The sequence below is a fragment of the Panicum hallii genome, chromosome 5, assembly GCF_002211085.1.
Source record: "Panicum hallii strain FIL2 chromosome 5, PHallii_v3.1, whole genome shotgun sequence".
Taxonomy (NCBI): Eukaryota; Viridiplantae; Streptophyta; class Magnoliopsida; order Poales; family Poaceae; genus Panicum; species Panicum hallii.
In genome coordinates, this window is record NC_038046.1 from 8766497 (window position 1) to 9034940 (window position 268444).

The following is a 268444-nucleotide window of genomic DNA, read 5'->3' on the forward strand; positions in this document are numbered from 1 at the left end:
TTGAGTCTAACAACTCGAGGAGATCATGGCCGGAGAGGATTCACACAAGAGTCTTGAGAAGAACAAGGGCAAAGAAGATGAGATGCACAAGGAAGACGACAACGCCAAGTTTGATGTATCCGATTGCTCCAAGAAGAGTGGAGATCACAAGAAGAAGAGTAAGAGCAAGAGCAAGAGCAAGAGGATAGTGATTGAGTCATCCTCATCCTCAACATCCAGTAGTGATGAAGGGTCCATCTACATCAAGAGAAGAAAGAAGAAGAAATCGGTTACTTCTAACTACTCTCGCACTCCTTTTAATTATGATAACATGAGTTCCAACAATAATTTTCTTTCCGTTTCTCTTGGAAAACCTCCACACTTTGATGGAACTAACTACTCCCAATGGAGGACTAACATGAGATGGCACTTGTTTTCTCTTCACCCTAGTCTTTGGGAGATTGTTTGTGTAGGTATTGAGCAACCGGATAGCGATGATGAAAGTTTTGGACCAACCATGCAACAATTATTCCACCGCAATGCTCAAGCCGCAACCATCCTCCTCTCATCCTTGAGTAGAGAGGAATTTGATAAAGTGGATGGATTGCAAAGTGCAAAAGAGATATGGGATACTCTCAAAGTGGCACATGAAGGCACCAAGACCATTCGGAAAGCAAGAATTGAGATGCTTGAAGGAGAACTTGGGAGGTTTGCCATCTTGGATGATGAAACTCCCCAAGAGATGTACACAAGGCTCAAGAAGATGATCAATCAAGTGAGGAATCTTGGAAGCAAGAAGTGGACCGACCATGAAGTGGTCAAGAGGATGATTAGGGCCTTCTCGGTAAGGAACATAACCCTATGTACCTTGATAAGGGAAAGCTCCAACTACAAGAAGATGACACCGGAAGAAGTACTTGGCAAGATCATCAACCATGAGATGATGGAAAGTGAAGCCAAGTATGTAAAGAGCTTGTCCAAGGGAACCTCAACCTCAAAAGGGCAAGACATTGCCCTCAAGGCAAACAAGAAGGAGAAGAGCAAGAAAGTAGTGCAAGAATCCTCATCAAGTGACAATGATAGCGATAGTTCAAGTCTTGATGATGATGACATGGCTCTTCTCATGAAGAATTTCAGCAAATTGATGAGAAACCACAACTACAAGGGCAACAAGAGGCATGAGAGCTCCAAAAGAAGGACAAAAAGAAATTGCTATAATTGTGGCAAGAGTGGGCACTTCATTGCAAATTGCCCATATGAAAAGAAAGAGGACAAGGAAGAGAAGAGGAAGGACAACAAGGAAAAGAACTACTTCACCAAGGACAAGAAGTTCTTCAAGAAGAAACAAAGTGGTGAAGCACATCTTGGCAAGGAGTGGGACTCCGATGATGAGAGCTCCAACTCGGATAAAGAAGAAGCGGCCACACTCGCCTTTAACAAGACTTCTCTCTTCCCCAACCTCAAGCATGGGAAAAATATCACTCACACTTGTCTTATGGCAAGGGGAGGTAAAAGAAAGGTAAAAGCCATCCCATGCTCTTCTCCTAAATATACTACTAGTGATGATGAAAGTACATCTAGTAGCTCTAATGAAGATGATAATGATATTGATATGGTTGCCATGTTCAAGAATTTAGATAAAAATGCTATTGCTAAGTTTAATGAACTCATAGAAGAGCTAAATGAGAAGAATGATCTCCTTGATAAACAAGAGGACTTGCTCATTCTTGAAAAGAAGAGAAACCTTGAACTCAAGGAGATCATAACTAAGCAAGAAGAAAAATGTAAGGCCTTGGACAAGAAACTTGTGGAAAGCAAGGAGACTAACACTAGTCTTAAGAGTGCAAATGTTGCACTTCAAGATGAACTTATTTGCTTAAACAAAAGCCTTGAATTGCAATTTGACACTCTCTTGTCCAATGCCTCAACATCTCAACATGACTCATCAACTAGTCTCTCCATAGCACAATCATGCATTAGATGCAAAGATATTGATGTTGATGCATGTGCTACTAACGTAAAGTTGATTGAAAGCTTGAAAGTCAAGATCACATCCCTAGAAAGTGAAGCACAACAAAAGAAGAAGGATCTTGAGGAGGAAAAACTCAAATATGCAAGAGGTGCATACTTGGACTCAAGACGCCCCAACATCAAGGATGGTATTGGTTTTCAACGTTTTGAAAAGCATAATGCAAGAATCAAGATCAATGGGCATGAGTTTCCTAAGTTTGTAAGGGAAGCAACAAATGGGAAAATTGCTTCCGGAACTGGGCACCCGAGAGTGCCTGGCGGACAGTCCGCCAGGCCTGGCGGACAGTCCGCCAGGACCCAGCGGACAGTCCGCCAGGAACGCTCGGGTGGCAGAATTTCAGCCTTTCGCCTCACTTCTTCCAATGCATCAAAGCTTCCTACTAATTATTTCTATGACTTTAATGCATCTTATGTGATTATGAGAAACAAGTTTGGAAGAGTGTTTGCTAAATATGTTGGGCCACACCACAAGAGTCCAAAGACTTGTGTGTGGGTGCCCAAATCACTTGTGACTAATGTGAGAGGACCCAAGCAAATTTGGGTACCTAAAAACAAAGCCTAAATTTGTTTTGCAGGGCTATGCCTCCGGTGGATCAAAGTGGATCATTGATAGTGGATGCACTAACCACATGACCGGAGAGAGAAACATGTTCTCAACTTATGAAGAGAATGACGATCCAACCGATTTAATCTCCTTTGGCGACAACAGTCAAGGAAGAGTATTGGGTGTCGGTAACATTGCTATATCTTCCGAACACTTCATTTCAAAAGTTTTTCTTGTTGAAACCTTGGACTACAACTTATTATCCGTATCACAACTTTGCAACATGGGCTATAATTGTATTTTTAATGATGAGGGTGTGGTCGTCTCTAGGAGAAGTGATGGTTCAATTGCGTTTAAGGGTGTATTAAAGGGAAAGCTTTATGTAGTGGACTTCACTAAAGATAAAGCTCAACTTGATACATGCTTAATCACAAAGTCCAACATGGGTTGGTTGTGGCACCGCCGCCTAGCCCATGTTGGTATGAAAAATCTTCACAAGCTCCTAAAAGGTGATCATATCATTGGACTAACCAACGTTGTGTTTGAGAAAGATAGGCCTTGTGGAGCATGTCAAGCGGGAAAGCAAGTTGGATCAAGCCATCCCGCCAAAAACATCATGACAACGAGTAGACCATTGGAACTACTTCACATGGACTTATTTGGTCCTATTGCCTACATAAGCATCGGCGGTAACAAATATGGCTTAGTCATTGTTGATGATTATACACGTTTTACTTGGGTATTCTTTTTGCATGATAAGAGTGAAACACAAGGAGTTCTCAAGAAGTTCTTGAGAAGAGCTCAAAATGAGTTCAACTTAAGAATCAAGAAGATTAGAAGTGACAACGGGAGTGAGTTCAAGAACACTCAAGTAGATGACTACTTGGATGAAGAAGGAATCAAGCATGAGTTCTCCGCTCCCTATGCTCCTCAACAAAATGGGGTGGCGGAGAGGAAGAATCGCACACTCATCGAAATGGCAAGGACAATGCTTGATGAGTACAAGACTTCGGATCGTTTTTGGGCGGAAGCGGTCAACACCGCTTGTCACGCCATCAACCGACTATATCTTCATCGTCTACTAAAGAAAACTCCATATGAGCTTCTCACCGGTAACAAACCTAATGTTTCATATTTTAGAGTTTTTGGGAGCAAATGTTATATTCTCAATAAGAAAGCTAAGAGTTCTAAGTTTGCTCCTAAAGCTATGGAAGGTTTTTTACTTGGTTATGATTCAAACTCACGTGCATATCGAGTATTCAACAAAATTTCCGGATGTGTTGAAATCTCATGTGATGTGGTGTTTGATGAGACTAATGGCTCTCAAGGAGAGCAAGTTGATCTTGATGAATTAGATGATGAAGAAGCTCCAAGTGCAGCCGTAAGGAACATGTCAATTGGAGATGTACGTCCTCAAGAATTAAGCAATAATCAAGATCAACAATCTTCAAACAAGGCATCTCCTCCAACTCAAGATAACGATCATCAAGAAGATGGCAATAATCAAGGGGGAGGTGTTGAACAAAATGAAGAAGAAAAGGATGACGAACAAGAGGAGTCAAGAAATCAAGTGCCACATCCTAGAGTGCATCAAAGTATTCAACGAGATCACCCCGTGGACAACATCCTTGGTGACATTGCAAAGGGAGTAACTACTCGTTCTCGAGTTGCTAATTTTTGTGAACATTACTCTTTTGTCTCTTCTTTTGAACCTCTTAAAGTGGAAGATGCTCTACAAGATGCGGATTGGGTAATGGCCATGCAAGAGGAACTCAACAACTTCAAAAGAAATGAAGTGTGGTCATTGGTGGAGCGACCCAAGCAAAACGTTGTTGGAACCAAGTGGGTGTTCCGCAACAAACAAGATGAACATGGTGTGGTGACAAGAAACAAAGCACGACTTGTGGCAAAAGGTTACTCACAAGTTGAAGGTTTGGATTTTGATCAAACTTTTGCTCCCGTAGCTAGGCTTGAGTCAATTCGTATTCTTGTTGCCTATGCTACTCACCATAATTTTAAGCTCTATCAAATGGATGTCAAAAGTGCATTCTTGAATGGTCCAATCAAGGAAGAGGTATATGTAGAGCAACCACCGGGGTTTGAGGAAGAAGCATATCCTAACCATGTTTACAAACTCCATAAGGCGCTCTATGGGCTTAAGCAAGCTCCTAGAGCATGGTATGAATGCCTTAGGGATTTTCTCATTGAAAATGGTTTTAAAATTGGTAAAGCCGACTCTACCTTATTCACTAGAAAAGTTGGTAATGATTTATTTGTTTGCCAAATATATGTTGATGACATTATATTTGGTTCCACTAACAAAGGTTGTTGTGATGAGTTTAGTCAAACAATGGTTAAGCGATTTGAGATGTCTATGATGGGAGAGTTGAACTTCTTCCTAGGATTTCAAGTCAAGCAACTCAAGGAAGGGACATTCCTATGCCAAACCAAGTACACTCATGACATACTCAAGAAGTTTAACATGGAAAACGCAAAGCCAATCAAGACCCCCATGGGGACAAACGGGCATCTTGATCTTGATATTGGAGGTAAATCCGTGGATCAAAAGGTATATCGATCCATGATTGGCTCACTACTTTACCTTTGTGCATCTAGGCCCGATATTATGCTTAGTGTTTGTTTATGTGCAAGATTTCAATCAAATCCTAAGGAATGCCATTTGAGAGCTGTTAAAAGAATCATGAGATATTTAGTTCATACATCTCACCTAGGTCTTTGGTATCCAAAAGGTTCAAATTTCAAACTAGTTGGCTATTCCGATGCGGATTATGCCGGATGCAAAATTGATAGGAAAAGCACATCCGGGACTTGCCAATTTTTGGGTAAATCCCTTGTATCATGGGCATCCAAGAAACAAAATTCCGTTGCTCTTTCCACGGCCGAAGCGGAGTATGTTGCAGCCGCACATTGTTGTGCTCAACTTTTGTGGATGCGACAAACTCTAAAGGATTACGGTTACACCTTGAATCGTATTCCACTCCTATGTGACAATGAGAGTGCCATTAAAATAGCCGAAAATCCTTGTGAGCATTCTAGAACCAAACACATAGATATCCGGCATCATTTCTTGAGAGATCATAACCTTAAAGGAGATATAGAAATCTCTCATGTGAGAACAAATGACCAAGTTGCCGATATCTTCACCAAACCCTTAGATGAGAAAAGATTTTGTGCATTAAGGAATGAGCTAAACATCATTGATTCTAGAATTTTGGAATAAAGTGTTGCACACTTGCTTGTCTAGTGGTAAACCTTTTAACAACAAAATGATTTTCAAAATAATGTATTCCTTGTTTGTGAAAATCTTGGATTCTCTTGATCGTTTGAATCGAATTGGTTAACATGGTCTTTTTAGATGATGAGTTTTTGCTGCTCCTAGCTTCCGTTTGTCTTTTCTCTTTTTGGTGCTTGATGCCAAAGGGGGAGAAGATTGTATCCTAGCATGTGTTCTTAGACTCATGGTGAGCTTGAGTGTCGTCAAAAACTTATTTGGATATTTGGATGTATGTGAGACTATGTGTTTATTGCTTATCTCGTATTTGAACTAAGTTGGGTTGTAATAACCTATTTATGGATGATGCTATGCTATGATTGTGAACCTATTGCTTATCCTTGTTTATCTAATCTTGGTTTTATCCCATCATGATGCTTTGACTTTATTTGGTTTGCTCATTATGAAATGGAGTTCATGAATATCTTGTGGATGCATGGATTTAGGGGGAGCTCATCACATATTTATTTCCTTAAGCTCTATTGAATTCATTGTTTTTATTGATTCATTTAGGTTGTCATCAATCACCAAAAAGGGGGAGATTGAAAGTGCATCTAGGCCTAATGACCTATTTTGGTGATTTATAACAACCTAAATGTGTATCTAATGTTTCAATTGAGAATAATGAGCAGGGGTCAAAGAAACCAAAAAGGAGAAAAGAAGAAGAACCAATTCCGACGATTCGTTAAAATTGGAGAACGGTACCGGTTCAAGAAATGTGGTTTAAGCGAAGATAATTCTTTGTTTTATATTTTCTTGAGTCTAGGTATACCGTACTATCAAGGGGGATGTGGAAAGTATGTGGTAGAATACAAATAAACCAAATCCGGAACCCATGCCTTGAACAGAAGATTGCAAACCCGAGTGTTCCTGGCGGACAGTCCGCCAGGCCTGGCGGACAGTCCGCCAGGACACTAAAAACAGCCTAACGGCTAGTTTTTAGAGAGGCTCTATATATACCCCTTCGACCCCCAACGAAAAACCACCGGTCAAAATTGCATAAGCTGAGCCTCAAGCACATTCTAAGCACTCCAAAGCTCCCCAAAGTAAAACCCTAGCTTCTCCACTCCAAATCCTTGGTCTAGGGTTGGGTTTGAGCAAGATCCAAGCAAGATTCAAGCTTTCCCCAAGAGATTCACCTCTCTTGGGCATCTCTTGGCATTCTCCATCGCTTTCCACATCTATTACTCTTGGAGCTTGGCTCCTAGACGGTTAGAGGTGCTCAAGAACAACCAACTCGTGGTGTGGTTGGATTGAGAAGTTTGTATTACCCTTGTTGCTAGTGAAAAGCTCAAGTTTGACCTTTGTGGTTGCTTGAGAGAGGAAAGGGTTGAGAGAAACCCGGTCCTTTGTGGACTCCTCAACGGGGACGTAGAATCCTTGAGTGGATTCGAACCTCGGGTGAAAAATCTTGTGTCTCTTGTGTTTGATTACATCACATCATCTCTTGCACATTTGTTATACTTGCTTTTTGTACCTCCGTGTAGTATTCTTGCCCGATCTACTTGTATACCTATCTTGTGCTAGATTGCTTCCGCATTTAGTGTTCCTAACTTGTATTAGAGCATTTCTATTCAAATAGATTTTGTATACAAGTTTTAGTTTTCAATCGGTTACATTTCTTACCCGAGACGTCCCAGCGGACATTGGAAGTGCCCAGCGGACAGTCCCAGCGGACGGTCCGCCAGGCAGCCTCGGACTGAATTCTTGTGTGCAGGTTTTAAGCAACGATCGCCTATTCACCCCCCCTCTAGGCGTACTTTCACCTCCCCCTGAAGGTAATGGCTGTGGTACTGCGGGGAGGCCAACTGACTGTACCGCTGTGGGTGACTCCTGGAAAAGTGAGGTCGCAGGCAGAGGAGAGAAGAGAGGACGACTCGCAGACCCAAGTAATGCTGACAGTGAGAACATGATCTCTGGGGTCGCGGAAGAAGCTGGAGCAGAGGAGGCCGGAGCAGGTGTAACTGCAAGTGGTGGTGCTCCGGCGCCCTGAAGGCCTGACTGTGCTGGCTGCTGAGGGGCGAGTCCGGTGTGAGAATATAACTGTGAAATCATCCCGAACATCGCCATCATGCCCTGCTGCATCTGCTGAAACTGAGCGTCCGTCCTCTGAGAGACTCTGTCAATAAGGCCGACGAAACGCTCCTCTGTAGCAGCTCGCTCTCGGGCGGCCTCCCTCTGAATCTGTGCAAGCTGTGCCTCATGGGTTCTCCTGGCCTCCTCCTGTGCCCGGCGGTCCTCTCTCTGCTGTGTGACCAGCTGCTGTAGAAGTGCGGTGAGCTCAGACGGCTGAGACATCTGGGACTCTGAAACTGTAGTAGCAGCAGCTGACACTGGAGCTGGCTCTCCGGAACCTCCTGCCTCATGATCATGACTAGCTGGGGCTGGTGCAGGGAAGTACTCCTCATCCTCGGAGGAGTCTGACTCTAGGTCTGACCAATGAATCTCATCATCTCCTCCGGGAAGCTGTGCCTCTGCGGCAAGCAGTGCCTCATCCTCCTGGGCCACTCGGGCCTGTACCTCGGGTGACAGCCGTGCCATGGCAGCACGATCGGCCTGTCTCCCTCTCCTCCTGTCAGAGGGTGCTGTCGGGCGGTAGACGGGGAACCAGGGAACCTCGTCCTGTCTGTAGACAGCGCTGATGGGTGACTCAGCTGGCACAATCATGGAGCAAATAAAACTGATCCAGTGAGCATATGGGAACTGACGCACGACTCCCATCCCATCAGTGATGACATCCTCAATCTCTGCCAGAATAAAATCAACAATATCGAACGGCTCGTGAGTGAGGATGTGAAGTAGTAGCAGCTGCTGCAGACCAGTGAACCCCTCTGGGTAGCCACTCCTCGGGAGCAAAGTCCTCCGGAGTGCCATGTGAACTGCGTAAGCCTCTGGGGTCAGCAGGCTGGGAACTCTGGCGTAGGAGGCCGGGAAGGGCTGGCGGAAGCACTGAGAGATCGCCTCGTGAGAAGGTGCTATTCCGCCAATCATGGCCCTGCGAGGTGGATCTGCATCACCGTAGACCATCTCGTGTAGAGAGACGTCAACAAGGTCAACTCCAAGTATCCCAGCAAGTGTCGCTCTGGACAATCCAAATACCTGCCCCCCAAACATGAAGTGAACTGCTCTGCGCTCTGGGGCAATCCAAGCTGTGGCGTAGAAAACTCTGACCCAGTCCTCAATATATCTGTTCCTCTCAATCGAGAGCAACCTGGGCAGACCTCTGAAGTGCTCGAAGTGCTCGCGGACATCGGCTCCCCCTGCAGCTGTCCTCAGTGAAACCCAGTCCAGAACCCTGTGAGGGAAAATCCTGTGGCCCCGCCTCTGGTAGGTCTCGTAGAAACTGGCCTGAAGAAGTGTCCAGAATCTGCGATCGACCCGGCTGTCTCGTGTCACGGGAAACCACTCCTCCTCCTGTACACTCCACCTGAGCCTCTTGACCTTCGCCGCATTGGCCTTGGTCAAGTTCTGGAGCAGTACACCTGGCTCCAGACGCACGACAGTGTCCATGCGGAACACTGCGCGCTCGGCCGCTAGGGCCTCGGCTCGTCGAGCTGCTGCTGCTGCTGCGGTGGACCTGCGAGGCTCCTGTGGCTGGTGGCCTCCTCGCGTCCTAGGTCCGGTACGACGCTCGTCGCAGGTGAGGGCTGCTCTGCGGGGGACGTTTGCCGGGTGCGGCCAGAACGTCGAAGAGCTGGTGACTGAGTGTCCTGCCCCTGAGACTGCTCGGACTGCGCTGTCTCTGTATCTGAAGCTGTCTCTGACTCTGCCGCTGAATGTGACTGACCAGATTCAGACTCTGCTGCTGCTGCTGTCACGGCTCTGGTGGCCCTGGCACCTCTGACTCTGCCCATGCCTCTGCCTCTGCCTCTGGCTCTGCCCCTGGCTGGCGTGTCCCTGATCGCGAACGGACGAGCACGGCCAGACGCCTGCTCCTCGGCGGCCTTAGCCACCATCTCGGCCCTTTCGGCCTCTCTCGCTGCGCGAGTCCGCTTGCGCGCGGGCTCCTCAACTACTATCTCCTTCCCCTTCCTCTTGTCACGACCCATCACTACTCAGTGAGTAACACGGACGCGACGATGCGGTGACGTGCAGGCGACGCAGGATGCACGGCCGGCACAGTGACGAACGGGCGGCACTGCGGTGGAGGTGATGCAATGGTGCAGGTGGCATGCGGTGGAGCTGCAAGGCGGTGATGAGACTGTGGCAACGGCGCGGGCGCAGGCGGCAGTGAGGTGAACGACGGCGGCGGCGCGGGCGCTGGTGATGGTGCGTGGACGCGAGCGGGCGCGGGCGCTGGCGCGGGAATGCGGCGGCGCACGGACGGCGAGCGGCGGCGGCGCACGGACGGCGAGCGGCGGCGGATGGCGACGGCAGTAGATGGCGGCGGACGGCGGCGGCGGTGACGGGAGCGAGTGTGTGAAGGCGAGGGGTCGAGCAAAACACGAGCGAGAGTGAGGTCGTGACCGGTCAAGAGAGGAATATGACATGTGGACCCCGCAGATTTCCTTATCGCCGGTTGATCCGACGCTTAGGTTTTGAACACCGGTTGATTGCGTCGGTGTAGTTTACCAGAAACTCTGCCAAATCTGCATCAGTACGCCGGTTGAACCGATGATCTGAAAAATGAACTCGTCGGTTGAACGATGCAAATAACAGTTGATTTTCAGGTCAAAATCGTGTTCTGTTCATCGGTTGATCCGATGCTTCAAACTTTGCATACGCCGGTTGAACGCCTGAAATGACTGAGCAGTGGCTGACACTTAGTAACGCCGGTTAAACCGATGGGTATAGATCCGTTGAACGTCGGTTTAACCGGTGAACCCAAAAACCCTCTCTCAGCTCACTTTTCTATGCTAAGTCCAATGAACTTATAAGATTCAACTAAACTCAAGTTAATGGACTTGCATAGGCGACTTTACCCCTCAAAATAGGATAGCTTAATAACTTAAATAGTTTTTCTTTTCAAAATCAAGGATAAGTCGCAAGAGAGACAAAGCGCCAATTTAAAATGTATGAGCCATGTCATAGGAATATTGAAGGAGGAAAGCTTCAAACTCACAATGACATTGCTCACTAGGCAATAACACACCTAACACTTTACTTTCTTCACTTCTCATGAATTAAGATCTTGCATGTAAAACAAGTCTCATCTTCATCAAGTGATCTCCTTTGTGACTTTTACGCATGCAATGATAATGCAAATTACAAACACATGCGAAAGAAAGGTAAACATGAGATGCACAACTATTTGACAAGAAATGCATAGCGAGAATTTAAGATCTACTTGTCAAGTTTGATCCCACGGAAAGCTTCATCATGATGAGCCTTTCTACAAGCCTAGAGGAAAACAAGTGGACCACCACCTCTAGCTAAACCCTTGCTCATCACTATCTTACCATGGTTAGACAAGTGTCCTATATGTATGCATTTTTCTATATGACATAGCAACTTACATGACGTTTGCCGCATCTAACACATTTAGCTCATTTCTTAGCCTAACAAAGGTACTTTCGTCTAAAGGTTTTGTGAAAATATCCGCCAATTGCTCCTCGGATCTCACACCTTGAAGGGAAATGTCCCCCTTGGCTTCGTGATCACGCAAGAAGTGATGGCGAATATCAATGTGCTTTGTGCGAGAATGTTGAACTGGATTCTTGGCAATTTTTACGGCACTTTCATTGTCACAAAGGAGTGGTATTCTTCCTAGTTTCACACCAAAGTCCAAAAGGGTTTGCTTCATATATAGAATTTGGGCACAACATGCACCGGCAGCTATATATTCCGCTTTCGCGGTGGACAAAGCCACGGAATTTTGCTTCTTACTCGACCAAGAAACTAGAGAACGCCCAAGCAAGTGGCAACCCCCGGAGGTACTCTTGCGATCCACACGGCTTCCGGCAAAATCCGAATCCGAGTATCCCAAGAGATCTAAACTAGCGCCTTTGGGGTACCACAAGCCTATGCTAGGAGTGTGCTTGAGATACCGAAGGATCCTATTCACAGCCGAGAGATGTGATTCCTTAGGGTTAGCTTGAAAACGGGCACACAAGCACACACTAAACATTATATCGGGTCTAGATGCGGTAAGGTAAAGCAAAGACCCTATCATTGAACGATAGAGGGATTGATCAACAGGTTTACCGTCCACATCCAAGTCGAGATGCCCATTGGTTGCCATGGGTGTCTTGATTGGCTTGCATTCATCCATCTTGAACTTCTTCAAGATATCTTTAGTATATTTTTCTTGATAAATGAATGTCCCTTCCTTCATTTGTTTGACTTGAAAATCAAGGAAGAAGGTCAATTCGCCAATCATGGACATCTCGAATTCCCTAGACATCATGGTAGCAAACTCATGGCTTAGTAAATCATTAGTTGAGCCAAAGATAATATCGTCAACATAAATTTGACAAATGAAAAGATCCCCGTTGACGTCTTTTGTGAACAAGGTGGTGTCCACCCTCCCGATCTTGAAGCCTTGCATGATTAGAAAGTCACGAAGCCTCTCATACCAAGCCCTTGGAGCTTGTTTGAGCCCATAGAGTGCCTTGTGCAACCTATAAACATGATTAGGATTCCTTGGATCTTCAAACCCGGGAGGTTGCTCAACATAAACAAGTTCGTTAATAAAGCCATTTAAGAACGCACTTTTCACATCCATTTGGTATAACTTAATATTATGATGTGAAGAGTAAGCAAGAAGGATGCGGATAGCTTCAAGTCTTGCGACCGGAGCAAAAGTTTCACCAAAATCCAAACCTTCGACTTGAGAAAACCCTTTTGCCACAAGTCTTGCTTTGTTGCGTACAACCACCCCATGTTCATCTTGCTTGTTTCGAAAGACCCACTTTGTGCCGATGATGTTCTTATCTTTCGGAGGAGCTTCGAGGACCCATACTTCATTGCGGGTGAAATTGTTCAACTCTTCTTGCATGGCCATCACCCAATCCGAGTCCTCAAGTGCTTCCTCTATGCTAGTGGGTTCAATACAAGAAACAAACGAGTGATGTTCGCAAAATGAAGCATACTTAGAGCGAGTTCTTACTCCTTTGGAAGGACTACCAATGATTTGACCAATTGGATGATCCTTGGAGATGCGACCGTGCTTCACTAGCGGTATTTGCGTGGATGCTTGTTGGGGTGGATCATGAGTGACTTGTGCTTGTGGTGGAACATTTTGCTCTTCTTGTTCTTGAACTTGGGGTGTTGGCGTTGACACATTTTCTTGGGGTAGTGGATCAACTTTATCTTGATCTTGATTTGCTTGGGGTGCCGCGGAGGTGTTTGGTAAAGATGAGGAAGTTCCTCCCCCTTGATCATTGTCTTCATGCACCTCCTCCGGCTTGATATCCCCAATGGACATTTTCTTTAAGGCTTCTTCAATTTCTTCATCCCCTACATTTTCATAGCCAACAACCTCCTCTTGGGAGCCATTAGATTCATCAAACTCCACATCACATGTTTCTTCAACTAACCCGGAGGTTTGATTGAATACTCTATATGCTTTGGAGTTTGATGCATAACCAAGAAAGAAACCTTCATCACATCTACTTTCAAACTTACCGAGCCTTTTCTTCTTATAAATGAAGCATTTGCAGCCAAAGACTCGAAAGTATGATATATTTGGTTTCCTCCCGGTGATGAGCTCATATGGAGTTTTCTTGAGAAGTCGGTGAGGATACACTCGGTTGGATGCATGACACGCCGTGTTGATTGCTTCTGCCCAAAACTTCTCGGATGTGCCATAATCATCCAACATTGATCTTGCTAGGGTGATAAGTGTCTTGTTCTTTCTTTCCACCACACCATTTTGTTGGGGCGTGTAGGTGGCGGAAAACTCATGTTTGACTCCTTCTTCATCGCACCATTCTTCAATCTTCATATTTTTGAACTCGGTGCCGTTGTCACTCCGGATCTTCACGATTGGGGAATTGTATTCCCTTTGAGCTTTTCTTGCAAATGACTTGAAGATTTCCGGAGTTTCACCCTTATCGCCTAAAAACATGACCCAAGTGTAACGTGAAAAATCATCAACGATTACTAGGCAATAGAGGTTACCACCAATGCTCTTGTATGAAGTTGGACCAAAGAGATCCATGTGTAGTAGCTCGAGCGGCTTGGAGGTAGACAACATCGTCTTGATAGGATGATGAGTTGCAACTTGCTTCCCGGCTTGACATGCTTTGCATAGCTTGTTCTTGTCAAAAGTGACGTCCTTTATGCCGGTGATCATCCCTCTCTTGTGGGCTTTCTTAAGGTTGCTCATGCCAATATGAGCAATTCTTCTATGCCAAAGCCACCCAAGAGACGACTTGGTGAAGAGGCAAGTCATGGTGCTTGTTTGCTTTGTAGAGAAATCCACCAAATAGATATTGCCATGCCTAAACCCCGTGAATACCAATGACTTGTCTTTTTCATAAGTCACTACAACACCATTCTTGTCAAACGCACACGTTAGTCCAAGATCACACAATTGTGCAATAGAAATGAGGTTAAAACTAAGTGCTTCTACAAACAAAACATTTGAAATGGATAAATCTTTTGAGATTGCAATTCTACCCAAACCTAAGACTTTCCCCTTTGAGTTATCACCATAGGTGACATGTTCATGATCGCCGGGGTCTTCAAGTGACGTGAACATGCTATCATTACCGGTCATATGTTGAGAGCAACCGCTATCAAGTACCCAATGTTTTCCACCGGCTTTGTAGTTCACCTACACACATGAGAATTTATTTTTGAGTTTTCGGAACCCAAACAAGCTTTGGGCCTTGCACATGTGTGACAAGAGCTTTTGGGACCCAAAGTTGCTTGGGGAGCTTCTTCTTCGACTCCTTAGCAATTTTGCCAATAAACTTGGCCTTCACCTTGCCCTTCACTTTACTCAAGAGAAAATGATTATTTTGAAACATTGATGAGTAATTCTTAGGTAATTTAGGAAGAGGACGTGATGGTAAAGTGCACTCCCTAGTGTGGTGCCCGGTGACTTGGCAATGTTGGCAATATAAACCAACTTCCTTGATGAAGCTTGTCTTGATCTCCGGAGAAGGAGTTGTAGCCATGTTTGGCTCCGGAAATGAACCAAGACCTCTCTTACCATAGTCACGGGCATTGTTGAAGAGAATCTCCTTGTGGATGTATTCTCCCCTTGAGAGTTTCTCCACACTACTCTTGAGGCTTGCCACTTGATCTATCAATTCCTTTTCCCTAGAAGAGGCAAGCTTGGGCCCAACATTAGTGGCATATGCATCAATGAGTAGGTCATCACATGAAGTAGAAGCATTGACCTTTTCATTAACAACTTTCTCAAGACTTGGGTCAATTACTTCATAAGCAAATTCAAGTTCTTGATACTTGTGAGCCAACTCCCTATGCTCTTGTTTGAGCTTTTTGTGGCTCTCTTCAACTTGCTTAGCAAGTACAAGTGACTCATTGTGCTTTTTGAGCAAGTCATTGTACTTACTAAGTAAGTCGGAGTGGGCAAGCTCTAACTTAGCATGAGTGCTCTCAAGAACTTTAACTTTGCCCTTTTCCCTCTTGATGACGGATGTATACTCATTGATGAGGTTAGTAAATTCATTTGGATCAAGCTCTTCATCACTATCATCTTCACTATCTACCTCACATACCTTGGTGTTACCTTTTGCCATGAGGCACATAAGAGGCGGAGGTAGAGAAGGTTCTTCATTGGTGAGGGCGATGGTGACAATGTCTTCTTCATCACTTGAGTCTTCGCTTGATGAGACATCGGTCACCCACTCTTGTTTCTCCACCAAGAAACTTTTCTTGGTGTGCCCTTTCTTCTTTGGGAAGAGCTTGGTCTTCTTGTCATGGGTCTTCTTCTTCCCAAATCTCTTGTTTTTGTTCTTCCTCTCCTCTTCTTCATCATCGCTTGAATCATGGCGATGCTTACTCTTATTGTCCTTGCTTCTTTTGTCCGGCTTGGGGCAATTTGGACGGATGTGTCCTTTTTCGCCACAATTGTAGCAAATCTTGTTCTTGACATCCATTGGCCGGAACATTCCCTTCTTGGAGTCAAAGTTGAAACCCTTCTTATTGATCTTCTCATTCAAGCGTGTGAACTTTCTCATCATGAGAGCAAGTTCTCCATCATCTTCAATATCGGATGAGCTCTCCTGATGATCATCTTCTTCATTGCTTGAGCTTGAGTCTTGTTTGACCATCTTGAGCTTGCGGGATTTGTTTGTCTTGGTCTTTAGAGCAATTGACTTGCTTGATGTTGGCTCTTCGGTCATACCAAGAATGCTCATTTCATGAGCGCGAATTTCGCCCACAAGTTCTCCAACTTCCATTGCGGCGAGATCCTCCTTTTGAAGCATAGCATTGATAATGTTATACTTGGGCTTCGGGAGTAGCATGAGAATCTTGCGGTTGATGGATGCACTGTCAATTTTGGATATTTCAAGTGCATTAATGTCCTTGACAATGACATTCAAGCGAGAATACATATCATTGCAATTTTCATGAGCTAGCATTTTGAAGGAATCATACTTAGCTCTAAACAAGTGATATTTTTGTTCACGAACTTTGGTGGAACCTTCATGTATTTCAATGAGTTCCTTCCAAATATCACTTGCTAGGTCCATGCCATTGACTCTAGCAAAGATCTCCTCACTAATAGCTTCGAAAATTGCATTTCTAGCTCTAGCATTCCATTTTAATTGGTCGGGGGTGGGATCTCCGGTGAACCCGACTTTAGTTGCCAACCACACTTCGGGGGCAATCGCATCAAGGTATGCGGCCATGCGAACTTTCCAATAGGCAAAGTTCTTGCCCTCGAAGTGAGGCGGCGAACCACCCATCTTGGCCATAGCTCTAGGCGGTGAAGCCTAAAGATCCAAATGAGCAACGAGGCTCTGATACCAATTGAAAGGATCGATGGACCAAGAGGGGGGTGAATTGGGCCTTTTTCAATTTCTAAAACAAGATAAAACAACCTTAACCTATGCAAAAAAACTAGAAAGGCTCCAATTCACCAACCGGATAACTAAACAACCTACACAAGCTAGTTAAGATGAAAAGAGATAAAGCCTAGCAAGGTAGAGTTAACTAGTGATTCCTAAATCAAGCACATGAAAGAATTGCATGAAAGATAATGCTTGAAAAAGTAAAGTGGACAAGGAACAACCGGATTTTTTCCCGTGGTATCGATGTGTTGGCACACACCCCTAATCCACGTTGTGACACTCACAAAGAGTATTGTCACCTCCCAAGTCACCAAGACGAGGGCGCTCACTAAGAGTCTCCGTTCACCATCCCGGTGTGGTGGAGATCAAGCCACGTACAAAACTCTTCTCCGGGCTTCCACAATCCTTGGCAAGCTCCACGAGAATCACCTCGATCACCAAGATCGCCTAGGTGATGCCAATCACCAAGAGTAACAAGCTAAGGCCTTCACTTGAGCAAGAACCAATCACAAAGAATGGATGCACACAAGCTTCTCTCTACTCAAGTCCTTAATCTTGCTTCTTGAATGATTGAATGAACAAGTGTATGAAATGTTGAAGCTCAAGGTGGCTCTTGACTAAAATATGTGTGTTTGGGTGTTGCCTGGTGTCAAGAGTAGTAGAATGACCCATTGGAGGGCTATATATGGGCAGCTCACACGAATAGAGCCGTTGGAGAAAAAGCTGCCAGAAAACTGCGTAGCGCCGGTTAATCCGACGTCCCTCCAATAGTCATCGTCGGTTTAACCGGTGAATGTAAACTGCCACTTCTGAAAACTAGCCGTTACAGCTTGGGCAGATTAACCGTCGTTGCATCGGTTTAACCGGTGAGTGTAATCATCCATTGATCAACAGAAATACCAAGTCACTGGACAACTGAACCGACGTCCAATTTCAAACAGCGTCGGTTTAACCGGTGAGTCTATCTTGTCCACTGATCAACTGAAAACCGAGTCTCTGGACAACTGCACCGACGTCCCTTTTTAAATATCATCGGTTGAACCGGTGAATTGACTTGTCAAACTCTGCTGACCTTGTTTAACCGACGTATATGAAACTTGAAGCGTCGGTTAAACCGGTGAATAGGATTTTTCTGATTTTGCCTATTCTGACTTGAGTCTTGAATGAAATCCAAATATTCTTGAGATATAAGTTGAGAACCACTTATTTGAGCTTCTAGAAACCTGAGTGACCATTGTGTGCATCCATTTTCAAATGACCATGTCCATGCTCAAGTTACTAAGCCTAAACCCCTCTTAATAGAGCGATCACTACAAAACTATAAAACCTATACTAACCTAAGTGTCCTTCTCAACCTTATGACACTTAGGGCTAGAAAGATCCTTAGTCTTGACACATTATAGAGTTGAATGCCGAGATCGCCTTTTTGAACAATGAAAATTAGGGGCCTCTTTTGACATATAACCAAATGAGCAATAATGATCTATAAAGCTGCACAAACTCATTAGTCACAATAATGGTTGTCATTAATCACCGAAACATACCTTAAGGGCCTAGATGCTTACACACGGCCTTCTGCAGCCCGGGCGCATTTGTCCGCCAGAGCGAACAGGGTGGTGACGGTTTCCACTTGGTGGGTCGCCAGCTTCTCTAGCATCTTCTCGTCTCGGACCCCCTGTCGGAAGGCCGTGATAATAGACGCATCGGAAATACGTGGGATAGTTCCACGTACCTTGGTGAAGCGGGAGATGAAGGCCCAGAGGGTTTCCCCGGGTTGCTGCCTCACGGCGTGGAGGTGGGCTTCCACGCCATGCTGCTGGTACGCGCTGGCGAAGTTCGCAGTGAACTGTGCGCAGAGCTCACCCCAGGACTGGATGGTTCTTGGGGTAAGATTCATGAGCCAGATCCGGACTGGCCCGGTCAAGGCTACATGAAAGTAACTTGCCATGACGGCTTCGTTACCTCCGGCCGCCGTGATAGCGGTGATGTAGACCTGCAGGAACTCTGACGGGTTGGAGGACCCGTCATATTTTTCCGGCAGGTGAGGCCGAAACTTGGACGGCCAGGCGACTGCGCGGAGGTGGTCTGCGAGCGCTGCGCAGCCCACACCCGACACCGGTGCCTGGGGGAGTCCCTGCGACCTGGCCGCAGCCGCATCGAGCTCGGGCGCAAGGTTCCGACCCTCAATATTGAGTCGTCGGTTGCGCGCCCGCTCGATGGAGACCCTGGCGTCCTCTCCCGCATGCCTGCGGTTGAGCTCCGCCCGGAGGTCTTCGGTCCGTGCACTCCTCACGGATGGTGAGTGCACGGAACCGGATGCACCGCCCTGGCGACGGCGCTGCCTGGAAACAGACCCCCCCGCAGAGCCTGGGGAAGCCTGTGCCAGGTTGAGGAGACGGTCGACGTCGTCACGCCATTGTCTGTGCGCGTCTGGCGACGCTGCCTCGCCAGGGGGGTTGCGGAGCAACTCCCTGGCTGCCATGAGGGGCCCGCTCGGTGGGAGCACCGATTGGGCCATAGAGGCCCGCTCCGCTGCACATGGTGGAGCAGCGCGCGGGGCCACTCTGGAGGCAGGATGGCGCGAGGCGTGTGGCGCCGTTGACGCCACTTCTTCACCGATCAGGAGGTCATGGTGACCATTTTCCTGCGCCATTGAGGTCGCGAAGGTCGACCGAGCGCAAACCAAACCTCTCCCCCTACCTGGCGCGCCAAATGTCGAAGGAATTCTCCAGCCGGGTGGCGGAAAGCACCCGCCTAATCCTAGTTAAGGATGGGTTTGGAGGAGACTTAGGAGCGCTCGATCGGTGGACAGATGAACGCAGGAAGGACACGAAGATTTAGAGTGGTTCGGGCCGCCGGAGCGTAATACCCTACGTCCACTTTGGTGTTGTATTGGCTGCGTGAGCCTGAGTGGAAAGCAGCATAAGCTTGTGTGTGTCTGATTGCTGAGCCTTGTCTTCTATCGAGTGCACTCTCCCTTTTATAGTTCAAGGGGAGTGCTTACACTGTGCGGGACCCCGACAGGTGGGCCCGGCCGACAGGGGCCGTTCTACGAGAGATAAGGAGGTCTTCTCCTCGAGCTCCTCTCCGTAGTCCTCTCGATCGAGAAGTTGATGTGCGTATCCACAGCCAGGATATGGCCGTGTACAGCCTTGTCTTGCACAGTGTCCGGTGTCAGCGCCGCACAATAGTGTATCCGTGCTGTCACTGTTGAGATGGAACCTCCCGTCAGGCGGTGAAGCAGCGCTGACCCGTCGCGCATGCACTGTTACAGCGCACGCCGTGGCTCGCCTATTACGGGCCATCATTACGCGCGCAGCGCCGTGACGGGACAGCACACAGCCCGCGCACTGTGCACGGTGATACGACGCGCCGCCTTCAGATCAGACGGGCTTACCGTGGTGTCAGCCTACCTGCCCCGTGTGTCAGTGGCAGGCCGCACCATTTGACTTTGGCGCGCCCGACTCAGCTACCGCATTAAATGCTGGTAGGTGGGGAGGCGACCCGCAAGGGGCCTCGGGCCGCAGGCACGCGGCGGGGCCAGCCCCGCTCCTCCCGCTGGGCAACACATGGCGGCACCGGACCCCTTCCCGGGGGAAGGGGGGCCCGGGGCCCCCGAGGCCGGTCGGAGTGGGCTGGCCTGTGATGGTCCGGTCATCACACGTGGCGGCCCCGGACCTCCCAGGGGAGGCCGGGTCCGCAGGGGCTACCCGAGAGCTCTCCCGCCCACCTGGGTGCAGAGACCCCGGGCCTCATGAAGCTCGGGGGAGGGTCCGGAGACCGCGGTCCCAGCTGTCAGGCCCGGAGACCGTATGCCACGTGGCCCAGAGGCGAGGAGGAGTATGGATTATGGGAAGCCGAAGGCCTGGACACCCTAGCGGGAGGTACCCCTATCTGTACGTACCGACAGTGTCTAACAATTCAGATTATTTGAGGTCTAGCCTACTGATTTGGATATAATCTGAAATAAGTATACTTTTGACAGCTTATGGGATCTACTTTAGGGTCTAGATTAAATAATCTGAAGAATCAATTATAGCGTTGGTTATTAGGTTATCCATATGAAATTATATAAACTAGGTTATATAATCTAGAGTGAATCTTTCATGTAGTATGACCGTACTACGGAAAATATTATACTCCCTCCGTTCCAAATTCTAAATTGTTTTGATAACTACAGATATATAGTTTTTGCTATGCATATAGATAGATAAACACTATATTCAGATACATAACAAAAATTATATATCTAGATTTACTAAAATAACTTACAATTTCGAATGGATGGAGTAGATTTCATGATATTGGCTCATCTTATGGAGGTAAGTAGGTAACCATGCCTGTAGCATCTTCTTTTTCCCCGTTCGTTTGTGATAGGTACCATGCAACACCTGATGACCAACTTACCACGGAGGATGTACTAAAGGGTCCGAAATGGCTGTTCAACCATTTTTAGTTCGTTACAGTAGTGTCTCGAAAATCTCACCCAACTTTTACTTTCTCTCAAGTGAAAACATGTCCTGTCAGCATCTAGCACTGCCAGTCGGAAGACAAAACAAGAGAAAAGAGCGTGAAGTTTCGACGGGCCAACCGTGCACTAGCCTAGAACACGCCTAGCAGGGCAGCGCTGTCAGGGTCACGAATCAATCCACCCACGCGTTGGGGAAGAAAGCACGCCACCACAAATCCCGGCCTAACTCCTGACGGCTCACGCTCACCCGACCGTCCGATGTCGATCCGACGACAACACACCCCCCTGCTGCTCGTGCCCCTGCTCCCGTCCTGAAAACGGCGAGGCACGGCGTTCCCAGCAGTTCAGTCGCACGCGCACGCGCACCGCTCCACTCCCTCCAGTCCGTCTCGAGTGGCGCCCCGCACCGAGCTGGCGGCTCGGGCCATCCATTCCCGGCAAGGCGGCAACCCTTCCTCCCTCCCCATCTTCGCCGCCAGGCGCCGGAGCCTTCCTGCTCGGCTCCTTGCTCCCGCGCGCTCCTCGTCGGGCTCCGGTGATGTCCGGTGGTAACGCGTGGTCGTCGCTCTCTTCGCACGGATTTGGGTACGTTTCTCTAGCGGTTCTCGTTCGATGGTTGTTCCATTGCCGATTCGGATCCGTTCCCTTCGATCTACGCATCGGGGCAGCATCTGGATATGTCCTAGATTAGACAATCTTTGTCGGATTTAAGCGTTCTTCTGTGGGGATAATTTTATATTTTTTTGTTGAAAGGCACAATCTGTAGTATCGAAATGTCGGATCGGAATCGGTTCCCCCAGTATTATAGTAGGATCACTAAATTGCGGGGATATAGGTTGGTAGCGGCGGCTCCTGATCGTCCTGTTTTATGGCTCTTGTCGTCGGATAGTTCTTGAGTGATCTCCCCATCCTGCAGATCGGATTCCAGCGGCATGGCGAGCCGCGCCGGCGAGCCTGTGGCGAGGACCAATAGCGACGGCGGAGGCAGCGGCAGCAAGGACTCGGGCAGCTTCGAGTGCAACATCTGCCTGGACCTGGCGCAGGACCCCGTGGTCACCCTCTGCGGCCACCTCTTCTGCTGGCCCTGCCTCTACGAGTGGCTCCACGTCCACGCGCACTCCCAAGAGTGCCCCGTCTGCAAGGCCGTCGTCGAGGAGGGGAAGCTCGTCCCCCTCTACGGCCGCGGTGGCACCTCCGCCGCTCCACGGGCGAGGTCCGTGGCCGGCGTCCAGATCCCCAGCAGGCCGACCGGGCAGCGGCCGTCCACCGCCCCGCAGGCTGACCACAACAACCATTACCCGCACCAGAACCCATGGTTCATGGGTGCTGGTGGCACCCCTGTAGCTGGTGGCCGGTGGGGAAATTACACTTTCTCGGCCGCCTTTGGAGGGCTGTTTCCTTTGCTGAGCTTCCAGGTGCATGGGTTCCCGCATGCTACCGCCTATGAGCCTGCTGCAGGGTTTCCTTATGGCTATGGCCATTCTTTCCATGGGTGGCATGGGTATGGCTTCCCGCGTCAGGCGCCACAAGGCCAGCAGGTTGATGTGTACTTGAAGGTGCTGCTTCTAGTAGTTGGTGTGCTTGTAATTGCCAGCCTGATTGCGTTTTAGGTCATGCGTGGCTGGATGTACTTCTCATCCTTGTCCGTGTGCATGTTAGTTCTAGCAGGATTGCATCATAGATAGCTCCCATGGTTTGATGTCAGCGTGGAGAGAAGAAGTAGAATGATGTATCAGCTGGTAATAGTACTTGTGATAATCGGTGGCAGCTGGTATTTTCGTCGTGTAAAGTTGCCATCGAAGTGATAATCGGTGGCAGCTGGTATTTTCGTCGTGTAAAGTTGCCATCGAAGTTTATAGGTGCATTTGTTGTGCTCTTCCCTTGAAGTTTGACCATGTTCATATTTCTTCAATGAAGTCTGCAAAATTATATATACTATCTTGTGTGCTTATGTTCCGGCATGGCTAGTCTGTTTTTCACCTACTATGAGCTTGGGAATGCATTGCCAAATTATGCTGTCTAGCCATTGTGACATATAACTTTTCCTCCATTATTTAGGTCATATATGAATCCTTATTGCTTGTTCATGGAGGAGGAGAAATATATCATTATTTGTGTTCCAATTTGCAGTTCAACCTGTTTCTTAATTAAAAGATGGCATCGACATAAACCTTAACTACTGTGCATATTCTGTAGGCTTTCTTATTTATCCATACTTTGTGTCCTGTTATTTTTACTTTGGATAGGAGCTTGTATTTCCTGTATAAATGGTGGATATTAAGTCCAATACTCCAAGTATCATAACACAAACTCCTGCCCTCCTGCCTGATTCGGATTAGAGTAATATTGAATCTGGGACACCCAACTTGCCTACATTTGCCTTGCTTTGCATTCAGATTTGGAGATCTATTACAAAAATTTAGATTATAATGACATACAACACTTAGGCCTGTAACAATCTGTGTTATGGACATGCTATACTTTTTCTCCTGATGCTTAAGTTCAACATTAACAGGATGGACAAGCATAAATTTCTATTGTTTTAACATTGTCTCCTGAATGATCTAAAGATTTCAAGCTGTGTTCTGTATGATGGGAATATAAAGTCTTTTTTAGGAATGCTAAACATCAATTGTGAAGAGATCACTAATCATTTCTTTCTTTATTTCGAGTTCTGAACTATCCAGCTTGTTGATCAAATATTTCCCTGCAGCAGTTTAGATGTATATCTTAAAATATTTCCTGGTGAATATTGGCGCACAGGTTTCTAGTACTGTATATGATGGGCATCTCAGATCTTTGATGTTTGATCTGCACCGTGGACTTGCGGTGATGTTAAATAATACTGAAGTTCAATGATCATTCATGAATAGACATACTGTTGTATATTTTGTGTTTCAGATTATCTAGCACTAGATGCAGGTTCAAACATGAATCAAGGATAGTTTAGGTAGAGTCTGTTATGTGATACTGTACATGATTTATTCCATCTGTGAAACAACTTCTCTGTGCTCCTGAATACTTTAATTCTGTCTGTATGTGAAAGCATATCCATAAACATTGTGGCATGGAACTCCACAGTCCATATGAACTCTGAAGATTTTCTGGAGCTGCAATCGTGACTTTGACACTGCGTTAGCCATTGTGCTTCTTTGAATTGTCTTTAATTCAGATTCCTTCTGCTTAGCATTTGTTCAACACATGACTTTACTTTTTGTGATGAAGTGAAAACCCAACCGCAAAATGTGCCCGAGATATCTAACGATGGTAGTGATTCTGGTAGTTTTGATTAGCCTCCAGATCACATCGTTGGGGTCATATATAGTGCTAGAACCAGTCCTGAAGGTGTGCATAGAATTTTGGCGAATAAGTAATGGAAGGAGACACTTTACTGTATGCAAGTTAGACACCTCCAGGTTCGAGGCTTGATTTTTTAGCTGAATAGCCTCGAAACTGACTAGATGTGGGTTCAGACTTCAGACTTTTGCTGAGCTTTGCTCATTGCACTACAGATGCTGAGACTGCGAGCACGCTGATGAAATGCTTAATAAGGTGACGTATGGTTGGTTGGTGCCAGGCTAACTAGTTGCACTGAATTTCTGCGACCAAACTGAGACACAAAACCACCTCTTGGAGCAGCAGAGGAGAATCCTAGCGAGACACCGCTTCCGCCGTCGCATTTTGACTCGCACCGTCACGCTCACAGACCGTACACCTGAATCGCATCCGGGTCACACTGCCGCAGCCGCCGCCCGCCGCACCTCCTTTGTTCAGAGTTCAGACCGGGCGGCCGCAGCAGCTGAGCTCCGCACCGGGGCGTCGTCGCCGGATAGGAGATGGCTCGAGTTCCGGCGCCGTGCGAGCTCTATCCACATTGGCTGCGGGCACCAACCCCTCTCGGTCCACGTCGCCCGCAGCAAGGCTAGCACAGCAGCCGTACTAGCTCTAGCTCCGCTCGATCGGTGTCCGCGTCCATGCGGGACGTGCGGTCAGCCCAGCTGCGAACTTGGACCCCCAACCTTGACCTGCACGTACAAAAGGAGGCCACGGCTCGTTTCGTCTGGTGTCCCGGTGCGTGTACGTGCACATCGAGGAGTGTGCAGCTCCTACGTGCGCCGGGAGAGTCGGAGCGGAGATGGCGCCGGCGCCGGCGGTGTCCGGGCGCACGAACTGGTCGGCCGAGTGCAAGAACCTGTGGCGCGTCGCGGGGCCGGTCATCCTGGCCTCGGTCTTCCAGTTCCTGATCGCCTTCGTCACCGCGGCCTTCGTAGGCCACATCGGCAAGGTCGAGCTCGCCGCCGTCTCCATCGTCAACGGCGTCATCGAGGGCCTCGCCTTCGGCCTCCTGGTAACGATGATCCCCGACCGCGCGTCAACTCGCATGCGCTGCGTCATGTTATAGCGCGTCCGCGCCCCTGATCCCGCTTCTCCGATCCGTTGCGTGCGTTGCAGCTCGGCATGGGGAGCGCGCTGGAGACGCTGTGCGGCCAGGCCGTGGGCGCCGGGCAGCTCCAGATGCTGGGCGTCTACATGCAGCGCTCCTGGATCATCTGCCTCGCCACGTCGCTCGCCCTGCTCCCGCTATACCTCCTCACGTCCCCGGTCCTGCGCCTGCTCCGGCAGTCGCCGGCCATCGCGGCGGTGTCCGGGCGGTACGCGCGCTGGTGCGTGCCGCAGCTGTTTGCGTACGCCGTGAACTTCCCCATCCAGAAGTTCTACCAGGCGCAGAGCAGGGTGTGGGTCATGACGGCCATCTCGGGCGCCGTGCTTGCCGCCCACGCGCTGCTCAACTGGGTCGTCGTGGCCAGGCTCGGGCGCGGGATGGTCGGCGCGGCCGTCGTCGGCGATGTCTCGTGGTGGCTGCTCAACGCCGCGCAATTCGTGTACCTCGTCGGCGGGTCGTTCCCGGAGGCGTGGACGGGGTTCTCGCGCAAGGCGTTCGCCAGCCTCGGCGGCTTCGTCAGGCTCTCCATCGCGTCGGCTGTCATGCTGTGGTTCGTGTCGTGAGCCGGCTTCTTCTTCCTCGAGTTCACTAATCAAATAACTGCATCGGAAACTATTGGTGACACGTGGCTCGTCTGTACAGCCTAGAGATGTGGTATTATACGGCAGTGCTCATTCTGGTGGGGTGCCTGAAGAACCCAGAAATTCAAGTTGGAGCGATTTCCATATGGTCAGTGCCACTTTGTTTCAGCTCCTCTAGTAGCATCTGCTTGTGCATCTCTCAAGCCGTTGGGACTTGGCAGGCCTGTGTGTCCTGTGAATCTGATGATTTCAATATTTTATAAAAAAAATTGGTTGTTGTAACAGCATGAACTATCAGCTTTGGACGCTGATGGTTGCTCTTGGCTTCAATGCTGCAGTAAGGTAATGCCCCAAAATTGCTTGTGCTTATCGGCACCTTTCTTGTATTTCTGAATAGATAATTGTGCTCTGATCTGTTGGCAGTACTGATCACTGACATACATGGCTCTCCCTTTCTGTATCGTTCCTCGTCAGTGTTCGCGTCTCGAACGAGCTCGGCGCCAACCATCCGAAGGCGGCCAAGTTCTCGGTGGTCGTCGCCACGACCACATCAGCCGCCATCGGGCTGGTCTTCACGGCGATCGCTCTGGCGGCGAGGAAGGAGATGCCTCGGCTCTTCACAGGCGACGCCGCGGTCGTCAAGGAGACCGCCAAGCTGGGGTACCTCCTGGTCGCCACCATATTCCTCAACAGCATCCAGCCGGTGCTGTCAGGTACTAGAATCTGCATCGCGCATCGGCACTTTTCAGAGAGAACACTGCTGCGCTCAGTTGTTTCATTCATGCTACGTCGCTGATGGTCGCAGGGGTGGCGATCGGTGCCGGGTGGCAGTCCTTGGTCGCGTTCGTCAACATCGGCTGCTACTACCTCGTCGGCCTGCCCCTCGCTGCCGTGTTTGGCTTCAAGCTGAAGCTCAACGCAACAGTAAGACAAGGCTGGAAGATCTAGTGTTCCTGTTTGGTGATCTCTCTCGAAGGCAATTCACTGATTTTTTTTATGTTGTTGCAGGGGATTTGGGTGGGCGTGTTGATTGGAACGGTGTTACAGACTGTGATTCTGTTTGTGATCCTCGCCAGAACCAAATGGCAGAAAGAGGTACAATACTAGCTCGTACCTCTTTTTAGTTTTTAGTTTTTATTTTTTGCTCTTGATCCTCTGAAACATTCGGTGCAGGCTATGCTAGCAGGAGAGAGAATACGGGTGTGGGGAGGAAACGTTGAGCTGCCACGGACTCAAGAGTCAAGATCAAGCGAAAACATTGCAGCACCTGTTTGACAGAAAACTAACTATTTGTTGCAGAATAAAAACAACAATTGTTACTAGTTTCAGTCATCGGATTCATCCAGGGTGGGAGGTGTGTAGTAGTAGTACTTGGCAATAACAGAATTTGACATTGTGACAAACCATATCGAGTAAGCAGGTACGATCTTTGATTATAACGAAAACGAGGAAAAAATAAATTCATATGAATGCTGATCATGTTCTCAAACATCAGATAGTTACAAAACACTACGCACGGAATTGAGCCCTGATGAGTTGGGCAGGCATCGCACAAATCTAGCCAGACGGCAGACGCTGCTCTTCAGAGACGAGTTGATGCGAAAGTTGCGACGGCCGGCCATAGTACAGAACGTTGCATCTGACGATCTGAAGTTCTGAGAACCTCGCACGGGCGTGAAGCGCGACGATCAGATCTTGTCGGGCAGCTTGTCTCCCTTGATCAGGGGGTTGGCGCGGGCGATGGTGTCGCGGCCGGCGCCCTTGAAGTCGAAGGCGCAGCCGTGCTCCTCCGCGTACCGGTGCCTCCCGCAGAAGGTCTTCCCGCACCGGCACACGAACCCCGTCAGCCCCACCTTCTTGCAGCACGCCGCGCACCGGTTCGGCTGCGCCTTCCTCGCCGCCTCGGGCGCGGCGGCGGAGGAGAACGATACGGCGGCTTCAGCGACGGCGCCTTCAGCAGGTGCGAGAGAGACGCTAGCGGCGGGCGCCGCGGCCGGTTCGCACGCGGATCGCGCTGCGGTTCCGGACGCCGTGGCTGCGGCGATGCCGTGGTGCTTCTTGTAGCAGACGGAGCACATGTCCTGCGTGGCCGGGCTGCCGAAGAAGCCGCAGCCGGCGGCGCACAGCTTCGCGGCGGGGGCGGCGCTCTCCTGCGACTGGAATGACGACATCGTGCGCTCTGAGTGAGGACGGGACACGATCGTGATCAGGGGGTGCGGCGGTCGTAGGATTCAGGCGGTGGACTCGGGCGTGTGGATTGATCTTCGCATGAAGTCGTGGGAGAGTGCGGGCGGGGTATATATCGATGGGACGATGACACGATGATGAGTCGTCCCGACTTGGAGTCTGGCTCGTCGTTGAGATTGAGAGCCAGTCGGAACTCGGAACTCCGAGTCCGGGTATGTGCATCGAGTAGGAAAACTGCCGATTCCTCCCCGTCCTCGCTTTACTACTGCAAAAGGCCTTCCCCACGTTCTCGCTTAGTGCTTTAACTGCAAAGCCCAATATGTAGTTGGGCCCGTTTGGGCCTTTTTCTTTTAGCGAGGGGGTTCATCGGTCTCTTTGCTTTTCCCTCGAGGACCGGTTCGGCCCATTTAAGGGATAAATGCCCGATTTACCACACAAACTGCAAGGTCAGGCTTGAGCCCGGAATCAAGTGCGCAAGTACATCGTTAAACCCCCTCAAAAAAAAACATCGTTAAAATTTTGTCCGAAAAAGCTAAAACGAATTTACGCGGAACTAAATTATTTTCTGTTGGATCCCCCCCAACCCTAAAAAAACGGAGAGAGGAAAAGAAGTTACTAGGAGGGAGTACGTATATTGCTCGGACCTTAATTTACCATCCATAACTAGTTTTACTGGACCTCATATTCGCCATGCAGCTTGAACTAGGCCAGGCCTAGGATGTGCATGTATACAGGCCCCACCCTGCAAGCAGACGAGTGGAGTACTTCCCAGAAAAAGCACAAAAAATCTTAAGAAAGATGAGGCTGGGATTAATTAAGTATACACGTACAAGTGTACCACGGTACCGTACATATCATTTCCAACTTAATCCTCTTCTAACGGGGCCAGTACTTGCAATCTCATGAATCATGATTACCTTGATCATCTTGTACTGTACAGTTGTACTTAAAGCATGTCAGTGCCACTCGAATCGGAATGAGCTGACCTTTTGCTAGGGATGTTTGGATCTACGTACTAATCAGATCACATTGTATATTTAGATATCAATTTGAAGCACTAAATTATAAACTAACTGTAAAATCAATTGCATAAATGAAGACTAATTCACGGGATGAATCTATTAAACCTAATTAATCCATCGTTAACACATATTTACTGTAGCACAACATTATCAAATTATAAACTAATTAGGTTTAATTGATTCATCCAGTGAATTAACCTCTATTTATGTAATGGGTTTTGCAATTAACCTATGTTTACTGCTCCTAATTGGTGTCCAAATATTTGATATGATAGGACTACAGTTCCGAGGAGCCAAACACAACCTTAATGTGCCTCATTCGCTCTGGCAGTCTGCACTGCACGCAGAGGGCGACCGTGCACGTTGGCGAGTCTGGACCAGCAACGGCAAAGCACGCAGTAGCAGCTCTCCTTTAAGCACGCTCAGCTCTGCGGAAGCATCAGAACCAGCCAACGGCTCGAGCAGCCGGAAAGGGCTCGACGCGCGCGCCGAAACTTACAAAAGCCGGCGCGCCCCTCCTCGCTGGCTCCGCCGAACCCACGGGGACCCCGTCCCCGTCGGCCAACCAGCGACGACTCACCCCGCTCGTGCACGCAGCTTCAGTTCGTCCATGCGCGCAGCCGCCGGCGTCCTTCCAATCCAAAGTCCAAGCTCCAAATAAAGCCGCACGCGCCGCGGCCTCCCGAACTCAAAGCGGGGGGCCCAAAGCGCGAGGGGCTTTCCGCTCGCGTGCCGGGCAAAGCCGAGCTGCTCGAGCCCTTGCGGGTAAACCTCGCCGGAATCCAGCCGCTTTGGTATCCTAGACGACTGGACTAGACGCGACATGCTTTTCTTTCCTTTCCTCTCCGCCCCGCTCCGGGACGTGACCGCGGCCGTTTTGCTGCTTGGTTTCCTGGGAATGGAAGCCGACCCCGATGATCAATTCGCACCCGCCTTTTGTCCTAGGCCGAGCCGGATTTCGCTAAACCTATGGATCTCAGAGAGTGACCAGTGACACATCCTGCACGCGCGCAACAAACTTATCCCGAAAAGACGAGAGCGTTCAGCACGAGTAAACTAACCACAGGCGCGCATGCAGCTGCAAAGGTCAGGCCCTGCGCACCGCACCGGCCACCGCCGCCAGCTTTTTATCCCGGCCGGGACGAAGCCGGCAGGAAGCTTCGTGCCCGGCCGCACCGGACCCGGGCGCTGACGCGATCCCGCCTCCCCGCGCCGGCCACTCGATCGCGCCAACTCGAGCTCCCGGCGACGTCGCTCCGGGGAGTGGTTCAGGTGAGGCCGCACTCGTCTGCTTCCCGCCGTTGCGACCCGCAACTTGCAGTAATGAATCGATGACGAGAGGACTCTGTTCGCCTAAGCGTTCGGCAGCTAGCAATGGGACGGTGCTGGATTCGGTGGCGTTGATGCAACAGAGATGAGGAGTGCGTGAGAAATGCGGTAAACATGTTGTGGGAATTAAGCACCTACTACGCGAGTAGTGATTAGTCAATCAATTAATTAATTAAACCGATGATGCCCTTCTAGTGATCGAGGTGGTCCAGATAAGAATAAGAAACTACAGGAGGCGACAACAACAGTGTGGCTAAACAATGACGGTCGGGTGCATCTGGTAGCGTTTGGCGGCTACTAACATCGTACAAGCCGAGAGGGGAAAAAAGTTAATGCAACGAACTAGGCAAGTCATGGTGGAAGTGGAACGCTTGCGTAAGCCGTGAGGAGACGAGAAGCAAACCTGGCAGCCTGGAGCGAAGTTCTAGCGGTATCTAGCTTCGGCGGCAGGGATATCCCTGGCTATCTAGCTAGTCTGAACCAAGAAGGATCTGATAGCAACGCACGGTGGCATAGAATGGAACACCTAGCATAGCATAGCAAGCTGCTCACGATGTTCTCCATGTATTGCTTTGGCTGAAACTTTAGCTTCTCACTCCTACAAGTTTGATCGAGGATTTCAAATGCAGAACTGTTACTCTGGAGATGACGGCGTCGTTCTTAATTCTTAACAACCTGTAGTGCAATTGGCTTTTAAGAAACTAATGCACGCGTTCTCCGTTTCCACCACACTAGCTCAAATCACACTACGGAAGTGCCTGTATTTTTCCTGCCGTCCCTTTGCAGGCAACTGGCAACCGATGCGTCTATTTCTGTGCTCCTGCAAAGGGTAATTTATCTCGATGGCCAATTCACAGTGGACCATCGGATGGATCGATCCTTCCGAGCTCCGACAGAAAGCACGAAAAGAACAGAAAAGACCAGGGAAACTTCCCCCACTGCGCACAGTAAAATACCGCCCTGAGCCGCGGACACCCCCCCCCCCCCCCCCCCCCCCCGCGTCTCTCCTCGCCTATATATACCGCACGCGCCCACCCGGCCGCACAGTCTCTTTCCACGGCTGCAGGTTCACCAGCTCGCCGGCAGCCTCAGCTCGCTCGCGCACATCGTCGTGAAAGTCAGAGAATGGCGGACATTGAGGTGTCCAGGGCGTCGAAGCGGCTGTCCCCGAAGCGCAGCGGCAGCTTCAAGCTGAGCCTGCCCGGGCTGCTCTGCGGCCAGTGCAAGGCCGCGGCGGTGTCGTCGCCGCCGGACTCCCCCACGGGCGGCGGCGGGTCCGGCGCGCGGTCGCGGTCGTCGTCGTCCGCGTCGGCGTCGGCGTCGTCCTCGGGCACGTCCCGCGGGCGCGACCGCATGGCGGAGCTCCGCGAGATCTTCCGCCACTTCGACCGTGACATGGACGGGCGCATCTCGGGGCGGGAGCTGCGCGAGTTCTTCGCGTCCATGGGCGACGGCGGGCTGGCCGCGCTCGGGCAGGGGCTGGGGCTGGACGGCGCCGGCGGGGACCTGATGCTGGGGTTCGACGACTTCGTGCGCATCGTGGAGAGCAAGGGCGGCGAGGAGGAGGAGCGCGAGGACCTGCGCCGCGCCTTCGAGGCGTTCGAGGCCGTCAAGGGGTCCGGCCGGATCACGCCCCGGGGGCTGCAGCGCGTGCTCAGCCAGCTGGGCGACGAGCCCTCCGTGGCCGAGTGCGAGGCCATGATCCGCGCCTACGACGACGACGGCGACGGCGAGCTCGACTTCCACGACTTCCACCGCATGATGAGCCAGGACTAGGACTACTACTTTTTTTCTCTCTCTTGGTTCGTTCGCCTTTGCCCTTCGAGTCCTGATTCGTGTGTTGCCTGTAAACCGTTCTTCAGTTGGGTTGGGTCGCCTGCGTGCGCGCGCGTACGCGGCGTGACTTTGGGACGTGCCGGCTGTGTGTGTGATTGGAGAGTCTGGTGCGTGTGTTAAGAGTGTTCTGGAAGTTGTCACGTGCTGCGTGCATGCTGTTAACGTCTCAGCTTTGCTAGCGCTATGTGGTGTTGGAATCGTAATTTTAAATCGCCAGCTAAAACTTTTAGCGGCAGGGCTGCCATTACGATATTTAGCGGATCATGACCGACATTTAGCCGGCTAAATATCACAGCGGCTGCCCTTCCTAGTAGCTATAGCCGGCAGTAGCGACAGCTATATAGCCATCTATTTAAAATCTTGGTTGGAATTGGGACGTAGCGTACGCACCAAAGCGGACGACATGAGCCTTCTCTCCGCTTCTGCCGTGAGCTCCACACGCACGAGCAGAGCCAGTTCCCCATAAGAAATGGAACCGGGAGAGTCTGTTCTCGCAGGCGGAAAACGAAAACTCTACGCGTAGCGATCGAGCTCGGCCGGTTCCGCGTCCCATAATATCTGTGCGTAGAGATACAAGTGCAGTGGTGACATGGGTGATCCGACTTCCGCTAAAATTTGGATCACTCCATTTCAATGACTTTTCAGTCGACCCAATGACCCAGACAGAGGCAAACTTGCATCCCTAGCTATGTGGTGCCAACCAGGGCCGTAGCCAGCCGCAAAATCACTGCTGGGGTCATCACACTTGCACAACGGAATCGGTGAAACAATGAAGAAAATTTGGATCACTGATCTTAATGCTCCTAGTGCCAATGTTCGGAACGAAACCGTGACCAAGTCCGCTGGGGTTCTCGTCACCACGTCGATCGGAAGGTTACTGGATGACTCGCGCTGCCCGAACAGAGCGCAAATTCGAGATGGGAGAGTCAACACGTGCGTGGGATGGCAAGAAATTTAAAAATGTTCTAGTTTTAGAATTTAACCTGCCATAACCTTTTCATTTTATATACTCCTATGTTTCCAATTCTGAATGCACGATTGTGTTATTTGTACTGACACCAGAAAAATGAGATCCATCACAGGTATGTTACGAAGACATTATGTGCTTCCATCTGTAAAAAAAAAGACATTTATGTGCAGTGGCAATGTGATGCATTATAGTTCTTGTAAGTTAATTACTTGTAAACTTGGCAATAAAGTTTTCACATAAGTTGTCCCACATGTTCATTGAAAGCTGTGATATATCTCCACGTAACTTTCTACCAATCACAAGGCTAGGTAGTAGTCAATATGTCTACGTTGGACCCATGAGGTGCAACCTCCATCATTATGCTGTACATTTTATCCTAACCATCATGTATATAAGTTTCTATATTTCTTATTAGGATTAAATTCCTTTTTTAGAAGGAGTGGATTATTTCATTTATTCAATACAACATGAAAGTTACATTCAAGAAAATGACACTGGTACCATCACATGCCACGTGTTTTTATCGACCACCGTGTTCTTCTACAGCCACCACCGCCATGCTAGGTTGAAGGAACTAGACACATCCTCAAATGACAAGGCAGCAGGGTCATGGAAGTCACAATTTTCGAAGCCACCATGAGCGGCGCACGGAAGCCGGCCGGGACGTGTTAAGAATACTTGATCCCAATGGAAATTGATACTCCATAGGTTTTGTACACTTTTTATTATTTATTCAGGTATCCCCTTTCTCTTTTTTTTTTGAAAAGATTGCGGGAGCACCGCTGTGTCATTTAAGCTGGGAGAAGAAGCAAGTTCCGAGTACACCTTAAAGCGATATTACATAAAACCAGAAGAATTCGAACTCTAATAGAGAAACACTAAACATTAAACAAAGAAAGCTCCGGGCTCCGGCAAGCCAACGTCCTGCAACTGGCTTCTTCTTTGATGTCATGCACAACTTGTGCCGGTGTCGAAGATCGCTGCTCAAAGGCACACTTGTTTCTCGCCTTCCATATATTCCAGGCTCCATAAATCATCAACGCAGCCTTTAGACGTCGGACCTTCTTTGGTAGCTGGGATAACTCCTTTCCCACCAATCCACTACTTCCAAGCCCTGAGCCGGTATCTGAATAAGCTGATTTGTCCATCTCTGTAACCTTTCCCAGACTTGCTGTGCAAAAGAACAATACAAAATGAGATGTGCTCCTGTTTCTTACTCAACATTGCAGAGTGTGCAAATTGGATTGCAAGGCCATTGCCTGGCCAACAACTTATCTGCTGTCAAGATCTTGCACTGCACCAATAACCAGGCGAAAAACTTGTGTTTTCCTTCAGCTTCGGCTTGCCAAATTGTGGCACTTCTGAATGTGCTATAGCACCCCTGAAACTGCAAGTTGTATGCTGACTTGGCGCTGTAAATTCCATCCGTCGTCCACCGCCAAGTGATGTTGTCTTGCTCAGTTGTCAGCTGCACCTCTTGAACTGCGTCCCACAGCTGCACGAAGCTTGCCATTTCATCCACCGTTTGCATTCTCCACAGGCCTCTCGTCCAGTTCTGCTCATGCAACTCCTCCTTGACCGTCCGATTCTTCCTCCAAGCCCACTTGAACAAATCAGGGAAACAATCCATAGGAGCCTCCCCATTCAACCAGGACGATTGCCAGAAAGACGCCGGTTCTCCATTGCCGAGCGTTACCACTGTACTGATTCTAAATAGTTGCTTATCCACTGCGTCCACAGGTGGCTCCGAGCCCACCCAAGGGCGATCAGGTTCTGTCCACTGGTACCAAAGCCACCTTAACCGTAATGCCCGACTGAAGAGATCAAGGTCCAGTATCCCCAGACCACCGAACTTTTTGGGCCGCATTGTTTTGCTCCAGTTGACCAGACAATGAGTGCCATTTGTTTCTGCCACTCCTTTCCACAGGAAACTCCTCCTCAACTTATCTATTTTTTTAATTGCCCATTTTGGCAGCTTGAAAACTGTCAAAAAATAAGTTGGTAAAGAAGAAAGCACTGAGTTGATTAGCCTCAAACCTCAAACGCCCAGCTCTATTCAGCAGATTTCCTTTCCAACTGGCCATTTTGCCTCCCACCTTATCGATCAGTGGCTGAATGTCTACTCTTCTAATTGCCCTGACGTGTAAAGGCAATCCTAAGTACTTGCAAGGAAACTCTTTGATTGGACAGCTGAAAGCCTCCATACTCTGCTGAATTTGCAATCCTTCACAGCGTATTGGGTACACCGCGCTCTTGTCAGTGTTAGTGATCAAGCCAGACGCCATACCAAAAGAAGCCAGTATTCTTGCCACAACCTGCACCTCAGTACCAACCGGGTACAGAAAAATTGCTGCGTCATCCGCAAAGAGACTTGTTCTGATCTTGGCATTGATATTCCCGATTGACGATAATAACCCTTGCTCAGTTGCTAAGTCTAGCATACGCTGTAAAGGTTCCATATAAGATGAACAGCATTGGGGACAAAGGATCCCCCTGACGCAGACCAGTCCTGTGGCTAAACCACTTCCCTCTTATGCCATTCAGCAGCACTGTTGATAAAGATTCGCCCAGTAAAGTTGTGATCCAAACTCCCCAACGGTTCCCAAACCCAAACTGTTGTAGGACCTCCTGCAAATAGTCCCATTTGACCGTATCGAAAGCTTTTGCGATATCAAGCTTCAGGAACAAAGTAGGTTTCCTAACCCTATGCACGGCTCTGATTAGATTCTGCGTATACAAAAAAATTGTCGTGGATACTCCTTTTTCTTATGAAGGCACTCTGTGCACGTGACACCATTCTGTTCAAGTCCCTCGAAAGTCCCACTGCCAACAGCTTGGAGATCAGTTTGGTGACACTGTGAGATAAACTGATCGGCCTGAAATCTCCCACACAAGTTGCATCAGTTTTCTTTGGCAACAGAACAATGCGTGCATTGTTCAGAAGGTTGAAATGCTGATCATGTCTGCTGTAAAAGTAGTTGACAGCTTGTAACACATCCTCTTTGATCACCATCCAACTCGATTTATAGAAAGCCCCAATATAGCCATCTGGCCTGGTGCCTTTTCAGCTGCAATATCCTGCACAACAGCCTTCACTTCATCTTCTGAGAACTCTTCCTCTAGATGTTGCAAGTCAAAACTTGGTAACTGCAAATGATCCCAATCCAAGGTCACCTCCCGGCTGTTATGACTGCCAATCCTGCTGGCAAAATGTTGATACACACAATTGGCCTTTTCCTCATGAGTATGCATCAGCTCTTCTGGTGTTTGTAGCTGCCTTATGAAATTCTATCGTCTTCTTCCATCAGCCTACAGAAAGAACAGCTTGCTGTTCGCTTCACTTGCCCTTATATTGATCAACCTTGACTGCTGTAAGACCCAAATATCTTGCCTTCAAGTCCCTTCTTAACAGGCTCTCTGGAGAACTCAACTGTCTGTGCTCCTGAACTACATCTAGTATAGCAATGAGCTGTCTGGCTGCACACAACAAAAGCTTGCTGTTTCCAATTGTTTTCTTTGCCCACTGTTTTAAGGCTTTAGCTGTTCTAGATAGTTTGATGTGCAGCTTCAAGAAAGGATTGAACACATTCACAGGCTGCTCCCATGCTTGCTGTACACCGTCGAGGTAACCTGGCAGCTTGGGCCAAAATGATTCGAATCTGAACCCTCTGAATGTGCTAACTTCAGTAGCACCCACCAAAAGCAAGGGACTGTGATCTGACACAGTGGACGAGAGGGCATGAAGCATGGAAGCAAGCAACATCAGATCCCATTCCACAGAGCAGAAAGCCTTGTCAATTCTAGTTTGAGTGACCTCACTGGACCAGGTAAATTTCCTTCCCCTCAAGCTGAATTCCTTTAACTCCAAAAAATTGATTGTGCTTCTGAACTCCCCCATCAGTCGTCGATTCAAATTATCATTACTCTTGTCTTCTGCTTGTAGGATGAGGTTGAAATCTCCAATGACAAGCCATTTATCTCCCACTACTGCCTTTATTTCACGCAATTCTCTGAGGAAGTCAATCTTGTCATTGTCACCTTGTGGCCCGTACACTACAGTTAACCACCAGTCAGCCACACACTGTGTAGAAGCAATGCAAACTGTAACTGTGTGCTGGTGATGCTTTGAATGGATGATTGTGTAGTAGTCCTCGTCAACCGCAATTGCAGCTCCCCCTCTAGTACCTTGAGCCGGTAGATACGCGAACTGCTTGCTGAATCTGGGCCCAAGTGTTTCACAGATGTCCTCCGCACTGATCAGCTCCAACTTCGTCTCTTGCAGAGTTGCAATTGTGCACCTGTAGTCTTGTGCAAAATCCTTAACCACCTTCCTTCTTGCTTTGTTGTTCAGCCCCTCACATTCCAATTGAACACTAAACACTTTTGTTCACTCATGGACGACACAGGACAACTCAAGACACACTGCACCCCCCACGAGGGAAGATGAAAGCAAGGAGACTCTCCCTTGGTACAAACAAAGACACGTACCCCAACAAACAACCGCAGCACAAAAACGCACACACGCCCTGAAAGACCACACACGAACACACACACACACACACCCGCACACAGAGAATGCGGGTCTCCCCCGCTTAGGCTGATTCCAACGGAGCAGCCATCCGGGCAGGCAAAGCAAAAATGGCTCCCACGCGGGTACTGTAGCGCTCGGATTGGTGTTCCAACGGATCAGCCATTTGAGCCAGCCAAAATAGCGGCGGGAGGGAGAAGCAGCTAAACTGGATGGTACTATAGCGCTAGCGATCGACGCCGCGCCCCTGGGCCCCCTCCCACACCCCCGCCGCGTCCCCTCCCCGCGGCCGCGCACCGGCCCCGCCCCCCTCCCCCCCCCCCCCCCCGCGCGCCCCTGCCCCCGCAGCCCGGAGCCCGCCGCCGCCCGCCCCCCGTCTTGCCGCCGGCCCCGCCCCTGCCCCCGCCGCCTTCCGCCCGCCGCCGCATCCCCTCCACCTCCGCCGCCGCCGCGCCCGCACCCCCCCCTGCGCCCCTGCCGCCTTGCCGCCAGCCCCGCCCCTGCCCCCGCCGCCTTCCGCCCGCCGTCGCGCCCCTGCGCCCCCGCCGCCCGGCCCCCGCCCGAAGCCCGCCGCCGCCGCGTCCCCTCCACCTCCGCTGCGTCCCCTCCACCTCCGCCGCGTCCCCTCCCCGAGGCGGAGCTCCTCCTCCGCCGCCGCCGCCGCGCCCGCACCCCCCCCCCGCGCCCCTGCCGCCTTGCCGCCGGCCCCGCCCCTGCCCCCGCCGCCTTCCGCCCGACGCCGTGGCCCTGCGCCCCCCCCCCCCACCCCCGCCGCCCGGCCCCCGCCCGAAGCCCGCCGCCGCCACGTCCCCTCCACCTCCGCCGCCGCCGCCAGCCCGCCGCCGTCGCGCCCCTGCGCCCCCCACCCCCACCCCCGCCGCCCGGCCCCCGCCCGAAGCCCGCCGCCGCCGCGTCCCCTCCACCTCCGCCGCCGCCGCCAGCCCGCCGCCGTCGCGCCCCTGCGCCCCACCCCCACCCCCGCCGCCCGGCCCCCGCCCGAAGCCCGCCGCCGCCGCGTCCCCTCCACCTCCGCCGCCGCCGCGTCCGCACCCCCCCCCCCCCCCCCCCCCCCCGCGCGCCCCTGCCGCCGCGCCCCCTACCCCCGCCTTCCACTTTCCTTTCCGTGGCGCGAACCAGCCTGGCCCCAACGTGTCCAGCTATTTTAGCTGCTCCGTTGGAAACAGCAGCTCCATCGATGGCAATGTAAATTTGACGGGGCAGCCAAACTCCAGGATGGATGGCCCAAATGGCTGCCACCCGTTGGAGTCAGCCTTAGGCCTCAGCATGAAGAACAATGGCACTGAAAGAATCAGTGCCCCCCGCCGGCTGGAGGCCGAACGCCTCCCTATAGCTCGTGACCGTGTCATCCTGGATTGGGTCCACAAACTGTTTTCTGAAAGCTTCCTCCTTTCCCTGATCTGGCGCTTCAGTTTCCTTCAGTATCCCACACTTCTTCATAAGTAGCGCTGTTGCTTGCTGCTCCATGTTGAGCGCCGTCTTTGGTTCGTTTGCAAGGCAGATACTCCTTCTCTCCTTTTGCTCACTTGTGACAATCGCCTCCTTCTCTTTTGGTGCAGGTGTGACAAGCACCGACTGGTTCAGCTTCTTTGTGAAGATCATTTCTTCTCCTGAGTTCACCTGCCCATCCCCACTTCCTGAGACAGGCCGAGAAGGGCTGTTGTCCCCTATTGCTGGGACATCCAACAGCCCATTACCTCCTTCGATGCAAGGGTATCCTCTTTCTTTCCCTGGAAGTTAAGCCCTACAGCGTATCAATTAGGCCCTGTTCGTTTCCTACCCTCTAAATTTTAGACCCATCACATCAAACAGAATCTTGTCATTTAGAAGTATTAAATAAAATCTAATTACAAAACTTTTTGCACAGATGGGTGCTAATTCGCGAGACGAATTTAATGAGCCTAATTAATCCATAATTTGCCACAGTGATGCTACAGTAATCATCCGCTAATCATGGATTAATATACCTCATTAGATTCGTCTCGCGAATTAACACTGGGGTTCTGCAATTAGTTTTGTAGTTAGACTTTATTTAATACTTCTAAATGACAAGATTCTCTTTGACGTGACCCCTCTAAACTTTAGGCCCCAGTAAACGAACACACCCTAACCTAGAAATTATCGTACGACATTTAAAGATATCTTTACTGTACACCGTCGAAGTTCCATGAATTTGGAGACTATCTATCAATTCTTTAGGGCTTGGCTACACAGAATGCCTAAGCTACCACTGTAGTGTGTGCACGTCGAGGCAACAACTACAGCTAGTCAGCTATTTTGAAAGATGTAGAGTACTGGTACCGTGGTACGGTGCTACAGGCAATGTTGTTTTTCTAGTCTGGCCACCTAGACCCTGTCTAGCCTCCTTTCACGTCCGTCCACAGTGTGCAACTGTGCACTGTGAAATTCTTCATCCTTGAAAAATTAATTAAGATGGGGGCACCGGCCAGCCATAAATTTGTTGGTGCCGTGTGTTACATAGTCGGTGACATTACCTGATTGCAAATTTTTTCAACCGGAAATACTGTAGCGCTTTCGTTTGTATTTGACAAATTTTATCTAATTATAGACTAACTAGGCTAAAAAAATTTATCTCGTGATGTACAATTAAACTGTGCAATTAGTTATTGTTTTACATACATTTACTGCTTCATGTATGTGTCCTAAAATTGATGTGATGGAGAGAGAGTGTAAAAAGTTGAAATTTAGAGTGGATAAGTGCTCAGTTCGAAGCTCTACCGTCCTCTCATCGACATGACCATAACCATTATCAAAAATATCATGCCTGCGATGAATGAGGTTAGTCCCACTGCTGGCCAGATCGAAATCTTCATAAAAATAGTGATCCCAGCAGCGACGAGAATGACATGCAAGACCAGCACGCAAAGGCTCTACAAAGCAATGAGCAGAACAAGGGGAAAAATTAGTAAAGTGTAAATATATAATGCAGAAAACATTAGCAGACAGAACTGAAAGTAAATTGTTTTGATATGCGATATAGAATTTGAGATACCGCTCTCGAGATCGACAACGGCCGCATGCCTAGGCTGTTTTGGTTTGGCCCTCCCTCCTCCTGCTTCGACGATCGCCGCCATCGTTCTCTCCAAATTTGCTTAGCGATGATCTCCTGGCCTCTATATTCGAACACGTGCAGGGCAAGCTGTTCCAATCGAGGTCTCGATGTGGTGGAGAGGTCTTCCTGGGGCCAAATTTATACGGGGCCCGGATAGCCGCGCCGGACACACGGCGCGGTACAGCGGCGCGCGGCGTTGAACTTCAGGGATCGTGTCGATTCGGAGAACTCTAGCCGTGTCGAGCTCGGCTTCGGCCAGTGCTGCGGCGCACGCATGGTCCGTGCGCGTTAGCTTTCCTAATCGGACACGAACCTCCTCCGTGGCCCCAGCCCAGCAGAGCCTCCATAAATTTGCCCCCCGGGGGAGCTCGCCGCCACAACGTCTTCTTGTGGCCGAGGAGACGAGACCGCCAACAAGCGGAAGGGGATGGAGCTCCATCTGGGGAGAGCCCCGGACATGGAGTTCGATCTCGAGAGCGGCCCTGGGATCAAGGGAGACGAGCCGATCCCGGAGGAAGACGACGCGGTCGACACCGTCACGTGCTGCGCTGTAAGTCGTTTTGTGTTCATGTCACACGCGCCGACCTTCAGCTAATCAGCTCCTGCTGCTTAGCACTCTCAGTCTGTTTGCAGAGAGACAAACATATCCTCATGCACTGTTGGGATTATTATCTTTTTGCAGAACGTCAGCCTGGTAGCTCTGTTTTGCATCCTCCTCGGCGTCGCCGTCTTGGCTTACGCGAATCTGCCATTTAGGCCGGCACTGGCGCTGACCGCCGTCGCGGTGACGATCTGCTTGGTGCTGATGCTTGCGATCACAGCGGCGAGAGACAGATACATTGGCAAGCGCATGGCGGACAATCTCGGAGCCCAGAACTAGACGGTGGCAATGGTGTATGTGTAGACTGTAATGTCACGTTGTATCAAAGAGAATGGCACCATTAAACCTAACACTAGCATTATGGTGCCTCAGGTAGTTCTGCCAAAGTGCGTCCACAAACATTCAACATATGCTAGCACCAGACTTAGTTCTGCCTAGATCGATTGTATTATTTTTTTCTCTCTCAAAATCTTCCATCCCCTTTTAAGGGTCCTACTTCGTATATTCATCTGCTACGGCATACGAGTACACGCTCGTGTTCAGCTTCAGCGAACCAGCACCGTCAGATGAAGCCTGAACCGCCGGGATGGAAAGCAAGCAGGCGCCGGGCCGGGCGCTGCACTGTGCGGGCCGCGGCCGAACATGTGCCGTGCCGGTTGAGCTAGCCAAGCCCATGTCGCGCCGTATAAAAGCCTGCACCGCCGGGCGCCGGCGCCGCCCCAACGGTCGGATTACCAAGCGGTTCGAATTTCGAAAAGCTCGATCCCGTCCCCACACCCAACCTCTCCATCTCTCCGGCTCACCGCCTTCCACAATCCACACCGCCGCTTGGCATCGAATCGACCACACCACGACGCGCGCCGCGCCATGGATTTCCCAAAGCGAGAGGGAGCTCTTCCGCCAGGTGAGGGCCCGGCCGGATCTGACCCATCACCCCTCTAATTCGCTGCCGTTCTTTGCTGAGTTGAGTTCCCTTTGGGGTTTTTTTTACCTCGCGCAGGTGCTCCGCGGAGGAGCCCCAAGGCGATGAGGCCCGGAGCGGCGGCCACGGAGGCCGACGAGAACGCGAGCCCCAAGCGTCCCGTGCCGGCGTGGGCCGCGTCGCCGCAGAGGAAGAAGGTGCTAGGCGAGCGGAACGACGGCGGCATGGAGGCCGCGGCGTCGCCGCCACTGCTGCAGCCGAAGCCCGCTGCTAGCCCGCCCACGCTCACGGGGCGCGGCGCGGGGGCGTACGACCCGAAGACGAACTACACCACGCCGCGGCCGGAGTTCCTGCGCTACGACCCCGAGCGCCGCCGCGAGATCCTCCTCCGGGTGGCTCGTGCGGCGGAGGTGGAGTACGACGACTGCTCCAGCGCCGCCTCGGGCTCCGCGGCCTCGGAGGACGACGGTGGTTCCGTCGCCTCGGACGCGGCGGCGGCGGCGTCCCCGGTCTCGTCTGCGCGATGGAGCGACTCTGAGGCCGAGCTCGACGACAGCGACGAGGAGGAGGAGGAGGAGGTGGCCCCACCGCGTCGGGGCCGGTGGGCGCGGCGGCTATTTCTTCTGCTCGTCGCGGTGGCCTGCTCGTTCTGCTACATGTCCGGTATGAATCCAGCTGCCTCCTCTGTTTGTCTAGAAGATGGGTTCGATTTCATGGGACCGATTGGGGGCACGTGCGATGCTGGTGAACAGGAGGTAGATTCCCTGAGTTTGTTAGGGGCAGTTTATATGATGGGTCCGGAGGACGTGCTGGAAGAAACTAGAAATCAATTTGTGCACGGGGACACTGAGGGTGTGGTTCATCTTTATGATCAGAGAGCTTCTCCAAAAAATCTGGTGGCAGCTACTATGATGGGAATAGCTGATATGTGCATTAATGCTCCATTGGGAGAATTGACATGCCAAATTGGGGTTGAAAGCAGTGAGAATGTGGCTGATTCGAATGAAGATTCTGAAGTAGATGAGCACAAGCCAGAAGTGGCAATCGAGTCATTCAAGAAGAATGAGCAAAGCTGTGAAGTTAGTGACTTGGGTGGAAACATCTCATCAGATTCCATTGGTTCCAGCTCCACCCACACTGCTGACATGGAAGAGAGCAGTTCAGGATTAGACCATCAAGAGGAAGGGGAGGATCATTCTAATCAATCTGTGATGCAGTTGGTTTCCACAGAGAAGGCAATGGAATCATCAAGTGCCAAGCTGAATTACAGGAGTAGTTTGGAAAGCCAGGAGTTGAATCTTGACACTGAGCTATGGCAGTATGAAAACACAGCAGAAGCTGCAAAAGCAATATGCTCTACTGCAAAATTTCTGTGGTCTGCTATGGAACCTCACTTGCTGCAGATATTGGCATGCTTCTCTGTTGCAGGTTTTGTGGCTGTAATGTTCAGGTACTTTCAAAGATCAAGAAAGATGGTTGCACCTGCGTCACAACATATGCCTTCAAAGTCACCTGCAGAAGTGCCAGCGTTAGTACCCCATCATACTGTGCAGTTGCCAGTAGTGCCTCCTTCACCTCAGGCTGTGCAGCTGCCTGTGTACTCTTTACAGGAACCTACACAACTGACAGTTCCAAAACAAGGCCTGTCTGGCAGCTTGGAGGTTCCTATGGAGTTGCCATTGCCCAAGCCAGATCCATTCGTCAGCCTTAAGGTTCCTGTGGATCATGGGAACCGTGATCAGAAACTTCAACAACGAGATGCTAACAATACCATGGCTTCAAATGGTGACCTTCTGAAACACAGAGATGTTGACAGCTCCAAGCCTCCAGTTGTCGAACTACTTGGAGAGTTCACATTTGCAGACAGCTCAAGAGGGAGGGCTATCAAGAGCTTGAATCAGTATGCTGGAGGTGCTGCAATTCAGGAATTGCCAGAAAAGGATGTGGACAAGATGCAGATGAATTCAAGCATCAGTCAGACCCATAGTGTTCAAAGAGGAAGAAAAGAGGCAAGTCCAATCCTTCCTAGTTTCATCTGTGTAGTATATTCAGCACTCTAGTTGTGGAAGAATGTGGTTGCATAGTATGAGAAATGTTTCATCCAGAAAAAATGCAACGGATCTCAATACTCGTGCACTCTAGTTACCTAGAAGTTCTTAGTAAATTTATTGATGATTGTTTTTAGATGAATTAGGTGATGAGTTTTTTTTTTGCAATAAATCTATACTAACCTGTGCTTTTATTACTTTATGCTAAATTTTCTGTGGGGTTGTGGGGGTCACATTACTGGTGACTATTTCTCCAAGCATAGATTAACAGTGACAAGCATCCATTTGTATTAGTACTCCTTTTAGTTTCCATGGAACAGTTTCAGTTCACATCCATTTGTCATAAATAAACCGACAGGTAGTTTTACCATTGTTGCTCTTGCTCTCATGATCTGTGTCCACTACACCATAAAACTATGCATTTGGAAATTTATGTATTAACATCTATATGTTCTAGATATTTTTTATATCATAATATATGTACAAAGCAGAAGAGACGAAGAGAGATCAAGTCAAGAAGAGTTATGTATTTGCATTCACAACTTGTTAAGCAGCGAGCTGTCCACTTAGTTATCATTTTCTTCAACAGGAGAACTCTGTAAGAAGAGAGAAGACGGATGTGACACCAGCTCCACTGACGCCGACTCCATTAAGACGTTCAAGCCGCCTCCGCAGCAAGGTGACTACACCTTGAGCAAGACCGCCTCCATTGACGCATGCTCGTAGACTACGGATGCTGGATCCTTATGTGCTGTGGTTGAAAGCCGTGGGGGACAACACCTAGCTGTTACCCAAGAACGCAGGCTTGGCTGCTGCACTTCAGGAGCTGGGACAGTCTGTCAGTGTTACCTGAAAAAAGCAGCGGTGTTCTGTAACCGTGTGAAATCTGTATCGACTTCCTTTAATGCTCATGCGCTTGTGTTCCCTCGTACTGATGGCTACACTGTAATGAACAAATCGGTGGAATTCGAGTTCATCCAAAGTTCTAAATCTCTGGAATTTTAGCTGCTGATTTGTTGTACGCACACTGCCGCCGACTGAAACGAGGCTGTCGTTGTGGTAGTATGATGCCACGGTTGAGACATTGCAAGAGTTGATGCATCGGCCGGCCGTGGATGGTGACTAGTTGGAATATTAGAGCCAAGTATATTGCTACACGTCAGCTTCAGCAGTTCTATAGGTTGTCTCGGGTAAGTAGACGTAGGATTTTTATTAGGTGATGGAGAAAGAAGAAGAAGAGAGAACAACGTGGTTGTTTTGCGAGACAATCGCCAAATAGGTTAAAATTTAGGATTATAAGATCACTTTCTCACCATTATATAGGTTCTTATTGCCATGCAACTCACAATATTTTCTTTTTTATGCACAAATTATAAAATTATATATTTACTATAAAATAACAACTTATTATTTGCATTATCTGTTACGTTATCTCAAGATGACGTGGCAATGCATGACCATCTATTATATCAATTTACTTTCGCTTGCATGTGTATACGATGTTTCGGCTGCAATAAAACCCGACGCGGCCAGCCAATCCCATTTCCCGTTCCAGTAATTCCATGTTTACACTCTTTGTACGATGTTTCACGATCGTGGAACGCATGTAATCTGTACGGAGTATATAGGATCATCGTCCGATCGCAGACGTCTTTGGCCACCAGCCTGAGGCAAAGCCAACCCGGCGAAGGCAGCCATGCAAGCTCGCGGAGTCCGCCTTCTCCACGCGCGGTGCTAGGCCACCTCGCCTCAGCTCCCGGGACGGCTGCAGCGCCAACCTGGCCGTGTCTCCCTCCACGCGGCGCTGGCGCGCGGGGTGCCACGCCCGACGATATCGCCGGCTTCCTCGGCCCCGCCGGCGGCAGCGCCCACGCCGCGCTCGCGTCGTACGTCGCGATACGCGCCCCTCGCCGACGTCGGCGAATGTGGGCTCACGGTGGGGGTTTGCCAGGGTCGACGCCGAGTCGCGCCAGGCCTTCTTCAAACCCATGGTTTGCTGGAATTCCTCCTTCGTTTGGCAACTGAGAATAGGAAGAGTCACGTGAATCAGTGGTGGAAGTTGATGGAGGAAATTTATTTTTTATTCCAATCTCTTGTTTGATTCGTGGATACGTGGGTTTTGATGTGAGAAATTATATCATAAGTTATGATGAACAGTTAAGATCATTCATTTTTATCTTAAACCAGAATTCCCTCCCAATTCCCATCCCTCCCCATGAAAAGAGATCGGTAGGAATTGAGTCTCTAAACTTGCTTTTACTTCCGTTCCTCGAAACAAATAAGAGAATTTAATCTCATACCTTTGAATTTCTATTCCCTTCACCAATAAACCCCAACCAAACAGGTGTACCCATGGATTTGGAAAACCAACTCTCATATAGCGAGCCGTCCCGTCGGCCCCCTATCTGATTGAGACTTGTGCGATTTGGGCGCAATGCCCTTGCCATCTACGGGAAAGAGTACAAAATCTCCAGGGCAAGGAAGGGTTGGCGGACTTATAAAATCTGGGTTGCCAGAGGACATTACTCAATCTTGCCTTTGCTGCTGGACACCTTTTAAGTGTGCATCTTTGCCAATGGACACCGTAGTGATTATAATATTCATTTTAAGAAAAATGGAGGGAGAAAAGTTTCTAAATACCCAAATTACCCCTTGTTCATAACCCGCTCGACCTCAGGGCCACCCATCCCCAGGGCGCCGCCACCGAACCGTCCCCCCCACCCGCGGGCCCCACGACGAGGAGCCCCCCGCCCGCCCCGCGCGCGCTCTAAGCAGGGGCGCCGCCGCGGGTCACCCCCCCCCCCGCGCGCGCGCTCGGCGAAGCAAGCACAGGGGCACCGCCACCGCCCCCCCCCCCCCGCCCCGCCCACGGCGAAGCAAGCCGGGGCGCCGCCGCCGCCCCCCACCCCCCGCCCCCCAGCGCGCGCTCGCCGCCCCCTCCCCCGCGCGAGCAGGGGCGCCGCCACCGCGCCCCCCCCCCCCGCCCCGCCCGCGGCGAAGCAAGCCGGGGCGCCGCCGCCACCCCCCACCTCCCCCCCCCCCGCGCGACGCTCGCCGGCCCCCCCCAGAAGCATTGTCAAGGCATTGTCAAGGGTATTTTGGTCAGATTACTTATTTTCTCTATCCTTCCAACCAGGAAATTGATATTATAATCACTGCGGTGTCCATTGGCAAAGATGCACACTTAAAAGGTGTCCAGTAGCAAAGGCAAGATTGAGTAATGTCCTATGGCAAAAAATGATATTGTAGAGTGTCCAGGAGCAAAATTGCCCAAAATCTGGATGGGCGGATGAATCGAGACGTGCCATCGCGACCGCCCTTTCACGATGCCGCCAATCTGGCCAGCCCCCACGCCGCGCCGCCGTCCATGGAGCACGCGGAGGCCGCCTTCTCCGTGCCCGCGCTCCGCCACATCGCCAGCCGCCCCGGCTCCGCGCCAACCTCGCCGTCTCCCCACTCTCCTTCCACGCGGCGCTCATGCTCCTCGGCGCGGGCGCGCGGGGTGCCACGCTTGACCAGATCGTCGCCTTCCTCGGCCCCGCCGGCGGCCGTGCCCCCGCCGCGCTCGCCTCGCACGTCGCGCTGCGCATGCTCGCTGCTGATGGCGGCGGCGGGCCCACGGTGCGCTTCGCCAACGGCGTCTGGGTAGACGCCGCGCTGCGACTCACCGACGCCTACGCCCGCGAGGTCACAGGGCATTACCACGCCGAGGTGCGCCCGGTGCCCTTCCAATCCGAGGTAAGAAGCCCGCGCCTACCAACTGGTGCCCTCTCTCTCTGCCGGCACGGACTCTCGCCCCTCACCGTCGTTTGGTCGCTTGATCCAGCTAGAGGAGGCGAGGCGCCAGATGAATCAATGGATTGAGAGCGCGACGGCCGGCCGGATCAGGGACCTCATCCCCGCAGGCTCCAGCAAAGCAGCATCGCGACGCCGGCCGTCCTCACTAACGTGCTCTACTTCAAGGGCACCTAGTCGTGCGCGTTCAACGCCCGGTTCACGCAGCACGACGCCATCTACCTGCCCACCGGTAGCCACGTCTGCGTGCCGTTCATGTCGAGCACCAGAGACCAGCACATCGCCCGCCGCCCCGGCTACAAGGTTCTGAAGCTTCCCTACGCCACCGCGCCCGGTACCGGTGGCCAGCACCGGGCCTTCTCCATGTACATCTATCTCCCAGACGATTGCTGCGGCCTTCCGAGCCTGCTGCAAAACCTTTGCTGCGACCCGACGCTGCTCGAGAACTCAGGAACCATGGGGAGCAAAGTCTCCGTGGGCACGTTTATGGTGCCCAAGTTCACCATCTCGTGCGGAACGGATGCGAAGGAGATGCTCAAGGTCCTCGGGCTGACCCTGCCGTTCGACCCCATCCTCGCCGACCTCTCGGAGATGGCGGAGTCGCTGCCGGAGCCGCTCTTCGTTTTAGAGGTCCACCACATGTGCTTCGTCGAAGTGAACGAGCAAGGTACCGAGGCCGCCGCGGCGATCGCCGTCAGGCTCCTTCCTGGCTGCGCGCTGTGTATAGCGCCGCCGGAGGACTTCGTCGCCGACCATCCACTTCCGGAGACGGCACCTTTGCCGAGTGCAAAAATTTTTGCCGGGAGCATTTCGTCGGGCACTCGACGAATAAGACCTTTGCCGAGTGCCGCACTCGATAAAAACACTCGGCAAACAGCAGATTTGCCGAGTTTCAAGCGCCCGGCAAATAGTAACACTCGGCAAAATCTGTTTTACCTAGTGCTCTACACGCGGCAAAGATAGACACTCGGCAAAGCTCCGTCAGCTGCAAACGACAGCAAACGGCCATTAGCTTTGCCGAGTGTCGGTATCGCAGACACTCAGCAAATGTCTGATTTCCAGAGCGCTTTTTCTGGGCACTCGGTAAAATAAATTTATTTTTTTCTTTTTCCACCCAAACTTTTTCTGTTGTGATTCTAGATTACCTTGAACTACATATGCAAGTTTGGCACATTACTGGAATTGTTTGCTATATTTAGTCAATTTATTTCATTTGATTGAATTTCTTGGAATAATTCAAATTTGAGTTGCAAGTCATTCAAAGAGTGGAGAAAAATGAATCAAAAAATGATATTTATATTATTGAGCCTACTTTGACACCTTATCCATGAACAAACAAGAATTTCAAACATCTTATGTTCATGAAGCATGACCACAAACTTGGTGTCCGGTTGTTCTTAAATTGTATAAAAAGCAAATTTGGTCAGAAAATTATGAAACTTGCCCAGATGTCATGATATCATATGTGGAGGCTGTGATAAAAATTTAGCTAGGTTTCGTGAAAGTTTGTCAGCTACGATGCCTAGTTGGGCTTCACATGAAATCATGAAAATTATTTGGACATGCTTCGGTTTGTAAGCATCGTATGTTAGAACTTTCACGAAACTTTATCAAATTTTTATTACATCCTTCACATATGATATCATGACATCTGTGCATGTGCAAGTTTCATAATTTTCTCACCAAATTTTCTTTTTATACAATTTAAAAACAACCGGACCCCAAGTTTGTGGTTATGCTTCGTGAACATGAGATGTTTGAAATTTTTGTCTGTTCATGGATAAGGTGTCGAAGTAGGCTCAATAATATGAATATCATTTTTCGATTCATTTTTTTCCACTCTTTGAATGACTTGCAATTCAAATTTGAATTATTCTAAGAAATTCAATCAAATGAAATAAATTGACTAAATATAGCAAACAATTCAAGTAATATGCCAAACTTACATATGTAGTTCAAGGTAATCTAGAATCACAACAGAAAAAGTTTGGGTGGAAAAAGGAAAAAAAATATTTTTTGCCGAGTGCCCAGAAAAAGCGCTCAGCAAATATTATCGTTGCCGAGTGTCAAGTTTTGGCACTCGGCAAAGTTAGCTTTGCCGAGTGCCCGTGATCTGGCACTCGGCAAAGGGTCTTTTATTCCTTCACAGGCTACCCGAAGACTTGTGCACTTTGATTCCTTTCTCGCGACTTTACCCCCGCCGCCCGGCCCCCGCCGCGCCTGGCTGCACACCCCGGCCGCCCCGGCCCGCCCGCCGCGCCCCAGCCCCCGCCGCCCCTCCCGCCCCGCCCCCGCTGAAACGAACGCAAGAACCATGTCGTTGATGGAGGAGCAGTACTTGCAGGTATATATAGAATACTAATGTTTATTCTTTTTACATTAAGTATTCATTCCTTTTTACATTAAGTACGATTAATTTCATATCTAATATGTCATGTACTTATTATCCTTTAGATGAGTCCTTATTGGTGCGCTGCGCATGGCGAGTGCTGGCAACAGATGGTGCAAAAGTGGTGCTCCAACGAGTGGGAGGAGTCGCACAACGCTTGCCGGGAGCGGCGTTTGATGATGCCTGGTGTACCACACCATCAAGGCAGCCGCAGCCTCAGCCTCAGCGGATACGCAGAAGCATGGGTACGTGAATTCATTTATTTAATCTAACACTCAATTATGCATGATTTCTAATTGTCTTGCTGGTTTTCTCGCGGTCGTCGTCACATGGTGGCCAGTCTTGCTCTCTCTTCAAGGCATTTGCTATGGCCCATAAGGGTAAGGCGACGTCCGATGTCAACTACAACCCGGAGGACGGGCCTGAGGCATACAGCAACACGATCGCCCATAGCCGCCTCAGTGAGTACACATCGATGGCAAGGGAGGTCCCTGGTCCAGATTATGATCCGACCACCGAGAACCTTGACGGTGAAGTCATCATGAGGGTCGGAGGAGGTAAGAAGCATGGGCGGTACTGGATTGCCGACGGCGCAATCGACTCGTTCTCTACTCCTACTCTGTCTCATATTAGAGCAAGGAGCACCAGCGCGAGCCCAGCCATACGACCTCGGCAGGACACTTCACAGTATCGGATACAGGCACTCCAGGCCGGTTATTCTTTCTTTATATGTCGTTTATTGATTATTATAGATTTTTTCATTGCATTATTGTAACATTGGGGTGAAAATTTTGCAGGACTAGCTAGAAGAAGAGAGGAGGCTACGTGTGGACTTGGAGGCGAGGATGAGGGCCGAGCGTGAGGCCGAGCGGCTGGCCGAGCAGCAGAGGATGAGGGAGATTCTTACTTACATGGAGAGCCTTGGCGCCGCAACGGGTGTTGCTCCACCAGCTTCGTTGTTTTCTCCACCTCGACCTTGACCTCCAGCTCCTAATCCGTTTTCTACTCCTGTGAGTATGGATAAATTTTAGTCATGTATGATCGTTATTTTTCTTATCTCACACATGTAATCTCTTCTACTTTGTGCAGAATCAATCGACGGCCTCAAACGATCCTCATATTTCTCAAATCAGTCTAATTGGCCAACTTGGTGATGGTTCTCGAAATCAGTCAAATGATCCTTTGTTGTGAATTTGTTGTGAACTTGTTGTAATCAGTGGTTTTGAGAACTCTTTGTGAACTTTGTGAATTTGTCCGTTGAACTCTTGTAAAACTATTTTGCATTGCTTGTTAACTTCGTCGTTAGATTCTTGTAAAACTTGTGGTCGATCAGCTTGTTTGATGCATCTGTATAGCTATTGCGAACTTGTAAAACTATTGTGTGAGGGAGAGAAAACAGGCGTTTCCAAAAAAAATTATAGCTTTGCCGAGTGTCACTCCACCAGCACTCGGCAAAGAGCATACGCTTTGCCGAGTGTCACTACACCAGCACTCGGCAAAGAGCATACACTTTGCCAAGTACTTCTCTCAGTCACTCGGCAAACGTCCGTCACCGTTTCTTCCGCCGTCACGTCCATTTTTTTGGCCGAGAGCAGGATTAGGCACTCGGCAAAGTCTTTGCCGAGTGTCCAACAAAAAACACTCGGCAAAGAGGCCTTTGCCGACCCTTTCTTTGCCGTTTCCAATTTGCCGAGTGCAACACTCGGTAAAGGGTTTGCCGAATGCTTATGTTGTTTTGCCGAGTGTGTCAGACACTCGGCAAATGAGGCTTCTCTCGTAGTGATCTGTTTATGTTCTTGATCAAGGAGGACCTCAGCGGCGTGGTGGTTTTCGCCGGGCAGGTGACGGACCCATCGCTTTCGCCCTAAATTCGGATGTGCAGGTGTGCACGAAGTGATCAACTTGTTCGATCAATCCCAAAATTTCGATGTGGAAGCGTGCATGAACTGATCTATCCTCGCATGTGATCACTCATAGAATTGTATAATCGGCTGGTCCAGATACATGTTTTGCAGTAGGGTTAATACAGAAATAGAGGCTCTTGTTCTTGCATAGACGTGTTTTTTTTATCTGAAATGCTTTGAGTTTGAATTTGTTATATTGACAAGGGATTGGATGTTCTGTGAGGTCAAGCCTACCTTAGTAATTCGTTACTTTGTGTGCCACCGTTTGGCCAATCTGAAAGAGGGTGGTTGAGCGTAGTATCGTGGGGTTTTCCTATGGTACTCCAAAATAACGGTGAACCGTAGATTTTGATGCCTTCTAGGAGTTAATAGCATTTATATATTTTTAATCCCAATTGCTACTTGTTCCACTAAATGGGCATTTATTTTTCGGTAATGCTAAGGATAGGACGTCCGATCGATCGACGCCCCATCCACCGTCTCCCCCCCCCCCTGCAGGAGCTGCTCCGGCCACCGCTCCCACGCGGTGAGGATGAGCCGGGCTGGCCGCCGGAGGAGCTCCGAGCGGCGGCCATGGCGCGCAACTCCGGGCGGCGGGGCAGCAGGGGGAGGGGGGTTTGCACGCGGTGGGGGGCTGGGCCGCCGCTCCCCGAGCCTTCCTCTGCCCCTATCGCTACTCCCCTGCCAGGGGCGAGCCGCGCCGGCTGCCGGAGGAGCTCCGAGCGACGGCCATGGTGGGCAGCTCCGGGAGGTTGCAGAGGAGGAGCGAAGGCTGTGGTAGGAGAGCACCGGGTGGTCACGTTGCAATAGGTATCTCATGATGTTGCAGTAGAGATTTTGAGATGTTGCAATGAGTACTTCACGGTAGATATTTGATGTTGCAATTATGACTTTTAGATGTTGCAATATTCCCCTCCAGCTATTGATGAATGTTTTAAGAAAAATGGTGCAAATATTGCGGTGAGAATTTTATCTTGGATTCGATTGCAAAGGTGTATTTTGATGCACATTTTGAATGTTGCACACGTTTCCTGTTGCAGCTACTTTTTTCATATGTCCCGGATGCTATTTTTCTATGTGCCGTGTTCTCATGCCAGTAGTTCGTTTAACTTTTCCGTAACGTTCACACTTCAGAGGAAAATAAAATAATGGAATGTGCCGTGTTCTCTTCTAACGTGACATGGGGTGGCTCGTTGGTGTCGCAGCGCTGGTGGATACTGGTGGCTGACAGGTGGTCCTGCAGGTGCAGGGGGTGGATGCTGGTGCCGGCGGCGCAATGCTGGTGGACGCAACAGATGGTCCTGCAGCGGGGGTTCGCAGGTAACGGCAGCGCAGCGTGAAAGCCGGTGGGCGATAGGTGGTCCTCCAGGGCCCTCTGCGTCTCCTATAGGCTATAGTGGATAACACGTCGAGATTGACGGGATTTTCTGTTTTTTTTTCAGATTATTTTTGTTACTTAAATATCTTGTCTGCTAAAAAATAAATCAACGGTCGTGATTTGTTTGAGGTATTACCTTAATAGGAGTGCCGTAGCAAGGTCCAGTATTGTGCATATCTGAATTTATTAGAGAAAAATGAATCAACAGCTCTAATATCAAAGAGTGTATTGTTGTGATTACGTTTGCCTAATCAGTACTATTGTGAGCCGTATCGGAACATTGTACGAGTACTACGACCCCAACTGGACTAGCAAAGTTGAATCCACAAATTCTCAACACAGATTCCAAAAAGTTCAAACTAGTGCAACAGAACTGGAGTGCACCAGAGCAGAGTACCGAGACAACCTATGAATTGCATGAGTGAACACGCTAGGATCGACCATTCATCGTGCCATTTTCCAAATCGTAATTTAGATCGAAACCGAAGGGTTGGTCACTTGCCCGGCGAAAACCACCACGCCGCTGAGGTCCTCCTGGATCAGGAACACGAACGGGTGGTCGGCGACGAAGTCCTCCGGCGGAGACGGGCGCCCGCAGCCGAAGGCCATGACGGCGGCGGTGGCCGCGGCGGCCTCGGTCCCCTCCTCGTTCACCTCGACGAAGCACTCGTGGTAGACCTCCGACACGACGAGCGGCTCCGGCGCCGCCTCCAGCATGTCGCCGAAGTCGGCGCGGACGGGGTCGAACGGCAGGGTCAGCCCGAGGTCCCGCAGCGTCGCCGCGGCCTCGGTCTTGTACGACAGGGTGAACCTGGGCACCCTGAACTCGCGCACGGGGACCTTGGCCGTCAGAGTCGCGGAGCTCTCTAGCAGCGCCGCCGGGTCGGAGCTCAGCTTCTGCAGCAGGGTAGGCAGGCCGTCGTGCGCGTCAGGGAGGTAGACGTACATGGAGAACGCCCGGTGCTCGCGGCCACGGGCGTAGGGGAGCCTCAGGACCTTGTAGCCAAGGCGGGAGGCGATGTACTGCTTGCCGGTGCTCGACATGAACGGGACGCTGACGTGGCCGCCGGTGGGCAGGTAGAAGGCGCCGTCCCGCGTGAGCGAGGCGTCGAACTTGCTCTCCCAGCCGCCCTTGAAGTAGAGCGCGTTGGCGAGGACCGCCGGCGTGGCCCCGTGGATGGAGTCTTGGGGAAGGAGGTCCTTGATCCGGCCGGCCGTCGCGCTCTCGATCCACTGGTTGATCTGTAGTCTCGCGTCCTCCGGCTGGATCAATAAACCAGACACAATTGTGAGGGCTATAGATCAGTGGCAGCGAGAAGGTAGTTGCCAATTGCTGGGCGCAGAGGTTACCCTGGATTTGAAGGGCGCCGGGCGCGCTTCGGCGCGGTAGTGCTCGGCGGCGACGCGGGCGTAGGCGTCCTTGAGCCGCAGCGCCGCGTCGACCCAGACGCCGTTAGCGAACCGCACCGCGGGCCCGCCGCCTCCGCCGGCGCTGTCGGCGGCGAGCATGTGCAGCGCGACGTGCGACGCGAGCGCGGCGTGGGCGGGGCCGCCGGCGGGGCCGAGGAAGGCGACGATCTGGTCGAGCGTGGCGCCCCGCGCGCCGGCGCCGAGGAGCGCCAGCGCCGCGTGGAGGGAGAGCGGGGAGACGGCCAGGTTGGCGCTCGAGCCGTCGCCGGAAGCGATGCCGCGGAGCACGCGCAAGGAGAAGGTGGCCACATCCCGGGCGGCCGCCGCGTGCTTCATGGCGAGCGGCGGTGGGTTGGCCGTGGCAGGCCGGCTGCTTGACGAAGAACGTACGGCTCCGATCGCGCGCGCCGCGTAGTGTATGATGTGACACGCGTGGCACGATTATATAACAGGCAATGCGGTGACCGGGACGCGCGTCGCGTCGATGTGACGCTTAGGGATTTCTTGCTGCGAGAGTTCATCTGCCGAATCGTACGGCTCCACCTAGATGGTTTAGTTCGTCGAGCATACGCCCAAGTCGTGACCTGGGCAATAAATCCTATAATTTTTTTAATCATTTCTGTCATTGTTCAGTGATGGACATTTCACCATGTAAAGATGTTAGCAGATTTATCCAATTACGTAACTTTTTAGTTTAAAATAAATTATTTTTAGAGATATGTTAGTCAAGGTTAAAAGTATTTCATTCTCATAGTACAACATAAACGTATATGGGCAAAGTAAGTATACATAGTAAAACTTACATACCCTGCCCTAACACAGCACAAGTGGTATTCTTCGTATTCTTATGCTAACTTGCTTAATTAATTGGTTGTATAGAAACGTGTAGTAGTAGTGTCTCGTCGCATCGAGTTGACCTATATTGAATAAATAATCCTCAGAGTCTCAGACACGTAGAGTCAACATAGCTAGCTAGCTAGATGGTACGATCCAGAAAGGTTTGCGGTAGAGAAGCAAGCCGTCATGGCGGTGGACTCGAGTTATCTCCGGAGTGTTTGATTCCAAGTCAAATATGCACAGAGGTCAGCGTCGTCCTCCTTGAGATTCCTCATGAAGTAGGAGTATATCTGGTTTGCATTGAGCCCCTGAGCGCTTGCCGGGCAGGATGCTGCCATGTTCGCATCCCCCAAGAGGAACACGGCATCTCCAATGTCATGCACCCTGAGCCAACGAGCGCGTGACGAGGAGGAGAAATCCATCCTGTACACATCGATGGCGCCAATGTTATCCGGATCGAAGCCAACGAAGCAGACGCGAACGAGAAAAAGTTGATCCTGCGACTCAACCAGCCACTGCCCTGCCGGAGCGTTGGAAAAGATACATGGACCGGATGCAAGCAGTAAATGCAGCGTGCTGCTACCTAGAACTAGTCGATTTGGTTTAGATTCTGCCTACATAAAGGTTAAAACCCCAACAATTCTCACCCTAAGCTTTGTGTGCCTTGCTTGAGGGTACTTGGATCATCCTGATCCTGAATCGTAGCTCCTGAAACTTTACTCGCCCGAGTGCCTTTGTTAGGATGTCAGCGAGCTGGTCCTTGGTGTTGACGTAGTCGGCGTCGATGACTCATTTCTCAATGCAGTCGCGCCTGAAGTGGTACCTCAGCTCGACGTGCTTACTCCGCTTCTAGAAGATGGAATTCTTGCTCAGCGCCAGTGCCGACTTGCTGTCCATCATTAGTTCCACGCACTCGGTCTTCCTTCTCATGAGTTCACCGAGTAGTCGTACGAGTCAGACAGCTTGGGTTGCTGCTGCGGTAGCTACAACGTACTCTGCCTCACATGATGATAGAGCCACCACTTGTTGCTTGAGTGATTGCCAACTCACCGGACACTTCCAAGGTAGAAGAGGTTGCCACTGGTGCTCTTGTGGTTGTCGATGTCGCCGGCATGGACGCTGTCGCTTAGCTAGTCAATCAAGTTGTTTCGGTCGACTCCTCGTAGCGTAGGCCGTAGTCGAGCGTGCCGTTGATGTAGCGGAGGATGCACTTTACCGCCTTCATGTGCTCTTCCGTCGGCCTCTCCATGAAACGACTCGCAAATCCAACCGCAAAGGCCAGATCTGGTCGCGTGTGGAGGAGATACCGGAGTCGAGGCGCGAGTCATTGCTGCCGTAAGTCGGGGAAGAACTCGGTGCAGCGCTCGCGAGTGGATCAGCACATGGAGCAGCCTCTCGAGTCATTGGAGTACCCGCACATGCACTCGGAGTGGCTTCACGAGTAATTGGGGTAGCCGCCTGAGCACTTGGATGGGCCACATAACTACTCGGACTGCCCTCACGGGCACTTGGAGTCGTATCAGTGGGAGCGAAGGGAGTCGGGGAAGCAGTCGGGGGAGTCGCCTCACGCCCAGAAGTACTCGAAATAGAGTCCATAGTACTCAAAGACATACCATGGGAAGTCGGAGAAGCACTCGGAGGCTAGCTGACTCCTCTTCAGCCATCGTAGCTTCCACCAGGTACTCGACGACGAAGTCAGAGTTGCGTCCGGTGTTACCATCTTCCTGCTGCGACCAATTCCAGCCACGGTCTTCATCAAATATTACGTCGCGCGTTGTGCGCACATGCTGTGTTACCGGGTCCAGCACCCGATAGGCCTTGAGTCCTTACTCGTAGCCGATGGGGTCGACCGATCTTCTAGCTTGCCGTGATGCCCGAGTTACTTTACGTACGCCAGGCACCCGAAGGTGCATAGGAACTAGACCACCGGCTTGCTTCCATGCCACGCCTCATATGGCGTCTTGTCGGAGAAGGCCCGGGTGGTTGAGCGGTTGAGGAGGAACACAGCCGTGCTCACTGCCTCTACCTAGTAGATGGCCGGTATGCCCCTCTGCTTCAGCAGGGCACGCGCCATTGCTAGCACCGACTGGTTGCGCCGCTCCACCACGCCGTTCTGCTACGGCGTGTGAGGCGCCAAGTGGTGCCGCTCCACTCCCTGGCTAGCAAAATACTCGGCGAAGGACGCCGACGTGAACTTGCCGCTGTTGTCGGTGTGGAACACCTTCAACGTGAACTTGCCGCTGTTGTCGGTGTGGAACACCTTCAGCTTCCTCCTGCACTTGATCTCTGCAACTGTCTGGATCTTCTTAATAGACTCCGGCACGCTGCTCTTGTCCGCGAGGAAAACTGTCCACATATACCTTGTGGCATCATTCACTGGTAGCAGGATGTAGCGTTGGCCTCCCGGAGTTGCCGGCGTGATGGGACCGCACAAGTCGTCATGTACTAGCTCGAGTGGCTTGTTTGCCCTGTACTTCTCCTGCTTGGGGAAGAGGGCGCGTCGATGCTTGGTGGTGACGCAAACGTCACACAGTTGCTCAATGTGAGCCAGCTGCGGCAGCCCGCGCACCATGCTCCTCCTCCTCATCTGCTGGAGAGCGCCGAAATTAACGTGCCCGAACCGGTCGTGCCACCGCAGTGAGACAGACCGGCCTCGTGACCTCCAGTCGCAGCACATACAGCCTGTTCCTCCTGCGGGGAACTCTTGCCAGCAGCCGGCTCTCGCGATCATGAATCTGCAAGACTCTATCTTCAATGTGGATCTTGGACCCACTCTCATCAAGTTGTCCAACTGAGATGATGGAGTTGCACAGCTTTAGGATGTAGTAGACCCCGTTCTGGGCCTTGTGTTCCCCGTTCCTCCCGGAGAAGATGACCGTGCTACAGCCATGGATGGCCACGACTAACCCGTCACCGAATTTGACCGAGCCCCGCATGGTCCAATCGTGGTGGGAGAAGACGTCGCTGCGCCCCGTCATGTGGTTGGTGGCCCCTGTGTCCAGGTACCACCCTTTCATCAACTCATCTTCCCCACCCTTTCCAAGGTAGACTTGAGACCGAGGCTATTCAATGTAGGTAGTCGTAGTAGCCATCGTCGCAGGAAGGGGAGTAGAATCGCAGTCGACTCCGTGGTCGCCCGAGTACTCAACAGCCGCCTTGTTGACCTTCCCGACAACTTCCTTGTCTCCTGCACAGAAATAACTCGGTTTGCTGCTTCTCCGAGTGGTTTTCCATACTGACATGTGCCATGAAGAGGCACGGTTCTTCTTCCTCCTAGGCAAGGTGCGCTTGCCCCTTCTTGGGCTGCTTGCACTCACATGCCCAGTGGCCAGCACGGCCACAGTTGTGGCAGGTGTCATTGCGCGATGGCTTCCTCGCCTCACCGCCTTCGATTGCTTTCTTCCTTGGAGCCGGCGAGCGCCGCCACTGGCTCCTAGTGCCTCTGGTCCTGGATGAGCCTTCGCCCGACGCACGATCTCGCCGGCGCGGCGCATCTGCATACAGCAGTTCGCCCGGGCCACGATTCGAGTCACTGCGGTTCATGCGGTCCTCCTGCGCCTTCAGACGCCCGGTCACCTCCTCTAGAGAGAGGGAGGAGATGTCCAGCAATGTCTCGATTGACGACACCAGGTGGTCGAACCGAGGTGGCACCGACCGAAGGAGCTTCTTGACTACTTGCTGCACCTCCATCTCCTCACCTAGTTCCTCCAGATTGATGATGAGGTTGGACAGACGCAGAGCAAAGTCATCCACCTTCTCGCCACTTCGACAGGTCATGGCTTCAAACTCCCTCCGCAGCTGTTGGGCCCTGCCTTTCTGAACCTTGTCGCTGCCGACGCACATCATCTTGATGGCGTCCCAAGCATCTGCAGCCGACTGCTTCTTGGCCACCCATGGCACCATCTCATTGAGAGGATAAGAACCTCTCTGGCCATGCAATCCTCCTGTAGGTCACAGTCGACATATTCGATGTCGTCTCAAAGGTTGCGGGTTTGGAGCATTACCTTCATGACCAAGCTCCAGTGGGTGTAGTTGGATCTCGTCAGTGTCGGGTACTTTGCACCACCTGACTCCTTCACTACCCTCTGAACGGCTGGCCAATCCCCATCCCGGTAGCGCCGCCCACGCGAGGAAGGGGAGGGACGCATCCGGTGGCGACGCGTGGTTATAGAGTCACTCGACGATGATCCCTCCGCATCTTTCTCACCGACCGGCTTCTTCTCCTTCTTCAACTGCCGCCTCGAGTTTTCTGGCCGCTGGTCCTTGGACATCATGTCCTCTTCCCGTGGAGAGCCTCTTCGTCATGGACCAGCTTCTTGCTCTCCCTCGAGCTATGCCTAGACACAACGGTCTTACTGGATGGAGACATCGATCCGGATACTAAAACTAGGCTCTGGTATCAATTGTTGGAAATCTATCACCTACCAAGTGGTTTATCAGACACAACCAAGTGGTTTGCCTGCACTAAAGAAGATGAACACGTCCGCACCTTTGAGGTTGTCTGCTCTAGGGTTCCGACTGGATGTTGGTACCTGCTGCGTGCTTTCATTTAAATAGAAGTGTGCTTTCATTTAAATAGAAGTCCCGACGCAAGTTCCAAGCAAAAGTGACCTTGGTGCAGAGCTGCATGAAAGCAGTAAATACAGCGTGGTGCTAATTTTTATGGATTTAGTATAGATCTTGCCTACGCAAGCATTAAAACCCAACACCGAGTTCATCCCGGGGGGAACCGGACAGCCGAACCGTGGACATCGAAGCGCTGGAGCGTGGGGCGAGTGGGTGACAAATCGATCGCGCACACTTCTCTAGTCGAGTCGATGAAGTAGAGCTTCTCCTGGAACGATGCGATCACGGAGATGAGCTTCGCCGATGTCGTACGCGTAGTGCCTCCAGCTCCAGCTGCCGCCATCGCCGGCGGCGACGGTGGGGCAGTACCACACCTCGGGCGCGGCGCGGTGCAAGAGCGCGACGACGCAGCCCGGGCGGGTTGGGTCCTTGTGGGAGAGGAAGCACTCGCAGCACTGCGGGATCTTATTGTGCTCCGCATCATCCGCGGTGCCCGGGAGGGGAACGAAGCCTGTCGCCGGTGCGAGGGTTACACAGGCAGGGCGGGGACGACGCGTCGTGCTCCTTGGCGAGGAGCATCCAGCCCTGCGGCGTGGCCCAGCACATGGCGTTGCCCGCGGCGAGGAGGCCGTGCTCCAGGTTCTGGTGGAGGCTTTGCTGCGAGAGTCTGAACATGAGCATCTCGTCGTCGGCGTCGGCGTTCTGGACGCTGCGGTGCTGGAAGACGAGCAAGGGCAGGCAGGACGACATGGCCGGTTGGAGCACACCCTTTCCTGCGTGTTCCACCATCTTCGATTCTTGCTTCTTGATTGACGATGAAGATGATGGTATAGAAATTAATCATTAAGATCGAGAGAGGTGTCAATTGTCCTCCTCGCTTTCTCTTCGTGATGTATAAGAGGACACGAGAGATTGCCCAGCCTCGCATGCCACGGTGATCGAATCGGTGTTAGATTCCTTTTCCGAGGTCGACGGCGTGGGGAACCGAAAGTGCACCTGGGCAGCGTGAGCGTGTGCTGGTGGAAGGGGAGTTGCGGAGGCGCTCTCGTCTCCTTGAGGTCGTCGGCCTTGGGCCTTCCCAGCGATGGCGGCGGCGGTAGCGCACCGGACTGCGCGGGGACCGCGTCGTTCTGCGAAGGTGGAGGAGCGGAGGGGCTACAACCACGCGGTTTGAGCGTGGTAATCAAGCCCCTGGTGCGTTGGGGATTTGGGAACAACCTGTTGCAGACAGGCCACGACCACGAACGGGCGACAGGCGTTGCCGCCGGCGGCGGTCCCTGCAGCCTGCACTATCCTTGACTCCTTGCTAGTTGCTATCCTGGCACGTGCTTTTACCTCGACAAATCCTCGAACCGAGGTCGCGAAGCGGGTTGCGCCCGCAATGCTAGGCGTCGTGCTAGCAGAGGCCGTGCGCCCGTGCCTGCAGCTGCAGAGCATGGTTGATTGGTGCAGGAGCTCCCTCCGCAGCCCGCAGGGCTAGGTTTCTGCACAAGGTTTAACATAGTTCACAGATAACTGAACTGAAACACCGTATAACAAAATACTAACTAGTCGCCAGTTTTTTATATAAAAGAAGCACTATAGTAACCAACAACTATGCACAGTTTTCACATAACCCCTCCAAGTTCAAAGCTCTCAAAAACCTTAACATGCAGTACGCAAAATTGTCATGTCGCCTCGACGGTTGTTTCCCTGGGCAAAATTACAACAATCATACAGTCAGACGGATGAGGTGGAAGTGCTAGCATGCCACACGCATCAGGTGTGGGAGGAAGGATGAATAGTAGCCTTGTCCACATGGAATTCACAGCAGGAATCCTTATCACACCAGCGCATTCTCTATTTATCAGATAGGATATAAAATCCTGGAACTGCAAGATACAGAACATTTAAGTTAACCAATTGGCCATTAGTTATCAAAGAACACAACTCTGAAATCATTATGTTCTGCATGATCTCAGACAACCACTCAAAACAGATGCATGATATCTCATGTTTCCAATCTTTATCTACAATATATCATGTACCTTGACCCTAGAAACAGAAATTTTTGATTAATATGGCAACAATATTGCCCTGTCATGGAAAATGTTAAAGAGACAAAATGTCCTAAAACTGCAGTAAATTGAACTATTGACAAACACAAACACAAACACAACATCTAAAAACTCAATTACGATACATTGTCACAAATGCCAAAAAAAAGTTCTATTTTCCCTACTAAATAAATTACACCAGAAAGGGACAGCAACAATTTCATCTGCTTAAGGCTTAGTGCAAGATTGTAGTCGCAAACGCACAACAAAGTATCTGATGGTCTTATATCATTGCAATAGATGTAAAAAACAATTAGGTTCAGGTAATGTAGTTGCCAATATCGATAAGATCGTACCCCTTTCTGATCACCATCTGAACAAGGCAAAAGCCGGCAGACTTCTCTCTGCAGTGGAAAGAAAGAAATTATGGTTTCTCAAAAAAAAATCCCTGCAGTGAAAAGTACAGTTGCATTTTCATCTTAAACTTGACATCTACCCTTAATATTAAAATTATTCCAACTTAGACCACAGAAATCAAACAGTAGATAAACCTTCCATTAATTGTAGGTGATATATAACCCTAAAACTGTAATTTTAACAAGAATTTCTACTTCATGAGGACAACATAATAGTAAAAATTACACTAGGCCAAATATTTCTGAGATGGAATATGGTCTTCTGGAAACTTACTTTACTAGGTGGGGTATTGGAGAAAGTTGTCTTCACGTGCTGGAAATCTGTGCGCTTTGTCACATCTAGTTTTTCAGGCCATCTGGAATGTACAAACAAAATGATATTAATCAAACTACCATATTCATAATAGAAATAATATAGTAGCATGAATTTTTGTAACCCTTACTCTGCTGGTTCAGAAACAGCATTTTCATATCTACAGGCATCCAGCTCTACTCTATTTGCATAGACTCTGCAATAATTCAAGCTACTTTTTGCAAGAAAACCCTGCCATCGAGGATGAGAAGATGGCTTTTGCAAGTCAGAAGAGTCAGCAATAGGTTGAGCCGGAGGAGGAGAATTTGGAGGTGGTGGCACTGAAGGTGGTTGGGAAATAGGTAGTGGAGGTGGAGGTGGTATATCTAGAGGTGTAAATGGTGGGGGAGCTACATTTGGTAGAGGGGGTGGCGGTAGCATTTTCTCAGAATGCTGCGCTGAACCTCCAGGAAGCTGTGCAATAGGAGTAACAGAAGAGGGTATGAAAGGAAGAGGAGCTGGATTGACACGGAAGTTACTTGCAGGCATCATGCGAGGCGAAACATGACTGAAGGGTGGTGGATTGGGGGTAGTGTTCTCCCAAGGACTCCCTGGACCATGATATACAGGACGAACAAAGGAGGTTTGAATAGGTGGTGGTGGTATTACAGAGCCACGGTGTGTGGAAACAGGAGGGCAAGGAATAATTCCTTGTGAAGCTCTGTTTGTATTTGGAGGAGGTGGGCCTGCACATCAAGCAAGACATTGTTATATTGGAAACTAATCATGTACAAGCTAGCAAGATTTCTGTTCCACTAAAGAAAAACTAGACTTGCCATAAATAGGTCGATCCCCTGGTGCTGCATAGCCTGCATGATATCCTGAAACTCTTGTCCTGTAGACGTTTACAAAAGTAGAATATGTAAGTAACAAGAAATGTTCCTTTGGGGCATATAAAAGTAGTAGGAGATTACATAATGTGGTATCAGCAGCTATAATTTTTTTAGAGATGTATAAATAAACAACAGGACATGGAAGTCCATCAGGGTTTTGCAGGTTCAATCAAATAATGAACATCCAGACCTCCAAATGTTGCTCTACATGTACTGCACTTAAACTCTGAGATATAAAGCATAACATACAAGCAGTACAACATATTTGATTGATGGTAAGAGGGGACAACAGTAAAGGCATATAAGGGTCATATGAAGTGTTTAAGCTTCTGCCTAGCCACATGAATTAACATGTTCTAATATGTCCAGAAAGCGGAAAAGAAAAAAAAGCTTGGCATAGTCATCTTGTTGCTTCTCACAATGGACACATTGATCAAACAGTTTCGTGATGCATGTAAAACTAAAGGCAACTTTCATGCACCTGCAGCACTCTGATCAAATCTGGTGGCACCAAATATTACAATAGAAAAAAGTTATAAATTGCCATGTCCTGCTTGTATGTTGTTTCCATATGAGTAGTGTGATTGCAGGATGCTAATATCAGCTATATCTACTTTAAAAAATGGACATGCACAGTAAATGGCTCACAACATAGTGTTCATGTTAACATTGAATTACCATAAGCATCTTCACATGTTTAGATTCAAAAGGAGATTCTGCACAAGATTAAATCAAGATAAGCAGGAATGACATGCTAAATGTAAGTTCGTAACCAACTAGGAAACACAAAGATGTTCCTTAACAGATCAGTGGCACATGTGGAAAGAGTAACTTCTCAGCAGCCAACAAAAGTGTTTGTATGTTTATAATGGCATATTATTTTTATTTCCTATGAAAACATGGGAGTCATGGCAACCAATGCAATTGACTGCATCCCTCATATATATCATGGCATAATTCCAAAACTGCATGGTAACCTTTAGAAAATTCACTTCCACAAGAGACGTCATCTTTAGCACGTTTGGGAGCTATAATCATATCACTGGCCAGATTGCAAAATAACAATAGAAGCCACCGATGTTTTATCTATGTAAGAATTAGGGAAAGGGAGGTTAAGCTGACCTAATATCTTGGTGGATGCTGTTGTCAGGAAAACTCTGGCCTAACAGTGGAGCAACAGGCAACATTGTTTTATCATGAATAGATCCTGCACCGCTTGTCCTTGACTCAACAGTAATTGACTTCAGCCCAAATCGTGCACCATGCAAGTGTGATTTGGCACAGGCAGCAGCATCTTGTGATCTATAAACTACAAAGCAGTTCCCATCAGATCTATTGAATTGCCACCTAATGACCTCACCAAATCGAGAGAAGGCATTGATTAACTCCATGTCAGGGATTGAGTTGTCTATATTTTGCACCAAGAGTTGATGACCAGATGTATTCTTGTCCCTGGAACAAACATCTGCAGGAGCTTGGCTCCTAATAAAAACTTTTGCAGTAGCTGCATCAACTGCCGTCTCGAATTCAAGAAGCAAAGCATTTTCACCAGAGAGATCAGTAACACCACATGGCCTCTTCAACCCTGCAGCCTTCAATTCATCAAACACCTCGTCTTTGTCTTTTTGGTTCTTGATTTTAGCAACATAAATATGACGGCTTTCACCAATAGCTATACCGCGAATAAATCCCTTACTACCTACAAGTCTGTCTAAATATCTTATTTGAAGAAAACCGCCCCAAATGGAGGAACCCTGCATAAATCCAAATGCACGCACAGCATGTACTATGTTTCTATACTCAACTAAGGAAAAATCTTTGGGTGGATAGAACAAAAAATTTGCTAAGGGACCAAACTCCTCAAACTTAGATCTGACTAATGCCTCTGCAGCTCTATTTCCCAGCGAACCAACCCAAAGTTCCTTCGAAACTGAAATCACATCCCTTTTGACATAAGCACCATAAATATCAAATGGTTCAGAATATATGTGCTTTGCCTTCCCAAAATGTTGTCTTGGGGAAGTAAGTGATGTAGACCCTCCAGCAGAAGCATACATGGATTTTGGCGTAAGGGAATCAGGTCTTGTACCTTGATGCACTGCATCAGAGACAACATTTACTCCTTTGCATTGATCCATTTTTGCATCCGCCGGCCTATCAGATTTCTGACGATCAGTATGAACCATGTCCGTATTCTTGTTCTGTGCAGATTTGTCTCCATAATTATCTTTTTTCTCAGTTTTCAAAGGGGCTCCCTGCTCAGATGAAGAAACTACTTCATCTGGTTGCATATTTTCTCTGATATTTTTGTCGAGTTTCTCAAGCACTAATGATTCATTGCCCATGTCACTTTTATCCTCAACAGGTTCTGACAACGAGCCCAAAACTTTCAAACAAGATGACACCTCTGAAACCACAGCAGGCTTACAGGAATTGCATAATTTCTTGTACCTTGATAATATCCAATGTCTCAAAGATGGATGCCTAGAGATGGCCTGCAAATGAAACCTAGTAAGATTGTAAAATAAATAAGCAAAAGAGCTGCAGAAACAAAATGAAGATGGTAGTTATAAAGCAGATCTTTACAAGATAAAGTGGAAGGTTACAAAGAAGTCCCTAGTGATCACAAACTTCCTGAGTAAATTTTAACTTTAAGTGCAAGCAGAACCTTGTGACGTAAGCAGAAATACGAACAATGGATCCTTGATTAAATAGGTACGCTAAAACCTTTTATTGTCTTCAATGGGTCACAATTCAAAACTATTTAATGGAAAGGTGAAAATTCAGCATTAATAGAAAGATGATCCATACCATTGTAATGTAACACTCATTTGACTCCGCGACAGAATTTTCCAAACCAACATTATCATCGGACGAAGGATTTGAATCAACAATCTTTTTGGTGTCAGACAGATTTCCTTCTGTCCCTGAAGACTGCCCATCAATCTTATCATCCAGAGCATCATTTGCAGCATTACTGTTCAGATGACAGGTCAGCTGATTTAAAAGGTACAGCCCTTCTCCTTTTACATCATCAGATTCTGCAGCAAGCAGCGTAAAACAGGCTTCTAGTACATTCTCTGGGAACAAAAGAAATATGCATAGAAAGCAAAATGCTCCCAATTCAAATAAACTGTCAAATGTTGGTTGGTTGGCATTCCCCAACTCCAGCTTTAAAGTCTCTAACAACTTCATAGGATCCTGAAGCATTAAATGTTTTATAGAGTCCATACGATGGATATCCTTCCCCTCAAAGGTTGAAATGAAGAAGGAAAGAACAGTTCTATAAACCGCGGAGCAGATTCCTTTGATAACAGGTGACTTGGGTGCTTCAGAAGATGCTGCAGAGCATATGTCAGTTAAGCCAACAATACAAGCTCTAACTGTCTTGTATGCATTAGTACTCGAGTCCTTCCCGCTTGTTACAGTGGCCATGTTGCATTTGTACATGTTGATGGTAACTTTAGTCGCCGCCTCGAGTGCCGTAGGACAGTGTGAGGCAAATCGAGGGATTGGCAAAGACAGAAAACATTGTACACTTTCACAACCTGAGTGGATAGACAAGGAAAAGATAAGGATATTTTGTAAACATGGAAGAAACTGATTGTTACTGGAATAATAAGCTTTAGGTCGTGCAATGAAGTGCAGTTCTACTCCAGAAATTTTATTCATAAATATGGCTCTGTTTGTTAATCAAAGTGAGCCATAGTAAAAGATGATGCTTTTTAATTCTGACACATCATGAGCAAAAGGTGTAACAGATAATGAAAGGAAGGCAGATATAACAAACAACATGTCACGATTTCAACAGACTCACTTCGGTTTCAACAGACTCACTTCGGTTTCAATCAATGATGCAGTACTATTTAAATCAATTTTTGCTTCCAATTTTTTTTTCTAGCACAGGAATTTCATGCAGAATTTATCATTGTTTGTGTACACTTTATTAGTCACATCATCAAAGCAATAATCATTCAAGACACTGGCTTAATGCAATGCACAACCAGAGAAGGTAATCTAAGATGGACAAACTCTTCAGTCAGTTGCAAATCAACCAAAGGGAATTGGGGAAAATGGACAAGGTACCACAAAATCCTTGAAGCTGTATATTCCTCATGTCAGATTACATGATTCCATTTGTTTAGCATCTGAATTCCCAGGCTATTAAAGATTCGTAAAGCCCAGTATATGGTCCCCCCCCCTCCGGATATGAACTAACAACCACACTCTAACACAGAACAACTGAAGGAAAATAGGAGGAAGTGCCCAGAAATTTCACCATCCATCGAGATTGCAGCTACAAACAAATCTAGTTTCGAATGTTGAGCCGTTCAAGCTTACTCAGGTTATATCAAATCACTACATCAATCAACTAACACCGGAAGCAATTCCAGTTTCACTGTACGTGACGAGAGAGAGAGAGAGAGAGGGAGGGTGGGGGGGTGTGGAGTTTAGCCACCTCGGGAGGCGGAGATGAGGTGGAGGTAGTCCTGCTCCAGCTCGGGCGTGAGGCCGCAGTCTTTCCGCTGCCCTATGTACTCGCGGATACGGCGGTAGTGCACCATGACCTTGCACAGCTCCTCCCGATTGCGGCGCTTTTGAAGCTTCTCCTCCTCCAAAGGCAGGGATGCTGTTTCCGTCGAAGGTGGAGAGGAGGTTGAGGGCGCCGCCGCAGCTAGGGTTTCGGGAGGAGGCGGCGGACCAGGGGAAGGAGGTGCCGCGGGCACCGAAGTGGAGGCGGGGCTTGGGTCCTGCGCGTCAACTACCCTCCGCTTCTTCGGCGGCGGCTCCGCCGCCGGCGACGCCATGATCGGGATGCTCGGGGGAGAATTTTGCGACGGTTCGGCCTCCTCCGATTGCCGTCTCTCGCCAGTGCCTCCCTGCGACTGAGACAAACCCTGAAACAAAATGGAGTTATTGCGCGGCGGTTTTGTGAACTGTGGAACCGGCTTGTAAAATGTACGCAAACTTCTCGTGGCTGACGGGTAGGGCCATAGAACTTACCGCTGCAATTTCAACGCTGGTTGGTGCCGGAGCCTCCTCCGGGCACGGTGGGGTGTCGACACGGACCGCATGAGTGAGGTTCTCTAGGGGCCCGTAGAACGCAATGGAAAAGGTAACAACGGCTACCGGCGGTGAGGTCAGCGGTGGCGGTGGATTTGCTGTTGGATCTACGGCGGTGCTTCTCGGCATGCTGATAGTGATTATCGGTGCTGAGATTGGCGGCGGCGGCGGATCCGTCGACGGCTCATCGGCGGCGTCTCTGCACATCATAATACCTGTAAAAGATTTTTCTACAACGTGGTTGTACTTAGATCTACTTTGACGTCGATTGCGGCGCTTAGACCTACCTCAACATCGATTGCGGCGCAAAGAGAAAAAGGAGGATAAAGAAATTGGAGAACTGAGCATGGCGGCTAGTTAGTGTGGAGGAGGAGAAAGGGCAGCGAAATTAATATATATCGCGTACAAGATATTGGTTATATTACTGAAAGCCCACGTAACTTTGACCGCGTCTTTTTCTTTTTTACTTCGATACGCGGCACACGATAAGGAAACGGTCTATTTTGACATGTTCATATTCTACATACACTGGTAGATATTGATTCACCGTGCTCATTTTCCATTTTCTATATCTTCTTTTTTTCCTTTCTTTTTTGATAATTCCTTTATTTTTTTTTTGCTTTTTCTTTCTTCATGTTTTGAAACTTATTTTTTTATTTTGCCTTAATTTCAATATAGTATCTATTTTTAATGTGTTCGGAACACTTTGTCGTGTTGGAATATTTTTCTTGCCTAGCTAGGATATTTTTCCTTTTATTTTCTAATTCTATTTAGCCGTGTTACATTTTATATTATTCCATGGTATATCTTATATTTTGTTCTAAAAGACAAAATGCATCGTTGTGACATATATTATGATATTCTAGTAATCAAGAATTAATCATTATGTTGTATAATTAACATTTCTATGTAACATTTTTATATAAAGCTAGAAAAAATTTATATCTAACATAAAACTTTCATTTGAGCTTTGAAAAGAATGTTATTCCAAAAGAAATCTAGTGTGAGATGGGGAAGAGAATAGACAAGGTGGCAGTCACCTTAGCACGAGGTGAGGGCGAAACCCATTTTTGGACCTACTCGACGCTAGAGCCAAATTTAGAGGACGTAATCTTCATTTTGAACGTATAGGCACATAAACGATCTCGAAAAGTCAAGTTTAAAAGTAGTACATAATGTGAAGGTTATGAATTGAAATGCTCATAAAATGTAGAAATATAGATATTACTATGCGGGTGAAACATAACTAATAATGCCAAAAGATTTGACACCTGATAATACGTTGGGCACGACATCATCGTGCACTGAGACAAGCTTTTAAGGGCAATTTCATCTATTCTCATCTCTCGCCTCTATACAGAAAAATAATTATCTTAATGATCAGGGTGTGTTGTGGCTAATTACTGTAGTTAAATAATACCTGCAACACGAGAATTGAGTGTGCCATGTGGCTAATTGCCTAATTTCAGAATTGAAGGGTATTCGCCCGCAAAATTTACCTTAAAAATATCCCAACAATGGAACCTCCAACGTGGCATTCGTGATCTTTTTCTTTCGCGCGGGAACATGGGAGGAAGGCAGAAGGAGCCCCAAAGTTTCCCGCGTTTCATCGCCCCAAACCAGCCTCCCGCCTCCGAAATCTGAATCCAGCCAGTGTCGCCGCCGCACCCACACCACCGGTGCGCGCCCCTTTCCCACCGCTCGAGCACGATGTCATCGACGAGGGATCTAGCCATAGCCTCTATCTCAGCTGCGGCCGGCGCCGTTGCTGCCGCCGCAGCGCTGCGCTTCCTGTCTTGCTGCAGGACATCCTCCGTCAGGCCCCAGAACCTGTCCCTCGCCGCCAACGGGTCCGCCTCCGAGCGACCGCTGGGCCAGTCCCCCTTCAATCCCGCCAAGAGGGAAGGGTTCGTCCCCGTTGTCCTGCCCTCGTTGGTGGTCCGTAGCTGAGTTCAGTTCCTCTTAAGTATCCTGTGCGGATTCGTGGCGTTCGTTTTTGCAGGTATATCTCCTGGGACGACTACTTCATGGCGATCGCCTTCCTTTCGGCTGAGCGATCCAAGGATCCTAACAGGCAGGTAAAGTACATTTGTGCTGGGCTTAAAAAAAATCGTGAACCTTTGTGCTGGATATGTAGCATCAAAGCTGTTTGTGCAAATTCCTTATTGACGCTGGAACATGCACATGCGTATATCTCTTGTTACTTGAGGTAGGTAATGAAGGTAGGATTAGGAAGGAATACCTGCCTGATCAAATGGTCAAATTCTATCGAGTATCGACCTTAGATTTTAGTCACACTGCTGACAGAGGATCACTTAGAAGTTCTTATCCCCATGCGTGATGCTATCTGCTAGGTAGTATTTATTCTGCTTATTGGATGATGTTTTTTTGATCCTACGCGACTCATGAATAAAAAATACCAGATTAACAATGACAATATTTTTATTATATTGTGAAGCTTTACATTGCTGCAGTGAACAATTCAATAAATCTTCGAAGCTTAAAGCCTTTGAAATGCTTCAAATTTTATAACAAGAAAGCACTTTGATAGGCTTGATGTGTACTTTATGTGACAATACCACAATAAATTTATTACTCCATTATAGCCTAAATGTTAAAATATGTCACTTTCTGCTCGATTTGTCATAAATGGAAGAGTGGGAAGATGATTGTTTTGACATCCTTTGTGTATTCATGAAATATATGTCTTACTATGGCAGGTTATGTAATTTTTTGTTTCTTTACGTATATCATGATCGAATTATGAATTGATTATATGCCATCCATATCATCAGGTTGGAGCATGCTTGGTTAGCCAAGAGGGAATAATCCTAGGTGAGGATGGAGCTGCAGAATTCTTTGTACACAGTTGACAAACTAATTTTTTGTATAGACAAATATGAGTATGCTGATATATTGTGACTATGATACTGTGTATAAGCATATCCTCTATTTATTGGTACTGAGCATTTGTTTATGTATTAATTTGGTCATGAGAGTGTCTGGTGTATTGGAGCCATTATGTGTTGAGAAATGCTGACGTGTGAATATTCCCATGATTACTTTGATGCTTTAGTCCCAGCTTTGCTATTCCAATATATTTACAAGAGTTGGCGGCAATTGATTCAGGAATAATGGAGCACTAAATAATTTTGATAATTAACATGACATTTCTGGTATCTTTTCAGTGGTAAATTGATAAACCCTATCTTTGCTTACAACAATATGCAGCTTAGTTCATAAACTTGTTCTGTTTGCTGATTGCTGTACTTTCTGTGATGGGCCTATTGTGATGAATATAGTTGTCATGCCCAACTTCTTCGAAGCTGCATATTGACTTTGATAATGTAACTCAACTTTTGTCTGACCAGGAATTGGCTACAACGGCTTCCCTAGAGGTTGTTCTGATGACAAACTTCCTTGGGCAAAGGTACATTTTCTCTTATCTGGAGTTTTATTTTGAATCTACTAGCGTTGGGGTCCATTGAATATCAAGTGGTAGCAGATTACTTCATAATCTAGTCAAATACCATGTGCCATTTTCAAAAGGCATTCACAGATTCACTCTCACTTTAAATAAAATTGCATCTTTTACATATGATGAAACAAGCAATACTATTTTGCCAACTCTTTTCTATTTCAGAAATCTGCAAATGGAGATCCACTAGAGACAAAATTTCCGTAAGTAATGAATTTCTCCCATCATTCCTAGTCTCATTGCCATCCTTATTTTTTTATTGATACACACCAATTTTTTCTGGACTTATAGGAACAACACACTTAGTACAGACAAAATATTTTACATTTATTTATTACTATATGATTTTAACCAAACTATTCATTGATCTTGATCCTAAACGCATAAAAATTGCCCGCCTCAATTCTAATTTGAATTTTGATGGGGTAGCTGAATTATGTGTAAATGTATACTTGGATTTGTTTTGGTGAGCGATGCACAATAAATGGCTGATGAAAACTAGTCATGAAACAGATGACTTCAGCTCCTTGCTCCTCCAAAGCATGAAAGCAGTGCATCTTGAATGGGATTTTGTATATGCATTTGCCAGGCCGTAGCCCACAATTAACCTCAGAACCAATATAGCTGCATTACTGCTAGTAGATTCATCAACTGTCATACTTTGTTGCCAATTTTTGATCTGAGTTGCTGTCCATGAATATGTGCTTGCTTGTTTCTTTATCGGTTCCACCCTCAGTTTCGTTGCCTTACGTTGCCAGATTATTCTGTATATGACTATTTGTTGATTATCTATAGCTAATCTGGCTTGCACAATCCTGTGGTATGAATCATGGGTTTTATGTTGTTTAAGTCTCATGATGACAGACAAATTCTCATACTTAAAGAGAGTTTCCAGTAGCAGCGCTATATGCTAAATTCTAACCGATTATGTATATTTTTGTTATCCTGGCAGCTATGTTGTTCATGCTGAAGTTAATGCAATTCTAAATACAAACCATGCCTCAGCGGCTGGACAGGTTTGGTCGTTTCGGTCTCCAATATCAGAAACATTTCATTCAATTGTTATAGAAGCCTTACTGTTTTTGTGTGTTTCTTTTCTCAAACAGAAATTATATGTCACCATGTTCCCATGCAATGAATGCGCCAAAATTATCATTCAGGTTTGTCTCTTTGTAGGATCACATGATGTTAGGGTTGCAGCTTATTGTAACACAGCTAAATTTACACCCACACTGGCAAATATGTTGACATTCATTCTGTTTTCAAGATGTATCTGGAAGTTTCTTACTATGCATGCTGCAAGTATTCACCTAGGATTGACGTGTGCTTTTGCCTTTGCATACCTTACTGAAATATTGAGAACTTCCCCTATTAACTCTTGGTTGCTCAATTTAAGAAACTTAAGCCCCTGTTAAAGCTTGACTCTGCTCAAATTAAGCAAGGTTGCATACACACTGCAGTTCAACAAATTACTAGTTTGGCACACACATGGTAGTTCAGTTCGATTCCCCATTCAGCCATTCTCCTTCCAGTAAATGTCTAGAAAAAAAGACAAATTCATCACAAATTAACTTGTTCGTGTAAATATAATATTTATTGTTTTAGTTCTAACAGCATGCTGACTTTCTTACAGTCAGGCGTATCTGAGGTCATCTATTTTGTCGAGAAAAGGATCGACAACTCAGCTCATGTCTATGTCGCCTCTCACAAGTTGTTATCGATGGCTGGTGTCAAGGTGCACAAAACCTTCCTAGTTTGAGTAGTAGCTGATGTTGGCATGTGTCAGGAAGCATAAACACTTCCTTATGAACCTTCTGCAGGTCAGGAAGCATCAGCCCCAGATGACGCAAATACCGATCAAGTTCCAGGAGCCATGAAGCCGGTACTCGTGAACGAAAAAATGGTGCAATGATCGTGTCAAATGTGACAAGTGACCCTGCCAGCCTCAGCGTTCTCAGCTGGCATGCAGTGTCAGGGTCAGACCACTTCCTTGCTCTTCAGGGAGCTGTTGTAACTTGTAAAATCATAAGCTTTGGATTCGTACCGGTAATGTATAGGCATTTCAAAATTCCTTTCTGATACCAGACACTCCTGTCATGTCGTGGGGCCGTTGTGGTGCCCTATGGTTAGAAGATCATCCCCTGCTCTTCATCAATTCTAGGCGTCGCACGATGACACATGACAAGTCACCGCACATGTGTATGGAGCAGAGCAGGTGCTTTTGCTCTGCAGTTTGCACTGTAAAAACACAATTTTTTAGGACACAAATCATGATCAACGCTGCCTGGTATGCAAATCCGGTGAGTGGTGAGCTGGTGATTACCAACCAAACCGACCGCGCCCTCACCCCAGCCCCGAGGGTTCAAGCGCGAGCCGAAACCCACGCGCCCAATCGCACTCCAGCACGCCGTCATGGCTGAGCCAGCTGGCCTGCCGCCGCCGCTCCGCCCGCCCACCGCGCCGCCTCCACCGGCCGTCGCGCGCGCGCTGCACGCGATCAACACCTGCACCTCCCCCGCGGCCCTCGGGCCAATGCGCGGCGGCATCCTCCGCGACCCCGCGCTCCTCCGCAGCACGACCGTCGTCTCCGCCTTCTTCCTCGCCTGCGGCCGCCTCCGCAGCCTCGACCCCGCGCTCGCCCTCTTCGCCTCGCTCCCGCGGCCCCACGTCTTCGTCTTCAACTCGCTCCTCCGCTCCCTGCCCCCAGCCCCCGCCTGCTCGCCGCTCCCGCTCTTCCGCCACTTCCTCGGCCTCGGCGTCCGCCCCAACCGCTACACCTTCCCGCTTATCCTCACCTCCCTCTCCTCGCCCCGAGACCTCACGGTCGTGCACTCCCAGGTGGCCAAGTCCGGTTTCGCGCGCAACCTCCACATCCAGAATGCCCTCCTTGCGCGCTACGCGACCTGCGACTCGGACCTGGCGCACGCCGAGCAGCTGTTCGACGAAATGACACGTCCGGACGTCGTCGCGTGGACAACGGTGATCACCGCGTATAGGAACCGCGGTCGCAGCTTCCAGGCTCTGGCCGCCTTCCGGCGGATGTTTGCTGCTTCTGTTGCCCCCAACCGCGTGACCATGGTTTCCGCGCTTGGTGCCTGTGCAGCACATGTTGCCATCAACACCGGCGTCTGGATCCATCGGTACGTGCAGAAGCAGGGATGGGAACTGGACGTGGTATTAGGCACCGCGCTTGTTGACATGTATGGGAAGTGCGGACACGTTGCAGAAGGAGTACGTGTGTTCTCTGAAATGGTCGAGAGGAATGTCTATACTTGGAACTCTATCATTGGCGCACTTGCTCTGGCACAGGATGGAGAAACAGCTCTGCAATGGTTCTTCCGGATGGAAGCTGATGGTGTACGGCCAGATGCTGTCACTCTGATTTGTGTTCTTTGTGCATGTGCGCATTCTGGGTTTGTTGATATTGGGAGGAAAATATTTAACTTGATTGTTCAAGGTGAGTATGGGTTTCGACCTGGGATCAAGCACTTTGGATGCATGGTTGACCTTCTTAGTCGCTCTGGACACCTGGATGATGCCTTCAGGCTTGTTGAGACAATGCCATCACAGCCAAATGCTGCCATCTGGGGCTTGCTATTGCGGGGTTGCAAGGCCCATGGTGACTCAATATTGAGTGAACATGTGACAATGCGGCTGGTAGAGCTGGAGCCTGAGAATGCATCACATTATGTGCTGCTAGCCAACTTGTATGCTGGGACAGGGAGGTGGCTGGAGGCAGAGGAGGTCTTGAAGTGGATGAAGAAAAAAGGATTGACAAAGGATGCTGGCTGGAGCCTTAAGATGTTAGAGAACAGCTCAAGCACATATATAAGCGACGGAGATTTGATGGAATGTGCGCTTTGAGGAATATTGGATTGTCAGTTAACCTGTACAGTAGCATGTAGATAAGCATGTTCTTTCTTTCACTCTGACCTAGATCACCAATGTTGTCTTGGAAAGTGAAATTATAGACAGACGCTGCTCGGATTACTACATTGACCTCTCAAGGATGTCATGTAGTGGGTGAAGAAAAAGGGATTTGACACAGATGCAGGCTGGAGCCTTGGGATGTTAGAGAACAGGTCAGCAAAAAATACAAGTGATGAACATTTGATGGGATTCTCTTCGTGACTCAGTCAATCTGTACCATGTAGAAGCACACCCTTACTGTCACTCCCAGTTAGATCACTGATGTTTAAAACTGGATCACAAATTTTATGACACGTAAAATGTTAGTAAGGTGAACAGCTTTGGTGATAGTACATGTAATTAAGTGTTGTCGTAGAAACATGGTAATTTTTGGGGAAATCAAATTAGTTTTTTACTCTCACCTATTCAATTCTTCATTATTTCCAAGTTCTAACAACAATACGCTAGATACAGATTTGGACCAATAATACTCTATTAAATGTATTTCCTGCACCCAGGTAAAAACTAGTGTTGTGGTCTTGTGGGGATGGAGTTTCAGGTTGTGTTAGAATATTGCCTAAAAGACACTAACTCTGTGCATCAGCAGCATAAGTGTTGCCTGTTCTGGTCTTGAGGGAAAAACAAATGAATAAGACAACCCAAGTTGGTCGGTACTTTGGTACTGCTGTGGAACAAGAAAATATCTACCATCCTAGCTCTTCATGGTCTATGGAGTAGTGCGGGACCAGAAAGAAACTTCTTATCTGATGGTGACTCAGTTATGTAAAGAAGCTCCAAACACATGATATTGTTGCTAGGTGAGTCCGTGTCTGTTTATTGGTTACTTCTTTAAAAATATTAACTGGATCCACTGCTCATATTTCAGTGTTCTTCCCAAGCAGATTTATGTTTGAAACCATATTTTCCTTAGATTCCTTTTTGTCTTATTGTTTTTATCTTTTAGCATGACTCATCAATATGTATATCCTACCATCATAAAGGTGCACAAAGCTTCCAACGGGACAAAGCTCTTGAGGAGATACTGTTACGAAACATGGCTCCTTTGACTCCAAGACTGGTAGTGCCCATAGATGTGAAGAAGCAGCCATGGGAGCAAAAGATCCCTCTCCATAACCGCTGGCATCCAGATATCCCTCCTGTTGCTGATGTAACTGAAGGGGAATTGTTCCGCGTTGAGATGGTTGATTGGACTGGAGGGCGGGTTAGGGATGATAACTCTGCAGATGATATCAAATTCCTTGATCTCACAATTGTAAGTTTACATTTTGCTACAGTTGGAGATCTTATTTGGTTTTACTTTATTATACTGCTTTCATGGTGAGAAAAACTGACTAAAGAATTCTACAGACTCATTATCTTAGTGGCCCCCTAAGAATAGTTGATTCTGAAGGGCTTCCAGCTTCACCTGGTGATCTTCTTGCAGTAGAGATCTGCAACCTTGGTCCACTTCCTGGCGATGAGTGGGGTTATACTGCAATATTTGAAAGGGAGAATGGAGGTGGATTCCTAACTGATCACTTTCCTAGTGCAAGAAAGGCCATTTGGTATTTCGAAGGAATTTATGCATATTCCCCTCAGATACCAGGTAAAGTTTCTTCTTATTGCTGGGTGTGAAGCTTTGCAGTTTTGGATCTGTCAATAATTCTGTTTTCTGTGTTCCAGGTGTTCGTTTTCCAGGATTAACTCATCCTGGTATAGTAGGAACTGCACCATCAGTTGAACTTCTTCATATATGGAATGAAAGGGAGAAAAAGTTGGCTGAGACAAGTCCAGAGACTCTTAAAGTGTGTGAAGTCCTACACCAGAGGCCCCTTGCTAATTTGCCAACCCCTGAGAACTGCTTACTTGGAAAGGCATGATGAACCACTATCTACCTCCACTAATAGTATCGCTTCAAGATTTATGTTTTCAAACTGCAACTGGTCGAATCACATCTGTATGATTAATCTTTTTGTGTGACCTATGGCACCAGGAAAGCAGTTCTATATGCAGATATTGTCTAGCAGATCTAAATTATATCTTGCTACCTGTTGGTTTGTAAGTGCCATGCTCATAATTAATACAATGTTGTTCAGATTCAGAAAGAGACGGCTGGATGGCACAAAATGGCAAATGAAGCAGCCAGAACTATTCCTGGAAGGGAGAATGGTGGGAATTGTGACATAAAGAATCTAAGCAGAGGTTCCAAAGTTTATCTACCAGTATTTGTTGAAGGAGCAAATCTTAGTACTGGTGATATGCACTTCTCCCAGGGCGACGGTGAAGTTTCATTTTGTGGTGCAATTGAAATGAGCGGATTCCTTGAGCTCAAGTAATAAACTTTGTCCTTATTCCCACTTCAATACTACTCATTACATTATGTTTCATAAACATGTCTGACATCTTATATTTGTCCAGTGGACCTCTAATGATGGACACGAACAACCAATTGTGTCAAATCAGAATATCAGATCCACTAGTGTAGGAAAATTTCATATTATTAGATTCCATCATTTTTTTAATAAAGATACTAGCATTAGTACACTAGCAACAGTCATCTTCATAGCTGCTTGCACATGGGACTTCTCAGATAGCTCATGATTTTCTAGTTCATATGTTGTAGCATAGTGAATTATTTGTTGGGATCAAACTCACTCCACTAGTTTGTTGTGATGTGGCCTATCAATTATTCTGAACCCTACAGCCGATGCAAATTAATGCAGCTGGACACAATGACTGTGTCAGTTTGATAAATAAAATCTGCCTATGCAAACTCACATTCCCTTGCACGCTTCTCAAAATTAACAGAATCTCTCTTGTGTTCTTTATAGGTGTGAGATCATAAGAGGTGGGATGAAAGAATACTTGACCCCTGTTGGTCCAACGCCACTACATGTGAATCCTATCTTTGAGATAGGTCCTGTCGAGCCACGTTTCTCAGAGTGGTTAGTATTTGAGGGCATCAGTGTGGATGAGTCTGGGAAGCAGCATTTCCTTGACGCATCAGTTGCCTACAAACGTGCAGTTCTGAATGCCATCGAGTACCTTTCCAAATTTGGGTACTCCAAGGAGCAGGTAGGCAGTAGGGTAGCTAACTGTTATCTTGAATTATGGCAAAATAGGCACTTTGGTCCTTCAACTTTGATCTGACGGTCAACTTCGTCCCTCAACTTTTAAATTGGCCAATATAGTCCCTCAACTTTCATTTTAGGGTCAAACTCGTACTTGTGCTGATATTATACTCCATAATAACATGAGATAAATACAAAAAGTCTATTTTACCCTTGGCTCATTCTCCCCCTCCTCATTTTTCAATATTTGTATCATGTTCGCTCAACTTTCCGCAATATTTTATATGATGGTACAATTATGCAACAAGTAGGTCTAATTTTACTCTCTATGCGTCCGCAATACAATGTGATGCATGGGTAAATATTTTATATGATGGTACAAGTAGGTCTAATTTTACTCTCTATGCATCCGCAATAAAATGCGATGCATGGGTAAGTAAACTTCTATGTTCCAAATTAAACACTTGTGATGTTCAGCTTCTAAATGAATAGATGCCACCACACTGTGTGACTTGCATTGGTTAAATATTTTTTTAGTAAAAAATAAACTGTTGCAGAATTTAAAGGGGAAGGAGCCAAGGGTAAAGAGGACTTTTTGCATAAATCTCATATTATTATGGAGTATAATTATGTTGTTATAGAGTATAATATCAACATAAGGATGAGTTTGACCTAAAAACGAAAGTTGAGGGACTATATTGGCCAATTTGAAAGTTGAGGGATGAAGTTGACCCTCAGATCAAAGTTGAGGACCAATACGCCTATTTTGCCTTGAGTTATCATGCCAGGTGAATATTATCTTAACATCGGGCATTGGGGATTTTATACAGGTATATCTCTTACTATCATGCTGTCCATGTGAGGGTAGGATATCCGGAATAGTAGATTCTCCTAATGCAGTGGCAACTCTTGCCATTCCTACAGCAATATTCGACGAGGTTTGCCTTCAACAGACCAACACCAATTTCCTTCTCCTAAAATTTATTAGATTAGTTAAACTAATTATTTTATGTATCATGACTTATGCCTTTTGTCTGATGTTGGATCTAAGTATTTAACATGAGTTGCTGGTACTATATGTGTTATTAGAGAGAGAGAGAGAGAGAGAGAGAGAAGGTAGTACTTGTGCGATCAATCGTTCATGATTCATGAGTAGGCTGTACTAATCACAGCAGATCAATGTTGATGACAATGAGATTAAATTTTGTAATAAACATCAGGGCACGGATGTGTGCCAAATTACTTCTTGAAGTGTGAGCTGCACTAGTAGTCAAGTATATACTATGCGTCTGCTGGTAGCATTACTTTATTTTTAAAGTTCCAAGGATTTAATAGTAATAGGGAAGTCAAGAGAGTATATTCATCCTTCATGGGCATTCTTCTACATTAATACTTTTGTTTAAAACTTCAATGCATAATATTTCAATTGCTATCATAGGATATAAGGCCAAAACATTTGAGAGGGAGACCAGGACCAAAATTGATAAGACTTCCAGATCTTCTGAGCTGCTCAAGTGATGGACACCTTCCTGTCACCCAAGACCAAAGTGGTAGAAGTGAACCCTAGAGATGAATATGATCTAGAAATTGATGAGTATCCTTCTACTTATACATATAAATAATCATCTTTTGTTGTTCCAACTTCCAAGAATCATCTATGTATGTTGGCTGGAATCCAGAATGTAGATCTTTAATTTGTCAGGCAATCATCATGTATGAGGATAGAGACACCTGAGTGGTGCCATATTTTCTATATTGCTACAAAGTTGTGCTATGAGTAATGTTAATAAATTAATTTCGCTCTCTAGAAGTTTTCTTATTTAGGGTGGTGATTCACGTCAAAGTCACTAAAGGAGAGTGGTACTATGATCCGTGTTGCCAGCAAAAGTAGTAATACCATGTCATCCCTTGAATGAATGATATAACAGATTTACCTAACTTGTAAGATTCACTTTGTGAGATATTAGACCAACTTGTGACAGTTTCAGATAGAGGCCCCAAGTTGGATGGATTCAGGTAGGTTTCGGTTTATGGAGAGGGAGGGAGAGTAGATATGTTGTAATAATGTTTCATTGATGCCTAAGTAACATAACTATAATGTGTAGTCTAGCATGCCACTATAAAAATGGATTGCATTGGAGTATTTAGCAGAAAGGGTAGAGGAAGAAAGAATTCAGGTGAGGGGTTTGGTATGTCTTTCTTGCTCGGATGGTGTTTACCTAACGAGTGTCATACACTTCGTTCCAAACATACACATGCAAAACATATGCAGGGAAGGCCTATTATGACACTGGACCAAGAATGACGTTACCGAGTCTTTTTTATGCTGATGTTACCAACTTACAATTACAAATACACATCATTCCCACTCAATAAATAACATCACACATTCACGCACAAGCATGTAGGCATGTAGCTAGCACTTTAGTAACCATGATCTAATATGAAAGAACCAGGCTGCTGGCAGGAGTCAAGTAAGAATTGTGACATGTTCAATTTTCTGCTTTGCACTCAAGAAACCAAGATGCACTGTATAAAGAGATGTATAGGTGACGGGTATTAATGGACTGTGCTCTGTGAGAAGCATTGAATGGTTTGGTTAGCGTTTTTTTTCTCTCGAACCCGCAGGAGAGCTGCGCGTCATTGTATTAATAGGAAGAAAAGCGGTCCGAGTACATGCCGACTCCACGGCCTAGTTTAGCGCATTCAGTACCTGGTAGAAAAGCATGCCCTTCCTTTCACTCTGAGGCGAGTTAGATCACTCATACTGTCTTGAGAACCGGAATTATAGACCTCCTTGGACTCCTAAAATGGCCTCTGGAGGCTGAAGAGGTCCTAAAGTGGGTGAAGAAATCGAGTTTGACAAAGAATTCTGACTGTAGCCTTAGGGTGATGTTGGAACATGTGACAGGTTAGAGAAATATGAGTTATAGATATTTGATGGAATGTGCATTTTGATTCAGTCTGATCTATACCATGTAGAGAAGCACAGCTATCCTTTCCATTCCAACTAGATCACAATGTTAGGAAGCTGAAAGCACAAACTTTATGACATGTAAAAGACTCTAGTAAGATGAAGCAGCTTTGGTGATAGCATGGGTAATTAAGTGTTAAAATGCTTAATTTTTTTGTGGAAACCAACTGAGTCTCTAACACTCGTTTTGTGCAATTCTTTTATTATTCACAGGTTGTACCAGCAATTTGCTGAATAGGGATTTGGATTAATAATATTTTCTGAACTGTATTTTGTATACGCTGGTAAAATTTGTATTCCCACTGTTGCAGGAGCAACAATTATATCCTGTAATGGGAAAGTATACGTACTGCCCATAACTCCTAAAAGTGAAATACTAATGTAGTTTGCTGCATTATTACTTCTGAATCCTGCTTCTTGCAACAAATATAAATTTCTACCTACCTACTAGCTTGCTGCAGATATTCTTGAAAGAAGCCAGCTTTAAATTCTCCCTGCTATTGTCCAGTTTAGCTGGAAGGCAAACTTTGTTTGGTAACAGCCCCTAGTGTTGTGGGGGAATGGACATTCAAGTTACGTTGGAATATTGCCAAAGACAAAATGTGCACCAGTACCTAAGTGTTGCATGTTCCAGCCTGTGGAAAACACAAATGAATAAGACAAGCCAAGTTGGTTGGTACTGCTATTGTACAAGAAAATATCTCAGCATCTTAGCTCTGGATAGTCTATAGGGATGGGCGGGACCAGCAAGAAATTTCTTACCTGATAGTGACTTGGTTATCTAAAGCAACTCCCATCACATGAATATTATTGCAAGGTAAAACTGTGCCTATTCCTTTTGTAATATTTCTTTGAAAAGGGAACTTGAATTATATTAATCAGATCCACTGCTCATATTCAAATGAGCTTCCTGAGTGGAAGTTTGTTTGAAAAATGTTTTCTTGGGTTTCCTTTTTGCTTTCTTGTTTTTACCATTAGCAGTCTAGTCAACATGCATATCCATTATAAAGGTGCAAAAAGCTTCCAGAGGGAAGAAGCTCTTGAGGAGATACTGTAATGAAAATGGCTCCTCTGGCCCCAAGATTGGTAGTGCCCATAGATGTGAAGAAGCACCCATGGGAGCAAAAGGTCCCTCTCCATAACCGCTGGCATCCAGATATCCCTCCTGTTGCTGATGTAACTGAAGGGGAATTTTTCCGTATTGAGATGGTCGATTGGAGTGGAGGACGGGTTAAGGATGATAACTCTGCAGATGATATGAAATCCATGAACTTCACAATTGTAAGTTTGTATTTTTCTTCTGGAGATGTCATTTAATTTTTCTTCTGTTCCAAGGCTTTCATTGTGAGCCAAACTGACTACAGATGTTCCACAGGCTCATTATCTTAGTGGGCCGCTAAGAATAGTCGATTCTGAAGGGATTCCAGCTTCACCTGGTGATCTTCTAGCAGTAGAGATCTGCAACCTTGGACCACTTCCTGGCGATGAGTGGGGTTATACTGCAATACTCAAAAGGGAGAATGGTGGTGGATTCTTAACTGACCACTTCCCTAGCGCGAGAAAAGCCATTTGGTATTTTGAAGGAATTTATGCATACTCCCCTCAGATACCAGGTAAAGTTTCTTGTTCTACCCGCCAAAGCTCTTGCCGGTTGCTTTAAAAAAAAGGTTACTTGTTGTTGGGAGTGAAGCTTTCCAGTTTTGGATCCTTCAATTATTCCATTTTGTGTATTCCAGGTGTTCGTTTTCCAGGATTAACTCATCCTGGTGTAGTGGGAACTGCACCATCAGTTGAACTTCTTAATATATGGAATGAAAGGGAGAAAAGATTGGCTGAGACAAACCAAGAGACTCTTAAACTGTGTGAAGTTCTACACCAGAGGCCCCTTGTTCATTTACCGACCCCTGAGAACAGCTTACTTGGGAAGGCATGGTCAAATTTTTCACTTTAATGTCTAGGATGTAAAATTGTTTGCATTACCTACAACAAATTGAGGATTTGCAACCACACACTACCATCTTTTAATAGTGTTGTTTTTCATTTTGGGAAGGGCATATAAGCACATATCTACAATTAATCTTTTTGTATTTCCTACAAATCAAGTAAAGAGTATTAGCTAGCAGATCTAAAGTACATTGTTCTACCTGTTTGCTTGAAGTGCCATGTTTGTAATGAATACAATGTGATGCAGGTCCAAGAAGGGACTGCTGAATGGCACAAAATTGCAAATGAAGCAGCTAGAACTATTCCTGGAAGAGAGAATGGTGGGAATTGTGACATAAAGAATCTAAGCAGAGGTTCAAAAGTTTATCTACCGGTATTTGTTGAAGGAGCAAATCTTAGTACTGGTGATATGCACTTCTCCCAGGGAGATGGTGAAATTTCATTGTGTGGAGCAATTGAAATGAGCGGATTCCTTGAGCTCAAGTTATAAACTTTGTTCTTATTTACACTTCAATACTATATGTTATATTAAGTTTTATGAATGCGTCTGACATGTCTAGATGACCACTATGGATGGACCCAAACAGCCAACTGCATCAAATTGGATCCACCTGTGTCGAAAAATGTTTTGTTATGGCACTAGCAGCATCCATCTTTGTACTTGATGCAAATGACTTTATCAGATTGCACATATAGAATATACAGAGGTTTATTGTGAAATTTTTTTTCTTCCATATTGTGGTTTCATACTTTCATGGCATTGCCATAGTTGATGCTTTGGATCATATAAGCATAGTGAATTATTTGTTGAGATCAGACTCAATCTTTCTGTAGCGCAATCAATCATTTCTGAACCACATTGGCAACACATTTTCAATATTGCTGGTTCTGATGAGAATATGTCAGTTGGATAAATAAAATCTGGATGGTCAATTCTTTTTCCGTTGCATGCTTCTCAAAAGTTCTCTCTTGACTCTTGTGCTTTTTATAGGTGTGAGATCATAAGAGGTGGGATGAAGGAATACTTGACCCCAGTTGGTCCAACACCACTTCACGTGAATCCTATCTTTGAGATAGGTCCTGTCGAGCCACGTTTCTCAGAGTGATTAGTGTTTGAGGGCATCAGCGTCGATGAGTCTGGGAAGCAGCATTTCCTTGATGCATCAGTTGCCTACAAACGTGCAGTTCTGAATGCCATTGGGTACCTTTCCAGATTTGGGTACTCCAAGGAGCAGGTAGGCAGTAGGGTAACTATTATCTTATCATGCATGCTGAATAGTATTTTAACATCAGGGATTGGGGATTTGATGCAGGCATATCTTTTACTTTCGTGCTGCCCTTGCGAGGGTAGGATATCTGGAATAGTTGACTCTCCTAACGCAGTGACAACTCTTGCCATCCCTACAGCAATATTTGACCAGGTCTACTGACAACAGCCCAGCCCAACACAATTTTCTTTGGTCTGTTTACTGTTATACGCATTGAATTTGTTGTTGCTTCTTTTAACTGTTCATTAATAGATTATTTAAACAATTCTTTAGATTGCGACTCGTTTGTTTGGTCTGATGTTGGATTTAAGTATCCAACATAAGCTGCTGGTTCTATACATGTTACCTGAAGAAACAAAAGTTACTGTGCAAATTCATGAGTAGGCTGTACGAACCACCACAAGTAAATGTTGAATTGTTGATGCTGATAGGACCGACTTGGGGCGTTTGATATGTGCCAAGTTACTCCTTGCAGCTTAACTGGGCAAGGTTGTTGGTTCGATAAGAGTAGATTAGTATTACTTTCTCCATTTTATAGAAAATAGATAGCCTGATCATACTTGGTCGGGGGCATGCATCACCAAATTATTTCTTGTAAACTGCTCGCAATAATAAAAAAATAAACTCAAAACATTCTAGAATACAGATTTCCCATGACAGTTACTGTTAAGGTCAAATCGGAAAAACAACTTGGTAGCTTTTAAATATTAGTTCCAAAAGTTTACATGAAGAGGTCACAATAACCAGGTGAGACATTACTTTCAGTACATCCAGGTCAAATTTGCTTGCTTTGAGATTGAACTCAGCATGTTCCTGCTTATTTTTAGCCCTTTGGCAATTATGTTTACTACATAGTTGTTCAATTTCTAACATAGGATATAAAACCAAAACGCTTGAGCGGGAGACCACTTCCAGGACCAAAATTGAGAAGGCTTCCAGATCTTCTGAGCTGCTCAAACAATGGACACCTTCCTGCCACCCAAGGCCAAAGTGGCACTAGAGCGCCCTAGTGATGAATGTGGTCTAGAAACTGATGCTGGATGCATTTACTTGTGGATACAAATAAATCGTATGTATTTTTTTTTCACCTTTGCTACAATCATGTGTGTGCGTAGCCTGGAATAAGAAATGCGGATATGTGCGAGTGAAGTTTTTGCCTTTTGTAATTTGGAGCCATGTCCTCACTGTGACCCGTTATGTGCTGCCGGTCTGGTTCGTTCTCTGGATGTCTGAAACCGTGAGCTGATGGTTCCTGAGTGTTATGCTGGAGAACTGCGTCGGTCCATCGTTTTTCCGGTGAGACCAGGGAATAACGCCCTTAATAATGAACTCTAATACCGCATGGCCCCTCGTTTTGCCAGCAAACGTAGCCATATCATGTTGTCCTCTGTATATGACACTGAAGCATGTTCAGCTAACTTGTAAGATCCCCTATGCCACAGAAGCAACAAAGATACACATGCAAACATGAGCAGGTGCTTCGAGAAGGCCTATTATATATGATGCTGGGCCAAGAATGACGTTACCGTCTTACGATTACAAACACTCGTCATTTCCACTAAAGAAATGACATCACGCACAAGTACGTAACTACCAGCAGTGGAGTAGCTTGATCTAATACCAAAGAACCAGGCACCCAGATGGCTGGAGCAAGTAACAAGCAGGAGTTGTGATACTAATTCACTCCTCTGCCTTGCACACGAGGAACCGGAGAACACACAGAGAGTATAAGCAGCGACTGGGAAGGAGGAGGTAGTAGTAGTGCTAGCAGGCTGTAGCGTCCAGCCCAATCTTGGGGCGTGAGATGTTGGGTCCGTCGAATAATCCATCCAATCAGTATCACTTCCTGTGCGGGCTGAACTTGGGGCACGCCGGGCTGAAGTGCTTGGACAGCACCCTGGAGTTGAGCAGCTCGATGATTGGGCCGAACGACACGCACCTGGGCGCCTTGTACTGGTTGATGGACGCGCCACGCGAGATGGCGTAGTCCATCACCTCCTCGAAGGTGCCGCCGCGCACCACCCGGATCTCCAGCGGCCCGATGGCGTCGCCGTTCCGGAGCTGCCGGTACACGGAGTTGAGCGCCTCCTCCATCTCCAGGCAGCAGCGCTCGAACACGGCCGCCTCGGGCATCCTCCCCCCCGCGCCCTCCCGCACCATCAGCTCCCAGTACACCACGTAGTGCCCCGGGATGGTGGCGGCGTCCGCCTGGCTCGTGTACTCCACGATGCCGGCGCCGTACGGCGCCAGAAGCGCCGCCGCGCGCTCCACGGCCGCCTGCAGCTCCGCCTCGTCCGTCTTGTCCGAGTCGATGCTCAGGAGCACGTTCTTGCGGCGCACGAACCGGAACTGCGGCGCCGCGTTGTGGAACCCGGTCACCTGCAGGATGTCGCCGACGCGGTAGCGGCAGAGCCCCGCGTAGGTGGTGATCACCAGCTCGTACTCCTTCCCCACCTCGGCGTCCGCCAGGTCCACCAGCCGCGGCGGCGGGCCGTCGTCCCTGCCGGCCGCCGGCTCGCCGGCCGCCGGGTCGTGCGGCAGCAGCTCGAAGTAGCCCATGTTGGGCATGATGGTGTAGGACACCTCCGACGGGTCGCACATGGGCCGGAGGTTCAGCCCGAAGTAGCACTCGGAGGAGGCGTACATGGTGCACGCCATGGGCAGCCCGCCGCTGTAGTACCTCAGCGTCGGGATGTACTGCGCCATGGCGCCCGTCACGATCACGTCCAGGTACTTGGTGTTGGGCCACACCCTGGTGATGACGCCCTCCCAGCTGTCCTTGGCGCACTCGACCTCCACGAAGTCGGCGAGGCCCCCGTCCGGCGCGAGCACCTCGGCGACGGCCGCCCGGATGGACGGCTCGGTGACCCGGGCGCTGAGGGTGCCCGTCCGGATGTCGTGCGCGAGCTCCTTCCAGTGGAGCTGCAGGAAGCGGATGGCGCGGAGCAGGCCGGAGGCGAAGACGGCGCCGACGCGGAGCACCTCGGTGCGGGCGAGCAGGCCGCACAGCATCTGCGCGTACATGGACTGGAACGAGTCGGTGCAGAGGATGGCGGCGGTGGGGCTCGTGTACACGTTGTAGGGGTCGTACGGGCGGTGCTTGAAGTGGTCGCTCTTGTAGTAGCTGGTCAGCACCGGGCGCGCCGGCAGCCCGCCGGGCGTCTTCGTCTCCGACTTTATGAACAGGAAGTAGAGGCCCTTCCCCTTGTCAAGCCCAGGCACGTACCTGATGGTAGATGCAAATCATCCATGCATGCAGCACCCAGATTAATCATATTTGTTTTTTCTTATATTTTCCAGAAACAAATAAAAAAAACTCATGAGATAATTATTGCAGTGGCGCCGTCATTTTTTTCCAGCCAGGGCATGCATGTTGCCGTGTAATGCGGCAACAAGTACAATCAACAAACTTTATCCAGCGTATGTAGCACACGTACATACGTGTGCTTATATACGCAGCAAGTTGATTGGCTCTACCTTTCAAGGAAAAAAGGTTGACTGGCTCTAAATATAATTAGTCTTCCACAATGATGATGGAGAGCTAGCACATATTTCAGCGCGAGAAGGCACTGCATTTTGTCGCGTTGCTTACACGGTTAGTGCACGCTCCAACAACTTCCCGGTTACGTATGCAATGGACTCTGGGCTGCCACGGCCTTATTTTAGCAAGGTGGAGTTGGGCGACGCCGCAAATAAGAAAAGGGAATCTTGGCGCCTAGAAAGTAGAGACGGCATCTCTGGCGTCTAAGATACAAACTCGCATTATTTTAGGCCCGGTCTGAATGATTAGCCACGCCTCCGCCAAGCTGCCTGCCCGGAGGCCAAGCCGGACGACAGGCAGGCTACGGGCTCATGACTTCGTTCCTGCTTAGCATTTCTAGTGATCACTTTATTTAGGCTTAAAATTACCATTCTACGGTAGATTTTAGCTGACCTTTCAAAGAAAAATAGTTATGGACTGCGAAACATGTAGAAAGATGTGTGATTTTCAGTTAGGCCAATTTGGCAAAAACATCAGAGATTAGCTTAAGCCCTAAAAATATATAGAGTGCATGCACCACCAGCTCATCAGCAGCTCGGTGGATTGCAGCCGAAAACGGCTAGCTCGATCGCTTCACCCTATCGCCTCCGGCCGGGTCAAAACGGGCAAATAAATCAGCTACTAGGAGACATACAATTCGATTAAGCAAGGCTTACACAGAGTACTGTAGAGATTACTAAGAATTAGCTGCTGGATTATTAGGAGTCAGATCAGGGTAGTAGCAGATGGGTCACCCACGTACAGGTTCATGACGGGCATGAGGAGGCTGTACAGCATCTGGCGCCTGTTGAGCTCGTCCTCGATCGTCGGCATTAGCTTCCTCTCCCCGGCCGACGTCCCCGAGCTGCACGCGCGCATTTGAATAAGCAACACGTCAATTCACCCACCAACACCCCACCGATTAATCAACCGTTAATCTATCGATCGGTTGCAACCATTGACCGCGAAACCGATGGATTAGAATTAAACAACAGATCGATCAATAACAGCTGGTCTGCTCTGACTTCTGAAGGGCTAGCTAGCTACCTGGTGAGGAACTCGGTGATGGGGTGGGAGGAGATGATGCTGGAGCGGTCGCCGTTGGCGATGCGCTCGATCTCCGGGCGGAGGTCCTCGTACGTGACCACGGGCACGCGCGCCTTGAACGCGGCGCGGTCCGTGCGCCCCTCCATGCCGTGCCGTCGGAGGTACTCGGCGCCGCCGTTCCGCGCCAGGATCTCCGCGAGCACGCGCGCCTGCTCCGCGTCGAAGTTCTTGGTCTTCTCCTCGATGAACTCCAGCTTCTCCGCGTCGCGCTCGCACGCCGCCACCCCCAGCGCCGTCACCCTCCCCTTCGCCGCCGCCGCCGCCGCCGCCTCAGTCGGAGCCATGCCCGGAAGCAAGAACTAATAAACGGAACGGTACGGGGGTTTAATTTTCTTCGGCTAGCTAGCTACCTCAGCTCAGCTCAGCCGAGGGCTCTCTGTTTGCTGTGGTGGTGGTTGTTGCTGTTCCTTGCCGGCTTGCAACTCTCTCTGTCTCGCTTCCAGCTCCGAGTGGAGGATGCCGTTGCGGGGGCCGGTATATATAGCGCGCCGGGGGCTCCCCCAGCGCAGGGCGACGGGCGCCATGCACGTCGGGGGGCAGCGAGCCCGGCCGGCAGCGGGTGGCCCACGCGGGCGTCACTGCCCGCGCCCGTCGGGAGCACGTGGGCCCGCGCTGTCCGCCACGTCGGACGGGCGATGGGACTCGCGGCCGGCGCGCCCGGCAGGCGCCATCGGGGCTGACGACGAGACGCGCGCGCGCGGCTGGCGCTTGTCCCGTCCCCGCCGCGCTACCTAGCTGCCTGCCTGCTGCGATGGGGTTTAATTTGGCTCGGTTAATTAGCCGACCGGTCGGGGGCGATGGCGCCGGATTAAACTAAGCGGGAGCTGGAGAGTAGCCCGACACGAGTTAGAAAAATGGGGTGGCCGGGGAGGCATGTGTCGACACACCGCTGTGCACCACCACCAGCAGAGGATACCAGCTGGGTAGGATAATGGATTAATGAGGGGTGCTACGAGCAAATGGACGGAGGTGATAGGGACCCAATGGAAAATTGGGATTTCCCTTCTTTGTGTTGTTGGGAAGAACCAGTTGGAGATGGATGGAATGAGGAGCATCGACGACTCAGGAATTTCCACAGGGAATATTTTGGCATTTTGGTGGAATTTCTACAGCCACAGTGTAGTGGTGGTGATAAACTGATAGTAACAGGGAATTTACCTACTCGTTAAAAAGGTAATAACACGAGTTAAGCTTAGTTTACTAGAAGCTGGCAGCCCAGATTTCACAGTAATATAAACTTAGAGCGTGCTCGACAGATTTTGCTAAATTAATCCTACCAACCACATGTCATATTCCTTCTTGGATTCATCGAAATGTAGGGTGCCCAGCTGGATTTAAACCTGTTTGTTTTCCATTTTCCCCTTGCCATAATCTATATAATTAGGACAACGTACATCTTCTCATCAAGAGTGCATGAATAATCAGCACGCAGGAGTACTCCACTGTTGTTCGTTGGACTAGTGCTAGAGTTGGATACCCAGCTTGGATCCCCTGCCTATCCGTGACGGGAAAAGAGCCAAACGTGTTTTCCGTGCCCATCGAGGCGTGCATGGCCTCTACGGGAACGGTGCCCGTTCCACGGCTGGATTTGGCATGCACGTTAACATCTCCGGCGAGCTGGCGCCGCGCGCGCGGCAGAGGAAGAACAGCTTCCAGGCTGTGCGTGCTCAGCCCCTCCGTGTCTCGGTTTCACCGTGACAGCGACGGCTCCCGGCAAAATATTTGGGATTATTGGTACGGTTTGGCTTCGTGTGGGTAATCGGCTCCGGTCAATTTTAGTTATCTTCATCAGTAGCAGTAACAACAGGTCTGAACACACATTAGCCAAAGAAGGGTTAGCTGGGAGGAAAAAAGGCTGATGAGGACACGTGTCGCCGCGGGGTGTTTTACTGAAATTTGTATTCGCTCGAGAGGCTTGACCCTGATGGCATGCTCGCCGATGTCATCAGTAAACTCGTGCAGCCTAGAGAAAGCTTCTCCGCCGGATCAGATCGCAATACGAAACCACGAGAGGGACGTGTACGGGCCTCGGTTCGGAAAGCCGGGACCGTGCATGCACCTCTCCGCCGCCGCGGCACCAGGGAATCGACGCCGAAACAGACGGCGCGGAGGAGTGGAGCTGGCAGGGCCGGGGCACCGCCGCAGCGCGCGCGGCGCACGTAACCCCTACGCGGCCACGCGCGGCGCGTGCAGGCGGCGGCGTGCCATGCGCGCGCGCGGCGCCGAGCGAGCGGGCGAGCGGGAGCGCTGCTCCGACACAGCCCAGAGCCGGCGCCGTTCACGCACGCGCGAATCGCGGGCGGCCGGGCGGCGGTAGCTTGACCGGCTTACGCGGCCTGGCCTCGATCGGATAGTCAAGCTGGGATGCGCGCGCGCGCGCGGCCACGGGTGGATGTGCTGACGATGCCGGCAGGGAGCCGTGCGGCGCACTCTGGGTCAGGCCGTCAAAAGCGCAGCGGCGACGTCATGCGCCGCCTGCGCGCGTGGGCGAGAGCGTCCCGAAACCGCATGGCATCTTGCATGCGTGCTCTACCTCCGTAACCAACCGATCGTGGGCGTATCGAATGGTGCATGAACGCTTGCATTCGCAAGGAGCACGGGGGCATGGGTGCGTGTGCGGCCGGACGAGATAGCGTACTTTTCGCAGGTACGGTATAGGCTGGCTGGAATTTCGATGTTTGAAACGCAAGTGCAACTACGGTGAATCTTTTCCGTAACTTCAGTGTTCAATAAGAGGGGCTGGTGAACCCGAGTGGTTCCTTGAGCGGCAAGCCGACGATCCGGGTTTGAGCCCCGGTGCTGGCACCGAAAGGCCCCTCCGCGGCCTCCCCTCTGAAACAAAAAATTTCAGTGTTCAATCGTCGTGGTCGTGCTAGAATTAGAAAATAAATGTGTGATGGCTGTGTAAGCTGTTGATGAGGAAGTAAGCAAATTGTACAGAGGATTGTGATCCAAATCTAGATCGACAAGTGGTTATTTGTTTAGTTTGGCACTAACAAATTAAAAAACAAGGTCACTGGAACACCAAATTACTCTACTCCCTGTTGAGTGCAATCATTCCTGATAAAAAAAAGAAATGAGAAGAGAAAATGAAAGGAACACCACTCCTACCTTATAATATATTTCCAATACGGAATGATATAGTTGATTGATGAATCTCTGCTGAAAATGATAAGGCCCTATGTTAATTGTTTATGTCTTTGTATTTCCTGTGACGCAGTTTTTTTAAGAGAAATAGGAACCAAGTCAAGGAAGATATTTTTAAAAGAAGAAAAGAAAAGAAACATAGCTATAGCTAGTAGCCTAGGTTATCTGTCATTTAATTAAGTTCTTGCAAATAATAAAAAACAACGGAAATTCAATCATACTCCTTCCCAAAGAAATGTACTTAATTGATGAATGATGACGCCTTATCCTCCTCCAAATTAAAATCCAGAGGATGCAATAACCAAACTAAATAAAAGACTAAAAAATAATGTAAGTTTATAGCAGTATCAAAAAAAAGACCAAGACGACGGTGGTAGCATCACCCTCAAGTCCAACCATCCATCCTACTCTCCTACCTGAACCAATTGCGCACAATCCCCACCGCACCTGATGTCTGTTGGATCGTCCATGCATGCCAAGTCAAAATCTAGAGCATATTCTACACGCAGCTGCTGCTGCTCTAGCTCAGCCAAAGAAGCATCCAGCACCTGGACGACAGACGTTGCAAGGCAGTACGTGGATCCATCCAATCCTGCACAACGATCCACCAACACAGTTGAAAAAAAAAATCCAGTTAATCTATACGAAAGCATCACGCATGACCCATACGTGACGCCAGGATTTGCGATGCATGTACAGCTAGGTCGCTGCTAGTCCCCATTACTTTACCTCGCGAGATCTGAGACAGATGCTCTGCTTGCCGGACGCAATGCTTGTGATGGCCAAACGACGACGAGCAGGTCCGCTGCAATTTGCTCCTTGAAAATACTGGCAGTGGCTGCGGCCTTGCCTCGTTAATTAGCTAGGGGGAATGCTCCAACCTCCTAAACAGATTATAAAAGTAGTATGTGCTAGAATAGGCGAAATTATATGCTCATTAATAACCGTCATTTTCTCTGGTAGGGCGAGAGAGGAATTATCTGAATGAGTACTTATGTATCCGGACGTAACACATGTATCTGGATGCATAATAAAATTAATATACTGGAAAAGATAAAACAACAAGCTATAATTTGAAACGGATAGAGTAATTAATAAGTGTTACAAATGTTTAATGTTTGCTCGATTTGAAAGCTACGAATTTATAATTTCATAAGAGATACATGCATAGACTGTGGCCATGGCAGTTCATGATGCAGAGCCGAGACATTACCCGATTATCTAAGAGAAGATACGTTTCGTCAACGACGGGAGAGTGAGGGCGACCAGGAAGGAAGAAAAAAAGGCCGGCACTGGCAGCCGCTAGCTAGCTGCAGTGACGTGCTTGGAGGAATAATTGCTGTTGAGCGCGGGGGGCGCTCGTTCGTTGGGGTTGGACTGGCCAAATATGCAAGCTCGACCTAGAAAAGCCCCCTTTGTTGTGCCCTGATTGATTGGTGCTCCGTCCCGAAAGCAGCCGCGGATCTGATCGGCGAGCGAGGCGTCAACTCCGGCGGGAGAAAAACGGAGCCCCCGGCCGCGCGCCCCACTAGCTAGTCCAACGGCGCGTCGGATTCGTGCGGTTTGTTTGCCGCGGCGAGTTCTCGGTCGGCAAGCAAGGAGCAAATGGGGGGACGAAAGGGACGGGATGGATGGCTGCTAGTCGTCGCCTCGTCGTCGTCGCTGCCTTCTTTCTGGTGGCCGTCAATCAGCTGATGCGCCTGCACGCGCCGATCCGTCAGATTAAGAAAATTAAAGCTACATGTCCGTCAGCCTGCGCACCAGTTCAGGTCAAGGTTGATAGTCTATCTAATGAGCGATACTTCTCACAGGTTAGTCTAGTCCGGCCGATTAGCTGGGAGAGACGCTGTTGAATTAGCGGCGTGCTTGGCTACTGGCTAGTGGTGTAGGTGGCTAGCGTTGGTTAGGTTATCCGGGGCGCTGCATGCACGTAGCTTGAGCGCTTGACTTCGTGGGAGGGTTGTCGCCTGTCCATGGTCTTCTCTTGCTTTTGGGGGGAGGATTAGTCTTGGACCAGTCCTACTCCTATACGTGCTGCGTCGTCCTACCCAGCTGCCCCTAATCAGGCATTTCCGGTGACATCAGTTGGGTTGATTTGCAGGGCAGCGGAGCGAGACGGGGGCGCCGCAAAAGCCTATATCATGCGAGAGAGCGAGTGCTTTTGGAGAGCTCAAGGCTAGGGAAAGTCGTCGGTTGTTCTGGGTGCAAGAGCTTCATCGCTTTCTCTACTGACCAGCTGGCATTGCATGTACGCTGTACTCAGCTAGTAGATAGGTTGATTGTTGGCTGCAAGCCTGCATGTGCTAGTCCAAGACTAGCTCCAAGGCCAGTTTTTTTTTTTTTTTTTTTACTGTCGGACGAATACTCGGGGACAGCCGGCCTGTTATTATCGACTGGATTTGGAGTGTTCCATGAAAGAGCGACATGATAGCGCAATGTCCTGAGGTGACTCCGCTTATACTAGTAGATGTTTTTCAAGAGACAAGGCAATAAGATCGAAACGCACAATCGCCTGTATGCTTTGGAGCTACTGCCGAACTGTAGTAGGAGGCCTTGTGCAGGCATAAGGATATGCTGAAGAAGCTTCATCTGAGAAGGAGAATGGAGGGAGAGGCCGGCCGTGCTGTTTGATTGCTTGTTGACTTCGGATGACCGGAGCACACCGCGCGTGGCTGTGTGCCTGTTTGTGGCCAGACTCACCTCAGCTGCATCAGGAACCTGCCCGCTGCACGCCCGCCACCCTACACTCGAGATGACGCGTTAACAAAGGGGAAATGCTGGATTGTGTCGGGCGACACCCCACGATTATTCTCGAGCCCAAAAAATACGCTCCCGATTCGGCGGTTCTTCTTCTCCGACGCGAGCCTCATGTCTAGCTAGCTAGCCTCGCGCAGTTCAGATCAGATCAGATCAGTCCGCGACCATATATATGAAGCTACCCGCTACTGTGTAGCCCATGTTGGGGCTGCATGCGGACCGAACGAATCCAACACGCCCACGGAAAAAGAGGCCGACCGCGCGCATCAAGCACCGCCCCAGGCCCCCAACCGGTCGTCGTCGTCCAGCCGGACCGGACGAGCTCCCCCCCGGCCGTGAGTCGGCGCGCCCAGACTCCAATGCGGCTCGCGGCGGGCGCGCACGCACGCACACGCGCGCGCTGCCGGCCGGCCTGCGTGCTCCGCCGAACGTAGCCACGCGACGATGCCGCGCCTACGCTAGCTAGCTATGGTAGCACGCTGAGCGACCGACCGACCGATCGGTCACCGATGATTCACCGTTCAGTCGTTCACCCACACTCCCTTGTGGCCTCTTGTGCTCGCCCACCTCCCATGTGATGCGTGCGCCAGTGCGGAACCCACCGTTCGTGCCCCGTGCGCGCGCGGAACGGCCCGACGACCGCGCGTGGATGCATGGCGCGGGGCCGCGGGTCGCCGTCTCCACCAGGCAGCAGCCCGGCAAGGCTGGCACCCTGGAGAGCGACGCTTGGCTCGGCGACGCCGGCCGCGCGCGCGCTTCCTGGGCCATCTCCATCGCGCCGCACGCACGCACGCCTGCCTTTTGCCTCCAACCGAGCCGGTGAAAGCTCGACACGCACGCGAAGGACCGAGTCCAACGGCGCACGGCCGCGTCCGGTGTAACAGTGGTGGCCGTGATCCGGTGATCCCCGCCTGATTGACCGCACTTCGCCCGCACCGTCAAATCCCGAGACTTTCGAGCTCCGGCTGGGCTTTTCGCCCCGTGCCTTCCCTTTGGGATGGGGCTGACGAAAGCTCAGAGCGAGCTGCACCGGGACGCCGGCCGCCGCGAGCTGGAAACCGAACCAGTCGCGGAGCGGGAGGGGACAGCACGGCTCTGTGGCCGTCCGACCGAGGGACACCAACGGGATGGCACGCTAACGAGGATCTCGTCCTGTACCAGTCGGTTCGCCTGTGTCTGACGAGAAGATTGGCCGAATCAAGCCTATGACTTCCGTTCACTGTGTCCTCTTTCTTTCTTTCTTTTTTCTTTTTTTTTAAAGAAGAACACAAGAGATCGAAGAGAATCCAACACACCATGAACATGAGTCCGTGGACTGTTCCCATGAGTCGTTGCTGTCCTCCTGGCGACGTGCGGTCCGCCGGCCAAGCTGCACCGATCCGGGCGAGCGATCGGTCGCGCTGCTGGATCGGTCGGTGTCACCGGTTCAGTGTCACACGAGATACATGTTCCAGTGGAGAAACCGGAGTTTGCACGCTGGATCCTGACAGGCACCACTGGTTAGTTATCCGCCGCGCGCCGGTCAGCAAGTGTCCACCGGGGAAATCTCAGGTGACGCACCCGCGTATCCTCCCTTGATATCCACAAGCTTTTCAAGGACCGGACCTCACGAGGTCATACGCTAGATTGTGCGGCCGCACGCACTGACAGATTTGGGGATCAGATGATGTTTTCTGAAAGAAAGGGTTCAGAGGATTCAGCTTCATGTTCAGGTTTCAGTGCTTCACTGCAGGGTTGTGTGGCTGCTCTGACCCAGAGGCAGCTTTTTGCTGAAATCGTGGCAAAATTCCTGGCTGCAGAGCTCTGTTTTCATCTTGCCAACTTGGCAGGGAACCGTGCCTTGATTATCCTAAACTGACAACAAAATTCTGCTTCCGTTTGCGCCCTGGGCTCAGGACATTCTCTGCGGACAGATTGACCGTGCTGCGTGCATCCGGTCAAAGTCTGCGAATCCGCAGCGAATTCATCGCCAACGATTTGTCTAAGACTTGAGATGCGGATCGTGCATGGCGGCTTACCTGTTCACGAAATTGCCAGAACAAAATTCAGACAAATAAATAAACAATTATTAGCTGCGAAGGCCAAGCAGTTGTTTCATTTCGTTTGGACCAAAACCAACGGCTGCGCTGCGCATGCACCTTGCCGGTCGTCTGCACCGCACGCTTCGCCGATCGAATCTGCTGTCGTGAACCGGCCGGCTTCGTCGTCGTCAAGCCGCCTCCGACGTGGCTTATCTTCAGCCAGCGTCACATCACGTCTCCGATCTCTCTAATGAAGAACACAGCGCTGGTTGTGCGATCGGGGCTGCCACAAGCAGAATTTGAGCCTCATGTTCAGCGTTCCATGCCAGGCTGTGTGGCTGCTCTAGTGCCCTGACTCAGGAGACAACTTGGTGTGCTGTGCCTCCCGTTCGTTCCTGTTGGTGCTGAAAATCCTGAATTCCTGTGTCTTAAATTGACAGACATTCTGCCTCAATTTGTGCCCAGAGCACAAGACATTTCCTGCAGGCAGAAAACTACCGTGCTCGGTCCATGCCTATCCGGTCAAAGCCCGCAAATCTGCAGACAAAATCAGCAGGAAACGATCTGTCCAAGACTTGATGCATCATGCAAGCTGTTCACCAAATTGCCAAAAGAAAACCAAACGATTCACGGAGAAGGCCAAAGCAGCCGGCGCATTTGGCCCGAGACCTCCAGCTCGGCGCCTGCCGGGGGTCGGTCGTCTTTCGTCTGCACCGCACGCTTGCCGGCCGAATCAAACTGTCGTAACCCGGCCGGCTTCTTCAGCTTCAAGCTGCCTCCAACGTGGCATGTCTCCAATCTACTGACGATGGAACGTCACGGCTCCGGAACGAAAAAATCACACAGTGCCTGTACTGTACGATCGGCCGCTGACTTCATGTGCTCCTGACCTGTCCTTTCTTGGTCCCCAAATCTCCTCCGGTCGAAGCTACGCCGAGCTGTCTGCCAGCTGTGTTGACTTTGCACGGAGGAGCAACCAGGTACGGTCCATGATGAGGTCTTACAAGTGGTCGTGCCAGTTTAGCTTGCGCCACTGCTCTGCAATCTGTGCCCCGCTTGCCGTGTCTGCCGTTGCAAACTTCCGCTTCTCTTCTCCTCTTCTAGACCGGAAAGTTTGGTAACGGAAGTTACGGGGCCTCACCCGATCTCCACAGGATTCTCTCCGTCTAGTTTCCTCACGCCACCCCTCGTGGAAACAGGCACCGGAACGGCAATGCTCGCTCATACGTTACGGTGCACGAGTCCTACACGGGGCAACCGTTCCGGAAATGGGTTGTGCGCCGCGGCCGGCCAACCCCGAATGTTAACATCACGGTGAGCATATCAGGACGTGCACACGCGAGCACAGAACTGAGCACGTCCTTCAGAAGAAAAACCATTGACCCTGGGTGCAGCATCAATGCCATTATCCTGAGGTCGAATCGGTTCGGTTTCGACAGCCTACCAGATTCCTCCGGACAGGCTGATCAAATTGAGAGCTAAGTAATGGGGCAAAAACACTCAAGCATGCGTAGTGTTGGCCGGCGTCTTATGGAAGTTATAATACAAGAACGGGACTGGACAAAGCGTATCAGTGGCAACGATGGGCCCTGATACAGTCATACTGCATTATCGGGGTGTCCACATCGGGGAGTTTCATCAGCTGATAGGGGCCGGATGACGGGTTTAAAAATAGGAGGTTCTCAATACTTTAGCATCAGAAGATGTTCTCGGCATTTAGCATCATCTATGACGATTTCGCCCTGAGCGGCTAAGCACAAGATCTGCTTGGGCCAGGCAATCGATTGGTAGTTTGATCTCTCCGTGGTCAGCTCCGGATCCATAAAACTCATGAGATGCCAACAGAAGCACCGGTTCGGAGTTCCATTCACATCTTGATGAACCACGTATGGGCATACCTGCATATTTTTTCACAAATGGAAGTACTGTCATGACCACACTTCAAAGAAAGCGAGCAAAGATGCGTAGCATTTGAGTGGAAAAAGCACATTGAAACCATGTAAATAACAAAAATGACAAGGGCAAGCTTCCGAGAGACTGAACAAATCAGACCTACCAGAAGATGACCCCCGCTCTTTGGTTTAGTTCACTGGAGATTAGGTGCCGCCTTATGCTTCAGACTTGCCAGCAGGTCTGAATTTTCTGTTCATGTTATCAAGATAACCCTGCTCGCAAAAGGATCATTGTCCATGTCACCAAAGCTGATTAAGAAAACTTCAACTGAATGAGCTATATATCATCCTTAATGAATCAACTAAAAAAATGAAAAGTCACCCTGATATCTGGATTATGTACCTGGAGTATGCAAACTGCAGCAAATTTATCTGTTATTGTTTTGGCCTCATCTCGATTTTTTAGATTCAGAGGATGTAAGAGGGCTTCAACACACTGTAGAGAACACAACAACAAGATCAATCAAATTGCTCCACTAACAGAGAACTTCAAAAGGGAGATGGGAAGAGAGTACAAAGGTGAGCCATAGATTAAGGAGCAACACTAATGAATCCAATGATCAGCCTAGTTACAACAATTCAATTTACTATCCCAATATGTTTGAGCAAGAATGCTCAGAGAAGAAAACGGAATTCACCTTTGAGGTGAAATTTTCATCCCAATATGTGTAGCACAGATCATCAAGCTTCCCTGTTTTACAAAGTTCTCCAGCAAGAAGCCTTACTTGAACTGCCTGATTTACAGAAAAGAGAACATTAGAAAACATAAAGTGGAATAGGGCGAACTGTTCAAGAGCATGAGAACTTTACATTTGGACTGTGTTGACCATGAAGGTTGAAGGGATAGCCCACAACAAACCCAGCTAGGGAATATTTCGAAGCCTATCCAGTAAACAAAGTTGAAATCAGAGATAACATCTTTCATGTCTACTAGAATAAGGTCAAAACTACAGAAGAACGAATAGGTTCAACAAGAGAAGTTGAGAATTTACAGCCTATTGAGTTGAAAAAATACTGCAAAATTATTGACAATATTCTGCTTTAAATCTCTTTTGATATTTTTGTGGACAGTGCCAAACCAGAATATTTTGGGAAAATACATGATAAAATAAAACAAAATTGGTAAAGAGGCCTGAGTACCCAACATCTTAAAGTCACTGGGATCCCTCATTCCTCTTGGGTGGAGGTAAATTTGAATTTAGTTTACAAATTGCGAAAATAAGCTCAACCAAATACTTAAAAAGAATGGTAGGATGTGCCATCACTCATTATACCATAATGCTGTGTAGCAGACTGAGTACTCAATCTTTTGCTAAAGACTAACTTTTGATATATCCACAATAGATATGATGTCAAACTTAACAGGATATTCAACATACCAATGTTTTGAAATCATCTGCCATCAAGTTGATATTTGTCTTTGTCCGACTCAAGACACTGCAAGAATCATTCAGAACAAGTACAACCAACTGATTAACTCGAGAATAGAAAACAACAGAAAAATCTTTGGTCAATAAGGAAATAGATTTAGATTATCTACCGCATGGACATTGTTCTCTTTTTTCACAAGACACATCAATGACTATAATGGAAGCAAGTCAATTTGTCAGTACCAACTAGCCAAGAGAATAAGGCGCTATCTTGTCAAGCTTGTAGTTAAAGTCTTTTCAGACTCCCTTATTTTTTTAGCAAGGAGAATCTTCTCAGACTTGATAGATAAATTTATGACAACAACATAGACAATTATTGCAAAAATCCTTGATCAGCATACACTGAAGCAAATTTGATACCGCCGGCCCAGCCAGGAAGGGGAAAAACAGTTTAGGCCCATCAAATTCTAGTTTGACCAGCTTGGCTCAGACTGGCTGAGCATAGTACAGACTGCTCGAAGTCTGGCGGAACAGGCCCACAAAGTTTACCACCACGAAGATCTACCAATTGGTACGCAGACAATTTAATAACCACACATCTTTATTGCTATATAATTAGCACAGTTTTCTGTGTAGTTGTCCATCTAGTTTTAGACACATACAGAGATGGGCAGATGCATAGTCTTTTCCATTTTCTTTTTACCATCTAGTAAGGCTAAAACCACATAACTGCTCAGCATTTGATACCGCCTGTTCTTAAAAGAACTTCAAAAATTGGTGCTGCTTCAAAATGCAGAGCACAAATACATAGGCATTGATTCAATCATAGAACATTACTGTCTTGCATAGAGCAAGTCAGTTTCCGATTGGCACTGGAATACAATGCCCGCGGATCAATGGTTTTGGTGTCCTACAGCAAAACATGACGACTGAAAGAATTCACAAGCGGGGCCATTCATGCACAAACATTCATATGGAGAACTTCATCTGCATCCTTATATAAAAGGAAGTCTATTCTAGAACTAGAGTACAATGAAATCACTGATTTGTGCTTATGCCAGTTAACATAGGAATAAAAGCAAACCCTCGAGACATTGCACTAACAGCATCGAACACATTGCGCGGCGGCCAGCAATTGTTGGAGGCGCTTACCTCAGAGGCAAAGCAATCCTGTTCTTCTCATCGGAGACGGCCAGCCCGACGTACTTGCTGCCAACGTCGAGCCCGAGCAGCCGAGCCGCCTTCGTCTTCGACCCACCCTCCAGAACCTTCCGGAATAGCTCTTCCGCTTGCAACAGCCTCATTGTATACCTCAACGCGGCCGGCGATGGGTTCGGGGCGGCTGCAGCACAGCCGCGCAGGCGACGGCGACGGGGCGGCGGCGGCGGCGGAGTTAGGGAAACGGGGACTGCAGACAAGAGGAACAGAAGTAAAAGGAACTGAAATGCCCAGTTTGGACGGCCCAAATTAATAGAAATAGCCATCCGACGGCACATGGGGCAACGGTGCTCAAGGCAAGTCTGAACCGGATGCCCCACCAGCCCACCAGGCCACCACCACCGGTCCGGCAGTCCGTCCACCAGACTACCACACTACACAACGCGACGCGGCGCGGCGCTCAGATTGCAGACCGCAGGAGTGAAGCATCCATGGCGGAAGAGGCAGCGCAGGAGCAGCCGAGGCCCACGGCGCCCCGCCCGGTCCGCTGCATCGTAAAGCTAGGTACGCTCTCATGCTGTCCGCCACGATATGCCTCCTTTCCATGCGTTCCTGCAGGCCTCTCTGGCATTGGTTGTGGTTGATCTGAGAAGCTACGGTGGGTAGCGCAGGTGGAGCGGCGATCACGAACAAGGGAGAGCTGGAGAGCATCAACGAGGAGAGCCTGCGGTCGGCGTGCGCGCAGCTGCGGCAGGCCATGTCCGAATCCGAAGGCGATGGCGCCCCGGAGAAGGTTCTGGGGATGGACTGGAGCAAGAGGCACGGCGATCCGGCCGACCCGGCCGTGGACGCGGAGTGGATCGCGGGGATGGCTGGGCTCGGGCTCGACACCAATTTCATCGTCGTCCACGGCGCCGGTATTGCCCCGGCTCTGAATTGACTTTTGTCTTACTCCTGCTAAGCTGAAGTCGACCCCACATGACGGTTAATGTTTTTGCTCTGGAATTTGTAAGCTCAAAATGTTATGTTAATGTGTGCATTATTGATTCGCAAGTAACATGGCACAATTCCTCTTAGTGGAAGAGCAACTGTGCACATTGGATTGCATGGCTCGGTTCGACACTGCTCAGCTGTAGTTTCAACTTTGATTTTATATGCTTTAGGATATTCCTTCCTGAGAGATATTTCTAAGCAACTGGTAGACATTAATCGATTTACCTAGGCATATGTAAGCCTTACGAACTATTATTAGACTGGTAGGTTTTATGAAGCTGGACTCTGAAAAATTGCAGATAAATTTAGTTTTATAAAGGTTTTATAATTCTGCTTCAGGGTCTTTTGGCCACTTCCAAGCAAGTAGATCTGCAGTTCATAAAGGAGGGCTGCATTCGACACTGGTGAAGGCTGGCTTTGTCGCTACAAGAATTTCAGTGAGGCCCCTTTTGATGTCTAATATCTTGTCAAAATGTTTCTCCTTTTTTTTTGCATATATTCTGGAAGCATGTGGTAATGCAATAAACTTTGTAATTTAGGTCACTTCTCTTAACCAGGAAATTGTTAGAGCCTTGGCCAGAGGTATGCATTTTTTGGGATCCTTTTATGTATCTTTGTTTCTGTGTAGTATTACGCCTCATGCCAAGGATGGTCTGTATGGTGTTATTTCTCATATCAATATTGCAGGTATTTAGAATCCATGATAATGTTTCCTTCTTGTCTGTAGTAAGATATGCTTATGTTTGCTTGTGTTTAGTTTTATCATATACTTAAGTTCTTATTTAACCCATGATCCCATGCAAGGATGTATCATCGTTTGTTAGAATAATTTCTGCCTTTATCTGCAAATCTTAATGAGCTTTCATAAATTGACAGTAATATTACTTGTCCATTTTGAAATAGACCTTGAATAGTTATTACTAGATTGCCAGTTAGAATCAGTGGTGAGTAGAAGACTATGGAAATGCATATTCTTTTGCAGAAGGAATACCATCTGTTGGGATGTCACCATTTGCTTGTGGGTGGTCTACCAGTCAAAGAAAAGTGAGTAAACTTGAAAACTATTGCTTTTCTTCCATACCATTAGACATCTTCTTGGAATTGTTCAGTTGTTTTACATCCACACGTACCTAACCCTTTTAATATGCATTTGCAGCTTGCATCAGCTAATGCTTCTCAAATAATTCAGTCACTCCATGCTGGCTTTGTCCCTGTAAGTTTTTTTTACCAAAGGTTTTGAATCACTATCCCTTCAGAATTTCATATTTGCCTAAGCTGTTAGCATGATTCATCTGCATATCTAAAAAACATATGGTGTTGCTGGAGTATGTATCATGTTTATTATTTACTTCTTATACATGTTCTTTGATGCATTATTCAAATCTAATTGCATTGGCAGCCTGGTGCTTTTAATAGTCATGGTGTGTGATGCATATTGGATGCTAATATATTGTTGTAGGACTTATGTTAGTGCCCAGTATGCATTACAGGACAGGATGCTAACATAATTAATTATTATTAATTAATTCTAAACATAGAGGAAGCATTACATGAGTTCCATGAGTTTTCTTAGATCTGTGTGTGGAAGAAACATAAACATTATCAGCAGTTAAGATAATTTTTTACTTTAGTAAAAGACCCGTGTTTCTTGCAGGTTTTGCATGGAGATGCTGTTCTAGACGAATTGCTGGTGAGTTCTTGAATCAAAGCATGTCTACTTTCTCCTTTAGATTTTAGTATTATATAGTGGCTTCCTGGACTACAAAGTCTATTTCTTCACTCAAATTAGAACTGATCTTATCATTCAATTACCAGGACTGCACCATATTGAGTGGGGATGTCATTATACGGCATCTTGCGCAACTTCTAGGTCCGAAATATGTTGTATTTCTGGTACTGTTACCTTCCCTCTTTTTTCATGGCTTTAAAATTCTCTCATATCAAATATCAATAGAAGATAACTTGGTTCACCAGATTCTTTATTTGGTTATACTGTCTTCCTTTTGATACTGAAATTTTGTTTTGTTCTTTTTTCTTCATTTGATGGGTTTTCTTTATTTTGCTTTTCTGATCATATTTTACTTCAAATGTGCCAATCATTTCTTACAATAGATAATTGTATTTTTTTTATCTGCTAGTCTGAAAATTGAGATGTAGACAGATGTCCATGGAGTATATGATCGCCCTCCAACTGACCCAAATGCAGTACTTCTGAAGGAGATAGGTTAGTATTGGCTTGGCATGTATTGATTTGGCTTCCATAATATCTGGTTTTGACTGTTTGATATGCATTAAGGCTTTGACAGAAAAAATGTAACTATAGTTTTTTTTGGAAAGAAAAAAAAGGAAATGTGTTGATGCTATGAACCTCCAACTGACTTGTGCTAGTTAACAGAGGTGGATGATAAAGGAATCTGGTCTATTGTAAAACCTGCATTACTGCAAGGCAACAATAAAGGAGGTATGGCGCTGTATACCTTTTCATGTGTATGGTGATGAGCTAATGATCCTAGGCCCTAGCACTGGTGCAGCTGTGCCATGATGCTCCTTCAAAGTTGAACGACTATAAGTATAAAAAAAAGTTGGACGACTATAAGTATAAAAAAAAGTTGGACGACTATACATGGCTGTACCTGATTCTGGTAGCTATCTGAATAAGCAAAGGCACTATAGTTGCTAAGGCATCATTGAGAATGTTCTTCTGTCTCTTCAATAACTTGATAATCAAATGCCTGTACCTTCTATATTGCTTCTAATTTCTAAACCGCTTATCTGTAGCTGTTGGGATCAATGTATGGTATTAGGCCTAAAAACTAGTGAAAATTGGTGACCTGTCTATATTGCTTAAAACCGCTTATTGTAGCCTGATATGTCAGCTATGTACTGCAGTGGAGATATCAGTAGCTGCACATGACACCACTGGCGGAATGGAGACCAAAATACTGGAAGCTGCAGTGATAGCTAGGCTTGGAATTGATGTTTACATTACAAAGGTGGGAATGCTCGCAACCTTTTGCCGCTTTGAAACAAGATAATGTTAAGATTTCCTAGCAAATTATTTTTCAAATGACGTGACATAACCCGGAGCATTTTCGATATGTTCTGTGATACAGGCTGGAACGGAACACTCGCTGAGGGCTTTAAAGGGTGATGTGAGCTCGGACTCTGAAGACTGGCGTGGAACCATTATACGCGCTTCGAAATAGATTTTATTTATTGCAAAACATTCGACGTTGACTAGCGAATTTTTTGTAACACTGTTATATGATAGCTGGTGAGCGTTCTATTTCTTCCTAACTGTGATTACATATTGGTCAAATGCGTCAGTTTGATGTTACAAATTGAGCTCAGTAACTTTTATTTGGTTGATAAAAGTATCGATTGCATTGGTCATGGTTTTAGCCGTTTTATTTTCTCAGGACAGATTTGCGGTGTTTCCTTTGCCAAACATGACCTAGAACATTCATCTGAGAGATCAGAGATATCGTAACTTACAAGAAATACTCCAGTAATAAGTCCATTAATTGAAAGGGAGAAACAAAAGTCGATTTTTTCTTAAAAGTAAGAAGAGTCAAATTTGAGGGTGCATCCTGGGCTGATCCAGTGCTGGTGAAAGAGTGTGTCTGATAGTGTGTGCTTCCAGCGGGACTACCACCGGGAGAGCTAGTATCTGGGCCGTATGGACTCAGGAGTCCAGGGAAGCTTTCAGTTTCCGCCTTTCCGGAGCGGGGCTGGTGCTGCAGGTGAGGCGAGGAGGCTCCGTTCATCTCTATCCACAACTACCGTAGCAGCAGCAGAGTCCGCCTCCGCGGCTTCGCCCTAACCAACGAACAGCAGCGCATGCACTCCGCCACCTCAGACCTCACCTCCCTTTCCTTCCCCGTTTCGCCGTCGTCGCATCCGGTAAGTGAGCTATCCCTCCCACCAATGGCGGACCTCGGATTCCAGAGTCACCAGATTACGGTTTTCGTACAAAATCTAGACCTGCTCGCCGCTGTAGAGCACCGCTCCCCTGCCATGCGCGGTCCCCGCCAGCACCGGCGCCGAGCGGGGACCGCGGATGGCAGCGGCGTGGTGCCGGTGCTGGCCCCTCGCTACCGGACGCCGCTCGCGCTCCGCTGTGGCGCCGTCCACCGAACGTTGGCGGATTGGCGCCGGCGGGGCTGATCAAGTCACCCCATGCCCCAGCCCCATTTCAGCCTCCGCCTTTCTCGCGCGCCCGCGCTGTGTCTTGTGCGGCGGGGCGTCCCAACTCCCGTGCACGAATGGGCATTGAGACAGACTTGATTGCCTGTGACTGTGAACATATTGACCAAAATCTAGAGACACAGGCTAGAAATAGTATTTAAGCTCTTTGCTGCAAGTGTAACGTGCTTCAGTCTAAGTTACTTTGTTGATGTTATAATTTCAGTTTGTGCTTTGCCGGAGTTGGAGATGCCATCAACCACCTGTGAACTCCATTGAGCAGGGATCGAGTTGCCCAAATTGTGGTGATTGAAGCGTTCCAAGTTCCAAGCACATACAATGCAGGGCATCTCTATATGCGGTTCAGTTGCCTCACCCCATGGAGCAAATTGCAGAAGGGCTTGTGTTGCAAGGAACAGTCTGAGGCTGCCATATGAGATTAATAATGCAGTAACCCATGGAGCTTACTCATGCCACTGGCACATGCATAAACTACACAAAAACACCAATGGCAGAAGAATGAATGCTACAGTAAGAACTAATGCGAGATGGTTGTTTGGAGGAGAGGGGCGTAGCAGTGATGCAAGGCTGGAGCGCAGTGAATCTGCTAATGAAGATATCTTGATCTTCTACTTCCAGATGGATTTACAGACCCGGATACAAGTGAGTAGTAGCTTATTGGCCTATACTTTCTAAATATACTGTGAACAGAAGCTGCTACCTTTTGTCATATGTCTATTATTTTACAATCTATTGTCTAGCTCACAATCAATTTACAGAGAACTGAATCTACTGTCATTACACTATACTACTGTGATCAACTAATACTTGATACATCAAGTTTGCAAGTCCAATCTCACTATTGATTGTTTTCTTTTTCACCAGTATGCATTGAATATAGAACAATTTGATGTGGCAAAACAATTGAGGGAAAAACTCACTGAGGTAAGATAACAACTTTACTTGAAGTTCAACATAAGCAAATACATAGGATGCAACGTTGCTAAAAAAAATCTGCCTTTTTAGATTGAAACGGAAATAATTAGGCAACGTGAAGCTAGAAGAGGTTCATCAAAGACTGAAGCTCAGGACAAATCTCTGGATCTTTTACGTGTACGGTATGTTAACATTTCAATTTCTCCATAATATTAAGATTGGAGGCACTTGCAAATGTTCTCACTTACATATCTTTTCCATTAAGAATTCATGTGTTCTGGTATTCTACTTTGTTATTTAACCTATACCTTAGAACAAATCTGAGAAGGGGAAAAGTGGTTATAGGACAGCCTCCATTTGGAATGTAACTTCATCTTTTCCTTTTGTTGCAGTGCAGACTTGCAGAAAGCTATTGACAGTGAGAACTATGCTTTGGCAGCTGGTTTGCGTGATGAAATCGCCAAACTTGAGGTATACCAAACCTGAGGTGCATCAGTTCTGTGATTGTTGTGTTTTCAGTGACTATAATGTTCAATACCTTACACTTGAACTTCAATGTCACATAGGCCGAATCTCTTGCAGTATCTGCTAAAGCTCTTGCTTATCAAAATGTGAAATATGCATTTCGACTAGGGCAGAAAGTACGTCACAAGGTACATGGTGAGTACTTCCATACATCTAAATATACTTCACCTTTTGCTACACATAGTCTCAGTGGATAAATGTAGCATTTTTTTCAAAATTTCTGGCAAGCAATAAGGACAGTCAAAAAAAAAATTAAATTGTTTCCTCTTTTGGAACAATAGAAGACTGCTCAAAATTGTCAGTAACTTTGAGAGGCTTGTTTATGCTCATAATACCTATTTTTTCAGTTCGAGGTTGCACCAGATCTATTGAAAATAGCAAATAAACATTTATACAGGATTGAACCAGAACCACTGAAAGCGAAAATATATATTTATGTAGATATTTATATCAGCTTTGTTAGTAGGTCTATTTCATTTATAATATTTTTCCAATAAATTGACAAAGCTTATCTATGGCTTTATTCATCCTTATTTGCTGTGGCGCTTAATTTTGTAGTTCAGCAGTTGGTTTCAATTCATCTTCCTTAATTTTGTTTCATCCTGTACTCCTGTTGAAGGATATAGAGGGGTGATATGTGGCATGGATCCTGTATGCTGTGAATCCAAGTCATGGATGGAGACCGCAAATGTGGAGAAGTTGTCTAAAGGTCCAAATCAGCCATTTTATCAGGTAGATGCCGCTTCTGATTTTGTCTGTAGCTACAGTTCACAGGTCTCAGTACTTTCTTCTCGTAGTATCTGCAAACTATAGTGCAATGCTATTTTTGTCAAGTTTACAGTAAGCTAGAGAGCTGCACTAGATTAACGTAATGGTAGCATGTTATATATGACTATCCTGGCAAAGGCTAAGCATAGCTATTCAGTTGGCCTGATCATAGTTCTGTAATTCTTGAATGGGCTTATGCATGCGGCTTCTGAAACCTATGATTGTACACATCTGCATACATTCATGTTTCATGTCTGTAGTACTCATTGTTCCCTTTCTCTGACTTATTTATCATCAACTATAATTAATATTGCAATGTCATACGTATTAGTATAGCAATATTATCATATGAATTAATATAGCAATATCAACAAATGTGAAATGCATTTTTCTTCTCCTGGCCCACATCCTCCTTTTGGGACCATTCTTTGGTATGCTACAATGCCCCGAATGCTGATGGGGGCATCTGGTCTTTTGAAGTCTTTGACATGCTACGTGATTTATTGTTGAATATTTCAGGTCCTGGTTGATGTATACGTTGATCCAGAACTACTTGTTGCATATGGTATATTTCTTTTCTTCTCAGTTGATATTGGTTTTAATAGATGCATTTGAATTTGACCTTTTTAGATACTGTCATTGTTATTTTGGCAATTTCATGTTTCTTTCTGTAAGTGACCTTTCGTTAATGAGCCAAATGGCGTATGAGAGTTAAACCAGGATGCATGATATCCAAACCATTATCTAAGATACCTTTACCTATTTAAGAAAAAAGTTAACTTATGGCATGGTGATATATGGTTTTCACTTTTTAATTTCAGTGGCAGAAGAAAATCTTTCAGCAGCTGAAGAATCAGAGAAAGTGAGGATGTGTTCCTCATCTCATACCATATGCTCGGTTATTCAACTCGTTTACCTGCTGAGCTGAAGTAATGCGGTTATCCTTCATTTATTACTGCAGGGAAGGTTTGATCACCCCTACATTGAATTTCTATTCTATGGTGAGGACACGGCTGGGGACTTCATCCCTATCAAACAACTCCGTGAGAAGTATGACCAACCACGTTATGAAGCTTCTGGAGATGAAAACGACAACGATGGCGACACAAGTAGCTGAAGGGCAAGGTATCACTTAAATGAAATTCATGTATCATCAAATTGTCCTGCATACTAAACTTAATCTGTGTCTGTGCAGTGCCTTCATGTATCTAAAGTTGTTTTTGGAACCATTCTGATTCACCACACACTGAGATGTGAATTATTGAGGTATCTGGTACAAGTGCAGATGGCAATACAACCATTGGCGAAATGCTCATCAGTGGGAATGTGCAGTGGATAAACTGCATATCACCCTTGCAGATTGGAGGTTACTCTCTTACAGTTATAATCTCATCAATCACTGAAACGATGCTCGAGACAAGTTACATTTGCGCTTTTTTATTGTTACACTGTCGACGGGTGTCAAAGCAAAAGGAAAAAAAATAATCCTTGTAGATGTCCTGTGTACAGTTCTCCCATATCATCTCATTTTCTGTACCCTCTTACGGACAATTGTGCATATGTGATACTTGCAACTCCAGTTGAGTTTAGAATAATTTTCGCGAAGGCTTCACGTGCAGTTGTTTGGATTCCGCTTTCGTGGATACAACAGATTTTGTTGACTGCTTGTGCAAGCCTTTCTTTTGGGATAGATTCCTGAACGGTGAAGAGTTGCTTGTTGCTGATGATGCAATCGAAAACTCTACATTTGATGTCAAAAAAAGAAAACTCTACATTTCGTCCTGCCAAAACGGAGGGCGGAAACGTCGTCGATTCCCTCATTTTCACACGGGCTCTGGGTGGATCTTTGTTGGTCTTCAACTCTTGATGCTACGGATCGGAACGATTCAAAATCATGGTTGCAGCTCACGCACCTCCGCCCACAGGCCGCAGCTGCAGCCCGTAGCGGCGAAGCCTCAACGAGGCAACGACCCGTCCACGGTCCACCCTCCTCCAAATCCAACCCATAGCCTTCTCCGATCCGGCTGCGGCGGCGCACGGCGGGCGGGGGTGACGGACTGACGGGGCTCGCCAATGCGGCTTGCAGCCTTGCAGGACCTGCGGCTGCGGGGCTACGGGCGAGTGCTGACGAGTGACGAGTGACGACCACAGCTGCCGCGCACGGCGCGCGGTGCACCGGCGGGCGAGCATCGAGGGCTCGGCGGCGGCGGCGGCAGGGAGCCCATGATGTCACGGCGCGGCACTCGAGCTCGGCGGCACGGCGCCTAGGCTGTGGTGGGGGCAAGGACGCTGGACGCGAGACGAGGACCGGCTGTGGCCGTGGCCCTGGCACGGGCCGCGGGGGGACGAGCGGCGAGCAGCTAGCGAGCGGGCAGGTACGGCGGCCGAAACAGGCATACCCTGCCGTGCCCGTGTTCACCCATGCCCCCTGCTCCAGTGCTTCGTCCCGATCCCGACCGGCGCCAATCATGCTACGTTCTTTCGACCGGTCCGAAACATCTGCGCAGAGCCCAGGACACGGCCAGAGCTCGCTCGCCCGCCCCCGGACCCTGTGGCCCCCGCCCTTTCGTCTCCATCCAACAAGACCTCACACTGCCTGATCCTACCTACGCCACGCTTGGCGCGCGCTGCGGTCAGCACTCCGCCGCAGCCGCTGCGCACGCCACAGTCGCCTCGCTCGCTCTCACTCCTCCCACATAATGACCGGACGTCCGGACCGGCCGGCACAGCGCGCCCGCCGCTCAGCACCGCAGGACGCACAGCTGCCGCTGTTGACTTCCACTCCTCTTCCTACTACTAGTCTACTCCTACTCCTACAGCCCTACTCCTCCATGAAAAGGGGGCCCGGCCACGCAGCTGCTGCCGCCTTCCATTCCATGGCACGCCCGCTGCACGACCCGCGCCCATCCCTGTAACCACCTAACCCCCATCCTCGCGTGCGACGGAAAGGCACGGAAGAAACATTCCCACTCCACTCTCGGCCTCTCGCTCCCAAGGCCCCCGCTCTCTATAAATACGTATGTCTCGGCCGTCACCTTCCCCTGACCCCCAGCGCAGCTGATCTCTCCTGCTTCGTTCGACTCCTCCTACGCTCGGAGCTCGGTGGCCATGAAGGTAGGCATAGCAAGAGGACCCCTCCTCGCCGCTCCGTCCAGCGACCAGCCAGCGATGCCTTTTAGACCTCTGCTGTGATATCTCATCTTGATCTGCTTGCTGGGTCGTGTGAGGCTGATGCGTTCTCTTTTGTGTTGCGAATGCAGAAGGTGCGGGCGAGGCGGCAGCGCGTGCCGGCGTTCGGGGAGTGGAACTACGACTACGGCGGCGCCGGCGACTGGCCGGTCACCCAGTACTTCGACTCCGCCATGCAGGCCGGGCTGGTCATCGCGATACCGCCCTCGCCCAAGCCACCCAAGAAGGTGAATGCTGAGAACGCCTGATGCTGCATACTCTGCTTTCTTTACCTTTCTTCTCTTCTTTTCGAGGGAGATATAGTTTCTGTGGTAGAGCATTAGCCTACAGAAGTTCGTCTTCAGGTGCACAGTCTCTCACTAATCATTGGTTAACTAGCACTTGTTCAAATGATTACTGTCATGATCCAATCCAGCTAAGTTTATCTACTAGTACAAAAGCTTACCCCTTGCAACATGACACGCTCAATCTGTCTGCAAAGCTAATCGAAGTACTGCCACCAGTACACACAATTTTCAACATCCATCGTGACGTTTTGTTCAAAAACCATCACCTGTGTCCAATGTTTTCAAGCTGGGTAACATTGCACTGTTGATGCATTAGCAGGCGGTGAAGTGGAGTGACAGCGCCACCCTGGAGGCGGAGGACGAGAAGCAGCGGCAGCCGGTGGTGGTGGGGCTGGGCGAGCAGGGCTCCGTGAAGAAGCAGGGGAAGCAGAGCCGGGTGGCCGACGCCGGGGCCCACGCCTCCCCTGCGTACAAGGCGTGCCGGGTGGCCGTCAAGGCCGTGGACCAGGACCTCTACCAGATCCCGCCCGACATGCTCTGCCATGACCCCAGGGTAAATCCCTGCCTCCCCACTCATACACTGATGCATTTTTGAAGAACTTCATAACTCATACATACACTGAAAGCATGCCGTTTTTAGTCAGAATCAGTGCTAACCGCATCATTGGTTCAATACATTGTACTACCAGTCTACCAGAAGCTGCTACTCCCTACCGTTCTTTTTTGAGAGCATTGGAACCTAGTGTAAGAGTCTCGTGCTATTTCTTAATCCTGTGCAGAAGAGGGTGACGAGGAGGAGGAGCGCGTGGATGGGCTGCCTGGGGTTCGGCTGCGTCGCCTAGGGATCCGCCGCACCGCCTGCCCGATGACTGCTCATCATGAGTCGCCAGCCGCCTTGCTCTGTGTGTGCCTCCCCGTCCCCGCTCCTGTAAAACACACTCCGTACCGGAAAACCATGGCCATGATGTTGTCACTTGTCACCCCCCCCCCCCCCTCGTCATCTCTTGGTGTTTGGTCGTCGTACGCGTGTAACGAGTATGACGGGCGACGGACGCGACGTGATGTGGCCGTGCCCGGTCCGGGCGGCAGCGTCATTTCCCCGTGCCCGAGACCAATCGATCGCTGCTTTTCCACGTCCCGTTGGCCACTTGGCTGGCTGCTCGCTGCTGGCTCCGTGCGTGGAGTTACGGCCCCGGCGAGGCCGGCGGAAAGGCCGCGTGTGTGTGTTTACCTACGGGAACTGAAAAAAAGTTTGATGTAACCCTAAATAGTTTGAAAGAGACAAAAAAGCCTTGTTCCATGGCTGTCTTTGCTTTTGTGTTATTGCGCGATGATCGATTCCCTTGGGGATTTGGAGTCGCTGATGGATCAAATCACGTCGGGTCGCTCAACCGCCTTGGGGAGATGCTTTGTTTTTTTATCAAGTTTTCTGTAACTGTAACAAAGCATCTTATGCTGTTTCACCGCAACAGTGGACTGTCTTGAAGGATACTACAAAAATGTTTCAGTTCAAATTTGTATTGATGACGACGAAGCATGGCATCGGCTGCATCTATTCTATATTAATCTTTAACCGCTTTCTTTTCCCAATTGGCTAATCCAATGGAACACTAGCTTTGAACGATACCTACATAGGAGAATGGACTTTTACGTTGCCTGAAACCAAATTATTTCGACTGAGCCATAATACCCACCCAGTGTACAAACTTGTCACATAAAAGCCAGGTCGTTTTTGCCCTGCTTTTGCCATCTCCTGATGTATGAAATTACGGGAATGGTGAATAGCATGATGGCATGTCCACTCCCAACCATGCCATTGATGGCGATACTACTACTTGAGCACTGCTTTTTGTTGCAACTTTGGTGTTGTGACTTTCCATCGGCCTTTTGACCTTTTCATCCCCAAGACCCCAATGTACTCGAATACTAAGGGCGCCTAGTGAAAAGCTAATGGTCGCAGTGCAAAAGGTTGGTTTAACAGGTTGGCAGTGGCTTCTCAAGAGAGGGGAGGGAGGAAGTGAAAATGACGTTAATTTCCTTGTGGGTGCCACTAATTATCAGGTAATCTCCTGCATGAATGTTTGGTGCCGTCATGACAGTCTGATTAGGTACAGTATTGGATAGCATTATTGCTCCTCATTATTGATAAATCACATCAACTCTCTTCTTCTTGGGACTTGGGATGCATTGGTTCTGCTGGTGTTGGAAGAAGCTTTCATGCTTCTTTGAAATTTTCTAACACGAGATAACACTAAGACTAATCACAATGGTAGATTTCATATCCCTATTTCCAAGAATGTCATATCAACTTGGGGGATAAATGAAACACTATGCCTCAATGGAGAGTTTCATTCCACTGTTTTCAAACCTAACCAGTGTAATTAAATGCTAGTTGATCTAGTGGTGCACGAGATCCTCCATGAAACAAGGGCGGCGGTCACAGTGATCGTTTCACGCCATTTCCAACATCTTGGAAACGAGTTAGCAGAGTGTCGTGGGGATAAAACTGGTTCCTTCTCTTCCCTCGTTAAATCAGTGCCACATCATCAAAAATATTGATGTGTCATGATAATTAATGCCATGAAACCCCCTATTGTGATTAGCCTAACATACATGCGCTATTTATATTTTACAAAATCAGGATGGTTGGAGTAGAAATTTAGGTCAAAGGGCATCAAACTCGAATGGTTGGGACGTACATTTGCTCCCACAATCCCCTCAATTAAAGCTTAGTTGCTATACCACGAGGACATCTATCCTTTTTTTCTTCGATCTGATGGCGGCATGGGCATCTATTGTCTGGGGTTTTCCCATGCATGTTTCTGTTTTAGAAAGAGCCCTTTAACCCATCTTTTTGCCAAACTTTCAGCTTCTGTATTTGCTGGCCTCCTGCACAGTGCTGGTCCCACAACACTCGTAGCCCTACCTCTAGCTCTCATCAGAGTTGCTAGCCTAGGGTGTTCATTTCCGATCCTCCGAAGATGCACCTGTTGGACGGCCATGGTGAACTTACAGTGAGCTAGATCCTTGTCCATCTACTCGTTCCGTTTCTCTTGTCTGGTATCCCATCGATTGCATCTTGACGGTCATGACTGCATTCTCTCGTGCACATTTCTAACGCATGCCCAGCAGTTTTCTATAAGCACGCAGCTTATATACCGGGGTAAATGCTAACGTGATCACGAGCTACAAGCAAGTCAATGTAGATTGGGTTTCAGCTAACTCCAGCAGATCGATGTAGCTGAAACGTCTTATTGGCAACTAAGCTGCAAAAAGGAATGCAGTGCGTGTACAGAACACTGTTGTCACTGAGCACAGATGGGCCACTTTTTTATGGGAGAAGAGATGGACTTGCAAAACCATGCTGAATCTCTTTGAAACTCTTCCCTGTCACCGAGCAGAGCTGCAGAGACAAGAGTGATCCTTCTAGAAAAGTTAGTTGCCGGTATGCCCTCACTCGTTAAAAAATTGGAACTGTAGCATGTGCCAATAAAAACCCATAAACTATCCAGCATTTTAGTTGCTGCTGTTTCATGGAGAGCATTCACATTTCGTGATGCATATATGGATTACGGTATCCCCGTGCAGCAAAGCCACGGTCAAACTTATGGACAGATCAAAAGACCATGGTAGACTTGGCTGATTTTGCTCTATTCAGTCACAAACATATGTTAGCACAGCATTGACCGTTGAAATGAGATTTCGCACCAACCACATCTGGAAATTTTTATTGAAGGTAGAAACGAAAGATGTGGCAAAAACAAGAATGCACATGGTAAAGTGACAACAGATCGGTCGCCGAAAGCTATCACAGTACTCCCTCCGTCACTAACAAATACGCTTTCCGAGACACTTACTTAGGAAGAGAGGAAGTATAACAAAAGATCACCCTACGTGCCACGACAAGATAACACGCATGCATGCATTTGCATCGCACGGCGCCCTAGCCCACATTCCATTCCATCGTAAACGCCGCTCCCTCCTCTTTTTTCTACTGGATCGGCGCCGTATGTCACGACGAGGCCTCTCTCGCTGTCGCCCGTGCAAAGGCTCGAAAGACCGACGTGACGGCGATGTGCCGTGTCTCGGACCGGTTCCAGCTGCACCCGCCTGTCCGCCTGCCCTTTCGCTGTGCTGCGTCCTTCCCGGTGAAAGCAAGCAGAAGCAGTGCCACACTGCCACTCCCTCCCCCTGGCCGCCTGCTTGTGTGCTACCAAAGCTTTCTCTTCGAGCGGCAGTGATTGTGGTGGGTAAAGGTTGATGCAACCCCTGCCGTGTCCGTTCGTCGTGAGACTGTGTGCCGGCCGGGCCATCGGGGAAAGGGGAATGGTGGATTGGACCTGTCGTTCACGCGAACGAGGCGGCGCCTGGTACAGGTGATCAAGAATGCAGGTCGCTTATTAACCTCTTCTTCGTTCGTGTTTTAATTACCTCCTAAAGCGCTTTAAAATTCTTCAAACTTCTCCGAGTGTGCTGTGTGAATGTTCCATCTTGAGCATTTTGACTCTAACATATGTTGTAGAATAAGAACACATGTTAGTGTCCATATGCTCAAAATGGAACACAACAACACATATACATCATACAATACACTTGGAGAATTTGAAGAGTTATGAAGCTCTTTAGATAATTGAAACACGAATGAAGAAGAGGTTAAATGACCTGCGTTTTTTTCTATCACCTACTGGCATAGGCATACTCCCTCTGCCTGCTCGTGTACTACCAAAGCTTCTCTTTGGACCAGAAGAAAGCTTCGAGCACCAGCTTCGTAAAGGTTGATGCAACCCTTCGGTGTGTCTGTTCGTCGTGAGACTCTGCCGGCCGGGCCATTCGGCCATCGAGGAGACTTTGTTCTTTAGGCAGCTGGTTTATTAACGTCTCGTCGGGTCTGTATATCCAGGGATAGAGGCTTGATGATCATGTTCAGGCTTAATTTCACATTTAGTTGGTAATGGCCTATCCAGACTTCAACATGCAGATGACACAATTCTATTTATGGAGCATAATTTCGAGAAGGCTAAAAATGTGAAGCTTCTACTAACGGTTTTCGAGCACCTTTTTGTCTTAAAGATAAACTTTCATAAAAGTGAACTTTACTACTATGGAGAAGCGAAAGAGGCCCAGCATGAATATAGGAATATCTTCGGATGTCCTATTGGGGAGGCTGCTTTTCGTTATCTTAGCATTCCAATACACCATACCCGAATCCGCAATAAAGATTGGAATGTTATAAAGGAAGGATTTAAAAGAAAACTAAGCACATGGAAAAGCAAGATGCTCTCCTATGGAGGCAGATTTACTCTTATTAACTGGGTCCTAAGCAATCTCTCTATGTACATGATTTCCTTCTTCGAAATTTCAAAAGAAGTCCTTAAGAAGTTAGATTACTTCATGCCTAGATTCTTTTGGCAAGGAGACGGGTATAAAAGAAAATACATATCAACAAAATAGAGTATATTGTGTAGACCAAAAGATTAAGGAGGACTAGGAATGTTAGATTTAGAAATTTAGAATAAATGCCTCTTAAGTGAATGGCTTTTCAAGCTCATTAATGAGGATGGAATTTGGCAATAAATTCTTAAAAATAAATTTCTAGGTTTCGAAACAATTTCTCAAGTAGATAAAAAGCTAGGAGATTCACCTTTCTGGTCAGGGTTGATGAACATCAAGGCAGAGTTCCTTGGCTGTGTAACTTTTAAACTTTAAAATGGGGAATAAATTAGATTATGGGAGGATAAGTGGCTAGAAAACACTAGCTTTAGTATCCAATACCCACGTCTTTACAATTTGGTGGTTAGAAAGCATGCCACGGTGCAAAAAAGCTTATGGGTTTAGCTCCACTTGATGTTTCTTTCAGGAGAGGTCTAAGGAGAAATAATCTTAAAAATTGGTATGAGTTGGTGACTAGGATAGCAAGTGTCCACTTAGTTAATCAATTAGACATGTTCATATGGTCTTTAAAAAATGAAATCTCCTCTGTTCAATCAATGTACATAGCGATTCTCAATGTAGAAGTTCCCCCAATCAACAAGTTTTTATGGAAGCTAAAACTCTCCCTTAATGAAACTTTCCCTTAAGGTTAAAATCTTTTTATGGTTCCTCCACTGAGGTGTTATTCTAACTAAGGATAACTTGGCTAGATGGAATTGGCATGGCAATAAGAAACGTTGCTTTTGTAGTAACAATGAGATTATACAACATCTCTTCTTTGAATGCCAAATGGATAGATTGATTTGAAAAATAATTTATACTACCTTCAGCTTACCGAAACCTAATAATGTTATTCATATATTTGGGTCTTGGTTAGAGGGGTAAGGTGGAAGGAAAAAAAAACTTAATTCTAACAGGAGTAAGCGTTGTTTGTTGGTCCATATGGCTAAGCAGAAATGATTCTATTTTTGATAAAGTAAACACACAATCTTACTTGTAGATCTTTTTCAGGGCTACTCACTGAATTAGATTATGGGCGCAGGATACTATACCAGGAGCTTGTCGAGCTTTGGAGACTACGGTATGCGAAGAATGGGTGGCGGTTTAGTTAATAGGCTTTGCTCATAAGCTGGTTACATTTATTTCTGCTTTGTTGGCTACGAGTAGTAGTCACTTTTATAATAAAGATTGGATATATGGCATTGCGAAGCCGGGATATTAAACTATTCTTTTATCTAAAACAAATATTCTGGCTCGCGGGTGAGACCATGTCCTCAGACCCCGTCGGCGCGTAACCTTCGCTTAGAACATGGGCCAATGGGCCATCATGATTGTTTGGTTGGGACTTGGGAGTGAGCGAGCATGTGCATGGTGGAGGCCCATGCGGGTGTTCGGGAGTGGACAGGAAAGCATGCGGCTTAATTTTCAATACATTTCTTTATGTATGCGAATGCAGCTTAATTTTCGTAGGAATTCAGCAGAAATTTTTTCGCGCTTCAAACGGGTCTGAAGCTAATCCATCTGTGCCAAAGTCTCTTTCACCCGAATTCAGTAGTAGTAGCTGTATCCGGCTTATATTGTAAGAAAAAAAAATGTGTACGTAATCTTCATCGCATGACCGGTTTGTGAGAATTAATTCAATGGCAAAAGTTTGCTAATGCCGGATTGTGACTGTATTTTAAGAAATTTTGCAAAGCTCGATCCAAGTTTATTTATATTTATAAAAACAAATAATTTGGTAAAGAAACAATATAAATAAAGTAGTGATAATCTTTTCCATGTCAAAATTACAGCTGGTGCGATGTGAAAAATTTTAACCAGAAGGCGCGAAATTGGAGTAAAAGACTAGACAGATCTCGGCTCAAAGTTTTGCAAACTAATCATGTAAATGCCCGTACGTCCAACAGAACCCCAAAACAATAATATAACCTATTTAGACCTTGTTTGGATTCGGTATAGCTAAATTTTAGTCCTATCACACCGGATGTTTAGTTGCTAATTAGGAGTATTAAATGTAAATTAATGATAAAACTAATTGCATAACCTCTAGGCTAATTCGCGACGAACTATTAAACCTAATTAATTCATAGGTTCATCTCGCAAATTAGTCTTAGACTTTTGCAATTAATTTTATAATTAGCTTATGTTTAGTCCTCCTAATTAGTTTCTAAATATACTATGATATGACTAAACTTTAGCCCTTGAAATTCAATTGCGAATATGGACTACTACAGAAAATTTTCGAGTTTGGCCACCCACGTGTAACATAAGGCCTGATTTACATTTATACCTACAATCAATGAAGCCATCCTTGAGAGAAGCTACAGCTGCCTTGCTTTTTACGTTACGGTTACGCCGTCGACAAATGTAAAAGCAAAAGAAAAAGCAAATGAATCCCTATAAATGTTCTGTGTACAGTTATCAGATATCATCTCTTTTTTATTTACTGTCTTATTGATAATTGTGCATATGTCGTGCTGGCAACTTCTGTGAAGTTTAGAATAATTTTTCGCGAAGGCTTCACATGCAGTTGTTCGGACTCTCTTCTTTCGTGGAAACAACAGATTCCGTTTGAGTGCTTGTGCAAGCGTTTGTTTTGGGAAACGATTCCAGGGGGTTGCCGTTGTTGATGATAAAATACAGTCGAGATTCTTTTCAAAAAAATAACACGGTCAAGATGCTACCGAAAACTCGAGCACATTTCTCTGTGCCTGCCAAGATGGAGCGCCGAAACGTCGCCGATTCCTTTTTCTTTTTCTATTTCACGCGACCGCTGGGTCGGTCTTCGTGCTACGAAAGATACCCTTGCAACGATTTTAAAATGTGGTTGCAGCTCCATATTTTACCGTTTGGTGACTTACCGCCCAGAACGCATGGCATCGGCCATCAGGATCAGGTGACGAGCCAAGTAGCACATCCCGAATTCTAAACTGCAGTGAATGACGCGGTCAACGTTCGCAGACAGTGCAAGTGTGCAACCTAGTGGCTCCTTGTTTGGGACATGTGATTTCCCTGATTCTTATGGGAATTGAGCTGCCAACCCAAAATTAAAAAAAAAACTACAATACTCTACAAATAAAGTTTATAGTTTTTACTTAGATCCAAGTGCTAATGGATGAAGGTGTTAAATTTTAGCACTAGCTCATCCAAATGGAAATGCGAATAGAGTGGGCTAAATTCTAACCAAGATTTAAAATATTTAGCATGTGTATAAATACTAGACCCTAAACCGTGAGCCTCACATCTAACGTTCTGGTTACTGCTCCAAAGTATCCCGAGATTAGAAAGTCTAGGAGCCAGCGTCCTCTGTTAAATGGCAGAGGCACACCCCGGCCGTCAAATGCCCGGAAATGGTGTAAACTCTCCTCCGAGAGTAATTCGCAAAAGACAATACTCCGGAGCACGCGCCTAGAAAGAAAAAATAGAAATGGCTAAATTGCCAGTATCCAGTCTGGCCCCGGGCCACCGCTCCAGACACGCGATGCGTGCACTGTGCACACACACCACAACAACCCACGCAGACCACGACCCACCGTGCCGTCCTGGCAATGGCATGGCCACGACCACCAGCCCACCCGGCAACGCCACGCACCACCGCCGAGCAGACCCCACACCTGACACCTCCGTTGAACCTCACCGAACACGGGCGCGCTCGATCGAGACCAACCAACCCCCCTCGCCAGACGCCAGCTAGCTCCGCCGCAAACCGGGACGGGACGGGCGGGCACGTCCGCGCACCCCACCCGACCCGACCCGACCCGACCAACCCCGTCGCGCCGCGCCCGTCCCCGCGACGCTTTCCACGCTCCCCGTCCAAGCCGTCCTCCTGGCCTCCTCCCCCCTCTACCGGCTCGGCCGTCTCCCCCTCCCACTCCCAAGTCCCACCAACTTCTCCTCTTCGAGTCCAACCATCCCCTCTCGAACACCCCCCGCACCACCCGGCCGCCCCCCGCCTACAAATAAATTCCCCGGCATTTCCAGGCCTCCCACCCTCTCTCTTCCTCCTGCCTCCCGCCCTCTTCCTGCTGCAGTCCTGCCTCCCGCGAGCGCGCCGAATTCCAGGTGCTCGTGGCTGGGAGGTAGGTGCCGACGATGGAGTTCAAGGTGGCCGCCAAGGCCGCGGCGGCGTCGCTCGCGCCCACGCCCGCGAACCAGGGAGCGCAGGGCAGGAGCCGCGTCAGCTTCGTCTCCGGCCCAGCGCCGACCAGGACCAAGGCGCTCTGCGCGGCCAGCAACTCCGCGACCCCCGTGGCCAAGTACGTACTAATTGGGCTCCTCCTAGCTAGAAATCGTTGGGTGTCACGAACGAGTGCTGCGCTTGGTTCCGTGGGGGTGTTTGTAGGCTTGTGCTTGCGCGTGTGGGGGTTGGCTGTAGTGCGGTGATTTCCTGTGAATATCCTGGAATCGGGTTTGGATGTGGTGTAGCAATTGGGAGAGTTGGTGGTCTAGCGTTTCCGTTTCTGAGATTGGTGCTTCTGAATCCGACCATACATGCTTTAGATACTGATTGCATGATTTCAGGTGTCCAATTTGTGGGTGTTTTGCGGTGATTGTATCGGCAATTCCTGGCTGTTTGCAGTGATTTTATTTGGCAGTTTTTTGGCTGTTTTGCAGTCCACAATGGCCGAGGACGTACTAATTGGGTTCGTTCTAGCTGGAAATCGCGTGGTGTAACGAACGGCTGTTGCGCTTGGTTCCGTGTGGGGTTTGTAGGTTTCTGCTTGCGCGTGTGGTGCTGGCTGTAGTGCGGTGATTTCCTGTGATGATCCTGGAACCGGGTTTGGATTTGTGCTGTAGCAATTAGGAGAGTTGGTGGTCTCGCGTTTCCGTTTCTGTCTTTCTGAGATTAGTCCTTCTGAATCCGACCATATTTGCTTTAGATACTGATTGCATTATTTCAGCCATCCAATTTGTGGCTGTTTCTCGGTGATTGTATTGGCAATTTCTGGCTGCTTTCGCCGTGATTTTATTTGGCAATTTTTTGGCTGTTTTGCGAACCACCGTGGCCAAGTACGTACTAATTGGGTTCGTTCTAGCTGGAAATCGCTTGTTGTAACGAACCGCTGTTGCGCTTGGTTCCGTGGGGGTTTTTGTGGATTTGCGCCTGCGCGTGTGGTGCTGGCTGCAGTGCGGTAATTTCCTGTGATGATCCTGGAATCGGGTTTGGATTTGTGTTGTGGCAATTGGGAGAGTTGGTGGTCTCGCGTTTCCGTTTCTGAGATTACTCCTTCGGAATGCGACCATATATGCTTTAGATACTGATTGCATGATTTCAGGCATCCAATTTATGGCTGAATTGCGGTTGTATTGGCGATTTCTGATTGTTTTTGCGGCAATTTTATTTGTCAATTTGTGGCTGTTTTGCGCCACCATGCCAAGTGCGTACTAATTGGGTTCGTTCCAGCTGGAAATCGCTTGAGGTAACGAACAATTGTTGCGCTTGGTTCCATGGGGGCTTGCTGTAATGTGGTAATTTCCTTTGGTGATCCTGGAACTGGATTTGGATTTGCGTTGGTTATCAATTGGGGGAGTTGGTGGTCTAGCATTTCCGTTTCTGAGAGTACTCCTCCTGAATCCGACTGTCTCTGTTTCAGATATTGATTGCATGAATTCAGGCTTCCGATTTGTGGCTGTTTTGTGGTGATTGAATTGGCGATTTGTGGCTGTTTAGCAGTGATTGAATTGGTAATTTGTGGCTGTTTGGCGGTCATTGGATTGATCTCCTAGAAGTTGGGGAAGTCCTTGTTGAATTATCTCCTAAGAACACAGATTTTATTATTGTGTAAAAAATGGACATGGTGTTGATATCCTGTGAGGTTGAATTATTTGGTGGTAGAGTTGTCTTGGAAGTCACTTACTTGAGCCAAAAGTGTGCTGTAGCCTGTAGGCATTACATGTTTACATTGTTGTAACTAAACCGTGGAAATTTTCAGCTATGTTGTTTGTCACTTTCACCAATAATAGGTCTGGAGACTTGGTTGTATAGTGTTAATAGTGTACTTTGATGACTCATATGTTGTAGTTTCTTTGTGATGAAGGTCTGTTGAATTTTTGTGAAACTATTCCAGAAACGTAAGTTGAATCTTGAGGAGGGAATTCACATGGAGCACTATGGATGTTAACTTTGTTGCTTTTTGCAGAAAGACTTGAAACTCTTATGTTATCCTTGAATGCTTTCTTTTTACGACAGCCAGTTTTAGCTATACAGAAGGAACTGATCATTCTTTTTTCTTAATGTTGCACTTTTGTTAGGGAAGAGAGGGTTGATCGAAGTGAAATATTGACATTGGATAGCATCAGGCAGACTTTGATTAGACTAGAAGACAGCATCATCTTCGGCCTCTTGGAGAGAGCCCAGTACCGCTACAACGCTGATACATATGATAGCAACTCTTTCCACATGGATGGTTTTGAAGGATCTTTGGTTGAATACATAGTTAGAGAAACTGAAAAGCTCCATGCCCAGGTGAATCCATTTGGATTTTTTTTAAACAAAAACAGTTGATCATGACTTGCAAAAGAATAAAATATGCTAACGTTTTTTTAACATAGGTTGGAAGATACAAGAGCCCAGATGAGCACCCATTCTTTCCAGAAGATCTGCCTGAGCCAAGGTTGCCACCTATGCAATATCCAACGGTATGCTTGTTCTTGGATCTCAATTGCTTCTCTTGATGAGTTTTGTAGTTTCCTCATCAGTATAAGAAATGTAGCCCACTATTGGCAAGCTAATACATCATTTTCTTCATATAGATAGATAAATTAACTTTGTTTTTTGTTACAGTTGTTTAGCACCTGACGTAAAAGGCCTGTACAGCTCATATATTTAGCAATGCTTGACTAGTGAACAACATATAGGCAGTGTGATAGAATCAGTATTGTAAATGCCACAGATCTTAGATACAAAAGACTGAAAAAGTTATCTGTTTGCTAAGATACTCTACCTCTCCAATATATCATGGAATGAGCTGTATAGCTCTTTGTTTGTATTGCATTGAGTTGAAATAAGCAGAGAGGTCTCTCTTTTTTTTCCTTATTAGCTCCAAAAATGATGTCCTTGCATTTTTTACATGTGCCCTTTTGACTTTGAATAAATGCAAAGAGAGCTCCTACGGAACCTTAGGTGGAGCAGAGGTGAAAGTAGCATTGTATGTTTTATTCATTAATGATTACTTAGCATTTTGCTTCAATTCAGTCATCGGATGGTATGACCTGCATGAATCTTGTTGTACTGTGCAAGCACTGCCATAGTGTCATCACAATCCATCTGCTATATGAAACATCTGTTTATGCTGCATTTAGTGTGTTATCTATTGCAAGACTCATAGTGTGTATTTCCATGAACTTCTTCCAAGATTTCAGATGGATTAATATTTCGCTCTTATCCTTTCATAGGTTTTGCATCCCATTGCTGATTCTATCAATATCAACAAAAAGATCTGGAAACTGTATTTCGATGAGCTTCTTCCAAGATTGGCGAAAGAAGGAAGTGATGGTAACTATGGATCCAGTGCTCTTTGTGACACGTCATGCTTGCAGGTACAGCTTATGTTCTTGTCAAATCCTCTTACTCCACTTTACAGCTGATATTTATATTGAATCCTCTTACTCCACTTTACTGCTGATACTTATGTCAAATCCTCTTGCTTGTGTTAAAAGACTTGTCTTTATGTCAACAGCTGAACACAAGCAAGTACTTTGGGTCCACATCTGCTTGTGTTCCAGTCAACTAGTTTACTGTGAAAACTCCTTTTTAACTCTGCTGTAGTTTTCATTCGGTACAAAGAATATATTTTAGCAAACAAAGTCAAACCCCATCTTCAAGTATCAATCCATGCAAGGTCTTTCTATTGCCGTAATTTCTTGAGATGTCATTTTCATAGTATTGAGCTGATGTTCACTGGTGACTTGTGCAATTTTGCATTTGTATAGTTTGGTGCTTATTCTTTGTTCATTGTTTTATCATTCAGGCACTCTCTAAAAGAATCCACTATGGGAAGTTTGTGGCAGAGGCCAAGTTTCAGGAGTCACCAGAAGCTTACAAGCCTGCCATAAGAGCTCAGGTCTGTGCTTCTGCTTCTCGCTAATATGTCTGCTACTACTATGTCAATTTTTTTTGTTTTACTTGCGAGTTTCAGATCAAATACGATAATTCAATTCCTTTGCAAACAACTCATTTGTCTATTTCTTGTCATGTTTCAGGACCCTGTTCAACTCATGCAGCTTCTCACATACGAGACGGTGGAGCGTGCTATCGAGCATAGGGTTGAAGCCAAGGCCAAGATCTTCGGGCAAGAGGTGAACATCGGTGCTGAGGACAAGGGCGCCCCACCGGTGTACAAGATCAACCCCAGCTTGGTCGCCGGACTGTACAGGAGAATCATGCCGCTAACCAAGGAGGTTCAGGTCGCGTACTTGCTTAGGCGGCTGGATTGAGTGCGCTTATACTGCTCTGAACTCCCAGATTCGAACTTCCTGGCGTTAGAAATTACTTGAAGCCAGAACGTCAGTAGGTATCTCACTTTTGGGGACTGGTCGGAGAACATACCGTGGGTGGAGTTGTGGCAGGAACATGCAGAAACATCATGTGGAGTTGTCGCGTACTCGCATGTGCATGTAGGGAGTACTGTTAAAAGACTTGAATGCTGTATGCGATGCTGGGTCACCTTCGTTGGTGGGTACCCTTGTGAAACCGGATGCCGAATGGCCGAACCATCTACAGTATCTCAGAATTATGATGATCTTCGTTGGTTCCCTTTTCTTCTTCCTTTACGCGTTGGTTTTTCTTCTTCTTTTGCGTTGGTTCCAAATTTTCTTCTTCTTTTTTTGCGTTGGTTCCAAAATTCGGCAGTCTTGTGGACTCTTGGAGTTTTTTGTTTTGTTTAATCAAGCTGGTTTCCCGTAGCACGCAATGGGTTCAGCAGAATCCGGATTTAGTCTTTTTCAAAAAAATTAATCCGGATTTAGTCCTTTTTTTAAAAAAATCCGGATTTAGCTGCGCGGTATGCTCTATGCCCCACAAATTGTTTCAGGTGCCGAGCTGTGACATTTGAATGAAGATCAGTGTCACGAATGCTGGCTGCCCTGGTGGTCGGTCTCCTGAATCAAGATGATGTCTGGTGCGAGATCCTTCGGCAGGCGGCCCTCCATGCACCCAACCGCGTGCCAAAACGATGCTTTTGCGGTTTGCGCCACCCCAGGTCCCTCTCATTTTCAGTAGATGCCGCATGAAGGAATGCCACGTACATTGGAGATGGAACCAAGAAATGTTTTCGAAAAACTTCTCAATAATTTTTTTTGTAAAAACCTTTTCCCCCAGAATTTGACATGCTTTCACAATTCCTTTAAATGGAAAGGAGACTCAGGCAGAAGAAAACTACTACTGTGTTGAAAACAAAAACGGATGGTTGGAATGTAGCGCATGTTTTAAATAGTCGGATTGCACCGCGGTCTTGATCATAGTGGCCAATGCTACAGTGGATGCACCTTATCCATAGTTTGGAGCAAGAGTTTGTTTGAATGAGCTAAAATTAAATGCTAAACTTTAACACCTATTTTTGAGTCTTGCCTAAAATAGCACATCTTATTAGCACTGATATTTGATGAGCTAGTGTTAAACTTTAGCATTTTTGGATATAGCACTTGGATCCATGGATCCAACACCCCCTAGATCTCTGCTCCACTGTCCAAGTTTAGGAGTTCGCTGAAACAAAATTTGAACCAGAGGACGGAGTCGCGTCGAAGAAACACGGGGTTTGATCGCGCAGACGTCATGTGCGGACCCCAGGCCCACAGGTCACGCGAAATGCACTTACCATGAACCCAGAGCAAAACCTCTGTGTTCTTGCTGCATACGGTTTCCTCTGTCGACCTAGCGGTATCATGCACACCGGCTGAATACCGCTACCGCCTACCAGATAACAGCCTGGCCGCTACCGACTTCAGAAATGCATGTACGAGTACATGCTTTGCATCCAATGCAGTAAAACAAATTCCGTCTTCTTTCTTTTTACGCGAAAACCAGTTCAGAAGGAAAATGAACGCACATCGATTCCACTCCATAAATGCCCGTTCCAATTCCCGAATTCCACATTTCCACCCGGCCGCCGCCGCCGCCGCCCCCTGTCCCGCTCTCTACATCTCGTCCTCCTGAAATGGCGACGTCGCCGCGCCTCCTCCTCGCGGTGCTGCTACTCTTCGCGTCGGCGGCGGCCCCCTCCGTCGCGGTAAAGTTAGTCGTCGGCGGCGGCAAGCACTGGGCACCCAACGTCAACTACACCGACTGGGCGGATGGGCACGAGTTCCACGTCGGCGACTGGCTCGGTATCATTCTCTCCCTCGCACAGGCTCAGAACGCTTTGATGCCGAAGACGCCCGTGCGCTGAACCTTGCTCTGCGTCGATGCAGAATTCGACTACGAGAAGGACAGGTACGACGTGGTCCAGGTGAACGAGACGGCGTACAAGACGTGCGACGGCAGCAGCCCGATCCTCAGCTACAGCCGCGGCCGCAACTTCGTCTTCCGCCTCAACACCACGGGCCGGTTCTACTTCATCTGCAGCCGCGGCTACTGCTGGAACGGCATGAAGGTGTCCGTGCTCGTCCGGCCCACGCCGCCGCCACCGGCCGTGGCGCCGTCGTCGTCCCGCGCATCGCGCGCCCGCGCCGCGGCCGGGGTCTGGCGGTGGGCGGCTCTCACTGCCTTGGTGGGCGTGGCGGTGCTGGCGCCGTTGCCGTTCCGGGTGTGAACACTGGGAGTTCGGCGCAAGCACCGGGGGTTCGGCGCGGGGCCTTCCTGACTGACATGGTCTACAGCTGTTTGCTACCGTGCTACCCTTTTTTCGCAGCCTAACGTAGTCGTGTTGGAAGGAAATATCAATAATCGAGAAAAAAAATGAGCCATGGTGAACTGTCAAGGTGGTTTATTTAGACGAATTTTGCATGATCTGATCCTGCGCTGCCAGTAGCCACACACGCATACAGCACAGCAGATTTGCAGCACCCTCATGGCTTTTGTGGTTTGGCAGCACATCACCTGGGAACCAACCATACACTGGACTTTTGAAGCTTGGGCATCAAGCCAACACAAGTAACGATCTAGCAGGAATACGACACAACTACGTTAACTGTGAAATAAACAAGAATGCATACAAAACTGTGGTTTAATGCGTGATAACCACAAGTTTAAAATTCTATGGTGACTGAACCATCACTCCATTATAAAATTCCAAAAAGAACGTGCAATTTTGGAGCCTAAACCAAAGGGAGGCTCCCCACGCGAACATATTTGTACAAATTATAAAGCTATTTGGTATAAGCTTTCTTTACATCAGGTCCAGTTGCCAGCTGCTGCCTGCTGGTCTCAGCCTTGCCAAAAATTGGACTTAGCAGTCCTACAAAAATATTAAAAGCTGGCACATGCCGCTCTGACATTAATTCTGAAAGGAAAGCTAGTACTGTGTCTAAATTTGAAAACCCTGGCAGCCCTGAAATCCATTGGGCATGGGAAAATTGAGCGAACTTCTTTTCGTTAGAAATGAACTGGAATCAAAGGATTAAAAAAACTCAGAGATGCAATGCTCACAAGGTCAGAGTACCCAAGGAAGGTAACCTATCATAGGAAGTAGGAGCATACCCAACTTGCTTTCAGCTAAGGTTAGAGATCAAAAGGGGTGGAGTGTCAGAAAAGAGGAGAGCCTGGAGTCTTTCTTTCCATTCCTTCTTTTAGAACAGGAGAGGCTGGAGTTAGCATAACAGAATGATGGGTTCAGGTTGTTAGGTGAGGGTGGATAAGTGTGTCATAGATCTGTTGGATAGAGAGCCCTCAAGAGATCATGTTGGAGTCCTTGATAATTTCGTATAGTGAGATGGCAATCTCAATAGTCAGTAGTATTATGACACCCCACTCCAGCAGATCTGACCGTCTATTTTGGAGGACTTCTTGAAGAAAATGGATGTTGTGCTGTTACAATAATAAATTAATAGCATAAATGCAAACTCAGAAAGAAAAAAAGAAACAGTTTTTGCACTATAGAGGAATTCGTACACAAGGCACTTACCTCCACAAATTTCAGTTTGAAGTCGAGGCTTCCAAAACGCTGATTCAGTTCATATTCTTCCCGAAGATACTCCAGAATTTGTGCATAATTTGCATTTTTCCAGGCAATTTCTGACCTGGGGAAAATCATGTTGTTAAATGACAGAAGGTACATGTTCCCAGAAGCAAAATTGCGGGCCTGTTCGTTTCCCACTCTCTAAACTTTAGACCCATCACATCAAAGAGAATCTTGCTATTTAGAACTATTAAATAAAATCTGTTTATAAAATTTTTTGCACAGCTGTGTGCTAATTCGCGAGACAAATTTAATGAGCCTAATTAATCCATAATTTGCCACAGTGATGCTACAGTAATTATTCGCTAATCATGGACTAATATACCTCATTAGATTCGTCTCGCGAATTAGCACTAGGGTTCTGCAATTAGTTTTGTAATTAGACTTTATTTAATACTTCTAAATGATAAGATTCTCTTTGATGTGACCCCTCTAAACTTTAAACTTTAGGTACCCGGAAACGAACACACCCTGCATTTAGAAAAAGCAACCAGCAAGTCAAAGCAGAAACACAGGGTGAGTGCAACAGAGCCAACAAAAATATGATATGATCTGGGAATGGCAAGCACAATGCTTTTTAAAAACAGTGAGTATGGTGACATAGTAATGTCTAATCTCTAAGTATGATGATCAAAATTATCGATCTTTACTCAAAGCACTGGAACAAATTCCAAACTAACAGCATAAATCCCATGTGAATAGCAAATTCCCTCACATGGGATCAATATATTCTTCCGTCCATAAAATATTTAACTTCACACATGTCTTATAGGAGATAGGGCCAACCTAAAAATGAATATAGTGCTTGAGGGTTCAAGACATACCTGTCAAAAAGACCAAGTCTGATGATGACATCCGCAAGATTGGAATTAGCCTTGCCCACAAGTTGAAAGAGCTTCTTTCTTTGCATGGTGAAGTTGCCAGTCTTCTCCATAACACGATTAATTTCAGTGAATTCCTCAACCATATCATCAACCTATCAAAATTGGTGTTTAAGTTTAGAACTTTTAGACAGCTTTTAATGACACAGACGCCATGCAAAAGATCATTAACTCTGCTCATTTCAATACCTGCCGGATATAATGATCAAGGGCAATACTTTGACCAAGAACACTTGAAATTATGCGAATCCCATCTGTGTCTAAACTTTTAAGAACTATATAATCAAGACCTCCTTTCATCCATGTTGTCAACGATGGTTTCTCAACCACGGCATAATCTGTTCATTGCAAAATAGATGTCATTAATCTGATACATATTTTACTCTACACCTATATCTTTGCGAAGAATTAAGCAGGGCAGTTCTAGGGCTGTACAACAAAGCACCATTGCAGTCTCAGAAAAAGTGAAGCAGTGGCAACTTATTTCAGTGAAAAACACGCATCTAAAGCACATCCTAGGCATGCACTGACTCTCTTTAAGTTGAGTTCTATGACATGTATGGAACATCATCTTTGAACATCACATGAGAGAGAAAAGGGAGACAGCTAAAAAGCAATAAACAGGACTCGATTTAGCAGATAATATATATGAACAGGAAGTGAATTGCATGGACATACCATCTTTTCTCATTTCTGGAAGCCATCCTGAAGCATGTTTCCTAATTATATCAAGATAATATTCAGCTTCATGATCAGCAATGTTGAAAAGCACAGCAGAACCATATTGGAAAACGACCACATAGCGATAGCAAAATCTGTTGTCCTTCACTCCAATCTCCTGCATAAGTATCAACCAAAATCACAAGGAAATCAATTTTTGCAGAATAGGCCAATGTCACAACAGCATGTCTAACGGTTGACCAATTATGCCTGAGATTAGTTAATTTGAGATTTCACCAGGCCCTCTAACAAAGTGATGCTAAGCTGCAATCACTAACCATAATCTCGGGCGGGAATTCAGAGTACCGAAGTGCAATGTAGTTGAGCGTACGGGTCGATGGAGGTACGATATCACTCCCGTGTTCCGCTTGCATGCTCTTCAGATCAATGCTGCCACAAAGAGGAGGAAAAATCAAATGAAACCCCATCATTTAAGTTCATTGCGCCTATGGGGCTTGTGCAGCCTTCCAAACATCACAGTTGCACACAAAGTTTCCTAGCAGATAAATCGTCAAACACCTAAGGAGCAAGCGTGGGCGCGATGCGGCGTGCTTACCTGGTGGAGAGGAAGTAGGCCTTGACGGGGATGTAGCGCGCCGGGCCGTCGTCCTCCTCCTCATGCGGTCGCGTGGGCGCCGGGGCCGACTCGGTCGCCGCACGAATCCAGTCCCAGTACGCCGAGCCGCCGAGGCCAGAGTCGCGGGCCTCGTGGGGCGCGACGGCCGCGACCGCCGAGGCCGACGAGAAGAGCCTCGAGAAGGGCGAGCCGTGGGCGGCAGTGGCGTTGGGCCCACGCGCCAGAGGATGACCTGGTGGTGGTGCTTGTGGCGGCGGCGGCGCGAGGAGGCGGCGGAGACGGCAGCACGCGCGCAGCCGCCCCATCAGGCAGGCGAGTGGGCCAGTTGCAGCTGCAGCCGCCAAGCTTCGCGACTTCGCCAACCGCGCTCGCTCTGGAGAGGAAGCAAATGGGGCGGGACCCAGCGCGCAGGGGGAAGGCCCGTACCGCAAGAACCGGGGGGCCGTTTCATTTCGCTTGATGGGTTGGGCCACGGCCCGTAGGTGATAATCTGGACCAGGCGGAATCTTTTTTTTCTTTTTCCTTTTAAAAATAGAAAGCAACCCTAAACTCCTTTCAGATTTATGCAAATTTCAAACTTGAAGCCACCCACCCTCGAGTGTTCTAAATTCCTAACGCTGCCATGTCTTTTGCACGAATCCCAGCGCTTATCAGGATAAGGCAGTAGGAATACGGTGCATTTTCCACAAATGGAGTTTGGATGAGCGCAGTTTTGCACCCCCTGCTGCAGTGAAGTGGTTTCTGAACACCAGTTCAGTTCGGTTTATTGCACAGCAGCCTTTTCCTGACTGACTTGACTGACTGGAGCTGGAAAGTGCTGACCCTAGTACACCTGACTAAATGACACCACGATTCAGCCATTGGCCTCATTTTATGACCAAACTTATGGAAGTGTCGAACTGTCGACCATGGCCTGTCCAGCTGATCTCATGGTTTGGCTAGCTGAACAACACATTAATAGCCTGCCTGAAAAAGTCACCAAAACGGACGAACGGCCGTAACTGCAAGTTGAATCAGATCTCTACAACCCTGTTTACGTTTTCAGAAAGAAAGCATCTCTTCCACTTTATAGTGATGAAACTTGCCCTAACTACACTACCAGCAAATTTTGAATCAAATCTCTGCTATCTTTAAACATTAAAAATCTAGACGTTCCCTATCCACAGCTCAACTGCGAGAACTGAATCGAAGGAATGTAATTGCTGCAACACGGAGTTGGTAAAATGGCCGAGAGAAGTTATTTCTTCTTCTCTTTTTTTCATCACAGGAACTCAGGAAGAGCCGGACCACATTAACCAGCAGTACTCCACTGTCGGAATCAGCAGGGAACAGTGCTCGCCTTTGCAGCAACAGTGAAACTAAACGAAACGGGAAGAGAATCTCACATGCCCCATGAGCGTGTAAGAGTCTAAGATCGGGCGTTAGATATCGACATGAAACTTAACCTTTTCCGGCAATCTTGCGACAAGAGCCAACGCTTGCATGAACAAGAACTTGAAGGACAAATCTATCAACTATATAAATAGATATAGTACTACAAGGTACATTCACTACAAACTAACAAAAGAAAGCAGCCAATCTACCCGTCTTCATCATCAATGAAATGGAGTGCATGCTAGTATTAATATTGGATCTACTGTAACAATGAAGATCCGAGTATGTTGCATAGGTGCATCATCCTCCATTGTCAATCCTTTCCAAGCAATGGCAATGCAAGCTAGCGATGCAAGAATCCTCGGGGAGAGGGGAAAAAAAGAAAGGAAATGTAGCTAGCAAGAAAAACTAACGGCCTCGCGCGTGCGTGGCCCGATCAGTTGTGCAGCCTGTTGGGCCCGCTCGGCACGAGCCGCTTGGACACGCCGTAGCGCGGGTCGATCTCCTCGCCGTCGCGGCTGGGGGGCGGCATCGGCAGGTGGTGCCAGCCGCCGCCGCCGCCGCCGCGGCGGCGCCTGGCGTGCAGCTGCTTGCACCACGGGAGGGGCCGCCCGCGCTGCTGCTCGCAGAGGCTGGCGAGGAAAGCCTCGTCGGGCTGCAACGCCGCCGGCGCCCTTGCCGTCAAGGCCTTCTCCGGGGTTGTCGTCTCCTTCGGCGACACGGTGACGACGGCCGACGAGGCCACGAGGATGGAGGCCAGGAAAAGTAGGCAGACGCAATACGAAGGCTTCATCATCATTGGCGCTATCTATCTCCTTGTATGGGGGGAGGCTCCCTTTGGCAGGCTCCACGGGCGGCTCCAAAATCGGAGCCCTGCAGCTTCGGATCCCCAGAAAAAACGCTCTCTGGAGCACTTTGCGGGGGCAGAGCTAGAAAACGTGGCTCCGTCCGGTTCCACCTCACCCTTTGTCAACGGTGCCCCCAGGTGCCCGCGGCACAGCAGCGAGAGGAGGGCGGCGGTCAGGGTGGGGTGCAGGCGGCCGGCGGCACGGGCTGGAGCAGGCGGCCGGCGCGGGGCGGAACGTGTGGCCAGGGCGGGGTAGAGGCGGCCCGTGGCATTGGCTGAAGCGCGCGGCCGGGGTGGGGTGGAGACGGCCGGTGGCGCGGGTCAGAGCACGCGACCGGAGTGGGACGGAGGGCCGGAGCGGGGGGGAGGGGGAGGAGGGGCAGGGCAGTGGCCACGGCAGCTCTCTTTCTCGCCAAAACCTAGCAGTGGTGGTGGCATAAATCCCCTCCGGCGGCCGACGGCTTCAGCACGCAGGGAGGCCACTTCGAGCGGCGAAATCGATGGATCCACTCAAGAGTAGCCTGATGCAGGCGTTGGAGGCGCAGCAGCGGGTCAGGGTGCGGCGCCGGGGCTAGGCGCGGTGGGTCACGGTGCGGCGGGGCGGGGCGCGGCGGGTCATGAAGCGGTGGGGCCGGGCGCGGCGGCAGGGCTGGGCGCGTCTGCCGGGCAGGGCGCGGCGGCCGGCCTGGGCGCGCCGGCCTGGCAAGGCATGGCGGCGGGGCTGGGCGCGACGGAGTGGCTCGCTAGCATGCTAGCAGCATAAACGGTGCCGGCTTCGACATCCATCGGGAACCAGACTACGGTAGGAGAAGAATCGGCCGAAGAAACTGTTTTTTTAGAATTACTCTATTAGGATAACAAGACAATGATTATGATTATTAGGTAACTAATATTTCTGTTTATTTATTTATTTTTATATTAATTGAAAATATTAACTGAGTGCAAATATAAATATAGGCCCATAGACATGTCAACTAGCCAAGAGCATATTGGATATTTAACATATTCAATTCATTAAATAAACAGGGTGAAACCAATTTGCCAAACGTTTTTCAAAACAGTTTCAGCTTCACCGAAGAAGCGCTCGAGACAAAACCGGAGCCGGAACCGTTTTTAAACAGCCGGAGCCGAGCGGCATGAAACGGAGACGAGCGGAACGACCGCCGGCAGAGCTAAGTTTCAGTTGACCGGCTTCGCATCGATCGCGTACATGTGTGTACCCAACTTGCTATTTTTGCGCGGCTTATCTACCTTTTTTTTTTGCGGATTATTTTTGAGCTGTTCGACCATATCAAAACGCCCCTCGTAGTACGGAGGCAAACTTATCACATGCGAACTCATGGCCCCGAAATCTAATCGTTCACAAAACTCAGTGTACTGCCTTCGATTCGGCCCATGGGCTTAAGTCGGTTCATTTCCGGGTTTCAGAAAAAAATAATTAGGTTCATTTCATCATTTGTACCGCCTAGGTGAAATTCGCTGACACTTTTTACCGGTAGTAGTAGCTGCTGTAGTAAACTTTTTGCCCTGATTTTTACGTGAAACTGTACGGTGGCAGTGTTACTATCCAAGACAATTGTCACAGTGTAGGAATTGCTCTGCTCTCCACCGGGCCCTGTTCCATCCAGTGGACCGGGACTAGGTGCCCCTCTCTTTTTCCCTGCCGAAGTTGCATTTGGTTCTATGTTCATCTCGATCTCGCAGTCAGAAATTGATCGGTAGAACTCGCGCCATCTTTAAATAAAAAATGTTCTTCATCCTAGCTATCACCTTCAGTACCTGCCCTGCCTTAATACGTCCAGGTACTTCTGCCTTTCGGGTCTTCAGTCAACTATAAGCTTCCGCCTTTACTCGTGGTTGTAGTTTAGGGGCTGTTTGGAGTGCCGCCTAACCCGCCACGGCGCGCCACACTTTTTCCGCCGCAGGTGTGGCGGTCGTTTTGAGCGCCACAAGTTAGGCTGGCCGTGGCGGGTTAGACGGGACTCCAAACAACCCCTTAATTTGTGCCCGTGCGTGTGTTCAAACTCGCTGCTTTCTTCCACAAGTACCGCCCAATAAAGTCACAAGTGCATTACTACTAGTCACGTCGACTGCGTGGTTTTTTGAGGTCGCGAAATGGACGGAGCGGGTTGCAAGCTCGTTTTGTCCCCTTCACGCACTCCGGTGCGTCGCGCTCCTCTTCCCGAAATCGCGAGCGGTGACGCTAGCTGCTAGAGGGGCTGAACAGGCCAACTGGATGTCTGGAGATGTCGTCAGGATATTGCTTGGTTTGGCTTCGTCCCATGACAACAAATGTTCGGAGCGCATCGTCGGCGTTCGCTGCACGGCCGGTGCGCCTCTGACCCGATCGGTCGATTAAGCTAGCGTCTATCATGGTACGGAGTAGTATAATATAGTAGTCTGCTAGCTTATGCTTTAAGCATTATGGCATTCCATTCACTATAAAAAATAATTTGCACGGACGTCCGCTTTTTTAGACAGGTCACAAGGTAATCCCCTCCTGCAAATAGAGCACGTTAGCATTGGACCTGTCCTTTAGAGGCGTATTTTTAGAGCAGGTAACGTCATCACCAAACTTTGCAAATGGGCATCATTTTCAAGAGCGAGTGATGGCATCACCCACTCCTAAATATAGTATTTCTAGGGACGGGTGACGTCACCACCTGTCTCTGGAAATGGTGGCATTTTTAAAAGTAGATGATGGAGTCATCCGTCCTTACAAATGTATTTTTGGGATGGGTTGACCCGCCCCTAAAAATAGTTTCACATAAAAAAATTCATAACTTTTTGATATTTTTTTGGATGAAGTCAAACTTTATACCAAAATTGTAGAGAATGACGAGATTTAAAACTTTGTACTTTATAACTTTTTCATTTAAGGTCATTTAATGGTCAAAAAATTATTATGAATATACATATGGTTATGACTATATAGTATTTTATACAAATCAAGTCATACTTTAAGATTTGAACAATCTTAACGTTTATATACACTGAAATATATTTGGTATATTTTTTATCTATAGTTTACAATAATTATAGTGTAGAAATTTCACTTTTTTATTTATTTTATTACATGGAAAGATTTAAATGAATTTTTAATAAAGTTGAAAAATACTTTTAGGGACGGATGGTGGCGTCGTCCGCCCGTAGAACGTATTTCTAGGGGCGGGTGACGCCATCACCCGCCCCTACAAATAGTCCCGCGAAAAAAATCATAACCTTATTTCGGATGAAGTCAAACTTTATACCAAAATTGTAAAGATTAACGAGATTTACAATTTATTTATTTTGTAGTTGATAACTTTTTCACTTAAGGTCATCTAATAGTTCAAAAAATTATTATAAGTTGTCTACTAGCTATGACTATGCAGTATCTCATATAACCCAAATCATACTTTAGGTTTTCCACAATCTTAACATTTATCTATACTGAAATATACTTAGTATATTTTTTTGTATCTACATTTCACAGTAGTTATAGCGTAGAAGTTTCACCTTTTTTATTTGTTTTGCTATGATTTAAATGAAATTTGGAATGAAGTAGAAAAATATTTTTAAGGCTTGATGGTGGTATCACCCACTCCTACAAATGATGGCGTCACCTGCCTCTAGAGCCATCCCCGCTGCTCCCCGATCCCATGTCATCGATCCGTGCCTCCTCGCCCCCCGCCAATCGTGCGTTGCCGTGGCCTCTGCACAATCCGCATGTTTTCTTCTCTTTCCCTTTGATCCCCTACCTTCCTCTCTCGATCCTCTCCTCTCTCGCCGTGTCGCCCCTCCCTTCTTTCCCCACCGCCCTCCCTTCGGTTCCTCCTCTCCTTCCCCCGCCGGCCTTCCCTCTCCCGCTTGGCGGAGTCACGACGGCTCGAGAGGGGCTGCGACGGTGCGGATCGAGCCGCTCCTCCCTCTTCGCCACCTCAACTTCTCTCTCCCGCCATCCGGAGCCATGACGGCACAAGGGGGGCCGCGGCGGCGCGGCGCGGCGCGAGGGGGACAATAGCGTGCAGGACGACCGACGTGGGGCCTCCGCGGCGTGCGGAGCTGCCGGTGCGGGGGAGCTGACAGGAGTAGCGGCACGGGGAAGCAGTGGTGGTGCAGTACGAGAGAGGGAGGTAGATGTGGCAGCGGAGGCTCGATCCAGCGGCGGGAGGCGGCGGCGGCGAGCGCACGGGTGGATTCGTCGGCGAGTGAGCGTATGGGCGGATTCCGGCGGCAAGCGCACGAGCGGTGGTGATGCTCTCCATCCCGGCGGCACGCCTCAAGTCAGCGCGGGGGAGCAACGGCGGCTGCCAATGCGGGGGAGCTACAGCTGCCTGCTGCGAGGAGTAATCCGTCTCTAAAAATTTATTTTCAGGAGCGGATAACGCGTGGGTGCCTGGAAACAGCATCGGTAGCTGTGAGAAGCAGAGCCCGATTTACCGCTGCTGTTTTTCAGTCCGAACTTCACTGTACTGTACTCGATTGGCGGTGCTTCCGTGGATCGATGCCAAAGCGCGACGTGCGCATGCTTTTCCCTCTCCTTCTCTCTCTTTGGCCAGGTGCTGATTTAAACAAGTAAAAAGAAAAAAAGAAAGAAAAAAGAAATCGTTATCCTGAATTCTAATTAGGCACTTTGTCTGCTTGTTCGCGTACCAGCCACTGTTAGGTGGGCAGCGTCTTCATCACGAACAAGAAGATGCATGCGACATCGAGTGGCCAACATCGAGCGGGTGAACAGCAAAAAGGGGTTCATGCCGCTTTCACAACAGCGTGGCTTATGGCGACGCCGACCGACGCGCTCGAAGCAAGCATACGAGATTATGCTCGTTTTCGAAGGTTTATTTTACACCGGGACAGGTAGTAGCAGAGATCTGGAACGCCCAACCCTGAGCTAGTCCATTCTCCGCTTTGTTCCCTATGTGCGGTCACGCCGGCCACGTGGTAGGTCAGTATCGTTTTGTTCCCTATAGGGTCGTACGAGAAGTTCGTTGCGCTTGCACCGAGTCCAATCGCGCCTTGCCGATGCTCCTCCGTCCTATACTCCTATTGCACACAGTGCGCAGGTGCTCGCGATGTTTCACCGAACATCTCGTACCGGCTCTAGCGTTTTCCTCCGGGTTGTTTAGCTGTCTAGTTCTCATGGAAGGTTTCGGAAGTGAGCTGCGGGCATGCGAATCTCGACGCCTCGGCGCCGCACCGAGCGTAATCGCTTGCGTCTCCGGTGCCGGGCGAGGTGGAAAAAGGAAAAGAATTCGTACGAAAGCGAAAAGGAAGCATCTAGACGTGCGGGGCCATTGACCAACGGGGCCGCCGCACCTACCCACCCGCTCCCACTCCCCTCAACAGCCACACCCGCTGCGCCCTCCCAGCCGGTCGCCCGCCTATTAAACGGGGGCCAGGCCCGGAGCGCCACTTTGCGCAGCGAGATCGACGCGGAGAGAATCCCAAAGGCCAGAGGGGGAGGGGGGAAGAAGAAGAACCGAGGGTGGGGAGGGAAGCGCCGGAGAGGAAGGCGAGATCATGGCTCCGATGAAGCTGTACGGCTCGACGATGTCGTGGAACGTGACGAGGTGCGCGGTGGCTCTGGAGGAGGCCGGGTCCGACTACGAGATCGTGCCCATCAACTTCGCCACCGCCGAGCACAAGAGCCCCGAGCACCTCGCCCGCAACGTACGTATCTTCCCCGGCCCCTTTTTTTTCCGTTTTTTTTCCGCCTGGTAAATACAACGGCGGTGCTCCGTTCGGTGCTGACGGTCGCTATCGTCGATGGGTTATCTGGAGAGATTTTTTTCCTCTCGCAGTCTCGTCGGGGTTTTAGGAATTAGGATTCAAGGCTAGGGTTTGGGTGGGGGAGTTGGGGATTCAAGATTTAGGAGATTTTAGGCGGTTTACCGCATTCTTCCGTCTCCAATTCCAGCACCCACCACTGACGCCACTCACGTCTCACCATGTGGTGCAAGTATGTGCGCAAATGTAACTTTTACACCCTTGACCATAGGCAAGATTTGGGCTGTACGAAGTGGATTGAAATTCCCTTATACTCGATTTGGGCTAATAAGAATGTCAAGGTTATTCGCTGCTCGTCTAGTTCGCCCCTCCTTAGCCTGTTCCAATTGTTCTTCCCTTGGTTTGATTCACGTGCTGGATTGTTGTTCATATGATTTGATCAAGTGCTAGCTAGCAAGGGAGAGAAAGGACAATGGGAATTTCATATCTGAGGGGTTTAAAGCTGAGAAATTGATGACTATTTTGGAAAGGTCATCGAGCTTGTAACTGATTTAATATGCAGGATGTCTAAAATCCTATAAGTCTGAAAATTTGTTAGGTGCGCAATTGTGCATTCTCTTTAAACCGTTTCAAGAAGTAAAGTACATGGTAACAACTCCTTTTGTGTACTTCTCAACAATTATACTTCTGACATAAAAGCTAAAATATTTTGAATATATGTATGTTTTGAGCTTGTTTACGATAAACGATGTAGCATGTATCACCTACCAGAAATTCAACATGATGTACACAGTCATAAGCTAATTGGAAATTTTAACTGGCGAGTATGTAATGTACTAAAACATCTGATTTTTTGGAACTCTGTCCCAACTCTTAACACCATTGTCCGTTTCTCTGCAGCCATTTGGTCAGGTTCCAGCTTTGCAAGATGGTGACTTGTACGTCTGGGGTATGATTCTATCTCTTGGCAATCATTTTGAGTTGTTTCTAGTACATTGTTGTTGTCGCTATTTCGTTTATTGTTGGTACTTTTACCTGTTTCATAACATATGACGAGGTTAGCAAGGTATCTCAGCTTTTCCTAGCACATCGGTTGTTCAGAATCCTCCACTAAAGGAAACCAACAACTTTCATACATTTGTAACACGGCATGATGAAATATATTCAGCCTGATTGCAAAATGTCATTGTGCTGTAGGAACTACTTAGGTGGCTTGGTTATCTTGTGCTTCAATTTTTTTTTTACACCAGTCCAATGATGAAGATTTTTATATTTATATGTTGCCAATAAAAATTAAATTGAAAGGGACCCAACTCCTTGACTTTCAATTGACTTGTTCTGGCTCACCTTGTCCAATGAAAGAAGTGATATAATTTTCTTTCTACTTATCACTTTCAGAGAGGTTTTAGTCTTTTAGACAGTCGAATGCTCCTGTAGAATCCTTTTTTATCTACCAATGATGTTAATTTTTCTAACTTTATTATTATTCCCCCCTCTATCAGAATCGCGTGCAATTTGCAAGTATGCAGCCCGTAAAAACAAGCCCGAGCTGTTGAAGGAAGGCAATCTTGAGGAGTCAGCAATGGTGGATGTCTGGATGGAGGTGGAGGCCAACCAGTACACCTCTGTGCTGAACCCCATCCTCTTCCAGTGCCTCATCAGTCCTATGCTTGGGGGATCCACTGACCAGAAGGTTGTCGAGGAGAACCTTGAGAAGCTGAAGAAGGTGCTGGAGGTGTACGAGGCGCGCCTGACCAAGTACAAGTACCTGGCTGGAGACTTCCTCAGCCTTGCTGACCTTAACCATGTCTCCGCCACCCTGTGCTTGTTTGCAACACCCCATGCGTCGGTGCTTGATGGGTACCCCCATGTGAAGGCCTGGTGGTCTAGCCTGATGGAGAGGCCATCTGTTCAGAAGGTTGCAGCTCTGATGAAGCCATCTGCTTGAAGAGGTTGTCCTAGCGCAGGCGGTGCTTGGAATAAGCTGTGCTGTCTTCTGTTTCGGTGTTTGCTTGTTCAGGTTCTGTGCTGTTATGATGTGCCTTCTATGTTGAATGTTCGTGCTTTGTGCTAGGATGCTTGTGATCCGGTCTTGAATTGTACTGAAATGAGCATTCGCGTGCTCTTGTCTGGGAACGTTATGATAATAAGCTCTTTTAGGTGCCTGGAGCTAGACGATTTCTCATTTGTGTCTTCAGTGCTGGTAACTGGTCAGGTTTGCAGTTTGCTGCTATCATGTCAATTCCGTTGTTGTGCATGGTCCAATTGGTGCCAACTCTAGATGGTTCAGTCGATATGCCCTTCTAAAAATATGGTGATGTATGTTTAGCAACATGGAGCAGCTTGCTGCTTTGCTTGAAAGACATTGTTATACAGCCGCGGAAACTGAAGTTAATGGATGGAAGGTCTCCCTCGCGGTTTACGAAGTTTTGAGGAGCAGAATCTGTTGAGAAGTACTACGAACGTAATCTTGACATAATACAACTCCAACCCTGTCACTGTTGCGGGATCTGCATCAGATCTTGCAGGTATACATGAGCAGATTGCGGATGCATCCATCTTTTCCTTTTCATCTTCCACGAAAGAAAGCATCCGTAGTATATGCTCAAACAACTCCGTTTCTCCAAAGAGAAGCCAATATGTGTACACAGTTTTGCTTCCCCCAAAGAGGAGATAAAAAGCTCCACACTAATGGCCTCGAGCCATCTGGCCAGCACTAGCAGTCGGCCACATCAGAGCACGCAAAGCAGCTTTGCGTGGTGACTTTACTTTGGAGCACGATGGCCTGTAATAATCCCGCCCCAAAGCAGCCGGAAAAACAGCCGTCCGCGAACGCCGACGGGGCAGGCGCAGCTCCGTCCAAAGCGCGACAGCCTGCAGGATGGCCGAAACGCGCAGAAAAATGGACACGGCCGTCAGAGACTACCAATAAATGGAGTCTCACGCCACTCCCCGCTCAACTACTGCAACTAGCACGACGCTGAAACCAGCGGCGACGAGCTAGAGAGAGAGCTCCCCGTCAGGTGTCCGGAACATCCTCCACGCTCTGATGGCGAATCCGGTGTTCGTGCTGCTCTTGCTGGCCATGGCGTTCAGAGGATCAGGTGAGACAGACATCTCGCTTTCATCTTCGGCTACCTGCACATTCCTGATTCCTTCCACAAGTTGCACACGTCGCTGAGCTTGTAGAAACATCAGGCATCAACTAGAGGTATCCCGTATCCTTGTCAGTACTCAGCACTGTCAAGACGTGGTCGCCCAATCAGACAACCTGCAACCTCATTGTCCACCCATTCATTTCATGTCCCTATCGATCGATCGATCGATGAAGCTCGTTTACCAGTATGCAAAACATCGATAAGCTTCGTGCGTGTCCCGTGTGTGGCATGGATGCAGACGGCTCGTGGTGCGTGTGCCGGCCGGACGCGACGGACACGGCGCTGCAGAAGACGCTGGACTACGCGTGCGGGCACGGCGCGGACTGCGCCGCCGTGCTCCCGACGGGCCCGTGCTACAGCCCCACCTCGGTGCGCGCGCACTGCTCCTACGCCGCCAACAGCTACTTCCAGCGGAACAGCCAGGCCAACGGCGCCACCTGCGACTTCGGCGGCACCGCCAACCTCACCGACACGGACCCGAGTAACCCACACGCTCCGATCCCCTTCCCCTTCCTCGCCGTCACACGGCTGACCTCGCAGCATCTTCCGGTCGTGCCTAACAACTATATTTTGCTGCCGGTTTGCAGGCTCCGGAACCTGCAAATACCCTGCGACTCCGAGGTACGTAGGGTTCGTTGTCGTGGCGATCGTGCCGTGCTCGCTAGCTGTTGGAAACAAATCGCACGGGACTGACGTGTTCTTCTGCTCTCGGTTCCGTTGCGCGTGGGATGCAGCGAGGCAGGGACAAGCGGCAACGCGACCGGCACCGGCACGGGCGCGTCCTCTCCAGGCTCCGCGAGCAACCCGGCGACGACGCCCAGCACGGGAGGGAGCTTCACGACACCGGTCGGCGCGTTCGGCCCCGTGCCCAGCACCGTCAGCGCCGCCACCGCCGCCGCGTTCGCTGGCCGCCACGTTCTCCTCCTCGCCGTCGTCTCCGTCCTGGCGTTCCTGGCGCGCTAAGTTACAGACTTGCTGGATCACAACACAAGGCGCCCGAGCGACGTCAGGAAGGGTGCATCCTCCGTAATCCTCCGGCGCGCACGAGGGCTTTGGTGTCAGAGTGGGGGGCTTTGGATATTGTTCGTTTTTCTCTTATCATGTTTCTCGCGATTTTCTTCTGTTTTGGATATGAATATGAACCGAATTTGGTTGCTTCACTTGAACTCCAAATTCTGTTGCGTTTCACCACTCGAGTCATCGTTCGTACTGATTCAATCATAGCTAGTGAATAATTGGCTGCCTTGATTTTCAAAAAAAAAAAATTGGCCTGACTGTCCACGAAAAGCCTGACCCGATTCGAGTCTATACAGGCTGCACCGTGGGCTGAATGGGCTGAAACGGACAGAGTTTTTAGAGCTAGTGGGCTGATTCATAGCTAGGGGTCTGATTCCTATGCATGGCCAAGGCGCCGAGCCGCGGCTGCTGTCCGCCGCGCGTCATCAAGCACAAAAGCAGGGGCGCCTGCGTTCACCTCCGCGCACCTCTAGGCTCGAGCGGCACTAGCTCCTCAATGCAGCGCCCGTTGTTTGCGCGATCCACTTATTCCTCGCTCCCAATGCATGCCTCGCCATTGCCACCTTCTACATGTCCCGGCTCCTGGCCTCCCGTTCTCCCGCTTGTTTCTCTCTCTTCTCCCCCCTCCCCCTGTCTCCGGCAGGCGCGCGCTAGCCGCTAGCTTAGCTCTGCCTGCTCTACCCGCCCGTCGGTCGGCATTGATGCGCGGCGTGGCGACGCGGCGGCCGTGTCATGAGGAAGCTGTGCCCGAACCTGGACCGCGACGACTCCCTGGACACCGTGCTGGAGGTGCCCATCCCCGATGAGATGCTCATCAACGCCCCCGGCGCCGACAAGCGCCGCGGCGCAGGGGGCGCCAACATGCGCGCCTGGCTCAAGAACCAGGCCTTCGACCGAGCCACCGTCGACGGGGCCGCCCCCGCGACCGCCGAGCTCCAGCTCTTCCTCAACGTCGTCGGCTCGCCGCTCATCCCCTGCCCCGTCCCGCACGACCGCGCCTTCAGCCGCTCCATCCGCGACTCCTCCATCGTAAGCCGCCCATCGGCGATATCGTGCACGCTTCGTTTTTGTTACGCGCGCGCGCGCGCGTCCAGAGTCTTGGAGAATTGATCCGGTTGCGTGAACGATCAATTGCAGCAAGCGTCGACGGCCAAGTACATCATCCAGCAGTACATTGCGGCGACGGGCGGGCAGGCGGCGCTGCAGGGGGTGCGCAGCATGTACGCCGTGGGCAAGGTGCGGATGTGCGCGTCCGAGTTCCACCTCGGCGACCAGACCGTCACCGCCGCGCAGGGCCGCGCCGAGGTCGGCGGCTTCGTGCTCTGGCAGAAGACCCCCGAGGTCTGGTTCTTCGAGCTCATCATGGCCGGCCACAAGATGAGCGCCGGCAGCGACGGCAAGGTCGCGTGGCGCCAGTCCGCCGCCGAGCAGTCCCACGCCTCCCGCGGCCCGCCACGCCCCCTCCGCCGCTCCCTCCAGGTAAACAAAGCATCCGGGCACATGCAACCAGGCATTTGCGTTCGGCCAGATGCATCTTCGATCGTGCTCCTTGCCGCCTCGTTGCAGGGCCTGGATCCGCGCTCGATCGCCAACCTCTTCTCGGACGCGGTGTGCATCGGCGAGAAGGTCCTCAACGGCGAGGAATGCTTCATCCTGAAGCTGGAGGCCGGCGCGATGACGCTGCGGGCGCGGAGCGCGCCGGCGTTCGACATCATCCACCACACGGTGTGGGGCTACTTCAGCCAGCGCACGGGGCTGCTCATCCAGCTCGAGGACTCGCACCTGCTCCGCATGAAGTCCGGCAAGGGCGCCCGCCGCAGCGAGAACATCTTCTGGGAGACCAGCATGGAGTCCGTCATCTCCGACTACCGCTACATCGACGGCATCAACATCGCGCACGGCGGCCACACCACCGTCACCCTCTTCCGCTACGGCGAGGGCTCCGTCAACCACAAGCGGAAGCTGGAGGAGACGTGGACGGTGGAGGAGGCCGACTTCAACGTGCACGGCCTCACGACGGACTACTTCCTGCCGCCGGCCGATCTCAAGAAGGACGTCGACAACCAGAATAAGTGATCGGCTAGTGTTCGATTGATTGCTGTTATCAGTCCAGGACATTGAAATTCACCCAGGCAAAATTTTTGATAAGGGTGGCGGTAGTTCTGTGTTCTTCCATTTCTCTCCTTTTTCCGATTGATATTGCAGAAGATATAAGCATGCATGTGTTCTTCCAGAAATAGAATTACTTAATGATTATTTTTAGGAGAAAACATGGTTACATCGTGTACAGAGTGTAGAAGCTATAAGGGGTGGGAGTTTTAATTAAATTCTTTGGTTTTGCTTGGTAATTTCTGTCAAACATTTGATAGTGTACCAAATTGGTTTCATCCTTCACGATCTTCAAGTGTGATGAGCTGCTTGCATACTTTAAAGTTCAGTATTCTATGTAGCTATCTGTCTTTATCACTGGAGATTCAATTCTGAACCGCTAGAGCAGCACATATCTTGCATTTAGTGCAGGAAAATTATTAAACGGATCAGGGATGCTAGATTACTGTATCAGTACCAAAACATTCAGAAACTATACATTGGGAACAATAGATTGCTATTCCTAACATCCTGCGAACGAGCTGTTAGCTCGATGGTTGGTCCCCAGGTTCCGCTGGTGTCGCACCAGAGTAAAAAAGGAGTCACTCGCTGTCCTATTTAACAGGAAATGCGGAAATGCGTGGTCTACTAACGGTTGCAGGGTGATATGCGTTCGCAGGCGCGCCCTCACCGTTAGTGGCACGTCCTGGATAGCTGGGGTTGGGGAGGTCATGAATGTCGGGTTGAGTTTTTTTGCTTTCTATTCCTAACATCCTCTGAGCTTCTGCAATGTTGTAAGGAATTCTATGCAGCAAGAGGAGCCATGAAGAAACGGCAAACCGATGCAAGTTGGGCAGAACAATACATCACTATAATAATTCAACTGTAACATTCTAATACAAACCAAAGAAGAAAACCAAAAGTAAGGTGGAGGGGGCTGAGGTATCTCTTCACTGGTTTAAGCTTCAAACTCGGCAAGAATGCTGCAGTGACTTTTGAGTTCCTTCAAAAAGATCAAGCAAAAGTGTCTCCAAATCCTCAGGTCTATACTTGATGTAACGATCTCGATGCCTTGAGCCATCAAGGAAGCTTGAATATCTTCCCACGAATGTCCTATAGGCCTGTATAACTTTCAGGGATATTGAAATCCGGACATCATCACGAAGTTGGTCGTCTGGGACAGACCATGCTGTCTGAACTCGATAAACCTCTTCAAAGGACAGGTTGAAATTTTTTATCTTCTCCCTGATGGTTTTGCGAGAAGCAGCATCACCAGCAGCACACAAGCCATCATCACTCAGGTAAGAGAGGACATTGTTCCATGACGCTCTCTCATATCTCGTAGCTTGCTGCTGAAACTTCCTGTTGTGAATCCGAATCCAGTCATCACCAAGAAAGCTTTTGAGATCCGAATTCTTCACTTTCTGGACCATGTAGTGGATGTTGTTCATCATAAAGATGTTCTGCAACCGATCATCTCTGTACAATCTAGAACCAGCTTCAAGATTTGCCTCCAAAATGGCAGCAACAGACTGTAGATGCAAAGCTGTTGCTGTGAAATTAGGATATGCGTTTGCCATCAACTGAATGTCAGAAGCAAGATGCAGGTGTCTTCGATCTGTGTCCTTGAGAAGTGAATCAAGAGGTTTGCTGTATGCTGTGAGAGCCCTTATGTAGTTCATAACATACTTTGTAAGTGGATGCACTTCTCCACGAGCCACTGCATTTGATGAACTGTATGATTGGATGGCATACTTGAATTCTGCAAATGTCTTTCTTGCAGACTCTCCCAGATGAAGTAGTGCTTCATGATATTCATTCAAGATCATATCATCACACCCTGATTCAAACAGGGATTCAGCTTCAGGGAGAAGATCATTCAGGACCTCATACATATCAAGCAAACGAAAAAGCTTTTCCGTTTTAGGAGGACCAATTGCTACAGATACATAAAAGCTCAGAAGTTGCATGACTGAGTTAAATGAAATCTCATAGAGGCACAAGTCTGCAGTTGAATCTGTAAGTTCACCAAAGACATGATTGCTAAGGCGCTTCTCACTTGCAAGGTAGACTCGGATAAAAACCCTCATTGCTCGATTCCATCTCCTTATTAGTGTATTCAGTTTGTTCCAACTTGTGTTCATAATCTCTTCTATACTGAGCTTGTCCAGACGAAGAGACCCAAAGTACTCATCTATTGCATTCTGCCGTGAGTTTATATAAGCCTGGCAGCACTCCTTATCATAGCCATTCAGGAACATAAATTTAGCAATGGACTTGACAGCAGAGAGTGCACCAGGTTGAATCAAATCAGGAACAAAATGTTCCGGTCCTCCAGTGACATCATTTGGTGTTGCCTTCCCTTCTGATTGTTCCTCACTGAATGAGCTGCTTGAGAAGTCTTCCACACTACCATCCTCTGTAGAGCGAAAAGAGAGAACTTCCTGTTCTAATGGCTGTTTGTAGTGTGTAAGAAGGTAAACAAATTCCTCTTCAAGCCTTGCCATTGCCATTTCAGAAAGGTCATGGGCATACGCAGTGAGTTCATCCAGCTGCTTGGCTTCTCCACAAGGGTCTAAGCTCCTTAACCTTTCAGACAGTCGTCTGATTTTGTACAGCACTTCCAAGTACTCAAATGAGTCCTGCGGATCATGGACATGCATGGAGTTGTCAAAATCCAAACTAAGGATCTTCTTTCTCAATGCCTTAAGCGCATGTTTAATATCACATATCTCACTGTCTTCTCCCAGAGTGATGTTTGAGTATTGCTTAACTAACTCTGCAGCCATCATGTTATGGACCTTCCCTGCTTCATATGTTTAGCACAAAGATCAGGTCCAACTCCAATATATTTCAGAATTGATAATTGAATTTCTGAAAGCTACTGATGCAAATAGCTAAATATAATAAAATTCATAGAGTGCCGAATAAATGGAAGAAAGCAATTAAACAATGATCCACGAAAATCAAACATGATTTTCAAGCAGCACATCTTTGAAACTTGCAAGCACAACCATATAAATAGCAAAGGTAACGTAGAGATTGAACAAAAAGGTGAATAAAGGTAACATCACAGTTAAAGGTGACAGGGACTAGAACAATACAAACTAATTATCTTGTTCGTTCTTCATCCAGTCATTTCCCTTTTCTCTCTTCCTTATTTCTTTCTTAAGAAAAACAGTGGTGAAAAAATTTGATCATATAAGATTCCACCAGCCCGATGGTTTAATAATCCAGTTTGTTCTGGGTCAAGAGCAAGAACAGGACAGGCTCCTCTTATTTCTTAGAACAGTTGGCGCAGGTTCTCACACTAGCTAGAGGCTTAAAGCAGTTTCTGGGGGGTAAAAATGCCCAGACGAGCAAGAAATAGCTAAAATAATTTGGCCATAAGCATCTTGTATTAGAGCGAGAAAGCGAGACCAAACTCGAGCAAATATTAACTGAAACACAAGAAGCAAACGATAAGGAACTCTGCAAGAACCCCTCACAAAGCAAGGATAAGAGACTCACCGCCGGCACCGAGGAGCTCCCGCTCTTCACGGACTCCGGCGGCCGCCCACGGGACCTCCGCGATCCCAGATTCAGAACTCGGCCCGACGCAAGCTCGAGGAAGAGAGGCCGGCGGGGGGATAGAGAGAGAGATGGAAAGAGAGGAAGGGGCGCAAAGTGCAAAAGCGAGGAATGGGATACTATTATGGGATCCCTACGATTATTGGGGTGGTGGTCAGTGGAGGGGTATGGTGTGGAACAGTACAAGTCAAGTCAACCCGAGGGGAAGCGACGGCGACGGGGAGGGGAAGGGGGGCTCTGCGTCTGCGGAAGACGCCGGCGAGGGGATGGGGACGGGGGTGGTCAGCGGACGGAATTGGAACGGGGGTGCCGTGGCGCCCGGGTCTCCTGCTCCCTTGCTCTCTCGCCCCTGTTCCTGTCCGGTGCCCGCTCTGCCTGTCCCTCTCGCCGAAGGAGTCAAGGACAAGGACGACAGGCCATCGCCTTCCGTTCCAACGGGAAACGAGACCGTTCCGTGGAAACGGAGAGGGGGCGAGCTTTCGCACCAGCTGGCTGGGTGGGAGAGCCCAGCTTGCGCTGCTGCTGAGTGCTGACTGTGGCGAGAAGCGACTGCCTGCCGCCAGCTCTCCCTCCCCTGTTGTAAATGCCCCGGTCCCACCACCTTTTGGGGGGACCTATCACATCATCAAAGCGCTCCAGCCATTGATCTCACCATTTTTTCTACGTTTTTGACGGACGAACCTTTTTTTAATTCAAATCTGAACAACAATCCTAACGAACCAAAGCAAGAAAGTGACTTGGCAAACACATGTATCACCAGTTGACCCTTGCAATTTGCACGGCACTACATGTTACACCCAGCAAGGACGGCAAGAAGGAAGGAACACACAGCCATGAAACCGGGCTATTCTACCTCGACCTGGTACCACTGCACGGACCCGACGTCGCCCTCGATCTCGAGCACGCAGACGGACCTGACGAGGTAGGAGACGGCGTCGTCGACCGTGTCGAACCTGGCGAGGTCGGGGGGCAGCGCCTCCCCGGGCCACCGCTCCAGCCAGCCCTTGAGCCTCGCCTCCAGCTCCTCCCGGGACACGAACTCCTCGTCCATGCCGGGCTCGATCAGCACGTACGTGTCCGACTGGATGTCCGCTCGCCGCCTCCGTGCTCGCGCGGTTACTTTCTCTGAAATGGAGATCAAGTTACTAGCTTGGACAAATTTACCCCATGGCGAGACTTGGACCGGGGATCCGTGGTGTTGAATTCCCGGTGGTCGCTTCAACGAGGCCGTGGAAAAGCCCGCGGCGGCGCCAGCCGGGAGAGCTGCCGCCCTCGGTGATCGCCGGCGGGGCAGCAGCGACCTCCTCCTGCCTGCGTGGGAGGAGACAAGTCAGGTACAGATGCGCAGTGGTGGGTGTACGGAAAATGCCAAGAAAAAACTTTGAAGTGGTAGCACGGCTTGACTACTCGTGGAAGAGCGTTTTGTTTCACATGCAGGACTTCTCCACCATGATCCAGAAAGTGTTTTTTTTTTTTTGCCCCTGGGGCTCTTTTCAAAAGGTTGTCCGGTTCAAAAGTGGACTCAGTTTGGGGAGCCAGGTGTGGATTTCCGTGCCAAAGCTGGGGATCAGCGCAAACATCTTTCCAAAACGTTTCCATGCCGGGAAGATGATGAAAATTGGAGGGTTGATTTCTTGCTTTAGTCTGTGTTTCGGGTTCTAGTGAACGTAGTCATAACCTACCTACTTCGGTTAACAACTGCAGGACGAGACTAATTTTCTTTGTCTTGCCAAGTCCTGGTCAAAAGGGTTGTGCTTGTGCGCACAATCAGTCCAATCACAAAGATATTAGCGATATCATCCGATGAAATTGTAGCGGGGTCTTGCTAGAATAAAATTGCAATATCCTTCAGAAGTCGTCCCCAGACTTTCAGCAATGCAGTTAAGTGTGGACAGTTTTGTTTTAAGCTGACTGGATGACTTGTTCAAGATGCTGATTTAAAAAACTCTGCAAGATCAGCCACCAATCCAGTGCATGCATACAGTTTGTTAGTAGAACTACTATACTTGTATCGCATGTTGGCCCTTGTATGCAGTGACTGTGATGCCTCAACAGGGAGAGGCGGAGAGCCATGGTGTGCAGCGTGCTACTGCTACTTGAGCAGAAGAACAGAGGAAAAAAGTAGTTGGGAAACTGAAGTTACCGCTGAGCAGTCCGCCGGTGGAGCCGCACTCCGGCGGCCGGGCTACCGCCGCCGCCGCCGTTTCCATTCTTCCTCCGCTCACGTTGTGTGGACTGAAATCTTCTTTATCCCTTCTACGGCTCCCACACCTGAAGCTTGAGGTTATCCTCCTCTGCATCGAGATTGGTGACGAGAGCGTGTCTATCTAGAGAGAAGACTGGTTCCATCCCAGTGAGGACAGATGGGGACATGCTACCTCTGAACCACTAGTTTCCAGTTGCATTTCAACACACTCTGGCAGCTGAGTAGGACTGCAGGAGGACTGTGCAAACACTAATATCCAATTCAGAGACCAATTCAACTGGTATAATATGATGATACAATATGAGGACACGCCAACTTGGCAACCTGTTCATCGTGGGATGAGCAATGAACCATGTTACAGAATCTACCAAGTACGACTCGTGCTAACAAACTACCTACCAGAAGATAACTCGTTTCTTTAACCTTTCAAGGTCAAGTAACACCATGACACACTCTTGCAGTCTTGCAAGTAACAATTTTCAGCAATACTAGAATGATCAGAGACCTTCATATGCTGAGATCATTTGACTAATTTTTACTAGGAGGCTGTTTGCGGTCTCATCCTTCCTGTGTGGGGATGTCAATTCCTGGTACCGGTGAAGGGTTCCAGTGAAATCTGTAAACAGTCCATCAACCCCCACAGTGTTTATCCAGAAATCACATTCAGCGTAGGGATCCTGATGAAAGTTGAAGTGCAGGAACTTGTTCTCATTCCTGTACGTGTATGGGTGTACCTGCACATACAGCAACAGATGAACAGACTGCCGTTTAACATGTTTCAGGGTACATATTACTTAAAACACATATTCTGTGGGACAAAGAAAGTGTAAAAAAGGTGCGCATAGCAGTGTAATAATTTGGTCCACATGTTCTTTACAGCAGAAAGTTTGCACCGTACTAATGCATAGCTAAACACAGGTTTAACGAGAGCTTACTAAAGTGACTAATTCAACCAGAATTTGACTAAACAAGACCACTTGTTACTGGGGAATGGAGCGCACTCCTCCCAATTCAACACATAGGACATGGTGAGGATCAGGACACAGCTGTGAGTAACCTTGAAAAAAGAGAGCTGTGTGTTGTTGAAGGTGTTGGCCGCTAGGTGACGTGTTGTGTCCCAACTCAATTCATTCAGTGATTGGCCAGAGTTTTAAGGACTACAAGGCAGCCATGACGTTTTATAGGATATTTCTGGTTACCCGTGACCAGATGCATCTAGACAGATAAACCTAGAAGGCTAGAAGTCGACAGTTAACAAATGGAAGTTGGTCCAACTAGCATCGGTTACTCTACAACAATCCATGTAAAATCTGAACTTAAGATAATTGCAATGGTTACAAACAAATGTTGTACCTGTAGATTACGAGCATGTGCCCGTGCAACAAGATCACTTGGTGGCATCAAGTAGTTTCCTGCAGCTGGAACAATGGTATCTTTCCATGGACCAAGGCCGACTACGTATTTCCCAATGTATGCAAGGTAGTCATCTGAAGTGATTTCCCAGTATGACTGCAAATGATAAATGACATAAGTAATATCCAAACTCCAAAGATGTTCTACTGAAGTTGCAAAAAATGAACCCTAAAATCTCAGGGATTGGTTTCTGCTATCCAAACTGTTTTTCTTTCATAGTATTGGAACAAAAGGGTCAGAGACACTGTTACATAAAGGTTAGTACCTGGTTCGTGTCTTGTGTTCTCACTGTTATATCATCAATCAAAAATACCTTGGGAGAGTCAATCAATTTTGATACATGTACAATGGAGGTAGGAGCAAAGGATTGTATAAACAATGGCTGCTTCATCCAATTCTCTGACATGTATTGACCTTTGTATCCATATTTAAGCAAGGTATCCACAAATTTGTCCTCAAACTTCTTTCCGTCAGCCCACTTGACCTGTTCAAAGTAATACAAACTCATTATGTTACACCAGAAATTGAGAAGTTAGCTCCTTACATTGTCATGAAAAATACAACGATGAAGTTTTGCACTATCCAGCTCATCATAGTCAAGGATAACTAGTTAAAACATATCAACCACAACATTGCCGTCACAACTCATTTGCCAGAAGAAGGAAACATAACAGCAAATTGATCATGTTTGTGATAAAAAGAAACTCTTCTATGAGACATAAACAAGACATAAAGCAACATCTTCAGTCCTGTTCATTTGGTAGATAGCAGTTACTTTCATATGCTATGCAACTAGCAGCTGTTATGATCATTCTACAGAACGTTCGTATATAACAACTAAGCAGAAGTTTTTGGTGGCAGTGACATAACTAGAGAATACAGCGAATCATAATGAAGTGCATATTTCTTCATAAGAACAAGGGGACTTACATGCTTGTTGATAAAAACTGGATCTTTAATCTCTGGATATATGCCAACAGTTCTTTCCGCGTCTAGGGCAATTGAAATGAATTCTTCAAACGTGATGATTGAAAACATACCTGCATGACAAAAAAATAACGGATTGCTATTGTTAATCCCCAATCACACTCTTTCATGTCAGTTCATGGAAATGTGTTCATTATTCAAGTCAAGTCAAACACAAACTAATATAGCTGTACTAGTTCTAAATAAACTAGGGCTTCTTAAAGGAAATTGATTAAGAATACCAACTATGCTAAATCAACAAATAAGAATCCTAGATTGTATTAGATGATGGGAAGAAATGTTATTGAAAAAGGAGCCAACAAATCACATCCTATACATTTCTGAGCTCTCTAATTAAAACAACAGAATTCGTTCCAAGAATATTATTGCACTCATATAGCTACTAAGCTACAACAGGGTAAGTTCTTTACAACGAATAGAAACATATCAAAATATCCCCATGAAAAAAAAATCAGAATATTTTGCCAGGCAAGAGATGAAAAATTAATTTTTCCAGCTAATTGCCATGTTTTGTTGGTAAGCAGCAAATGAACCACCAGCAGCAGGGTATTTCAGCAAATGCACATGCATGTGCCAATAATCGCTTCAAAGATCTTTAAAGACGAAGTAACACATAAAACAAATATAATAACAAAAAGAATGCAAAGGGTATCCATACCATTGTACTGTTGATCTCGGAACGAGTATCTCTGCTTCACTTTAAGTGTTTTAAGTTCATCCAGTGTGAAGTCCACTGCAAACCAAATCTTCAATATTAGTTTAAATAATCAAGAACACTTATCATTCTGATTGCACCCATTATAGCAACATGAAGTTGAAACTGTCAATATATTTTCAGTAAATAGTGTTCGAGCACTAGCATGTAGTAAGTTCCTGAATTAGAGTCAACAAAACACTGAAGGGGTGCATAAGTGCATTATTATATCCTTATTGCTTAATTAATTTTCATGTAGCAGATATTTAAATTACAATGTCAACAAATTGAGTGAAGGAATCAAGGTTGGTTGTAAGATGCAAACCTACAAACCATCCAGTAACATTAAACCACTCCACTTCATAGGTTCTTCTTCGATTGGCAAACTCCTTATGCTTGGCAACATCAGTTGTTTCATCAAGTGTAACATCATGAAAACAGATCAAGGCTCCGTCTTTGCTAGCAAGGATGTCAGTCTCTATAAAATCTGCACCTTCCTCAATAGCCCTCTGCAATAGGATATTTTTTTGTTAAATGTATATTCCATTTTATAATGCCATATTGTCTGTATACTACAAAAATTTATAAACTTGTCATATGTGAATGCAATAGCCATATGCAGCGATCAATATCTGCAGGCCCTTTAGCGTTTAGGTGTATCTGCTTATGAAAAAAATCTTATTCCATTAGCAAAATAGAAAAATGTAATCCTGCTACAAATATACGTGATTGCAATTTTCTAAGCAGTACCAGGTATGCAGCAGCTGTTTCTTCAGGAATTTCCCCGTTTGAGCCACGATGAGCAATGTTATATGGTCGAAACGTCTGCATGGGCCTTTTCTCTTCATTCTTCGTCTTACTTGGTAGTGGAAAGAGAGGTCTAGCAAATGCCAAATGTAATAGTAGCAGAAGAAAAAGAGGCACAAAACCTGTCAGGGATGTTGATGCAGATAAATTAGACATACACCAACGTGCATAATGCAAATGCAAGTAGAAGGAAAGTTTAAAATGTTCTTTTAGCATTTTTTAATGCTTTTTAAATATGCAACCACAAAACTATAAGATCATATTTTTGCTTTTGTGTAATTCGATGAGTACTATTTGATTGTAACATATGTATTCTGATAGTGTGTAAACAGGGTCATATGTAACACTTCTACTAGAATTTTTTTCGAATCAATACATGGGCTAGGGCAGAATACTTCAATTTTGAATAATGATATGCAAACTATTAGCTACACAACATAGCTTACTGGGATATGTAATCCAGAAAGATTAATCATGGTTCGAATACACATCTTGTCAGGGCTGTCGATCAAAGATACGCCATCAGTTGCTCATTCAGATTCTATCATGGAGATCTGTTAAGAGATTTGGGTTGGAGCTGCGTTGATAGAATATGCAAGAATGTCAATTACTATATGGAGAGAACGTGACTAGCCATGATATAAGATACAGAAGAAAGAACAAATCTAGTTGTCACTGCCTTTGTTTTCTACTTCTTTTGCACATGCATGTAAGAATAGGCATGTTTGTGCATGAAAGATTCATTGCAGTTCAAAAAGAAAGAAAAAAAATCCTATCCATTTATTTTATAGTTTTCTTTCTTTTCTTATCTGTCGCTCCTCCATCCCTGTCTACTTTGGGTCATAACTCACAACTATCGAGATCAAGTTTTCGAATTTCATTTAGAGTGTTGATTCAGAACGGATGCCATTCATCTCTTCTATTTCCACATTGGGCGGCATATGAAATCAGAACAAGTCTTAACACATCAGAGTATATCTCTTCAGTAGTTCAGTGTGAAATTAGTACCATGATCTAATTTGCCCCCATCAACCCATCAATTTCCCTATTAAGCCGTCTCGAAGGCACCAAATCCACGTTATACCCGATCCAGCCATATCAACCTCAGAAAGGCATACCAAATACACACAGAAATAGCAACAGATTGGCAATTCAGAGCAAGCTCGTTCTACATCCAACTCAATGCCGCCCCCCTGAAAATCCTAAGGCGATCCCGCAAAGATAAAAAAAAAGGAGAACGCCGAATCATCTACAGCAATCAGTACAGAGATACCGGGTTTATCAGATCGGCGGGCAATTGCCGAGCACTGCAGCGAGCATTCGAAAATCAGGAAGAGTCCGCCAATCGAGAAGAGGGTCACTTACAGAGAGAAGGGCGCATGGTGATTGGTGCAGCGGTGCTCCCTCCCCCTCTCGCCCACACTCTTCTTGCTCCACTTCCCTCCCCAGCTCCCCGCTATATGTGAGCGAGCGACGCAGCGAGCAACGGTTTCAGGGGAGAAGAAGCGGAGACGGTGCGGCTCCTCGCTCCGTGCTGTGCGCCTCTGCCTGCGGCCCCCCTCTCTCCAGTCTCCACTCTCTCCCGCTTTTTCTTTCCGTCACGCCATCACCCCTCAATCGCCATTACCACGACGGAACGGGACCCACTATCCAACCAATCAATGCACGCCCCAACCAATGAGATCGCCCTACGGCTACGGCCTACAAGCAAGCTACCATTCACTGACAGGTAGACAAAACGTCACGCTGCTTCTCCTGGGCCCACCCGTCTGCGAGAGTGAGTAGATGCGTGCGGTTACACGTTTCCGGCGCGGCTGACGGAATATTCTGCGCATAACTCCGATCGCGCTGGCGAACGTGGGAATCTGCGGTTCCCGGGCTCCCGAGCCGGCCTGCTGCCTTTCTGCGCCTGCGTGGGCCGAACCTGCTCCGCACGGCCCGCGTGGGGACTACGTTCCCATGTGCGGCCCACGTTCTCCGCCCAACAGCACCCGTCCCGAGCCCATCGCCGTTTCCAGCGTCTTCTCGGCTTCTCGCCGCACCGGCCGATCTCCCCATATCCCCCCTCCCCTCTCCGTCGATCCCACAACCGCGCCGACCCCGATGGCCTCCGCCGCCTCCTCCGCCGCCGGCGCCGGCAAGTCGATGTTCCAGGGCCTCCGCAGGTTCCTTAAGAAGCCGTGGGAGATCACGGGCCCCTGCGCCTCGCCCGAGTACCGCAGCGCGCTGCCTGGCGCGCTCGAGTACCGCGTCAAGTGCCCGGCCACCGTGCGCGACGACCGCGACATGGCCATCGTGCCCACCTCCGACCCGGAGACTGTATACGACATCAAGTACTTCATCCGCGACTGCCGCCGGAACCGCCCGCCCGTGCGGCGCACCCTGCTCCGCAAGCCCGACCTCGAGCGCTACATGGCCGCCAAGCAGTTCGACCCCACCAAGGACTTCCCCGTGCCATACGTCAACACCACCGTCGAGGAGGACGACAACACCATTGGCGGAGGCTACCAGAAGTGAGCTAGGAGGTGAGTGTTGTTTCGTTCTGCTTTTAGATCTGAGCTTGCAGCTAGGGCTTTGTCTCTGCTGGCAGTTACTCAGATGCTCATTTTTAACGTTTAGAATCAGGGATATTGATGTTTGCATAAACAACCTATTGCTGGATAGTTGCAAATCGCGGGGCGGCGGGGCAGTAAATAAGACAGAGTAAACTTGAATTGAAGCTTGATGCCTATGTCGTGTCTGATACTTGCACATGAATAGATAATGTGATAGGCGTGTAATGTCAGACAAGGGATGGTTTCAGATCAAACAAGCGACAGAACTTGACATGAGCAAGGCATTAGTATTTAGATATTGCTATTGTCTTTATGGTGTGCATTTGTGTTTGGATGGATGGATGTTCATCCGTTTTTCCTTGTAATTTGATATATGTCCGAAAATCCTAATTCAGTTGGCTAATGGTTGAATTGCTGCCTGACGCCTATGTCATGCTGCCTGATACTTGCATATGGAATAGCTAATATGGTAGGCGTGCAATGTCATACAAAGCATCGTTTCATATCAATCAAGCCACAGAACCTGACATGATGACGACATTAATATTGAGATATTGTTAGTATCTTTATGGCCTGGATGGAGGGATGTTTATCTGTTTATGCTAGTAATTTGATATATGTCCTAAATTCCTAATTCAGTTGGTTAATGCTTGTGATTTCTGTTGGCGTAAGCTTTCACTGTTGAGTTGTCATTTTTTTTAAGTTGGATTGCTTCACTTCAGTATGTCACTCTAGGGAACCTTTGTTATTATGTCTTATATTTGGGATTTGGTACTGGTTATGGGAAGGAATTTAGCTTGTGACGTGTACTGCAGTGACAAATTGTAGCATAACCTTTCCACATCAGATGACCAAATTTTCAAAAACTGGATTATCTGCTTATTTGCTTAACTTGTAAAATTAATGTCTCATGGGTCACCCCTTCAATTCTGTAGAGGTGCTAAGTAGGAAACTTGTGTGGGGGTCAAATGTTGTTCTTCCATTTCGTGCAAAAAGTTTAAATATCTTAAAGGCAATAGATACTGTCACTGTTTGGGTTGGTCCAATATGTTGATATGTAGCATGCTGATTTTACTCACAAGAACCTCAAAACTTGTATGTTATTATGCTAATTTTCATCCACCAATGAGGAAACTTCATATGGAGTTCAGCTTGCATGATAAATAGTCCATCAGTTGTCAACAGCTATCATTGTAATATGCTAGTCAATGAATAGGCTATATATCATGTCTTGTGTTCAGAATCTCTGGTGTTCGACTTGCTTTTCATGTCAACTGCAGTATCCCAGCTTTCATGAATAACCTCTTGTGATCTTTTGTCAATGCTTGCCATGTTAGCATATCAATTTTAGCACCACTGCAAAGTGGAGTCTATTTTCTGAAGTTTGCACACATTTACATTGGGACTTTGGGAGCATTGCGGTTGCTATTTATCCTTTTTTTTTTTTTTTTTTTTTACTTTTTAGTTCACAATGAAACTAGACAGTTCGAGCTACTAGCTGAGGTTTGGGCCTTGAAGGCTTGAACTATAGCTATCCCAGATTTGAAGTGTGGAAGTCATGTCTAATTATTGTCCTCTTTTATATGGTTATGTTGCAAGAAATGTTACTGATTTGATGCTGTTTCATTTGGCAGGCATCTATGTTGTTGTGCTCGAACTCCCATCTTGATGTTGAAGCCCATTTTCATTTCTACTTAAATATCCCTTTCTCTCTTGTTCCCAGTGAAAAGTTTCTGATTGTAAAAGATGATGGCTGCAATAATTTGGCACTTGTGGAGCTCACCGGATGCACCTTTCTTGCAAGTTGTATTCAAAAACTCTGTCGACCCGATACGGATCTTATGGCTTGATGCAAAATTTAAGGTTTTTGTTCAAATTATAGATATTAATTACTATATTAGATTGTCCTTTCGCTTAGTCTAAATGGGACTTGCTTTCAAATTACATATATTAGATTGTACTTTCAAATTATATAAGGTCTTGCTACAGTACTCTGGTTGAGGTAATACTTCCAACAAATCATAGCCCATGATTTTTGGAATACATAGTGCAATTACAATTAAATAATAAATAAAATCGAAAAAGGGCCTGGCAATCCTGCCGTGTCCCGTTTTCGAGCACCGCCAAGCCGCGAGGCAACAAACCGCAGATAGGATGGTTGTATCTTTTAGCGTATTTTATTGCTTGTTTGTGTTACAGTATATGATCAGTTGATCATTAGGAGTAGTATAGGAGAAAATCACAGATGTTGATTACGGCGGTTGCCTAATCAATGGTCACGATCTTCTTTTAATAGACATCTCCTCCACCCCTTCATACATGTATAAATAATAGTGATCAATGAATAAAGATAAGTTCTTGCCTCACAATTACTACTGTAATTTTAGTTTTAAACACGTCATCAGCACTTTTCTCCACGGAGCCACAAGAAAAGAAGAGAGTTTCATCTGTAAGTCATTATGTACAGAGAACTCTCCCTTGTTCTTCTCACATTCATCCTTCGCTTCATCATGAACGACGGCCATCATCACCGGCGTGGTGTTGAAATCCCTGGCCGTCGCCTGCTACGCGCTGGCACTGCCCGCCGTCGTCGTCTTGCCCACAGGCTTCGACGAAGTAATGCTCGGGTCACCCTTGACCCAGAGCAACTCCGGCGGACTGGCGGTGACCCGGGTGCGGGCCCTAGCGCCGCACCACCGGCGTCTCCTCCACTCGCAGTGGCGGATATCGGTCCTCCACCACCTGCGCAGGCGCCACCGCACCGGCCCCCGCTGACCCGTGGGGACGAGTGGGCTCACCCGCCTTCACCGTTGCCTGAGCGGGTGGTCGAGCGGTTGCGGGCTTCAGAGACGCAGCAACCGCTCCGCCCCCTCCGCTACTGCCCATGCCATGGGTGGAGGCCGTGCCCAACCCGGATGGCGGCCACTCCTTCAGAACCGCCGCCACCTGCATCCGGCTCGGGCGACCCCACTGCCGGCGACGACGACCCGCAGCCACCCCCGACGCGCCCTTCCGACGAAGCCGGACCCTCGGGCACCGCATCTCCGCCGCCTTTGCTCAGCCCAAGCGGCAACCGCATGGCCCGCCGCTTGGCGCACCATCTTTCCCCCATCCTCGCGAGACGGGCTCGTGGGCCAAGACGGCACATCCATCCGAGGTGGATGCCGGTCAAGAGCGCTCGCGCTCACCCCCTCGCCGCCGCCTCTGACCCCCCCCCCCGGGCGGCGCGGCCCCGCATGGCGCGGTGGCGCTCCACGCGGCCCCCGGGCGGCCTGACCTTGCGCGACGCGGCTCCGGGCGGCGCGGCCCTGCGCGACACGGCCCCGCGCGGCGCGGCGGCGCAGCGCGCCACCCCTGGGCGGCACGGCCCCCGGCCGGCGCGGCGGTGACTGCCCGGCGGTGCGGCAGCACAGTCGCAACTGGTGCGGCGGCTGGTGGTGGATGGAATGGGCGGTTAGGGTTCCCAACCCTAACTGCTCGGCTCTTATTCGGCGGTTTTCACCGCACGGGCCGCCGCTCGCCGCGCTGGCCGCGCGCGCCTGCAGGCCGCCGCTGGCCGCGCGCGCCGGTGGGCCGCGCGCACCTATGGGCCGCGCGCGCAGGTCAGGCCGCCCGCCCGCCCACCGTACGCCACGAGGCGTTGGGCCGCCGCGCGTGCTGGGCCGACATTCGCGCATGGGCTGCATAGAAAAACTAGCTACATTTGTTATTTAATTTTTCTAATTTCCAGCAATTAGAGTTGATACTGTTTAGGGATTTAAATGTTAATTTTAACCCTCAGCTTATGACTTTTCACGTAGCATATTATGTTAGGAATTTTCCAAGGTTCTATAACTTGGAAAATATGTCAATGAATATTTTCTACATTATTCCATATATTGACATATGTTTCTTTGCATTCCTTCAAATGTACATTCACAAATTTAATTCATCTTAATTAAATCCAAGTGATTTAATACGAGCAAGAATATAAATTTATTTAATCCTTACACAATCAATGCCACATTATTCATAAAATTAAGTTACCATGTGTTCTTAATTTTTCTGAATACTATATATGCTGCATCATTAACCTTGCCATGACGATTTTTTTTGACCTCTTGCATTATTTGCAATTGAGATCTTAAATTATCGTTATTTCATGCAAAATGGCATATTATTCACCTCAATTGGGTCATTTCTTACAACTCAATACGAGCAAGCATACAATATGTTGTGCTACTACACATACTACAGCACACCCATGATGATTTCCTAAACAGAAAATTTCTGGTTGCTTGTGTAGGATCAATGGCCAAAGAGTTTGAAGAACTCGCTCTCGATGGACATAACTATCCTACTTGGGCACTGGATATCAAGATCAGCCTTGCCTCAAAGAACATTCTGAGTGCATTGCTACCTCCTGCAGAGAGGACTGAGCCACTGCATGATGCCTACAAGTACAACGCATTGTACATTCTCAGGCATCACCTCCATCCTGATCTGAAAGCAGAATATGTGATGGAAGAAGAGCCAAATGTACTATGGTTATCCCTTAAAGACAGGTACGAGCAACAGAAGGCTGTAATCTTACCTGAGGCGAATCATGACTGGACTCATATTCGTCTCCAGGACTACAAGTTCATAGGTGATTACAACCATGCTATTCATAAAATCTGTGCTCTTTTGCGTTTCTGTGGCAAGGAACCTTCTGATGCGGATAAGATTGAAAAGACACTCCAAACTATGCTCCCATCTGATAGGGTCTTGCAACATCAATACCGTGCTCGCAATTATCAGGACTTACTCTGAACTCATACATGATCTGCTTCAGGCAGAAAAGCACGATGAGCTTACGATGAAGAATCATAAGCAACGTCATGTTGGGGCTGCCCCTATACCTAAAATACATCATGCTATGAAAGATGAGAAGAAAGGGAATGGCTTCAAAAACCATTCCAAGTTTTCTGATAATTCAAAGAAGCGCAGACGCAACAAGCGTAAGGGTAAGAAAAACACAAAGGCTCCGAGGAAAGACACTACTACTTCCAAGGATGAGAAGTGTAAGAAGTGTGGATGCTACAACCATCCCACCAACAAGTGTCGCACTCCTCGCCACTTAGTGGCTCTGTACCAGCAAGCTCTCAAAGGCAAGGCTGCAGAAGGACAGGAATACGAAGCTCACTTCGCCACTCCATCCAACTTGAAGGCTGATATTGGAAGTCCAAGCATGAGTCAAAAGGAACCATGCACTTCCAACCTTCCACTCCTGACCTACACTGAGCCTATGGACATAGACAACGTCATCGTCGACTATTGTTTGGATGACGTCTTTGGAGACCTTAACTAGGATCCATAAGAAATCAACTCTCTATTGTCCGTGTGTGTGTATGGGACATATGTATTGTAATAAGCCTCGAGACATCGACTATAAGTGTGTGTACACTTCATACTCTATCGTATTATTATGTATGTAATTCTATGTATAATTAATTGAGTTCTTATAATTCTTTAATTATCTAGATTTGCGGGAGTCAATCCGATGGAGGAAGAATTGTGCCTAGTAGATAGTTGTACCACTAACTCTATTCTTAGGGAAACAAAATATTTCCAAACTCTCACTAAGAGAACAGGAAATGTTTTGACAATCGCTGGACGCGATGCAAAAATAGTTGGTTCTGGACGAGCCACTATTACGCTCCCTATGGGTACACAAGTTACAATTGAGGATGCTTTATTATATCCTGATTCAACTCGTACCTTATTGAGTTTTCGAGATATTCGGAAATGTGGTTTACATATTTCTACACATACAGAAAATAATGAGGAATTTCTTCTCATTACCAAACCTTCTGAATATGGCTCTAACATTCTGGAAAGAATACTTTCGCTTCCGTCTGGATTGTACTACACATACATAAAACCTGTACCTCATGTTACGTACAAGGTGATTTTTCAGAATGTTAACGCATTCAAGATTTGGCATGCACGCCTTGGCCATCCTGGAATAGGAATGTTGCGGAAAATCACAGGTAATTGCATTGGTCATGATTTAAAGTCTACTAAATTTCCTAAACCTTCTGATTTTATATGTACATCTTGTGCAACGGGAAAGCTAATCTTAAAACCATCTCCGCTTAAGATTCATGCTGAGCCACTTAAGTTCCTTGAACGCATTCAAGGCGACATTTGTGGCCCCATACAACCATTGTCTGGACCGTTCAGATATTTCATGGTTTTGATTGACGCATCTACACGATGGTCACACGTGTGTCTTTTATCCACACGCAACCATGCCTTCGCTAAAATCATGACGCAAGTCATTTGATTGAAAGCATCTTATCCTGAACATCAAATCCAGAAGATTCGCCTGGATAATGCGGCTGAATTTGCTTCTCGAGCATTTAATGATTATTGTATGGCCCAAGGAATACACGTTGAACATTCAGTACCTTATGTACATACTCAAAATGGTTTAGCTGAATCTCTTATTAAGAGAATTAAACTCATTGCAAGACCTTTACTTCATGAATGCAATTTACCTACTTCTTGTTGGGGTCACACAGTTTTACATGCTGCTGATCTCATTCAACTTCGCCCAACTGCATATCATAGCACTTCACCGTTGCACCTAGTGCGAGGAAACCCCCCAAGTATTTCCCATCTTCAGAAATTTGGATGTGCGGTATATACCCCTGTTTCACCGCCTCAACGAACAGCTATGGGACCTCATAGGAAATTGGGTATCTATGTGGGATACCAATCCCCATCGATAATCAAATACCTAGAGCCCCTAACCGGTGATTTATTCACAGCCCGGTTTGCTGATTGCATGTTTAATGAAGATCATTTCCCGGCATTAGGGGGAGAATTTAAGTATCCTAACGAATGCCAGGAAATCAATTGGGATGACAAATCCATCCTATACTCAGACCCTCTACTCAGGAAACTGAACTTCAAGTTTAGAAAATTATAGAATTGCAACACTTTGCTAACAATCTGCCTGATGCGTTTACTGACTATAATGGTGTCACAAAATCCTTGAATCCTGCTGTCAATGCGCCCAGCCGAGTGGAGGTACCTCGAAAAACCATTCAACCCCCTTCTCAACCGATTAGGGGGAGGGTTGCTAAGCGGGATAATGCTTCTAATAAGCGACAAAGGAAAGGGAGGAACACACGATCCTCTAAATCAGTAAACGAAAGTCAACTTCCGGTTGATGGACACCGAGTGGATACAGTACATCCACAAACCAGCACTATAGTGCATAATTCAGATGTTGCTGGCACATCGGAACACCCTGAACCCATTCTTCCTATGAATCAAGAAGAATTACACGGGGTACAAGAAATTTCCATTAATTATACTAGTTCTGGAGAACTATATGATCGTAAGAATACGGTCGTCAACGCATGTTTCTCATCGATCATAGCCAATAACCTCCTATCTGATCCAGATCCTAAATCTATGGTAGAGTGTCAACAACGCTCAGACTGGAACAAATGGAAGGAAGCAATTAACTCCGAATTATCCTCACTAGCGAAAAGATAGGTATTCACCTCAGTGATACCCGTACCTCATAAAGTTCATCCTGTTGGATTCAAATGGGTTTTCACTCGGAAACAAAATGAAAATAACGAGGTTGTGAGGTATAAAGCGAGATTAGTTGCGCAAGGATTTACTCAAAGACCCGGCATTGATTACAATGAGACATACTCTCCCGTTATGAATGGAATAACTTTCCGATATTTAATATCATTGGCAGTACAAAAGCGTCTATTTTTACAATTGATGGACGTCGTGACCGCATATCTTTATGGGTCACTAGATTCGGACATCTACATGAAAGTTCCTGATGGAATATCTGTACCGAATAATGGCAAAAACCGTAACTTGTTTTGTGTTAAACTCAACAAATCTCTCTACGGCTTAAAATAGTCTGGGAGAATGTGGTACAACCGACTTAAGGAATTCCTTATGGATAAGGGTTATTCTAACAGTGATGATTGCCCGTGTGTATTCATTAGGAAATCTTCTACAGGCTTCTGTATTATATCAGTTTATGCAGATGATTTAAATATCATTGGTCATAAACGTGATATTAATGAAGCATGTAATCTTCTAAAAATAGAATTTGAAATGAAGGATTTGGGTAAAACCAAATTTTGCTTGGGCTTACAACTTGAGCACCTTCCAACGGGAATTCTCGTTCACCAATCTGCATATGTCCAGAAAGTGTTGAGTAAATTCAATATGGTCAATGCATATCCGTCCAAAACTCCAATGATCGTTCGGTCCCTTGAGAAGGATAAAGATCCTTTCCGGCCACGTGAAGATGGAGAAGAGGTTTTAGGTCCTGAATACCCATACCTCAGTGCAATTGGAGCACTTATGTATCTAGCAAACAATACCAGACTCGATATTGCATTTGCAGTAAATCTACTTGCTAGACACAGTGCCGCTCCCACTAAACGCCATTGGAATGGGATTAAGAATATTCTTCGATATCTCCAAGTCACGACAGATCTTGGTCTATTCTACGAAAGAAATCAGGATCCTAGCCTCGTGGGATATACAGATGCAGGATATCTTTCAGATCCTCATAATGCAAGATCACAAACAGGATATGTATTTCTACACGGTGGAACTGCTATGTCATGGAAGTCTTCTAAACGAACTCTGGTAGCAACATCCACAAATCACTCAGAGATCATTGCACTATATGAAGCCTCACGTGAATGTGTATGGCTAAGAAGGGTGATTAATCAATACAATCATCTTGTGGAATTCAACCCATTGAGTTACCCACCATTATCTACGAAGATAATGCAGCTTGTGTTGCACAGATGCAACAAGGTTATATCAAGAGTGATGCTACGAAGCATATCTCTCCTAAGCTATTTTACCCTCACCAACTCCAACAAAGTGGTGAGATAAATGTCATACAAGCTAAGTCTTGTGATAACCTCGTAGACTTATTCACTAAGTCGCTACCTTATTCTACATTTAACAAATGTGTTAAGGGCAATGGTATGCGCCGACTTAGAGATTTGCTTGCATCAGGGGGAGCATCTCTTTGATTTAACTATTCTTACACATCACATTGTACTCTTTTCCTATATGAGTTTTGCTACATAAGTTTTCTCATATTAGGTTTTTAATGAGGCAATGTCAACGCAAGTAAATGTCTATCTCTCGTTTTCCCTCCGGGATTTTCGATAGAGATACCAAGGATATATACTGTTCATTTTCTCCAAATTTTTCCACTGGGTTTTTCTGGAGTTTTACGCAGTATATATGTATATATATTGCAAGCCTTTATTTCACAGTATCTCTAAAGATTATACATGATGGACAACTGCTCAAGGGGGAGTGTTACAGTATATGATCAGTTGATCATGAGGAGTAGTATAGGAGAAAATCACAGATGTTGATTACGGCGGTTGCCTAATCAATGGTCACGATCTTATTTTAACAGACATCTCCTCCACCCCTCCACCCCTTCATACATGTATAAATAACAGTGATCAATGAATAAAGATAAGTTCTTGCCTCACAATTACTACTGTAATTTTAGTTTTAAACAATTTGTTGCCTCCTCCAAAGGAACACCTCGTGTATCTCATTTTTTTCAATGGTCAACAGGAACCACTCATCTTTTGGTAGAGTGTACATCTAGGTATCGATCATACTTTTTTTATTTACCCTGATTTTAGGGAAATTTTTTAAAAAGGGGTTAAAAAATTAAATTCGAAAAAGGGGTGCCGATTTGGAAAATTTCCAAAAATGGGTACCTTCCGCCCGATCCTGGGGCGGGAGGCGTGGGGTCGGACACCTCCCGCCCATCCAATGGGCGGGAGGTGGCTAATCTTTTTCCAGGCCCTCCCGAGGGCCTCTTCGCGAATAAGAAATTTTTCTTATTCGCGAAGAGGCCCCTCCCGCGGCTGCAAAGGCATCCCGCCCGCCCAACGGGCGGGAGGTGCCTAGCAATGCCGATTTCTCATTTTTTATTCGAATTTATGTTTTACAAACTATTTAAAATTTATACTTTTTTAAATACAAGATTTATTCGCCATACTCTTTTGTATACATATAAAATTTTTAGTTCAATTTTACGAAGAAGATTACGGTATCTAAAACTCGTATGAAGATGGTTAAGCGATAACGTTTTGCAACGTAGAATCCAAATATTACGAATACATATATTAAAAACATACATAACAAATATAACAGAGAGTATACAAATCCCAAGTCACAGTTACAATTATAAACACACATAATGATCTGTTAAAAGTCACTGCAGCAAATATTACAAATATACATAATGGTCTGTTAAAATTACAAATACACATCCAGGTCTCATACAAACTCAACGCGGAAAATATTACACATGAGCAAACAACGTTCAAATAAAATTACAACTAAACGGTGCCTGATGTCGGAGTAGCACTCAATCGGCGACGTCTCCCACTCCTTGATGCAACCGGAGGTCTTCCATCCGTAGCATCACCTGTAGGGCCAGCTTCAGCAGAACCAGGCCTAGCATCATTGTTTGTTGATTTATTTCCTTGCATAGCCTCTTGAACATATCCATAAGGTGCTTGTTCATAAGGTGCTTGTTCTTGAGCTGCCTGAAAAAGTTTGCACCGATGTGTCTCATGCACCACCTAATGCGAACATCACGCTACTTGGCTGGCTCTCCGGTCTCCACACACCCCTCCTGCAAATCTAGTATTGCCCTTAGTATGCCGGCGTGACGATCACGTAGCAGGCACACATCTTTCCTATCCCGAACGACTGCAAGTTTAACCCGTTACAGGAACCAGTACCAACTGTCTGTGTTCTCGCTCTCAACAAAAGCAAAAGCAACCGGAAGCAATCGATTGTTTTCATCCACTGCAATGGCTGTCAGCATTTGCTCTCTATACTTTCCTGTGAGAAAGGTCCCATCGATGCACAGGATAGGCCGGCAGTGTTGGAATGCATTAATGCATGGACCCAAGCTGAAAAAGGCCCGCTGCAATATGAAGAACGAACCTTATCCTCTGTCTAGACTTTTCAGGTCATAATAGCTTTCAGGATTTCTCTGACAAATAACAACCAACAATCGAGAAATATTATCATATGCAGCCTTGAACATGCTAAACCTCATCTTTAACACCTTCTGTTTTGCACTCCACGCCTTCCCGTACGAGATGGTATACTTGTACTTCTCATGAATATGCCTGATAATAGACTTTGGTTCAAATGACAGGTTGACTACTATAACCCCGTACATTTCGTTTGCAATGTATTATGATGTAAGGTTGCGATGGGACTTCTGCACGCCCTGCAAATGACAAGTGTGCTGAGTGACAATTGAGCATTTCTAATAATCTTTCTATTAGCCCTTATAGGCATGCACCCGCTACGGACAGCCCTCCTTCACACATACCACATCGTACTTATGAGACTTGCACTCAACTGTTTTGAACTCTCGCATAAGAGAGAGACCAACACTTAACAGCTTCCTTCACCTCATCAATTGACTGGTACCTCGCACCCTGGACAACTTCGTTCTCCCTGCAATCCCAAGGCACGCTGGGTCCCTCATCTATGATAAGATGACTAAAGTCGCTGCTCACCTATTCTTCAGGCACATCCTCATCATCATTAAACGAATCGGCATTCATTGTTGCATCCAACTCACGATCTTCGTCTCGCAACTGTTTAACAATACGGGGTATGTTCTTCCCTCATCAGCCACGTATTAAGGTGCTGCGGTGCGACCTGCCTCAATGATTGGCTCCTCAACTTCTTCATCCCCCGCAACAGCTTTGATGTTTATCAAAGACTTCTGGTATACACTGACAAGGAGTACCAGTGGCTATTGCCAATGACTTGCATTTTGCAGATAATTTAACCAGTCATCGTTGCTTGCAAGTGGCATCAGCTCGCAGATCAAAGCGTGAGTGGTACGATTTATGACGCACTGAACGCTCACAGTGTATGTCTCCTGATTAATCCTTAATCCGCTCATTAACCAGTTGCATAGGGATTCAAATGTCCTCTCATGCGGTCCGGTAATTCCTCAGACCGCACAGTTTAATTCACTTAAATCTATCCCATTCGGCCCATAAATCACATTTTCTTCTCCGTAATATACACTGAAAGTACCCTTCTCGGAAGACATATCTATCAATTATTAATAAACTAGTTATACTATATATTAATACACAACGACCCTAAGTTTCAGCGATTCCCAGATTATATTTTCCAGATTATAAACTATTAAGAATATAAATTATACTAAAAACAATTAAAAATACTAAAAACTATTGAAAATATAATTACCCTAAGAAATATTTTCTAGATTATAGCTATTTTCAAGTAATTATACGATTAGAACGAGAATATACCTCCAAACTGACGTGTGAACAGGGCTTCGCCGCTTCCTCTCGTCCCTTCCTTTTTTACTTATTTTTGCTGAATAAAATGGAAATTTAGGGGGCAGATGGGGGCTTATACAGGGGGGAGGGAACCTCCCGCCCGCCCAACGGGCGGGATGCCCCTCCGCATTGTAGGGGCCCACACCTCCCGCCCGTTGGGCGGGTAGGATGCCCCCGCGGCCGTGTCAGGGGCCTCTTCGCGAATAAGAAAAATTCCTTATTCGCGAAGAGGCCCTTGGGAGGGGTCTGGAAAAAGATTTGGCACCTCCCGCCCGTTGGATGGGCGCGAGGTGTCCGGCCCCACGCCTCCCGCCCATTGATCGGGCGGGAGGTACCTATTTTTGGAAATTTCCAAATTGGCATCTTTTTTTGAATTTAATTTTTTAACCCTTTTTTAAAAAAATTCGATTTTAGGTTCCACTTCCAACCCAGGCTGGGCTGCTGCAAAGAGAGCCATAGTCAGTTGTCAGCTACAGCAGGGGGTCCAAGACTCCAAGGCCTAGCATGCCGTTTAAAGGACCAAGGCACCAAGCACCACTCCCGCGGCGTGGCTCGTTGCTGCTCAACATTGGACATTCGAACCGAATAATGGGCTTCCACAGCGTAACTCTCCCTCTCCCCCTCCCCCCTCCCAACGGCCAACACGCCTCTCTGGAGTCTGGACAGCCTGATGCTGCCAACCAAGTCGTAATCTCCAGGCATTGGCTGGGACGGTGGCGCTTCGGTTGGTTCAGACGTGCTGGTGTCGGTCGGTCGACCAATTCCCCGGCTCTTCAAGGAAAATCAACCAATAGTTGTCAGAACACAACACAAGCCTACAATTTGCGGATTTGGATTTCTGGTGCGTCAATCATAATGCCCAACCGTTATTTGAATGGCCATATTCATCTGCTCTATGCAAGATATATATCTAATATCTGCTAGCAACAGAAAGCAAGTTCAAAGAAAATGCGTGTAGGAAGATGCATTGGCTGTCTAATTAACTAGGATGCTAACTCATGTAAGTAGGAATAGAACAATACACTATATTTGCATCCAAAGCACAGTGAGTATACATAATCTACACTAACCATGTCTCAGCTTGTGGCCAAGAAATTAGTCTAGATCAGAATGTGTAGGAACAGGCATTGGCCATCCAACTCGATCAGACGATATATACCACTAAGACGTAAACATTTTATTCAAATACAAAAGCACACAACAGCTTGCTGGGCCGCCTTATTCGTGGCTATCAGTAGGCCCGTGTGAGAGAGAATGACAATGACTGGATGGATCCAAAGTGCCTGGTGAAATTCGATATATCATGGGCAAAAGGTGATTTTCTTTTTGTGATTCTGGTAGCGAGGAAATAATATATGCACAGATCATTGGGTGCTTATAAAATACACAGGGTCCAGAAAACCTGTGATGAGAACATGAATGTCCATGGGTATTCTTTTTTTTTTCTCTCTATTGTTTCTATGACATATGACTTGGCAAACAGTGCCGCCGGGCTCCTGCTTTACTTCTATCAAGAGTGACAATGCGACATGGCATCCACAGTGCCTGGGGACTTATCCCGCACCTCTTTCCGGTCCATACAAACAAGCCAGGAGCTACACTCGTGTTCCTTTTATCACTCTGCACCAACTAGGTCTATCACAACTAGGCGTAGTAAAAGGCATCAAAATTCAGTCTAGATAATCTCAAAAAGAACCGGGCTTTTATCTTATACAATTTTGAGCTAAAAATATATAAGTGCTAAGTTGTATTGTGAAGAGAGCACTAGAGCCATGATCCATTATCACTCCTTCGCATCCAATGGATTCTTGGGAGAAGCTAGCGTTGGCGCTGGTGCAGGCGTTGGTTGTTGCAGTAGTCGTCTACATCACCGCCACACTAGTTTTTTGTCTTTGATTTTCGGACGAGGCGGCGCACCCACCCCCATCTTCTCCTCCTCCTCCATCACCACCACTACCAACGGCGGAACCACGGGGTTGTTAGTAGGGGGCCATTCCCCCCCCCCCCCCCCCAACTCCAGTAAATTTATTGGATGCCCGTGCAATAACAGTTCCACCAATACATAACTTCAAGATGCAAATAATACACAAGTCCAGAGAGGAAGACAGCTGGCTGCCCTAGTAGCTCGCAAAGCGTTTAGAATCACTAATTAATTTTAAAAATTTGCATGAAACTAATCTGAAATAGCAATGAATTGCACCGGAAAAACAAAAAATTAATTTATATTGAGAAATTTTTATTCCTATTATTATAAGATTTGTAATATCGAAGTCCTTAGTAAAGAGCCTTTTAGACGGGCTTCTCCCAAAATGAATTCATTTATTTATGCCTCGATTTTCCAGTGCTTTGGTTTGCGTAAAATATATGAAGCCGGAGCCAATACATCCCAAATGGAACCTAAATGTGTAAATAACAAAAAATCTAGCTTGCATACAATTTAATTTATATAGTATTGTAGGGGGTGACATGATAGATAGATGGATGACCTTAACTAAAATCCTGCGCGTTATTGTCGGTGCTCGTTTGGGCTTTCGTAATAATATTTAGCGTTGCTCATCTCATCACTGGTTTGTTTTCAGTCCATATATAGTTTGCACATGAAGCAGCAGGCAGGAATCTGGCTGCGCTGCTGCCCTTTAGTTTTAGTTACGTGTCTGCTGGTTGGGGAAATACTAGGTAGCTAGGGCCGAACCACTGCTGCCAACTAAGAGGTGTTTTGCATCCTTGATTGCAGCACAAAGTGTGCCCGCGCCGTCTTAATCGTCATGGAATCAGGCCGCAATGGCAGCCGCGCGCACCGACGACGCCGCAACTCCCGCGCCTAGCTTTTTGCTGCCTCTGCTCGCTCTCTCCCATGCCGGCAAGCGGCGAGCACCTGCGCCGGCCATCTCGATCGCTAGCTCGCCGCCTTGCCTCTCCTCGATCGCCAGTCAGTCAACACGCGGCGCGCGGGTTCGGTCTGTCGCAACCTGTACGTGCACATCATGCCTGTTTGATTTGTTTGATGGCTTAATTAGCTAGATCGTATCCTCCGCAACGAACGCGTGTGCAGATCGAGATGGCCTGCCCATACGTACCGTGCGCCCGGCAGAATGAACGTGATCGAAGGCGTGCGTGTCCCGGCCATTTGCTGGACGGCAATGCCGTTTGGACTGGACGGCCGCTTCCATCTCGCTCCAGTCCAGCTGCGTGCATGCTAGCCGTGTTCCTACGCACTTTTCGATCGTATTCCACAATATTTGCGTGTTAAGATTAATTATTAGCTTGCCCTCTAGCTAGTTTCTTTTTCTACGTGACCTGGCAGTAACTTATTAGCCGTTCGTTGCAAGTAAGTGGCCAGTGGCCTGGCCCGGATCACGCAACTGTGCTGGTTTGCACACCATCAATTTCTCGCTAGCTGCACGGCTGCTTCGTCAGCAGGCTAGACTGCTGGCCAGCTGATGCATGCGTGCTCACGTAGTCACGCGTCCATCCATTGATATCTGGGCATACATATAATACAATACCCGACCAATTGAGTTAGGATCCTGATGGCTCCAGACACGGGGGTGCAGGAATAATGAATAATAATACTGCAGCAAGTAGTAAGCAGCAGGCCCTGGAGCGCTGCAGAAATTGAAGTCCGTACAGCAGCATGTGAAAGAGGTACGGTATAGTGAATGGGCGGCAATGTCTCCTCGATCCAGGGCATGCATCTCCCGCACAGATAATCCCCCGGTCACTAATAATGCCTGCACCATCGGGACCGTCCAAACGAGGTGCCACTCGGCCCATGCGAACCGGATTAATCCTGTCTGGAATATTGGGAAAATGGTATCTAGCTTCCTTTAATTTCATGGCCGTGTCTACTTGTCGAGCGGGAAGATAATTTGAATGTCTTGTGCTCCACTGATATGCAATCTCTTCTCTTCTGATGTTGGCTATTTATCATAACGAATTATTAAACACCATGGGCCAGTCTGTTAAGTTCTTCTTCAGATCAGGTGAGCTCCCGTTCCAAATACCCTGCTTCTTTTGTCTCTGGTGCTGGCTCTAGCCATCAAATCCGCTACCTTGCAAACCCCAGCAATATGCGACACCTCTGCCTCGCTCCTTTAGGATACGTTTGGTTGGGGAGCCAACTTAAATGGAATGGCTCCATTCCAATTTCTGAGAATGGAACCGCTCCGTTCTACGTTTGGTAAGCAGAACGAAGCCGCTCCATTTTTTGTTTGGTTGGAGAGTGCGCTAGAGTAGAACCATTCCATTTTATGTTTGGTTGGAGAGCCAAGCTTCTTCTTCCTGCGAAACCGCCGAGAACAAGAAATCACAGAACGAGGCGGGTGGTCCGGCTACCGGGATTTGCCCGCGATCCGGCTGCCTGGGGGGGGGGGGGGGGGGGCGGAGACGGGAGCGCTCGCGTCCGGTCGGTTCGGGTGAGCTGTCTGGTTCCGCATATCAGCAGCATATTCGCATCTTTTGGCTCCTGGAGCCACTCCGCTCTTTCTGGATTACAACCAAACACGCCAAAAAAAAGGAGCGGAAGGCTCCGTTTCGATTCGCTCCCCAACCAAACACACCCTTAGTGCCCACCGGCGGCCATGATGAGTGGCTCATTGCTGTCCTGCCCACCACCAACCACCCTCTCTGAACCTCATATCCAAACCCTAAACCCCATTATCCTAATTAACTTCTCTTGAAACTTTGGTGACTCCTTTCGATTTCCCTTGCAAGATGCATGATGGAGCAGCAAATAAATCCATAATAAATAGGGCTAGCATATGCATCTTGAAATGTGTTGTTGACTAACTTATATATACCAGCCTATCAACCCGCACGGACTAATTAGAATTAATATAACGATAAGACTTATAGCTAATAATTATAATTATCTATCCCATGCTCCCTTTCATCTATTAAATATTCTAACGTACAATACTCTAAAGATATATACTCATCATTATCTAGCTGTAATATGTTTAGTTAGTAAAAATATTTCTCATTTTGTATCATATCTCCATATGTATTTGACATGTATTTAATTGAATCATCTGTTTAAGCTATGCGAACAACATAAAAATTGGTATTCTTATACCCTCCCCCATACATGACACGCATCATGGGTAGTATTTTTATATAAGCAAGATCATAAATAATATATTAATAATGGTAGATATAATAATTTAGAATTTTATATTGGTACACTTTAAGATATAATTATATAACTTAGATTCAGATTTAGAAGTTACTTTAACTTTAATAATGACACAATTAGATAATCTATATACAAACTTAGGGGATTATTTGATATTATTTTTATAATGTCATATATGTGGGTAATTTGCGTGAAGATTAGGGGTTACTTTACATTATTTTTTATAATGGTAGAGGTGGGTAATTTAGATACATGTTTAGGGGTTAATTTAGCCTATTTTCATAATGGCAGAGGTGGGTAATTTATTAAAAAAATAACAAATCCAATGGTTATTACGATTAGAGTTGTCGGATTGATCGCCGGATATTTCTAATTTTTATGAGAATTTTTAGAATTTATCTATATTTTTTAGTGTTCATCTAGGATCTTAGATGGCTTCACATGGAGGCTTCAAAATGAGTCTCCAATTAGTAATCCAATTAGTAATAGTAAATACTAGTTACTAGTATATATATGTGTGTGTAACTATTGTGTTTGCTCGATCTCATCTTTTCCTCGCGTAGGATATATAAATGGTGACATGTACTGTTATGGCGAGTTGATTATAAGCATCGTTGGAGGTGGCCTAAATGAAGGCAGCTGCCCGTTTACGTACGGTCATCACTGCCTCGATCGCGCGCAGAAGCCCATCACATATTCACACCTCATCAAAACAAGCAGCGCAGCAGCTGCCACGCATAGCCTGACGAGCGACGACGACCATGCATCTACCCTTGTGACGACTAATCAAACCTTGCCATTGCTCAGCACTTCAGCAGCATTAGGTATGTACCTGCTGCTGCGTGATAGCTGGGCACTGGCCCGGCCTCCTGCAGCCAGGCGGCATGCATGCGCGGGGCGCAACGACCAAACGGATTGAAGGAACCGTCGCAGTTGCTGGGCCCAAAGCAATCCCTTCATGCATGCGCATCAGACCACCATTTTTTTAGACAGACAGATCGACTACGGTGTGTCAGGAGACACATGGTGGATCGGATGCGGATGAACTCTATATTAATACCCCAGCCACTGGCGACGAGTTGCTGGACCCGCCGCGTGCCTAGCTATCAGCTGCCGCCACCGAACGATCGATCCATCTGCCGCGGCCCTTTCAATTCGATCGTACGCGGCCTCCAATCCCCGATCGGCGATCGCCATCTCTCTCGCCGCCGGCCTGCCTGGATCTATCCATCCGTCCATATGGCGCTGGGAGCTACCAGCCATGCGTCCCTCCTGCCCTGCCTCGCCTGCACCTGCATGCGTTTCCGTTGCAGCTGCTGCTGCGGCACGCAAATAAACTCAAAGGCCGCCCAGGCCACTTCTCAATTCATTCATTTCCCCTGCTCGCCTCTGCCTGCCTGCCTGCAAGACGCTAGTGGCCGGCCGGCGTCTGTTCTGTCGTCCCCAGCGCTAGCTACCTCGCTTGCCTGCCTGCCTGCCTCCGTCCATCCATGACCATCCTCCTCCCAAAACACTGGACCACCTGCATGCCTCCCCTCCTCTCTCTGCTCCTTTTTCAGCTCAGCTCGCAGAGACTTGCAGCGGTGGCCACCCGGCATTGCAGCGCGTCAAGGCCTGGAGCATGCATGCGAATTACTGGGCGCGCGGTCCTACTGATGATGCTAGCTTGGACAGCCTCAAAAGAAAAGGCGTGAAATCATGAAACTGGGGACGAGGCGAGGCGGGGCGGGGACAACCACTACCGGCTGGATCTGACTGCCGTGCATGCATGCTGATGCTGTGATGCATGCCCTGATGCCCAATGCGCCCGCCGCAGCTCTCTGCCTCTGGCCTCTGCTCTCATGCATGTCTCGTATAGCCGGTCTGTCTCCGTGGATCAGCAGATGATGGCGACCTGGTGAGGAGCGCCTGGTGAGCGAGGGAAAATGGGAAGAGAAATCTCCTAGAAATGGGTGGGGCGACGACAACGAAGACGACCGGCCAGCGGCCACCACCAGCTCCCAACATGTCTAGCTTGTTTTGGATCGGACTGCCAGTTGCAACCATATGGTCGATCCTGCAGGAAAAAGTTTGCGTGCATGCATGCCCGGCCCGGCTCCGGCTGAATAGCTGATGGCATGGTATGGCATCCTATCCTGCAGGCAAAAGTATTTCCGACCGCTTACTGCAGGTGAATCCATGGCCGATCGACGCTTTGCCTACATTTACAGCAGGTGTGCACACACATGTCCTCCCTTTCGCGTTACTGCTCTGCTGCCGGCTGGGGGGACCTCTGATGAGTTTTCCCCAAGGAAACCAGCCCATCATGCTGCTCTGATGACCAATGGGAGCTGTGTCAGTCGTCACTTGATGTGTCTAGCTGTCTCTCTCACTCTACTAGCACTAGCAGCTGATGGATTAGATGGAACATTATATCCATCTAGCTTGCAACAACCTAGCTAGATACTGCAATCTTTGCATGGAAAGGTGAGAGTGCTTATATTAGACACATGATTGTATTCCATGGGTACCGAGGAGGATACACTATCAGGCCGGCCGGGGAGGGTGTGCTAGACAGACAGACAGACAGCCTCCTGAAAGCTAGGCATCAAGACATGGTGAAGATGCTCTCGCTGCAACATGCATGTGAAGCTCTGCAAGTGTGATGTCAGAGAGATCGATGCATCGCTTCTGGGTGTTATGTTGCAGTGACCCAGTGATGCAGCCTGAATGCCCCAGCAGTGAACGAGAAAGATAAAGATTGCTGCAGAGCATCATGCACTCTTGGTCGTCTCTCGACATATATGTAATCAAAAGAAAGCTGGCATGCAGCTCCTTGTTGGGAAGGAAACGCCAAATCACAGTGCATGCATGCAGTGTGTGTGGGAATCATCACCCTCTTGCATTGGCGAGAACGCCAGAGATCATGTTGCAAAGATGAGCGGCCACTACTGGCCAGCTAGCTAGCTTCTCAAAAAGTGTGTGCTGAACTGCCGGTGCACGGAAGATGAGTTTTATGTGAACTGGATACGTTTGATCAACTACTCTTTAACCCCTCTTTATATGCTGATTCAAGCGGGCAGCAGCAGGTATCAGTGGGTGCTGGCTGACTGTACAGAGCATTGTCTCCAGACCATAAAGCAGCAGTGGCACTATTGTGATCTGATACATGCATGCAGGGTACACTAGCTAGACCTATATAGGTTGAGCCCTATGCGTACCTTGCACTTCATATGACATCCATTCATATTCACATCGGAAAAAACGATAAAACCAAAGATAAATAATAGGGTACCATAAACAGAATCAATAATGTAGCTAAGACAAATATATACAGTAGTTGAGTGGGGGAAGTGCAACATATTTATCATGTTCTCATTTTTGTTTGTTCTTGTATTTATACAGAAAGTTGAGGCCGCGGCCATTTTTAGTTAGGATAAAAGAAGGCATATATATGTGTACTTATATCTTTATTGAAACTGCGTAATTTGATTAACTATATATTACATTTTTTTAGCATACAGAAATGGTAATGGGATATGATCCAGATTATTTTCACTTTTGGATGAAAACGATTACTTCCAAATTTGTGACTTTTACTGACATGAGGATTGATAAAAGTTTAGAGAGTGGTCCCGCAAGTTGGTGCCCCCAAAAGAAGGATGGTCCCGAGACTAAACTAGCCCTCCTAGATTTTGATGTTGAAAGATTTGTAAAGGTTGTGTATTTTGGTCCAATATGGAATGAGCACATTATTTAAACAACTCAACCTTGCCTAGATTTTTTTCGTCTTATCACGATTCTGCAAAACATATTATTAAGGTGCCAACAAAAAACCTTTGAAAATAAATAGCTTAGTTAAATTAACTTTTGTTTATGGAAGCTTAATTAACCAAAACTTTGAAATTACAACAAGTTCAGGTCAGTTAATTACTTTTTTCAAAATAGAAAAGTCTCAAGTTTTAAAACATGCACCCCCTACATGTGCATACTAGAAATTAGCGTCATTTTGTTGAGCATTTAAAGAGGCATATACACATAGTATATAGGCAACGTACATGTATCTTTATATATATATTCATCTGTATACTTCCTTCACAAATAAAAGTAGCTTTAAGTTTGTTCTAAGTCAAACTTTTTTTAGTTTAACCATCAATAGTTACACATTACAAATAGTTTTGTAACATAAAGCTTTGGTGCTACTAGATTCATTATTAAAAGTGACAATATACAATTATTTTATTTTTGCCATAATATATCTCATAGCAATTATTGTTGATAGATCGTGTCAGTACCATAAAAGACTTATATTTGTGATCACTGGGTGTATAGTACACTAACACATATCTTAAGCTTTATTTTTGCCACAGGTAAAAGCTAGGTATGAAGCATGCATATTTTATGTTATGTGTACGGCCCTGTATAATTCTCTGCGTACTTCCTAGTCCCTACATACGTGCATACGTACTACGCGTAGATACTCCTCCTCTCTGTCCGCCTACTCTTCTAGATACTTGTACATGGCTTTTAGTTATGCCTTGGAGCTTAGCTAGCTTGTTATGATCAGCTCGGCTGCAGGGTCCAGGTCAGCGTCAGCCGCTACCACTACGGCGATGGAGAGTGAAGGGAGACGGGGAGCAGCAGCAGCAGCAGCGGCAGCGCATGGTGGTGGTGGTAAAAGGACGGGGGGATTGGACAGCGACGCTGATCATTTATGCCCGCCGTGTAAATACCCACCACAAGCAGCTAGCTTCGCAGGTCGTCTTCCACATCCTTCTCATTCATCTCTCCCCACTCCTAGCTTCTGCAGCTCTCAAGCTAGCTGCTAGCTAGGGTTTACGCCGGTCGGGGTCCGGGAGCTGGCGGCCGGGGGACGGGCAGTCGAGTTCGGCGGCGGCGAGATCTACTTGCTGGTGGTCGCCGGCACAGAGGAAATTCAGTTGATTTAGAAGGATTTTTGCAGCCCATTTCTTGAGATCCCTGTAAGTCCTCCGTCCTTTGCAGTCGCTCTCGTCGATCTTGATTTGCTAGTTCTTGATGGTTTCTTCTGCGGATTTGAAGATTGCGAAAGTTTTAGGCCTTTTTGTCTTGGAGTTATTAATTTTTGAAGCCTTTTGATGGTCGTCTACTAGGATATCCCAGATCTAAGCGCAGATTTGTTCACTCTTCTTCCTTGCTATATATTTATCTATTATCCGGAATTTTTAAGTACTACTTGGAATTCTTTCATGTTCCCAAAGCTAAAAAAAGCTTTCCGTCCGTAAAACAAGTTGCAGATGATCATCGTTGTTTCTCTTTCTTCTCTTTTCTCTTCTTTTTGGAACAACCTGCGACGGTCTGGATCTGACCGAACCTTATGATTTCAAGAAGCCAGCTGAACGCTTTGTGTTTGCTAGCCATGATTGCGAAAATACCCAAATAAACCAAATACTAAATTAGCCATCATGTCCAGCGTTTTCAATTCCTCATCCAAAAATTTTGCTCCTTTGTATAATTCTACAAATCAGTATTTTCTCGCCCTCTCCATCTCACCATCTTCTCATTTCCAAGAGCATAAAAGAAACCAATCCATGTACGATGTATTAATTCATAGTCTTTGCCTGCAAAAGCTAGCAAAGATGTGGAGGCAGCAGGCCGTTCAATCATGAATCATCCCCTTGCCCAGCGCATCATGTGTGCCCGCATATAGTGCCGCTGCCACTGCCGCGCACCGATCCGCGGCTCGCTGGGGCGCTCATCACCTGCACTGTTTCATACCGCTATCTCGCTGTTCCTTGGAGCGAATAAAGCTGCAGCGCTTTCCCCATTCCCCAATGGAACAGTGGCACACATTAACCGGCCTGTAGACCCTGCCGTGCATGCACAGTGCTCAATCATGGCCGCCATTTCATGCTGATTTGTTGTTTGCATACGATGCTATAATTAGCGTGCTGTTTGAGACTAACCGGTTGCGTGCGGTGGATGATGCATCGACACTACAGGGAGATAATTCCGGTCTCCGGTGCCGCGACGATGACGAGCGCCGCCGCGCTAAGATGATACGCGGCAGCAACCAACAGCAGGCGGCGGACGAGGAGCTAGCCCGGAAGAACGCCGCCGTGGCGACATCGCGGCAATGGTCGGCGCAGACGGAGTCGCGCATCGTGCGCGTCTCCCGCGTCTTCGGCGGCAAGGACCGCCACAGCAAGGTGAAGACCGTCAAGGGGCTGCGCGACCGGCGGGTGCGCCTCTCCGTGCCGACGGCGATCCAGCTCTACGACCTGCAGGACCGCCTCGGCCTTAACCAGCCCAGCAAGGTCGTCGACTGGCTCCTCAACGCCGCGCGCCACGAGATCGACAAGCTGCCGCCGCTCCAGTTCCCGCCGCAGGACCTCATGGTAGGCCACCTGGCGCCCCCCATGCCACTGGTGCACGAGGAGAAGTTCGCCCACATCGCCGCGGCCGCGGCGCTCGCGAGCGACGGCGCCAAGGCCGGCCAGGGCGACGTCGACATGGACGGGAGCGGAGCCGCCGGCCACCACATGGGGAGGTTCCCCGGCGGATACCACCGGTTCATGGGGCTGAACAACGCGTTCGGCATGGTCAGTAGCGCAATGGCGCCGTACAACAGCTACACCGGAGAGGCATGGAATAACAGCAGCGTGCATGACAACGGCGGCGGCGGCGGCGGCGGCGGCTCGCCGCAGGTGGCAGCCGCTGCGGCCGCTCACCACTCGCCGTTCCCGTCGTTGCTCTCCTTGGCTCCAGGGCCGCATCAGCTGGTATTCTACTCCTCGGAAGCTGATCAGCAGTTCCAGGTGGATAACCTTGGCTCGCAAAGCCTGTCCTTGAGCTCGGCAAGGGCTTACCATGATCAGGCTAGCTAGACTACCGGAACAGCTCTTCGATCGAGATTAAGGTAGGAATAATGCTCTCTGATCCCAAAGTCCCCAAGTACAACCTAGCTGGTACAAGTGTGATGACATTGGTTTCTAAGTGCCTTTTAAGCTATAATTAAGCTTGTAATGATTTCGTAATTAGTATGATGCTAGACCTGAAAAAACAGAATAAAATCTGAGGGGCTTGCAGCGTACGTGTGTGGGTGCGATACGAATTTGTTACTTCTTTTTATACACAAAGGAGTAATGGTAGATCGATGTGTGCTGGCTTGTACAATAACAATATGAAATCTTTATTATATTTTTGAATTAGACCTTTGTTTGGCTATATGTTGGTTTTGGTTGCTAATTTCCTTTTGGTTTAATGTTAAGGAATTATATGCGCGTGCCACACTTCATAGTTCGTTCTATGCATGCATAGTGAAGAAGATATTTAGGGTTTAAGGTCATGTCTGGGTGAGGAGCTAACCCCCACCTACCCTGAAATCTTAGTAGTTCTGAAAATAGAGTTTACACTGGATTCACCCATATTCAGACTGGAGCTTAAAAGGTCAAAGTCCATCTGTCATGTATATATCCCATACTCCAATTAACAATTATACATTTGAGCTACAAAGTCTAAATCTGCTGAGTGTGATATATGTCAAGGAAAATGGTGAAAAATATATAAGATATTAACAATAGAATTTATTTGCATTTGAACTCTTCTTCATGCTCGCATACATATATTTAATTGGTAATATTGGTGGGTAGATGCGATAGATCTCACGCACGATCCCCATTCTTCACGACCAAAAAAGATATTTGCCCTATCATAAATTTCAAGGTTTTCTCTTAGTTTCTTGCATGGCACAAATCATATATGCAAAGATGTTCCAAATAAGCGTGTCAGATGTACCATCCCTCGAGAGAACTCAACCAGGGTTACATGGTGTATTAACAAAGATTTGCATTTTGAAGCAGATTGACATAATGTTTTTTTTCTAAATCATTGATGGTACGGTGATTTTCCGATGCATCCATGGCATAAAAACTTTTTAATATAAAACAACTAAACAATTGACTTATGTTTCATATTTGTTCACATGATTGATCAAGGAAGAGTTACCCTCACGAAATGGAATCACTACATCTGCCATGGATCAATGGTGAATATTAGCACATAATGTAGTATTAAGAAACCTCTTTAATCAGGGCACCTATAGCTAATTATATGTTAGTTTATAGCAAGTATTCTAGCAATTAAATGTTTAGATTCAGCCAGAATATGGTGAAAGTGTGATGCTAAGTCATACATACAGCTACTTGACCAATTTAACCGTTTTTTTTTTGGGGGGGGGCAGTGAATAAATAGAGTGATATTAATGTTGCTTAGTGTATTTGAACCATCTAAAATCATTTCGTAATTATTGAATTGATTTTACTATATATGTAGGTCCAAGTTCATGAAAGTTGTTGGTACAATGATTTTATCTTCAGATCAGTAACTGAAATGTTAACCCCTAAGAAAACTCAGCCTTTTACTTGCGTGTTCTAGGGCAAGTATATGTCACCTATATATGCTCTGAAACAATATATAGCTTAATCTTATATGTTATTGTTTGCATGTGCAGAGATCACTAGAAAGGGAGAAGACAACCATTATTATTTGATGTATCGAGTTTAATTTTTGTATTTTTAATTTGGAAAAAGAAGAGAAAAAAAAATACCTGTACACACGTCCTGCCTAGCTAGCCCTGTTTGAATCACAGACTTCACACATGATTTGCAGAAAATATGGGAAAGAAATTCTGGCGATTAGGCCTATATGTTTCATTTACGTCCCAAAATGGTAAAGCTGCGAGAGGCGAGATCGAGGGCAAAATCAATGTAAACTCTGAGCGAGCGTACGCTCTCTCATATCATCTATCATCCTGCGTCAGCCCGGGCACCAGCAGCACTGGCACCGCCAAATAAAACAAGAGGATGCGACATGATGGCTCATTTGTTGGCGCAGACCCACCAACTAATGCACACACAACTAGCTACCTAGCTAGCTATACCTAGCATGGCTCTAGCTAGCTCGACAGCATGCGTTCATGCCCTTTAGCGAAATGCACGGTACATGCTCCTACTCGCACATGAGACCTGTCGTCTGTGATTCAAGCCAAGCCCGGCCCGTACGGCCGGTTAATCGTCACTCAACGTTCATTTAATCCTGAACCCAATGCAAATCATACCATGAACAGCACAATCAGTGATGGGATCAGCAGGTACTGTGTGCCATCCTGTCCGTTTTGACCCGGCGGAGGACGGAAGGAAAGAAGGGAAAGCCTAACGGGAGTCGCTGTCCCTCGTCTTTTTCCGTCACCTTTGCTAAAGCTGAACGACCTACTAAATCTCAAAGCTAGCGGCCTTTCTTTTTCCTGCACTCTGGCAATCGATCTGGCACATCTACACACATGCTCCATCGGCTCATGCCCGCATCATTCACACTACCCTCTACCAGCAGAAGATACCAGCCAGCAGTACATGCTAGATGCTCACAGCATCGAGAGATGATGGCGCATCGGAGGACAAAACGTTTCCTGCAAAGAGATCGAGATGGGCTAGCTAAGAAACCTTCCAAACAGCTGCCCCTGCTGTTTCCATGGACAAGACAGTCAGGCCAGGCGTGCATGGAGCCATGGACATCTATCTGATCTGCAAAGACAAAGCATACGCATGGAGCCACACGGACAGGGAGAGCCTTGGCCTGGACCATCATCCCGCGCGTCGGGGTACGGATTAACCATGGCCACGGGGTACAGGAGATCCGAGCGATCGAGAGGCCGGGGTGGGTGGTGAGGCGAGAGGACCTGGGGTTGATGAGTAGTAAAAGACCAGCTGGCCGGGGAGCTGCGGGCGGTGGGGCTGGGCTGCAGGCGGGAAGAAGGGGCCCTTTGGCAAGTGTAAAGCGACTCGTCATGCGTAGCCCCGCCCGTAGGCAGCTAGGGTTTCGCATGCATGCATGCAGAGAGCAGAGCGGATCGATCCATCCATCCATCATGTGTGCCGTCCATATCTCTGGCCATGCATGGACCAACATATGCCCTCGTTCACACAAGGAAGCATGGTCCCCGGCCTGCAGAGCGAGACATGGTGATAGATGCCGATGTTCCTGCTGGCTGCTGTGTGCATGCCTCCAATTAAGCTCTATATGATCCATGCCTCTCGCCATCATTCCATTCCCTTTGCTTTTGCTTAAGTTAACAGCTTGGATCGGAGTAGGGGCTACTGGCTGCTAGCTAGCAAGTAGCAGCAAGTTGTCGCTAGGCCCTGGCTACGACCTCTCTAGCTTACTTGCAGTCTCACTACTCGTGCTGCAAAAAAGCTGCATGCGCCTAAGCTCATGCATGAGATCACACTTTGATCAAGCGTAGCAGCTAGCTGGCCGGCCTACCCGATAATTGCATCGCATGCTACTCCTAGTAGATGGTTATGAGAGGAGCTGTAGCGCCTAGGTTAGGTTAGGTTGTTTATGCCGGTGCAGACGCCGAACAGTGCGGCGTTTGGCCGTGTCTTTGGGCGGCCGCCGGGCCGGTAGGTAGGTACTTACAAGTTGCATCGGCCGAGCAGGCTATCTTTCGCTCGCTCGCTGGATTCCTTTTGGGCAGGGATGATCAGTGTAGGGAAGTGGGCTACGCTGCAGATGGACGCCTAGGTAGGTTGTACTGTACCGTGTGCTGCTTCGTCGTCGTCGTGCAATAGTTTTATAGTCTTTTGCGTCGCCTTGCATCATTCTTCGTTTAATTTACTGTGCCCATGTGCTGTAATGCTGTGCATGGCAACTTCTAGGCCGCATGTGCACTGTAGGCTCTCTAGCTCGCCTGTACCGCGGTAGGCAGTACTCGGTATAGGAATACTGATCGAGGATGGCAAAACATACCTGTAGCAGGGACAACGAACGTCGTATAATATCTACAAGATACGTATGTCGTGCAACATTCTGCATGCATGCCGCGCCGTCGTCGGCGCCGGCCATTGTCCGGACTCCGGTGTGGGCATGAGCACACCAGGCAGGGGCGGGCCACTCTCTTGCATTGCAACGTTAGGTCAACCAGGCAAAGACACTGCCCGTGCCCCCCTTGGTAAAGCAGCTGCCCATCTTGGCCCTTGCACAGTTGCACATTGCACTGCAGCGTGACTTCAGACTACGTCAAGACTCCAACCGCTAGCAGCCTTGCAGGGCCAGCCAGGCCAGGCGACGACGCTTCCGGACTTCCACCGCCACCCCTGATCCTGAGTTGACTAATCCACGGCGGCTCCGTCAGCGGCCAGCCGACCCTTTTTTCCTATCCGGCGAACCCCGTGCGTGCACTGGTACCGCGCCGGCGTCATGTACGGTGCGCGCTCTGCGCATCAACGCGTCACGTGGGTCGCTGAGCCCTGAGGCGCGCGCGCGACGACGCGGCAAGCCTGCCAGGCCGGCCGCCGGCCGCCCCTCCCCTCCTGCTTGCTGGCACTGCACTACCGTCGCGTTCCGCGCCGGTTGCTCGGTCGGCCCGCGCTCGCGGCCGGGCATCAGGCAAGGACGGTACAGTACCACCGGTCCACCACCGTCTAGACTATTTTCAACCGTCGTTCTCTATATTCTTCTCTATATTCTTTATTTACAGAGTTCTCTACAAGATTCTCTCCTCTGTATCTCATTTCCCAACAACGTTCTCTAAATCTCGTTCTCTATACATTAAATCTTATATTAGAAACGTATTTTATTCCAAATTTTTATACGTACGTATTTATCATACCTCAAATGCTATGAACATATTTTATTTTTATTTAATTCAGTGTTTAAAACGTAAAGAAAAAATAGAGAAGAGGAGAGAGAATATCTGTATATAAAGTAAACCTGTAGCGTTCTCTATTTTAGAGGACTATTTAGAGAACGCTGCTGGAGCATATAGAGAACGAAATTTTCTCTATATATATTGCGTACAGAACCGTTTAGAGGGCACCATTGGAGACACAATGTCATGCTCCGAGGAAGGATAGACCTAGAAGTTTCAGCGGGCGTACGTACGGGCCGACGTGTCGCCCGAGGCAGGGGCGGGCGCCGTGCCGTACGCACGCGGGCGAGGCGTCATCTCGTCAGATGATTGCGACCAGACACGGCTCGTGCCGCGGAATCATCTGAGCACGCAGCGTACGGATCTGCTGGTGAGCACATGTTCCTTATGCGACAAGGCGGCGCGGCGCCTTTATCGATCCCTCGCCGGGTGGCCCAACCCGCGGGCCGTGTATTCCCCGGATCACCGCCGGCCGCCGGGACGGAGGAACTCAGGCGCACGCGCGCGGTTCATAAACAACGGACTCAGCGGGGGAACTTGAACGAAACCTGTAACCTCGCTGCCCCAGCAAGGTCGCTCTCAAACGTCATCACCTGAGGAACTCTCATTAAACATCAATACATCACATGCAGTTTGCGGCAGTGCGTGGCCTCACGCCTAGGGGTGGTCGTTTCCTCCGAACTAAACTACTAAAGTTTAAAGTTTAAATTTTAGAGTTCCATCACATCACATCGGATGTTTGAACACCAATAAAAAATATTAAATAATCTAATTATAAAATTTATACATAAATAGAAACTAATTCACGAGACGAATCTATTAAAAGCATAATTAATTCATAATTTGACCATGTTGTGCCATAGTAAACATGTGCTAATGATAGATTAATTAGACTTAATAGATTCATCTCACAAATTAATCTCCATTTATGCAATTAGTTTTATAATTATTTCATATTTAATTTCTTAATTAGCATCCACACATCCATATCCAAACAGCGCCTACAGCGCCTTAGATGACGAGTAGCATCTTCGAACGGCATGTATGACAAGCAGCATGAGCAGGACAGGGAAACCTATGCCCACAGTAGCAGTTGCGATTACAGAGATAAGTAGGATCTACACGAACCTTTCAACACGCTTCTTGAACCATTCATGCAGGTAGTTCTCTGCCATTCTCTTCCCCACTTCCTATCAGCAAGCACTGGCCAGCCGTAGCCTCGTATACTCGAATTTAAAACGTGCCAACTGGAATCGGGTTCTTCTTCCGTTTAAGGGGCAGTCATTGCCAGAATAAAATCGCTAAAAAAATCAGTCAATGTTGACAAGCACTGGTACATTATTCTAGGAGCCATCCCTCAATATCAGTGAGTCAGCAGATGACAACAAATGCAAATTTCAACCCAAGGGGCCACAAGGTGAGCGCGGATGGTTGCCTTTGCACTTTTGGTCCACTTATATAAAGCTCGAGGATCAGATCCAGCCTTTCCTAATTCGAGCCCACACAAGAGCAGCAACTAGGGCACCACCTAAATGAGCTGAACCTGAAACATGGCCTTGCCCCTAAAAAATTGAATGAGATCAGTAGCCCCACTTTGGAACAGAAAATGGTGACCAACATGTAATTCATGAAGTTAGATAATCAATTACTGTATAAATAAGTAGTATGGCCCAAGTTGACTTTTTTATTAAAAAAATGAGATATACAGGTTATGTAAGCTTACAAGAAATGTACCAGACACACATAAGTTGATTGCATAGCAGATCACACTAGTGACAATCAAAAGTATACAAAGTGAAGAAAGGTATACGTATTCATTTCAAAATCCAGTTGAGCAGAAAGGTGCAAAAGATGTACACCAAAAAGGAAACCTTACAGACCAGCAAACATAAATATCATATACATATATGTGAAGAATAGTTTTTTTTCTAATAGATCAGAACATTCCCACGCCTAATGTTGTATGGCCAACTACACAAAAAAAGCACCTCACAAACAATCCCTGCACTCGAAGCCTTATCACACACCAAAACTGACAAACAGGGAAGGGGAGGCCCTCCCACAAACAAGCCCCTGCGAGGATCCCCATGGTGAGGAAAATGTTGGGATCACTTCTCTTCCCAAATAAAGATGTAATTTTTCACTAATCTTCAATTAATGCACATGTTTATTTTTTCCAAATGCTTCAATTCTAATGTTTATTTTTTCCAAATGCTTCAATTCTAATGTGTATGCAGGTATTAGTCCAAACGTATAAAGATAATTCATATTTCTACTAAAAGCTGTATAACATTGAAAAGTCTTTTTTTTTAAAAAAAATGGTGGGGCACCAAAGCCCCAGGATACTGGGAAGACATTTTGCGATGTAAAATTGACACCCCTGAGTTCAAGAAATTTTGTCAAAACTCTAAAAAACAAGACGGGGAGGGGGAGGGGGGGGGGGGGCAGACAGCCCACCCGCTTTGGATTAAGAAGGAAGCAGAGCTCAAACCCAGCTTTGTCAAAACTCTTGAATGATGTGCACAAGCAACAGAGGCACCTAGGTAATGAACACAGGCAACATAGTGGCACCCAAAACATTCACTTACTAGACAAGAAAACAAACTGAAAGGCATAGAGCCATAACACATACCTTCTTGACCCTATACAAATCAGCAGCAATCAAACCAGCCCCCTGAAATGGAAAAGAAATAAAGAAATTTTGTTCTGAGCAAATAAATGCTTAGCAGATTTTTAAAAAAAAATTGAAAAGAATCTCACCATCAATGCAGCTGGAATAGGAATTAGGAGGTAAAGATAGACCAGTCCTTTGGGATTCAGAAAAATATGAAGGAGGATAGTTGCATTGACTGCAGCACTTGCACCCTGAATGACATGACATGAACAAAATAGAGCAAATCAGATTTAAAACACAGTGATTTATGTGCAATACCATCAATAATGCCCATACAGTCGTCAAACAAAAAACTGGATTAAATTGCTGTATCATATACCATGGGCCCACTTACTCCTAGGTAAATGATGGATAATCTTATTCCTATTTACTTTTCCGGTATATTGCGCAAAATTTGTTGACTAAAAAGTTCCATTATCCATATAAAGTTTAAGACAGTGTATCTTGCTTTGGAGTATGAACTGATGAATAATGCTTATTCCTACTGCCTCCGGTTCACAGTACTTGTTGATTTAGGTTTCGGCACAGGAATTAAGGAGATAGATAAAATGACCATCTTACCCTCAATTAATATTCTATGAAGTATGCATACACTGATACAAGTGGAAATAAGTTATTTAATGATGCAATTAAAGATGGGTAAGACTAAGGTAGGCCAAATTTGCCTAGAAGTTGTAGAACAACAAGTATTTTGAAGATTGAAAAGAAGCTAAAACAAGTACTGTGAATCGGAGGGAGTACCTACTTTCCTATAGATTGGGCAAATTTTGTAGATTAAAAAAATCCATTATCCATGTAAAAGTTTAAGATAATTTAGCTTGGTGTATGAACTGAAATAAGATTATATTGTCGGAAAGGAAACCACATACAAGTGCAGGAGCTTTTGAAGTATCCCATCCAACATAAACCTGCAGGACCATCACATATATCAAAAGAGCTCATGAATTTTCAAATCGCTAGTAAGGAACTGCCTAGTTTACAGACCTTTCAGAGGTGAGTATCAAAATGGATAGGTTGTGAGCCTGAACTAATCATTTTATAGAAATTTAATTCAGTATTGACTAAAATGGACGATTTGGAACCATATTGCTTGATGCATATATACACTATGCATTCTTACCTGTTTCCGTGGAGCTAGAAAAGCCTTCTCTAGGATGAAGAATGCCGATCCAGTAAGTGCTCCAGCTACATACAACTTCAACAGAAAAGCCGGACCAAACGTCCTCGCAATCTGGTGCAGAAAAATAAATAACGAAAAGGCAATTCAACATTTGGAGCAAAAGGTAACGAATCATTAATACAAACACCAGAGTACAAAATGGATAAGTCAGTGTTGTTGGAAGGAAACTAAACAATACATATCCCACTGCACAGTACACACCATATAAAATTCCACATTTTAGATGCTTAATACACTATATTTAGTTTTTAAAGCACATCTCTTCTGATATAGATGTTGAGAAAATGTAAGACATAAATCCCAGTATCCCATGGAAAATTGTTGCTGCACATCTCAAAAGGGAATATTGAATACAGGTGAGCTGCTACACAGGAGTACAGTACAGGACCTGCAGCTGCCTGCATCTGTAAATGTTCCTGCATTGGGCCCTAACTGGCACACATAACCCTGGATCTGGTGGTAAGCACATAAAGGCCCTTCAGACATTGAAGCTAAGTTATTATGCGTAACAACATGATACATTTGAATATTAGATGCAAGACTCTCAATTCAAACCAGTCAAACAGCTATTTTGAATGATGAACTGCTAGCTTAGTTGATAGGTATATTTGCCCTTCATAAGATAAGCATATCCTCCTAATTTCAATTCATGTAATGCTAGTCCTATCTCCTAACAGAATAAAGGACCCAGCTAAAGTTGGAAAAGGCAAGCCGGATGGGATATCCTTTAAAGCCAGAATCACTTCAGAAGGCCAAGTTTCGTGCTTCCATGCAAGAAATTTGATCCTTGATTTCCTGGAGATAAGAGGCTGAAAGAATAAAACAAGGTCAAATGTAATGCTATTTGTAATTTCACATGACAACATCCATCCATCATTTCCTTTGGGAGGCCTGGACATACCTTAAAGTTTAAACTAGGATAAAATAACGCAAAAGAAATATCATGATCCATGGTGAATATGTTACTGCGATTGGTCCTAAATCATGTTCTAGATTCTGCATTCTTATATTTGGTACCTACATTCTGCATTGCACATTCATTTATGATTAATATATTTTCACGACCCATGACTGACGATATTCCATCAAACAGTGCTGCACACAAGTGAAGCTAGGCTCCTCGGATTAAAGAGTCTTAGCATGCCATCTTATATTTTCCGTTTTCTCTTCTAGGGTTTATAAGAACTTCAAAAGTAGCATGTTCTAAACCTAAGGTTATGCACACGAGTCGCACATTGATTTCCAATTCACTGCATACTCTTTTCACATTGATTCCCCTTTGGGCCTCCCAACCGAATTATATATGTCTACCAGTAACATAAAGGAAGAGTGTGTAACTTACACTTGTCCCAAAGAAGTAGAGGCCAATCATATTGGAAATCAGGTGATCAGACTCCGCGTGGCTGAAAGCACTCGTGAGCAAGGTGTGCAACCGTCCGCTTTTGAAATTGTCCAGCGAAATCTGCTCCATTGCAACAACGATCAAGTAACCGCTATTATACTCTAAGAACAAGTCCCAATTGGTCACTTCACTAACCATGAAATGCCTACTCATGAACCCCGGATCAGCCACACGCCAGAGCATAAAGATGGCCACATTCACGCCGACGAGCGTCAACACCACCTCGTCGGGGGACTGCATCCAGTACGCCCTTCGGTAGACACCAGAACCCCAAAATCAGGAAGCAAACAAAACAATTCCCGAGTAACATCACGCCAACCTTAACCTCACCAGGGCGCGCCTTGGAGAAAGGTGGACGACGCGAATTGCCACCCCGACCCCTGGGCCTTCCGTCGCCGCTGCAGCGAGAAGAGATCGAGGGAGCCGGCGCTGCGGACGGCGGCCAACCACCGGGAAGCGGCGGTCCGCGCGGACGCTGCGACGGCCGCCGCGCTCCTCGGGAGGAGGGAGAGATCAGTGCCCTCGGAGAGGCGATTCCATAGGAGGTGAGCCGACGGGGAGGGGGGTGCGGGTGACGGAGCGGAGGGGGAGTGGAGGAGGCGGTTGTGGTGGGATTGGAGTTGGGGTCTGGGTTTTGGGACCCCGCGTAGGGCGTGCTGCGCTAGAAGGGACTGGAACTGCAGCAGCTTCCTCCGCATGGCGAATTCGGCTGGCTACGCTACGCCTGCAAGGCTCTCTTCGGCTGCTCCGGCCGCCGTCTCCTCCGCGAATGGCGGTGGCCGCTCGGTTCTGTTCCGACCTCCAACTCCGAGATGGGGGGGTTTCGAACTGAACTTTCGATCGGGAAATGCCGGATTCCCCACTCTTTGCCGTCTTGAGCTGTCGTTCGCGGATATGTTAGAACTGGGCCCCCAGGTATGCTTCAGTGGGCCGGTTAGGGTTGTTGCTGGGTTCTACTAAGAAGGCCAGCCAATGGGGAATTTCGTGGGCCATGACCTTGTGGGCCTCGGCCTGTTGTACGTCGAACACATGTTTTTTGATCGAACGGGTGAGATGGGGCCACGTCGTGCGGCTGCAGCGAGGGAGGTTGTAATAAGGGCAAGCAGCGCGAGGGGACTCGGGGCGTGAAGAGAAACCCCCGGCGGCGCGAAGCGGAGGAGGGAGAGTTCATCGGAACTCAGCGATGTCGAAGCGGCAGGGACCCCCCAAGCACCAGAACCGCTACGCGTGGAAGCCGAACCTCGGCCAGAAGATCAACGAGACCGTAAGCCCACTGCCTCCCCTCGTCCGCCGCCCGTCCCGGAACTTCTCGATCGCCTAAATCTCACCGTTCGAAACCCTCCCCGCTGCAGGAGCCTGGGGGCAGGTTCCGTCCTCTGTCGGAGATCACCGGCGTCTGCCAGCGCTGCCGGGACCAAATCGACTGGAAGCGCAGGTGGTCCTCATCGGTTCTATTGACTCGTTGCTGTAGTTTCGACTGTTTCGTTGCTTCTAGGTCCGATTCGTTCTCCTCCTTTTGCAGATACGGCAAGTACAAGCCAATTGTTGAGCCTGCAAAGTGGTAGCTCTCTTTCCCTCTGATTGTTTACTGTTTGGCACGTATACTGAGCATGAGCAGAGGTGGTACTGATGGTTTTCTTTTGGTTTGGCAGCCAGAAGTGCGGGAAGCGAGCTGTCCGTCAGGCGTACCACAATGTCTGCAGAGGTGAATTTCAACTGCTCAATCTGTCATGTTACTAGGTCTGGTTGTGAACTGTGGTATGTTGGATTGTTACTGATTTTGATTGCCTTTGTTCAATGCAGATTGCTCCAAGGACCTCGGCATATGTGCCAAGTGCTGCACTCGTGTCAACGAGCTTGTTGGAAGGTGATCCCTGCTGTTTATTACTATACTGCATTGGCATATCTGCATAATCTATGTAGTTTGATTAATTTGCAATTGTAATTTATATAGTTTGATTAATTTGCAATTGTAATTTAGGGACGCAAATGAAGAGGATAGTGAACGCAAGGCACTAGAAGAGGTTTGGTTCTGTTATATTTGAAATTGGCTTGCTGTGAACCTAGAGGAATATTGTTTTGTGCTGATGACTGAGTTGTTTTTCAGGCTATCAGAGGTGCTAGAGAAAGAGAAAGACGCACCCTTCTTCGCATTGTGAGTACTTATATTCAACTCTTCACACAGAATAATTTATTTTGTACTTATGCATTTGCCTCTACTATTAGTAGTCTCCGTGATGCTAATCAATTAACATTGGATTAGAGAGCATTGAATCTGGAAAGGGAATTCCTGTTCTTGTATTGTTATTGTTTGACAATGTCAGGATCCTTATGCCTGCCTTAGTAGAAAAAAAGAACTCTGGTTCCTTTATTTTTACTTGTGTCTTCTATTTCATAGATATCCTTTACTTACAATTTGTGTCTTCCAATTCTTCATCTCTATGTTATCCTATTTGAAAATTTTGCAAGCATTTTCGTTCTGAGGAATGTTTGAACATGAAAAATCAGTCATCTTGGTTCTACAAAATACAAACCAGCTTTGCTCCAGAGCTACCCCTTTGAACTGAGGGGTGTGGTGTGGGGGGGGGGGTGTTCTGGCAAGATTCCATTTAATAAATATTAAGTTACAATTAAAATCCAATGCGGCATTTCAAGAATTGGCGTCAACGCATTCATATTAAATATTGATGCTAGTCTCTTGTTGGAAAATTAAACAGGTATTCGGTTTGATGATCTCATCTATGAGCTGTTAGTCTGTTATCATTTCTCCCTTTGCATAGTACCGGTTAAAATATCAAATCTTTGTCTCATCGTGTTTTGCAAATGAATTGATTTTCTTACTTTGTGTGTGATGTGCAATCCATTCTGTTGTTGGGAAAATTAGTCTATACTATTCTTAGTGGATATGTACTTTGTACGGGGTGTTACTGGATAGATACTACTAAATGTACCTTACATTACATTAAAAAGTAGTATGCATATCTTTATAAAGAAGCATTGAAACAACAGAGAAATGCTTTGTGGTTGAAAAGAATGGGAATTATTATATATAACACCATACATGGGATCTAGTATGTTTGCTCTGAAACAAATGCTTAAGCAAGCTGCTCATATATGTAAATGCAAGACACCAACATTTCTACTCGAGGTTATTGAGATGCAAGTGGAGTGCGATTATTGTTCCCTATTGTATACTGATGAACCTCTAGTTCCTATTCTTGGAGTCGACTTGAACCTTGAGACATTTTTTTTGTTTTAAACAATGTCAGTTGTTGATCTATGTATTTATTTCAGCAAAAACTCTCTCCGATATTATTAACATTTCCCTTGGCAGATGAACAAAGGCAAGGGTGGGGACAGTGGCTCGTCAGTCCCAAAGATTGCTGACAGAAGTCGAGAAGGTGACATTTTTCCTGCCGCGTCACTTGATGAATACGCAGACCAAGCTAGAGAGCAAGACGATTCTGATGAAGAGGCCGGGGACTTCGTAGAAGATTAGGTTCTGAATGCTTTATTTTGTAGAAGTACTTTCTTGGTGTAATGAGGTGATGCTTTTCAAGTCCATGTTAGGCGCTGTAGAAATACTATCGTGCTGTGTCAGAGATTTGAGGTTCGTTTGATGGGGGTAGGATTGTTTCATACTACCTGTTGTTTTCTTCCAAAGCTTCGGATTGGAAGATGTTTAAAATTTCTAAGTTACTGCTCTACTGCGTCATTTTAAAAATGTTGGAACTGCAAGTCTCTTCTATAGTTCTGCGCACGCTATCAGTTTTTTTTTTGGAAAAACCGGGTTTGTATTTCATACAGAGTTATGATAGTTTACATCCCACATATTATAAAGATGCCTTTGAAAGAAATAAAAATTATACACAAGTCCTTGCAAGACAATATTGGAGCAAGCTTGTTGAGGCTGACCGTCCTCCAGACAAAGGACCATCAGAAATTTTCATTGGCACCAAGAGTAGCACATCAAAAACTCCAATAATTAGATTTACATCAGAAATTTTCATTGGCACCAAGAGTAGCACGTCAGAAACTCCAATAATTAGATTTACATCAGAAATTTTCATTGTAGCCATTGAACGCTCATGGCGGATAAGATGGTCGGAGGCTATCGCCTGCTCGAGAGCGACAATTCACCCCGTTTAGGAGTCAAACCACCAAAACAGGTGGTAGCTAAGACGAGCTAGTAGAGCTAGTAGAACCTGTTGCAGCCACCGCCTAGGCCACCGGAGAAAAGGATGGCGCCACCTCCTCTGGTCCGAAGATGGAGCCCACCAGGAAGTCTGCAACCGGCAGCAGCGCCACTAGCCCGGAAGGGAAAGCTCGCAGGAGAGCGCAAAAGATACTTCCCCAACGCAAATAGGAAGGACAGTACTAACCCCATGCAGATCTCGCCGCAGACACTGCCGCCGATGCCATCATCGCCGGAGAAACGCAGAGGTAACCTAACCCTAGCCGGCGACGGCGATATAGAAGACGCCAGCAGGACAAAGGACCTACTAGACCTAAGCCTAAAGCTATACAGAACCCTCTTGCCAAGGAGCCGGGCACCCCTCTCAGCTCCGCCGCCGGCAAGGACGCTGGAGGAGAGGAGGCCAGCGGCGAGTCGCCCTCGAAACTGCCTTGTGTCACTGTAGGAAGGGGAAAGACGGTTCTCCACGCACGCTATCAGGTTTTTTTTAAGAGGTAGGAAACTTCACCAAGTAGAAATAGAGTATGAATTACACACGCCATCCGGCGGACCAAGCAACCACACATGCCTCCCTATAGCGAGTTGTACAGACTACTCCTCGCCAAAGAGTGTGCGTCATAGTTTGCTTCCCTTCTCTCGTGTACGAACTTCATCTCCTGGAAAGCTGCTGCTTCTTCCCTGATCTCCTTGATTATATGGCCACAGATTCCCAGTGTAGAGCCCTCCATGCTTCTCACGGCATTAGAACAGTCGCTGGCCGTCCGAACACGACGGAGAGAGAGGTCGTTTGCAAGGGCCAGACCTCTCTGCACGCCAACACTTCCATATAGTCCAGGATCAGTAATTCCCGCCATCACAATTGACGAAGCTCCTAAGAAAGTCCCCATCTCGTCTCTAGCAACAGCAGCTGCCGATGCTAGACCGGTGTTCTTGGATATCGCAGCATCTACATTAATCTTCGTAACATCTTGTGGAGGGGGGAGCCATCTCGGAAGCTTGGGGGCCTGTCTATCCTGCACTGCCTTTCGTACCCCGGTCAGAGCCAGGCCCGATATAAATCTGCCAATGGAACAATGTGTTGATAAAGGGCTCTGGAAAGAATTCTCGTACACCACTTTCCTCTTCGCGTGCCAGATTGCCCACAGCACCACCATCACCCTTGTTGATTCTTCCTGTGACAGAGATGATACGGCTGCTGCCAGCCAAGCTTTTGCGTTTGGCTCTTGGATGGTGCATAGATGTTCCAGTACCTCCTCCTTCTCAGGCGCCCATACACATTTAGCCATGTGGCATTTCAGCGAGGAGTGCTTTCAAGAATCTCGTGCACCACAGACTAGGCATACATCCTCTGGTGCCATGTTTCGTCGATGGGCGCACGCTCTCGGGTGATCGACCATTTTTCTGTTCCCATTCAAATTGTTCAGTCGGGATCGGGGCTCGGGAGGCCATGGCCCACGGGCCACGGGAGAAACTGTTGTCAAGCGGGTGCCTGGCACAGTGGCACGTGAGCAAGGGGCGCACCACTGAGGATGTGGCCACGTATGCACAGTTGTCCCACGTTGCGACTTGTACTGCAACGCGGGCCACAAAGCCATGGAGCTTAGAACAACCTTCCCGAAGTGCCCTTTATACATCTGATAATTGATAATGTTGAATATTTATACTAAAGCTGTCTTCTCATATAAACAAAGTTTAAATTCAGAACAAGCTTAGAGAGCTTCGAAATGCGTACATCAGAGCTAACGACAAAGGGAACTACAACTATAGATGAGGCTAGATGATGAAAGAGAGAGCTAAAGAAAAATACAACGTACGTGCGACAAAATTATTTGCGGTTGATTCACACGTTGCAAAATCTTCACATTCTCATGCAAGTAAGTCGTAACGCTTAGACACGTCTATTCTCATGCAGGCAAGTAAACACCAGTAATTTCATGCACATAACGCTTAAACAAGCTTATTCACATGCACAAAAAGGTTTGTACGAAATTCTACCTAGTTACATTTATCTATACGGATCGGCACGTAATAGATTTTGGCGCATAAACTATATAAACATGCCGTCCCTGCCTACAAATTACAAAACCGCCTTTAATTTTACCCAGGAATAAAAATCCGGCCACAAATGCCACTGCAGCCGGCGGGGCATTTTGGTAAATGAACCCAGAGAAACGGCAGTTCCTCCAGCCACAGCCCGCACCACCCTCGGTGCTGCAAGAGAAAACATCCCCCAAAGAGCACACAACCTTGGCTGGAGGCGGCGGCAGGGCGAATCTCCGCAGTCTGAGATAACTCCACGCTTCCCACCATCCCCTCCCCCACTCACCGTCCTACCTCGCCTCCCATTTTCCTCCCCCCAGCGAATCCAACCCCACCCCTCCCTCCCCTGTTACACCAAGAGCCAAACCCCTAGCTAGCCACCCCTAGATCTCCCATTCTCCTCCCGGCCGCGCTGCCGATCCGGCGATGGCGTCCAAGGCGAAGCTCGGCGAGCTAATGTGGGAGCACCGGCTCCAGGCCGCGGCCCTGGTGGCGGTCGTGGCGGCGACCGCCGTCTCGATCTCCGCGCTCGGGCCGAGGCTCGGCGCCGTGCTGTCCTTCTTCTGGCCGCTGCTCGTCTCCACGGGGTTCTTCCTCGTGGCCGTCACCGTGCTGCTCCGGATCTCGCCCCCGCCCGCGGGCGCCGACGAGTCCGGCAAGGAGCTCATCGACTTCGTCGCCGGGTGCCGCCCGGAGCACCTCGTCCCGGACGCCGCGGCCGTGGCCGCCGTGGAGGCGCCGCCGGAGCCGGAGATCTAACGCCCGGCCTGCCGGAGGAGGAGGAGGCTGGCTGGCACCATTCGAGCTCGCGGTCCGCGGCGTGCTCCGTCCGCCGGGGCGACTCCAGCAGTGCCACGGTGGGGGCAACCTGTACGGGCCCACCTGTAAGTGCCGGGTGGGCTGCCCCGGCCGGCGCGCGGCCGTGGCTTCGGTAGCGTAGGACTTCTCCATGTCTCCCTGCTGGTCCGGTGTAACATACCGTGGAATTCAATAATGAATCATGGCATAAAATAAAAACCATCCTCGCCGGAGCGATTTGTGTGTGGCGCGTGACTGCCTTCCCTACCGTCTTTCGCTGTCAAGGTGGCCTTCGTTATCCCCGGCCACAGTACGCGAGGCCAGCATTATGAGTGATGATTCATGCCAGGAAAGCGAAAGGTGAAGGAGACCGGCTTTTCTTTCTGGTCATGATCTAGTTTTAAGTCTAGTCTAGTCTCACAAAATTCCCTATCACTAGCTTTCCAAGGTGTTGCGGTGACAGCGGATTAAAGCGAGGTTCAGCTGGAGGTCAGGCCTTGGATTCCACTCTCGCAATCCTCGGTCACTCGCCATAGATCTCATCTCACTTCGAATCCGGGCACCACTAATCTGCATCCTTTCGGCGTCAGCCGTTGTTGGGACGCAGGGAGCCTGGGGCCGTCCATTTTTTTTTCTCCTCCGTGCTATTGCTAGACCGCCGCCAGGTCACGCGTCACCAGATGACCACTTGTCCAGAACGAGTTGATGACCGACGCCTCCCGTCGCTGTCCTCGGGAGGCCCCACCGGTCATACTAAACTCGGGTCTGTTCAGGAAAGGCCGCCTGGGTCTTCAGTCGTCACTGCCCTCATACTAAATTTCGATATGCTTTCAACTCTTTTTTTGTTTAAAGGAATATACGTTCAGCTCTGAAGGAACGGGGCTATCTTGATACGGTCACCCCGCAGTGGTCAATGAACGTGAGATAAAAAAAATGAAGTCATGGTGATCAGCGTGCTAGTACGCGTGCGATTTGATTGGCATCCACCATTATACCCTGGTGTCACTGTCGATGTAGCTGACGTAGGTCATATTTGATAAACTTTAGTACTTCCTCTGTCTCTTCGAGAATTTTTCAGACAGATTAAGAATAAAAAGTAAAAATCTATATTACCCTTCTTTAGTTACCATACTACACGGATAAAGAGAATAATTATAATTTTCCTATTTAGCTTGCATGCAGATCTATATGCCATAATTATTTTGCATGCAAGGAGGGTATTTTAGACCTCTCATACAAAAAATCCGCTTGGAACTTTGAAAAGTAGGGATATTATGAGACAAAATCTGAATGCTAGAAGTAGCTATATAGTTTTTAAGACGGAGGGAGTACGCTTTTTTAGTAGTGTCGCCAAAATTTGCAAATTAAAAGTATATAATTATGGGATACCAATACAAGATTACGCATTGAACTACAAGACTAGGTGTATGGCTCTTTCAAACGAAATGGTAAGTAGTTTGTTTGGATGGATCAAGGTCTTTAGCCTATCCACATGGTAGGCCTTCGAATAGCTAAAATAGCTCTCTCTTTTTTAGCGTGAAACGTGAATAGATAGAAATGTGTTTCGCTACCCGGCCAAGAAAAACGTTCTATTTGTATAAAGGGCTTGTTTGGATTGTGGCCGCGACTCACCATGCAAAATTATTGATGGTGTCTGCATGCATGCACAATCGTATGACCCAGCGTTAATTTTCAGCCTCTTAAAGCTAACCCACTCGCACTGTTCAGAAATCACATCACTTCGTGTGCAAAAGATATGGTATTTTGACGTTTTGTCACCTGTTATTGAGTCACCCAAACAATGATCTCTAAGTTTCGTTACTAAGGTTAATATCAATCTGCAATTTTATACTTTTAAAAGGTCGTATACAACTAGGGTGTAAATTGATTACCCTTAGGTGCACCTCCAATCCTCTTTAGTTCAAATATTTGTACTACTTCTTCCAAATAATCTTATTTTGAAGAAGTAGTACAAATATTTGAACTAGATTATTTTGAAGAAATATTACAAATATTTAGACTAAAAAGGATTAGAGGTGCATCTAAGGGTCACCCATTTGCACCCCTATATACAACATTTAGAGGATGTATTCCACTTCCCCGAAGTTTATGGGGCTGGATAATTACTTGTTCATGTCACATTTTAAGTTACCATGTCAGTGGTTATTTGGTGTACTACTAAATGGGTAACTTTAGGGTTCTGAGCTAGTTTTGTTCATTTGTGTTTGGCATGGCTAACCCGCTATTTCTACGGGTTAAATTTGCTCTGACCAGGTTAGCTTAATTCGGTCTGAAATTCTAAATTTCACACGCTTGCCTGCTGATCTTCAAAGAAGATGATAGTACAAGGACAACAAATTACCGTCTGATCACGACTATGCAGGCTAGTGTTGGTACAATAAGCCACAGAAAAGTCTGAAATTAACCCTCCAAAAGAAGGGGAGTCTGAAATTCTGAAAGATTCCCAGCGGAAGAGGAAGGAAACGTCGGCACGATTACGCCGCCGTAAGTCGTAATCGCAGCGTGCATTAGCATAGGGGAATGGGGAATTCTACGGCTATTTTGTTCGAGACATCTCTCTCTAATCTCTGTTCTCCCCCAGGGGCATCTGCCCAAAACCCACCTCCATCCAAAAGCATATGCCAGCACGTCTGACGAGTGGGGCCGCACGGGACTCTTCCAGCCCAGCCTCCCCTCTCCTGTCTCCACTCTCTAGTCTCTACTCGGCCTTCTTCTCCATCGCCATCGCCCGCACGTCCGGCTATCCGCCTCACCATTCTCGGGCCCCTCGGCAGCCTCGTTAAACCCTCCGCGCGAACCGGGGCGGAACCAATCCGAAGCCCTACCCACGTGACCCCGCATCCCGTACCCCTCGCGCAAGCCGCGCCATGTCCCGCGTCGCGAGGTCGCGCCTCCTCCCCAGGATCTCCGCGCTCTCCTTCTGCGCCGCCTCCCCTGCAGCCGCCGCCGCTTCCTCCTCCTCCACGTCGGCAGCCGCCGCCGCCGCCTCCGAGCCTTCGTCCACCTCCGGGGACCCATCATCCCAGCAGCCCCCGGTGGCCCGCAAGCCATGGGGCACGCTCAAGGTCGCCGCCTTCGCCGCCGTGTCCGCCGCGGTCGGCGCCACGGGCTACGCCAGCTACGGTACGGCTCCCGATCCCTGCGCCGCGCTGGCTCTGGCGGTTCAGATTCTCAGCTTCGCGGTTTCGCTCCCTCTTGTAGATTCAATGCGTCCTGGGTTCTGTTTAGCGTCCTTTGTCTGTGTGTCTGTGTGTGATTCGTTGTCTCTTTTTTATTGTGCGTTTTCTGTGTGTAGCTTATTCTCTAGAGGAATTGGATCAGATGACACGGGAGTTCCGGAAGAAATCGAAGCATCCCATTCCTGAAGACGCGTCCGGCTTCGAGGTAATTCTGCAACATGTCAAGTTTGGGAACCTGTCGTTAGAGATATTTCGTTAGTCGTACAAAGTCACAAGCAGCAGTGCCTTATGAAGTGTTATTTAGAGGGAGTTAGGAAATGTGACCTCTGATTATGGGAGATCTGATTAGCCGTCTATAAAGGACTTTGCAATATCATGGTACTATTCAGGTTTTTGAGGTGACTATTTGGCAGCTAGCTTTGCATTTTTGTGCTAGAAATTTGCATGTGCTGAAATTGCATATGGAGCACTTTGGTTTTAGTGCATTTCCTGCTTCACTGCCTGAGATATCACCTGCCATTTTTCCCCACTTATTGTTCCTTCCAAAACTAGCATTACATGATTCCTGCATTTCGAGGATTCGAACTTATAATGGGATGATAAAAGGTTTGAAGGATGCTCTATGGTGTGCTTGCTTTCCGGGTGTATAGGAGAACACCTGAACTGGAGTAGTACGGGACCAATAGTGTTCACTGTTTTTCAACCATGTAATAAATGAATTATTTTTCTTCTCTGCAGAAGTTTCAGGCTATGGCTTATTCAGCAGCTATGAAAGGTAGGGACTACTATATACTTCTTTACTGCCTCTGGACTCTGAGTTGCTCCTGACTTGCCACTAGTTAGACCTTCCATTTAACTGCCTGTTTAGATTGTGTACTGGATGCCTTAGATCTTTTTCCTTGGCCCCTTAGTACTCAGAATTGTATGATTTGTTCTTGTAGCTCCTGTTGCCACTATTGAGCTATACCTGGATGTCAGGAGCCAAATTGAAGATCAAATTCGGGTCAGTAATAAATGGTATAACTTTTTTTTCCTTCGTGGATCCATGTTGGATATCGTGAAGAAATGTCCATAATCATACTGATATATATTTACCATAGGGCTTTAGCGAACCAGTATCAGACAAACTCCTTCCAGATCGTCCTCCTCAAGAACAGCATGTATTGACCCTAGTTCTGGATCTCAATGAGACTCTTGTATACTCAGATTGGAAGGTGAATTTTTGTGTTTCTTACAAGCTTTTTCAGTTTTGTTACATGTCCTCTTGTATATGCAATATGAGCCAAAATCTATTCTTCTTTTTGAAAAAAGCGTACAGTTAATTGTTCCTATGGTTTTCTATCGTGTTCATTTCATATGTTTTCCCGTCCAATTGAGAGGCTTAGGGACTGCTTGATCAAACTAATGTTTTTTTTCTTAAAAAAAATATGCATACAGCGTGAGAGAGGATGGAGGACTTTTAAGAGGCCAGGAGTGGACGCCTTTCTGGAACATCTTGGGAAGTTTTATGAAATTGTTGTGTATTCTGATCAGCTTAGTATGGTAAGTTTATTAGAACTTTCAGTTGTTCGCTTGTATCAAATGTGACCTGGATGAAACTTTGTTACATGTGCAGTATGTTGATCCTGTCGTTGATAGGCTGGATCCAAAGGGCAATATTCGGCACAGGCTATCAAGAGTTGCAACTAAGTACGAAAATGGAAAACATTATCGGGTATGTGGGATCTTACCTGCTATTCTTGTAGCAAAGTGAATTGTTGTATATTGATCCTTTTGCGGTACTTAAATATTTTGTATCCTTTTGCATGGATTTTAGGATGCCAAGTAAAAGAAAATGGAGGGAGTAGTAACATCACAAGTTCCAAAATCTTTGAATCTTCTTATATATATAACTACTTCAAGTCCTATGTTGATAGTTGAATCGTTTCCAATTCTAATATTACCGTCATGCTAAAGATGGATTGGTGTTCGACTTTTCTTCGCCCACTTTCCGTTGCAAGCCATGCAATTCTTTCCAACTAAGATGATATGTCCTGTTTCAGTGGCTAAAACTTATTTCTAATTATGTTGCTTAAACTTATGTAAGTATGCATGCTGAAAGGGTAAAAAAAGAGCTTCCATTTCTGGAAAAATCTGGGAACTTTATTCATAATGATAATCCTAGGTTGGTCAAGTAATTTCATCCATTATTATACGATCTGCAATCGCATTTTCATTAGTTGCTTGTTGTTGATCATCCCCCATTGAGTGCTTTTTCCAGTGGTTATTCTTGTTCTTAGTCTGAGTGGCAAATTTTTCTCCAGAAAACTGGTAGTTATTGTACTTATTACATTGTACGAGGCATTGTGTACTCTACAATGATTCAAGACTGAACCTTACTTTATGATGTAACTACTAGGATTTATCGAAGCTGAACAGAAATCCTGCTCAAGTTATTTATATCAGCGCTCATGCTTTGGAGTCAAGTCTGCAGCCTGAAAATTCTGTGCAAATTAAACCTTGGAAGCTTGAAAATGATGACACTCAACTGCTTGATCTTATTCCATTTCTAGAATGTAAGCCTTGGAAACTTTGACCTTCTGATCCTGTGAGGCTTGGCGTTTCCATCCTTTTAGTTTGCTAACTTTTCTCTCTCTCTTTTTTTGCAATCTTTATAAACCTATGAAATTCTGTAGATGTTGCTATGGCAAGACCTTCTGACATCAGGGCCGTTCTTGCATCCTATCAAGGTAGTGACATAGCTGCTGAGTTTATTGAGCGCTCCAAGGAACACCAAAGGTAAGCAATTATTTGCCTATGAGTTCTATCCCTTTTTTTTTATACTTAATGAATGACATTATGAGTGTTTGGTGTACCAGTAGTTGCAGCTCCTGTGAAAATAAATTGTTGTCATGAGTCATGACTATGACTATCGTCAGTTAATCCCAGTTCCTATGAAAGTAGTTTGTGGAAAATATGCCATTGTATTGGGTCTCTCGTGCTTTCTTACTTTTGTGCAAACTTTACCAGAGGGAGTATAGAATCACCTGATTTCCTTATTTGAGTACCTCATCCAGTTTTGATATCTTAATTGTTCAGCAAACCTGTTTGCTGCTGCATGAGACTAAAAATTGATGTCTTATGCCTTCAGAAACCATGTTAGATCTACCAATTTCATAAGATCATTGACCGTATTGAAAGACAAATTTCATAAGCTCGGTCATTTGAGTTTTAGGTTTAAGGGAACCTTTTTGTCACACATTTTAATTCACCAATCATTCTGGTTTTAGTTTTGAGGCATCTTTTTGTCATCTCCCAACATGGCAGGGGCCTATTTCTGGTTGATATTTGTAGTCTTTATTTTACAATAAATATGGGGCAAATTGCAACTTAGTGTGTTTGGTTGTTTGATTGTTTGACTGCTCATTGCTGCTAAGCTTTCCTTTTTTAAAAGCTAACTAGATGGGTCATGGGTGTAAGAGCAAGACAGCTTTTTTACTTTTGTGGGTCGTGTGTTGATTTTTAAGGTACTTTAACATAGTTGTATAACATATGTTTCCTCAAGGATTTTAACATGCTGGGTAAATGATATACAAATAGATCGTAGTGTGAAGTTTGAACTGAGGTGTGGTATAAAAACATAAATGCTGTAACAGGATTACCATTTTTTCTTATTCACGTGGTAGTTCATGGTTCCTTTAGTTGATTTAGAACTTGTGTTAAGCTTTTATCAAGTACCAACAATGTAACTTTGCAGGCGCATGCAAGAACAAAAGCACTCAGGGCGCATATGGCGGCGATGATGACTAGATCTGTTGGAAGGAAAACATATTAATCTACACACTTCTATAGACACATCAAACTTTTGGTGCTCCAATCCAAATGAAGTGAATGAATCCATCGTCCATGGATTTAATATTTGTCAACTTTTGGAGAGATCACCCTTGGCAGTTTTTAATAAATGTTTCCATTTTGATGGGTGTCTTACAGTGATATCAAACTTAACCTTTTCAGAATTTTGGTATCAAGCATGATATGCCGTCTTGGCCGACATTTTGAAAGTATCTTTATGGCAGATTCGCTTGCATTGATTTTAGATATATAGATAGAAGCTAGTATGATCTGTTGAACAAATCCACTGCACGAATTCCAGGCTGGCCGTCTTCTTTGACCGGTGAGAGTGCGATATTTCTGTTGATTGTTGCAATCTTGTGAAATGTACTAGCTTGAACTGCAAAAATAATGACTGGTGAATGACGTTTTGTGGGTAATTACTGCTCTCTCCGTTCCAAATTGTAGATCATTTTGACAAATCTAAATACATGGTAAAAAAAGCTTTCGCCACGTACAGATATAAGATTAGGTATGATATCTGATAGTGTTCTGCACCCATCTTTTTAGTCAAAACTGAGGATGATTTTTTCAGGAAACAAGCACTAGGCTAGGAAAGCACATCAGATCCAAATTCCGTTTTCTCTGGACATCTCTCTGTTCTCACAATCTCACTTGATATGAAACACATATGTTCAATACGTTGATCCAGGACAGAAGTGATTAGTGCTCCGGGTCACCGTGGCTCTGGTGAGCACGTCAACGGAAGCAATGTTGTTGCTTGTAAACAAAGTTAATAAGCAGGAGTGAGTAAAGCATACCGGCATGGATGATTATGTACGTACGTGCAAGACCAATCGCGAATTGCGACAGCGGATGGAGTTGATAGGTGTCCTCGTATTATCGCAGAAGCTGGTTGACGCAGGGCCGAACCGGGAACGGAAATGGTGACGAGTTAACCTTGGTATTTATCGTGGACGTGAGAGCGTCGCGTGGCAGACTCCGGGTCCCTCGTCCACCGCAAAGTCCCGGTGGGAATGGACGTTCGCGCGACCCACCATCTCACACACACAGGTTGTGGTGGCGTACCAGAGGGTCGCGCTCGCGGCCGACCGTGCGGCGCAGCAGCAGCTAAGCTCGTGGCGATGCAGGCGCGCCCTTTCCCCGCGTGCCTGCCGGGCCTGGCGGGCGGCCGGTGCAGGCGCAGCGGCCTCCTCCCCTCGACAGGACGCGTCAGCAGGCGGGCTCCCGCCGGCCGAGGGGTTGCCACCAGCGTTCGCGCCGTCGACGGGGCTTCCGCTGCGGCCGCTGTCGCCGCGGCTGCCGATGCCCCGCTCCCGCCGCCGCAGGTCACCTGGCAGATCGTCGTCGGCGCCGTAGGTGAGTCCATACACATGTTGCCTCGTTTCCCCTCTCGAGCTAGCTCGCCTGTTAGCTCCTCCAGTTCGTGTGTCTGACCCTGGCGCAACCTGCTCTCGGCTGTCCTCTTTTGCAGCTGGAGTGACGCCTTTCGTGGTTGCAGGGATCGAGTTCAGCAAAAGAATCGTAAGTGCCGGGCCTGTTTTATCTTGATAACAGAATGAATTCTGTCAATCTATCGCTGATTACGTATCGATCATTTTAATTACCGTCCTTCATTTGACGATGCCTTTTTTTTCTTCCTTTCCCGACCATTCAAGTTCGCGCAAAAGAAATGTGAGGTCTGTGGAGGCTCTGGCCTGGTAATGAAGAACGACTATTATGTTCGGTGCCAGGGGTGTGGTACGTACCATGCTTCAGTGTCACTTTAGCTTCAGTGTCGAAGAAAATCTGACTTAGATTTGTCGCCCTGTTTCTTCGTAGGTGGTTTTCTTCCATGGCAGTCCTGGAGAAGATTCTTCACGGGCTGAACGTGGTCGTCTAGCCCCCCTGATCATCAGTACTTTTTTCTAGCGCTGTTGCTAAAGATGGATATGGGGATATAGGGAAATTTGCTTGCGAGATACAAGCTGAGCTACTTTGTGTTTGAAGTGTCTTGTAAGCTGTAACCAAACCAAGAAGCAATATAGGCATGTAGAATTGCTCGTGTATGCCCAAATCGGTGCCATTGGGACATCTCACGCGTCCGAGTGGTGCTCATTTTTTGCGTTCCGTGCACGGTCAAAGTTCCGCCGTGTGTATGTGACTCTGCACTGCCCTTCCTATCACGATTGAGGTGCCAAGAATGGAAATATTTCGATGCCTCTATTCGTTTGATCAGACTACAGAGTTCCAGCACGCAGCATCTGCTGCGCTGCCTGATCTTTCATCGAGTTTTGATCGGACGGTACAAAAGACGGATCCCAAAAGACGCCTCCAATCTCTAGGCGTTTTGGCCCGAAGTCAAACTTCCCGAGCCACCGCCCCTAGCACGTGTATAGTATCACCTTTCTTGCCCGGCGCGTGTCGCGCGGCCATTTTCCCCCATCCTTCTCCCTTCGACCCTTCCCGCCGTCTCCCCTGACCGGCGAGGGGTCAGCCAAACCAACAAACAGCCTACGGCGGCCGGCCTCGGCCCGGGGATAACGCAACGCGGATCGAGGCCGCGCGCGGCGCGGCGCCCATCCTGACCCGCGGCCTGAAAATCGCAGAGCGCAGCTGGAGATCTGCAGTTCGGGCCGGGGGCGGGGGCGGTGTGCCGTGGCCGCGGGTAAGCTGTTGTTCGTTACGTCGCGCAACCTCTCCCGCTCCCCCTTATCTGCTCGCCCGTTTCTCTGACTCGGACGCCGACGCCGGCCTTCCCCCCTTGTCCCCACGCGTGACGCGCCCACGACGCCTCGTCGTCCTCTTGTGATCCCCCATCTCGCTGGTCGCTGCCGCCTCCTCGTCACCCTTCCGGCTCCCCTCGACTTGCCAAACTCCAACACGCCAGGCGCCCATGCCCCCCGCGCGTAGATAGCTGTAGCCAAGCAACCCTCGCCCTCTCCGACCTTCCACCTCTAGCGCCGATCCGAGCCTATTCTGCGATCCACGGCGCGCGGGCCTCCGTGAGCGGGGTGACCGGGTGACTCCCGGCGTGCCTGTGCCATTGCCCGGCATGGATGACATCGCCAGCGAGGCGCCGGTGGGGGCGTTCGCCATCGGCCCGTCCACGGCGCTGGGCCGCGCCGTCGCGCTGCGCGTGCTGCTGTGCGGCTCCGCGGCGCGCCTGCGGCACCGCCTGGCCGCGGCGCTGCGCGCCGCGCTGCACCTGGTGGCGGCGTGGCTGCACCCGCGGGACAACACGCGCGGGATCCTGCTCGCCGTCTGCGCCGTCGCGCTCCTACTGCGGGGGCGGCGCGGCAGGGCCGGGCTCAGGGCGCGGGTGCAGTCCGCCTACCGCCGCAAGTTCTGGCGGAACATGATGCGCGCCGCGCTCACCTACGAGGAGTGGGCGCACGCCGCGCGGATGCTGGAGCGCGAGGCCGCGCCGCGCCGCGCCACCGACGCGGACCTCTACGACGAGGAGCTCGTCCGCAACAAGCTCCGCGAGCTCAGACACCGGCGCCAGGAGGGATCGCTCAGGGACATCGTCTTCTGCATGCGCGCAGACCTGCTCAGGAACCTCGGTAATATGTGCAATCCCGAACTGCACAAAGGGAGGCTGCAGGTACGTAATGCTCTGCCATCACGTGGACTGAACCAAATTCCTCTGAGACATTTAGTTCAATATATCACGGTTATAGCAGTTTATTTATCTGAACAAACCACAATCCAAATTTAACTAGGAGGAAGCGCATTGATTTAGCTAATTTTAGTGTAGTTTGAATATTGGACTGCTCATTTTGGCATTTCGGAACAGATCTGTGACTCTTATTTGGGGATGGACAATTCCCATTTGTACATATGAAATATGATCACTAGACTTGACTAATCAGATTCTGCTCCTAACGATATGAAGGGAGATACTTCGTTGCTGAATAGGTAACTGGCTCAAAAAGTTGAACAAGTAGTAGTTATCTATCCTGTTCCTCTGAGTTACAAAAAGTAATCGAATACTACCTCCATCCTTAAATATATGACTTTCAGGACAAGCTAATTAGTTCAAAAATGAACTAATTTGCTTGTCCTAAATGTCAAATATGTAAGAATGGAGGGAGTGTGGCATTAAGGTGTGCAAATGATTCAGCCTAAAGTTATCACTATCAATCTACAAGTGACAATGAAATTGCAATATAAACATATTGCATCTTTTGGACATTTTTGTTGTGTTTGTACTTTGTAGTTGTTTGTTCACCCATTCGAACTTGTAGCACTATGTTGGTCATTAATGTGTTTTAATTGTAATGTTCTTACTGGCCAGGTGCCTAGACTCATAAAAGAGTACATAGAGGAGGTATCGACTCAACTGAAAATGGTCTGTGATTCGGATTCAGATGAGTTGCCGCTCGAAGAGAAGCTCGCATTTATGCATGAGACAAGACATGCCTTTGGTAGAACAGCCTTGCTGCTAAGCGGAGGTGCTTCATTAGGATCATTTCACGTGGGTGTTGTGAAAACCCTGGTAGAACATAAACTTCTGCCTAGGATAATTTCAGGATCAAGTGTTGGCTCAATAATGTGTTCTATTGTAGCAACGAGGTCGTGGCCTGAGCTAGAGAGCTTTTTTGAGGAGTGGCATTCCCTGAAATTTTTTGACCAGATGGGTGGGATCTTTCCTGTGGTTAAAAGAATTTTGACACATGGAGCTGTTCATGACATTAGGCACTTGCAGGTGCTTTTGAGAAATCTTACCAGCAATTTGACATTTCAAGAAGCTTATGACATGACTGGCAGGATTCTTGTTGTCACTGTGTGTTCTCCAAGGAAGCATGAGCCGCCTCGATGCTTGAACTATTTAACATCACCTCATGTTCTTATCTGGAGTGCAGTAACTGCTTCATGTGCTTTTCCTGGACTTTTTGAGGCCCAAGAATTAATGGCAAAGGATAGGTTCGGTCAAACTATTCCTTTCCATGCTCCGTTCTTATTGGGGATGGAGGAACGTAATGGTGCTACAACCAGGCGCTGGAGAGATGGGAGTTTAGAAAGTGATTTGCCCATCAAGCAGTTGAAGGAACTATTCAATGTAAATCATTTCATAGTAAGCCAAGCCAATCCTCACATAGCTCCACTGTTGAGACTAAAGGAAATCGTCAGGGCTTATGGAGGCAGCTTTGCTGCCAAGGTATGTCAAATAGTTACTCCATATTACACTAACTTTTTTTTATCTAAAGTAGCTGGCAGGATGTTATGATGTACTAATATGTGTGTTTATTGTTTTCTTGTATTTAGCTTGCTGAACTTGCTGAGATGGAAGTTAAGCATAGGTGTAATCAAGTTCTGGAACTTGGATTTCGGCTAGGAGGATTAGCCAAATTATTTGCTCAAGATTGGGAAGGTGATGTCACAGTCGTTATGCCAGCCACTCTTGCACAGGTCTGCAATGTTTCTTTTCCTTCTCTCCTTTCATGTAAATATTCTTTTAATATTACATGCAAATGTCATTTATTGACACAAATGACACATGATTCCTTTCGCTCTGTCACCAGTATTCCAAGATGATACAGAACCCATCTTATGCTGAGCTTCAGAAGGCTGCAAACCAAGGTAGGAGATGCACTTGGGAAAAGCTATCTGCCATCAGGGCGAATTGTGCTATTGAGCTTGCATTGGATGAATGTGTTGCCCTCCTGAACCATTTGCGTAGGCTAAAGAGGAGTGCGGAAAGAGCATCTGCCTCGCAAGGACATGGTCCTACAATCAGGCTCTGCCCATCTAGGAGGATTCCATCCTGGAATCTCATAGCAAGAGAAAATTCTACTGGTTCTCTTGAAGAAGAAATTCTTACATCTCCTACACGTACAAATCATCAAGGACCTGGAGGAGTTGCTGGATTATCCAACAGAAACCAGTATCTCCAGAGAATTGCACATGACAGTAGTGACAGTGAATCTGAGAGTATAGATTTACACTCTTGGACGAGAAGTGGTGGCCCTCTCATGAGGACAGCCTCAGCCAATAAGTTCATCAGCTTTGTTCAGAATCTTGAGATTGACACAGAATTCAGAACAGTTCCATCAAGGGAAGACGAGCCTGAGCTTGTGACTCCAAATGCTAGTAGCTTGGCAGCTCAGGCAGTCAGTAGAGAAGCAAATGACAGGAGCTTGGAGAACTCAGGTTTAGATTTTCATGATACTACTACTAGAACGGCATTTGGCCCTTCAACGAGTATCATGGTTTCTGAAGGCGACTTGTTGCAGCCTGAAAAGATTGAGAATGGTATTTTGTTTAATGTTGTAAGGAGGGATACTCTCTTAGGGTCTAGTAGTGGAGCTGACTCTCAAGGATCTCCTCGGGAACCAGATGTTGAAACAGTACAGACGGAGTGTCTCGATTGTGCATCAGCTTCTGATGATGATGACATGGAACTAAATGTGGTTAATGATGCAGCAACTGATCCCAAGAGAAGAAATAATCTACAGCATCAGGATTCCTCACTGGAAGAAAATGTATCTCGCCCCTCTTCCTTAAGTTGTGAAGATGAAACAAACACCAACAAACCAGAAGCTGCATCAATTTTTGATATATGTACAGAGATCCATCCGGCCACCCTCAGCAAAGAAAATAGCCAGTGGGAAGGGTCTTCGGAGAACACAGAACTGGAAGCAGCAAAAGATGTAATGTCCTGATGGCAATTCAGCTGGTAGTAAGGGTGGAGTTGTCTAAGGTGCTGCTAATTAGGAGACTTCCTCTCATTCTAAGGCATTGCTGTTTTGTGTTTTGATAACTTGCTAGCTATCGTGAAGTGGATGCAGAAGCTGTATGCTTTTCAAGTTCCAGAATAGGGAAGATCCAAAGGCTTTGGCTCGATTAAGGAACCAAATTTATTACTTTGAATGATAGAAGCAAGATTCTAACATCTAGGAGTAATGGAACTCAGACTGGAAATAATACATAAAATTAGTACAATCTGGGCATCAAATTTAAATTCGGTGAAAAACTAATTTGGGTGGCAGCAATTTTCATCTCAATTGGTACTGCAGATGTCCTGATAACCAATTGTTAGCTCAGAACCGTTAAGCAGTGGAGACAACAGACAAGAGTACCAGGACCTTCAATGTACATGGATGCTGATACAAAAAGTTAAGCATCTAATCCATGCCCTGCTGGTGTGCTAAAGAAAGTGTTGTCATCCTAAAGGTGTGAAATCAACACTGAGGAGATCAGGAACCACTCCAAGCCTCTCTCTCTTTGCGATGGAGTAATTATAAGAGCATATCTATCAATTCAGTATTGGTTTCTGTGTAATATATGCCTTATGGTGACTGTGATGTGTAGACCAATATGCAAATCTATCACCAACTGTGAAGTGAGACTATGCGAAGGCTAGGATAAGTTTTAGTCTCTGTCGCTTCCTCCAAAGAGAGCTTGATGGCTTGATCTCAGTTAGCATCACATTGCTGGAAACTGCAGGTGCCCTGTATCTGTATGCGTGCGCGTGTGTGGAACTGATTCATGAACCGCTCCATCTCTAATCTTGGATCATGACTAGGGATGCAAGTTATATATATTTTAGGTTATTGGATTGATATAAAAAAATTGATAAAATAAAATATAATAACTGCGTAAATAATTTGGGAGGAGAAATAAACTAGAGTAGGTGACATCGTAGTAATTAATAAGCTTACTATTAGATACCACTCTTAATGGTGACTCTTCTTTTCCGATGAGTACGGTTCGTGTGAGCTGTCAGCCTACTCACGGAGGCTACGGAAACCTTAAGCAAAAGAATAAGCGTGAAAATGGCATAGTGGTGATTCATTGTCTTGTTTGTGGCCAAATCTATGAAACCAGACTGCTACTGAATTTTCGTGAGGGAGGGGGAGCGGCGGCGCTTGCTACGGAAACGCCATTGCTGGTCGCCGCGTGAGGTCGAGTGGTCTGCAGCAGCACTGGTGATCGGCTTGGTGATGGCAGCTGGAGGAACAGCGGGGGGAACGGTTTACCAGTTCAATACCGATCGTGATTCCCTCTGGATGGGCGACGGCGGCGGCCATCGGCGGAGTGGCGGAAGCGAGGGAGGAGGTCCGGCAGAAACCAGGGGTGATTTTGTAAATAGTCTGGATCGCAATTATTGATCGCGATTCAAATCAGGGTTCTATCTGTAAAATTTAGGTATGGATATGCATATTCGGATAGCGATAGTCGCGATCCAATTTAGGGTGCACATGTAAATATGTGAGGATATTTATAAATATTTCCCGCCCGCGACATGGCAACCGTGGCTAGCTCTTGCTTGTAGCGGCGATGTCCGCTAGCCTCTCCGTTGTGCATCCCGAGGTTGCCCTCCGTCGAATCCACGCGCCGCCCCTAGCTAGCTGCGCGCGACGTCAAGCGCCTACAGCTTCCTCGCCGAGTGGCTCTCAGTTCGCTCGGCTTGGACCACCATCCCCTGGCGAGCCTCGCGCCTACAGCAGAGTATTGATCTCTTGGAAAAGTATCACACAAGAGCCAAGAATGACGTTTTTAGCTGTGGAGTCATGCTCCTGGAAGTCTTCACTGCAAGGCGACCCATAGGTCCTATGTTCACAGGAGAGCTGAGCATTAGGCAGTGGGTGCATGAAGCATTTGTGACTGGGCTTGCCTTTGTTCTGGACAACCGACTGCTGCAAGCTGAAGCACTTTCTATCCGTGACCTGAATGTCACTCTTTCATCGATGTTTGAACTGGGTTTGCAATTTCTCAAGTGACTCACCTAACCAAAGGATCACAATGAGGGATGTGATGGTAGCACTGAAGAAGATCAAGAAGGACTACGCCAACTTGATATCAGCAAGCACGCAGAGCGCCACTCTGTGAGGACCGATTTGCGATTATCCTTAAAGTATTCATCTGCAGGCGTATCTCTTCAGAAGTAGAACATCATCAGCTATCTTTTACTTCTCCTGGTCGTGTCGGAAATAAGTCCGTGTCCTGCGAAATGTAGAATTCAGTATTCACTTGAGTACACCAATAAGCAGTGCTGATTCTGTGTCATATTCGACTAGGAGCACATCAGCCTTTCTCGGTAATTGAAGAAAGCAGAGCAAAGCATGCAGCCCCTGAACAACTGGAGAATGATGCAGAGAGATTGTACGGACTAAGGAGTGATTCGGGCTGGGTTTGATCTGCTCAAATGATTCAGCTGACAAAAGGATGTCAATGAGAGACGTTGTCGGCTTCGTCGTGACACTGAAGAAGATAAAGGGATTACCTGAAATCGAGATCAGCAATACTGCAGGGGGGTTGCCAGCGACTACCTGTTACCATTTGTATACATGTGTTGATCTATTTATTTGCTTCTTCAGTGCAAGAACATCATCAGCTATCTTTCTTTTTTTTAAAAAAAAATCTTTTTCACTAGCTATTTGTCTCCTTCCCCTACACTGTGCAATGAAGAGTTCGGTCTTCACTTCAGACCGTGCAGAATAGCTATCAAGATCTCGTTACGGTGCTTGAAGGATGGAGTTGTTGCAGAATCGAAGTAATTAGTAATCTCTGCTTAACCGGGGACATCGTAAGGCGGAGACTTTTTCATGGCGGCCATTGCTAGGGACCAACAGGTCGCCGTTGCTGGCGGCCGCGCGTGAGATCGAGCGCCCTGCTGCGTCGGCCGTTCGCCTCGGTGCTTGCTGCAGGAAGGGCGGTGGCGGTGGCCGGCGGCGGCGGCGGACCGGCGGGACCGCGGGAGCAGAGGCGGGCCAAATCAGAGGGGAATGTGAAAAATACAGGGGTCTATACGTAAATATTTGGATCGCGATCCAAATCGAGAGTATTCGAAAATAACAGGGTATATATGCAAATATTCGGATCGCCATTATTAATCGCGATCCAAATCGCGGGCTACGTGAAAAATATGAGTGGTCTGTATGTAAATTGTAGGGGGCGATATGTATGTAAATAGTTGGGCCTATCGCGATATTCCCCGCCGGCGACACGGCAACAGCGGCGAGCTCTTGCTGCCGCCGGCGACCTCCGCTAGCGCCACCGCCGTGTGTACAACTTTCGCCCTCCGCGGAATAGACGCACCTGGCCGTCGCCTTCAGATTCCCTTGTGCCCCGCCGCTCGCTGGCTTTGATCGCTGGCTTTGCGCGCGGATTCTGCTGCATGTAGATTGCTCGACGAGTGCTCTGCTCTCTCGGTTCCGTTCGCCGTCCGCTTGCTAGCCTCGCCGCCCTCGCGCATTCCACCTGCAAGGTGCCGATGAATGCCATCGTCTCTCTCGCTGGTTTGTATCTAAGACGATTGGTGCCGGCACGGTGTGGCGCTCCAGGTGCTCGATGCTTTGCCCACAAGGAGGGGAGCACCGAGTGACCACTGCAGCCTGCAGGCCTGCCTCGGTTTCAAGGGCTTGATGTGCATTCCCGTAGATCTTGGTATTCAGATCTCATACCCGTCCTTTCCTGCCTCCCATCCAAAAAAAAAAACCACTGCCACTGCAAACGACCTATTTTCCTACGCCTTGCCCTGTTCCACCGCCCAGCAGAGCAACTTCCTTGGAGTGGAGAGCCTGCAACAGGGAGATGAAGGCTGACTTCAATGCAATCAAGGCCGCTCAACTTCCATGTACGATTGCAACGGGATCTGCGTTCTTGGCTGAACTGCTTGGAGCGATTCTTTGAGGAGATGCAGATCAAAGAGGACAAAAAGGCAATCCGGAGGAATCGTTTCATCTGAACAAAGAAGTTAATTGACGTGCTTCTGCAGCTGATGGATTTGTGCGTATGAATAGTACACACAGAAGAAACTCGGTAAATCGAACCCTGCCTATTGACCTGGTCGCACATTGCAAGCTTATGTGTCGCAGAATTCCAATATGTGCATACATGTGAATCTGGCAGTACAGCAACCGGTTTGTCACTTTCCAGCTCCTGTCACTTGTATCGACTTTTACCGGATGTATGTTGGCTGGCTGACTTCAGTCCAGTGTTTCCTGAGTGAAACGTACATGATGTTGCTTGACAGAAGTATTAACCAATGACAGAGGGCTTTGGTACAGTTAAGAAAGAAATATGGTAGCCTCCAGTGAGAAGCTGACGGTGGCTGATGTTTTGGAGGGTGGTTGAAGGAGAATTATGTCTAGTGGAACTCCATTATTAGATGAGAATCTGCAGGCCTTGCAACAAGATTGTGCCTTCATCTCCCTATTGCAGGTACAATTTATGTGTCACAGTTCCTCTAATTTTTACACTGCGCTCTAGTTTACTTACTTTTTCTGAACTTGTTCCGTACTTTGTTTTTATGCTAATGGAGATCAAGAGGGGATCGCTCTACCTTGCCTAAAAATCTTATAACAGCGGACTGGACATAGTGCCTACATACAGGGACAGAGTAGCTGCTGGTTCCATTTTGTTTTGGGGACGAGCCTCCTCCACACTAGTGCAGACTGGGTTCATCAAGCATTACCAACTGAAACTTGCCTCTGTTCTGGACAACCATGTTCCAGACAACCGGCTTCTGGATGCTCCCTGCAACCTGGATGAGTTTATTTCAGCAATATTTGGGCTGGGTTTGCTGTGCTGAAGCGATTCACTTGACCAAAGAATGTCGATGAGAGATTATAGTGGACTGGGCCGGGGGCACTATAATCTTGGATCGCCAAAGCCCACTGGTGATCACTTAGTGAGAAGTTTATTTATTTTCGGCCCATTTAGGAAAGAAGACGGCGCTGACCGAGCGCGGTCTGGGCGGACGGCGTGCGTGAAGCTGCTGCCACGCGCGAGCCGCGAGCTCCAGTGTCGTCGGACCGGTCCGTCCCTGCCCCTCCCCTGTGGCGACCGAGTCAGCACGAGTCGCCGTCGTCACGCCGCGCGATGCAGGTAGCGGCTACTACGCTTTTCCATCACGCTGCGCTAGCTGCAATCACGCGGCGAGCTGGTCCCTCGAACGCCGGCCGTTCCGCGCCGCGCGCCCGCACCCCGCCCGACGACGAGACGGCCGGCGACACGGCGCGCGGCCTCGATATCTCCTGCTCGATCGCGAGCGGATCTTTCTTCAGGTTCAGAGCCTGCGTGCGTGCCATGGGAGTGGGAGAGGACCTTTCTTCCATTCCACACGTCCGTCCGTCCGCGCCCTCACCGCACCTCCGCGTGCCTTTTCAGCTCCGTGTCGTTGCGCGCTAGCTAGCTGATCGATCGGTCGTAGTCGTAGGACGGACGGCGGCCCCGGTCGCTGATTTGACCCTGCTCGGCTGGGGACAAACCGTGCTTTTTCCAGTGGGTCTCGTCGCTTTGGGGGCTACGCGCCTCCGTGGAATCCACCGCGGGGCGCCAAAGCGAGATGCTCTCGCGTACCTTGTCTTTCATGCATGGCAACGTCACCCGGCGAAAAGAAGAGTACGAGGCCGAGAAGGGGCCCGGGGCTCGGAACGTAGGCTAGCCACGTGGCGTCCTGCCGGTGTGGGCTCTCTGCGTGTGACCACCAGACGTACAATGATGGAGTGTGCATGATAGTGAAATTTTAGCCACGTAGAAACATCGTGGTGGCACTTTTAGCGGTTAGCACTCGGCTGCTCGAGCTTGATGTCTAGTGCGCGAAATTCGGTGACGCCAAATGTACACCCTGGATGCTCCATTACTCCTAGCTAGTCCTCCCACACGTGGGGAATATATGAGGAAACAGCAACCTCTGATAGGCGTGGCAACCTGGCAGGTATGTATCGATCGGACGGAGCATGATCCATACGCATCTATGGCGTCTGTACCAGTCTACTTGGTGAGCGTCTAGCGATAGATTTTTAAGAAAATTAAATAATTGTACTGACCATCCATAGTTTTTGTCCCCATCTCTCCAGACACCGGTTCCATTTCCACCTATCCAGGAAGATTTGGGCTGGGCTGGGCTCTGAGCGAGGCCTCGAGCTAGTTTTTAGGCTGAACCCAGAGAGAGCCAACGAGATCTGAGGTACGGTGTGTAGGAGTTTGATCTCGGCTTGCCAAGGCTCGGCTGTGCTCTCAGAATCTCATGGGCTTGTAGCCGCCACCACTCTCCTTTTATATTTTGTAATATAAAGATGCGTAGCTCTCTTGCGTATTCGGTAATAATTAAGAGAAGTCTCGTGGCTGCTGCGGCCGCCGGCCGATCCGAGATGCGCGCGACCACGCCCGGCATCAATGGCAACAATACTGCGCGGCGCGCGGTTGCTCCACTTCACGCGCGTCACCCTAGCTAGCTCGGCAGGCAAGTCGGCATGCATGACGCATGCGTGTCGAACTACCCCACCAGCAGGCCTACGTACACGCCCAGGGGTTCAGTTCCGCGAGGTGATGGCAACAGAGGCGTCGCCTATCCCCAGAAGCTAGCGGCACGCGCCCCGCCCGGTCACCGCTCACGCCTTTGGCGCGGGGCGGCGGGCCGGGGAGCTCGCGCGCGGGGCTGGTGGGTGGATGCCGCGTCGTCGGCCAACAAACTTTGGCTGCGACGAGGACGGAACGCGCCACGTCGGTGAGTCGGCCGATCGACCGGGGACTGCGATGGCTGATCGCGAGGAGGGGCTCGATCCCCCCGGATACCTATCGGCGACGCATATCATGTCGCAACTGCCCGGGCGCGGCGATTGATATCCGGCGCGGCGGGTGCGGCGTTATGGGGCCGTGACGCCGCCGCCGCCGCGCGCGCGGCGCGGGCGCGGGGGACGTGTCCCCCGGTGCGACCGAGTCCAAGGATTACGTCGTCGTCACGGCCGTCCGCCGCGCCGCAGCAATCATACGCGTGCCGAACTTCGAGCCGCTGCCGGGGTTCCATATGCACGGCTGCGCGCTGGTGATTTCGATCGATCTCGGTGTGGCGATCGTGAACGGCCTGATCGGAGCTGGGGACAAATGCGCTTTCGACGGTGTCCCTTCGCTTTTGGGTCTACGCCGGCCCTCGGCGTTGCCTCGGTGGAATCCACCGCCGGCCGGGGCGCCAAAGCGAGAGATGCTCTCGACCTCTCACTCATGGCGCCTGCCTCTCGCATCTTTCCTGTACAGCAACCTGCTGCGTGCAGCTTGCGAGAGACCCGCCTCGTGGCGCCCTTTCGGCGACCGGCCGGACCCGATCGACGCGTCCAATCACAACGGCCGACGCGACATCGATGCACCCAATGCTGCGACGCCTCGCGCGTGTGCGCCGCCGCAGCGGCAGGCCCTCCTCCTCCTCCTCCCTCCTGACCGGCCTCGCCGCGACCTCGGAGGTACAATGACAGGATCAGATCGAGCGAGATGGTCCCGCGCCCTCCGTGCAAAAATGTCCGGTAGCTCGTACGTCGCGAGCACTCGAGCTGTGGTGCGCGAATTTTCTTCGATGGGTACCCAAGCCCAGACGTGCTACTGCCTAGATACGCCCTAGCTAGCGGCCGGTTTCCTCCTACCGGCAGCTCTGTATTCTCATCGTCTCACGGCGAATACGTGAGGAAACGGCAAACAGTGATAGGTCGGTAGGTACTTGGCGTCGGTGCGCATCAATCAGCCGGGGGCCGGGGGCATGATGCAGCCCCTGGGTCTCGGCTAAATATGGGAAGTGGTGCTGTCCATCCATTGTTGCCACTTGCTATGCTCTGGATGTCCGATCCGTATCATGCTCTCCGTCTAAGAGGGTATGCTGACTCATCCAAACCGCCCAATGCAACTTACAATTCAATTTCTACTATGCATCTACCTAGCTTATTAAAGCTGCACGCTGACTCCCTAGCTACCCGTAATAAGTTGGGAGGATCCAAACCGGGCCTACTGTTTAGAGGGCAAACACCTTTTTGAGAAGTACCTGAGATACGACAGAACGCCCCTAACTTGCGGTCTGTTGCGGTGTGAGCCGCCGTTGTAGTTACACATGTGGTCTGTTGCACTGACGGTTCAAGCTTTGGTAGCATTATTTGTAACGTACTAGAGCTGAAACTTGATGATGCTAAGGTAAGACTCATCTACACAAAGAATAGCCACTTTTGCTCGTGTGATTTGTGGTCAGGAGATTAGGCTAGGCCACAGCGTTTGCGTCTTTTCTTTTGGCCTAGATCTTGTTGTTTCGTTTCACTCTCCTATATTAATACAAGAACGGCAAAACTTGCCAGTTCCTTTTCAGAAAAAAAAAATCTTTGCTTGAGTTGTCGTCCCCACCTCTCCTAGGTCCACAAAAGGTACCTAATGGCTCAGAAAAGTAGCTAACTGGAAAGATCCATGTCTTTATGCTAACATGTGTTATGCGCTGAAATAACACACAGTAAATGTACTTACGCAGGACTTAATAGGTGTTGTGATGTTTGGACTTTGGAGTATCCGACTATCAGGCGAGCAACCTGCACACGCGGACAAAAATACCCCCATCCCCTTACGCTCCGTGTTCGAAAGTTCCTTGTACCCACACCTCCCAAAGTCTAGTGATAATCTTCACGCGGCCTCCAGATTGAAGCCCCGTCGTCAGGTTGTCCGGCACGGGCACCGAAAGCCACGCCCGGCCGAGCCCTGGCCAGTGCAACCTCCGCCAGAATCCGGGCAAGCAACGACCAGCCCACACACCAACTACTGCAAGCCTCAGTGCAGTTACTGCCGCGGTGGCGCCAGCCGTTCCCGTGTCTGTCTATGTCCATGCCCATCCATCGCTTCTGCGTCATCCCTAGCACGAATCCAACTCGAACGCAAGCACTTGCCAGGAGTTGCGCTTCCATTAGTTATCTGCGAAATGGAAGCCCTTGATCACCCGTTTGTCGTCGACGGCAGCCGTCAGGGAAGATTAGATTAGGAGACCCTGTCAGGCGCCGGGGGTGACTGGTTTGTTTTTGGGAACTGGGAGTGAGCACCGAGAGACTGAGATCAAAGGTGACGGCCGGCCGCCTGCAATGGACACGGCTTGCGTATAAATAGTCGATCTCCCGTCTTGTTGCTTGCGCAGTGTTGTAGCCCGCCTCGCTCCCTCCGTCCTGAGCGAGCATGGAGGTCTCAGCCATGGAGGAAGCCCTCTCCAACCCCAAGGGGAGGAGGAAGGGAGGCCTCAGAACCATCCCCTTCATCATCTGTAAGAGCGTCGAGCGGCCATGCCTAGAGCACATGCCTAATTCAGTAATTCTATTCTACTTACACATGGCGTGGAGTCATTCATCTGATGGGGATTTTGATTCCTGTTCGCGGCAGCGAACGAGATCTTCGAGAAGGTGGCCACGTTCGGGCTGACGGCCAACATGATTCTGTACCTCACCGAGCGGTACCTCATGTCGAGCGCCTTCGCCACCGTCGTGCTCTACAACTGGAACGCCATCTCCAACTTCCTCCCCATCTTCGGCGCCGTGCTCGCCGACGCCTGCCTCGGCCGCTTCCGGGTCATCGCCCTCGGCTCCTTCGTCAGCCTCTTTGTAAGCGCCGACGACGGTGAACTCAGAACCCCCGGCGTTTCGTTCCTGCGCTATCTGCATGCTGATCCTTGCTCTTGGTGGTGTGGCGTGTTGGCCCGGATCATCAGGGGATGTGCCTGCTGTGCCTGACGGCGATCCTGCCGGTGTACAAGAGGACCCCGGAGTGCGCGGCGCGGCTGGCGGACTGCGTGGTGGTGCCGTGGCAGCTGCCGCTGCTGTTCACGTCGTTCGCGCTCATGTCCCTCGGGTCGGGCGGCATCCGGCCGTGCACGCTGGCGTTCGGGGCGGACCAGCTGGACAAGCGGGACAACAGCGCCAGGAACGTGAGGACGCTGCAGACCTTCTTCAACTGGTACTACACCGTGCTCGGCCTCTCCATCGTGTTCGCGGCCACCGTCATCGTCTACATCCAGCAGGCCAGGGGCTGGGTCGTCGGCTTCTCCGTACCCGTCGTGCTCATGGTCACCGCGCTCACGCTGTTCCTCCTCGGCTCGCCCTTCTACATAAAGGCGGCGGCCGACAGGAGCGCCATCCTCGGCCTCGTGCAGGTGCTCCTCGCCAGCTACAAGAACAGCCACGAGCCCATGCCGCCGGAGACGGCCGACGCATCGAGCTTCTACACCAAGGCCGGCTCCAAGCCCAGGACTCCCACCAACAAGCTAAGGTACGGTACACTATTACAAACAAAAATCTGACACTGGGCTGAGGCACGGCACAAATCTGAATTCTTCTTCATGATGCTAATTGTGAAGCGTGGCGTTAATTACTATGTCTGTACTCATGGACATGGTGCAGGTACTTGAACCGGGCCTGCGTGCTTCGGAACCCCGGCAAGGAGCTCAGCGCCGACGGGGCGGCGTGCGACCCGTGGAGGCTGTGCACGGTGCAACAGGTGGAGGACACGAAGGCCGTCATCCGCGTGCTGCCGATATGGTCGACGGGGATCTTGCCCGGCGTGATCGTCGGGCAGCAGATGTTCCCGACGCTGCAGGCGAAGACGATGCAGCGGAAGGTGGGCGGCCTGGAGATCCCCGCGGCCACCTTCGGCGTCTTCAGCATCCTGACGCTCACCGTCTGGGTGGCCGTGTACGACCGCGCGCTGGTGCGGCCCCTGTCCCGGCTCACGGGCCACGCGCGCGGGCTCAGCCTGCGGCAGCGGATGGGCGCCGGCCTGGTGCTCTTCGCCGTGGCCATGGCCGTGGCCGCGCGCACCGAGAGCGTCCGCCGCGCCGCCGCGATCGCCGAGGGGCTCCGCGACTCCGACCCGCGCTCGGCCCCCCCGATGCACATGTCGGCCATGCGGCTGGTGCCGCAGCACTGCCTGATGGGGCTCGCCGAGGCGCTGAACCTGATCGGGCAGATCGAGTTCTACTACTCCGAGTTCCCCAAGACCATGTCCAGCATCGGGGTGTCGCTGCTGGCGCTCGGCCTCGGGTTCGGCGCCGTGCTGGGCAGCGCCATCGTCGGGATCATCGGCGCCGCGACCCGGAGCGGCGGGCACGAGGGGTGGCTGCCGAGCAACCTGAACAGGGGCCGCTACGACGACTACTACCTGGTCCTGGCGGTGCTGGGCGCGGCCAACGTGGCGTACTTCGTGGTGTGCGCCTGGGCGTACGGCGAGGAGGGCCAAAACCGGGTGGCGGCCGCCGACGACGCCGCCACGGTGGACGACGGCAAGGAGGAGCAGCACAAGGCGGTGATCATTTAGGCGTAGGCCAGCCATTGGCTTTTGAGCAGTAGTATGATTATGAACAAGCGTCGATCAGAGATGGTATCTTTCTGTGGTGTAAATCATCGTGGTTAAATGTGTTATGTATGCGAACATATACGCTAATGATGTTTCAAGAGAAACTAATCTTCAAATGTTAATATGGTGACGGCTGTTGCAAGTCTGCAATGTCGCATGCATTTTACGTGCATTCTTCAGAGTTCAGAGACGGAGAGGACTTTTCAGTCTCCAGGTTCGCTTGCCGCACCTGTGCTACCCGCTTTCCCCTTTCCCACATCACGGTCTCCTTTTCCGTAGCTGCCGGTGCCACTGCCACCACCTCTACTAATGTGTCATGTGTGATGCTCCCTGGAGTCCTCGGGGGGCAAACTCATCTGATGGGGTTTGGTACCAGGCGGATGATTCCAGTTCAAGTTCACAAATTTTGCAACTCCTTTCTTTCCCCAACAGTTAAGTTCTCTTCGGTGGAGTTGAATTCATACAGCTAAAGTAATTCCAAAAGACCCTCGATATCTTTCCTCATTGTTAGAATAGAGATTTTAATGGAAAAATATTCTCCAACAGATTCTTTAAGTGGTTATTCGAATGTAGCCATCATCCATTCCGCATTTCTCGCCAGCCAAAGATAGATAACGAAAATAGCTTTCTAAAATATACGCAAAATATAGAAAAGTTGTTGAAAAGTGAAAACATATAAAAAGTAATTTTATGCAGAAGACTCTTTAAATGATAGTTTAGAGAGTGAAATTTAGAAAGAGCCACGTTCTTAGACTCAAATGAGGCGCTCACCTAGCATGTCTAGAGCTGTAGTTTAAAGTACCATGGATATGAATGATGCAACATAATTGATAATAACTATATCTGGCCTCTTTGTGAATTGTGACATGCATCTTAAACGGATCCTACACCTGTCATATTTGCATTGATACGTTTGGTCTTAATGTTCATGAAGAGATACTTCTGGATTTACTAGTATGACCGCGCATGTCATATTTGCATCCATACAGACAACATTCACCGCAATCTTAACTCTCCATTACGGCATTGCACACGCTGCTCACGGCGTGAGCTCATGCTCAATGCAGAAATGGCTCCTGTTGACGGCCAAACAACAGACAAATTAGCTCGCGTTGCCACAGTGGCACCTGCAGTAGTGGAGTTGCTTGTGGGTACAGCTGAAAAAAAAGGCACCGGCTTTGTAGTCAACACAAACACTAGCGTCTGTGCTGGTACATAGTTTCATGGTATAGTTACCGAAAGTAAGAACTAGGTAACTATGCCGATTAAATTTTATGAGACAAAATTTCCTCATTCTCTCTCCTTACCATATTAGTAAAATTGATGATATAGCATATAATTTAATATTATAAAATTTTCTATATAAAACTTCTATTGAGACTGCCTAACACACGACAGTCCTTGTGCTGTCGTCGTACCGCCGTTACCAGTCCCACCAGTCAGCTGCCACTTACCACGTTGAGCATTGAAGTCTTACTGGACCTCTCTGCATGGCGCCTTGTCATCATTTCTGATGATTTCCCGTCTTGTAGCATCCAAATGCTTTGTTTTGAAAGGTAAAGGCAGGAGTGCTGCCATATCATTTAAGGAAGAGAAGCAAAGTCAGGAGTAAGATTACATAATGAATTAAAAGGTAGCGTCCAAATGTTGATACAAAAATATTAATAGGCAGTTGGAGCGTCACATAGAGGACTAAGGACATACATCTTCCATGTCGTGAGCTCTCAGAAAACTTGCAAGAAACACACAGGAGCGTCTGACAGTGGGATCACCAACAAAGCAGATGTATCTGCTGACCTGCTCTGGGCGTGTTTAGATCCCATATAAACGCAAAAACGTGTAAACGCAAAATGGCGGCTGTAAACGCAAAAAAACCGTAAACGCAAAAAAGCCGTAAACGCAAAATTTTCGAAAGAATCTTGCCAATTTGAAGTACTAAATGAAGTCTATTTACAAAACTTTTTGCATGGATGGGCTGTAAATCGCGAGACGAATCTAATGAGCCTACTTAATCCATGTTTGCAACAGTGATGCTACAGTAACCATCCGCTAATTATTGTTTAATCATGGATTAATTAGCATCATTAGATTCGTCTCGCGATTTACAGCCCATCTGTGCAAAAAGTTTTGTAAATAGACTTTATTTAGTACTTCAAATTGGCAAGATTCCGTCAAATTTTTTTTTGCGTTTACAGAACCCAAATGCGAAAAAAATACGCCGGTCCATTTAGATGCGTAAAGACGAAAACGCTGTAAACGCAAAATTTTTTTACCTTTATACGCCGATCTAAACAGACCCTCTATCTCCCTCTCTTCCTTCTTTTCTGCTTCCCTATCCCCGAAGGACAAGCCACCGGTGACCCCCGCGTTCTCCGGGGCCCCTTTGCGCCGATTTCCTGGCGAAACTGCCCGCCCCCCGCGAAACGGCCGTCCGTTCCCGCGCTGATCTCAGAGCCCGCACTCCCCGGCCGGCAGGCGCCCGGCGTCGCCGCGACGCACGCAAGCGTGGCCGCCGGGCCAAACGGTGGCGAGGGGAAAGAGGGCACGGAACCGAGTGCAAATCCACATCACCGTGGGCGACGCGTGCGTTTGTGCCTGTCAGTGTGTGCGAGTGCCGGCGTGTGGGAGCAGTACCTGATGCTGAAACTTTTGCCTTGCAGGTATGCAGGAGCCGGAGATTCCGACGGAGCTGGAGGCCCAGGGCGGCGATGGAGAAGATGCGGCGATCGGAGCGAGAGGATGGCAAGGCGGGATCAGAGCGTTGCCGTGCATCTTCGGTACGTGGTTTGTTGGATGTCCAGTCTCTTCTCGTGTCGAGTTTGGATGGGCCTGGACCGGACAGGGCCCCCCCGGCCCAGTTTCCGTAGCTTGTTTTCGTGCTGCTGGTGCTGAACGCGTGACACTGACACGGCTTTAGCGTGCCAATCATTCCCCCCTCTGCAAAAGTAGGCAGATTGAACTTGGCCAAATGGTGATGCAATGCAAGTACATCGACAGCTCGTTCACCTTGCTGCCTCTGCATCACTCATCCAGCCAGTGAAGGGACTGGATGCAGCTTGTACACGGCTGCACTTGCAAAAGTGAGTAGTGGGGTGCACACATCTTTCTCCTAGGTGAGGCACTGCTTTATCATCAGGTAGGGTGCAACACTGAGGCTGAGTCCAGTGGCGAGGGGATATCTCCCCGCCACGTCAGTTCTCACCCCCACTCTCACCCCACTCTCATCCCACCCCTCCAATGCAGAGGTTATAGTGCCAGCTCTCACTTCTCTCTCCTCCACGTCAGTTTTTCATTTCCAGATTTAATTATTTCAACCTCCTTTGTTCGAATATGCAAAAAATTCAAGAAATAAATTTTATTCAACTTAAAAAAGTTACCGGTTACATAATAAATAAAAAAATTACATAAATCTAAGGATAACTATGTGCCCACACATGCTCAACCAAATCCTGCTGGAGCTGTGCATACATCGGTGAGTCCCTCATCTCGGTGTCCATCTGAATTCTGGCAGCTAGGCTTGGTGGTGCATCGTTGCGGATCGCCGGACCGACATTGGACGCAACTGTCTCGTAGATCTCGTCCAAATCGGTATCACGCTCGTCATCGATGATCATGTTGTGTAGGATGACACATGCACGCATGATCAACCCAAGAGTACGTTGTGAGTAAGAGTGTTCGGGAACTGCTATAATGTTGAACCTAGACTTGAGCAGTTCAAATGAACACTCGACATCTTTGCGCTAAGCTGCTTGAGCATTTGTGAATACTTGATGCTTCTCACACTGCGGAAGAGTAATACCCTTCATAAACACCGGCCAAGAGGGGTAGATGCCATCGGCAAGGTAGTAACCCCTATTGTACTCATGTCCATTAACCGTAAAGTTCACTAAGGGTGCTTCTCCTCTAAGCACATCAGTGAATAACGGCGACTGATTGAGTACATTGATGTCGTTGTTGGACCCGGCCACTCCAAAAAAGGCATGCCAGATCCAACGATCATACGATGCAACGGCTTCTAAGATAATGGTGTGATGTTTTATGGCCCCCCTTGTGAATTGCCCTGCATATGCCACCGGACAGTTTCTCCACTGCCAACGCATGTAATCGATGCTTCCTAGCATGCCTAGAAAGCCACGCTCCTCGGCTTTCGCTAGTAGACGCTGAGTATCCACGATATTTGGTCGACGGCAAAACTCATCCCTATAACAGTGAATGATGTCTTCACAGAATTTCTCTAGACAATCTAATGCAGTTGATCTAGCTAGCTTTAGGTACTCATCTATCAAATCCGCAACGCCTCCATAAGCTAACAAGCGTAAGGCCGCGGTACACTTTTGTAGCGGAGAGAGACCATAACGGTTGCAAGCATCTTCTCTTTGGGTGAAATATGGAGAGTATTCACCTAATCTACGCATAATACGTAGAAAAAGTTGATGCCTCATTCGGTACCTTCGCCGAAAGTAATTCGGAGGATAAACGCAGTTGTCGGCGAAGTAGCCTTGGAACAGCCGATCATGGGCATCCTCACGATCACGCCTGATGTAGCGTCGACGACGTCGCCTTCTGCTTGACTCCTCTTCAAGATTGAGCATCGCCTCCTCATACTCCGCTTGAAACGCATCGATCATTTCAGCCTCCATTCCTTCACTCGAATCCGTGGTAGATGAAGACATGGCGTCGAGAAGAGTGAAATTGAAGTGTGGATAGGAGAAATGAGCTCAAATAGGGTGGGGAAGGAGTGAAACCCGGATGAGGTATTTATAGGGGGGTTAAGGATGAAATTTGGGAATTTTTGCAATTTTTTTCGAATTTTTTGGAGTTCAAATGGTCAAATAACGGCTAATTCAATGTATAGTCCGCGTGGACCAATCAAAACGCGCCACGTTACGTCCTCTCGCCCGCGCACGTCGACGCCAGCACACCGCCTCGCTACCGCCCGCCTACCGCCCGCGCGCGCTTGCCAACGCGGGCAAGAGTGGGGCGATAGCGCCCGCTCCCGCCCGGCGGTACTGCTACCGCCTTCTTTCTCCCTCTCGCTTGCCTCTCGCCTCGCTCTCGTCTGGGCTGGGCCGACAGGGGGCGGTACCGCCCCCTTTTGGCACCAGCCTGAGGATGCTATCTTTTCAACAACAAAACAAAAAGATACTGAGGATGCTCACTCATCAGTGACGAATAATGAGGCGCGTATGCAAATGGCGCGGAAGAGAAATGTAACTTCCTCTCGCAAAACCCGCGAAAAGCTCGCAGATGAGCTCACCGTTACTCCGCTATCACTCACAAAATAGCAGCTTCCTTTGTTGAATTTTGGCGGAACTTGTCAACCTCAACATCCAAAGGGGAAAAAGTTTAGAGGAGCCACCCCCGTCTGAGATGGGCAAGCAAACGGAAACGATGGCGATGTGCGTGCACATGCCGCTGCGTTCCAGGCGAAAAGAAAAACTTGCATGCGAGGGTCTCCTTCCTAGATATTCACCTAGACGGGAGCTACTAGTAGCTGTCGGCCTTGTGACCTACCTACCGTCTACCGATGGAGCTATTTAGCGCCTGATCCCGGCGCCCTGCTGCGAAGATCCAGCGAAGCTCCCCCGGCCAGATCTTTCGGTAGCATTTGCCGGCTTGCGTTTGGTCTCGGCCGCGCCGCGCCATGGAGCCCTCTCTTGCTGCTGTGACTGAACCGGCAGCAGGAGGGCGCTTCAAGGAGAATAAGGGCGGGTACAGAGCCCTCCCATTCATCTTCTGTGAGTTCCTCTTCCGAAACTGACTGCAAGTGAATTTCAGAAAACTGATGCTGAGGCAATAGTGTTCTTCTTCCTTCGATTTTCTCTTATTTTCCATTTTTTTGTTTTCTGCAACCCTTTACTTGCCCACAAGTTTTGCACTGAATCTTTTCATCTTACCTTTTCGACTTCCATCGCGCCCCTTCGGTTCTGATGGTGAATTTGTTTCGTGTTTTTGGATGCCTAGTAAATGAGATGCTGGAGAAAGTTGCTGGATTCGGGCTCAACACCAACATGATCACGTACCTGACCAAGAAGTACCACCTGAGCACCGTCGCCTCCCAAACGATGCTGTTCGTGTGGAGCGCGATATCGAACTTCGCGCCCATCCCCGGCGCCGTCGTCGCCGACATGTACCTCGGCCGGTTCATGGCCGTCGCGCTAGGCTCCGTCGCCTGCCTGATTGTAAGTGCGCAGCAGAGATCGGAGGTTCACTGCCTTTCTTCTCTCTCAGCAAAGCGAGGGAGTTTCTTAAAACGCCATGAAGTGATCGCTTCCGTTTCTGCACTCGCATCACTTCACAGGGGATGGTCTTCCTGTGGCTGAGCGCCACGATCCCCGGAGCGCGTCCGCCCCCGTGCAACGACGGCGAGCAGTGCGCGCCGCCGGGGGCGAGGCACCTCGCGTGGCTGCTCTCCGGTTTCGCGTTCCTGTCGCTGGGCGCCGGCGGCGTCCGGCCGTGCTCCATGGCGTTCGGCGCGGACCAGTTCTCGAGGCACCCCAAGGAGCAGCGGTCCATGATCCTGCAGGCCTACTTCAACGCCTACTACGCGTCGATCGGCGTGGCCTTCACCATCGCCGTCACGGCCATCGTCTACCTCCAGGACAACGTCGGGTGGAGCGTCGGGTTCGCCGTCTCGATGGGCCTCATGCTGCTCTCCACGGTGAGCTTCCTCCTGGGATCGGGTCTCTACATCAACGAAAAGGGGAAGAGGCAGATGTTCTCCGGGATAGGCGCCGCCGTCGGCGCGGCGATCAGGAACCACAGGGCGCGGTTGCCGGCCAAGACCGGCGACGGCGTGTACCACCACCTCAAGGACTCCAAGCTCACTATCCCCACAGACCAGCTGAGGTACGTACGTCACGTGTGAGACCTAAGATGCCGCGGCAGCATCGTTGAAGAAGGAATAGATGCGTCATGCTGGTTTGACTGATTTGACTCTCACGCTGGACGTTCAGGTTCTTGAACAAGGCGTGCATGGTCTGCGCCACCAAGGAGGACACGGACTCGCCCAGTAACAGCGCGGCGTCGGCTGCCGCCCCGGAGCGGCACGGCCGCAGCGGGAAGAGGCTGTGCACGGTGGACCAGGTGGAGCAGCTCAAGTCGGCGATCCGCGTCCTGCCCATCTGGTCGTCCACCATCTTCCTCGCCCTGGCCATGAACCAGAGCTTCGCGGTGAAGCAGGCCGACACCATGGACCGGCGCGTCGGCAGGGGCCGGTACTTCGAGGTGCCCAGTGGCTCGCTGGCCCTGTTCAACATGGCCACCATGTCGCTGTGGTCGGCCAGCTACGACAGGTGGGTGGCGCCGGCGCTGCGGCGGCACACGGGCAACCCGCGCGGGCTCACCATGAAGCAGCGCATCGGCGGCGGCCTGCTCCTCGCCACCGCGTCGACGGCCGTATCCGCCGCCGTGGAGGGCGCGCGGCGGCGGCGGGCGCTGCGCGGTGTCACCATCTCGGCGTTCTGGCTGGTGCCGCAGTTCGCGCTCGTGGGGCTCGCCGAGGCGTTCGGCGTGATCGGGGAGATCGAGTTCTTCTACACCGAGCTGCCCAAGAGCATGGCCAGCTTCAGCATGTCGCTGCTGTACATGGCCTTCGGCGTGGGCAACCTGGCGGGCGCCCTCATCGTGAAGGTGGTCCAGGCGGCGAGCAGGCGCGGGGGGGAGACGAGCTGGCTCGTCGACGACCTGAACGCCGGGCACTACGACTACTACTACTGGCTGCTCACGGGCTACGGCGTGGTGAACTTCGTCTACTTCGCCTGGTGCAGCTGGGTGTATGGCGAGGAGGGGAAGAACGTGGAGTGGGAAGAGGACGACGACAGGGAGCAGCCAATGTTGTAGTCTTGTCATCTTTTGCTGAAGCCTTGGCTCGGACGCCTCTGTGTTATTACCATGTAAGAAGCTTGTAGGGTTGAGCATTGAACTGGAACCTGACGCCTGTGTTCTTACCATGTAAGAAGCTTGCAGGGATGAGCATTGAACTTCTGGAACCTGAATGTGCGGTGCAGACGTGCAGTGGTTAGAAACTTTTCTGACAAAGAAAGAATTAAAGAAACGTGTGTGTGCACTGCAGCTCAGGCCGTTGCGAATTTCCTATATTAGTCGGTGTTTTTCCCCCCGACAGATTATCATTGTCTATATATATACTGAAGAAAAAATACAATAAAATATGAATGAAGGAAAGTTTTGGGAAATTATTGTTCCATGATAAAGAAATAACTTATCACTATGATGCGTCCGCCTTACTATACTTTAGTGAAACGAATATATAAAGATATCTATAAACTCAGTAGCTAAGCTCCTAATAATTTCTTCAGCTCCTTCTTGTTAACCTGAAATAAGCAACACGGCTAATTCAGCTGCAAGCTTAATACGAGACTACGAGAGTATAATCCAAAAGAGATCGTATCCACACCTTTCCCATGGCATTGCGAGGAAGAGAATCCCACAAGTACAATCTTGTTGGAATCTGGCATCCACAGTTAAAAGAATCAGCTCTGATGTCAAATGAGACTAGTATTTGAACTTGGGAGTGATAAGGCACTATCTATGTAAATGTAGGTCTAACAAGATCATAAATGTCGTAAATGGTTCATGAACATCTTTCTGTTAATATAACATGCGCTACTGACACTTTCTGTTAACAAATTGAAAATTTTATGATGTCAGGCAGCAGCGAGCACTTTGGGAAAAGGCACCAGGCAAAGGAAAAATTCTGTGAAAAGAGTGCGAGAGACCCTACAAAGCAGCTAGGAAAAGGGGGGAAATGGTGTAAATTGCAAACCTTGTATGGAGCAAGCTTATCTTTCGACCAACATGTCAATGCTTCCAAGGTTAGTGCTGGCTTTGAGTCCTGCTCCGCCATTTTCTTCGCATCCTCCTTAGGCACAATTATTGCACATATAACCTCCCCATAGGCTTCATCAGGCAAGCCAAGGACAGCGCATTCCAATACAGCGTCATGCTGAAGCCAAAAATAGACCAGCGTCATGCACAATTAGGTAACATGAGTAAGATATGCAAGTTAATATCATCTAGTGACTACGCTTCAAAAGTACTTTCCAACGTATGTAAGTTACCTCTAGCAGCACTGCCTCAATTTCTAGTGCTGACAACTTATAACCACCAACTTTCATAATGTCAGCATTTGTGCCTGCATAAGTTAGTACAAAAAACTAAAAATGAGGCTGGAAACAATCCAAAACTCACCCCAGGCATAACACCATGAGGTGATGAAAATAGCAAGCAGAAAAACATAAGTGTGCATGCGAGTAAAGTGGTACTTACGTCCTAAAATTATGAAGTATCCTTCCTCATCTACAGTTACTGTATCACCTGTCTTGAAGAATCCACCATCGATGAAGGATTCTGATGTAACCTGCAAAAAAATCACCATTTTCAATGATGAATTCATGTATATTAATTTCTCAGAATGCATCCTTCACTAGTTCCTTTACGGTTAAAATGTTCTAGTAAAATTTTCACTTGTGTAGTACGCTTAGCAAATCATAGCATTGCATTTATATAAAATACGCATCACTGCATTTAAATAACAAGATGTATAGTTTATAGCCGTGGTTAGTAAGAAGCAGGAACTTCCTAAGTGGTATGGAATGTTCCCTCCAAAACTGTACGCTCATCAACTAAAACAGCACAATCATACCTCTGGTCTTTTCCAGTACTCCTTGAAAAGTGACGGACTTCTAATGCAGAGCTCACCAACTCCAGTTGTAGTTTCAGTACCATCATCCATAATAATCTTAGCCTGTGTCAGAATTCAGAAAGATGCCTTACAAGTTACAAGCTACGAAGCAATGCAGAATACACAGAATAAATATTATATTAATGATGTTTCTAACTCCCGTGAATTGTTCATCGTACCTCAACACGTGGAAGAGGTTTACCAACTGTACCTTCTTTCCGGATACCATGCAATGGATTAGACAGTGCCATGACAAACTGTAACCAATAAGTCTGTCAAGAGCCATAACGTGTACAGACTAGATGAGGAAAAGTTGATGTTTTTCTTTTAAAAGATTTACCTCAGTCATGCCATAACGTTCCAAAAGACGGTGACCTGTTACTTCCTCCCACCGCTTCATAAGTGGGGAAGGAAGAGCTGATGACCCGCACATCTGCAGTGATTCAATGAGTATTAAAAAGAACTTTTATAATTCATTGCATCAGTCCAGTGGTCTACAGGAAAACCCACCACTAAGCATCTATTACCCACAGATGTAAGAGTCATTACAAACCAGGAAATCATTTTGCTTTAATGCACAGCAAGAAGACATAAAGAATGTAAAAAGGAAACACAAGCATATCTGGGCTCACACACGCACGCAAAAACTTTTAGGTTCTTGCAGTATTAGAGTCCTCGAAATTAAGTCATATATTTAAGACCACTTGGTCTTTGAATTTACAGAGTGTAGTATATACCTCAAGGCTCAAGGTCCTTAATTAAGTGTTTCTACAGTTGATTGAACAAGCATAGCCACAGAGACCATTCGACCTTGCAGATTCAATAGCAGGATCCAAGGGTCCATGCCATCTGTCTTTCTTTAAATCATATATCATACATTCACGCTTTTAAGCAACTTTGTACATAGCAGGTAACTGTGAGGCTTTAAGAACAAAGTAAGGGAGATAAAGCCGAACTGAAGACTCAGTTTCAATGAACATGAAGAACTTACCATTAACCTCAACTGCTTTGCAGCATAAGAACAGGCGGATTGTTGATCAGGATCCATATTATCATACCCTTGCAGCAGACGTGTATACATGGTTGGAACCTGCCACAGCAGAGGTATTGAAATACCTTTACTTATCAAACAATATGAAGACACATCGGCATATCTCAGTTTGGCATGAATCTGGAGATAGATTGCTATATTATCATAGAGAATCATACTCCAGTAAATACTGTAATGGCCTCATCATTTTTACTGGCATCGTTGGGATATGATTCCCTCCATCTCTGCCATATCCCGCTTACGCTAAATTTCGGAATAAACTCAACCTGCAATCACAAAGAATATATGTTACCATGAAAGTAACTTTGCAGATGTGCTGCTGAAAAAAAGCTTCATTGTTTACATCTCCTAAATCAAATGTGAACGGATCTATTACTTGCACAAAAACAAACTGTATCGAAGACAAGTTCACCTAAACGAAAATTTGATCAAATAGCATTATCTCCTAAATAGATCATTTAGAGATTAAATAAAAGTTAGGGAGGGAAATTACCACTGATCCAGAATAGAGGGGTGCAAATAGAGCATTGAAAAGGCCATGCACATGTACACTTGAAGTTAAGGACTTCAACAATAATGACAAAAGAAATGGATACCCCAAACACAATCATAAGAAGTGGCACTATCAATGTTCAAATTAAAAACTGCAACAGACCTAACTCCACTTCTAACTCCTATCCTGGTACATGAGTTCAATTTCGTTTTTAATAGAGGGGAGTGGTACATGTGTTTTATATTTCAAACCTGAAGGATCATATAACAAGTAACAGTATGTACAAGAAGAGTAAAGAACTGATGGTACCAAACATTTTCCTATGGAGAAAGAGAGAAGATGTCATGTACTACCACTGCGCTTAAAACCACTCTATGCCGACCCATGTGGAACTGACGAATGCATGCATAGCACCCAGCTAACACTTTCTTCCTCTGTTTCAAGTACAAGCATTAATATAGAGATGCTATGTTAGGAACATTTGGATTCATATCTCATATTCTGTTCTAACTCATAACAACTCTTCATGCAGGACCAATGCCAAAGCATTACAACGCCTAGACAGCGACTAACCGGTGTTACTAAATAGTGAATTCTTCAAACAAATTAATGGTGTGGGCTTGAAAAAAAAATGCAATTTGAAATATTAGTATATAATGGAGTGCTAAATATTTAAATAGCAATAGCATTAATTGTGGATATGATGCAGCGGAAGACAGTGCAGAAATTGATCTTCACTTCGATATCCCCATGCTTCTGATAGAATTTGGACCTGCCAAATCAGTTAGGATAAATGTTATGTACACCATATCATCAATTTATCATGCCAGCTAAAATGGTCATGCAGCAACTAAAAATGTCACACAAACCACAAAAACTCTTAGGTCAATCAACTGTAATAACAAAACCATGGAAATGTGGCAAATATACAGAAATAGAATCAGCAAGGTAAGCAAAAATATTAGCTTCTCTTCATTGTTCAACAGTCTCTAGAACCATGTATATATACATTTAAAGATGAAAAGTGCACCTGAGAAAGGATGCCCTTGTGGGTGTGAACAACTCCTTTTGGTTTCCCAGTTGTGCCACTTGTGTAAAGGATAAGAGCAGGATCATCTCCTGTACAATCAAACTCCAGGAAAATTGGGTTAATAGGAGCTATCAGCAGAATATTTGGAATTATTAGTGAATAGTGAGTAAATGCTCATAGTGGAAACAGAAAAGGAGAGTATCGAATTAATACTGTAAACACAAAAGAAGACCACATAAACAGCAAGGAATATCAGCCACTAAGTTCAAGATTCAATAAGAAAAAGTAGATGAGCAATTCACCTTTGATTTTGTTTGAACTGTTGACCTCAGTTATTAAACTAGAGACTGATGAAGTCACCTCATTGCTTGAAGGTTCTTGGGGATTTATTTCTGAAGGTATACTAGTGATAGATGGAAGGAGAGAACAATAAGCAGAACACTTGATAGAAAGGTTCTCCATAATTTCATGATGCTCCTTGGTGCTTAAAACCATTGAAATATCCTATAAATCATAGCAATTAGAAACCAAAGAACAAATTTATTTCGCTGGTTTTCTACACTTCAAAAATCCATAGATTGCAGTACGTGTTAGAACATGTGTAGCACTTGCAAAAGAATGTAAAACGTTATGATCATGTGTGACTGCAGACAAAAGTTTTACCAACAACTTTTGTAATTAAGTTCATTTCTTTTTCTTTTTTGCACAGTGCGGTTGCCATCGTATTTTTGCATAAATTTCTGCAGCACGCATGTTCTGCGTCTTTGTATGTTACTTTCTTTGTGAATCTTTTAAGTGAACAAGTGTACAGACCAAATTAGGTGCAGAAATCCACTTTAACCTCAAAGTGCATTGATTTGTACGCGATGTTAATGCATATGTGTAAGCTAGAAGATGTCTAATTGTCCCACGTGACCAACTTAAGAGTTAGTAAACACTACTAGCTACATCTACATGGTGCTTTTGCAGTTCTTTCTAAATAAAATTCTACTTACAACACAAAGATGAAAAGGAACCATAGCATGGCAGCAGAAAATGGAGCATTTCATTTCCATGTTGATATGTTGCAAAATGAAATGTTGCTGTAAGCTTCGAACAAACCGAATCATTCATGACGTGAAGAAGCTCAGCTTCTGGATAGCTAAGTGCAAGGGGAACTGCAACTCCACCAGAAAGCCAGGTTCCAAATACCCCAGCAACAAATTCAGGAGAGGGTTTAGCCACAATGCCAACACGAGCTCCATGAAGGAAGCCTGTTCCATTTATTCCTTCCAAAGAAGAATTTTGTATTCCATTCCGTGTCATCTAAAAGAACAGAAGAAGTAAGGTTTTGCTTGTGTATCATCAACCGCCATTAAAACAGATGAACAGAAAACAGTAAAATTTATGTTTAACAGAATTCTGTAAGGTAGACTTATGCATTAACCATTTGGTCGTAATAAAATTGACTACAGAAGCAAACTCCTGCGGATATGTTTAACAAAGTTCTTTGCAGTTAACATATGCATTGAGCTACTAAGCCAAAATGAAATGTCTGGGGAAGCAAAGTACAAAGTAATGTGGAGGATCCAATAGGCCAGCATATTCTCAGAAAAACATGAAGAGGATATGACTGCATATGCTCATCATTATGTAACTTGAGGAGAGAGGCAATGAACTTCGTAAACAGATTAGGAGACAGGCTTACTGGTTTTTTGTGCAATTAAGACATTGATGAGGCCTTGTAGCAAACATGCAAGGACAATGACAGGACAGACTAACTGCTTGAATGCAAATATCTGATTCCCCTAATCAAGATGTTCCAATCAATTTGGAGAGCATCCCTGGGAACCACATACACCAAAAGTACACTCCCAGTTTCCTACTCGCGTCCACCAGGACTACTTCAGAAGTATGAACTTACATCTCATTTGCATTAATATATTTTGTCAAAGGACTTTGGTTCCAACGTTATGAGTGGAAGTTATGCCATATTGCACCCAGAGTCCCAGACAAAGGAAAAAGAAAGCTAAGAGAAAAATCATATGAGAACGTGGAAGGAAGTCAGGATTCAACATTCTAACCACCAAGTGACTGAGTGAGCAATCTTAAATGAATATGCAGAGCATAAAAGGAGCTGTGGTACATTTTTGCTGCACAAAATGTTGTGGACATCCAGGGAAGCTGCAATAAGCTGGACAAGGCTGTAACTCTTTTTGTCAGCTCTTATAGCTGCACGGACGCCATTTGCTGAGCCATGCTTAAGGACTTCTTGAACCACCTCCATGAATGTATGGGTGTTCTGTCTGGCGCAGTATGCTAAAGAACAAACAAGGAAAAGGAAACATTAGAGAACAAAAATGAAACAGATTGTACAGTAATCTAATCAGATGCGTCAAACCATAGCATGCGAAATTGACGACTAACAAAGTAACAAACTAGGAGTCATGTTCTGAGAAAACAGTCGGAGGCATTCCTCTATGAGATCAATCAGATGACCATTAACCTAGACCCCTGCTTCTTGGATAAACCCATGAAGCTCATTCTCAGCCATGCAAGGGTTGTGGTAATTGAATTTAAAAAAGAGTAAGGTTGTGATTGGAGGTAGCGCATAAATTCAACGATAATTACTTCACAAACCAATAACAGAAGCAGGTCAACGAGAATTCTGCCTGAGCACCATGATCGTGTAACACTCTTGAGACACAAAAGGGGGATCCAAACCCACTAGGAGCACAGGACAACTGCTCCTTTGTACAATCGCTAGAGCTCCACAGGTCCACAATTCGGACCATATCATGATCCATTGAACCGTTTATGCATCAAAAATCCGCTGATCGGCCTCGTTGATCCGCAACCACTATTACACCTAAAACCTTCTACGCAGGGCATCCGGTGAGCGCCTGAGCGGCTGTGGAAAAACGGCGAACACCTTCCATTCTGCCAAGCCAAGACATCATAATTGAGTCCCGCGTGGTCCAGCTTCGGCGAGGAGTCACCGAAACTTGCCAGCTCAAGTGGGTGATGCCGTTGTGGCAAAACGACGATCACCTGGCGCTGAACCGAAACCGAAGCTAACAAAAAAAAACAGAGAGAGGGGAGGAAGTGGAGGTGCTGACCTGGGGAGGAGGAAGAAGAGGCGAAGTGGCGTCGGAGGCGAGAGACGACGGTGGAATAAGAGGAGCAGCCGCAGAGGCGGAGCAGGTGGGGGGAGGATGCGTGGGCCGCGCGGCGATTGAATGGCGTCATCAAGCGCGCCACCGCCCCGCGCCCCCACCCCTGCGTCCGCATTTACGGGCGGTTCCGGGCGGGTAGGTGGGTGTGCGGCTGCGGCGCGCCTCGCGGTCTCGTGTGGCGCGGGGCCTCTCGCGCCACTCACTGCTGTCTCGGGCTGCTCGTAGTACGAGTGTCCCCCGCCCCAAGGTTGGTTGGCTGGCCGGCAACGGAACGGGGACGGGAGTGATGCTGATGCACTGATGCCATGCAATCGGGAGCACTGGTTGTTCCCAAACTCCTGCGTGTGTGCTGCTTTTTTTCTCGCGATTAAATGAATGATGCGATGCTTTTCCGGCCAACTAGAATGGTATTGACATAGAGAATTCGGAACACATGCTACAAATCCTAAACTCGCCACATGAATGGTATTTCCTTAGTTGGAAATATTATACACACATGATCAAGAATTTTCGAAAATGCTTTGTAATTTTTTTAAAAAAATTATAGTGACCTATAGCGCGTATTTGGTTATCCGCCTTCACTCGCCAAGCCTAACTTGCGTCGGTCATCACAAAATAATAGACATGCTTCGAAGGCTGCCATAACTTTGCGCAGTTCATTTTATCGCTACAAGTGTAACATTGATCTTGTGCAACGTGAATTCGGAGGTACCGTAACCTCGCTGTGACCGATTACGGCGGATGACCAAACACATCTAGAATATTTTGTGTTCTAGAATAATAGGTTGATGGGAATGACATAAAATCAATCCTTTGTATACATCTGACTTGCAGTTGTTTTAGCATAGCAAATATATTTTTCAAAAAAATATCATTTTATGTCATCAATCATCTGCTAGTTTTAGAATTTATATTTTTTCCCTCATAACTTTATGGTAAACACAGGAGGATTGAAACACACAAACAAAATAAAAAATGCGGAGTAAAGTAACCCATATATAAACTTTACTAAAAAATATTAAAATTACTACCTTGGCCGTCCAAATAGCTCAAGATTTCTGGAAAGATATTTTCCTTCTGTATTTGAAATGGCAAAAGGACATGCCACTTACCTTTAAATTTCCAACTATTGGAACAACCGAATTGTGACATGAAATTCGTATGATTAGATCTAATTTGAATGCAATTCAGAGAACCTTGAAAGAAATCCACCGAAAACCGTTTCGATTTCAGAAGAATTTGCGCGCTTCAAACCCGTACACGTGGAAATGGGAGAAAAACCTTTCCTCGTTCCGCTCTTCCCAGTTCTCAAACCGCAGGATCCTCGAGCCCGCCAAAAGAAAATGGCGAATTCATCTATCCAATTCGAGCCCTCCAGTTTCAGTATGAACCCCCACCACCGCTCGCCGGAGTACAATGCCCTCCTCCTTGCCGGTCCGCGCCTCGGCCCTTTAAAGCAAGCCCATGCGCGCCTCGTCGTCGCCGGCTACGCGAGCTCCCTGCCCCTCACCACCAAGCTAGCCACCCTCGCAGTCGCGGCCGGCGCCGCCTCCTACGCTCACCTCCTCGCCGTCTCCCACCCCGCACCGGACTCCTTCCTTTTTTGCACCCTCACGCGTGCCGCTGCGCACCGCGGTCTCCCCGCCGCCGCTCTCACCTTCTACCGCAGCCTCCTCACCGCCGCCCTCCCCTTCTCCAGCTTCGCGTTCACCGCCGTTGCCAAGGCGTGCGCCGATCTGTCTGCGCTCCGCGTCGGCATGGCCGTCCACGCTCACGCTATCCTCTTTGGGTTCGGCTCCGATGGATTCGTGCAGACAGCGCTTGTTGTGCTATACTCCAAGTGCGGCCAACTGGCCGTTGCACGCAAGCTGTTCGATGCAATTCGTGACAGAAGCGTGGTCGCTTGGAACGTTATGATTTCTGGGTATGAGCAGAACGGGCTTGCTGAGCGGGCAATTGAGGTGTATAAGGAGATGCAGATGGCTGGGGAGGCGCCTGATTCTGCGACATTTGTGGCCACACTATCTGCTTGTGCACAGGCCGGTGCTCTGGACTTGGGACGTGAAGTGGAGAGACGCATTGTTTCTGAAAGGATGGACATGAGTGTGTTTCTTGGTGCCGCCCTTGTGAACATGTATGTAAGGTGCGGGCTTGTGAACAAGGCTCGCGAGTGGTTTGACAAGCTCCAGGAACGAAATGTGGTTACATGGACTTCCATGATTGCAGGATATGGCATGCATGGACATGGCCATGAGGCGATCAAACTATTCCATCTGATGAGGCACGAAGGGCCACCACCCAATGATGTCACTTTTGTTGCAGTCCTATCTGCTTGTGCGCATGCTGGGTTGGTTAGTGAGGGCCGTGATGCTTTTGCTACAATGAAGGGTGTCTATGGATTGATCCCTCGTGCTGAGCACTATTGTTCTATGGTTGATATGTATGGAAGGGCAGGACTTCTTGATGATGCCATGCAATTTATACACGACTCTATACCTGGAGAACCTGGGCCTGAAGTTTGGACAGCTATGCTTGGTGCATGTAAGATGCACAAGAATTTCAACCTTGGAGTGGAGGTGGCTGAGCGATTGATTGCCCTTGAGCCTGAGAATCCATCTCATCGCGTGCTGCTTTCTAATATTTATGCTTTATCTGGTAAAATGAACCATGTTGAGAAGGTAAGGAATACCATGATCAAGAGAAGAATGAAGAAGCAAATAGGTTACAGCTTGATTGAGATTGGGGGTATTGCCCATTTGTTTCGCATGGGTGAGAAGTCTCATCCGCAAACTCGAGATATTTACCAATATTTGGAGGAACTAATCCATAGGATTACTGATGCTGGTTATGTGCCTGAAACTGACTCGGTGCTGCATGAATTGGAAGAAGAGGAAAGGGAGTTTGCACTAAGATATCATGGTGAAAAACTGGCTGTAGCCTTTGGACTCATGATGAGCGCTGGGAGCACAGCTCCAATCAGGATAATAAAAAACCTGCGGATATGCGGGGATTGCCATCTAGCTATCAAATATATGTCGGCTGTGGAGAATCGAGAGATAATTGTCAGAGATAAGCATCGGTTTCATCATTTCAAAGATGGAAAGTGTTCTTGTCAGGAATATTGGTGACAAGGTCTCCCGTTGTAAGCTAAAATGTGCAAGATGTTAGTTCTCATTGTCGACCATACATGATTCCAGGTAACTGCAATGTTGCTGCTTTGTAACCGAAGCATCAAGATAGTAGGTTGCAGAGCGGGCTCTGATTTTCTTGGAACGAGCTACCCTGTGCACATCCAAGAGCCTACCGATTCTAATGGAGTTTGGGCATGTGGCAAAGTTGATTATGCCCTCAGTTCTCAACGATGCTCTGAACCAATAGTATAACCAGTCTGAATCAGTAATCTGAATTTCGTATGATCGTCCATGCAGACCAAAGAAGCTGGTTGACCCTGAGCTGTTGCCAATCAATCTAGCATGCTACTTGCTGAAGATCAGTTTGTCGTGCTTGAGGTTAGTCCTTTCTCCTGCCCATAACCAAATCCAAGCAGGGGCTTCTCATGCAAAAGCCACACTGCTATTTGTGCTGTCAATTAATGGATAAGCAACCACGTTTCAATCCTTGTTCCACAAATTGCCCTTGCATACATCACCTTCCTTCTCGTCGCCTTATCTAAGCATCAGTGATGTCCAGGAGGATATGTTTATCCAAAGTTCCAAATATTAGACTGAAGGCTGGTAGCATGCTTATATCTTTTAGATTGCTTAAGATCACTCTGCTTTGCTATGTCCTTACTATGCCTGTATACTACTCATACATACCACCCTACCTAGTTCCTACCATCAATCAGATGAGTCATGAGAATGCGAACCAATAACCAATAATCTGAACAATCAATACCAATCATCTATATGTATTATATGTTACAGGACATCTATAAAGAAACACAAATATTAAATCCTTCTTCACAGTATAAGGTCATTTTTTTGGAACCACAGTTCAGTAGTGCAAGTTTTTTTTTTTTTATCAAGCCAACATTATAGTTATTAAAGAATTCCACTCTGGCAAAATGGGAAGGGGCTGACCGGCTGAGCATAGCATGCAATTTTAATAGGTGTATGTATCTTTCAGTGTCATCGAATATCCATTTGATGCGTCTTGAGCACATACTGTGATGAAATGGGAACACATACTGTTTCGAAATGGGCTCGTTATTTTGACTTGTCTACAGGCTGCCGTGGTGCTTCAGGGCTGTCTCTTGTTTGCGCTTTGGTTCCTGGCTTCCTGCACAGGAAGTTGCGAGCTTCACCGTTGATGCGAGAAAGCGTGGTTGCCGTAGGGTCTGATGTGCTCGCTGTTCTTCTCTCTTCTGGTGGCGGGTGGAGTGGAGCTGACGCAGAACGTAAGTTCGAGTGATGCACCAGCCTCGCACGGGAGCTTTTTACGTTCCTGCTGTTCGCCTTGGTGTCGGTCGCGAGCTCGCTTAGCTTGATTCGTAAATCGTAAGTCGTAACTGTAACGTATCCCCAAGCACATACGTGACCAGCAGTCAATGTGTCACGTAGTTATATTTTTTAAAATTATATATTCAAATTAAAATCCGACTACACCATTATATTTCTTGCGACGAAATTTTCAAAACAAGATCATGTATGAATAATTTTTTCGGAATATTTTTTCTAAACGCGGAATAATTTTTTTGAAGCTGGAATAATTATTCTAACAATATAAAGAAATGTAAAATATTCCGCCTTATACGATGGTTTGACTGTTAGTCACACGTGTGACTCTTGGTATTTCCATCTCCCTTATATTTCTAAGATCGCAAAATGTAATGCAACCCCGATAGGCTTTTAAGCATCAATAGCTCTCGTTACCTTTCCAACTCTAGATTTTGTGCTCACAATTTTTGTACAGATAAGCTTCATGGTCACAACTCGCAATGTCCCGACTCCCGACTGTACTATATTGCAATTTGCCTATATACAGTTCGGAGAGTGAAACATCATTACCTTACATCAACGCTGTATTCCTTCTTTTTATAACACAGTCAAAATATCTAAAATATCAGCACAAAATTAGAATTTGAAGCACGCGGGCCCTTTTTGAAAGAAACCACCGGAGCCCATAGAGGGAGCCCAAGTAGCCCACGAACGAAATGGCGCTCATCTCCACGGGCTCAACAGTGGCCTACTTGGCCTCCACTGAAATCGAAGACTAGTCGCGCCTTTTAAAAACCCTCGCGCGAGATTGAGCTCGCTGCAAAGTGTACCTTCCCGCGAGTCCAAGAGCAAATATGCTGACATGTGGGCCGCACCTTATCTGGCCCCATAGGTCATGAGATGGGCTACGATGCAGCAGGTCCGGGAGCTTCTCCCAGAAAAAGGAACTCCACAAGGGACAGGACGGATCACATCCCGCGATCGAGACCCCGCCGCCTCTCCGCCGCGCCGCCCCCGCACACTGACTGTGCAGCCCCACCGAGTCCTCGTTCCCTGTGGTCCACGCGTCAGTGGCAGACGCGTGCGCGTCACCCCCGCGACGAGCTGAGCGATTCCGAATCCGTCGAATCGAACGGCAAGAGGCCCAACAACCCCACATCTATGAATTCAAGCCGCAGGATGCGCCCCGGCCGCGCCCTCGCCGTCGGATGGCGGGTGACCTCGCGGATCCGGCCGTAGAATATGAATTTGATTTCGAAAGCGAAGAGTGGGAGAGAAAGAAAGGTGAGAGGGGGGAAGAGAGAGAGAGAGAGAGAAGGGGGCAGTCGAGAGCTGCAGCGAGAGGGAAAATCCACTAATCCCCCCACCCCAGCTCTCTCAAAATCCGCCATTCCCCTCCGCCGCAAACACGCGCCGAAGCTCGCGGCGAGCGCCGCCACCCCGCACTCGGCCGCGGGGCCTCCACCCCTTCGATCTGGAGCCGCCTGCCGCGATCTCGCCGCGGGTCCCCGCGGCCGCCGTGAATTGGGTTGGCGTTGGCGTTACTGGTGGGCGGGGGCGTTTTGATCCAGTAGCTTCCGGGTCGAGTGGATGGCGGGGAAGGAGCAGGGGGGCGGGGGGCCGCCGCAGCGGCCTCCCGTGCCCGCTGCGTCCACGCAGCCGCCGATTAAGAAGCTGGTGAGGCAGCTCGACTTCAACACGGCGGCGTTGGCGGGGAACCCCGCGATGGCGGCCGCCGCCGCCGCCGTGTCCAGGGCGCTGCAGCCGAGGACGTTGCCGGTGGGGTTACAGCACCCCCCGCACCACGCGAGGGCTGCCGTGCCGATGGGGGTGCCGCAGCAGCTGCACCCGCGGGTGCTGCCGGTGATGCGCCCGCATCAGGTGGTGGGGCATGTGCCGCTGCCGCGGCACGCGGTGCCGGTGGCAGTCCCTGTACCGCAGCTTCGCCCGGTGCCGCCGCAGCCAGTGCAGCGGCCCCCGGTCGCCGTTCCCTTGTGAGTGCTCCCGTTCTGAGATGTATATGTAGTGTTGCTGTTTCGAAATTTCCGCCTCTCTGTTTGGTATGGGGCTCATTTCTCTCGATGAGTGAGTCCGTTGTCGTCTCGATTCATATGGTGAACTTGGGATCGTTTCTGATTTTCTGAGCGTCGACACGAGCAAGTTTCCAAATTTTGACTTGTCATTCCTTGGAAATGAGGACACGCATTTGCGTTAGATGATCTTATTTGTTTTAGCATTTTTTAGCACTTTTTTAGCATATTCTCCCTGTTAAGGATCCAAATATCTCTAGTTTTTCACTTTGAAATTTGCATCATGCTCCTGCAATGTTCTAATTATGCTTTGGGCCCTTGTACTGTAGGAAGCCAGAGTCACCAAAACCACGGTTAAGACTCTATGAAGGGAAAGATAGCACTCCCACGAAGAAGAAGTGCTGCAACTGCAGGAACTCCAGATGTTTGAAGTTGTAAGTCGGATTCTGTCCTTAGCTTGAGAAGAACACAATGTTGCAAAGGGTGTTTTCTCAGGAGGATTGTGTTCCTCCTTTTACGAATATGGATTCTTTGACATGCTGCAAAAGAGGCATGTGGATTGTTTGGATAGTCAAAATATTTATATGTCATTTAGATGCAAAATCTGCTTGAGCAATGGTCTTTACTGAACTCTCTTTGTGATTTCAAAAGAAGCTGAAGTTCTTACAAATGGTGCTTAGACTAGAGTTATAAGCTATGTAACACGCTAAAAGACGAATATCACAAACTGCTTGTGTCATTTGCTTGTTTATTATGTGTAGGGATGTACATGCATAGATGTAGGTTAGATGAGTAACACCGATTATATTTTATATATAATACAAATGATTTGGGAAATATTTCCAGCACCACTTCAATCCTTCATATAACCTCCAAATGCCTCATTTCCCACTCTCCACAGAAAGGCAAACTATACCAGTGTGTCATTGTTTTGACCTTCACTTTGAAAGACATCCTTTTTTGAAATGTGAAGAATGTACTGCTGTTTTGATACTCTTTCAGCTTTGTGTGTTGTGTGTACTGATGCTATCCGTCTGAAATCTGTTAATGGTTTCTTACAGGTACTGTGAATGCTTTGCTTCTGGTGCTCACTGTGATGGGTGCAACTGCACCAATTGTTTTAACAATCCTGAGAATGAAGTTGCCAGGCGTGAAGCTATTGATGCTACATTGGAGCGTAATCCAGATGCATTCAGGCCTAAGATTGGGAGCAGCCCACATGCGAATAGGAATAATGTATGTTCTGTGGTCCAAACATTGTTTACATAGTTACTCTCGTAGGGAACATAATTTCTATTTGTTATGCCTTTGAGTTTAATTTAATTATAGCAGTGTCCATGCTCATTTTAGAGATCATAGTTTATTCTAATTAAGAGTAGTTGAATTGAAACACCATCCTAGCCGGGGGGGGGGGGGGTGGGAGGGAATAGAACATTACATGTCTAGATAAGTCTATACCAGAAGTTACCTGTGAGAACTTGACAACTGATAATTTTCATTTGACAAGACTTCATCACGCCTGCAATTCATTCGCTCTGTCTAGTTACTCATAAACATAAGACCTCTTAGGAAATGTGTATCAGTGTACCGACATTTGTTCGCGGCATTTTTGAAAATCCAAATTGTAGTAACTAAAAATTTTAATCCTCAAAAGTCAAAATCAACATACCAACATTCCATATTTGGTAGTTCGGGATGGAAACTTTTCATTCTTTAGCCTCAATCAAGCTCTTGTTTCTTTATTAAACTATTGCATTATCAATTGGTTTCCTGTCAAGTAAAGTGTGTGTTCTGTTTCCTTCCACTTATGATATGAAGTACTACGTCTATACACAAAAGTACACTTCTATAATCCGTGCAGTCAATCTGTCATAAATTTGACCATTTCTACATAAATCTTCTTATATTGTTGAAAAAAGAATATTAATAGATTCACCAGCAAAAGTACTTCAGTGTCATTATAATATTATTGATTTTCTATAGCATGTCCTTAGAAAAATTGACGTTAGAAGATGTGCATCTGAAACTGTATCGGTACCCTAAAGAGCAAGGAAATTGTACAGCAGGTAGTATTTTTAGTTAAAATGAATAATGTTTTCAGTAGGAGCCCCGTGTGCATATTTTTTCTTGTTAGTCATATTTAACAATAACAAGTAAGAATTATAGTTAAGTTCATAACCAAATATGTTATTCCTGTATTCCACTAACCTTAGACTCTAATCATATTCATATGTTTACTTACCCAATGCAAATACAGGCCTTATTTTCATTATTGCATTTTTATTTAGGCCATGTTAATTGTGCTGACATGCCATGCATCATTAATTATAGTCCATGGAATTGCCAGGAGGTGTCTAGCGATCTCCCTTTAGTAGGGAAGCATAATAAAGGGTGCCACTGCAAGAAGTCAGGATGCCTCAAGAAGTACTGTGAGTGCTTCCAAGCTAATATACTATGCTCTGAAAATTGCAAGTGTATGGATTGCAAGAATTTTGAAGGGAGTGAAGAAAGAAGATCTCTTTTCCAAGGGGATCACAAAAATTCCATTAACATGCAGCAAGTGACAAACGCAGCTGTAAATGGTGCTATTGGAGCTACAGGATTTTCTTCTCCTTCCACGTCAAGGAAGAGGAAACACATTGATCCATCACTTGACCATTCGAATAAGGAATATGTAGCGCAAAAGAATGGTCACCTACCTCAGGTAATGGTCATATCTAAGACTTCAGCATGCATTGTTTTTGCCTCGTTTCTTTACCTTGACATAGCTTTGTCTTCTTGAGTTGTTGAATTCAAAAGCAAGCCGAAGTACTTTATTTTGTCACTAGGAGTGTGGATTTTATAATATGTCGTTCAGACCATGAACTTGAGTTGAGGAATATTGTTTCTTGATACTAATCATCAACACATATCTGCACATAACTTTTCCTTTTACATGATAAAGCAGCGTGGCAGTGTTAGCTCCTTATTATGAAACTACAAGTACTTTTATTATGTTTTGAGAGAACTCGAAATTATTCTAGAACAGAATTACAAATTGAAATTGACTTTCAGCGAGAAGATAAGATGAAGCTACCCATAGCAGCAGTTATTATGAGACTCCAATAAACTAGCTGCACGTGCTTCATTTTTTAATGAATCTATTTTATCAGAAGAATGCAGTACCTGATGGTTCAATTCCAATAAGCCAGTCTGTGCATCCTCCCACTCTGGGGCCCTTTAAAGTTACCTACAGGTAACTACTAACTGCCAACTATACACCATTTTCATGGAATGTCTACTCTATCTGTTTTTCATTGATGGGTTTATGCCATCGCACTTCAGGCCCCTTTTAGCAGACATTGTTCAAGAAGAGGACATAAAAGAGCTATGTAAGCTTTTGGTGGTGGTGTCAGGAGAGGCTGCAAAGGCATATGCTGGTATTGCTCTTGCCATTATGCTAGTTTTATTTACCTTTAGCAGTTCTGTCACTTTCGTATGACAAAATACCCCGGTGATCCTACTTGCATGCATGAGTTATCTTGGTGATATTCAGTGAAGCAACCCACATAGATCAGCATACTTTTCATCCAGTACTAATTTTTCGCAGTTACATTGGTTCAAAGTAGGATCCTATCTAAATTTTTATCATCCTATTTACGTCATTTCTTGGGCCTGGAATTTGGATACTGATGAAGTGCTTTATCGAAGTTTGGATGAGATATAGGGTAATAAATGTTAATGCTTCATCTCTCCACACAGAAAAAAGTGTAAGATACCCATTGAGTTATTAGGGCTTTGCTTGGATGTGCAGGTATCACCTTACATATAATGGTTAAGAACTCAAGATTACCATTTTTTCCTGTTGAAATTGAACGAGAGCTGGCAAGTAGTGGCACCTGTAATGACACTTCGTGTTTCTCAGATCATCTACATGTGTTTTTACCGTGTGTTTACATTCTTGTCCTTCAATGTGCTATTTTTTATATTTATAACTGTACGTTTGGCCACATTACATGTTGCACTAGTTCGTTCACCCTGAGAACCTGCAACCAAGAACAACATATAGCGTGATTTACATAGTCCACAAAAGCAGCATTATTTTGACGGTTATGTGCTCCTCATTGTGTAATTAAAAAAAAAACAGGCAGGAAGACACAGGAAGAGAGGGATGCAGAGAAGGAAGATGAAGGCGGGGGACAGAAAGAAGATGATAAGGCAGGTTCCCGAGGGTCAACAAACCATGATAGAGAAGGAAATAATCAAGATCCGGATCACAAAGCATCAATCAATGATAATTCAAGCAGAGGAACTCATACGGGCAAAGCTGTTCTAGAAGAATCCAGGCCTAACTGTGCTGATGATCAGAAGTCCAATAGGCCTATGTCTCCTGGAACGCTAGCACTGATGTGTGACGAACAAGATACAATGTTTACAACTTCTCAAAATGCTGCTCCTCAGCAGACAGTGGCTGACAACCAGAACCAATCCGAACTGTATGCAGAACAAGAAAGAGTTGTGCTGACAGAATTCCGTGATTGTCTCCGTAAGCTTGTGACATGTGGAAGAATGAAAGGTACACCAAAAATTCCCTTTCACCATGCTAACTACTAACACAAATCCTTACACGTGTTAATGCTTCATCATGATATCTGTTCCAAATCATAGTGATATCTGTCTGCATTGATTAATTTGGATCCATCTGACTGAATGGATTTATATGGTCTTGTGTTGTCTCATTGTCTGACTTAAGAATTTTGGTGTCTTGCTATCTAATTTATACACCCTGCTTTACAAGCGCTTCCATCTGTTGTGTCTGAGATTGAGAATCCATTAGTAAACCTGGGAAGGCTAAAATGTATATTGTGTCAGATATATCTTTTGCTTTACAAGCGCTTCCATCTGTTGTGTCTGATATTGCTTTTGCTATTTGCTCTATAAGACTAGGATGAGTTTAATCCTTATTTTTCTTCCCTGCAGAGGAAAGGTACTCCATGGCAATCAAATCTGAAACATCTGGCCATCCCGGACAGGTAAATGGTGTTTCTCGAGTACCATATCCAAGAGTTGATGTACCTGCTGTTGTAAAAACATTTCCACAGGGTTCCAGCAGTCATCCTGTTGCTGGAAAACCTGTTACTGGGCATTTGGACAAAAACTGAAGCCTGAGAACACACGTGTCCCAGGTTTGTATTTTGGGGGTGCAGCAATGATCAAGAGCATCATGTTTGCAGCCTCTTAACAGGTTGATCAGATACATGTATCAGTCTTGATCGATAATTTAGAAGCTTAGAGGATCTGATTTATTCTCATTGGTTAGAATAAGTGTAATGCTGGCATTAGATTAGATTAGTCATAAATGCACTTAACTGTTTTGTGTCTACATTTTAGTTCATCCTTTTTCTATTTACCTCTTGAAATTTCATCAATTGGCATACTAACAATTGGCATGGGATAGCTCCATATAACATCCAAATGTTATTACCGCCAAACAATTCTTTTTCATACTGGAAAGCTGAACTGGGGATCTGGGGTGGGATGTGTTGTCGGGTGGTGGACAGGAAGTGCCGAGGTGGCATAGAACAATAGGAAGTCCCTTTTTTTTTGAACGGAATAGAAAGTCCTATCTACCTGGACTGGATTCGAGCCAAGCTGTTGCAGGTTGGGTTCTTATTTCAAAAAAGAAAAAGATGTGCCCATTTGTCTCTGAGCCACTGGTGAATTCCATAGCACCAGGATGCGTACTGGAGGAACACTTGCGGGAGACAACTCATTTCGTTAGCAGGTGAAACAACTGTGCCGCCGGTATCCATGAATGTTCATAGTTGGTAGAACTGAATTCTTTACTTCCCTTCATGTTCTTGCACTGTTCTGCAGGTTTTGGATGTAAAATTTCCCTTTCATCCTTGAATATGAAATCAACCGGCCGGCACAGGTTGAAGAATGGAATTGGTTCTGACGTTGTGTGTTTACTTGGCTCGTAAACCAAGAGGTCCAAGTTTCGCTACTAGGAGAATGGTTTTGATCACACTAACCTGTAGAGAAAATCGTTATTTTGCCTCTAGAGTGAAAAATGGTAACACTCGTTTCTCGCCTTATATATATGCACGCAGTTAAACATTACATCTCGCCAGGCCTCTAGAAACTAGAGAGCCCATAAGGCCATAACACAGTGCTGTTGTCCACTGTTGCGTCCGAAAGTTACTGGCCCAAGATTCGAGATATTGTGCTTTTGATGTTCTCCAGAAACTCTTGCCTGCAGGTAGTATGAACTAATCAATCCAAAACGTTCAAGTTTAGCTGGCGACAATGTGTAATTTTTAGCCTTAAATACTCAAACAAAACGCAAACCCCTGGGAAGCAAGTTGATACCTCTTTGGCTTGAAGAGGAGATTGTTGTAGATGAAAAGCTGTAATGCCAAAGGGAGTTGACAGTGAGGGCTCACAAAAATGTACTAACACTAAGAAAATCATTTAAAAGCTGGGGAAAAAAATGTAGCACAAGCCCTCAAGGGTCTGGACTATAACTTACCCAGGCAACTACAATCCCGATTAATTCAAAGAAAAGAGGAAGAACCGGGAGCTTATCAATGATCTGAAGGTGAATCAAACATGAACAAGATTAATCTCATCTGCCTTGTAGCAAAAACTTTCTTCGGTTCGGAATTGAAAGCTGCATATGTGGAAACATGTCAGTGGGAACTTACCTCAACGAGATTTATTGAAGCCCATAATGCAGCTACGGATGCAAAACCTATTCCAGCTAGAGCAAAGATGTCTTCAGCAGTGCTGAACTGTTTAGTTTAAAAAAGTAAGATCAGATACAAGTTTCATTAGTTTCCTTGATTCATGTAAAACGCCTCATCCTCATGGAAGCACAAATGGCACTGCACAAAAAGCATAAAACCAAGGCACTGCAGAAAAAAGTATAGCAACAAAGTAGCAGCACTGATCACAGATGCATCGGGCATCGGAAGTGCGTTCTATATTATTGTAATCTGCAAACATTGTTTTTTCTTTTCCTGTACTGTCAGTGTGGTGTTCCCGAGCCGAGCAACATTGTAAGTTAATAGTATCCAATCTTGAAAGACCATCTTCAAATTCAAATGATTACTTATCCCTCCCTCCAATACTAAAAATTAATATTTTAATGATTAAGATACTTCAACAAATTACCAATCCAATCACCAATACTTAAAAATTTTAGGTAATCACCAAAATACACCTCTCTCTCATCTAAATGAACTCTCTCTCATCTAAATGAAGAAGAGGATTCATCCCTCTATAGTCTGCTGCAGCAACTATGACAAGTAGTTATTGATAATGGAGAGAGCGTGTATTTTAGATATATGAGTAATCTGTTGGATGCTCTAACCAAGAAGCATCACAGTGTACAGTACACTGAAGACCATGAGCTAGGCAAGTCGCATCACATTCAACTTCTCTTACAACTTAAAATATTGAAAGTACTAGCAGCAACAAACCAGATAAACTATCACGCCAGATTAAATAATACCTTGGCATTTTGAAGCTCAAGTTTTAAGGTTGATGTGGCTGAACAGCTACAGTAAGTCATGAATCCAAGACAAGAAACTCACAGAACTCTTGACGTATCTCACAACGCTCCCGGACGATTCCGAGCTGTCCCGCGCGACCTTCGTAACGACGCTGCGGCTCATGATCCTACCTGCACCACCGCATTGCAGATCACATCATGCCTGTGTGGAGAAACCAAAAGGCGGAGCATGCTGCACGGCTAAAAAGATACTAATTCACCTGAAATTCTGGGGGACGGCAGCCGTCGGAGATGGCCGGAGAGGCTCCTCCTGCCGCATGGCGCTAGAGCCGCTGCAGGCTGGACGGCGGCGAGGGCACAAGCCATCATGGCTGCCCACCCCTGGCCCTGAGAGTCGTCGCAGAATGAGATGGAACTGTGAGGTTCCAGGCGATGGATGGTGTGTGTGTGTGTCGTTGAACCGAAGAACCGTCTTCTGCTCTCTAGACCACTAACGCCGCATCGGATGTCCTGTTTGCAGATTGCCCCCTGCCTTTCTCAGATATTTTGACTAGATTCCCCGCCAGATGGAAGGTGGTGACCAGCGACGACAAAAAGGCGTTACAGGCTCCGGTCGGTGATGGGGATCGAACCGATAAACAAACACCAGATTCCTTAATCAGGGTGAGCACGTCCCGCTTGACCCCAAACAAAACGCTACGCGCAAGAATCCAACCGGCACCACTGCTGCGGCGACCTCGCACGTACCGGCGCGCCCGTGACGAGCCCTGCGCACGCCGCGCCGCCCAGGCGTCCCAGCCTCTCGGTCCTCGGAGGCTCGGAGCGGCGCGCTCCCCCGCGGGAAAAGCCCGTCGGTGACGTCGTGCCGGGCTCGCGTGTGCCTGTGCCTCTCTTCACCACGTTCCCATCCCTGCGCGGGGCCGCCCCGCGCCAAGGGGAGATCACGCGACCGCCTGGCCGCCTTGTCTCCTTGCTTCCGCTCGTTTGTCCCCGGACGCTCGCTTCGCGCTCGTCTGCGCGTGCCCGTTTCCGCGCTAGCAGTCTAGTACTCGCTGTAGAGCCGAAGCACAGGGAGCGAGCAACGCATCGCCACCTGCAGTCCTACTGCTACAGGGCTCCCGTACTGGTCTCTCCGCCTCAGGAGTTTCTTGGCGCCGCGCGCGGAGAGTGCGCGGGAAAGGTGGGGGAGGGAGATGGACGCGGCGGAGGCCGGCAAGGCGGGGTCTCAGCAGGAGCAGCAGCAGCAGCCGGGGGCGGCGTCGACGAGCGGCGCCGGCGCGGCGGTGCCGTTCGGAAGGTCGGCGTCGCGGCTCGGTGCGCCCGGCGCCGAGAGCTTCGACGGCGCGCTCAGAGTACGTCGAGCGCGGCTCGTCAGTTCCCCTCTGTCCTGCCGCGTGCTTGTATAGTAACCTGACGGGTTTGGCAAGTCTTGCTTGGTCGTGCAGGAGCTCAAGGATCTGCGGGCACAGCTGCACGAGGCCGCGGACTGCTGCGAGAAGGCGTTCCTCAAGACCGAGAAGAAGAAGAAGCTGTAAGCCCATCGCAGAGCTTATCTCCTTGGTCCTTGAGATATCACCCTCTGCTACTCGAACGAACACGCTGTTTTCGTCTTCCTTTGAATTTGAGTGTGTGCTTACCTTTTTTTCCCCCGGTGAATTGAAGGATTCTGGAGGGTACAAAGAGTTACATCTGCGATGCAGTTGTGGCTGTGATTGACCACTTGGGGACTGTTTCGTCCAAGCTTGAGCACAAGCTGGAGGAGAAGACTCACGTCACACAGGCAGAACAAAAGATCAACTTCCTGAAACAGGTCGGAATTCTCTTTGCTTGAAAACTGGATAATGATTAACATATTATAATCTCCAATTGGACTACTCATTAACATACTATAATTCTCTTTGCTTGCATGGATAATGATTAACGTACTATAATTTCCAATTGGAGTATCAATACTTCATTGAGCTTCAGATTGGAGACTTAATTTCTTCTGTCACTACATTTTAGGAAGTCCCTGGCGCAGCTGATAGGAGAGTGATAGTTTTTTTTCCGGCCTTTTGCTTTTCTTTTGCTAAAAGTTTCCTGTTCTACGTAACAAACCCTTCTCGATAGGATGCCGATTCATTCAAAACAAAAGTTTTATGAAGTCAATACCAGCATCTGCATGCTACATCGTGTTTCTCTCGTAGTTCATGAAAGTTCTCTCTCATAGTTTACTAACTATGACTTCCAATGAACAACGACCAAATGAGATCTCAATGATTCACTGAATTTTTTGTGCTCTGTTCATGGCACCAGAGACTTTTAACATGCGAACAGTATGCCATTTCCCTGAAGCTTTTGACTGTACGAGGAGACCCTTATGCCATTCAATATCATCGTCGCTACATCTCACAATGTAAAGCTTTTAAATTTTGCTTGCAAGCTATTTATTCTCACTTTTTTATTAGAGTCATTGGTATACATAATTGCAACTACAGCATGAATTACTTACCGCAAACAGAAATTGAGTTGAGCTTTGCACATATGCATGTGCAATTTACTCACGTATTTATGTAGTCCTTTGGTAATGTCATTCCTGTCTGAAATATTGCTAGGAACCATGGAAATAGTAATGAATGATTGCACAATTTTATATTTGAATGGTGTGCCTTTTATACTGCGTCATTTGGTTCAATTATTTCAGAATTGACTGGTTTGCAGATAGTAATGGTTGTGTCATTATTGATTTAATTGCCGCTATTTTTTCAACAGATATTCAAACGACCAAACAGGCAAATGGTGCTAGCTCGAGGTCTATTCTCACAACTTGTTAATTTTGATCATTTCGTTCTCTATTTCCTATGTAAAGCATGCATCACTTACTAGTTTTTGCGATATTTATTTACAGTAAAAATGATCAGGAAGTCCTGAAAATTACTGGCCCAACACTATCTGGAGCCGGCCTCACTCTCAAGCCTTATGATGTTCAACCATCCATCGGTAAATAACAAAATATAGTATTGGTGGCCATGTTTACATGAAAAAAACATGGTTCTTAGTATATAGTCTTGTTCCTCTTCTGTAATCCCATATGTCCTTATCATTTTCTTCATTCTTTTAAAGCATTAATTTAGCAAAAGTTCGATAGTTCGTATCTGAATAGTTATTCTGTAGCGAGAGCTGATCATAAATGCATCAACTGAGGGGGCAATACTGTCTTTTAAAAAAAATTGGACTAATGTTTATCATGCGCTCAAATTTCTGTCATATAAGGGCATAAGTTAATCTTTGTTTGTTGTCATTTCAGTAATAATGATAGGTCTTCTATATATATGTCTATTGATCTGGTGCTCTGGTACTCATTTGACCTATCAAAATTGTTATTAGGGAAAGAAGATACCATGGCATCTGCAAGTTTTGATGACAGCCCAAGGAACCTAAGAAGGTCATTTTCTTTTAGAGCAGAGGTATATTTCACTTCTATGTACAGAAAAAAAGCCGGCATCTGTTCCATAAGTGAAAGACATATCTATCTAATGTGTTTTATGGGCATTACATTGTATATAGACAGCACCAAATCAATCAAATGCTTTCTGAAAGCGTGTAAAGTTTTTGCGACACCTTATCTTGACTAGAAGAATAATTTTCATTGAACTTTTTTCAGGATGTTCACATTATTCTAGGTGATGATCACAAGAAGAAGACCAATACTGGGAGTAACATCTTGTCATTTCTCAAGAAAACTAGGCGGCATGCATAAGCTGACTAGCCTCAAAAGCGGCAACGGGATAGTGTGGTAGTACCAGTACCCTCTCTGTTTTTCGGATTGTGTAACAGTAGTGTAGTACTGAAAGCATTTGCTCGATAGATGGACTCATTACTAGGTCCTTGGAATTCTGTGGATCATGTGTCAATTTACTTTTGTCGTATAAAATAGGAAAAGAGTCGACTAGCAAACGGGGACGATGGCCACTGACCGTCATGCCCTTTTAAGCTCCGCACAAGAGCAGCAAAGGGCGTGAGCACGTCCACATTATTGTCAGCTACAGTAGTTAAGTCGTGCAGCTACCCTTCTCGCTGCCGTGGCGGCGAGCAGGTGGGATTCTTCGAGGTAGCTGGGCTGCTGGGCAATGCCCAGAGCAACGACACGGCACGACACCGAGCAGCAGTTTGCTTGCTCTAAGCACAAGGCGTGAGCAACCGAGCAGAGGCACACTCAAATGAATGAGGTCACGACATCGTCATCTCCTTCAAGATCAGCGCCGTCGCCGGGTGCCCGGCACGCCCCGCGCGCACAACTACCATTCAACCCCTAACTGCCTGTCCGCCGGCGTCTCCCAGCACGCAGACACCGTGCGTCTGATTATCGGCCAAGCTTTAGAGCTCTATTAGTTAGTAAAGCACCCTGCAGATCTCTCACGTAATTCTTCCTTGTTCCCTTCCCCTTCATGCCAACCCTCAAGCCTGCAAAAACAAGGGCGCTCTAGCCAGGACATAGGCTTCCTGGCGCTCCAGGACCAGGGCCGGGCAGATGGGATCCAGCCGACCGCCACCGCGCACCCAGGACTTCTTCCCGGCTCCGGCGCTCTCCCTCTCGCTTGTCCGTCGCCGCCGATCGACTCGATCTCTTTATCTTCCCTCGCATACTGAGCAACAGGGCATGGCATCAGCACGCGCCTTTCATGCGTGCGTGCAGGGAAGGAGCTGAGGAAACACGCCGTGATCTTGTGTTGCTTCCTGACATGCCGTTTTGTTGGTTCGCTGTGCGTGTGCAGGCGGGTGGGTTTGGCCGGAATGAGCCGGCGGCGTCAGGTGGGGAGGAAGTGGAGTTCGGCGATGAGGGCGGCGGCGGGATCAGACTGAGACCAGGCGAGGCGGCGGAGATCAGCAGCGAGAACACGGCGGCGGGAAGCCAGTCCGGCGGTGCGTGGTCCGGCGGGGAGGAAGCAGCGGGGCATGGAGACGATGGGGGCGATAACAAGAGGAGGAAGAGCTACCACAGGCACAACGCCGAGCAGATCAAGGCCATGGAAGCGTGAGTTCTCGCTGTCCCCTCCTCCGTCCATAACCTAACGGACGTTCAAAGTTCTTGGTCACGTTGCTCGTGTTGAAATTACCCCCACGGGTGGTGTGTGCGTGCGTACAAAACACGAGAATTTCCTGTGCGCGTAATTGTTTCTTGGGCCGGCCCGACAAGGCCATGATGGGTTAGAAGCTGTCCAGGAGGGAGCTGCCCAGCAGTACTCGGATAGTTTTCTCTTGGTAGCATATTATTCCCGTGTCACTCGAACAAAGCGAAATTATGAACAAAAAAAAAGCGAAATTGAGGTCCTGCAGGATTAGTGCTAAGCTGAGGTGTTCTTTCGAATGATCGAATGGCCAGGGTATTCAAAGAGTCCCCGCATCCAGACGAGAAGCAGCGGCAGCAGCTCAGCCAGGAGCTCGGCCTCTCCACACGCCAAGTCAAGTTCTGGTTCCAGAACCGGCGAACTCAGATCAAGGTAACTAGGCCGCGGCTCCCGTATCACCGCGTGCATGCTGCACCTTGATCTGACTGCACATGTTCTACAAGCAGACTGATCCAGAACACGGACCGGCACTTGGTTAACTTGCGGCTCAATGATCTATTCAGGCAACCCAGGAGCGGCACGAGAACGCGCTGCTCAAGTCCGAGCTGGAGAAGCTCCAGGAGGAGAACCGCGCCATGCGAGAGCTCGCCAAGAAATCGCCACGCTGTCCAGGCTGCGGCGCCGCCGCCGCGAGCACGGAAGAGCAGCAGCTCCGGCTGGAGAACGCCATGCTCAGAGCCGAGGTTCGCTCGCGTGCGCCACCATGTCGCCAGCTCTTTTTTAGCCCTCTGCGTGTGGTTGCAAGCACTGACACTGTGACACACGGCGCGATGTTCAATACACCGTGCCATTCAGATTGAGAGGCTGCTCGGAACCCTGGGAAACCCCGCCGCTGACAAGCTCGCCGCCCCGGCCTCGCCGTCGCGCTCGGCTCGCGCCATCCAGCCGATCGGCAGTGGGAGCGGGAGCGTAGCCGACGGCTGCGGTGGCGTCGTCGGCCTTTCGGGACACGACAGAACGAGGATCCTGGAGCTGGCCGGCCGCGCGCTGTGCGAGCTGACGACGATGTGCTCCTCCGGGGAGCCGCTCTGGGTGCGCAGCGTCGAGACCGGCCGCGACGTCCTGAACTACGACGAGCACGTGCGGCTGTTCCAGTGCGGCGATGATCCCGCCGGCGACCAGCGGGCCGGGTGGTCGGTTGAGGTGTCGAGGGAAACCGGGGTTGTTTACCTCGACACGACGCAGCTCGTGAATGCTTTCATGGACGTGGTATGCCACAAGTCTTCACATAGCCTTCTCAGTACTTCAGAGTGTCTTGAGACCGTGACTTGTACACTGTACACTGAAGAATCACTGAAATTTCATCTCTGAATTCTTGTGCAGAACCAATGGATGGAGCTGTTTCCTACCATGATCTCGAAGGCCGTGACGCTGTCTGTGATCCGTGCAGGCGAGAACGACGATAAAGACGGCGTCGTGCAATTGGTAATTCGAGACGTTCTAATCTCCTCCTGATCGAGAAATGGTCAGTCTAAATTCTGACCGATTGCCGGCTTCAGATGTTCGCAGAGGTTCAGACGCTGACACCACTGGTACCAACAAGGGAGGTCCACTTCCTTCGCCACTGCAAGAAACTTACTGCGGACAAATGGGCCGTCGTCGATGTCTCCCTCGACGACGTTGAACCGGATGCACAGACGTCGTCGACGGCTTGCAAGTGCTTGAAGAAGCCCTCAGGGTGCGTCATAGAAGAGCAGACCAACGGCCGTTGCAAGGTAACTCGATTCCACGAACGCGACATGGTTTGAACAGAATCAATGTCCGGTGCATCCAACCGAACTGCACCCTTGAAGTGCCAAGGATTCATCTGCTCGTGTGCGAATCCAGGTGACCTGGGTGGAGCACGCCACATGCCGCAACGCCGCGGTCCCGTCAGTGTACCGGCCGGCGGCCGCGAGCGGCCTGGCGTTCGGCGCGAGGCGCTGGGTGGCGGCGCTCAGGCTCCAGTGCGAGCGGATGGTCTTCTCGATGGCGACCAACATTCCGACAAGGGACTCAACCGGTAACAGCTACTTATTGCTGACATGAAACGTGCAGCGGCATGGTCGATGGGCGACTGCTAACTTGAAATTACGCACCGCTCGTGCGTGCAGGTGTCGCCACACTGGCAGGCAGGCGGAGCGTCCTGAAGCTCGCGCACCGGATGGCATCGAGCCTGTGCCGCGTCATCGGCGGATCGCGGGACCTGGCATGGAGCGGAGTGGCGTCGAACCGCGGCGGCGGCGGCGCTGGCCACGGCGTCCGCGTGACGTCGCGGAGGAACGTCGGCGACCCTGGCGAGCCGCAGGGGCTGATCGCCTGCGCCGTGCTGTCGGCGTGGCTGCCGGTGAACCCGGCGGCTCTCTTCGACTTCCTCAGGGACGAGTCGCGGCGGCACGAGTGGGACGTGATGCTGCTGCCCGGACGGCCCGTTCGGAGCTGCGTGAGCGTGGCGAAGGGGAAGGACCGCGGCAACTGCGTCACGGCATACGTAGGTTTCCGCTCGTCCCTGACGGAACGGAACCAGGCAATCATGTCATGTCAGTACGTCTCACATGCCGCTGCTCTCCGGATGTCAGGCCGCGACATCACCCGCGGGAGATCAGGACGGCGAGTGGATCCTCCAGGACAGCAGCACCAGCCCCTGCGAGTCGACCGTGGCGTACGCGGCCGTCGACGCCGCGGCCCTGCGGCCGGTGATCGACGGGCACGACTCGAGCGGCGTGGCCGTCCTGCCGTGCGGCTTCGCGGTGATGCCGGACGGGCTGGAGTCCAGGCCCGCGGTGTTCACGTCGTGCCGGAAGGAGGAGGAGGACAGGTCAGCGGCAGAGGCCGGCGGGGCGCTGGTCACCGTGGCGTTCCAGGCGCTGGCCAGCCCGTCGCCGCCGGACGCGGCGGAGACCGTGGCGGGCCTGGCGGCGTGCGCGCTGGGCAACATCAAGAGAGCGCTGCGGTGCGGGGGTCGTTGATCTACCCGAGGCGTGGCACGGGAATCGAATCGAATCGAACGCAAAGAGCCAAAAGAAACATGCCTCTCCCTCCCGTCGTTGCATGCATGCATGTGGGGTGCAACAACCTTTTCGGGCTCGTATATTCGACGTGACGCCGTACTTCTTGGACGAGTCATTGTACAGAAGCTGAACAGTGCAGCATGCAAACAAGTAACGCACTGCATCACATATACTAAATGCAGGCATGCATATATATCCAGCGGTGCGTGGCCTGTTGCCTTCGCCGATCGATCTATAATCTGGAACAGGAAAACCGTGCTGTTCATCATTATTATATACAAAACCAGATTCGGTGACTCCGGCGGGCGGCGGCTCCGAGGGCTGCGGGCTGCCCGCGGCCGCACCACCCGCAAATGGCTCAGCGCCCACAGGCTGCAAAGCTTGGTTACTTTCGGAAACTCTTGGGTTTGTTTAAGTGATCGTCAGCCGGCTAAAAGGCCCTTCTCAACTGCCGGTTAACCGTTCAGGTCCACAGGATTGAGGGCTTTTTTTTCTTTTAATTTCCTGCATTAGGCTCGAAAAGAAAACGCAGGAGCTTACGTGGATGCCATAGCACCGGGCTCTATATAAGACGTGTTCGTCTAGGTCCAGACCCCTCACCAGCCAGCCTCGCCTTGTATGATCTTTCCATCGCTAGCTCCTCCTGGCACTGGCCTCTTAGCAAGTGCTAGCAGCTTCTGCACGAGTGATACGGCTGCATTGCCTCTGCAGCTCACGGCCTCTCGAGTGTCCAGGTCCGATCACTGCGAAGCGAGCTATGGCACGCGTCGGCACGGCACACCTCCTCGTTATCGCCTTGTTGCTACGTTTCCGCCGCCGGCTGCTCGGACTCCGCCCGGGTCTTGAGAGAGCGTCCGGCGGTTCTGCTACCGGCCGGCGGCAGTGGCGGCCAGGGGGCGGTCGCCGAGATGACGGTGCCCGGGCCGGGGCAGAGCAGCAGAGGCGCCGCCGCGGTTGGCGCGGGCGCGCACGAGTCCAAGCGCCTGAGCCCCGGAGGACCGGACCCCCAGCACCATTAGGCGATGGCGATGGCGCTCGCCGTGGCGGCGATCGAGCTCGTGAGCTGCCACGCCGGCGAGAGCGTATTCTTATGGTCCGTTCGCTTAGTGCTGCTGTTCGTGCATGTTTTTTCCCCTTTTCTTTTTCTGTACGATTCTCCGTTGGGGTGAAAGCACCGCTGCATACTGTTTTGTACCAAGAACACAATAATGTTGGGGCCATGAATCAATTTTGCAGTTACCATCAATACATACTAATCTCTGCACAGTTCAATAATTAGCTCTAGAAGAATGGGAACATAGGAGAAGAATTAGCACAATGCAAGAGCGACTGCGATTGCTGTAACGCAGCTTCTCCATTCTTTAGTTTGACTTGAAGCGCACGAAGGGCATGCACCTACTCTAGCAACTTTGGTTTCGTGCTGTACCGCTGGCACCCCATGCCTCCTCTCAGTTCTCACCAACGATTAGCCTAAGCAAAAGTTCGCCCGACGCTCATCACACTACGCCAAAACAGCAAATAGGAGCAAGCAATCTGAGACAAGCCTCTAAGGGCACGTCTCATATTACAGAAAGAGAGTCGCGCTAAAAATGCGGACGCGGCGCTGCGTGGGGTGGGGGAGGGTAAGAGACAAACGCGAGACGCACCGTGGGAGGGCACGTCTCCGATCATTTTGAGATCTGAGATGCGCCTTAACGTGGCTCGTCTCGCATTTATTCCCACCTCAATGCGCCGTGGGAGGGCTTGAAAGTAATGCGAGACGAGCCTTAGTAAGGCGCGTCTCGCATTGATCCAGGGGCCCCAAAAGGGGGGGTCGCGGGGGCGCGCGTCTGAAGCGTACAAATTACATATTACATATTATGGAATCAATCCCTTAAAACCGAACGAACCGGCTTACATTACATATTAGTAAATCCAGCAATACATTACAATGTCTCAAATACAAATAATCTCACAATACATTGCAATGTCTAGCTAAATCCAGCAATTATTATTACATCGATATTAATTATTACATAGAAATTAAATCAGACAATGGCGCTGGTTTAGGAGCGCTAGCAGCTTCGCGAGCTGAATCATGGTCCTGCCCCCTGTAAGCGTTGTTGTTCCCCGAGCTACAGCAGTTTAGGGTGACATTGGTTGAACAGTCGCTGCAGGGGACGCAGCCGCCGAAGCAGCTAAACAGCTTCGACCAGCTCGGAAATTTCATCCTGGACCAGCTCGTGTTTTGTGGGTTTCGTGAGACAATAGAAATCGATAGAGTACTACCACTAAAGCAAACAAAGAGAAGTTTCCTCCGTGGGTTTGCTGATGCAGATTCAGACAGAATGCGACGATTCCAACAAATACCTGCAACAATGGGGGATGTTGGTGGTGAAGGGCGTTGTGGTCCCCGTGTCGCAGATCTGCGGCTGGTGGTGGAGAAGCCCGGGGATGTTGGTGGTGAAGGGAGCTGTGGTCCCTGTGTCGCAGATCTGCGGCTGGTGGTGGAGAAGCCCGCTGGAGGAGGCGCCGCAGATCTGCCGGTGGCGACCGCCGTGATCTCCGAAGCGGTGCACTCCGGGAATGAGGCGGTCTCGGAGGATGCGCCGAGGAGGGTGATGCCGAGCGCCGCGGTCTCCGGCACGCTGGGGAGGGGGATTTTGGTGGTGGCGAGCTCCTCGGTCTCCGGGACGCTGGGGAGGGGGATTTCAGCCGTGCTCATCTCGTTCAGCGGTACATCTCGCGACTATATTTTCTTTCGTTAAATAGCCGGGACGCGTCTCGCTTTACAAATGGGAGACGAGCCACTGGATGGCGCATCTTAGATCATGCGGATGGGAGACGCGCCATTTACAAATGGGAGACGCGCCACTGGATGGTGTGTCTCAGATCATGCGGATGGGAGACGCGCCACTGGATGGCGCGTCTCAGATCATGCGGATGGGAGACGCGCCACGTCTCAGATTGCGTCGTGCATTTGTTCCCGCCTCAGACAAGACCCGCCTTGGGGTCCGGAGGTCCGAACAAGCTGTCCGAACTTGCAGTCTAATACTTTGGTGGTGCGGCTGGGTGGATCTGGGGAAAGTGGTGCTGGCGGATGTGCGGCTGGGTGGATCTGCCGCGGCGGGCGGTGGAGATCTCGTGGGGAGCGTGTCGCGGCGGGCGGCTGGAGCACGATCGAGCCTCTTCTTGCTGTCGTGTGTCGCGGGGGCAGTGGCAAGGTACCTCCGACATGATATCGATTCTTTTGGTTCACCATGTAATAATTAAGTTTTAAGTTCAAACTTTTATGGCTAGAATAGGGTATTATAACTTATGTTCAAAAATACACCAAGATTTTTTCATGATTGTCTTCAGACGTTAAGAGCATCTAATACTAAATTAATCCGAGATAAATCATATAGCATGAAAAGTAAAGATGAAAATCTTAAAATATTTTTTCTAGCACATGATATCATGTCATTTGCCATCTAACAATATTTGAACTTAAACACTAGTTGTGCATGGCCTCAAACTATGAGAATCCTAACGTTTTGATTTCATATTCTATATAGATGTCGTATCGGCGTTGGATGTATGGTCCACGCCTTTGCAAGGAGTTTATGGATGGTGTTGAAGCCTTCATTAAGAACGCGAAGAAAGATATGGTGGACAATGGTATACAGTATCTGAAGCGTCCCCCCCCCATCAGGGGAGACTTAAAAGTGTCGAATTATCAGTCCCAGGAGGCTGATAACACTTTTATTACAACAGGTGGTACATCACCGTACAACTCTTCGCGGTAATGGGCAGTGAAGCGCCACTATCGCGAGGATTACAACTAAAACCCACACCACTACACTAGTTACGAAAAGAGAATCATCAGAGTCTTGCGCCATGCGGAA

The 268444-nt window shown here is 47.9% G+C and overlaps 41 protein-coding genes and 1 pseudogene across 57 annotated transcripts; 30 read left to right on the top strand and 12 right to left on the bottom strand.

Moving 5' to 3' along the window:
* The first annotated feature begins 21571 nt into the window (after positions 1-21571).
* Positions 21572-23181, top strand: LOC112891429 (E3 ubiquitin-protein ligase RNF185-like). 2 transcript variants are annotated; one of them, XM_025958281.1, is made up of 3 exons: positions 21572-21833; positions 22002-22083; positions 22165-23181. In XM_025958281.1, exons 2-3 carry the CDS (start codon positions 22022-22024, stop codon positions 22856-22858), a joined length of 756 nt encoding a protein of 251 aa, XP_025814066.1. In that variant the 5' UTR covers positions 21572-21833; positions 22002-22021; the 3' UTR covers positions 22859-23181. The 2 variants fall into 2 exon arrangements, with proteins under 2 accessions (XP_025814066.1, XP_025814067.1); XM_025958282.1 differs by lacking the exon at positions 22002-22083 and having other exon boundaries at positions 21573-21833.
* Positions 23182-25383: 2202 nt separating this feature from the next.
* On the top strand, positions 25384-27548 carry LOC112892368 (protein DETOXIFICATION 33-like). The gene is made up of 8 exons (XM_025959549.1): positions 25384-25596; positions 25701-26242; positions 26335-26421; positions 26559-26615; positions 26748-26986; positions 27079-27197; positions 27282-27368; positions 27447-27548. The coding sequence occupies exons 1-8, from the start codon at positions 25384-25386 to the stop codon at positions 27546-27548; spliced, it is 1446 nt and encodes a 481-aa protein (XP_025815334.1).
* A 413-nt stretch (positions 27549-27961) lies between these two features.
* On the bottom strand, positions 27962-28444 carry LOC112892369 (zinc finger A20 and AN1 domain-containing stress-associated protein 3-like). Its single transcript, XM_025959551.1, has one exon. It carries the CDS (start codon positions 28442-28444, stop codon positions 27962-27964), a length of 483 nt encoding a protein of 160 aa, XP_025815336.1.
* A 3437-nt stretch (positions 28445-31881) lies between these two features.
* Positions 31882-32800, top strand: LOC112895016 (probable calcium-binding protein CML41). Its single transcript, XM_025962877.1, has one exon. It carries the CDS (start codon positions 31937-31939, stop codon positions 32585-32587), a length of 651 nt encoding a protein of 216 aa, XP_025818662.1. The 5' UTR covers positions 31882-31936; the 3' UTR covers positions 32588-32800.
* A 9883-nt stretch (positions 32801-42683) lies between these two features.
* On the top strand, positions 42684-45811 carry LOC112894688. The gene is made up of 3 exons (XM_025962469.1): positions 42684-42741; positions 42838-44768; positions 45397-45811. The coding sequence occupies exons 1-3, from the start codon at positions 42705-42707 to the stop codon at positions 45499-45501; spliced, it is 2073 nt and encodes a 690-aa protein (XP_025818254.1). The 5' UTR covers positions 42684-42704; the 3' UTR covers positions 45502-45811.
* Positions 45812-48174: 2363 nt separating this feature from the next.
* Positions 48175-53113, top strand: LOC112892370 (annotated as a pseudogene).
* Positions 53114-54577: 1464 nt separating this feature from the next.
* On the bottom strand, positions 54578-56019 carry LOC112895516 (serpin-Z1-like). Its single transcript, XM_025963468.1, has 2 exons — positions 55624-56019; positions 54578-55536 (listed from the first exon to the last, which is right to left on the bottom strand). Exons 1-2 carry the CDS (start codon positions 56017-56019, stop codon positions 54745-54747), a joined length of 1188 nt encoding a protein of 395 aa, XP_025819253.1. The 3' UTR covers positions 54578-54744.
* A 6600-nt stretch (positions 56020-62619) lies between these two features.
* Positions 62620-69657, bottom strand: LOC112893394. Its single transcript, XM_025960699.1, has 8 exons — positions 69183-69657; positions 67535-68271; positions 65846-67218; positions 64667-64725; positions 63982-64576; positions 63813-63894; positions 63479-63526; positions 62620-62957 (listed from the first exon to the last, which is right to left on the bottom strand). The coding sequence occupies exons 1-8, from the start codon at positions 69529-69531 to the stop codon at positions 62754-62756; spliced, it is 3447 nt and encodes a 1148-aa protein (XP_025816484.1). The 5' UTR covers positions 69532-69657; the 3' UTR covers positions 62620-62753.
* A 1674-nt stretch (positions 69658-71331) lies between these two features.
* LOC112894130 (deoxycytidylate deaminase) lies at positions 71332-75420 on the top strand. Of its 2 annotated transcripts, none has more exons than XM_025961745.1 (9): positions 71332-71694; positions 71790-71865; positions 72583-72622; positions 73159-73217; positions 73431-73468; positions 74218-74281; positions 74372-74425; positions 74899-75000; positions 75086-75420. In XM_025961745.1, exons 1-9 carry the CDS (start codon positions 71498-71500, stop codon positions 75140-75142), a joined length of 687 nt encoding a protein of 228 aa, XP_025817530.1. In that variant the 5' UTR covers positions 71332-71497; the 3' UTR covers positions 75143-75420. The 2 variants fall into 2 exon arrangements, with proteins under 2 accessions (XP_025817530.1, XP_025817531.1); XM_025961746.1 differs by having other exon boundaries at positions 74903-75000.
* A 242-nt stretch (positions 75421-75662) lies between these two features.
* Positions 75663-82052, top strand: LOC112892371 (pentatricopeptide repeat-containing protein At1g59720, chloroplastic/mitochondrial-like). The gene is made up of 8 exons (XM_025959552.1): positions 75663-77126; positions 78139-78447; positions 78543-78780; positions 78858-79048; positions 79271-79506; positions 80006-80249; positions 81076-81183; positions 81684-82052. Exons 1-8 carry the CDS (start codon positions 75678-75680, stop codon positions 81810-81812), a joined length of 2904 nt encoding a protein of 967 aa, XP_025815337.1. The 5' UTR covers positions 75663-75677; the 3' UTR covers positions 81813-82052.
* A 1960-nt stretch (positions 82053-84012) lies between these two features.
* Positions 84013-87599, top strand: LOC112891490 (formamidase-like). The gene is given in 8 exon segments (XM_025958373.1): positions 84013-84036; positions 84230-84500; positions 84595-84832; positions 84956-85146; positions 85411-85646; positions 86155-86398; positions 86477-86584; positions 87307-87599. Coding segments are annotated over 7 exon segments (1377 nt in total). The 5' UTR covers positions 84013-84036; positions 84230-84275; the 3' UTR covers positions 87442-87599.
* Positions 87600-87907: 308 nt separating this feature from the next.
* Positions 87908-91603, bottom strand: LOC112891931 (probable indole-3-acetic acid-amido synthetase GH3.2). Its single transcript, XM_025958940.1, has 3 exons — positions 90999-91603; positions 90715-90816; positions 87908-89657 (listed from the first exon to the last, which is right to left on the bottom strand). Exons 1-3 carry the CDS (start codon positions 91340-91342, stop codon positions 88271-88273), a joined length of 1833 nt encoding a protein of 610 aa, XP_025814725.1. The 5' UTR covers positions 91343-91603; the 3' UTR covers positions 87908-88270.
* Positions 91604-100540: 8937 nt separating this feature from the next.
* Positions 100541-103816, bottom strand: LOC112892984 (putative pre-16S rRNA nuclease). 4 transcript variants are annotated; one of them, XM_025960108.1, is made up of 7 exons: positions 103458-103816; positions 102315-102372; positions 101746-101817; positions 101574-101669; positions 101279-101371; positions 101040-101148; positions 100541-100881 (listed from the first exon to the last, which is right to left on the bottom strand). In XM_025960108.1, the coding sequence occupies exons 1-6, from the start codon at positions 103799-103801 to the stop codon at positions 101092-101094; spliced, it is 720 nt and encodes a 239-aa protein (XP_025815893.1). In that variant the 5' UTR covers positions 103802-103816; the 3' UTR covers positions 100541-100881; positions 101040-101091. The 4 variants fall into 4 exon arrangements, with proteins under 4 accessions (XP_025815893.1, XP_025815892.1, XP_025815895.1 ...); XM_025960107.1 differs by having other exon boundaries at positions 101258-101371; XM_025960110.1 differs by lacking the exon at positions 101746-101817 and having other exon boundaries at positions 101258-101371.
* Positions 103817-103823: 7 nt separating this feature from the next.
* On the top strand, positions 103824-107842 carry LOC112892982 (isopentenyl phosphate kinase). Of its 2 annotated transcripts, none has more exons than XM_025960105.1 (12): positions 103824-104027; positions 104135-104380; positions 104796-104893; positions 104996-105038; positions 105439-105500; positions 105613-105669; positions 106111-106146; positions 106272-106326; positions 106618-106680; positions 106852-106917; positions 107346-107449; positions 107570-107842. In XM_025960105.1, exons 1-12 carry the CDS (start codon positions 103835-103837, stop codon positions 107660-107662), a joined length of 1116 nt encoding a protein of 371 aa, XP_025815890.1. In that variant the 5' UTR covers positions 103824-103834; the 3' UTR covers positions 107663-107842. The 2 variants fall into 2 exon arrangements, with proteins under 2 accessions (XP_025815890.1, XP_025815889.1); XM_025960104.1 differs by having other exon boundaries at positions 103825-104027; positions 106272-106349; positions 106614-106680.
* A 302-nt stretch (positions 107843-108144) lies between these two features.
* Positions 108145-112488, top strand: LOC112892983 (clp protease adapter protein ClpF, chloroplastic). The gene is made up of 11 exons (XM_025960106.1): positions 108145-108359; positions 108868-109304; positions 109527-109586; positions 109668-109759; positions 109970-110048; positions 110144-110237; positions 110722-110834; positions 111390-111435; positions 111692-111732; positions 111832-111995; positions 112066-112488. Exons 2-10 carry the CDS (start codon positions 108981-108983, stop codon positions 111985-111987), a joined length of 1005 nt encoding a protein of 334 aa, XP_025815891.1. The 5' UTR covers positions 108145-108359; positions 108868-108980; the 3' UTR covers positions 111988-111995; positions 112066-112488.
* Positions 112489-113833: 1345 nt separating this feature from the next.
* Positions 113834-115327, top strand: LOC112895247. 2 transcript variants are annotated; one of them, XM_025963187.1, is made up of 4 exons: positions 113834-113984; positions 114131-114286; positions 114666-114899; positions 115126-115327. In XM_025963187.1, the coding sequence occupies exons 1-4, from the start codon at positions 113979-113981 to the stop codon at positions 115186-115188; spliced, it is 459 nt and encodes a 152-aa protein (XP_025818972.1). In that variant the 5' UTR covers positions 113834-113978; the 3' UTR covers positions 115189-115327. The 2 variants fall into 2 exon arrangements, with proteins under 2 accessions (XP_025818972.1, XP_025818973.1); XM_025963188.1 differs by having other exon boundaries at positions 113911-113984; positions 114134-114286.
* Positions 115328-123662: 8335 nt separating this feature from the next.
* LOC112895579 (chorismate mutase 3, chloroplastic-like) lies at positions 123663-128521 on the top strand. Its single transcript, XM_025963541.1, has 6 exons — positions 123663-124032; positions 126029-126242; positions 126329-126415; positions 127172-127315; positions 127747-127839; positions 127979-128521. The coding sequence occupies exons 1-6, from the start codon at positions 123869-123871 to the stop codon at positions 128210-128212; spliced, it is 936 nt and encodes a 311-aa protein (XP_025819326.1). The 5' UTR covers positions 123663-123868; the 3' UTR covers positions 128213-128521.
* Positions 128522-129865: 1344 nt separating this feature from the next.
* Positions 129866-130619, top strand: LOC112895766 (lamin-like protein). Its single transcript, XM_025963757.1, has 2 exons — positions 129866-130099; positions 130184-130619. Exons 1-2 carry the CDS (start codon positions 129931-129933, stop codon positions 130522-130524), a joined length of 510 nt encoding a protein of 169 aa, XP_025819542.1. The 5' UTR covers positions 129866-129930; the 3' UTR covers positions 130525-130619.
* A 355-nt stretch (positions 130620-130974) lies between these two features.
* Positions 130975-134431, bottom strand: LOC112891579. 2 transcript variants are annotated; one of them, XR_003228574.1, is made up of 8 exons: positions 134047-134431; positions 133769-133880; positions 133449-133608; positions 132960-133108; positions 132714-132865; positions 131836-131950; positions 131412-131738; positions 130975-131317 (listed from the first exon to the last, which is right to left on the bottom strand). XR_003228574.1 is itself a non-coding variant. In XM_025958476.1 (7 exons), the coding sequence occupies exons 1-7, from the start codon at positions 134370-134372 to the stop codon at positions 131601-131603; spliced, it is 1152 nt and encodes a 383-aa protein (XP_025814261.1). In that variant the 5' UTR covers positions 134373-134431; the 3' UTR covers positions 130975-131600. The 2 variants fall into 2 exon arrangements, 1 of the variants encoding a protein (XP_025814261.1); XM_025958476.1 differs by having other exon boundaries at positions 130975-131738.
* Positions 134432-135687: 1256 nt separating this feature from the next.
* Positions 135688-136420, bottom strand: LOC112891580. Its single transcript, XM_025958477.1, has one exon. The coding sequence runs from the start codon at positions 136238-136240 to the stop codon at positions 135878-135880; it is 363 nt and encodes a 120-aa protein (XP_025814262.1). The 5' UTR covers positions 136241-136420; the 3' UTR covers positions 135688-135877.
* Positions 136421-141654: 5234 nt separating this feature from the next.
* LOC112893615 (glutathione S-transferase 1) lies at positions 141655-144239 on the top strand. The gene is made up of 3 exons (XM_025961039.1): positions 141655-141940; positions 142898-142946; positions 143500-144239. Exons 1-3 carry the CDS (start codon positions 141791-141793, stop codon positions 143943-143945), a joined length of 645 nt encoding a protein of 214 aa, XP_025816824.1. The 5' UTR covers positions 141655-141790; the 3' UTR covers positions 143946-144239.
* A 580-nt stretch (positions 144240-144819) lies between these two features.
* On the top strand, positions 144820-146328 carry LOC112891826 (PLASMODESMATA CALLOSE-BINDING PROTEIN 3-like). The gene is made up of 4 exons (XM_025958802.1): positions 144820-145101; positions 145394-145636; positions 145743-145776; positions 145890-146328. The coding sequence occupies exons 1-4, from the start codon at positions 145047-145049 to the stop codon at positions 146116-146118; spliced, it is 561 nt and encodes a 186-aa protein (XP_025814587.1). The 5' UTR covers positions 144820-145046; the 3' UTR covers positions 146119-146328.
* Positions 146329-146439: 111 nt separating this feature from the next.
* On the top strand, positions 146440-148559 carry LOC112891825. Of its 2 annotated transcripts, XM_025958801.1 has the most exons (3): positions 146440-147201; positions 147310-147651; positions 147739-148559. In XM_025958801.1, exons 1-3 carry the CDS (start codon positions 146905-146907, stop codon positions 148246-148248), a joined length of 1149 nt encoding a protein of 382 aa, XP_025814586.1. In that variant the 5' UTR covers positions 146440-146904; the 3' UTR covers positions 148249-148559. The 2 variants fall into 2 exon arrangements, with proteins under 2 accessions (XP_025814586.1, XP_025814585.1); XM_025958800.1 differs by having other exon boundaries at positions 147310-148559.
* Positions 148560-149090: 531 nt separating this feature from the next.
* LOC112891596 (protein CHLORORESPIRATORY REDUCTION 7, chloroplastic-like) lies at positions 149091-154274 on the bottom strand. 4 transcript variants are annotated; one of them, XM_025958494.1, is made up of 2 exons: positions 153974-154274; positions 149091-151066 (listed from the first exon to the last, which is right to left on the bottom strand). In XM_025958494.1, the coding sequence occupies exons 1-2, from the start codon at positions 154128-154130 to the stop codon at positions 149226-149228; spliced, it is 1998 nt and encodes a 665-aa protein (XP_025814279.1). In that variant the 5' UTR covers positions 154131-154274; the 3' UTR covers positions 149091-149225. The 4 variants fall into 4 exon arrangements, with proteins under 4 accessions (XP_025814279.1, XP_025814281.1, XP_025814280.1 ...); XM_025958496.1 differs by lacking the exon at positions 153974-154274 and adding an exon at positions 151771-152084 and having other exon boundaries at positions 149091-151069; XM_025958495.1 differs by lacking the exon at positions 153974-154274 and adding an exon at positions 151771-152076.
* Positions 154275-154296: 22 nt separating this feature from the next.
* Positions 154297-159543, bottom strand: LOC112891597 (glycerophosphodiester phosphodiesterase GDPD6-like). 2 transcript variants are annotated; one of them, XM_025958499.1, is made up of 9 exons: positions 159303-159542; positions 158384-158514; positions 157881-158059; positions 157456-157639; positions 157095-157169; positions 156380-156489; positions 155715-155933; positions 155390-155545; positions 154297-154770 (listed from the first exon to the last, which is right to left on the bottom strand). In XM_025958499.1, the coding sequence occupies exons 3-9, from the start codon at positions 157959-157961 to the stop codon at positions 154534-154536; spliced, it is 1062 nt and encodes a 353-aa protein (XP_025814284.1). In that variant the 5' UTR covers positions 157962-158059; positions 158384-158514; positions 159303-159542; the 3' UTR covers positions 154297-154533. The 2 variants fall into 2 exon arrangements, with proteins under 2 accessions (XP_025814284.1, XP_025814283.1); XM_025958498.1 differs by lacking the exon at positions 158384-158514 and having other exon boundaries at positions 159303-159543.
* Positions 159544-159966: 423 nt separating this feature from the next.
* On the top strand, positions 159967-162368 carry LOC112891601. The gene is made up of 2 exons (XM_025958502.1): positions 159967-160462; positions 162127-162368. The coding sequence occupies exon 1, from the start codon at positions 160041-160043 to the stop codon at positions 160452-160454; it is 414 nt and encodes a 137-aa protein (XP_025814287.1). The 5' UTR covers positions 159967-160040; the 3' UTR covers positions 160455-160462; positions 162127-162368.
* A 2414-nt stretch (positions 162369-164782) lies between these two features.
* On the top strand, positions 164783-165821 carry LOC112892372. Its single transcript, XM_025959553.1, has 2 exons — positions 164783-165235; positions 165306-165821. The coding sequence occupies exons 1-2, from the start codon at positions 164783-164785 to the stop codon at positions 165819-165821; spliced, it is 969 nt and encodes a 322-aa protein (XP_025815338.1).
* Positions 165822-182637: 16816 nt separating this feature from the next.
* LOC112891502 (transcription factor PCF5-like) lies at positions 182638-185218 on the top strand. 2 transcript variants are annotated; one of them, XM_025958383.1, is made up of 3 exons: positions 182638-182737; positions 182823-182994; positions 183994-185218. In XM_025958383.1, the coding sequence occupies exon 3, from the start codon at positions 184048-184050 to the stop codon at positions 184876-184878; it is 831 nt and encodes a 276-aa protein (XP_025814168.1). In that variant the 5' UTR covers positions 182638-182737; positions 182823-182994; positions 183994-184047; the 3' UTR covers positions 184879-185218. The 2 variants fall into 2 exon arrangements, with proteins under 2 accessions (XP_025814168.1, XP_025814169.1); XM_025958384.1 differs by lacking the exon at positions 182638-182737 and having other exon boundaries at positions 182753-182994; positions 183995-185218.
* Positions 185219-190757: 5539 nt separating this feature from the next.
* Positions 190758-195807, bottom strand: LOC112895871 (RHOMBOID-like protein 12, mitochondrial). Of its 2 annotated transcripts, none has more exons than XM_025963869.1 (8): positions 195285-195807; positions 195090-195204; positions 194895-195014; positions 193493-193603; positions 193242-193280; positions 192459-192563; positions 192331-192372; positions 190758-191260 (listed from the first exon to the last, which is right to left on the bottom strand). In XM_025963869.1, the coding sequence occupies exons 1-8, from the start codon at positions 195650-195652 to the stop codon at positions 191171-191173; spliced, it is 990 nt and encodes a 329-aa protein (XP_025819654.1). In that variant the 5' UTR covers positions 195653-195807; the 3' UTR covers positions 190758-191170. The 2 variants fall into 2 exon arrangements, with proteins under 2 accessions (XP_025819654.1, XP_025819655.1); XM_025963870.1 differs by lacking the exon at positions 190758-191260 and adding an exon at positions 191267-191771.
* Positions 195808-196039: 232 nt separating this feature from the next.
* LOC112895324 (uncharacterized protein C9orf85 homolog) lies at positions 196040-198678 on the top strand. Its single transcript, XM_025963272.1, has 8 exons — positions 196040-196218; positions 196307-196389; positions 196477-196515; positions 196607-196659; positions 196758-196821; positions 196936-196978; positions 197062-197109; positions 198289-198678. The coding sequence occupies exons 1-8, from the start codon at positions 196138-196140 to the stop codon at positions 198451-198453; spliced, it is 576 nt and encodes a 191-aa protein (XP_025819057.1). The 5' UTR covers positions 196040-196137; the 3' UTR covers positions 198454-198678.
* A 2682-nt stretch (positions 198679-201360) lies between these two features.
* Positions 201361-202220, top strand: LOC112894433. Its single transcript, XM_025962148.1, has one exon. The coding sequence runs from the start codon at positions 201616-201618 to the stop codon at positions 201946-201948; it is 333 nt and encodes a 110-aa protein (XP_025817933.1). The 5' UTR covers positions 201361-201615; the 3' UTR covers positions 201949-202220.
* Positions 202221-204670: 2450 nt separating this feature from the next.
* Positions 204671-209230, top strand: LOC112891900 (mitochondrial import inner membrane translocase subunit TIM50). The gene is made up of 10 exons (XM_025958903.1): positions 204671-205131; positions 205304-205392; positions 205926-205962; positions 206129-206190; positions 206288-206401; positions 206625-206729; positions 206803-206901; positions 207586-207742; positions 207863-207965; positions 208924-209230. Exons 1-10 carry the CDS (start codon positions 204876-204878, stop codon positions 208967-208969), a joined length of 1068 nt encoding a protein of 355 aa, XP_025814688.1. The 5' UTR covers positions 204671-204875; the 3' UTR covers positions 208970-209230.
* A 750-nt stretch (positions 209231-209980) lies between these two features.
* LOC112891901 lies at positions 209981-211219 on the top strand. 2 transcript variants are annotated; one of them, XM_025958905.1, is made up of 4 exons: positions 209981-210377; positions 210493-210542; positions 210689-210758; positions 210840-211219. In XM_025958905.1, the coding sequence occupies exons 1-4, from the start codon at positions 210035-210037 to the stop codon at positions 210884-210886; spliced, it is 510 nt and encodes a 169-aa protein (XP_025814690.1). In that variant the 5' UTR covers positions 209981-210034; the 3' UTR covers positions 210887-211219. The 2 variants fall into 2 exon arrangements, with proteins under 2 accessions (XP_025814690.1, XP_025814689.1); XM_025958904.1 differs by having other exon boundaries at positions 209995-210377; positions 210677-210758; positions 210840-211074.
* Positions 211220-211541: 322 nt separating this feature from the next.
* On the top strand, positions 211542-216556 carry LOC112891899 (triacylglycerol lipase SDP1-like). Its single transcript, XM_025958902.1, has 4 exons — positions 211542-212604; positions 213298-214161; positions 214269-214412; positions 214526-216556. The coding sequence occupies exons 1-4, from the start codon at positions 212053-212055 to the stop codon at positions 215663-215665; spliced, it is 2700 nt and encodes an 899-aa protein (XP_025814687.1). The 5' UTR covers positions 211542-212052; the 3' UTR covers positions 215666-216556.
* Positions 216557-224881: 8325 nt separating this feature from the next.
* On the top strand, positions 224882-227188 carry LOC112894701 (protein NRT1/ PTR FAMILY 1.2-like). Its single transcript, XM_025962487.1, has 4 exons — positions 224882-225003; positions 225120-225337; positions 225445-226001; positions 226133-227188. Exons 1-4 carry the CDS (start codon positions 224919-224921, stop codon positions 227043-227045), a joined length of 1773 nt encoding a protein of 590 aa, XP_025818272.1. The 5' UTR covers positions 224882-224918; the 3' UTR covers positions 227046-227188.
* A 5486-nt stretch (positions 227189-232674) lies between these two features.
* On the top strand, positions 232675-235019 carry LOC112893889 (protein NRT1/ PTR FAMILY 1.2-like). The gene is made up of 4 exons (XM_025961412.1): positions 232675-232822; positions 233049-233266; positions 233386-233933; positions 234041-235019. Exons 1-4 carry the CDS (start codon positions 232729-232731, stop codon positions 234924-234926), a joined length of 1746 nt encoding a protein of 581 aa, XP_025817197.1. The 5' UTR covers positions 232675-232728; the 3' UTR covers positions 234927-235019.
* Positions 235020-235161: 142 nt separating this feature from the next.
* Positions 235162-242796, bottom strand: LOC112893888 (malonate--CoA ligase). Its single transcript, XM_025961410.1, has 17 exons — positions 242460-242796; positions 241487-241659; positions 240463-240666; positions 239664-239865; positions 239362-239450; positions 239034-239103; positions 238332-238384; positions 237997-238104; positions 237779-237877; positions 237128-237220; positions 236967-237044; positions 236749-236850; positions 236373-236463; positions 236165-236238; positions 235870-236049; positions 235501-235554; positions 235162-235417 (listed from the first exon to the last, which is right to left on the bottom strand). Exons 1-17 carry the CDS (start codon positions 242629-242631, stop codon positions 235379-235381), a joined length of 1881 nt encoding a protein of 626 aa, XP_025817195.1. The 5' UTR covers positions 242632-242796; the 3' UTR covers positions 235162-235378.
* Positions 242797-243867: 1071 nt separating this feature from the next.
* Positions 243868-246830, top strand: LOC112893022 (pentatricopeptide repeat-containing protein At2g33760). Its single transcript, XM_025960160.1, has 2 exons — positions 243868-246025; positions 246745-246830. The coding sequence occupies exon 1, from the start codon at positions 243902-243904 to the stop codon at positions 245642-245644; it is 1743 nt and encodes a 580-aa protein (XP_025815945.1). The 5' UTR covers positions 243868-243901; the 3' UTR covers positions 245645-246025; positions 246745-246830.
* Positions 246831-248252: 1422 nt separating this feature from the next.
* On the top strand, positions 248253-254399 carry LOC112893021 (protein tesmin/TSO1-like CXC 5). Its single transcript, XM_025960159.1, is given in 9 exon segments — positions 248253-248949; positions 249315-249419; positions 250047-250221; positions 251333-251689; positions 252138-252220; positions 252310-252404; positions 253112-253540; positions 253945-254118; positions 254121-254399. Coding segments are annotated over 9 exon segments (1908 nt in total). The 5' UTR covers positions 248253-248545; the 3' UTR covers positions 254207-254399.
* A 564-nt stretch (positions 254400-254963) lies between these two features.
* On the bottom strand, positions 254964-256947 carry LOC112893024 (protein CURVATURE THYLAKOID 1C, chloroplastic-like). Its single transcript, XM_025960162.1, has 6 exons — positions 256741-256947; positions 256563-256651; positions 255672-255758; positions 255497-255559; positions 255337-255374; positions 254964-255220 (listed from the first exon to the last, which is right to left on the bottom strand). The coding sequence occupies exons 1-6, from the start codon at positions 256847-256849 to the stop codon at positions 255166-255168; spliced, it is 441 nt and encodes a 146-aa protein (XP_025815947.1). The 5' UTR covers positions 256850-256947; the 3' UTR covers positions 254964-255165.
* An 89-nt stretch (positions 256948-257036) lies between these two features.
* Positions 257037-260416, top strand: LOC112893023 (probable protein ABIL5). Its single transcript, XM_025960161.1, has 8 exons — positions 257037-257832; positions 257926-258011; positions 258143-258290; positions 258776-258875; positions 259232-259271; positions 259368-259459; positions 259847-259926; positions 260124-260416. The coding sequence occupies exons 1-8, from the start codon at positions 257674-257676 to the stop codon at positions 260217-260219; spliced, it is 801 nt and encodes a 266-aa protein (XP_025815946.1). The 5' UTR covers positions 257037-257673; the 3' UTR covers positions 260220-260416.
* A 476-nt stretch (positions 260417-260892) lies between these two features.
* On the top strand, positions 260893-264703 carry LOC112894991 (homeobox-leucine zipper protein ROC9-like). Its single transcript, XM_025962850.1, has 8 exons — positions 260893-261494; positions 261843-261960; positions 262092-262271; positions 262384-262797; positions 262912-263013; positions 263088-263303; positions 263416-263590; positions 263682-264703. The coding sequence occupies exons 1-8, from the start codon at positions 261142-261144 to the stop codon at positions 264668-264670; spliced, it is 2547 nt and encodes an 848-aa protein (XP_025818635.1). The 5' UTR covers positions 260893-261141; the 3' UTR covers positions 264671-264703.
* The last annotated feature ends 3741 nt before the right edge of the window (positions 264704-268444 follow it).

Excerpts from the sequence above, each read along its gene's own strand:
- LOC112892984 (XM_025960107.1), bottom strand. The coding sequence starts at position 103,801 with ATGTGCCGTCGGATGGCTATTTCTATTAATTTGGGCCGTCCAAACTGG. Across the intron at positions 102,373-103,457 it reads AGGATTGCTTTGCCTCTGAG|TGTCTTGAGTCGGACAAAGA; the intron begins GTAAGCGCCTCC and ends TGATTCTTGCAG. Across the intron at positions 101,372-101,573 it reads ATGAAAATTTCACCTCAAAG|TGTGTTGAAGCCCTCTTACA; the intron begins GTGAATTCCGTT and ends TGTTCTCTACAG.
- LOC112892368 (XM_025959549.1), top strand. The coding sequence starts at position 25,384 with ATGGCGCCGGCGCCGGCGGTGTCCGGGCGCACGAACTGGTCGGCCGAG. Across the intron at positions 25,597-25,700 it reads GCCTCGCCTTCGGCCTCCTG|CTCGGCATGGGGAGCGCGCT; the intron begins GTAACGATGATC and ends CGTGCGTTGCAG. Across the intron at positions 27,369-27,446 it reads GAACCAAATGGCAGAAAGAG|GCTATGCTAGCAGGAGAGAG; the intron begins GTACAATACTAG and ends CATTCGGTGCAG.
- LOC112891901 (XM_025958904.1), top strand. The coding sequence starts at position 210,035 with ATGGACGTTCGCGCGACCCACCATCTCACACACACAGGTTGTGGTGGC. Across the intron at positions 210,543-210,676 it reads TCGAGTTCAGCAAAAGAATC|TTCGCGCAAAAGAAATGTGA; the intron begins GTAAGTGCCGGG and ends CGACCATTCAAG. Across the intron at positions 210,759-210,839 it reads TGTTCGGTGCCAGGGGTGTG|GTGGTTTTCTTCCATGGCAG; the intron begins GTACGTACCATG and ends GTTTCTTCGTAG.
- LOC112893615 (XM_025961039.1), top strand. The coding sequence starts at position 141,791 with ATGGCTCCGATGAAGCTGTACGGCTCGACGATGTCGTGGAACGTGACG. Across the intron at positions 141,941-142,897 it reads CCGAGCACCTCGCCCGCAAC|CCATTTGGTCAGGTTCCAGC; the intron begins GTACGTATCTTC and ends GTTTCTCTGCAG. Across the intron at positions 142,947-143,499 it reads TGGTGACTTGTACGTCTGGG|AATCGCGTGCAATTTGCAAG; the intron begins GTATGATTCTAT and ends CCCCTCTATCAG.
- LOC112893024 (XM_025960162.1), bottom strand. The coding sequence starts at position 256,849 with ATGATGGCTTGTGCCCTCGCCGCCGTCCAGCCTGCAGCGGCTCTAGCG. Across the intron at positions 256,652-256,740 it reads GCCGTCCCCCAGAATTTCAG|GTAGGATCATGAGCCGCAGC; the intron begins GTGAATTAGTAT and ends GCGGTGGTGCAG. Across the intron at positions 255,560-255,671 it reads CTTCAATAAATCTCGTTGAG|ATCATTGATAAGCTCCCGGT; the intron begins GTAAGTTCCCAC and ends ATTCACCTTCAG.
- LOC112894688 (XM_025962469.1), top strand. The coding sequence starts at position 42,705 with ATGGATTTCCCAAAGCGAGAGGGAGCTCTTCCGCCAG. Across the intron at positions 42,742-42,837 it reads AGAGGGAGCTCTTCCGCCAG|GTGCTCCGCGGAGGAGCCCC; the intron begins GTGAGGGCCCGG and ends TACCTCGCGCAG. Across the intron at positions 44,769-45,396 it reads TTCAAAGAGGAAGAAAAGAG|GAGAACTCTGTAAGAAGAGA; the intron begins GCAAGTCCAATC and ends TTTCTTCAACAG.
- LOC112893889 (XM_025961412.1), top strand. The coding sequence starts at position 232,729 with ATGGAGCCCTCTCTTGCTGCTGTGACTGAACCGGCAGCAGGAGGGCGC. Across the intron at positions 232,823-233,048 it reads AGCCCTCCCATTCATCTTCT|TAAATGAGATGCTGGAGAAA; the intron begins GTGAGTTCCTCT and ends TTGGATGCCTAG. Across the intron at positions 233,267-233,385 it reads GCTCCGTCGCCTGCCTGATT|GGGATGGTCTTCCTGTGGCT; the intron begins GTAAGTGCGCAG and ends ATCACTTCACAG.
- LOC112892371 (XM_025959552.1), top strand. The coding sequence starts at position 75,678 with ATGGCTGAGCCAGCTGGCCTGCCGCCGCCGCTCCGCCCGCCCACCGCG. Across the intron at positions 78,781-78,857 it reads ATATTCCCCTCAGATACCAG|GTGTTCGTTTTCCAGGATTA; the intron begins GTAAAGTTTCTT and ends TCTGTGTTCCAG. Across the intron at positions 79,049-79,270 it reads AGAACTGCTTACTTGGAAAG|ATTCAGAAAGAGACGGCTGG; the intron begins GCATGATGAACC and ends AATGTTGTTCAG.
- LOC112893023 (XM_025960161.1), top strand. The coding sequence starts at position 257,674 with ATGGACGCGGCGGAGGCCGGCAAGGCGGGGTCTCAGCAGGAGCAGCAG. Across the intron at positions 258,291-258,775 it reads AGATCAACTTCCTGAAACAG|AGACTTTTAACATGCGAACA; the intron begins GTCGGAATTCTC and ends TCATGGCACCAG. Across the intron at positions 259,460-259,846 it reads TGATGTTCAACCATCCATCG|GGAAAGAAGATACCATGGCA; the intron begins GTAAATAACAAA and ends AATTGTTATTAG.
- LOC112895871 (XM_025963869.1), bottom strand. The coding sequence starts at position 195,652 with ATGCGGAGGAAGCTGCTGCAGTTCCAGTCCCTTCTAGCGCAGCACGCC. Across the intron at positions 195,205-195,284 it reads TTTCTCCAAGGCGCGCCCTG|GGCGTACTGGATGCAGTCCC; the intron begins GTGAGGTTAAGG and ends TGTCTACCGAAG. Across the intron at positions 191,261-192,330 it reads ATTTGTATAGGGTCAAGAAG|GGGCAAGGCCATGTTTCAGG; the intron begins GTATGTGTTATG and ends TCAATTTTTTAG.
- LOC112895516 (XM_025963468.1), bottom strand. The coding sequence starts at position 56,019 with ATGAAGCACGCGGCGGCCGCCCGGGATGTGGCCACCTTCTCCTTGCGC. Across the intron at positions 55,537-55,623 it reads CGGCGCCCTTCAAATCCAGG|CCGGAGGACGCGAGACTACA; the intron begins GTAACCTCTGCG and ends TTATTGATCCAG.
- LOC112891597 (XM_025958498.1), bottom strand. Across the intron at positions 157,170-157,455 it reads TGTTACTGGATGGTTTGTAG|TGGACTTCACACTGGATGAA; the intron begins GTTTGCATCTTA and ends TTTGGTTTGCAG. Across the intron at positions 155,934-156,379 it reads CAGTTTTTATCAACAAGCAT|GTCAAGTGGGCTGACGGAAA; the intron begins GTAAGTCCCCTT and ends TACTTTGAACAG.
- LOC112892983 (XM_025960106.1), top strand. The coding sequence starts at position 108,981 with ATGCAGGGCATCTCTATATGCGGTTCAGTTGCCTCACCCCATGGAGCA. Across the intron at positions 109,305-109,526 it reads ATTTACAGACCCGGATACAA|TATGCATTGAATATAGAACA; the intron begins GTGAGTAGTAGC and ends CTTTTTCACCAG. Across the intron at positions 111,733-111,831 it reads CAGCTGAAGAATCAGAGAAA|GGAAGGTTTGATCACCCCTA; the intron begins GTGAGGATGTGT and ends TTATTACTGCAG.
- LOC112893394 (XM_025960699.1), bottom strand. The coding sequence starts at position 69,531 with ATGGCGTCGCCGGCGGCGGAGCCGCCGCCGAAGAAGCGGAGGGTAGTT. Across the intron at positions 63,895-63,981 it reads GCTGTTTCTGAACCAGCAGA|ATGGCCTGAAAAACTAGATG; the intron begins GTAAGGGTTACA and ends TGTACATTCCAG. Across the intron at positions 62,958-63,478 it reads CAGATGGTGATCAGAAAGGG|TTCCAGGATTTTATATCCTA; the intron begins GTACGATCTTAT and ends TGTATCTTGCAG.
- LOC112891931 (XM_025958940.1), bottom strand. The coding sequence starts at position 91,342 with ATGGCTCCGACTGAGGCGGCGGCGGCGGCGGCGGCGAAGGGGAGGGTG. Across the intron at positions 90,817-90,998 it reads ATCACCGAGTTCCTCACCAG|CTCGGGGACGTCGGCCGGGG; the intron begins GTAGCTAGCTAG and ends GCGCGCGTGCAG. Across the intron at positions 89,658-90,714 it reads CTCATGCCCGTCATGAACCT|GTACGTGCCTGGGCTTGACA; the intron begins GTACGTGGGTGA and ends ATCTACCATCAG.
- LOC112895016 (XM_025962877.1), top strand. The coding sequence starts at position 31,937 with ATGGCGGACATTGAGGTGTCCAGGGCGTCGAAGCGGCTGTCCCCGAAG.
- LOC112891899 (XM_025958902.1), top strand. The coding sequence starts at position 212,053 with ATGGATGACATCGCCAGCGAGGCGCCGGTGGGGGCGTTCGCCATCGGC. Across the intron at positions 212,605-213,297 it reads TGCACAAAGGGAGGCTGCAG|GTGCCTAGACTCATAAAAGA; the intron begins GTACGTAATGCT and ends CTTACTGGCCAG. Across the intron at positions 214,162-214,268 it reads GAGGCAGCTTTGCTGCCAAG|CTTGCTGAACTTGCTGAGAT; the intron begins GTATGTCAAATA and ends TCTTGTATTTAG.
- LOC112893888 (XM_025961410.1), bottom strand. The coding sequence starts at position 242,631 with ATGCGGACGCAGGGGTGGGGGCGCGGGGCGGTGGCGCGCTTGATGACG. Across the intron at positions 239,451-239,663 it reads CAGTTCAAACAAAATCAAAG|GAGATGATCCTGCTCTTATC; the intron begins GTGAATTGCTCA and ends TTGATTGTACAG. Across the intron at positions 238,385-239,033 it reads GCACTGTCTTCCGCTGCATC|ATGTGCATGGCCTTTTCAAT; the intron begins ATATCCACAATT and ends CTTCAAGTGTAC.
- LOC112892982 (XM_025960104.1), top strand. The coding sequence starts at position 103,835 with ATGCCCCACCAGCCCACCAGGCCACCACCACCGGTCCGGCAGTCCGTC. Across the intron at positions 104,028-104,134 it reads CCGCTGCATCGTAAAGCTAG|GTGGAGCGGCGATCACGAAC; the intron begins GTACGCTCTCAT and ends TGGGTAGCGCAG. Across the intron at positions 104,894-104,995 it reads TTGTCGCTACAAGAATTTCA|GTCACTTCTCTTAACCAGGA; the intron begins GTGAGGCCCCTT and ends TTTGTAATTTAG.
- LOC112895247 (XM_025963187.1), top strand. Across the intron at positions 114,287-114,665 it reads CGCCCAAGCCACCCAAGAAG|GCGGTGAAGTGGAGTGACAG; the intron begins GTGAATGCTGAG and ends ATGCATTAGCAG. Across the intron at positions 114,900-115,125 it reads TGCTCTGCCATGACCCCAGG|AAGAGGGTGACGAGGAGGAG; the intron begins GTAAATCCCTGC and ends AATCCTGTGCAG.
- LOC112891826 (XM_025958802.1), top strand. The coding sequence starts at position 145,047 with ATGGCGAATCCGGTGTTCGTGCTGCTCTTGCTGGCCATGGCGTTCAGA. Across the intron at positions 145,102-145,393 it reads CATGGCGTTCAGAGGATCAG|ACGGCTCGTGGTGCGTGTGC; the intron begins GTGAGACAGACA and ends GCATGGATGCAG. Across the intron at positions 145,777-145,889 it reads AAATACCCTGCGACTCCGAG|CGAGGCAGGGACAAGCGGCA; the intron begins GTACGTAGGGTT and ends CGTGGGATGCAG.
- LOC112891579 (XM_025958476.1), bottom strand. The coding sequence starts at position 134,372 with ATGGGGCGGCTGCGCGCGTGCTGCCGTCTCCGCCGCCTCCTCGCGCCG. Across the intron at positions 133,109-133,448 it reads TCCAGAAATGAGAAAAGATG|ATTATGCCGTGGTTGAGAAA; the intron begins GTATGTCCATGC and ends TGCAATGAACAG. Across the intron at positions 131,951-132,713 it reads AGACTTGGTCTTTTTGACAG|GTCAGAAATTGCCTGGAAAA; the intron begins GTATGTCTTGAA and ends GATTTTCCCCAG.
- LOC112895579 (XM_025963541.1), top strand. The coding sequence starts at position 123,869 with ATGGAGTTCAAGGTGGCCGCCAAGGCCGCGGCGGCGTCGCTCGCGCCC. Across the intron at positions 126,416-127,171 it reads CACCTATGCAATATCCAACG|GTTTTGCATCCCATTGCTGA; the intron begins GTATGCTTGTTC and ends ATCCTTTCATAG. Across the intron at positions 127,840-127,978 it reads AGCCTGCCATAAGAGCTCAG|GACCCTGTTCAACTCATGCA; the intron begins GTCTGTGCTTCT and ends GTCATGTTTCAG.
- LOC112894991 (XM_025962850.1), top strand. The coding sequence starts at position 261,142 with ATGCGTGCGTGCAGGGAAGGAGCTGAGGAAACACGCCGTGATCTTGTG. Across the intron at positions 261,961-262,091 it reads ACCGGCGAACTCAGATCAAG|GCAACCCAGGAGCGGCACGA; the intron begins GTAACTAGGCCG and ends TGATCTATTCAG. Across the intron at positions 263,591-263,681 it reads TCCGACAAGGGACTCAACCG|GTGTCGCCACACTGGCAGGC; the intron begins GTAACAGCTACT and ends TCGTGCGTGCAG.
- LOC112893022 (XM_025960160.1), top strand. The coding sequence starts at position 243,902 with ATGAACCCCCACCACCGCTCGCCGGAGTACAATGCCCTCCTCCTTGCC.
- LOC112891429 (XM_025958281.1), top strand. The coding sequence starts at position 22,022 with ATGTCGGATCGGAATCGGTTCCCCCAGTATTATAGTAGGATCACTAAA. Across the intron at positions 22,084-22,164 it reads ACTAAATTGCGGGGATATAG|ATCGGATTCCAGCGGCATGG; the intron begins GTTGGTAGCGGC and ends CCCATCCTGCAG.
- LOC112891900 (XM_025958903.1), top strand. The coding sequence starts at position 204,876 with ATGTCCCGCGTCGCGAGGTCGCGCCTCCTCCCCAGGATCTCCGCGCTC. Across the intron at positions 205,132-205,303 it reads CACGGGCTACGCCAGCTACG|CTTATTCTCTAGAGGAATTG; the intron begins GTACGGCTCCCG and ends TTCTGTGTGTAG. Across the intron at positions 205,393-205,925 it reads AAGACGCGTCCGGCTTCGAG|AAGTTTCAGGCTATGGCTTA; the intron begins GTAATTCTGCAA and ends TCTTCTCTGCAG.
- LOC112892369 (XM_025959551.1), bottom strand. The coding sequence starts at position 28,444 with ATGTCGTCATTCCAGTCGCAGGAGAGCGCCGCCCCCGCCGCGAAGCTG.
- LOC112892372 (XM_025959553.1), top strand. The coding sequence starts at position 164,783 with ATGGCCAAAGAGTTTGAAGAACTCGCTCTCGATGGACATAACTATCCT. Across the intron at positions 165,236-165,305 it reads CTATGCTCCCATCTGATAGG|GCAGAAAAGCACGATGAGCT; the intron begins GTCTTGCAACAT and ends GATCTGCTTCAG.
- LOC112895766 (XM_025963757.1), top strand. The coding sequence starts at position 129,931 with ATGGCGACGTCGCCGCGCCTCCTCCTCGCGGTGCTGCTACTCTTCGCG. Across the intron at positions 130,100-130,183 it reads CCACGTCGGCGACTGGCTCG|AATTCGACTACGAGAAGGAC; the intron begins GTATCATTCTCT and ends GCGTCGATGCAG.
- LOC112894433 (XM_025962148.1), top strand. The coding sequence starts at position 201,616 with ATGGCGTCCAAGGCGAAGCTCGGCGAGCTAATGTGGGAGCACCGGCTC.
- LOC112894701 (XM_025962487.1), top strand. The coding sequence starts at position 224,919 with ATGGAGGTCTCAGCCATGGAGGAAGCCCTCTCCAACCCCAAGGGGAGG. Across the intron at positions 225,004-225,119 it reads AACCATCCCCTTCATCATCT|CGAACGAGATCTTCGAGAAG; the intron begins GTAAGAGCGTCG and ends TGTTCGCGGCAG. Across the intron at positions 226,002-226,132 it reads ACTCCCACCAACAAGCTAAG|GTACTTGAACCGGGCCTGCG; the intron begins GTACGGTACACT and ends GACATGGTGCAG.
- LOC112891502 (XM_025958383.1), top strand. The coding sequence starts at position 184,048 with ATGATACGCGGCAGCAACCAACAGCAGGCGGCGGACGAGGAGCTAGCC.
- LOC112891580 (XM_025958477.1), bottom strand. The coding sequence starts at position 136,240 with ATGATGATGAAGCCTTCGTATTGCGTCTGCCTACTTTTCCTGGCCTCC.
- LOC112891596 (XM_025958494.1), bottom strand. The coding sequence starts at position 154,130 with ATGCAGAGGAGGATAACCTCAAGCTTCAGGTGTGGGAGCCGTAGAAGG. Across the intron at positions 151,067-153,973 it reads CACCGGCGGACTGCTCAGCG|GGAAGGTCCATAACATGATG; the intron begins GTAACTTCAGTT and ends CATATGAAGCAG.
- LOC112891825 (XM_025958800.1), top strand. The coding sequence starts at position 146,905 with ATGAGGAAGCTGTGCCCGAACCTGGACCGCGACGACTCCCTGGACACC. Across the intron at positions 147,202-147,309 it reads CCATCCGCGACTCCTCCATC|CAAGCGTCGACGGCCAAGTA; the intron begins GTAAGCCGCCCA and ends GATCAATTGCAG.
- LOC112894130 (XM_025961745.1), top strand. The coding sequence starts at position 71,498 with ATGTCATCGACGAGGGATCTAGCCATAGCCTCTATCTCAGCTGCGGCC. Across the intron at positions 72,623-73,158 it reads CCAAGAGGGAATAATCCTAG|GAATTGGCTACAACGGCTTC; the intron begins GTGAGGATGGAG and ends TTGTCTGACCAG. Across the intron at positions 73,469-74,217 it reads CCACTAGAGACAAAATTTCC|CTATGTTGTTCATGCTGAAG; the intron begins GTAAGTAATGAA and ends TTATCCTGGCAG.
- LOC112895324 (XM_025963272.1), top strand. The coding sequence starts at position 196,138 with ATGTCGAAGCGGCAGGGACCCCCCAAGCACCAGAACCGCTACGCGTGG. Across the intron at positions 196,822-196,935 it reads GTCAACGAGCTTGTTGGAAG|GGACGCAAATGAAGAGGATA; the intron begins GTGATCCCTGCT and ends ATTGTAATTTAG. Across the intron at positions 196,979-197,061 it reads AACGCAAGGCACTAGAAGAG|GCTATCAGAGGTGCTAGAGA; the intron begins GTTTGGTTCTGT and ends GTTGTTTTTCAG.
- LOC112891601 (XM_025958502.1), top strand. The coding sequence starts at position 160,041 with ATGGCCTCCGCCGCCTCCTCCGCCGCCGGCGCCGGCAAGTCGATGTTC.